Below are 243,191 nucleotides of genomic sequence, written 5' to 3' on the forward strand. Positions count from 1 at the left end.
ATATACCCATATACGACCTGTTTTAATGCTTAAAATTCGTAGTGCTTATAAGCATTAACAAAGCTTGTATAAAGCTTATAGACATTTGCAAAGCTTGTATAGAACCTATAAGCATCGAAAAGCTGTTATAAGGTGAATATAATGCTTGCTTTAGTGCTTAATGGTTACTTGGGTGGCTAAATACTATTGACCGCCGCCGGCGCAGGCTGTTCTTTATTTCGTTTCACTATATGGTACAAACCGACCGGTCGGATGACATCTTGAATTTCCCCTACTGCTATGAAATGTTGACGAAAGGCGCTGAAATAGTGGTTTACTGCTGTTGATGCGGTTAGGATGGCTGAATCACTACCGGTGTTAAGAGATGGTGTAAAGAACTGGTTAGAAACAAGACTGGGATTTGCCAAAGCCGCGTTTTTCTATTTGGCTCCGCTTTAACTATATCAGGATAAGTCGTAATTCTGGCTGCCTCTAGTTAGTACCCGGCAGATACTATCTAAACCAGCAAGAATTATGCATAAATATTTGAGTACAGTTCAACAATTTGAATACGTTTATAACTTAATTACATAATTATTAAATATAATACAGTGACAAAAAATATAAAACCAGGTGATATATTTTTATAAAAGACTGTCACACCCTCGGGTACAAATGTACAATGATGATATATTTGCGTTGTGCAGTGTGAAATTGCGATGAGTGTCCAGTCAGCAATTGTGTTCTGCCGCAACAGAGACTAAATAAATATTCTACCTATTTTATGGCAAGAAACAAAATAAAAACGGAACTATGGCAAATTATCGAAATTAAAGCCAGCGTTTATACTTAAACTAAAAAAGTTTGATAAAAGATTCCAAATCGTTAAATAGGAGTTGAAATAAAGCACGAAAATTTCAATATCAATATTTTCTCAGCTTGTTCTCATTGATCCCTATATAAATATTGATATAGAATTGCGAGTAATTGATTTTTTAATGGCACATTTCGAATCATCCTCGGCCATTCCATTCCATTATAAAGTAATATTGAAAATTAGAATCCATTCCGAACTAACCAATGTCAATCTTTATCAGAATTTTATATTGTAAGTTCATTTCATCAACAATTCACGGAGTGTCATCCCGCTCGGCTGAAATCCATACTGAATCCATTCAGAATTTCGAACCGGATCCGGAATGGGTTTAACTTGCCCCGGTGTACCATATTGAAAAATGAATGTTACAGGGTTGTTACAATTTCATGCGATTTGGTACATTTTCGACCATATTAGGCAACACTTTCAAAACGAATGTAAATATAAATAAAACAAAATAAAACCTGTTGCATTTTGCAGTGTTCGAATGAAACAAATTAGTAATTCTAACCAGTTTTTTAGGATTTTTAATGAAAAAAGCAGGTAGACGTATCAGCAAAATATGGAGCAATATTTAAAGAAGCACTACGACGAGGAAATCACTAATTTACTGAACAATTCAGATGATTTGGTTCACGTTTCACTGGCTGTTAAGTAAGTTGAACCTAATGAGATAATATCGATATTACGCACCTCCTGGAATCATCTTCCTCTATTGAACAGCTTAGCCCATATCCAGCAAAAACAACTCGCGCTGTACGATGCCTTGCTTCGCGATCCTCACCAACAACTGCCCAAATGGAACACAAGTCTAGTAGAAGCACAGAAATCGCTCATCGAAGGAAACATGTTCCTCGAGCCGGACTTCCAAATCAAGCATAACTGCCATGTCCGGTTCGTCAACATGCCGCAGACGGCTGCTCAGGCGGTGCGCAAAGTTGCATTCCCCAACAACGACCACGTAGGTCAGTTTCTCCAGATAAAGGGCAGGGTGTTCCGAATGTCGCAAGCCAATTTTCTGGAGTTTAAACGAGAGTACGTTTGCAACCGTTGTCAGCATGAATTCATTCTGGAAGCTCAGTACGAACAGAGCTATGTGTTTGATCCGCCTCGATGCTGTCCGATGGCTAGCGAAACCGGATGCAAAGGTTTTCCGCAGCAAAAAAATGGACAACCACAGCCCGATTATTGCCGACATTTTCAGGTATTTATGATTTAGTTTCTTTTAAGTGGTTATTATAAAATTTGCTTTTGGTAGGAGGTGCGAGTTCAGGAGATTATGAGTGAAAAGAATGTGCCAACCATGCTTGTTATTACACTCGAAAATGACCTGGTGGATAGTTGCCAGCCGGGAGATTGTGTAACCGTTGTTGGGACAATGGAACGTCGCTGGGCTCCGCTGATGCCAGGAAAGAAGACTTTAGCTACCGTTTCGATGAGGGCAAACAGTGTATCAAAGGACGAAAGTAAAACGGCATTTGGGAAGGATTTGCCAGAACATCTTGTTTTCACAAGAGCCGAATGGCAAAATACTGTCAAGGATATCGGAGAACTAGCGGCAAGGGATGTGCTGGTACAGTCGATATGCCCGGAGATTTATGGATTGTATCCGGTGAAGCTTGCTTTGGCTCTTGCGCTAGCTAGCTGTACCGAGCGATATATGGGCGGTGGGACGACCATTCGGGGACATTCGCATTTGCTGCTTGTTGGTGATCCGGGGTTGGCTAAATCTCGGCTGTTGAAATGTGCTTCAGAAATTGCAGTTCGTTCGGTGTTTACTACGGGAGTGGGATGTTCCGCCGCCGGTTTGACAGCTGCTGCCGTGAAGGAGGATGGCGAATGGCAGTTGGAGGCGGGAGCGCTGGTTTTAGCCGATGGTGGTATTTGCTGTATTGATGAGTTCAATCTGATGCGTGAAATGGACAAGGGGTCACTTCACGAAGCGATGGAACAGCAACGGATAAGTATGGCTAAGGCCGGGTTGGTTTGCAAGTTAAGTTCACGGTGTGTCGTGTTGGCTGCTACCAATCCGAAGAATTTGTTTTCCATGGCTGAAATGGAGGTGAAATCAAGTCTGGGAATCGGTGGACCACTGCTGAGTCGATTTGATCTTGTGCTGACGCTTTGCGATTCCGGAGATGTAGAGTGGGACCGTCCGGTTTCGAATCATGTTTTGTCATTTTCCGTAAGCGAAGAATCTAGAGAAAAGTTTGCGCAGACACCTTTCGGAGGGCACTGGGATTTGGAGCGGCTGCAGACTCATTTCCAGGCGATTCGGGATATTCATCCAAAAATAACGGACGATGCCAATACTATATTATGTAGGTAGAATCAACGTGTTGGTAAAACTGAATTTAATGACCAATATTTTTACCATTACAGCGGCGTACTATAAACGTTGCCGGACGGATGCAGCAGGTTCCTGTGCTCGCACAACCGCCCGCTTATTGGACAGTTTGGTTCGGCTATCACAAGCGTACGCTCGGTTGATGTTTCGTGAAGAAGTTACTGCTCTGGATGCGTTGATTACTATTCGGCTTATGGATTCCAGTTGGGGATTCGGAAGAGTATTTTGTCCGATCGATTTAATTCGAGCTCCGCTTCCGTTGGGCCCCGATTCGGTGGAAATAGTTGAGATGTTGCAGCAGCTACAACTTACTCAACTCGTGCAAGAAATTGCGATCGATCAGGTAGACGAATCAAAAGTAGATCAGTACCGGAAGAAATTAGCTGCTGAAGCTAAACAGAAGGAGTCAGCTCCAGTGTGCAGTTGGGATTCCGTCAGCACTCAACCGCTGAATAGATTTGAGGAGCAAGTTCTTAGGGAGTTGGATAATAATAAGACTGACGAACCTACGGTCGTTGAAACCGATCACGTTCAATCGCAAAAACGCAAAACACTGGAAGATGGCAGTGATCTTTATTCGAAGTACTCATTTACCCAGCACAAGAAGAATACCGTCAAAAAGATCAAAGGCAGTGAACCGGTAAAATCTCATTCACCTAAAACGTCGAAAAAAAGTACATCTAAGAGCACTCCGGAAACTGATCCTAAATTAAAAGAAAATTTAGGTAACGACGAACTGGATTGTATCCTAAGTAGTTTGCGGCAAAATTTTTTGCAGGAATTGTCGAAAGCTACCCAACCGGAGAAACCGAGTGATAATCCAGATGGAATTACACCCCGGACTAGTCAGTCGAATGTTAGTTTTCCACTGATCAGCAGTGGAAGGTCCCGAGCATCACGAGAAGAATCTTTCAACGCCATGCTTGATGTGAGCAGTCTGTTGGATGATGACAGTGATGAGGACGTTAACATCGCTAGTCAATCAAAAGACGAACAAACGGCCAGTCTAGCATCTACGGAAACTGGTCTCAGCGTGTTTGATGATTCTGCTATCTTTAAAACAAATACCGTAGAAACAACAGAAATGTCCTCACGTTTTAGTAAGGATCATGCTCTGCTCGTTAATCCCATTGAGCCAAGCTCCAGTGTTCCTACGAGTAAATTCACGTTTAAACGACCCCACCGAGAACAGTTAATGGCCACAGAACCATCACCCGCATCGACCATACGGCATACAAATGAAAGCCCCATTCGCACTGACGAGAATTTGCGATTATCTGAGCAAGTGCCCATCGAACAATCTGGTTCGAGCGTAGCAAGTAAAGACCAATCCCAATCAAGATTCCAATGTAGTTGGCCAAGAAGACAAGCCGTTTCCACGCAACCCGTTTCTGAAGCAACTGTTTCGCGTGATGAATCGAAAGCCACTCCCGCTAAGACAAATCCCGTACAGGTTAGTCAACTACTGGATTTTCTGAACGAAGACGACATTTTTGGCCAGCAGGAAAATAATAATCCTTCGGAAAGTAGCTGTCAGCGGAAGCAATTGTCCAAGCAAACTTTGAACAAGATGCGAGAGTTCGAGTTTGTTCGAAGGGAAGATGACACAGTTCGGGCCGATACCGTCGAACCAAAGGATGACAGCGCTTATGAGTCTCAGTCGGCAGGGACGAGTGAGAACAAAAGTGGGGGAAGTAAGGTAAACAAGTTTGTGGAGACTGGCGTTTTTGTGACCCTTGGAGAACAAAGAGATCCGGACGAGGATTTGGCATTCTTAGATGCAATTGATTTTTGATTTTGTAAGGGAAATACATTACAAAAATAATGTAAATATTAGTCCTTGTAGTACATTTTTGGTGTAGAGTGGGTCTGATCAGCACTTCTGCCCTAGTCAAAAAATGCGTGCCTCCCTCAACTCAAACTTAAACTAAGACGGATTAGCGCGTGGACGCTACATAAACACCTCTTTCAATTTGGATAAATTAATTTGGCATTGTTATTACTATTGTGAAGCATTCTTACCTTTCCATTTCCATAATTTACCTTGACGTCAGAATTTACTACCTATTTGTCAGTATTTCTTTGTGTATTTCTTTTTTCCCTTGATCTTAAAATTTTTGTCATCTAACTTCACTTTTCTCCATGAATTCTGCTTCCTTTTAAGAATTTTTTATTTGGATTTCATTTACTGCTTTCTTTTTCTTGTCATTTCTACTCTACCTTATGTTACTTGATGTGCTACAGCTGCTTCTCGATGCGCCTACGCCGAATGGAGTATCCTTCTCCTTTGGACTCGATCCTAGGCCAATCGCTTCCAGTCACTCTGAACGTTGAGCGCCCTCAGGTTCTCCTCAACCGCACAAAGCTTCACAATATCCATTTTTCATTCTCCTGCTTACCGCCGAGTATGGTTCGAAGCATCTTACGCTCGAATACTCTGAACGCTCTACGGTCGACGTCCATGCTTCATGGCCCTATAAACCTACCGGGGGAATCAGGGTCGTATATAGAGCGAGTTTCGTCTTCGTTCGCAGACTGCGGTGTCGCAACCGGACGTTTGGCTGTGCCCAGACAGCTCCTTGGCTGCCGTTGCACGGCTGTACATTGCCAATTGTAATACTCCGTTTATTTATTATTTTTTTTTCTCTCTGACGATGTTTGGCTCAGACCATCAGATCCATAAAGCCAAGGCTTGTGAATGTTGGGTTGCTAAAAGCACCCTTCTCGACCGTACTAATACTCTTTGCTGCCACTACTTACATGCATTTTTTTTTGCTATCTTTGACCGCATCGAATATGTATTTATATTTATGTATTAATCAAACATTCTTTTTAATTATTTTAAGGTATTCGGCTACTGCTTTATACTCCCTTCTGTCTTTTTTAATCAAGATCGTGTGAATTGGAATATTGTTATTTAACATTGGATAGTTTGACCTTATTGTGTTAAACTTTTTGCACTCATACAGAAGGTGATGAAGATCTTCAGTGACGTCACATTCTTCGCATTTATCGTTTCTGATTAGATTCCAACTAGCTAGTCTTTCTTTCGTTGCCGTGTGTCCCGTTCTTATTCGGCCCATTGTTATTACTTCCGATGTTTCTAGTAATAGTCCTTTGAACCATGGTTTTCTACTGACTTTGTCTGAGTGTCTGAAATGAAATTTGCCCTTTTCCTGTGAAATCATTGTATATTTTTCCTGCCAGTTTTGTAGTATTTCATCCTTGAAAATTATTAAAGTATCGTCTTTGGAGTAATTTATGTCTTCTATTCTGTTATTGGTTGTTCCCAATTTTGCTGCTTTGTCAGCCTCATCATTTCCAAATAGTCGAATATGTCCGGGTATCCATTGTATTTTTATCGTAATCAAATTTGAGGTGAGTATTTCATTTAATAATTCAATAATTAAATTGTTGTCTGTTTTCATAGGGTTGCACAATAGTGTACAAGTACTCTTGGAATCTGTAAATATAACTATTTCTTTGAGTTGCTTTGCTTTTGCATATTCTATTGCCTTTGTGATTGCTATTATTTCAGCACTCATGATCGTAAAACCAGTTTTAAGTTTCCCACTACATGAAATTTGTTGCTGCGGATCGTAGTATCCGTAACCTACCTGAGAGTTTATTATTGAACCATCTGTGTATAGATGGTAATATGTTTTGTAATATTTTTCTATTAATTCTGTAACTATTAATTTTTGTATGTTGATGGCCAAATTTTGCTTTTTTATTCCTTTGATATGATCTTTTACTGTAAATACTTTTTCTAGTTGTGATATTATAGGGACGAGTTTTGTTTTTTGGGACATTTGAAAAAATTGATAATTATTTAATGAAGCTATTTTTTCTATATATGATGAATGTTTTGGTATATAGTTGATTCTCATTAACTCGTATAAGTTGTCTAGCATTGGACTATTTTTAAAATAAACTATTTTAGTTATTTCTTTCAGGGCTAATTGTTCGGCTCTCAGTTTAAGAGGTATTTCTCCAGCCTCATATAATACTACGTGATTTGGTGTCGACCTTAACAATCTCAGTGCTGTCCTTAGAGATAAGAGATGTGTCGATTCTAACTTTGTGAATGCTGTTTGTGAAGCTGCCGCCGTTATTGTTATCCCATAGTCTAAATGCGGTCTTACTATTGCTTTGGCTATTCTTAATAGTTGTTCTGGGTGTGCACCGGATTTTTTCTTACTAATCATTTTCAGTATGTTTATTTTTTTCTTTGCTTTGATTGTTGCTTCTTGGATTTGGACTTTATATGTTAGTTTCGAATCAATGTGTATTCCTAAGATTTTATGGTTTTCTTTCACATTAACTGGTATGTTATCAATTTTTATGTCTATGTTAGGATTATACTTGTTAATAAAAACTATGGCTGCTGATTTGTCTGGGTTTAGTTCCATTCCTATTTCTTTGAATGCAAAGGATAGTCTGAAGAGGAACTTGTTCATTTTTATAGCTGCTACTCTAGTGTTGAAACTTTTTACTATAGCTGTGAAGTCATCTGCGAATTGGATTAGGATTTCGTCTTCTTGGGCAACTGTGTGTATTATTTTACTATATATATTGAATAATATCGGTGAAAGTGGGCAGCCTTGGGGTAATCCTTTGTTTGTAATTTGTGTAATTTTGGTTCCATCATTCAATACCATAATAGTTTCTCTGCTTCTTAAATATTGGTAAATCCAATTAATTATTTCTGTTGGTATTTTCTCGTTTGTTAATGTTTTTAAGAGTATATTTATGTCTACATTATCAAAAGCTTTTGTCAAATCTATGAATGTGGCTATAAGCACTTCTCCTTCTCTTTTTGCTTGATTGACTATTGAGATAAGTGTGTTTACGCAGGTTATAGCCGATGTGTTTTTCCTAAATCCAAAAGAGTAATTTGGGATTGTATCGTGCTTTTCTAAATGATCATTTATTCTATTTTTAACTATACTGTTGATGAGTTTCAGAAATATACTCAACATGGAAAGTGGTCTATATGCTGTGGGAGTATCTGGGGTTTTACCTGGCTTTAAAAGTGGTATGATTTTGCTCTGTCTCCATTCGTCCGGAATATTACAACTGTTAAGTGTTTCGTTAAGTAACTCTGTAAATCTCATTTTTAAGTTCCAGTTCAAGTTTTTAAGCATATAGAAGGAGAAGTTATCTATGCCAGGTGTTGAGTAATCTTTTTTTGATTTAATTATTTTGTTGATTTCTGAAAATTGTATTACTATTGTGCTATTTGTTGGTTGTGGTGTGTAGTTTATTTCTTCGACTATTGTTGGGAAGTTTTGTTTCATGAATTTTTTTGCGAGATTTGGATCATTCAGTATTTGTAAATTATTTTTCGCTGGTTTACCTCCACTTATTATTTTAACCGTATTCCACAGTTGCTTTGAATGCATGTCTGGATTTTTTTTTGTGTTTGTTAGTTCATTCCAAGTCTTTCTTTTTTCTGATCTAATAGCTTTCTTCAAAGCCGCTCTTGATTTTTTGAATTCTATCAAATTTTCATAAGTTTGGTTTCTATTGAATTCTTTCATTTTCATATTTTTATGTTGTAAAAGGTTGTTGATTTCCTTTGTCCACAATTTTTTTGGTGTTCTTTTTCTATTTTTGTTTGAAGTATATTTTGATATCTCTATTTTTTCTTTAATGATTTGGATAATGTCTTCTGTTGTATGGAACATTTGGGGTTGTAGTTCGTAAAGATTTTCTATTATTTGTTTTTTATTTATATATTCCGTGACATATTTGTATTTTGTTGCTGTTTGCTCTATTTCCATTTTTATTATTTTATGATTGCTAAAAAAGTCTTCATTTAAAACAGTCCAGTCTATTTTTCCTGCTATTGTTGCCGATGCATATGAAAGATCTATTGCAGATGGTGTTGTGTTTGGGTTTTTAATTAGTGTACTTGATCCATCATTAAGTAATATTAGATCGCTTGTTTCAATTAGGTGCTCTAATAGTTCCCCCCTGGGGCAGTTTTCGTGCAAGGGGTTCCATAGCTTATTATGTGCGTTGAAGTCTCCTACTAATAGAGCCGGTTTATTGAATTTTTCTATAAAATGTAATAAGTTTTTTTAAGGGGATTTTAATATTATTATTATTAATCGGTGGTGGTGGAATGTATATAGAATATATTTGAATATTTGGGTAAGTGTTTGTTGTTTCTATTGCTATGGCTTCTATTGGTACTAAGTTTGGTATATTTATCCGATTGAATGTAATTTCGTTTTTTATTAATATCCCCACTCCTCCATAACCTGCAGGTCTTGACTCTGTGACAAATTTGTAGCCGGGGAATTTATATGTTTCTTCTGGTTTTAACCATATTTCGCTAAGTAATGCTATATCTACATCTTCCTTGCTGAGAAAGCTTTTGATAGTTTCACGGGTGTCTATTGGTCGAATGCTAGTAACATTATTCTGAATTATTGTTAATTTTCTATATATTGATGTACTCATTTGAAATTTTTAATTATTTTTATGGTTTATTGTGTGTAATTGGAAAGATGTTTATTTTGGTGATATTTTTGTGTTTAGTTTTGTCTTCTTTCGTTTTAATCATATTAATTATTGATTGGTTTGAGTTTTCATTATTGGGTTGATTATTTCGTTCAATTCATTACTTATGTTGATTAGAAGTATATCTTGTTCTATTGCGTCTGTTTTGTTTGTGTTATTTATGATTGAGTTTTGTATTGTTTTGATCTTTTCTACAATATTGTTTAGATTTAATTGCTTAATTAATTCTTGCTTTATCTGTTGTGTTATTTTTTCAATGTCCGTTGTTTTATATGGATTTTCTGCGAAAATGTGTGGAATTTCTGGTACTTTTTCAGGCTGTGGAAATATTTTACTATGAGTTACTTGTTTCGTTTTAGTTTTCTGAAATTGTGTTGGGTAATTATTATTTTCATTTGTTTGCAAAGGAAGTGTGGGGAAATCTCTAATTGAGTCGATTCTATGTTGTAGTGTTTTTGGTGCTGTTTTTGAATATTTACGAGAAGCTTCAAAAAATGTTGTTTTGTTATAAGCCATATCTTGTCTTATTTTGTCTTGTCTGTTTCTTTCTGGGCAAATTATGTCGGAGGCTTTATGTTCTCCTTTACAGTTGATACATGTTGGTTTAGTAACTTTGCAGTCTTTGTCCGAGTGGTCTGCTCCACAGTTATCACACCGAGCGTTACTTGATTTACAAAATTTTCTCTATATCCGTATCGCCAACATTTACGACATATTTTTAACGGAAAAACATAGGGCTGACAAAAAGCATTGACTCCGTATATTGATACTTTTTCTGGGAGGTATTGACCTTTGGCATATATTTTTATTGAATAAGTTGGGACAAACCTGTTTTCAGATGCTCGTCGCTTTATTCTCTCAATTTTATGAATTTTTATGTCACCGCTTTCTAAATTTTCTAATATTTCTTCTTCGGTCAGTGTCGGTGGTACGTTTCCTATCACACCTATGGTTTCCTTGAACCTGGCCGGAACAAAGACCGTGTAACCAAATTGGTCCTTTAAAGTTTTTGAATTAATGAGCTGTTCTGCGTCTTTTGGATTGTCAAATACTATTTGGAATCGACCTCTACCCACTGATTTCATTTCCGTATATTTTTTCACTCCTATGTTGTGCAACATTTTTGCAACTTCCATAGGGTGCGGGAATTTTTCCTTTGTCTTGTCTGTCCCTCCTGTAGCTGTGTTTTCTTCTTGTTTTCGTTCCAGTATGAACGTTTTGTAAATTTTGTTTTTAATCCATCCGTCTTTGTATATATCGTCTGTTTTTTGTTTGGTCCGTTGTCAATTGGTGTCTTTGAAGTCGATGATGATGGATTTTTTTGTGAGTCTCGTCCGTCGCTCTTATTTTCCATGTCCCGTTGGGCGTCAAACTTTTTAACTTTTCTCGTCTTATTCTTCCTCGATTTACGATTCTCATTGTCACTGTAATCGTCGCTTTCGTCATTGTCGAGAGTTTTCCGTTTTTCAGAAACCGAAGCTGTCCGTTTTTTCGGGTCTTCACCTCCTCTAGCATCCTCTTCCTCTACCTCCATTTTGTTTTTTCACACCCTCTGTATCAGTAGCTTTTTAAAAATATATTTACACCAATCTTAACTATATATATATACAGAATATTTACAGCAGCCTTAACCTACAAATAATCAATAAATGGATTCAAAAAAAAAACTCACTTTGATATTCGATACGATTTCACAACTAGCACAATTTACATGAGTACCTTTTTCAAAGATGGCGGAAGTAACTTTTTTTCACTTTAATCGAACCGAATTCACAAGCCTCGTTTTAGCGCCGATGTTGCCTCGTCGATGGCTAATGAGAGAGTGTGTTATTTATTATTCATTTGTCTCATTTGTGTAATGCACTTTTCTCGATCACAACATCAGCCGTCACGACTATTCTCTCCCAGGCCCGTACTCAGGTACCACATCTCCCCTTTTTTCCTGAAGATTAAAGTACGTAGTCTGCAAATTTAGAAGGCTTTTTAGCGACTCGACGCTGTCGAGTTATGGAAACCATTTCCGGCTCGACTCTGTGATCCGTTTCGAGGTTATCGTCGAATCCGTAAAGATCATCTTCTGCACTGCTGAACAACTGCGAGTATTGATCTTCAACATTGTCCATCGCAGCAGCTGCTATTGATTCTGTCGGTTCTGTTGTACTCTCGGGTAGTCTCTTCAGGTGAACTACGTTGCGATCATACGATTTACCGGTTGCTGGATCTTCGACGGTTGCGCGCGGTCCTGCGCGATGCGTGACAACATACTCTTTCGGGTTGAACGTCGTTAACAACTTATTACCTGGCAGCAGGGTCTGCATAAGTACTGTATCGCCTGTGGAGAGTGATGACTTCCTTGTGCGGCGTCGGAGGTCCTCTGACTGATTCCCTTTCTCTTTCAATACTCGATCTCGGTCCCGAACATCACCCAACGCTATTGTCTCGATATCATCCAAGTATTTTTGATCTGATCGTTTTTCCGTATAGTAATTCCGTCGGAGTTTTACCCGTGATCGAATGAGGTGTGGTGTAGTACATCAGTAAATACTCCCGAAGGTCCCGACCCAGCGCATGACTTATCTGTAGACGCTTTAGAAGGGAGCGATTTTGTCGTTCGACCAACCCGTTTTCCTGTGGCCAATATGGGGTTGAGTGCCTGAGAATAATCCCTTTCATTTTGCTATACTCCTCCAATTCAGTCCCCACAAACTGTCTGGCGTTGTCTAAAGTGATTGTTTGTGGATAACCGATTCAACTGAATATTTTGTCAAGTCTCTCTACGGTTTCCCTGGCTGTTATTTTAGTAATTGTCTCTACCTCCTTATAACGACTGTAGTAGTCGATTACAACAAGTAAGTAAGTTCCACAGGGTAGGGGTCCGAGAAAATCTATGGCTACCTCAATCCACGGTTTCGAAGGCATTTCACGACGGCTCATCGACTCCGGTCTATTTGGCAAGCTCACCAATCTGCACCACGGTCCATTCCGGGCCACCAAACCCGGTCACGCAACCGCCGCTTCATCACCGATTCGCCAGGGTGGCCCTCATGGGCCAAGTTCAACATACGCGATTTCAAACAATCTGGAACTACCAGTTTATTTCCCCTAACTAAAAGTTCCCCGATGAGTCCCAATTCGTTCTTGAATGGAGCAAACGACTTAACTTGTTGGGCATCCCAATACCCAGTTTGTAAACACTGTTTTACAGCCTCCAAAGTAACATCGGTACTGGACATCTCTTCCAGCAACTGCACATCGATCGCTGCTGATTCTAAAACGGCTAGTACCATGAACTTGCTTTCAGCATCGAACTCTTCTGGTTCTTGTACCTCGACCAACCGTGATAATGGATCTGCTACATTACTTATGCCTTTACGGTATTTCACAACAAACGAAAACGACTGAAGCCTAAGCACCCATCGTTCGATTCGTGCACATGGTGTTGAAGTGGGTTTAAAAATCGCTACCAAAGGTTTGTGGTCTGTTTCCAGCTCGAACTTGCGTCCTATGAGATAGATGGAAAATCGCTCCACAGACCAGACCAGAGTTAAAAATAATCGAAGCTCTTTTTTGATGGCTGAAAATGAACCTGATGCGACTCGCGGTGAATAGAAAAAATATTCATTCAAATATCCATGTTATTCATTCAGTTGAATATCGTACAATATATTCATTTCACTAATTATATAGGAAAATGTTTTCAAATGCCGGAAAAGTATATGAAACAACAATCATCATCGCTTACATTGTGCCAGGGCATACTTTGATACGTTTGATTCGTTGCTGCACGGCCGCTTCGTGTAATAATCGGAGACGAATGAAAATCTGCATGGATGAATGGGCGGTTTATTCGTTTGACGTTTTCAGCTGCGTCACTGAATATTGAAAATGAATGCGGCTGAATTTGATCAATTTTCATTCAATGAATTTGAATATTTTTAACTCTGGACCAGACTAAAGCGAGAGCTTCTTTTTTCTGTCTAGCAGTGACGTTTTTCTATCGCTGTCAGACTTTTGCTGGCGCAAGCGATTGGCCGGGGAATATCATCGGTGGGCCCTTCAAATTGTAAAAGAACTACCCCAAGAGCAACTGGTGAGGCATCAGCTACAACCCTTGTTCGCATACTGTTATCGAAAAATCGTAAACGGTGTACGTTCCCAATCATGTCCTTGAGTTTAGCAAAAGACGCACGTTGGTCGCTTCCCCAGGCAAATTTAACCCCAGCATGGGTTAATTCACGGAGCGGAGCAGTTATCGCTAGATTTGGCAGAAACCGATCGATGTACGTAACCAAACCCAGGAAATTGTGGACTTCCTCCGCGGTTTTGGGTGCTTGAAATCTTTGAAGAGCTTCTACCTTGTTGTTCGAAGGATAGATTCCGTCCGATGATACGACGTGTCCTAAAAATTCCAGTTCAGATCGTATCAATCACTCGGAGTGATTAGTTGAGTTTTTTCTCTGGCTCCGTGTTCCATCGAATAAACAAGTGCTCGGCCTACGCTACCCGCCTTTTTTTTGAGCGCGGTCTCTGCCATCCGGCACAAATCATCGCGACATTTCGCTAGCTTAGCGATAGTTTACGCAAGTGCAGTGCTCCGAAACCCGATTAGTAGTGTGAAAAACAAGTGATTCGCAACTCGATCCCCGACGGGTCTCCGGTGCCCTGACGGACGGATTATCCGCCAAGGCGCCTATTCCTACCGAATTTCGAAGCATACTACGGTTTTTTCGCGGGAAAAAGTGTTGTGAAAATCGTAGCAGGTATCAGGAGTACAGACTTTTAAGATGATAAACAACTCGCGCCTCCATCAAAACTCCCACGTTAAATCGGTGAACTGATCGCGCCTCCACCTAGGCGAAGATTCAAATCAGTAATAGACTTGCGCTTCCATTGACCTACCGACCGCCGGCGATTTAAACGCGTGTGATGTATCGAACAGACAAATCGAATTGGTGTGCGCCTGAGAAGTGACCTTCACGATAGTAAAGTGACGAAACCCAAACGAGTAAAACTTGAAGGTGTCAAACCAGCAACAGTGCGAGCAAGACCAGGACTTTTTAAGTAATAATGCCACGCCCTCCTCCCCCGGACTGGGGTGAGGAGCCCCCCCCCTAAGTCGATCGCTCCCCGGTTACATGAATTCTGGGGAAGTGATAAATCAGCAGACCCTATTATTAAGGGCCGTCAACGAACCAGGAAACGAGGAACAACGACTCCCCGCGGATCCTTTCCTTATTCTAAAATCTGTACAGGCAGTGCTCGGTATCGATCCAAGAAACCTGGTGAGTGCGACAAAGGAGGCAAAGGGATCCAGATATGTGTTGAGAACCCGATCGAAGAAAGCTTTTCTAGCCCTACAGAAGTTGAATCAGCTTATAGGCGGTCAGAAGGTGGAGATTATTCCCCACCCAACCCTCAATAAAGTCCAGGGTGTCATCTACGATCCTGACACCAAAGATTTGGAAGAAGCCAGACTGCTGGAAGAACTAAAGACCCAGGGGTCACGGAGGTTCGCCGAATATCAAAAAAGATTGAAGGTAAGCCGGTCAACACACCACTGGTCATCCTCTCCTTCTCTGGTTCTGCACTTCCGGAACACGTTTTCATTGTCCTACTCCGCACCAGTATCCGCCCGTACTATCCACTACCGATGATGTGCTTCAAGTGCGGCCAATTTGGGCATGGTAATCGTCTCTGTCCCAACCCCGCCGCTTGCTTGAACTGCAGTGAACAACATGAAACATCCAAAGACAACCCATGTACCAAGACAAGCGTTTGCATCAACTGTGGACAAGGTCACTCCACCCGTAGTAGGGCGTGTCCCAAGTTTATCGAGGAAGAACAGATAACCAAAATCAGAGTTGACAAAAATCTCACCTTCCCCGAGGCCAGAGCTTTGATAACGAAACGCCAACAAGGTCCCAGTTATGCCAGCGTAGCCACAGGTAACACCAAGGACGACGAACGGAACAAAATCATAGCACAGCTACAGAATGAACTAGTGACTCTGAAAGAAAGCAAGGCCCAAAGTTCAGTTGACGGTAAAGATCAGGAAATTAAACGGCTGAAGGAATATTGTTCCAAGCTTCAAAAACAGCTTCAAGCGGCTACAGCAGATATAGCGAAACTGCGGCATACCTTCCCCGAGCTTCACCAAAAGTCGTCTATCCACCCTAGGGAGAACACTTCCACCAACGAAAACACCCCTACGGGAACAGAAGCTAAGAAGACTACATTTTTTAGAACCAACCTCTGTTGTCGGAGCTCCTGCCGGCCCGACCAGAAGGTCCAGTCGCCAAAAAGTAAAGGATACCAGAAAAAGTGGTACCGATAAATCCAGAAGCCCCAACTTCAAAACAACTCCCGATATGACCTTGCTTACACCCGACCTTGAAGCCATCATGCCATGGTCCCGATCCAGTTCAACAACAGCACTCAACACGTCAGGCCAAAAACCTCCAACAACCGTTGACTACTCGGACGTCATCTCAGAGTAACACAACGCACAAACGTTCAACCCAGCAGTCAGCAGAAATCAAAAGCAACAACATTCAATAGCCGAAACCAAACAAACAAACCTCCCGCGTCGACCCCGACCGGGGACGTTCCGGGTTCTCCCGGTGCACCCCCGGCGGCTGTTGGCGCGGGCCCGAGTTTAACTCAGGCAAGTACTCATACACAAAATATAACAGAAAACAACCGACTGCCCTCAAGTCCTTCCAGCCAATGCTTACTAGACGTCACCTTGCTGTCAACCATGCAAATACAAAAAACAAACAGCAAACGTAGTGCTATGACATCGACCCCTGGACGCAGGGACAACAGCGACACCGATCGGCTCCGCAGCCCCAGCCCCATCGCTCGTTGCTCTTGGCATCCAGTTCGGTTCCACCACAGGAACAGTGACACCAATACCAAAGAACGCAACATGTACACCTATTCCACAAGTATAATACCCACTCACAATCACACCGAGACATCACTAACACAAACTTGCTCTCCGTGCATCAACAAAGCCTCCCTCCCCGCGTCGCCCCCGACTCGGGAGGTACCGGAAACATCCGATGAGTCCCCGACGGTTGCCGGCGCGGGGAACCTGGGGGTTTCCCGGGTAAGTTCCACCAACGCGTATCCACGATCATATCCATCTGTCGCTTTCTGCTCTCCCCCAGAACCCTATTGCATCAACACAGCTGAACAAATATCAAGCATCAGAAAAAACATACAGCCTTTAGAGGGATACGAACCAAGACGGCGCCGGTAGTTGAGTGGTAAGCGTGACCACCACTCATTCCAGTTGGCCTGGGTTCAATTCCAGCCGAGGTCGTTGAGCTTTTTCTGAGGTGAAAAAATCTGTGGTCACGTCTTCCTTCGGAAGGGAAGTAAAGCCGTTGGTCCCCGGTCCATGAAATTGGTGGATCGATATCTAGTCCAAGTAGTGGAATCACCTCTCTGGCGTCGGTAAAGAAGAAGTATATCCAACTTCTATACTCTACTAACAAAAATATCCTCCTCCCGTGATACTTGTGGAGTGCGCAGTAGTATAAACGGCCTCTAGCAAAAGCAAGTTTCGGACTAACAATTCCTTCCCTTTCCTTCCGCGATCTACGTTCGGGCCTGGCCGGCGCCGGTATTGATAAAAAAAAACACTATACCAGGAGTTGCACATTGAAAGATGTTTCGCTAATCCCAAGCATAATTATCTACTGATTCCCTGTGCAACTTCAGCTATTCCAGATCGATAACGGAGTAGCAGCCAGGGGTGGTCGCACAAGCTCAAGCCTTCGGAGGGATACGAACCAAGTAAGGAGCAGCCTTTGCATACACAGGCAGTCGAAAGAGAAGGTTGCGTCCTGGCATTGCAGTGGAATATTAACGGCCTGAATGGCCTGAAATCCACATTGCAAACAGAACTCCCATATGTCTCGCCATACAAGAAGCACCACAGACCCGTCTCCATGGTTTGGGCACAAGTATACTTGGGACACATGTCAAAGGAACAACATCTTCCAGACGGTCGGTCTGGGGATCAGGGCGGACATCCCATCGAAAACTATACCACTCGATACAGACCTGATAGCGAATTTCGTCTTCGTTCGCAGACTGCGGTGTCGCAACCGGACGTTTTGCTGTGCCCAGACAGCAGCTTGGCCGCCGTTGCACTGCTGTACGTTGCCATTGTAAAGTTCTCCGTTGGCCGCTATACGTGTATCACAGCCTGTTATTTGTCGCGGACTTTCGACAGAGGGCTTGCAGTTACTCTGTTCCCGAAGAACAGAGGGCTCGCTTACTCATCTACTTGTCACCTGACTTGGGAGGAGGTTCTGCTGATGGCTGCTGCAGGTCGTCCTTCCCTCTTGGCGTCCGAATTGCGAATGACTCGCTTGTCCGTTGTGCACGCTTTATATAGCGGCCGTGCTAGCTCTCATCCGAGCTTTGGAAGGGGTTTCTGCTGAGTGCTGCTGCTCGTTTCACTGAATCGTAGGCCGCTTTGAAATCTATGAAAAGATGATGTGTCTGCAAGTTGTACTCCCGGAGTCTATCGAGGATTTGTCTCAGGGGTAAACATTTGATCCGTCGTTGATCGACCCTCACGAAAACCGGCTTGGTATTCGCAGACGAAGGACTCCTATCGTGGTCTCAATCTGTTGAACAGAATACGGGACATGATTTTCTATGCCGAATTATGAGGGGTTATTTCTCCTTAATTAGCGCAATTCAGTCTATACCCTTTCTTAAAGAGGGGCCAAATGAAGCCGTCTAGCCAGCTAGCAGGCACTTCTTCTGCCTCCCATATTTTCGACATAATATGGTTTTTTTTATATAACTAAGTTTATTTAGGCCCAAATGCGGTAGCTTAACGAGGCCGATAATTCATTTTTCAAGGTACATCGCATGTGTTAGTGGAAGTAAAGGAAACGGTTAGGAAGTGGGATACATATCGTAAAATTTACATTCTCGTTGGCTGGTTGACGATTGTGGGGGATATGCACACTTTATTGTAGTGGTTTCCTCCTGTAATCGCAGGGGCGAGGGGAGGGTCAATATTTCGGATGATTATTGGCACTCCGGTGCTGTCGTGATGTTCTTGTGACGTGTGTCATGATGTTCTGGATAGACGGTTATCAAGAAAGGTTTGCATCGTAGACTCGTGAAGCAATGCCATATTGTAGATACAGGGAGAGGTTGACGAGGTTCTACTGTGAATGAGAGGGGAAAATATATCAAACTTGGACATCAATAGTTTTCAAAAAGATGTAGATAAGTAAAATGTAGGGGTGGTCACGGCTTGCCAGGACGTCCCGGTTGGACATGAGCCTTGACATCGTACGAATAAAGTTCCGGTTCACATCCAAGCCCTTAAACCAAGCATTCATTGATACCTTCGGAATAATGGAATGTAGCCACCGTCCCGGATGCCCATTGCTCCATGAAGTTTACCAACTTTCGGGCGTCCTCTGACGAGAGATACTGAGAAATTCACGTAAAAACGTAGAGAAGAAGGCTTAGACTTGAGCCCTGGGGAAGGCCCATGTAGCTAAATCGTGATGTCGATAAATCACCATGCGAGAAATGCATTTGTTTTTCAGACAACAGGTTTAGCAAAAAGTTATTTAAAATTGGCGAAAGACCATGCTGGTGCAACTTCTCATAAAGAATGTTGATCGAAACTGAATCGAAAGCCCCCTTAATATCCAAGAATACTGATGCCATCTGCTCTTTGTTAGCATATGCCATTTCAATTTCTGTTGAGAGCAACGCAAGGCAATCGTTCGTCCCTTTTCCTTTGCGGAAGCCAAATTGTGTATCTGACAGTAAGCCATTTGTTTCGACCCAATTATCGAGGCGAAACAAGATCATTTTTTCGAATAACTTCCGGATACAGGACAGCATTGCAATCGGACGATACGAATTGTGGTCAGAGACTGGTTTTCCTGGTTTTTGGAAGGCGATGACCCTAACCTGTCTCCAGTCATGTGGGACAATGTTACCCTCAAGAAACACAAGTTACAAGTCTCTTGGCAGAGTCCAGATTCTTTCTAGCCCTGGAGCTTTATTGTTACATGATAAGAGAGCAAGTGAGAACTCCACCATCGAAAACGGTGCTTCGTTCGCGGTATTGTAAGGCGACACGGCGCGGTTGATTTTCTGTGCCGGGGCGGAATCCGGACAAACCTTCTTGACGAAATCGAATATCCAACGGTTTGAATATTCCACGCTCTCGTTAGTACTGTTTCGGTTTCGCATACGTCGGGCCGTGCCCCAAAGAGTGCTCATCGATGTTTCTCTTGTTAAACCGTCGACAAACCGGCGCCAGTAACTGCGTTTCGTAGCTTTCATTAAATTTTTCATTCGCTTTGCTAATATCGCGTACAGTCAATAGCTAGCGACTAACCCGTCGTTCCGGAAGGCTTTATACGCGGCAGCCTTCTCCGCGTACACGTCTGAGCACTCTTTGTCCCACCACGGGTTGGGAGAACGTTTTTGGGAGTTCACGTCGAGACTCGTTTCGTCTGAGTTTGAATCGCGGTATCGAGAATCGAGTTGGGCAAAATCTTATACTCTTCCTCCGGGAGAAGTACCGTTGTTGAATCGATAGTTTTGGATATCTCAGCAGCGTAGCTCTTCCAATCAATGTTTCGTGTGAGGTCATAGGGACATTGATTGGTTCCGAAGGTCTTGAACGAGAGGTGATTGCAATTACAATCGGCAGGTGGTCACTACCGTGGGGATCAGATATTACCTTCCACTTGCAATCTAACCGTAGTGATGTCGAGCTTAGAGCTATGTCCAGTGCACTTGCTTGCGCTGGTGGTCTAGTAATCCGTGTCATTTCCCCTGTGTTCAGAATTGTCATATTGAAGTTGTCACAAAGGTCTTGAATTGTCGATTATCGTCGTACAGATATCCCCACTCTGTACCGTGAGAGCTAAAGTCTCCAAGAAGCAGGCGGGCGAGGGAAGGTGTTCAATCACGTTAGAGAGTCCTCGATATCCTATAATGGCCCCAGGAGGAATGTAAATAGAAGCAATGCAAAGATCTTTGCCTTTGATTGTTGTTTGACAAGCGACAGCTTCAATGCATAGCGTCGAAGGGAGATTGATTCGATTGAAGGAGTAGCACTTTTTGATCCCTAAATGTACCCCTCCATATGAGTCTTCTCGATCCAAACGGATAATGTTAAAATCGTGGAAGTTGAGGTTTATATTAGAAGTAAGCCATGTTTCACATAGGGAGGAGGCATCACAATGATTGTAATCTAGCAAATGTTTTAATGAATCAATTTTGGGGATAATACTTCTGCAGTTCCACTGTAAAACAGTGATCAGATCCGTGATCGATCGCTTCAAGGCCATTTTTCAGTCAACTGTTTCGGAGAGGATCGGTAATGTTGAAAGCTGTGAATATATCCACAATGCCAGAAAATTTAAGGAATCCCGTTTTAGGTTGAGTTTCTGACTGTAAAATTGGAGCACTTGGGATTTTTGGTGCCCCGGGGAGTGCTGGGAACTCCTGGTTGTATCTCAATTTCCCAAAACCAGCAAGTATTATCTTCGGATTTGTGGCAGCACTTCCAGTTGATGAATTATTTTTATTTTGTACCCTTGTTTGGGACAACCTAGAACCCTTACAAGGAAGTTCAGGTGAGTTTTGATTAGGTCTTTTCCTAGAGTTTCCCAGCAGAGCCAAAGAATGCCCCTCGCAAGGGTCGTTAGAGGCGTTATCGTCAGTTGTCAAGAGAGTGAATGGGTTTTCGGAGATAAGTGGAACCGCTCTTTTGTACCGTGTAAGTCCCCGACACTTGCTTACGGATCGTCTCTATATCAGGGGAATAAAACGCGAACGATAACAATTAAAACAAACTATATTTTATCGAACACATTAAAAGCACGGTACAACTTTATACAGGACGTAAACAAACTGAAACTCACAACCACAAAAACATTTCATTGATGCGCTTATCAGGCATCACACATTGACAGCTATGCTGCCGAGTTAGAGCCTAGCGCTGAACGGGGTACTAATTAATACACCGCGATAGGGTTGTCCTCAACATCTCCCCTCTTAATAAAGGTGGTACGGATCAAACCTGTTCGGCGGTCTTCGGGTTCGTGAAGAACGTCTAGGTAGATTTAACACGGATTCGACTTCGATGGCGGATTCGAATTCAGTTGATGTTGTTGATGTCGATGACGTTGATGGGAAAGCCGAGACTTCCTGCTGTGGTGTAGACGACGCAAGCGCCGGCACTGAACCTAGCAAGGTATGCTCGTGACTGGAGACAGGTGATAATTCAGATCCGCTCGCAACAAGGGACGGTGCTGGCGTGCCAGAAGATTGATTTGGTAGATTCCAGGCACCCAACAGGATGTCGAGCGGTAACGAATACTGACGAGAGGTGGCTTGATTGGCAGGTTGCTTTGGTATCGAGTCGACAGCTAGGCGACTCCGGAGTTGGTTGATATGGGAACGCAGCATTCGGCGATCATCGACCCATACGTTATACATCACGTCTCCTATTTTTTCGATGATTGTTCCAGGAGCCCACTTCCAACCGTTACGGCCATAAAGCTTAGCGTAAATCGAATCGTTCCGGCTGAAGAACCTCGGTTTTGTGTGATCGTCCGACGGTGCCACTGGAGTTCGTACCGTTGGGGGACGTAGCAGCTCGAGACAGGTGCGTATTTTGCGACCAAACATGACCTCGGACGGCGACTTTTGGTCTGGCAGTGCCCGGTTGGGTGTACTTCGGTACGTTAACAGGAATATGTCTAACGCTTGCTGTATCGATCCTCTCCCCTCTTGAATTTTTGTAACAGCCCTTTTGAACGTGTCAACAAATCGTTCAGCTTGGCCATTTGATTGTGGATGAAACGGAGCAGTTGTGAGGTGTTCGATGCCGTTTGAGGCGCAGAAATCTGCGAATTCAGCGCTCGTGAATTGGGTTCCGTTGTCGCTGACTAGTGTAACAGGCATACCCAACCGAGCAAACAACCCACCGAGAATGCTGATGGTTGCCGCCGAGGTTATACGGGACGTTTGAATGATTTCTGGCCACTTGGAGAAGGAGTCGACGGCGATCAGGTAATATTCGCCTTCGATTGGACCGGCATAATCCACGTGGACGCGCTGCCACGGAGCGGTCTGCTTGGGCCACGGCACCGGTGAAGAGTGAGGAGGTGACCTGGCTACGGCCGCACAGTGTTGGCATGCCTTGACGAAGTTGACGATGTCAGCATCCAAACTGGGCCAATACACGTAGCTTCGAGCGAGGGCCTTCATACGCTGCATACCAGGATGGCCACAATGGAGCTGTTCGAGGCATCGCTTGCGATGGAGCGACGGGATGACGAGCCGTTCGGCAAACATGATGCACCCATCTACCACGGAGAGTGATTCCTGTCTGGCATGGAATCGCTGGATGTCGGATTCTGAATGTTCAGATTGCGGCCAACCGTGCTGAATGTGATGGTAGACTTTTCGGAGCAGTGGATCTGCTTGGGTGCTTTGTGCGACGGCTCTGAAATTGAGAGGCAAAGCTTTAACTGTATGAGATACTACCGACCTGAGGTCCTCTTCCAGGTTGATGCTGGCGATGATATAGTCCTCATCGGGTTTGACGTGCTGGTTGATCAACCTCGAGAGTAAGTCTGCGTCGCCGAACTTGTGGGTGGGCACGTACTCGATGTCAAAATCGTAGAGCAGTAGATTGAGCGCAAATCGTTGGAGGCGGTTGGCTGTGTAGACCGGTATTCCCTTTTTAGATCCAAATATACGGAGCAAAGGCTGGTGGTCGGTTTTCAAACGAAAGTGCCGTCCGAAGAGCATTTTGTGAAACTTCGTGACGGCGAAGACGATAGCTAAACCTTCACGATCCGGTTGGCTGTAGCCTTGTTCAGCTTTTGTGAGTGCTCTGGAAGCATGTTGGACGACTTTGATTGTGCCGTCGGGGAACTTGTGGCTAATCGTTGCCCCGAGCCCAACGGAAGAAGCGTCGGCAGAGACAATGATCTCCCGCTTCGGATCATAATGTGTGAGAAGTAGATCCGAGGAGAGTATTTGTTTGAAGTGCTCGAACGCTCTCTGGCACTCATCAGTCCACTGGAACTTCGCATCGTCCTTGAGAAGGTTGTCCAGCGGATATCGTAACTTGCGCATATTGGGAACAAACTTGCCGTAGTAGTTGATAGCCCCCAAAAATGATTGCACACCAGATACATCGGTTGGAGGCGGCAGCTTGGATATCACTTCGATTTTGGCCGGATCTGGACGTAATCCGCGACTGTCGACAATAAGACCCACATACTGCACTTGCTGCTTGCGGAAGGTGCATTTACCGACTCGAATGGTGAACCCGAAATCCTGAATTCGTTTTAGAACAGCCCGCAAATTGCGATCGTGGTCTTCTTCAGTTTTTCCGCCGACGATGACGTCATCGAGGTAGCCACACGTGCACTGCAGACCGGCTAGCATTGTATCGATGAGCTGCTGGAAGGCACCAGGTGCGATCTTCACACCTGGCGGGAGGCGGTTGTAGGAGTAGAGGCCACGATGCGTATTGATGGTTAGCAACTTACGGTACTGTTCGTCGACTTCCACCTGCAAGAAAGCGTCGGACAAATCGATCTGGCTGAACACCTTACAGTTAGTCAGCTTGGCGAAGATATCGTCCGGTAGGGGAAGTGGATACTGATTTGGTTGGAGCGCAGCGTTAAGCCCCGTGGAATAGTCTCCACAAATTCGAATGGAACCATTGGCTTTACGGACGACAACGATCGGAGCAGCCCACTCCGAATATTCGACTGGGGTGATGATATTCAAATTTTCCAGTCGGTCGAGTTCCTGGTCAACGGCATCATACATCGCGTACGCAACCGGGCGCTTAGGGCAGAAGACGGGTCGAACACTTTTTTTCAGCTCCAACTTCACTTTAGTTTTGCTGCACAAACCGAGCTGATCGGTGAACACGTTTGGAAAAATCGATTGCAGTGCAGTGGGTGCCGCAGGAGAGCCTGACACGTGACAGCAGAAGGTGTCCATGGGCACGGACCAAAGGTTGAAACTCTCGACTAAATCGGAACCGAGTAGATGTAGTTGTTTCTCGGTAACACGGATCAGATCACGTCGTGTACTTTCTCCGATTGTGACGTCACACTCGAATTCCCCATCGAGTGGCAAAATGTTACCAGATGCTGTCTTCGCTTTGACTGTTGCTGGCAAAGCGCAGGGCTACCGAGTTTCTGCCAACTCTCCCTGCTGATGACAGTGATGTCAGATGCAGTGTCAAGTTGCAGTCGAATATCCGTTCCAGATAGGCCAACAGATACAAATCTGCGTCGCTGCTCCACGCTGCATACGTCGACCACCACCACTTTGGCTGAGACGTCTCTCTTCTTACGTCTGCTTCCAGATTTCCGAGACTTTGCACTGTCGCAGTATCCTTCACGATGTCCGACTTGACCGCAATCGGAGCACTTATGGTTGTCGTAACTACAGTCTCGGACGAAATGTAATGCACCGCAAAGCCAACAAGGATAACTTGGCTTCCTTCCGGTAGCACTCGAAGACAGTTGTGGTGACTCTCGGTCACGCTCGCCTAATCGCTTTCCACCAAACTTCTGTATCGCTTGCACTTGGTTGTATGGTGCTGCAGACTCAATCATCGCACTGTCGTGTTTGAGGTTGTACAGACGCTGACACTCCTCGGAGAGCTGCTCCAATGTAACGTCGTTATTGTCCTCAATTTTTGTAAGGAGACGGGTACGAATCTCGACGTCATTCTCCGATTTCAGACCACACACGTATACTAAGCATTTGAACTGTTCTTCCGTGAGCTTTCCCAGTTCAAATTCTACGCAAGCCTTGTTTACCCTACACGCGAACGCCACATGATCCTCAGTAGGATTCTTCGCGATTTGCAGACATCGGTATCGACGACTGATAACCGACTCTTTCGCTCCAAACAGGCTCTTGAGCTTGTCAACTGTCTGTGCGAAACTAAAATGCTTGGGAAACTTTGGTAAAATGAAGCTTACGTACCTCTCATGCTCTGCTAAACCCAACTTTCGCATTAGGAGACGAACTTTTGCCTCGTCATCCAGCCTAGCAGCATCCTTCTCGAAAAGATCGTCGTATCTAGAGTACCACACTGCGAAAGTGGCATTACTCTCGATCTCGTACCGGAATTCCTTGATATTGCTTGCCAAGGAGTCAAGGATCTGTTCCGGGTTCGGTGGTACTTGCACGTTTATTGACGATGCAATAGTACGAAAAAACTGTTGTTGCTGCTCGTCGGACTGTTGCTGCCGCTGTACCAGCTGAGCCATAAGCTGTTGGTGTTGGAGCTGGCTTTGAGCAAACTGCTGTTGGCTTTGAGCAATCGTCTGTTGCATCATCTGCATTATTTGCATGAGCATATCATTACTGACCTGGGGTTGCGATTGGTGGGGCGGAATGTTTGTAAACAGCTGCTGCTGAGCTGCAGAAACGGGAATGAACGGCTGCTGTTGCTGGTGTGTAGTCACGACGGGAGCGAAAAATTGCTGCTGCTGGTGGGCCGCTGGTGCGGGATTAATCTGCTGATTCAACTGCTGCCGTTGATTTAACAGTCCTGGGGGGTCAACACCATTTTGTCCGTTCAACTCACTACCGTCATCAGCCATCGCACTCCACTTTCTTTTCTTCCGCGCGGGTGACGAAATGTTGGGTTAGTTTTGTTTATCGGCGAATAAAAACTACCCACACTCGCGAATTCTCGTCGCCACTTTTGTACCGTGTAAGTCCCCGACACTTTCTTACGGATCGTCTCTATATCAGGGGAATAAAACGCGAACGATAACAATTAAAACAAACTATATTTTATCGAACACATTAAAAGCACGGTACAACTTTATACAGGACGTAAACAAACTGAAACTGACAACCACAAAAACATTTCATTGATGCGCTTATCAGGCATCACACATTGACAGCTATGCTGCCGAGTTAGAGCCTAGCGCTGAACGGGGTACTAATTAATACACCGCGATAGGGTTGTCCTCAACACGCTCTTTTAAGCATTTCTGTGTAAGAGCGTTTGGAGCGATCTTTGGCGGATCGCTTCAGTTTATCCGCGCGAAGTTTGTACGTTGGGCATGTCAAAAGTTCAAAGATAGTAATTCCCATCTTCGATGGACTTTGAGTGCAATTGCTTGCACTCCAAAAACCCTAACTGATTGAAGGTTAGGGTCCTTAAAGCGGCCAACCTCATCATTCATCAGATCATTGACAGTTAGACCCGCATCACTTACCACACCGTCGATCTCCACATCACGAGAAGGGATGTAGATGCGATACTCCATCGTAAAGAGGCTATTGCTAACGATATAATTGGCCTGTTTCAAGTCAGTAATGACTACGCGCAGTTTATCTGACTGTACCTTTTTAATCTCGGTTACGGCCGAGTAACGTTTTGTGAGCTCCCACGCAGCAGTTATGCTGTTTAACGGTTTATCTTTGGGCCGAAAGTATACCACCCAAGGACCAGCGCATCCATCCTGGTAAACCTTGACTCGGGGGGGGGGGGGGGGGTTAAGTGGGGAGGGTGGGTCGGAAGTAACAACTTCTGTCTCCGAATCAAACAAGTGTTCCTCTTCTCCAAAAGATTCTTCTTAGGAGGGAGATCCTTCTCCTTGATCCATTCTGTTGTGGGAGCAACACTCTCGACCGCACTATTTAACTTAAATCAAAATAAACACTTTACCAGTTGGTTCCTGACGAGCTGGTAGGTGAATTGATCCTTCGTTTGTTTTATCCGTCACCCACGTGACCTTCTCACAGTAGAGAGCTGGTATAGCTCGTCTAAACAAAGCCCGTCTTTCAGGTAAGCAAACGGTTTAGCACCGCACTACACTGCACTGCCTGACACAATTTAACGTTTATACTCCAGCCCTTGCTGAGATAAACATCTTCACCAATATCGCCTAACTCAAGGTAATATTACAACAAACAACTCGCGTGTGTAACGAACGAGCGCTCGGTTACGAATGTTACTACGGTGTTGAAATCAAGTCCCCATGAAAATGTCTCTCAAGTAATTAGGCCGTTGTTATAAAAAGTGAATTTGATAGCTTCCACTTTATTGCCCTCCATTATTTCTCAATTACATTCTCATTCCCCTAAAAATTAAAACTAAGGTGTAGTTATAATATTATGTTCAGTTAACAATCCCCCCCCCCCCCCCCCCAAACCCCCTTAAATATTAGTGATTAATTCAACCAACTTTATTCCTAGTTAGGATAGCCTAGAAACTGTCCTTACCTTTAAGATAGTCTGAAAATTCCTCCTTGCTTTTAAATGTAGTTTTAAGGAAATCATACTGTAAAAATTGAAATGGTTCAACGGATATGAAACGGGAACATGGTCAATTTGTGATATGTTCGCCAAATTCGCCGTTATTAAGGGCTTTTATATTTTTATATCGTGCATGATTCCAATTCATAGTCTTCCGTTGATCATTGACACCGGCTTATGCATCTTTTTTGCGTTAAGCATTCACTGGTTCACAATCGAATTGAGCCTCGACCAATCTGGCACAACATGCCCATTTCCAAAGGGCTGGGAAAAAATAATTTAAATATTATTCGTACGCTTTTTATTTACAGTTCAGATACAGCGTTTAATAACAAATAACAATTCAAACAGAATACTCGTATGTGTCTGGGATGTATAAAAAATAACCCATGCCAATTAAATAAACAATCGTAACATATTCTCGATGATTTTTCGTTTCGAACACCGTCGCATGCTTTTCAGATCACGACGATAATTAGTATTCACTTATAGCTGTTCATTTTCGTGCTCCAATATATCTTTCTAGTAGGCAAGTTGCTGATGCTATGACAATTTCGATCGTTTTACAATAAAACTAACTTCTTCGTAGCAGAAAGAAAAAAAAGCTGCTTTCAAACGTGCAGCCGATGTTCACTAATTCCGATATTATACTGCATTCTTTGTATGATTCTTCCCAATAAGGAAAACAGAAAATGAGCTCAACTCACTTACAATGAATGGTGTCGATAATGGACACCGAAAAATACTTTAAAAATAACGTCCCCTCTCGGTGTGCTGATTGGATGATGGGTAATGTGCCATCCCAACTATACCGGGAACCATCTCCTGAACGGCATCATCTGCAAATAAAAAATCTTACCATCGTACACACTTTGCCGAATGTGAGCATACTTACTTGGAAGCTGCACGTACAGTATTTCGGCCGTGATTCGATAGTAACTATCACGATATGGATCACCCATGTATCCCGTATACGAATCCAGCCGCTTTTGCAGCTGAATCTGATGGAACTGACCCTCCATGTGATAGTTTAAATAAGCAACGTTCAGCCCCTGGTAGCTACAAATTTTGCAATTGACCCGTGCCGGTACACGGTTACCATCCAACCGGATGGCGTAGATAGCTGTTCCGTTGTACAGGTGCCTGTCGGCAAATAGTGACACGGCTTCTCTGGTGCGAATTTTCATCAATGCATAGTACTCGGTAGCATTTTGCCGATTTGGCATGGTGTATAGCTGCAGGTTCAACACCTCACCGAATTCGGCGAAATACGACCGAGTTTCGCCAATGATGGGAGGATTCGTTCTAAATCCAACCAACAGAATGTTCAGCGTTTCCGTTTGGCGACGATAATGTTCAAAAATTGCCGGTTGATGATATAACTGCTGTGACTGTGCCTCATACTTACGTCGTTTATCGTATCGTTCGGCATTAAGGCCATCATCTGTTTCAAACCTGCGTTTGTGAGTCTCAGTGGCTGCAGCTGTCCCAGCCCATTTACGCTTCGTAAGTAACGCAGTCGTGCGTCCTTTTTCATCCTCGATTTTCAAAATCTTTGCGTCGCGTTGTATATGACGACCCCGCCTTTTCAGTGTTATTTTCAAAGGCGTCTTTTCGTTAACGTCTTGAGGCTGTTCGCGTGTTCTTTGGTACCGATTTAACATGTTCCTATTTACGGGAGTAGCATCCACCCTGACCATAACCGATCTGTTCTCCCGTCGGAACCCACTTGAATCATCTATGGTTATACGTGCGTGTTTTATTCCTGGGTCACGTTTCACTCCTTTAGTGTTTCCCAAATCCGAAGTTGATGAAACGCTTGGTCCCAGTTTAGCTTTTATACCGGATACGCTGGGTTTGGGCTTATCTGCTACATCTACTACCGTTTTTGGAGTAGTAGCATGATTATGCGGTGGTCCTGGGGGAGGTGGTGGTCGTTGTAAAAGCGAATCTGAGTCACGCACCGAAATTACTTCAATTGTTTTTTCATTAAGAATAACGTCCGACGTTGAGGAAACATTTTCCAACAACGTCGCCTTTGCCGGTACCACTTTCGGAGTACTCTGGGCTCCTCGTTGCAACACATTTGCCATGTCGAAATTGTTCACCGTTCGACCTAGGAAAGTCGAATCATTGTTCTCGGGTACTGGTGGGTTCCGGAGTTCTAAAGTTGGTACCATTCCTGCTACGTTGTCGCTTGCCTCTGCCATTTCCATGAATGCGTTTACATCATCTACATCGTTGTAATAGTAAGCCACAAAGCGCGTATTGTTCATATCTAGCCCTGCTGGGAACCGAAAATATCCGTTGTGATACCGGATGTACTTAGTTTCTACTTTATTTTTGGCGTTAACAAACTTGTACTTGATACCGAAGCAAGTCGAGTAGTAGCCACGTAGGTTTTCCAAACTAAGGGTCTTATCCGGTTCCAACGCGATCCAGTATCCCACGTTGAAGTAATCCGATTCGGCCACGTAAACGTAAAAGTATTCCACATCCCGATGCTGTAATAGCAACTGTTGCTGGGCCATCATGTTGCTTGCTTGTTGGGATGGTAACTGCCCGTATATACCGGTCTGAGGCATATTCAACGGACGGGCCATGGCAGTTGTGGCTCTTTCTTCTCAATACTTGCTACAATATTCTTACCTATTTTTTGTAGAAGGGTTACAAAATAACTATTGCACCATCAGGGAAAATGAAATTACATGGAAAGTGCGCCGTACGGTCGATCGAACCAAATGAAAATTTCTGACAGCACACAGCAGCTTCGAAAAAGCAAATTCTAACCCGCGAACAGGGATGCCAATATTTATTTAAAGTGAACTTTTTACATTCACATACACCGAAGGAAAAAGACTTAAGGATTTCATAAGTCAAGACATGAACCTGAGTAATTTTGGTTCCATTTTTTTTCTTCGAAACCAGGTGGAACAGTTATAGTTAAGTCAGTCCTGGTACGAGTCAGGTGGATAGTTTGGGTAATGGCTGAGCTGGTCCATGCGGACGACATGCACTTCATAGTAGAAGATGGGATGATGGACGGGGAAGGGTATGAAATGTTTGTTGAGCGTAATGTTAAGTCATTATGTATGTCCGTCCATAAGTCAGTATTATATCCAACTTTTTCTTGATCTATCTATAGATATAGGGCAATAAAAGCTTTCGAGCATGTTCAGGAGTGTTTCAGTTTTAGATTCATAATTTTGACAGTTCTATTATATAAAACTGAAAATATTAAAACTAAAACTTGCTGTCCCCAGCAGCAGTTTTAGCGGATGTTCTATTCAGTTTAAAATTCATGTCACGCTATGCCGTCATCGTCGCTGCATTCAAATTTATTTTTCCCCAGTCTATCGGGTCTAAGTGTCTGTGCTGAAAACTTTGCATGTATTTAAAACACAGTTCTAAACGTGTTTTAAAATCAGCAACAAATAGAATGGCGTCGTATAACAGTTTTAAATTTTGAAACAAAGCTGTTCGAAATTGTAGAACAAAACGCTCTGCTGGGGATGTGAATGTTTCAGTTCCAGCTCTACTTTGAAACTACTATACAAAATAAAACGCTCCTGAACATGCCCTTAGGATACCATTTTCTTAGCTCGAGATTTGTGCAGGTATTTTAATGTTTACCTGTGCCTCATGTCTGTTTGTGTATTCCTGCTCAGCTTTAAATGAGCTTCATGGTCCTCAGAACGTAACTAATCCACCTACATTAGATGAGAAAAAAAGATTGTTTATATGTTAATATGAGTATTAAATACAAAAATAGTAATATTTTCACTAGACGTTATGTGAGCTCTTTTAAATATTGTTTTGTTATCGTTTTTGAGTGCCCGGGTTTATCTTTGCTTATATTGGGAAATTATCCACATTAATTGTCGATTTGATCCAAGTGAGTGAAGGTTCTTCAAAGCTACTAGGAACGTTAAAATATTATTGACATATTCCTGATCACGCGAAACTCAGTGGATGTATTGAGTGACTTCCAACCAGTCGAATTTTAATGTAAATATCTTCACCCATAGGATACTGCATCATTCTGGCACTGTTTGAATATTCTGATTGCAGTTGAAAAATGAAATAGTGAACTTACGCCTTTTGGCTTTTCTCCTATTTCCAGCGTGCGGAACTAAAGCGCTACTGGTGTAGATTATGCGCAAGTTGATTCTCTAACATGTGCACAAGATGCGCATTAGTTGCCTACTCTGCAAATAGGGAAAAAACGAAAGGCGCAAGTTCAATTTTTCGATTTTCAACTGCAACCAGAATATGTAAATAAGAATTCAGGCCAGACGTCAGGACATCCCTTAGCATCAATCCGCTTCCAGATGCACGCGCCGTTCGGCTATCAGAAAGCGGGGTCTACCGCAAACTAAGATCATCAATCTACCAGTTCCTAAGCATAACAATCTGTAGACAGAGCTCACCGACTAGCCCACGGAATATTACCTCTTCTCATAGTCAAAACTAAAATTAGAAAGTTATGGAGAGTTTATTTTGCTATTGAGCGTTGATTTGATTTTGATTTATGGTAAAGAAGAGTAGTAGACAAGCAAAGATAGTAGGAGCAAATACAAGTAATAATGTTGGTAATGACGGTTGGTTTAGGACAGATTTCTTCACCCTCGCATAGAGCTTAAGCCAGGTTTAAACGTACTGGTGAACCTGGTTCAAAAGTTAAGCGAGGATGAAGAAATCGGCCCTTAGTGGTACTGGGCCTGATCATTATTGATCTGGTGTTTTTTACTTCCCGTAGCATTATTTCAGATTTCCCTTTGAATAAATACCTAGAACTGACTTCCACGTTCTAGAACATATGTATAAAAAACTTGTGTAAACAAAATTGAATAAAATGTTTTTACTAAGAGGGGAACTTTCCTACTTTTACCAATATTTTTTTCTGTGAGTGCTACAATGTAGTTAAATCTCGCGTGTTTTTTTTTGCAGACGGCCAGTTAGCATGCTGTCAAAATTCACTTTGAGAGAAAATTCCGGACAAACCGTAGCTCGCCGAGAATGGATGGTAACATTTTATGAAAGAGAAAAGTTTTCTCTTTCGTCTGCTGTTGTGATTTATAATCGGCGATTAATGGTTTGTCCAGAATCCTCTCTCAAAGTGAATTTCGACAGTATGCTTATTGGTCCTTTTCAAATAACACGCGAGAAATGTTTTTTGCCTTTCTCATATAAAGAAAGGCTATGCAATCACTGTAAAAATCGACTTTTTAACCGAGGCCCGGAGGGCCGAGTGTCATACACCATTCGATTCAGTTCGTCGAGATCGGCAAATGTCTGTGTGTATGTATGTGTGTGTGTATGTATGTGTGTGTGTGTATGTGTGTGTGTCATTTAAACTCACACAATTTTCTCAGAGATGGCTGAACCGATTTTCGCAAACTTAGTTTCATCTGAAAGGTATAACGCTCCCATAAGCTGCTATTGAATTTTTAGTTGATCCGACTTCCGGTTCCGGAGTTACGGGTTGAAGAGTGCGGTCACACAGCAAATTCCCATATAAACTGGTACCACCATGATGTTCAAATGATGTAAAACATATTAAAATTGATGTAACATTACTCTAGATTGCGGGTCTGCATCACTAATGATCAATCAAAGCAGCTATGACCACATTGGCCACCTATGACGGTTTATGACGCCCCCGGGGAACCCGCCAAGTTCCTAAACTAATATCACACCCATTCCACAACGAATTCTCTACCGATTTTTACAAACTTGATTTCAAATGAAAGATACAGTAATGCCATTGACTGCTGCAGAATTTATTTCGGTTCTGACTCTTGCTTCTGGAGTTACAGGGGTGTTAGTAAAGATATACTGGAATTTCCCATATAAATCGGTACAATCGTAACACCTCAGAGGCTAAAAACTATTGAAATGGTCACCAAATTACTTCTAATCGCAGATCTAGATCACTGATTGCCAATCAAACATTCTTTGAATATATTGTCCACTATCGACGATTCCGGAAGTCCGGAATTCCGGGCATATTCCACAAATAAAGTCACATCGGTTCTTCGGTGATGACTGAACCGATTTTCTCAAACCAAGTCTCAAATGGAAGGCAAAATATGCAGTTGAGTATTGCGTCGCCGCCATTCCCCCCCCCCTCCCGCCTTGCCCTTACACCTCCCTCCTTCATCACTCCCCTCCTCTTGGACCACCCTCACGCCCGCATTTCCTTCATCCACCCCGTATACCGAAATAAGATGAAGGATTTCTGACGCATCCTCCACTCCCACTCTACTAACCCCCCATTCCCTACATGTTCAAACCCATTCCACCAACCTTTCCAAATTATAATCACATGAAGATAACATTGAACTCATGCTTATTAAGCCAATTAAATATTATTCTTTTGCCTTTCTTATATAGAAAGGTTATGCAATTGCTCCAAAAACCGACTTTCTAACCGAGGCCGGGAGGGCCGAGTCTCATATAACATTCGACTCAATTCGCCGAGATCGCAAAATATCTGTGTGTATGTATGTGTGTATGTATGTATGTATGTATGTATGTATGTATGTATGTATGTATGTATGTATGTATGTATGTATGTATGTATGTATGTATGTGTGTGTATGTGCGGATTTGTTAACAAAATGTCCACATCGGTTTCTCGGAGATGGCGGAACCTATTTTTACAAACTAAGATTCAAATGAAAGGTATAATATTCCCATAGGTTGCTATTGAATTTAATTTTCAACATCTTGTTCCGGATTACGAGTTGAAGAGTATGGTTAAAAAACAAAATTTGTTGATTTGTCCACATCGGTTTCTCGGAATTTTCTGAACCGATTTTGACAAACTTAATTTTAAATCAAAGGTCCATCAGCTGCTGTTGAATTTTGTGTGGATCCGAGTTCTGGTTCCTGAATTACAGGGTGATACGTACGATCACGCAGCAAATCCCGATTCTAACGAATTCTGCGATGAATGTAAAAAGGTGAAATTTTTTCCAAAATGTACACAACTGTTGAATTTGTAGATCTAGGTCCCCAACAGTCATTCAAAGGCTCTTTGGTCACACTGGCCACCATCGACGGATCCTAAAGTATCCAAATTCAGAATAACGGTTATATTGGTTTCTCGAAAATGGCTAGACCGATTTGATCAACTTAGTCTCAAATGAAAGGTGTTGCGTCCCCGGAAACTGATATTAAATTCCATCTCCATCCGACTTCCGGCTCCGGAGTTACGGGTTGTGGAGTGCGATCACATAAAAAACTCCGATTCAAGCCGATACCGCGATGAATGCGAAAAGGTGCTCTTATATATACTTACCAAGTGTAATAAGAATGAAAGACATTTCCATAATGTTATATTGTACGAACCAGCTATTATATCATAGTTTGGAGAAATGAGAAAGGCACAATTGCACCTCTAGGTGGATTAAAACAGGTTTTTTTTTTCATTCCGTGGGTTTTTTGCGGGTTGCCTCGATCCGTATTTCAGCTTATCTTACTCGTAAAGTAGTGTTTCCGAATGGCTGGTTGGGCCTGCTGAAAGGGCAGTAACATAATTTTTGGTATACGCACAGAAATTTTGCTAGGTTGAATTAACAATTTTTTTTTGTTGAATTCAACTTTTGTAGTTTGTTGAACTAACAATCATATTTGTTTTATTAATAATCATGTTTGATTGAATCGTCCATGATGTAGTTGGATTCAACAAATTATTTTGTTGATGGTGTGTAAATTTTATTAAACGTGAAAAGTAATTTACAGTGTAAAATTGTTTTAATTTTTTTTCATATCCTGAAAATTTAGGGGAGCCAATTTGTGTTTCAAATGAAAAAAGACACCGTGTTATGCCATTTGGTAGCGTTATTTGAATAGATTAGTTTATTTAAATGCATAGGTAATGCTTCAGTATTTTAAGCGAAACGATATTAATTTTACAAGCAATAATTGGGTCATTAAATGAGAAAATAAAACTTTTTTTTATTACATACATCGATAAAGCTGATTTTTAGTGATTGCAACAATGTTTTTTTCCAACTCAGGAAACGTGAAAATAATATTAAAATTTAAAATAAAGAAATATGTTGACAGTCTGGATTTGACAGTAACAGAAGCATTTGACATATCGAATTTCAAAACAAATGATGCCCTGTCAGAAAAAAATAATACATGTTTTCCCGGTTTTCCCGCAGGGTTATTTTTATTTGACATAAACACCATCCAATGCATATAGGTTTTTTTCGTTTCGAATGTTGTCTTGATAGGTCATATGTAAACAATCGCAGTTTTTCTATGTACACGCAGAAGAATCACGCTTTTTTGAATCAACAAAATGTTTAGTTGAATCTAAAACGTGGCGAATGACTGTTTCAAACTGAAATGGGCCTTTTTCGAAAGCATGTATTTGGTTTAGTTCAACAAATACTTCTGTTTACATTTTAAAAAGAAACATTGTTGAATCAAAATAAAATTTGTTAGATCTTACTGATCCCTTTGTTAAAAACCAACAGAATCTTTATTTAATTTCAACTAAATTTGAGTTGTTCTCTTCTTTGGTTGATACAAAAGATTTGTTTTTGTTTCTTCAAACTTGTTTGTTCGATTAAACTTATCATGATTTTGTTGTTTCAAACGAAATATTTGTTGAAACTACTGAAAAGCCAACAAATGAATTCTCGACAAACATATGATTACGGCCTAAAAACCAACTGTCAAAATCCACTTTGAATGAAAATTCCGGACAAACCGTTACTAGCCGAACACAATTCACAACAGTTTATGAAAGAGAAAACTTTTCTCTTTCGGTTACTATAAACATCTGTGATTAGCGCGTAACGGTTTTTCCGGAATTTCAATTCAAAGTGGATTTTGACAGTTGGTTTTTAGGCCGTAATCATATGTTTGTCGAGAATTTGTTCGTAATTTCAAGCAACAACATTGATTGAATCAAACTTGAATCTTGTTTGTCACTATATCAAACGGGAAAATTGTTATTTAAAGTGGATTTTGACCGTTGGTTTTTAGGCCGTAATCATATGTTTGTCGAGAATTTGTTCGTAATTTCAAGCAACAACATTGATTGAATCAAACTTGAATCTTGTTTGTCACTATATCAAACGGGAAAATTGTTATTTAAAACCAAAATTTGTTTATTTTTCTAATTTTTTTCTGCGTGTATGGTTGCCAAGTTTACATGAGATTTATTTAAAAAAACGAAAAAATCGTTTTTACGTATTACAACGAAATTTTTTTTGAAATAATGTTATATTATGTATATTGGACCTAACATTTATCGAATGGAACGGAAAACTATATATATAGCTTAATGACCCAATTCAACATGATCAATAATCAAAAATGTTTGCACCTTTGTTTTATATCGTGGTTTTGATGGACATCATTCTGTATTTTTCTAACCAAGCCAACCCTTTCGATCAAACAACACCATGATTGAAACCATCATCGACAAAGCTGTCAAACATTACGCTTAATCGTCCACCATTGCGATTTTCGTTCACCAAAACTTTTAGTGAGTTTAGTTCGATTTCGATGTGAAGCTGTACAAAGCAGAAGCAGCGTTTCTAGCGAATTTTGTTCTCACCCAGCTCGCAATCATCTCACATCAGTTGCAAGAGAGTGGACAATAGTCGATGTGCTGAAAAAGTATGGCCACCAATAACTATTTCGGATTTCCGCATGGTGCAACGCAGTACGGGTAAGTAAAATTAGTGTCAATGTGTCACCGAAGTGTCCGAATACCCGGAAACGATGAAGGTCAGTCGTGGTAGATGTTGGCAGTCGAGAAAATTGCATTCAAAATTTGGCCAGTGGAAAATTTTTCAGCCAGAAAGCGGCAGCAGACAGCCGCGATGACATTGGGCCAGAAAAGAGTGCGGTGTGTTTGTGAGAGAGAGAGAGAGAGAAAATGAGGATTTTAATGGAGAGTGCTTGTGATGAGAACGTTGCTTGCATTTGGAGGTGTTTTAATAAGAACTCATTTTAACACGAAAGGGCGAGTTGTAATATTATTGTAAGTTTCTTCTAGGCTAAGAAAAAACCGTTTGCATTGCAGAGGAAAGTTCAAGCCAAGTTGCAAAATGTAAACTATTCGAATTTTCATGTTTTTTACGCAAAATTATCTAACCAAGCGCGTACATAATACAAAAAATGTTTATTTGTCATTTATTTAATGTTTACGATACCCCGGTGGTTTGGCAATTGGTCACGTCAAGGAAATGACGCTAAGATTTCTGATACCATAAAAAAATTAAAACTTAATGATCTAATTTATTGTTTTATTGGTTAATGAAATCTATCAGTACAGGACTGTATATTAGGTGAAGGATATAAATTTAGGAAATCACATTAAGCTATAATTTTAAATTGACCAAAACGATTTAAATGGGTCCAACTGATAAAAGGGCCTAACTAGTTTTAAACTTATTTTGAAATGATTATTATATTATAACCACTTCTAACTGATTATAAATGTAGCGCAGCACTGGTGAATGGATCAGGACCATAACCAACCGCTCCTAGTTTAAATGCAAAAAGTTTCTTGACCACTTTCACGAACTTTTTTTTCTTCCTTTTTTACATTCGTATAATGGAATACCTCGCCATCGAATATTTACTTGGCAGGAAATTATGGAGTCGAACCAATTGTTCCATTGTGGTGGATTGCTTAGGTTTCAAAAAATCGATTTTATCTTTTTGCATATTCGGAATGTAAATGTAAATGGAATGTAGTAAATGTGCCGTGTGAAGGATTTGATTATAACCTGTTGGTTTTCGAAATAAGAGGCACCATTAATGGCCTTTTTCGGCGCGCGTCGTGTTTTTCGTTAGCGTTGGCAAGTTCCTGTTTTATATCGCATGCTTAAGAGTTTTCATTTATATAGTAAATCTTTTAAAAAATGCTCAATACACATTTTGTTGTAGTAATTGATATCACTTTTGACTGTATTTCCAAATATTTTTTAAATTTTTATGGGGCGGACATAGCGAATAAAATTGAAATTGCTATTTTTCTATCATTTCAGTCCATTACACATTCGTATATAATTAATGTACTTGTAACATTTATGATGTCACTAATTAAAAATAAAAGCTTCTAAAGTAAGGTTCCATTTTTGGAACGGTTTTGGCAACTGAAAAAAAATATTGTTGCCAAAATCGGAATCCTACTGTAGAAGGAATTTCTTAAAATTGAGCAAGGTTTTGCGTGGTGTAGTGGCTGATCACAGCATTGGGGGGTCGGAATCTGCCCTGGGTGCGTAATCAATGTTTTCTACCTACAGTGGAGACCCGATTTTATCAGCCCCCGATTTTATAAGCTTTTTGACCCGATTTTATCAGTTTCATATGAAAATTGACAGTTGGTAGTGGTGAAAACTCTTTTTTATCGGCCCCAAATTTTGTCAGTTTTTCGACCCGATTTCGTCAACCAGCCAGTGATGAGGCTATATATACGGACTAATGTTGAATATTTTAACAGCTTGGGTTTACAAAAGAAAATAAAATGTTTTGTCATTGCCCCCATTTTGTCAATCAAAGATACACCAAAGGGGCTGATAAAACGGGTCTTCAATGTATTTCTTATCTTAGAAATCCAAAAAAAATTGCAAAAATTAAAATTATATTTTTTTTGCGCTGTCAGACCTTTAAAGTAAATAATCAGAAAAGGCTTCTCTAATCTTCCGGCCATCGCATTATATGATTTGGTATTCTTAGTATGTATAACAAACATAACAATGTGACACAATGTGCTAAATGGAGATGAGCGAAACAGTTCACTTCGAAGAACCATTCCCGACTGAACAGTTCTGTAAAAAGAACTAGTTCAGATGAACCGTTCTTCCGTTCAGCTGATATTTTATTTGTATCTAGCGAATGTCTCTCAAAATATTCGATTCTTGGAGAGGAACCAAACAGATGCTGCCCAAACTATTATACCTCTGTATGCTTAACAAGTTCATCAAGGGTGGCGATTTCTTCATGATGTATAACTAGAGAAATAGAAAATGAAATGAGTCGTTCGCTTGTGAGTCGTTCTTCACCGGTTCCATTCTGGGAGAGTGCAGATAGCGGTTTGTGGGACGGCAAGTCAGTTCATCTTCATTCGTTCGCCTAAAAATCGGTCCGAGGAATTCGCCAAACAGCTTTGGGTCATACTCAGTTCATTCGCTTTGAAGAGAATTTAGAACTACCGTTCTTTTAAAAAGAACTTCCGGTTGCTCATTCTCTTCAAAGAACCAGTTCACTTGAACCGTTCGCGGACGAATGACCCATCTCTAGTGCTAAAAGCGCAATAAAATCCTGTCAAACCTATTTTGTCTTGGATTGTCTGCTCTAAAGATATCACCAAGGGGCCGTTCATAAACGATATCGAATATTAACAGTTAGGTCACCCTGCAACACGATTTAGCGAAATAATAATACTGACAACAATTTGCAATGCGCTCGAAGGGGAAAGGTATTTTAGATGATTTCCTTTTTTCCTGTTTATAAATGGCCCCCAAACAAACAATATTCCCTAACGAATATCACGTAACGTCGATGTCAGAGCAGTGGGATCAAGGTCAAGTTCCCCCCGGTTTGTTCTAAACTGAGAAGCAACATCTATTTAGGAACCGAGAGCAGACGTCCATCGTAAACGTAAAAGTTAAAAGCAATTGCATCCAAAGAAAATTGTTATGGTTCTACCGTTGTTCCATTTAGTGCGTGAATTTTACTGAATTGACAGCGGACCACAAAATTGATGCCCAAGTGACTTGCAATTGTACTGGATTATAGCAATATGATGACCGTAGTGGTCTAGGGGAGATTAGTTCAAATAGCAAAACAAGTATTTTAAACTTGTTTGTTCAACACCTGGGTGTCTGTTCATAGTGATTTAGCTGTAACGTAATTATCTTCCCAATTGAATCGAATTAGCAGATAGTATAGCCGACGGGAGAGGCGTTTAACAAAGTTAGGAAAACTAGGAGTGAGGACAAGCAGACGTCTGATGAGGACCACACATAACAATATCCACCATATCAAACAAGCATAGTGGTGTTACAACAGAATAATTCAATCTGATGCAACAATCATTTAAGCAATCATTAATACACACTAGAGCAGAAAGAATAACTGGTAGAATAGCTAGAGGGAATTTAGTATTCGTGACGCTTGACAGCGCTCTCTGATTTACTAATAGTCGATTGATCCGCTTCAGACCCAGGGGACCCAAGAGGAGATCAGGAAGAGGACAGAAGCGAAATCAGTGCGAAGCTTTAATTGCATCACTGACGACTAAGCATGCGTTGTAAGGAGCAGGATAACAAAACTCAATTTCAGGAACTGTATGAGATGGCGCTGGGCCTGTGGCCTTCGACTGGCATGGTCCATTCTCATTGGTTCGGAAGTCTTCTTGGCAGGCCGACGAGTTACCATTGAGATGGTGCGAAGTACCCCAGTCTGGTACAATTCTTAGAATGAATTTAACTAACGCGTTGGGATTCTCTAACCAGATTTCACAAGGACGTAGTATGGCCTTGTTGAAATCTTGTTTTTTACGCACTAATAGTGCTGAACAGTCGCAAAGCAAATGTTGAGAGGTCTCTATATCACAGTCACAAAACCGACAGACTTCTGATTAACCTCGATATATCCTTTTCAAATGATATCTGTCCGTGCAGTGCCTGCTCTCAGAAATGATAAGCAGCCCTTTCGGGTCGTTGTGGTCTGATCGAGTCGAACCAGGCGGACAATCGGTTCGAGCAAACTTTGTGGGGGAATAGTGGATAAATAATTCATACGTCCTTTAAGGCCAGAGATTCTTTTCGTGAAACCCTAAAATGCCTTCACTCTTCTAGCTACTCAGGATAAAAATAATACAAAAAATTGAGGGTTTGCCTAGTGCAATTAATAATCGATTTGTCCGCTTCGGACCTAGGTCACTAAAGGAAGAGACAGAAGTGGATTCAATGCGAAATTTGCCAATATCATGTAGACTCCAAGGTGATGCTAAGATGATTTTCCATAGGATTACACATACTAGATGACACCACGTTACACGCTCTAAACTTGTGCCAAATAGTATGTATGTATGTGTGAATGTAAGCCCGTATGTATGCCTGTATGCATAGATGTGTATAGGAGCAATGTATCCCTGAGCAACATGGAAGGACAACCTCTGAGCCGCCAAAACGCTCATGGGAAGCCGGGTGCGCGGTTTTAGGTGTGACCATAAAGCACTGCACACACTGTCAAGTGCAACGGTGAGACGGTAGGTGTACAGTTAATGCGCATAGATTGCAGAAATAGGTTGTTGAGACAGCCCAATTACACACTGATAAATAACAATGACAATAACAAAAATGGCAGTTATTATTTTTTCCAAACTAGAAACTTGCTCGCATGAACTCTTAAGCTATCAGCACCGACAAACCGACATGACAATTGGAAGAATTTCGTTGGAACAGTGGCCCCATCTGTATAATGAATTACACATCATCCAGATTCTATATGCCAAACACTTAATCGTAAAATAAACACTAATGTCGTGTAGTATAAGTTCGGACAAGATCGATTTGACATATCCAATCGAGCAGAAGTTTTTCGTATTCACATGAGCAGAGTATCTTCTTCTAGGATTTCAAGTAGAGGGTATTTTAGTATTGACTGGCTTTGTTCTCTGGTTGACTCTATGAAAAGTGAATCGAAAAAATTGCATCAACTTCGGGGTTTATTATCACTTTGATTGATAAACTATTTCATTTCCGAGAAAGAAACGGACCGTAGATCTTCCGTCGAAAATGCAGAGTATGCCATTTGCCCTGAATAACCTGATGATTTTGCCAAACATCGGTCTATGTTTACAAAATTTAGTCAGCTATTTGCCAAATATTCAACAAAACTAGAACATAGATTTCAAAGGTAGTTCTCTTGAACCATTTCAAGTATAACCCAACTTTTTTGAGCCAAGTGGCTTACAACTATGCTTGTCTATTTTCTCTTGTCCAAACGTCTACTGGAAGAGCTCTAAACACATATGGGCTTTTCGATTGACTGACACCGGAGTAGTGGATTGCACTGGTTTTGCATTTTCTAGCAGAAGTGTCAATGGAACATACCCAGTTTTCTGCACCTCTGCTAGAAAGTGCAAAAACGGTGCAGTTTCAGTGCACTCCACTACACCGGTGTCAATAAATCGAAAACCCCAATAGAGTAGCTTCGATGGTTATTACTGAGTTGGCGGAAAATTTTGTAACTCGTACCGTCAAACATAAATGTCTGTTTGACAGTACGAGTTAAAGAATTTTGCGTCAACTCTAATAATATCTTGCCAAATTTGAAATCATAGTGTCATGTCGGTTTGTCGGTGGTATTAGTATTAGTAATGCATTGTCGCGCACTTTAGAGGTGTGCGCCACGCCGCCGCGCCGCGCCGACGATTGCATGTAAAAATAGTAAGCACATCGGCGTGACGCCGGCGCGCCGCCGATTCCTACCTGAAATCGGCGGCGCGGCGCACACCTCTAGCGCACTTTAGATCCTGGAATTATCTTTCGTCATTATTTCCAATTTTTAGTTCACACACATACTTTTGGATATATTCGAATCGAACAAAAATATCTATTTCTAATTTGGAAAAAAATAAATGTTCTCCCTAATTTTTTTATTAAAAACGCTCCTGAAGCAAGATTTCGAGGGTATATTAAAATGATCAAACATGGATTTGTATTGTATTTGACCAAACCTACAACATTTAACAGATGATTTGAAAAGTACATCCAATTATTTTTATTTTGTAGCACCGTGTTATAGATCACACCATCTTTCCACCTTATTTCTATTTCTGCATCTTGAGACCAGGCGTCATTGCATTTTAGTACAAATTTGAGAACTCAGCTAGCTTGTGGGCAGGTGGGAGGCGAAATTTTTGTGTCAATATTTAGCACAACTCTTTCTAAACTGCTCATAACAGCTGTGAAACATACATTTTGAAGTACATAGTAGGTAGTTAGCTAATTTGTGTTTGTCGTGTGTTCAAATGCAAATATTTCAAATCATAAATTCCTAATGATATGAATCCGCACAAATTTTGATAGTTCGATATAGATGTTTATTCTGTGTTTCACTTGAAGTGGGGAGCATTAATGTTTTTTCCATTATATCCAACATATGAAGCACCGTTTGGTGAATGTGAGATTGAGGAGTGAGTCAGAGAGTGCGCCCGATACCGGTAACTTTTTTTTTTGCTCTCCCGGTCATTCATAATGGCTGCCTGAGACACGGCTTTTTCACACAGCTCAAGACGGTCTGCTCCAGAGGGTGAAAAATCGATCGATCCATTTTTACGGCTCCGCAACCCACTTGGTTGGATGTGCATTTGTTTGATCCTGCCTCGACGAACCCGTAAAAACCTCCATTATCTGCAATAGTGTTCAAATTACTGTTATTCATGTACGTTGTGTTTGGTTCTTCTCCGGCGACGACGACGACGATTGTGACTTGTAGTACTACGGCCACCGGAACAGCCTACCCAGCAACGCAGACGGGTTATGCAGTAGCAACAGCGGCCGCACCGGCAGCACCAGCAACTTACGGAACAGCAGCGGCCGCAGCACGCCCGGCAGGATACGATCAGGCTTACCAGACAGCTGCCACTCCGGGGACGTACGCAAGTGAGTACTAGTATCTAATTTTGAGTTTCAGCAGTATTACAAAAAAAATATCAATGTGCCAAATTTCTGCGTTTCGTACTTTCACCTTTGCCTAACAACAAAAATCACGATATAGAGGTCAATGTACCTACACCTGCCAAGAACATGTAGAATCGCAATTTAGAATGGCGTTACGGTGGTGGAGTTGCTCATATTCCGTTTTTTTATGTGATGAGGGCACTGCAGCTATAGATGTAGATAAAACGAATGTGTTCCTGCACGAAAAATCGACTAATGGAATAGGTTTTTATTGCTCGTATACAAACAGTTTCTAGCCCTAAAATCTTTGAATTTAAGAAATGGTCACGGAATAACTAGTGTGATTGTATTGTCATCAGGAACATTAATTCTAATTAGGTGTAGCTACAAAAAGTTTCAAGAATCGACACATTTTTTTCTGAAAACAGATTATCTTCCAGCAACAGCAGCGACCTACGACTACGGTTACGGCCGTACCACTCAAACCTACGACACTAGCAAAACTTACTACCAACAGGCGGGTGCTACCGCAGGTTACACCGCAGCCCCGACCGGCTACGACACATCGGGCGCGGGTACAGCTAAGGTAATAAACTTCCAGCCGGCTACACAAGCCACATACACTGCTCAGCCAACGCGAGCTACAATTCAAACGGCCAAGCCGCCTCAATACGCCGGTCCACCGCAGGCCTACGTCACACAACCGGGTGGTTACTCTCAGACGGTGAATAGTGCTCCAAAGTCGGCTGCAGCGGCTCAACCGGTCGCTCCGAACGCTAACACTTATTCCGGTTACGAATCGGCTCTGTACAGCGCCGCCACTATGTATGTCGCTCAGCAGCAGAATAACAAGGCCGGTAATCCGGTCGGCGGTCAACAAGGACAGGGCGGCGGTTGGCAAGGGTAAGTTTCAGAAAAAATCAAATTTTTCTGTATTATCTACTCTAACGTCCTGTTTTTCCTCCAGCTATAAGAAAAGACCGATCGGAATGCATCCATTCAATGCACCACGTCCCAAGCTTCCACCAAAACCGCAACCAATCCACTATTGTGACGTGTGCAAGATAAGCTGTGCTGGACCGCAAACCTATCGTGAGCATTTGGAAGGTCAAAAGCACAAGAAGCGTGAAATTTTACTGAAACAGGCTTCCGAACCGGGAACTCCTGCACCAGCTAGACCACCCAACAGTCTCCACTGTGAACTGTGCGATGTTACTTGCACTGGGAATGATGCCTATGCGGCCCACGTGCGTGGTGCCAAGCATCAAAAAGTCGTCAAGTTGCACACCAAGCTGGGAAAGCCGATTCCAGCGTGTGATCCAGCTCCAAATTCCGAGGAGAAAAAAGATGGCGAAACGGATGAAAATGACGAGTCGGTGAAACCCGTTGGAAATGAGTATATCGAAGAGATCATGGATGACGAAGGAAAACTGGTTAGTTTCAACTGTAAACTATGCGAGTGCAAGTTCAACGATCCAAATGCAAAGGAAATGCACATGAAGGGACGTCGTCATCGGCTCCAGTATAAGAAAAAAGTTCAACCAGATCTGTTTGTGGATATGAAGCCAACAATGAAGCAGAAGAAGATTGCTGAAGCTCGTGCACATCGTCATGCTTTGCAGGAGGATTATTGGAACCGTCGCCGCATGGCAGAAGCCGAAATGGACGACGGAGAGCATGGAATGCGTCAGTTCGGACGTCATCCATTCTATGGTATGTTACCCGGGCGTCGTCCGGAGTCGTCCGATGATCGTCACGTTGTTGCTCGTCATGCCGAGATTTATCCGAAAGAGGAGGAACTTTTGACGATTCAACGTATTGTTTCGCACACCGAGCGTGCTTTGAAGCACGTTTCGGATGCAATGACTGGCGGTAAGGAAGAGAAGAAGGAAGTTGAGGCCGACAAAAAGGATGGAAAGGATGATCAGAACAAACCGGATGCTAATCAAATGATTTCCTTCCACAAAGAAGTCGAGGGAGGCACTGTCCGCTTGTTGAAGGGAGTTATGCGCGTTGGATTATTGGCTAAGGGTACGTCGGTTGGTAAAGGTAACCGGAAACAATTTTTAATATTTTCTTTATTCGAACAGGACTCCTTCTACATGGTGATAACACTGTTCATCTGGTTGTACTTTGCGCTGAGAAACCAACAACCTCGCTACTGAAACGCGTTGCTACTGAATTACCAATTCAGTTGAAGAAGGTCACCGAAGAGCACAAGTACACGGTCACGATGGCCCCGGTTGACGGTGCCGTTTTGGTGTCGGACGGCACAATTACAGTGAAAATATCCCTCACATCGCCGCTGCTACGCGAAGGTAAGTACCGATAGTTCCTTTTTGATTATTATAGGTTACGCTTGTTGTGGCAACTCTATCCTCCAATCGGCCAGAAGACAAATCACGATTTCGAGTTACCAGTTTCAATGATACAATTCCGCTGCAGTTAAAACCGAAGTTTTTCAATCTTTCTTCTATATTTAGAACGGATATATGGGTACATCGTGGTCCTGGACATTGTGAAATTGGTGTTTCGAAATCAAACAAATTGCATACGATTTGCTGAGCTGAAAGAAATATGGAAAAACGTCACGGTTTTTTAATATTTTTTTCCACACATGGTCAGAGGCTTGCCCAGTTGGTCTGGTACTGTGTGTATATGTCCGCAAGAGACGGGTCTATATTGTTCGATTTTAAAGACGAGACACTTGAAGTTTTTTGGTAATACCCCTCACAGAAATGGACGACAGAAAAGCAGATGAGTCTAACACAAAGTTATGTAAATATTTCCCCAAGGCACTCGACCTTACTGAAAAGTAGCATATATGTTATGTAAAAATAGGATGCTGTTGGTTTCGTTCTGTGTCGGATTCCACAATTGGTGCATTAGAATTATATGTTGCATATATCAAAAGTATTCCTATTGAAAGAACAAATTTTCGGGTTCCTTCTTTGATCCCAAATAGTAGTACATTTTTGAAGCGATGGGTTCCTTCCCGGGTTTCCATTTCGCAACACTTTACGTGCGTTGCAAATGTAGTCAGTTATAAGCTTGTACGCTAGTACTAGTTACATCCAACTTGTGTGTGTCAACGAAACAGCAACCGTTGTTTATTTGTCTATCTTAAACTCGTAAATTCAAAGTGAAAAACTGCTTCGCTTGTGTTTATATTTATACGTGTCCATTGCTCGTGAAAAGGGGTACAATTCGCGCTAACTTGTTTGTAAGATTTTACGACTGATTTCGCATTAAGGTGTAGCGAAATCTTTAATCTGTTTCTTCTTCCGCGGTGAACGAAAAAAATGCGGATAACAGCATCAGCACAACGTTCAAAGCCCGCTCCCGGGCGAAGAAAGTGGTGCGAGCCAAAGTAAGATGGATGCTTGCAAATTCTGCACATCCAATGTTCCGATTCGAGCATTTCCGCAGCCGTAACTTTGAAGTGATGTTGAGAAGCTGGTATTTGCCAGGCTGAAAAATTGATTCTCCCACGAATGCGTTGCGTTGCGAAGCACGGTGCTATTCGTAGATTGCATACTAACGATTATCATGTTGCCTATAGGTAGTTCAACTCATCTTGATTGTGAGATAAATTATCGGGAATGAACTTTATCTCTTTTGAGTTCAGTAAACAATAGCATGAGAATCATTATTGCCGGCCACGACCATCTTCACCGATACTGAGGATAGGGTAGGAAATGTTGATGTAATACCTACTTAGAGAAGGCCCCCGACTCAGCGACGCTTCCATAGTTATTACGGAGTTGGATTGAAGGACAGGTATAGGTAAAAATTGATTCTCCCACGAATGATGTCTGCAAAGTGATAAAAAAATGAAATTACTGCGGCGAATAAATCGTCCGAAGTCGACTCAATCGCTCATCCCAATACAAGCAGTATATAGGCAAGCACTGCACGTGGTCTGTCACGCTCGAAGTTAAAACGGACAGGTACGATAAAGCGATCAGCATAGAAGAGCTGATTCGATTTTCCCACAATTTAGGTGGGTGATCTTTTAAGGCCTAAACGTCGCATAGTTGTCCGTGATAACGAGCACGACGTTGTGCAGAATACAGCATTTTCGCCTGCTCGTGCTGATTGTGAAAATAAAACGCCACCTTCGAGGTCAAAAACTGTACGAAAGATCGATTCCACTTCTAAGAGAAATAAACCCAGAATCAGTATCGTTGGAATCTCAGAAGAATGTGTCCACACGGAAACGAAAAACTACCTAAAATTGAGTTCCTTTGACTCAATCTCGTGGTATCGTGGGGGAGCTTAAAATTAGGTAAACCGTGTTGAAGGTAGTTTCCATTTAACCACGGCAAAATTACAACTCATTGATATGTTTTTTATACTCAAATTTAAGTTGAATTTACCTAATTTTGAGTTCACCCCAAACAACTCAAAAGTACCTTCCTCCACGGAAGACCTCGACTGAGTCGAATCTCTCTTTTTGTTTTTGACAACACTAATAAGTGCGAAAGCGACGCACAACTCAAAAGTAAGTTAAAAGAACTTATTCTGCAGGTTGTTTTATTTAACCGTGCAGGATGAATTTCTTAAGATTTTAAGAGATTTCAGAAACGACAATTTATGCAGATCAATCCCATTGTAATAACATTGGAAACTGTTGCCAACACCTACAATTGCTTGCTGAAGCGTCAACGTGTCTAAATTTGCCGGGACCGCTGCCGGATCCTCCAAGACGTCGATGTTTTCCGACACTGCAATTGCTCCGAATATGGCCAGAAAGCACACGCCTGCTCCAAGTCAATATGTTGCCCAAAATGTAGGGAAGACGACAAAGCCAAGCATTGCGATGCCGCTAACCCGAGTGTGTAAACAGTGTTGGAATTAATGCAGCCGCACAGTCTGCCAACGAGAAAAGGAACGTGAGTCGAGGATTGATTACTCGTAGCACTTACCCGCAATGATGTAGTTGTCCGGAAAGGAAACCAGTACCAACCATGGTTCGCCAGGTAGAAGGTAGTGTATTCCGTTGCGATAGAAACAAAACCAGAAGTGCGTAAGCATCGTCCACACACTTGTATCAATTGCATGGAGAAGAAAACACAAGTGGAAACTAAAAGCAACTTTTGACCGAATCGACCATGAGATTCTTCTCAAGACGTCCGACAAATTAGGAGCGTCCGACAAGTTTACGTCGTTGATACGCTCCTATCTTACGCACAGAATGTTTTATTTGAAACTGGGGGCCTATTCTCACATTCACGTTACTTAGTGACTAGAAGAAAATTTCCTTCTAGTCACTAGGCGACGTAACTGTGAGAATAGGACCCCTAATCTCTCCAATCTGCTTAAGGACCACAACTAGAGAAGCCCATTCACTGATTTTAAAACGGGCTATCACCTTTTCTCTTTCCAGTTTTTCTAAATATTCAGTAACTCTCTCTGAGCCTGAAAAGAACCTCATATGCTCGTTTCAAAATGGGAGAATCTTCAACACAAGATCTGCTTCGAACCCCATAATTGGCGAATAAAGATCACTTGAAAAGACTTCCGAATATTTCTCTTTGATTTCAGTCAAAGCATTTTGAGCTAAATTTGATAAACGCATATTGTTGATCTGTAAAACCCCTGTAAAATATTGTTTCCACTCAGGATAAAATAGATTCAACCAACAATGGTGTAAAATCGTACTCAGAATGGTAATAATCTTAAAATGGTCCTAAGACACACCACCAAGTAAATTTTTCCTAAAACCAATTTCGAACCATTCACCACCTCCAATTCTTTTTCGCTACTCTATAATGACATGTCGAAAAAATTCCTATAATATAATTTAACACCAATTACAGTGACAGTATGGAAGAAAGTTATCTGTATTTATCCATTAATACATTTATTTTAATCCATAGATGCAAACAATTTTAGCCCAGGATATGGAAGGTGATAGCTCTACTGCACATCTAGCGATCCCGTTTCAAAAATTTCATTTTCATACACGTACATTCTGAGGTCGGCTTCAAATACAATAAACCCCGCATGAATACATCCACGCACCAATTGGATGCGTACAATACATTCACACTTCCTGAATTAAAAATGAAAACCTTTTCTTCTATTCATGTATACCAAAAATAATATCGATCAATTAATACGCTTCTACCTTATGTCTTTCCTTTTTTCTTTATTCGGCATATTATTTTTCCTTTTGTTACCATATCTTAAATTAGATTCATACTAACACTCACTAACACGATAAATTGCTTATTCTCTCAAATACTCTCACAATCTCTCATTCCAAACGTACAAACGTGGCCTTCACGATAACACAAACCTGGCCAGTCTACTTTCTACTTCTGCCGCAGTCAGACGTACAATCGAGCCAAGTGAACAACAGGCCTCTCGATCTAGTGTGCATTGTCTCGAGAACAAAGGAAATATCGAATTATTCTTATCATGAGTAAAGTTGACGAAAAAGCTCTACTCCCCAACGCTGCGGTCGTTGATTTTAAATTTTGTCTAAAACGACCGAGTTTTAGTGAAGTGGAATACCTTCTGAAGGTAAAAATGCAACTTAGGCTTGCGGAAGTCTTGTACCTTCCGTACCATCATCTTCGCAATGTAGTGTTAATATCATTCAACACGTTAGCACAAGCCGAGCGTTTAGTTTTGAAGAACAATTTAAAACACGTGGTTGAAAATGACAACGTTGGAATTAAGATTCCCGTATACATTGAGAATGATTATATAGATGTAAGGTTATATGACCTATCACCTCGTACCCCTCCTGAGCCAATTGCAAAATGCATGTCGCAATACGGAGAAGTAGAATCCGTTACACCTGATACTTGGAGAAACTTCTTCCCGGGTACACCTAACGACGTGTTTGTAGTGAGGGTGCGGGTTGAAAGGCCTATACCCTCCTACTTGACAATAAAACTCAAAACTCACGGAACTACAATTATGCAAACTACGCTATGCACCCAAGAGGGGCAAACTCCTACGTGCAAGTATTGTAATCAGACAGCTCATCGTACACAACCTTGCGCGGAAGATGCAGAGGAAAATACATCTCAACCGATTGCCAACTCATCTACGGCAAACCATCCTAAAACAGAGTTTTCAATACCAATGCCTGAACCACGGCTCACAGAAAGGAGGTTTGCTATTCCGCGAATTGACAGTTTTCGGTGACGTCAGAGAAATCGTTGAGATAAACAAACGGATTTCTCGAAAGTTGTTAATTGACAATATTTGAGCTCTTACGGTGGAAAAAATAGTGTGCAATGGATTTTTGACGTAAATTACGCCGTAATTACACTAGACACAGTGGATAATCAGTGCATCTATGTGATTATCAGCGTAAATCCGGAATTTGGATGCATGCCATAGAAAACATATCCCACCGTAATTTTCTGATCATAGCAAAGGTGTTGGACATCCGCATAGCTTCCTTGTGATTTACCAGGTGCTGATCATTCGTTAGCAGCAAACAATATATGAATTTCATGTAATTGTTTTCGCCGACGATTTCTATGACGCGCTCTCGTCAAATGTTTACACTCTAACGAGCTAGCCTAGTATATGTAAGCCGTGGCCTGAACCACAAACGGCGGTCAAATGTGTGGCAGCTGTTCAGACCGTAATGACAACCGCAAAAGAATCATCCAGCACCCCAAAGGCAACTGTAAGCCACATCGGCAACGAATGTAGTAACAATGACGACGGATTTACACTGATCAACAATAAGTGCAAGAATCAGGGGAGAACATCTGATCCCGGATACCAAGCCAGCTTCGACCGGGATGTGAAAAACAAGAGAGAATTAAATGATCCCCCTGACGCTGCTTACCAACAAACCTCGCGAAAGAAGGTTTCCGCTCGCAATAAAAAGTTGCGCGCACGAAATTCAATATTAGTACAATAATTCTTGTTTGCATTTTAATTTTTACTTGTGAACATATAAAAGATCCATGGCTCCGTTAAGCTACCGCTCCACTCCGGGAAAATAAATCCTCCGAAAAATGAGCGAATCAGTCACGGTATCCTTTATGAGCTCGCTGTCTTGCTGGCGCTATTCCAAAACATGTCGTTTTTCTTGGAAGTGAAGTGTATGTTTTGACACCTTCATTGATTTCCACGAAATTAAAATGTTATCACCTTCTCCGGTGAGTAGGAAAAAAATCAGATAAATTTTATCGGGATAATTATTCTCGCGCTATTTGTCGCTATTTGAATCTACTTATCTCGGAAAAGTTGGACATCGTATAAGCCTTTCTCGCGTGAGTGTGTGCGAATTACACCCTGGTAATTAAGTGAACGTTTTAGCACATACATACGCTGTCTCAGGCATCAGTCCACCACTCGCGCGTTTATGAATCGGTCTCGTCCGGCCATCCACCCTCACGAAGTTACATGCACGCGTGGACACGCGACATAAACGTTAACGTTACAAACGCTCGAGCCCTTCGCGATCATCTACGAACAGCTACGTACAAACTCCCGCGATCGCGCGATCAGGAATCGGCGTCGATACCGGAAGTCTAGGTCCATGCCTTCAATTGAGCCAATAAAAAAAATGAAAGCTTCCATATCCACTAGACAACACGCTCCATGGCGTCATGGCCGGAGGAAATATGGGTCAGAATGTGAATTGTACACCGAAAACTACATACCAGAATGACGGTCCGCATGACCATCCAAGAATGCACGCGAATATGTGAATGGCCACACGGTTACAAAATCGACTTTTGTACTCGCGAAGTCACAAGCACGCGAGAACACGCGATAAACACGTTAACATACCAACGCTTAAGCCTTTCGCGATCAATAACATACACCTACGCCCGCGGTCGCGCCAACTTTATAACACCTCGGTAATATGGTGAACGTTTTACTACTTACGCGGTTTCAAATGCGAACCCACGAACGCCCGGGTTTGCGGTCTTTGCCCTCCATCCAAGCAAATTAGGTCCATACATTCAGCCAATCAGAAAATAAAGCTCATATCCACTAGACAATACAACATAGCGACAGGATCGGGAACTCTAGTGATATGGGCGAACTAACATTCTTCTAGCATCGGAACCGTGCATCGAAAATTAAGTATCAGATTCATGATTCGCGATCATTCAAGAAGGCACGCGAATTTGCGAAAGGTACATGGTTTTAAAGTAGAATTTGTACACTGTACACAGTTACGTACACGTTAGCATACGCGACATACAAACGCAGACGCGGTGGAACCAGTTAACGTATAAACGGTCGAGCCCTTTGCGATGAAACACGCGATCGCGAAGTCCCTACATATCTGAAGCGCACAATGAATATCAAATTCAGAAACACGGCCCACTGCAATTGTTCTTACGCAGTTTTAGTGGGTGACATTTTCCATCTTGTTTGCAATTATAGTGAGTGTTTCCGATGGGAAACCTGCAGAGACTTTGGCTCTACAGCTCTAGCAGGACAAAAGATATGGATGGGTTCAGCTGAAGTAAATGAAATAATTTTAGTAAATGATATGAGTCATCTTTTAACAAAAGAAATTGAGTTCTATATTTCACCACACCAACACTAAGTTTCCAACGGAAAGAGGCACATATTAGGTGTCTTCTACAAAGTTGTAGAACAAGCTGTTTTGAGTAATACTTGTAAGCATGTCCACATTCTACCACTCTTCCTTTAAAAACTAGTGTTGCCAATAGTGGAACTAAAACTGTGTTGTCGAAAGATGACTTCTATTATATAGGCCTATTTTCGCCATGTTTCTATTATCGCCTTATCCATCTGAAAACATTGGCTGAAGCAGCGTCGGCCATCTTTGTTTAACGCATTGTGTCGAATGGTATGGTGACAATTGAGGCCGATTCAAGTTTTCGTTGCGTTCAAACACGAACATTTCACTGTTATATTGGTTCTCAACAGGAAAGGGAAATGTTGATGTCAATTTATACGCATTCCATCGATTGTAGGTCATGTAATTGATGAAATAGTGAGGCACCCTCCCTTTTCGGTTTAAAAATCACTTTATTGGGATGGACTGTACACGACGGATACCTAAGTGTCACTTTATTTCTGTTGGTCGTTGTGGTGTTTCCGCTTTCTGTTGGAAGAGTAGGAAATCTCTTAATAATCACCGTCGAAGAGGAATCGTAATCGTATCGTAATTGGAATCACTATTGTCGGGTAACACTTCACTCTTCGTACTTGATCTTTTGCCAGATCGAATTTGCAAACAAAACTGTTTCCATCAACCGGAATCGATTTCTTATATAGCGCTGGAAATTTTTGCACGACAAAAATTGGAGCATTTCTGAATATTCTACAAAACTGGCGTCACTGCAACTCACGCAGTCATCATTCAGTGCGTGTGATGATGTTGATGATGGTAATGACGTCGGGTGTTCATCGGTAGCGACGGTGCGCTTGTTTATTTGGTTTTTTACTGAAACAGTTAACCTCACTTTTCTTGAGAGTTCACTTGTACTGTTTACATGGACTTAGAAAATTTGGGGACGACTAGATTCGCTCGAAGTAAATCGCAAAGTATTTCAAGTCTATGCAAACAGTACAAGCGAACTGTCAAAAATGAACACTGAGTTCATTTGTGACGTCACCGTAAAGTATTCAATACTTTACGGTGACGTCACAAATGAACTGAGTGTTGGACTTAAAAAAATTCTTCACGATTAGCTTCGAGCGAATCCAGTCGTCCACAAATATTTCTAAGTCCGTGTAAACAATACAAGCGAACTGTCAATAAAAGTGAGGTTAACTGTGTCAGTAAAGAACCTAATTCAATTCTCGCCGTCTCGTAATCTTTCGCTCTCTTTATCTCTCATTCACTCGGTCTACAGCGCTATGGTTAGTGGGGATTGGAAATGTTATTTTGTTTCCTTTTGGCATGGAATGCGAGTCGTTCACATGGCAAGTGGGCGGTAGGGTGAATCGAATGAACATGCTAGTTTTTCTTCTTGCGGACGCAACACTCTCTAGTATGGTAAAATAGACACTATTAAAATAGTTCCAAAAATACTATTCAGTTCAACAAAACCAATGATCACTTACAGTGATAAACTGATACACACAGTGCCACTTAGTTCTGAAAGTGTAACTTAGTTCGCTTTCTTCATGTAAATTGTGGAAAAATCTTATACAAACTTCGAACACAATGTCCGATTTGGCTCAATTTGGAGCAAAGACTGGGTCAATTGGCATAAAGTCATTTGGCATAACGGATATTTGACATAATGGTAATTCTCAAAATGATGCCAAATGACCATTATGCCAAATAACCGTTACGCCAAATCTTCATTATGCCAAATGATCTTATGCCAAATGACTTTATGCCAAATAACCCGCTCCCTGATGGGACTAAAGGGCGAACACGAAATTATTGCGACACCGAAAATGTCATGCCAATTTTCTTATAATGTTTAAAATCAAACCAAAATTTTAGGGTAGTTTTATATATATATATTTACTTCAAAAATCAAAAGAAAAGTTAATCGATGGAGCCTTGAGTGTAAAATTGAACGCATTTTCGCTTGATGCCCTCCATCAAAGTCTTTACAGTGTCATCCGGTACCAGTTTCTCAGTTTTTTCCATTTTCTTAACATGTCCTTCTCGTCTTTGACTGTCTTCTTGCTCTTCCGAAGTTCCCGCTTCATCATTGCCCAGTACTGCTCCACCGGGCGCAGCTCCGGACAGTTTGGCGGATTCATGTCCTTTGGAACAAAATGGACAGAATTGGCCTCATACCACTCCAGGACACTTTTAGAATAATGGCATAATGCCAAATCTGGCCAAAATAGCGGAGCTTCGTCGTGCTGCTGCAAGAACGGCAAAAGGCGCCTCTCGAGGCACTAAGATTTGTGGATCTAGCCATTTACTGTGTCCTTTGTCACGGAAGGCTCACTCCTCAGTCCGCAAGAGCAGATGGCCTGCCAAATGAGATATTTGGAGGCGAACTTCGACATTTTCTTCTTCTTAAATTTATCGTCCACATAGAACTTGCTCTTGCCGGTGAAAAACTCCAACCCCGGAGTTTGCTTAAAATCGACTTTTATATACGTTTCGTCGTATATCACACAGCAGCCATATTTTGTCAGCATCTTCTCGTAGAGCTTCCGTGCCCGAGTTTTAGCCGTCGATTGTTGCCACTCGTCGCGGTTTGGGAAGTTCTGTACCTTGTATAGCTCTGCGACATGCCAATCTTTTTAGCCAAATCACGGCTTGAGACGTTGGGATTTGCTTTAATCATCCGCTTCACATTTCCCTCCGTCTTTTTGTTTTCCGGTCCCGGTTTTCTTCCAGCTCCTTTGCCGTGGCCAAACGTCAACCGCTCCTGGAACCGCTTCAACACTCTGGAGACGGTTGAATGGTGAATGTTCAACAGTTTTCCCAACTGCCGGTGCGACAGGTCAGGAAATTCCAGGTGCTTGGAAAGAATTTGTTCTCTCGACTCGCGTTGGATCACCTCCATTTTCGTTAAATCGAAAAACACGACTTCGAGTTTGACAGCATGTAAACAATACACATCAATGAGAAAGTGTGCAAAATTTGGTTGATTTTTACCCAATGGTAAAAAAGTTATGCCCTGTTGAATGTGTCGCAATAATTTCGTGTTCGCCCTTTACGAATCGATTCAAGAATGAGCCCGATTGAGTTTTCAAAAATTCGTTTTTAGGCAGTCATAACTTATGAAATATATTTGACAGATTGATGGATTTCAATCCAACTTTTTTCATTAAATCATCAATCATCAAGTATTGACCAAAATATCGCTACATGCGCGTTACTTCTATCCCCAAGCGAGCATTTACAACATCCAGTTTGATCTTGTCATCCACGGTTACCTGCGAATCCTTTCTTATAGAATGTATTTAGCAAGAACTTCATTGTCAGCTTGTCCCGAAAGTACTCCAGGTGACTGTCCGCGATGAATATAAACAGTAACACCATTGCCTTGTCGTCTTTCTTCTTGAAGAGCTTGCATTCAAAGTCCCGAATACCTTGAGCCGCCAACTAGGCACTTTTCCCGGAAACGATGTCTTTTTTGCACTGGTGGTCTTCCTCCTTAATTCCAGACAAAACTTCCAGGTTGCAAAGACTCGATTTCCGCTATCTTGTGGTATTGTGGATTTCTTCAGCTCATTACGCTATTTTCACTCGGGTGATCTGGCTTCTTCCTATAACCTAACCTAATGAATAAATGTCTTACGCGTAATCTTTTGCGTAAACTACTTTTATAGTAAAGCAACTGCTACTTATGACGCTTTTGCTTGAAGCGAAACTGAGAAGTTTTAACCCCAACTGCTGTCAGTATAAACTGACAGCGGTTGGTGTTTGAACCTGACTCAGTTTCGGGGTCTAGCAAAAACGCCATTAGATTGATTGTTAAAGCGACTGCTACCTTGTTTTTTTAAATCTTTTTTTTTTCAATATCACATGGAAATACTAGTACTACAAACCTCATATCATAGCTTACAAATCGAACAATATAGACTCAGTTGGGCGGTACGGGTAATGAAAAGTGTTACTAAACTGGCTTCTATATGTGGAGGCGACCGATTATGATCAAATATTTCATTGCTATAAGTATGTAAAAGTGACATGAATGAAACCGAATAGTAAATAAGCTGCGACAAAATCAGTTTAATCGATATTTTGCCATATTCCAAAAATATATCGACGGGTATCACCGAAATGCACTTCAACGCAATGTGGCACGTTGGTTAAACTATTTTTCGCCAGGTGTTGTTAAATCGATGGAGAACAAAATATCTGACGGAATCAACCTGTAATAAGCAAGATAAACGGACGGACTCCGTCCGCCTGATGTCCATTATCTTGCTTCTTCGGCCATCCTAGCATCAGTAGCATTCATCGAAGGATAATTTGTTCTGCACCCCCTCAAAACCACTATCACTAGTCGATAAGAAGAAGAAGCAAGTATGTAACGATGCGAAACCACGACCATACACCGACCAGTGCACAGAGGAAAAACAAACAATCTGGATGTCATCGAATGTCAACTAGTTATGTCCCTTATCCCATCACGTTGGTCAACATTTCTCCACACTCGTGAACTAAAGTATAGCAATGTAGCAAGATGATGACATCCACGTTGGTGTTTGGATAATGATGCATTGATGATGGGATTTAGATTTGATATCCCTAACACGAATATCAAGTATCAACCAAGAGAAAAAGCCGTGCTTAATGGATTAGCTAGGTGCACATAAATCTAGCCACCACAGTACAAGTAAACTATTGAGTGTGATTGCAGGACAACTCTAAACAACCAAAAACTCCATTCCCAGAAAGAACAAAAAAACAGGATTTTTGACCATCACATTTTCCCCCTAGTTTGCAAGCTCCCCTGAACCTGATTAATGGTAGTTATCGTTTGGTTGCGAGAAGCTGCAATAAAATCATATCTCTAGTTCCCATGCATGCAGATGACTATCATTGATCCACTAGCAACAAAAAAAAAGAATAACTCTAGTGATTTGTCTTTTGTGCTCCCAGCAACAAAAGAAGCAATGGTCAAACACCCTGTCAATAAAACTTATTCACTTCTTTTCTTATATTATCTTTTCTTGAAAACAACAAAAAAAATCGAAAAATAAAATCAAACCAAAAATACACTCGACGGAACAAAATAAAAACAATCATGCCAACAAATCGAAATCACATATAAACAGATGCAAACAGTACAGCTGCGAACGAGCAAGTCGCCCCCAGCTCGGAAGATTTACTGCCACGGGAGCCCTGTCTCCAGGCACTTGCCGCACTTCGACACGCGAAGTGGTTCCAGGTTTGTGTGTTGAAACTACATTTACTTCTATTCTATTTTAATCAGTAATCATGTTTGTTTTCATTTTATTTTTGGATTGAGAAAAAAAAAGAAATGGTCGAGAGCCATCAATAGTTTAGCTCACTATCACTATTTATAGGTACATTTGGTTTGCGGCAATGCCCGTCGTCAGAAAACGTTTTTTATATGTTTGGGTGATGCAATATTATAGTTTTTACAGCACTTTTCAGATGGTTTTAGTTAGAAACGCCGGCAAAATTTGAGTGCGATCCGATGGAAGTTTACGTGATGAATTCGAGAAAGTAAATTGTATGGAGGTTCATGCATAGTCTGTCTCAGAAAGTAGTAACAAATTTAACATTTTTTGAAAAACTCATTACCTCTCCCATGCAATGAGCCTGTGGAGGATGCAACGATTGGCAATACCACTATACTAGAACGCATACTGGGACGCAACACAGTTGACATTTTGGGAACCCTTGATCCCTCCACCACAATCGAGCAATGCTTGTGCGGATGAAAGGGTCTTCCAACCCGCCACAAATGCTTCGAACACTTCAAACGCTAATACTTCGCTTCCATTAATTTGCTTTCTGCTTTGACTTCTTGAGACCAGATGTCAACCATTTATCTCGCCGACAACGTTCGTCGTTTTCTAGGGCACAACGCAGTAGATTCGAGGTGCCTATGATCCCCCACCACAGTCGACCAAGCGACCGTTAGCCGTTGCGATATTGTTCGTGGAGTTGATGAGAAAGGACTTTCCAACGCGCTTAAAACATGACATAAATAATGTCATCAATTAGAATGGAAGTACTTCGGACCTCTGCTTTGTAAGTGCCCGGGATTAGGTTTCGTACTGCTACACTGCACCTACTCCTTTAGTCCAGCATGTGCGTCATCTGTCTCCATTACATCTTGTACGCACTGGTAACCTAGAACTGAACTTTGAAGACGTCACCAGCTCTATCGTCTACGGTTTCAAAAAGTCTGACTACTACAGCATCGTTAACACGCTGTAGAATATAAACTGGGACATAAATCTTACAATTACGACGCAAACGATGCAGTGATGACTTTGTCTAATATTCTTAACTACCTAATCGACCGTCATGTGCCAAAACGAACAATTCGTACCAATCAAAACCCTCTCTGGCAATCGACCGTGTCCCTAGACGATTGAAAACTGCCAAACGAGTTGCATTCAAAAAATTCTCGAGGCATAAGATACTAGCATTATGAAACCACTACTTTCAATTCAACCACGAATACAAACAGACGCGCCTTTTTCAGCCACCAGTGAAACGTTGAGCGTCAACTGAAATCTAAGCCCAAGTTATTGTGGGAGTATGTGAACGAGCAGCGAAAAGAATCCGGACTAGTGGGACGTGAATAGCGTAGTTGGTAAATTGATTGCCTTGTACGAAGCTCAGTTGGGTTCGATTCCCAACTCTGCAGGTTGTTAGAGGGTTAGAGATTTTTTCAAAAAAAGAGATTTCTTTAACCCGAAAAGAGGCGAATGATCTTAAGCTTAACACCCCTATAATCAATATAAAGAAAAAGAAAAAATCCGGTCTTCCATCTTGTATATCATTCAGTGGAGTTTTAAGCATCGATACAAACGAAATGTGCAAATTGCTATTCTCGCTCCAGGCTGAAGGCAGCTAGTTTCCCGGGTTCAGATGGTGTACCCTCGATGTTTGTCAAAACATGCCCAGTGGGGTTCTCGAGCCACTTCGACGATTTTTCAAACTAGGGTAAACGAGCCCTTATTCATCTCATTAGTCAGGATGTCACACTATTTCGTTAATAACTCGGCCTACTGTAACTGGATTGCACTTAAATATGTTTCAACATCTTTGCTTCGTTCCTAAGAAGTAATACATTGAAGAATCGACCCTGGAAAATGTAAAATACTCACGTTTGAGTGAAGTGAAAAGTCGAGTACAACGCACCCTTATTCATCCTACCATTTAAGCTAATGCGTTGAACGGAGATAGCAGACACTGCTCTAACTAATGTGTTCAAATGGGTGGGATGAATAGAGGTGCTAAGATGAATTAGGGAGCTGTTACCCTATCTCGCCACTGGAATATTTGCTTCCTTCAAGACTTTTTGGTGGTTCGCGACGGATAAAAACAAATCAAAAATGGCAAGTTAAACGAGAGCAATAGGGATCTTTAGGAGTGTGCGGGTTAAGGCATATTCAGATGCAGATTAGTGCCGTGAGTTAATACCTCAGTCCTTTTTCAATTTTTTGGCCCGAAACTATTGAAAAAAACATTTTTTAGTTTGTTTCCTTTTAGGACAATAACACATCCAAACCCATGCGACTTGCACGACTCTATAGGTTGCCTTATCAGATCTACCATAGTTTGCAGATGAAACTTGGGATGGCAGCCTGCTGGCGGATTGAAAAAGTACCAGATCATGCTGTGTGGGGTGTTGTCCCGGTTAACAATGAGGCGAACGAGATATTTGCAGATACGTCATTTAGTAGGACAACTGTCAGTTTGCTGGTTGAATTTAATTTGGTTTTTTTTAAATTAAAAATCATAAAAGAATAATGAAGGTTTAAGAATAATATGAGTGTACTCGTAAGGACACCCGCTATCAATACATATGAAAAACTGGCACAATTTTTCCAAATTAAAGATCCCTATTATGTGGAAAAAATCACCCCATAGCACTATGGGTCACAGGAGCGGTTTTTTGGTACAAAAATCAATAACTCCCAAACCGTTCATTTTAGAGAAATCATGTCTGAGCGAATATTTTCGGGAATAAAATTGGCTTTCTTTTAAAGTAAAATATAACTAGGGTGGTCCTTTCAAACATTCTTTTCGAAAAATTATTTTTCGAACTAAATGGTGTAGCAAAGTACTTACTTCAGCAAAGTTGTAGAAAAATGTTTTTCAAGTAACATTTTCAAATAAATCAAAGTTATAGCACTATCGGTTTTCATGTTATAATTATTTTTATTCTTTAACTTAGGGTGTTTCTGAAAAAAATCAGTTTTTTAATTATAACTTTTTAAGTAGTTAGTCTATCTTCATACTCTGTATGAAGAAATTTTAGTACTTTTCATAACGCATATTTCTGCTGAAGAATATGAATCGATATCATTTTTCGTTATCGAGTTACGATCATTTTTTAAAATAAAAATGATAGTTTTCAATGACCTCTAACTCAGAAGGTTGCAAAAAGTAGCAGCTAAATTTGAACTCTTTTGAAAATGCATAAAAAATACTATCAAATATCTCGAAATCAACTTTTGCTTTTTTGTCCTTCGATGTCAAATATAAACAATAACACCACGAGTCGTGACAGTTTAATTGGTATCAATCCCATTCATGTATCGAATCGCAGTAGCCGACGACTGCTTTGATGAACGCGTGTAGTGCTTTGTATTATTAGTTCCATTAAAATGAATAAAAAAAAATCATTCGATCTCTGGAAAGTGACCAAAGGTGAAAATAAAAATAAAATAAAGGTTGTGTTTGAGGAAATTATGAGATCATTTCATGTGGGAGAAAATGAAAAAAAGAATTTCGCTCGGAATGCAAAAGCTGTAGCAATTAAAACATGTAAAGGTTTGATCAATTTTGGAAAGACAGTCATCAAATTGAGACGAAGTTGTCGATAAAAATTCGAAATATTGATAAGCCGTTAACAGTTCCAAAAAATGCACTTCCTCCCAAACCAGCATTCACAGAAATTTGTCGCTTACTCAGAACTCAGAACAAAATTCTTTCGCTTTTTAAAGTAACATGCTCTACATTTTATATTGTTTATATAATGTTCAAAATTATAGGCCGTCCAAAAAAACGAGTGCTTGAAAAGGAAAAGGAAACTTAATCTTTGGGAAAAGAAACACGATTCAGATAACTATAGCGACGACGATGCTGATGATGTTGATGATTGTGATTCTAATAATTATGAGAATGACGATTATAATAAAATAGTTATGTAGAGTAGTGAAATAAATATCTGCCTGAGCCTAACGTTTTCAATATTTGTGTACATATATTTGATAAGCTCAAAAAATCATTTAAGAACTCGACTTTTTGATCTAGTAAAGCAGGTGCTAAATGGCGATGACCAGGCGCTCAAAAACAGCCGTAAGCTGATGTCATTTGATCATAATGTTGATGTCAACATTTTTCGCTGAAGGATAAAAAAGCAAAAGTTGATTTTGGGACACTTTATAGAATTTTTTATGCACTTTCGAAAAAGTACAAATTTAGCTGCTACTTTTTGCAACCTTCTGAGTTAAAGGTCATTGAAAACTGTCATTTTTATTTAAAAAAATGATTGTAACCCGATAACGAAAAATGATATCGATTCACATTCTTCAGCAGAAATATGCGTAATGAAAAGTACTAAAATTGCTTCATAGAGAGTATGAAGATAGACTAACTACTTAAAAAGTTATAGTTAAAAAACTGACTTTTTCAGAAACACCCTAGGTTAAAGAAGAAAAATAATTATAGCATGAAAACCGATAATGCTATAACTTTGATGCATTTGAAAATGTTACTTGAAAAACATTTTTCTACAACTTTGCTGAAGTAAGTACCTTGCTACACCATTTAGTTCGAAAAATAATTTTTCGAAAAGAATTTTCGAGAAGACCACCCTAGTTACATTTTACTTTAAAAGAAAGTCAATTTAATTTCCAAAAATATTCTCTCAGACATAATTGCTCTAAAATGAACGGTTTGGGAGTTATTGATTTTTGTACCAAAAAACTGCCCTTGTGACCCATAGTGCATTGGCAGGATTCGTACTCAGCCTCAATGCACTAACCCTTACGCTATCCCTGGGCTATGATGACATGTCAGAAGAACACACGATTATTATATTGGTGACAGTGATCGTACCACTTGCCTCTAAAGCGAGATCACACACAACTGCCCCCCGACTCCAACACATTTGATCTATTTTATTTCTCCACTAGATAGCAAGGTCGAGGTTTTTATTATTTTTAGTTCATTGCTCATCGGTCTTCGGCGGGAGACAGAACTAAAAAAGACTGTCGATTTTCAGTTAACTGAGCTATGACGGAAGCGAACCCGCGTTTGAATTAAACAATTCATTTTTTTTTTGATTTTCGCACTATCACCAATGCGATAACCGGGTGTTCTTCCTGGGACGTCATCAAAGCCCAGATATAGCATAAGGGTTAGTGCGGAATCCTAAGGGTTTTAGTTTCGAATACTGCCTCTGGGGTGATTTTTTCACATTATTGCTACGTTTAACTCACAATTTTCGATCTGTTTTCCCGTTGGTTACCACTAGAATAGTTTTCAATACTTACTTATAATTTAAAAATATAAAATAGTCTTAAATGGGCAGTTGCGTCAAAATCGAAAAAAAATGAATTGCTTTCTTCCTGTTGAAAAGCGGTCCATATCTTGTCTTCAAATTGAACATCGATCATTATCGAGGAATTTCGTGTTTGAGGCTCAAGTTACCTTTTTTGAGCTTGTGTTAAAATTGAACGCTTGGTAGTATGCGTAGGAAAAATTGTGTTCAGCTTTGCCATCGGATTATTCATTTAAACCTTTTCAAAACTCTAAAAGAAGAATATCAGTTGATTTATTAGGTCACCACGGTTCAAATCATACAAAATAGCTGCTGGAAAAACTATCGGCTTAGCTAAATGGTGCTTTTGAAGAAGTGGCTGTTATTTTTTGTCACACTACCACACCGTGCTGGGGTATGCAACACAACTGCGCAATGAAAAAACCACAGCCACTTTTTCAAAAGCACCATTCAGCCAACCCGATGATTTTTCCAGCAGCTATTTTACATGATTTGAATCGTGATGATCTAATAAATCGACTGATATTCTTCTTTTAGAGTTATGAAAAGTTTTAAATGAATAATCCGGTGGCAAAGCTGAACACAATTTTTCCTACGTATACTACCAAGCGTTCAATTCTAACACATGCTTAAAATAGGTAACTTGAAGCTTAAGTGCCGCATTCGAAATTTTCCATCTGGTTTTTAGGCCATATTTTCACTAGAAGCACTACGTAGCAAAGGATCAACAGCAACAATAACCAACCGGCTCCCATTCACAACGTATATATTCGATGGATTTGCCGACGAACTTCAAACCGAGGTTATATACATGGTTCTATCCGCGGTTTTAGACGAAATCAATCATGATGTCATAATAACCAAGCTAGATAAACTTTGTGCTCATGGACAAGGTTTTCGTTGGTTTGTCCCTATCTCGATGGAATGCTTCTGCAAATCAACATTAAGGACTATCTATTTGCACTATTTCTTGATGCATCCGGTATCCCGCAAGGATGTCATCTCGGCCCAGTAATATTCCTCCTCTATTTCAATGACATAAATATTGTACTACAAGGACCCCGTCTCACCTTCGTCGACGACATGAAGGTTTTACGACAGATACCAGATTCAACGGATGCCGAATTTCTTCAAAGTGAATAGGACAGCTTCAGTACATGGTGTGATCTAAATAGAATAAACCCGATCAAATGTTTGCGCGGAAAAGTCATCCAATTCAGTTCAACTATCGTTTGTACGATTCGAGCATTCTAAGCCACTCATGTCAAGGATCTCAGTCATCTTGGATTCGACACTAACGTCCATACGTTCAAACTACATACATTGTGGATAAGGCATCAAGACAGCTGAGTTTCATCTTGCGGACAACAAATGCTTTAGGGATGTATACTGTCTTAAATCGCTTTATTGTTCGTTGGTCCGCCCAACGTTAGGATATTAACTATTCTGTTGTCAGAAATCCGTATTACCAAAACGGGGTTGACACAATTGAAGCTGCCCAACGCCGGTTCATACGCTTTGCACTTCGACATCTCCCATAAAGATTCCAGGAATCAGTAGTGTCTGGCTCAAATGGCACGTTCCCCATGGTGCGCGGAGATTTGTGCCTTACTAAGAATCGTCTTTTCATCATTTCCTGATGGGAAGGATTGAGGAAGTGGTAAGGTCAGGGGTAAGGAAAATAACGACTCAGAATAATTAAAACAGAGCATTCTGCACCCCCGGAGGGATTTAGAATTTTTATTTAAGCAGTGAGCGGATCTATCTTGACCCCCGAGGGGATATTGAGATCACAGAACGACAGAGCACCCGAAGAGATATTGTCATTCAAATACGGCTAAAACTATAGCTCTTTACCACACTGGGTTATGAACAATAGTATATCCTTCAGTTTCAGCTCTCTGTACATATGTATGGAGAACCAAAAATCCGGACACGTAATTACATCACTACACTGACCTTATATGAAAAAGTGACTTTAGCGCCACCTTGATCAAATTTCATTTTTTCATATTTCTGAGTTCTGTATAAAAATCCACGTCTTTCAGTGTAATTGTCTTTCAGAAATTATGCAAAATAACGAGAACGAGAAAAAACAAAGTGACGTAAACGCCATATTCTTTACCAAAGTGGCGTACCGGTGCAATATAGTACGGAATGCGTATTTAATAAGGCAAAACAGTTTATTCTTAAGGTGTTGCATCATAAGCAATGATGTGGAGCTAGATAAGCACCATTTTGTGATGTAAATGGCTAGGATGGTATTCAAATTAGCTTTACGAGTAATTATGCCTAGTACGTAAAACTAGTACGATTAAATTCCAGCAATTTGTCGATAGAAACTTATTTTTCAACCATTTATATTTTATAAACAAGTCCATTTATATTTTATAAACTAGTCTCCAAGTTAGAATGTTTCTGTAAAGCAGCGAGCTTAGTCTTTTCCAACATGGATTTCCTGAGCAAACGAAAAGCCCTAGATTTACCCATACTCATGGTCCAGCATGCTGTTTTGATGGTGTTTGTAAAGGGGTCAAACCAAGAAAACACCATCAGCATGATCCGGAAGATCCAATAGAAAAACCATGTTCTGGTTTTTGAGACCATGTTCTGGTGTTTTTATGGTTGTGAAATTTGGCTCGGACCATATTTATGGTCTTTTTACGGGGTTGTATGGTGTTTGAACCCATGAGAATTAGCTAGGGTTTTGATTCCCCGATAATGTACGAACGTTTCTTGGGTGAAACTCTTGTTCAAGACTTTGACCGCTGTTGTTCTATTTCTCATTATTTCGATGCACAATTGATTCCAATTATCAGATTCCAACCAAACCACCTGCAAATGATCCGGAATTCACTCAAGTTTCATAAACCGTATTAGTTGAACTGTTCCGATATCCAGCTCCGAATTTATACAAAATTTCATGTGGTCTTTCCGAGGCAAATTTAATCCAATTTCATTAATTTTTCAAAGTATAGCTTGAAGACAGGTATTATTATATCATGGTCATTAATAAATTGTATATGTAGAGGCTTTAAATTAATTTTGAAACCATCTAAGAGACCTATTGGATCCATAATGGGTACCCATACCTGTGAAACGTTTGTACCTGTTATTCGACACACTCGATCTACTTACAATGCAATCAGATGTAAAGTCATCATATCAGACGGGGCATATTACGACCAACTCCAGAATTACTGTATGCTCGGAAGACTTCAAATGTTCTTGAATAGTTGATAGAAAACCTACTTGATGTATTTTGGTGTGCCGTGTAACAGGAATATTCACTAAAAAATTTACAAAAGAAGCGGAATCCGGAATTACCGGGACCGGTCGTTAAGTGGAACACTACATTCAAACGTCTTCAAATATGATTGCATTCTTCACAGATCGTCGCTGTTGTGCTATCTTATGACAAGCGCCATTTAACACATTTCGAGAAAAACGATTTTTAAAGTTTGAGATTGAATATCTTGAAACTTATAAATTGTATAAACAATCTTAAGAAGACAATTGATGCTTCTATCTATTCTGCATTAATCTCTCAAATATTACGAAGGTCGGTTGACTATGTTGCGAGTTTTTACTATGAATGTAAACAAAAGTCGCACTCACACGTGTCACAGGCGTGTATTGATGACAAATTTTGTATGACGTGTCATAATCGTGCATGGAAAATTTTCCATAGAAAAAAATCATCAATTTTTAACTTTTATTCATATCCTTGCGTTCATATGGTCTATAAACAATCAGTGAAATGCATTTTGAAGGAAATGAGCCAGGGAATCTAGAAAAAAATGTTATTTTAGGTTACAGTGTTGCCAAATATCCTTTATTTCCAGTTTAAAAGTAAAATTGTGTTTTTCTCACAACTCGTGTAATTTTCTTTTAAAAATGTTTATGCCATTGTGTTCCTCAGACATTTTCACACATAAGAACATCTAAAACTTCAATATAACTTGAGAAAATCCCTTGATACAGTGATTTGAAGCAGCACAATCACAATTTCTCATCATGTTTCTCGCTATATCTAAGTAACCAAGTAGAATTTCAAAATTCTGAAAACGCCACTTTGTAGAGATTTTTCAAACAAGCAATGTGGCATATCTAACTCAGTTTACCCGAAAATGGCGTTTGTCATAAGATAGCACAGCGACGAGATTACAGAATTGGGCATAATTATTAGAATTGTTTGGTCCAAATTTTCTTATCTCGGAAGTGTCCCCATTTTGCAATAACCTGAATTGATTCCAGAGTGTTCGTGTGTGCCCGGATGATTTTACATGCGATAGTATTGTTCGTATAAAATCGAGCTGGTGTACTTTGATGTGCCGCGTGACAGGAATATTCTTTTAAAATTTCGTCCGATGGAAAGGAATCCGGAATCACCGGAATGGGTCGTAAAGTTTCCCCGTGTGTCCATATGACTTTACATATTTGCATTGTTCATAGTTCATCGTTAAACTGCCTCATGGCAGGTATCTTCAAGTATAAATATTTCACAGACATGGGTATCGCATTTCGTATTTAGATCCTCTAGCCCAGAAACGCTTCCGCGTTGCCTGAAACGGCCTACATGATACCAAAATGAATTCATAGTGCTCAAATGTACGATAATGTATTGAATACACTTTACAATAATGCCCCAGATTTGCAGCTAAATAACCCACGGAACATCCGTATACATCCAAAACCGACCATCTGACCAGACCACCACATCTAGCTTAGGAAACTTGAATAAATTCATGATAATTTGCAGGTAATTTTGTTGAAACTGTTGAAAATATACGACACGTTTTTCTCGGCGCTATTAGTTTGTATGCGTACCTCAGAATTGCATAAAAACAGTGAAATCAAATCGCTGTTTTTTTTGCAAAAGTGACGTTAGCTAAAATTAACAAAGTTTTCGCAAAAAATTGAAAATTGAAGCAATTGGCTATTATCTACGATTACACATTTTGTACAGAACAGTTACTTGAAATATTAATCGTGCTTATGAAAACATCTCGGAGCACAAAAATTGGTTTCCTGACAAATATTCCTTTTGGCGCTAACGTCAGAATTGCATATCAAATGATATGGTGCTCCGTAATCGGATTCACAAAGATCACATGAATAATACTCAGCGCGCTGAATACTAGCCATGTGATAATTGAGTTTTCAATGTCCAGTCAGTGCCCTGACTAGAATACTGCAGTTGTGCTTGGAAAAATGCAACAAATTCTTTGACATTTTTTTTCCGACCGAAAAGTCTTTGTTTGAACGCGTCTGCAAGCTACGTAAATGGTTGGCATGTTCGGATGTACTTTATTCAACTTATCGACAGTGATAGAACTAGTTCAAGACCAATGAAGTCAGTCGTAGCGCCAGCTCTCGCAAATTCTTCCGCCCATTCATTTCCAGTAATACCAGAATGACCGGGTATCCATAGAAGGTAGACAGTATTTGAAATGCTAAGTTCTTCGATTTGAATTCGACATGTGACTACTAATTTCGATCTAGAATCTGCCGAACTAAGTGCTTTCAGAGCAGCCTGATTGTCAGAGCAAAAATAGATTCTTTTACCGCAGATTTCCTGTTGAAGTGCTGATTATAATTTTTGTTTGGAATACGGTACAGTATCTACCGAGTCTTCCAATAAAGTAACCGTCAGTATAACAAACCACGTATTCTTCAAGTTATTGCTCCATCCAGCCAGACAGCCATTCCTCGCGAAGAGGAATTTTCACATTGAAAGTTCTAAAAGGAAAACTACATGTGAGTGTAAGGTCACTGGAAGCAAGTGTATACTCATCCCAAGTAATCATTTGGGGCCACAGTCTTGTGTGGCTAGTTGGACGATCTATTGGGTTACTGTCCGAGAGCTCAGTAACCTTGAGACGGCATGTACAAGAAAGTTCCTCTTGTTTCAAAAACACATGTAGCGGTTTTATGTTCAAGAGTGCCTCTAGAGCAGCAGTAGGTGTTGTCGAGAACGCACCAGTCATCGCCATCATCTTCTGAAGATGGTTTAACTTTGATTGGATTGTCATGACTCCTCACTTCTGCCACCAATCAAAGCATCCGTATGCCAGTATTGGTATAACAATTGTTGTGTAGATCCACTGAATGTACTTGGGTTTGAGTCCCCAAGATTTGCCGAATGCCCGTCTACATTGGCCGAAGGCCATGCGAGCTTTCTTGATTCTGACATCAATGTGAGCTGTCTAATTAAGTTTTGAGTCAAGAATTACCCCAACGTACTTAACTTGATCTGCGATAATAATTTCAGAGTCAAAGAACTGCAATAGACGAGCTCCGGTTGTAATCCTTCGTTGCACCATTGATGTTTTATTTGGATTAACTGATAGTCCAACATGAAGACACCATTGCTCAACAACACATAAGGCTTATTGCATCAAATCAAAAAGTGTGTTAATGCAAATACCGGTGATCATTATGTGATAATCATCGGCGAAACCATACGTCGGAAACCCAAGCTCATTAAGTTTCCTCAACAAGCCATCGGTGACAAGGACCATAGAATTGGTGACAGCACTTCACCTTGAGGACATCCGCGGACACTCAGTTTCCTTATCTCTACTTGGCTTAACGATGAGCACAGATGTCGCTTGCTAAGCATTGCGTATATCCAGTTCGTGATATATGAAGGTACTCCATGACCTCCTGCTGCTTCCAAAATGGCTTCGAAATACACGTTGTCAAAAGCACCTTCAATATCGAGAAAAACTCCTAAACTTCATTGCATTTGCGAAAAAGCTTTTTCAATGTTGTACACAACATTGTGCAACAGGGTGATAGTAGCCTTCCCCCGCTAATATGCATATTGCATTGTATGCAGCGGGTGCTCGCCCAAGCCAACATCCCGAATGCAGTGGTCGATTGCGCGTTCCACTGATTTAAGAAGTAAGAAGGTCAGACTGATCGGTCTGAAGCTCTTTGCCTCCTCTTAAGTGATGGGGCCACCTTTGGGAATGAATTTGACATGTATACTGTTGCAAGACTACAAGTAAGAACCTGTTTTAAAATATGCTTGAAGTGTTCATATCCTTTTTGTAGTAGAACTGGAATGATTTGATCCTTTCCCGGAGACTTAAACGGAGCAAAACTTTCAATCGCCCATTTGATCGATTCGGGTGTCACAATTCTGCGAGCAAATGTCCAAGAATCAGAACTACCTGAAAAGAACTCAGGGGCAGTCGTCAGTGATGGCTCCGTACAGCCTGGAAAGTGTGTGTGTCAAAAAGACTCTACTACAAGAGTACTACACCTTCGTCAGACGAGTATTCACAATTAGCAGTTCTAATTGAACTGACATGAAAGTCATTCGATTTCGAAAGTAACTTATTTAATCTACTAGTCTCGTTGAGACTTGAGACATTTGTGCAGAAGCTTTTCCAACCACTTCCCTCAGACGATCTAAGGGCATTTCTGTATGCTTTGCGAGCCAACTTGAATGCCTCCGACTCGTCCCTGCGTCTGCGATTACAAGCTCTTCTACATAACTTTTTGAGTCGAACAAGTTCGGTATTCCACCAAGGTGTTCCTCTAGAAGTACGCATAACTCGAAGCGAACAAGCCTCTTGGTATGCTGCTACTATGAATGAGCTGGTTTTACCCACGAAGTCACTTGGAGATTCAATCGTCGGAAGCTACCCATGAAATCTAGTCGTCAAGCCCTCTTCGTAGAGGTCCCAGTTCGTAGATTTGGGATCCCATACAGATTTCAGCGATTGAGCTACGAAAATCGTACTCAATTAATACACCTCGATAGTCTCGCAGTATCCGGAGGGACTGCTCTAGAGCCGTATTCGTCTTGGACTTACTGTCTGCAAGAGTACATTACTCTACAATTCTCAAGCCCGCATTCGAGCTCTACCTAATCACTCTCCTCGCAACAGCGAGTTTTCAACAGAGTGGCGATCGTATTTGACTTCCACTTGACGAGAAATATAATTAAAGCTAAGTTGAGTAATGAGCCTATTTTCCAGCCATGTTTTTATTATCATCCTACCCATTTGAAGTCGATGGAGAAACACAGGTGTGAAAGTTTCTTCGTAGTCGTCACCAGCTTTGCATGTTGTGGGACAATTTGAAATTCCCCAGACCTTATTTTCCTCCAAAGCACATTTCGTATAACCGCGGTTCCGCTCAGCACGACCAGCATGGTACGATTCAGGTACATCGGTGGAAACCAATTTGCTAGAAACGGATAACTTGAAGGATGTTTCTGCGAGAGAAGGTAGCGTTTCTTCTGGGTCTGTAATCTAATGGATTCCAAGTAGCAGAGACGTAAGTTAGATGCTTTTCATTATGATGAAGCAAGGAGATGGATGATGCTTCGCTGTCAGTTGATTTACCGTTCGAGTAAAAGAAGGGAAACGATAAATTACACATTGATAAATTTGAATATTGTAAAGGATTGTAACCGTACCAAAAATGCCTATGAGAATAGACCTTGCATGCTACTGGAGACGGTGAAGTGAAAATCGAATACCTTAAGACCGTTGGTCATAGTATCAAAGGAGCACTTGATGACCATATTTGAAATGAAGAATTTTAACTCTGCAGAGCAGCTCCTCGGAATGCGTATAACCAATCTGAAAAAGTTCACCGAGCAAATGTTGGAACGGAATCACGATACAATCTTACAAATAATATGTATTAGTTAAACATTTTTAAACTAAAATCAGTCTTCCATGTAGATTTAATAAAAAAAAATATCAACGCTTAAGCTTCCACCGGATTGCACTTAAATTTAGTAGGTCCTAGGATTGAAACTTTTATGAAACATCCGGCGAAAATTTTCAATTTTGCATCACCATTAAACATATATAAAAAAACAAATTGATAATTTTAAAAGATGATACTCCTGTTGTAGACTTCTGGATAATATTACATTTATGAAAATATTGTTCTGATTAATTCTATTGAAACAGCACTCATTTCAAGTGTTTCCTCGATTTTTTGCACATTATGTCCCGTGTGCTTTGATACATGACAGGGGCATTTCGAATGATTTATATGAGATTTGGTATAAGCAACGCATACTGAACTCGAAGATTTATCACATAGAAACCTGATTTATAACATGAAAATCTATACACTTTCCTTAAATAAAAGTGTCACATAGTTTGAATTACATATTTGTTTAGGTAATAATGCTTCCAAAGACGTTGTCAATGTTTTCCTATAATCGGAAATGGCAGGTCTGTAGAAAAAAAAAATTACCATTTAATAAGTAGATGCAGAAATTTATATCTCCTAGCTAAGACCAGAGCACCAAGAAAAAAGTAACCCATTCGTGTGTATGTGAGTGAAGCAAATATCTACTAAACGAGCATTACGTTTTCGTTTATTAAAGTTCTGTAATCTGCAAACAGAACCACAATGTAGTTGGATAGGTTTAGCAAAAGTTTAATGTTTTAAATCACACACCTGTAGCAGATTGTACACACGGTGCACTAATTGTTTCTTTCTATGCTTGTGTAATTAAGGCTAGAGCAACCGGACTCCAATCCTGTGTGATGATCATGAGAATCATGCGTGATCTCTGTCAGAGAATTCCTATTTGGGGTCACATTTCTCAATGGGTAAGTAATAAATATTTTATTTAACATCGATTATAACCACTTATTATGGGCATCTATTTCCCAGGCCATGGAACTGTTAATCGAGAAAGTTATCTCATCCACCGGTTGCCCGCTGACCCCTGGCGAGTGTTTGCGTCGCGTGATAGAGGCTATCGCATCGTCCATCTTAATCAACGGTCCCGGCATTTTGGATCCATGTGAGAAGGAACACGAGGACGCCCTGGATGGACTCAGCAAGCAGCAGCGGGAAGATATTACCGTATCAGCACAGATGTTCCTACGATTCATTGCTTTCCGACAAGTACACAAAGTTCTCGGAATGGATCAGCTACCGCCGCCAAAGTTTGTTGGCAACCGAAACTGGCGCTTCAATCGCAAGCGCAGGCGCTCTGGAACCGAGGGAGCTGATAATGAAGGTTGGTCTTTTGGACGCGTTTCGGCGATTGATGTGTGTTCTAAATTTATTTCTGTTTCCTTTTTTTATTGCAGCCGACGGAAAGATGGTTAAAAAAGAGGAAAACAAAGAAGGTGGCACCAACAACGCTGTGGTGGATATGGAAACCGAAGGAGCAAAATAGATATGGTAGGTTCTTAATCTGATAGAATTTTAACTTGAGAAGTCGTGGACATTGAATTCAAACATGCTACGAATAATTATCTTTGAAGATATGTATTAATTTAAAATGGACTAAGATTTAAACCCTGATTAAGAGAATGATGGCGTACGAATATAGGACCGACATTTAAAAATTGCAAATCATTTTGTCTTTGGAACAAGGAACACAGACCTAACTAATTTTCCTCGTTAATCATTGACAACTGTTCAGGAAAAGAAGAAAAAAACTATGCAATCTATTTAACGTCAATTTAGGATTCTCTGGAACTTTTATTTTAATGCATTCTAAAATCTTTTCTATTACGAAATCATGAAAAAGTAAGACTAACCATTAAAACAATCTCTTTTGGAAAAGCGAAAAATTGAATGAATGTATTTTATCCTTAATAAATCAGATAACCAAAATTGATAATAAAACAAAAACTTTCGCATTCTGCGGAACACAGGCACATACTACTAACAGTGCTCTGTTGGAGAGGTAATGTGTATCGATTAATATCCTACAGTATATTCTACGATAGTGATTTAATAAAAACTAGGATGACAAAACTATGAAAACCATGAAGCTGGATTGAGATGCACTAGAAAAATAAATGCAGCTAGAATTACAAGCACACTTTCACACCCACACAAACATACATACTCAAGTTTGAACCAGTCCAGAACGACGATATAAATTGGTAGTTATTACATCCAAATGGAAACAAATATACCACAGCATCAAATTGTTAAAAAAGTGGATAAAGTCAGCAAGTCCATTCTCTAGAATGTATGAAATAAACCAAGTATTTTCTTCTTGAAGGATAAATAATAAGTTGTTTTGATCATTCCGTTGCGATTCCGAAAAAAAATCCTTTCGTCCCAGTGACACAAAAATCGTTTGAATCAAAGTAGCATCGTTTTGCCTTTCTCATATAAAGAAAGGCTATGCAATCACTGTAAAATCCGACTTTTCAACCGAGGCCCGGAGGGCCGAGTGTCATACACCATTCGATTCAGTTCGTCGAGATCGGCAAATATCTGTGTGCGTATGTGTGTGTGTCATATAAACTCACATTTTTCTCAGAGATGGCTGAACCGATTTTCGTAAACTTAGTTTCATCTGAAAGGTATAACGCTCCCATAATCTGCTATTGAATTTTTAGTTGATATGACTTCCGGTTCCGGAGTTACGGGTTGAAGAGTGCGGTCACACAGCAAATTCCCATATAAACTGGTACCACCATGATGTTCAAATGATGTAAAACATATTAAAATAGATGTAACATTGCTCTAGTTTGCGGGTCTGGATCACTAATGATCAATCAAAGCAGCTTTGACCACATTGGCCACCTATGACGGTTCATGACGCCCCCGGGGAACCCGCCAAGTTCCTAAGCTAATATCACACCCATTCCACAACGAATTCTCTACCGATTTTTACAAACTTGATTTCAAATGAAAGATACAGTAATACCATTGACTGCTGCTGAATTTCATTCGGTTCTGACTCTTGCTTCCGGAGTTACAGGGGTGTTAGTAAGGATACACTGGAATTTCCCATATAAATCGGTACAATCGTAATACCTCAGAGGCTAAAAACTATTGAAATGGTCACCAAATTACTTCTAATCGCAGATCTAGATCACTGATTGCCAATCAAACATTCTTTGAATATATTGTCCACTATCGACGATTCCGGAAGTCCGGAATTCCGGGCATATTCCACAATTAAAATCACATCGGTTCTTCGGTGATGACTGAACCGATTTTCTCAAACCAAGTCTCAAATGGAAGGCAAAATATGCAGTTGAGTATTGCGTCGCTGCCCCGCCCTCTCCTTGCCTTGCCCTTACACCTCCCTCCTTCATCACTCCCCTCCCCTTGGACCACACTCACGCCCGCATTTCCTTCATCCACCCCGTATACCGAAATAAGATGAAGGATTTCTGACGCATCCTCGACTCCCACTCTACTAACCCCCATTCCCTCCACTTTCAAACCCATTCCACCAACATTTCAAAATATAATCACATGAAGATAACATTGAACTCATGCTGATTAAGCTAATTAAATATTATTCTTTTGCCTTTCTCATATAGAAAGGTTATGCAATTGCTCCAAAAACCGACTTTCTAACCGAGGCCCGGAGGGCCAAGACTCATATAACATTCGACTCAGTTCGCCGAGATCGCAAAATATCGGTGTGTATGTATGTGTGTATGTATGTATGTATGTATGTGTATGTGCGGATTTGTTAACAAAATGTCCACATCGGTTTCTCCGAGATGGCTGAACCGATGTTTACAAACTAAGATTCAAATGAAAGGTATAATATTCCCATAGGTTGCTATTGAATTTCATTTTCAACTGACATCTTGTTCCGGATTACAAGTTGAAGAGTATGGTTACAAAACAAAATTTGTTGATTTGTCCTCATCGGTTTCTCGGAATTTTCTGGTTCCTGAATTACAGGGTGATACGTACGATCACGCAGTAAATCCCGATTCTAACGAATTCTGCGATGAATGTAAAAATGTGAATTTTTTTCCAAAATTTAAACACAACTGTTGAATTTGTAGATCTAGGTCACCAACAGTCATTCAAAGTCTCTTTGGCCACACTGGCCACCATCGACGGATCCGGAAGCATCCAAATTCAGAATAACGGTTATATTGGTTTCTCGAAAATGGCTAGACCGATTTGATCAACTTAGTCTCAAATGAAAGGTGTTGCGTCCCCGGAAACTGATATTAAATTCCATCTCCATCCGACTTCCGGCTCCGGAGTTACGGGTTGTGGAGTGCGATCACAAAGAAAACTCCGATTCAAACCGATACCCCGATGAATGCAAAAAGGTGCTCTTATATATACTTACCAAGTGTAATAAGAATTAAAGACATTTCCATAATGTTATATTGTACGAACCAGCGATTAAATCATAGTTTGGAGAAATGAGAAAGGCACAATTGCACCTCTAGGTGGATTAAAACAGGTTTTTTAGTGTCAGTATACTTAAGTACAGGACATGTAAATGTGCACTTCCCGATCGAAACTATCTTTGAAGGTAAATAAAAGATCAACAGTAAGATAAACGGGATGTGACGGACTTTTCGAAACCCTCTCCAAAGGTATCCATTTAAGGACAGTCATCTCACACCCGTTTAGGTGACGATCGTCACCCAAGTTGCTCTCAGCATCGTAAAACTGAAGATCCGATCAAAGTAGCCTTACGTGTTTGACATGAAAATTTTTCTTCCCTGCCGTAGTTTTTTTTCCCAAAACATCGAAAATTACTAGTTTTAGGAAATTTATTCGTCCATCCGTCGTGATATTCCAGGAAGTGAAGAAGACAGTGAAATTAAATTATGAAGGTATCACAAATATCGAGTCATCAAAGTCTAGAGCTTACTGGCATACTAGAGGATGACAACGAAGCAGCAACAAACTCAGGTGTTTTCGTTTTTTTCTACATAAAATACTTTATACTGTAAATACGGTCTTGGAGAAATTCTCTGCGATGTGCTTAGAATGAACCCAATCACTGATCAGAATTTGAAAAGTCAATGTAAATAGTACTAGTGAACGGTAAAAAGTGCGGATAAGTATGTGGATGAAGAACTCTGTCGTGATTTTCGCTTGGTGCTTGAACATAATTGTTGGGCTCCATGGTTGGCTGCTCGTTATGATGTCCGAAAAAGCCACCTGCTTTTGTTAGCACGTTGCTGCTAGGCAACGGTTGTTATTGCTGGTAGACCGCTGCACCCAGTGTTGCCACAATTAAATCTGTACCGGGAGTTGAAAAATCTTTCCTATCTGTACTCTGCTATAGAAAAATCTGTACGGGATTCTGTACCGAAACAATAACAAGGTTGTTTAGAAAAAATCATTTTTCTTATGCATATTTTTCATTTGGGGAAATCAAAAGAAATTTTGACTCTTCTCTTTCACGATAAACCTCTTCACTCCTATGTGTTTTGCTCCCATGTGTGCATTCTACTCCATGGCCGCACACCTCAAAGAGTACAAATAAAGAGGCTCTGCATCATGGTCCCATGCGCACGGAAGCAGAGAAGACAACCAAAAAACATTTTAAAAACGTTCTTCCGATCAATCTTTATCTGAATCTGAATAGTTTGATTCCCCTTCCTCCCTGTTTGCCAGTGAGGGGAGGCACAAAAAAGTGGCTCTTCAAGGTGACTCAATGTGCGAAATTTTGCATCTCTTGGTGTACAGCTCTTTCTCTTTTTCGTTTTCAAGTTTCTCTTTGGGCGGGTGATCTCCACATCGCAGTGTTCTTGTGCCGCTCTTTTTTTGTGTTTCGCTCTTTGTGCACATGGGATGCATCGCAAGGTTAAATTATTTTACTCATCTGTCATCTAAAAAAATCTGTACCAATCTGTACTTTTTTACAAAAATCTGTAATCTGTACCGTACAGAATCTGTACCAAAAACGCTTCAAAAATCTGTACCTTTCTAGATAAATCTGTACTTGTGGCATCACTGGCTGCACCGTTGCTCTGCGGTAAGCTACTGTTCTGCTGGTGGACTGCTGCTCTGCTCTGCGGGTGGACTTCTGTTCTGCTGGTGGACTGCTGCTCTGCTGGTAGACTGCTCGTATCGACGTCAGAGTTTAGAATGCGTTTCCAATCGAAACACATGTGCTTTTATAGATACGATCGTGTATCGGAAGACTCCACCTATTTTTGTTATTACTAACGAATCGATACAACATGGGATTCAGCTTGCTAAGTTAATACGAATTATGTTATATTTGGGAATCACAATATTGGCTGTTTTATTATTATTTCATCCTAACTCTACAAAGCTATCTTCCCCTACTCTAATCAAAGATAGTGAATAATACCATATCCTTAAATCTATCAGGTTTCTTGATCAATCTTTTCGGTCGAGTCATCGCATTTTCTTGAATACTGTCTTCATCTTCATCTTGTAACACAGGACAATTAATGTCATCTGCCCCTCGGCAGTTCAAGAGTTGGTTATCCGTTGTTTCCAAACGTTCTGGCACTCTTTTTATATCCTGGACATTACGGGAGTACTGAACACCACGATTGCTTTGAATTATCACCTTGGCGCCTTCTCTGGCAATGACAGTGAACCTATCAGCAGAAAAAGTCGGGTCTGATTTGTGCTTTTTTGGTTGCGCCATAAGCACGGTATCACCGACTGTGATGTCTGAAGGTTTTGCACCTCTTCTATTGTCTGCGTATACCTTAAATGAAATTCATTCTTAATTAAAAAATTAATCAAGGGCTACAAATGCCTACCTTACTGTCAAGCTTAGATAACGCATCCTTTTCCCTTATGTTGGTTCTATCCAGCAGTTCCGTTGAATTTGCACTCCAGAGACAGGGGAACGTGCCTCTGAACTTCCAACCCACGAGCAATTCGAATGGTGGCACACCTAACCTTGAGAGAGGTCGTACTTTGTTATGCATGTGCAAATACTTATCAAGTGCTGTTTTCCAGTTGTTTTTATCCAGTTTTGCTGCTGCTAAGGCATCTTTTATACCCTTATTTTGTCTTTCTACTGCCCCGTTTGATTGCGCGCTTAATGGAATAGATTTGTAAATCTTCACTCCTCGTTCTTCCCATGATTTCACGAATTTGTCACTTTGAAAGGGAGGGCCGTTATCACTTTGTATGGCTAATGGGTAGCCCCAAACTTCAAAAATTCGCAAAAGGGCTTGGTTAGTAGCATCAGCGTCCATGCTTTTCATTTCGACAACGTGCAAATAGCGGGAGTAGGTATCAACAACTACAAGAAACTCTCCATGGCCAAACTCATGATCGGCAAAGAAATCTACTTGTAATATTTCCCACGGTCCTTCTGGGAGCTCTCTGCTTGTTAAAGGTAATGGTGCATTTTTGCGAGATAATCTTAAACGTGTTTCGCATAATTTGACATGGTTTTCAGTATCCTTACTGAGCTTTGGCCACCAGAAATAGTTTCTCAGAATCCTTTTCATAGATGCAGCTCCCATATGGTCTTGATGTGCAATCTGGAGCGCTTTTTCTCGAAGTTTGTATGGTAAAACCACCCGATCCATTTTAAAAATCAAATCTCCTAAGGTATGTAAATACTTTGCTTGTGATTCGTAACAACGGTGTTGTTTTTTCCAATGCCCTGTTTTCAAGGATGTTCTTATTTCTAGTTGCTCCTCATCTTCCTCGGCGTATTTTTCTATTTCATGCCAGGAGAAATCCATAGTTCCTGCATCTAACAAGTATAGCAGGTGTCGATCTGCCGTTTCATCGAATGACTCTGTTGGCTGTGGGTTCTGTACCAATCTAGATAATGCGTCGGCCAAATTTTCATTTCCGGGTATTCGCTCCACTTTGAAATTATAGGGTTGCAATCTGAGCGAACCAGAACTCGGATCCACACAAAATTCAACATCAGCTGATGGACCTTTCATTTAAAATCAAGTTTGTCAAAATCAGTTCAGAAAATTCCGAGAAACCGATGTGGACAAATCAACAAATTTTGTTTTGTAACCATACTCTTCAACTCGTAATCCGGAACAAGATGTCGGTTGAAAATGAAATTCAATAGCAACCCATGGGAATATTATACCTTTCATTTGAATCTTAGCTTGTAAAAATCGGTTCAGCCATCTCCGAGAAACCGATGTGGACATTTTGTTAACAAATCCGCACATCATCCTGTTCCCGTGTCCAAAAGAAATGATCAGCTCTTGCAACCTCTCTGAGATGTCGTGTTTTATCGGCACGCTGTGGTAGGAATTTTTCGATGAAATTGATCAATCCCAAAAAACTTTTTACCTCGTTTTGGGTTTCTGGTTTTCTGAAATGTTTTATTGCTTGAATCTTGTCATCCTCTATACTCCAACCCTTTTCCGATAATCTGAATCCCAGGAATGGTACATCTTGCTTATTAAATGCGCATTTGTCCATATTTATTTCGACGTTATGGTCTTGTAGCCGGGATAAAACATTTTTTAAATTTCTATCGTGCTCTTCTCTTGTTTTTCCAACAATCAGAATATCGTCCAGATAATTAACAACTCCTTCACATCCCGATAGGATTGTTGATTGCATGATCTCCTGAAAAATATCAGGAGCATTGCAAAGACCGAAAGGGAGTCGACAGCATCTATATATGGCTTCCCCAGAAAAAAAATTCGTGAGGTGTCGACAACTCTCGTCGAGAACAACGTGGAAAAATGCGCTTTTGAGGTCGATGGTTGAAAACCATTTGGCTCCGTGGAGATTCATTAATATTTCCTCAAATGTCGGCATTTTAAACGGAGTTCTGTGTATGCATTTATTAGGACCTCGCAAATCGACAACAAGTCGAATATCATCGTGTCCTTTTGGTACAACCAAAAGTGATGAACAGAATGAGCGGTCCATATCTGTGGTAACCTCCTCTATTATGTTAGAAGAAAGCAAATCGTGCAGCTTGCGCTTTGTCAATTCCTTGTATGCAACTGGGATGTGAGTGAATATATTTCTAGCCGGTGGCATATCGTTGTCATAATATAAAACGACTGGTGGTATATTGAATTTTGGGAACTCTTGCCCTGGCGAGCCGTATACCGCATGTATTGCTGCAAGTTCGCATGACCAATGGGAACTGTTATGAGAATTAGCCACAGGTATTTTTAATCCCACAGCTAGGATACTATATCGTGTGGCAGTGCTAAACCCAAGCAATGCTCTCTTTTCATCTACGACAAAGAATTTTTCAATGTAAACTGGCCTATCTTTGGATACGTACAACTCTGCCGAAAATGTTGCTATAACGTTGATGTCGGTTTGAGCTGCATAAGCCCTTAGTGATTTGTCGGACGCGTAACTCAAATCAATTAGCTTGTTACAGTATGATTTGTTTTTGATGATTTTATCGAAAGACGCTTTGGTTATCGTATTAACTTGTGCACCAGAGTCAACGAAAAATATGACCCTCATACCAGCTACATGTGCAACTACGAAAGCATCCTCTTCCGTTTGCTGATTTCTAATCACTGATACAACTTTTTCAATAACTGCTGGGACAGTAGCAATTGGGGTTCGTACCTGTAATATATATTTTTTTTTTCATTATTATCAGTTATCATTCTCGATTAACTCTCCGTGAGTTGATGTAGATTACATATTTCTTATATTTTTTTAGTTGGAAAATCTTATAAAACTCGTTTGGCAAACAATTCAATGAACAAATTACTTGTTTATGAAATCTTACTCCTTTTTTTTAACAGGGTATATTTAAAAACAATTTTTTTTTAATCGATTTCACTTACATCTACTGGCGCGATATCATTTTTTCTTCTTCGTGCTTGATAGCCGCAATTTTACGAGGTGGTGCTTCGTCATCCAGCTCAGCTGCACGCTTCGTAGATGTTCCAACCTGCTTTCGAACTAGACAGCATCGAGCTAGGTGCCCTCGTCTGTTGCAATTGCGACATACCTTGTCAATGCATGGGCATTGTGTTGGAATATGGTAAATGCTGGCACAACGCCAACAAGTTTTCCCCGGCTGCTCTCGAGTGTATGTTGCGACACGTTGATATGATCCTCTGCCACGATTTCTATTGAATTTATCCAATGTATTCCGAAAAATCCCGCGATCTTCTGTGTTACTTGAGATAGCTGCTATCGAAACTGATCCTGGTGACTTGCGCATTTTTTGAAATTCTTCTTCGTTTGATATCTCCGTTTCATAATCTCGAACCAGATCAATTAGATCATTTAATGACCCATGTTTGATCCAGTTTCGATGCGCGAGAGTCCGAACGCGTTTGTCGTTAGAGCTTTTGATCATCGTACGTGCTACTGCTTCCATTTCGTCGTCCTCCTTATCATAGCCACATAGTTTAGCTGATGCTGCCACGCGCCGAACAAATTGAATATTTGATTCTCCTACTTGCTGTGCCGTGTTCAGCAATTTACTTCTTTTGGAAAGCATATATGCTCTAGACCCAAAATAGCCGTCCAACCGAGCAAGCGCGTTAGAAAATGGACACATGTTCTCATCAGGCATTTCGGTTGTCGACTTGATTCCTTGCAGTAGTTCTAAAAGCTGTGGCCCTGCTTTAATTCTGAAAACATCCATTTTAGTGTTTTCGTCAGTTGCTTGAATCAAATTCAAGGAAGCAACAAGAATGTTCTTCCAATATGCGTAGCCCTTTTTGTCAATTTCCGCTTCACCCTCTGTAGGTTTACATTCAGGGATGTTCATCGTACTCAGCGACATATTGTTAACACTTGCAATTAGTGTTCCTTCGACGTTTCCAGTTGACTCGTCACGTACAGTACTGCATCTTATAGGGTCAAACGCGTTGGGTGCATCCGAAACCGCCAAAGTATTCAACAATGCATCTTTTTCATTCCGAGTTCGAGCCAACTCCTGCCTTAATGCAGCTAATTCTTCCAGAAGCATCTTTTTCGTACTTCCTTTCTTGGACTTCCTGTTGAGGATACCGAAAATTTTCTATTAAATTATTAAATAATTATTCTGAGGGTTCTCTGCCTTCACATCAGAGAACTATACTCTTTTTTTAATTAATCAAGCTTCCGCCTTCTCATCGGAGTCTTATTTATGCTGATTTCCTTTTTTTAACCAAATCAGAGTAGTTGCTATAAAAATTCCATAGTTCATACGAAAAAAATAATTGGCGAACATACTCTGACTAGAGTTCTAAATTGAAATCAACAATCACGTTTCAATGTTTCGTTATTTAAATAAAAATGAGTACTTTCCGCCTACACATCGGAGGTACATGTGCAGTATAGTTTTCTGTAGCTCTGCCTTCTCATCAGAAGCTTTGTAAGTGCGAAATTGGCCAACACTTTTTTTTAGCACATCATGGTAACTTACCTTCTTGGTTCGTCATGTGTCGTACCGCCTGCGCCATTGTCGTGATTTTCGCTTGGTGCTTGAACATAATTGTTGGGCTCCATGGTTGGCTGCTCGTTATGATGTCCGAAAAAGCCACCTGCTTTTGTTAGCACGTTGCTGCTAGGCAACGGTTGTTATTGCTGGTAGACCGCTGCACCGTTGCTCTGCTGGTAAGCTCCTGCTCTGCCGGTGGACTGCTGCTCCGCTAGTGGACTGCTGCTCTACTGGTGGACTGCTGCTCTGCTAGTGGACTGCTGCTCTACTGGTGGACTGCTGCTCTACTGGTGGACTGCTTTCCTTGACGTCCGAGTATCGAATGAGTCCAAAACCAAAAGGACCCTTGGTTTTATAAGCGCGTTCGAACCTCTCGTTGCTGCTGCTAGGCAACGGTTGTTATTTCTGCTTTGCTGATAGACCGCTACTCTGCTGGTAGGCTACTGCTCTGCTAGTGGACTGCTGCTCTGCTCTGCGGGTGGACTTCTGTTCTGCTGGTGGACTGCTGCTCTGCTCTGCAGGTGGACTTCTGTTCTGCTGGTGGACTGCTGCTCTGCTGGTAGACTGCTCGTCTCGACGTCAGAGTTTAGAATGCGTTTCCAATCGAAACACATGTGCTTTTATAGATACGATCGTGTATCGGAAGACTCCACCTTTTTTTGTTATTACTAACGAATCGATACAACATGGGAGTCAGCTTGCTAAGTTAATACGAATTATGTTATATTTGGGAATCACAATATTGGCTGTTTTATTATTATTTCATCCTAACTCTACAAACTCTACTCTCACCTTTATGTTTTGGCCAGATGTTTTGGTAATATAAACTACAATGACCTTAGTCAAATGATTCATTTTGTCTAGACACTAGATGGTGAAAAGGTGTCCCTTGAAGCTAATGCTTCTGTTTTTTTCTAACTGAAGACGATGAATCCCTCTGGATCAGAGTTAAAAATATTCAAATTCATTGAAGGAAAGTTGATCATATTCAGCCGCATTCATTTTCAATATTCAGTGACGCAGCTGAAAACGTCAAACGAACAAACCGCCCATTCATCCATGCAGATTTTCATTCGGCTCCAATTATTACACGAATCGACCGTGCAGCAACGAATCGAACGCATCGAAGTAGGCCCTGGCACAATGTAAGCGATGATGATTGTTGTTTCATATGCTTTAACGGCATTTGAAAACATTTTCCTAGATAATTAGTGTAATGAATATATTGTACGATATTCAACTGAATGAGTAAGATGGATAGTTGAATGAATATTTTTTCAATTCACCGCGAGTCGCAACAGGTTCATTTTCAGCCGTCAAAAAAGAGCTTCGAATATTTTTAACTCTGCTTTGGATAAAGACTAGCCATATCTATCTTTCTTATTATTTTTCTGTAAGTGTCATTCCAATCGAGCATGAGACCTGTCAAAAACACTCAATCCGAAGAAAAACGCTTCGAATCCTGGAACGAGGGCCAATAACAGGTCTCGTGCTCGATTGGAATGTCACTGACAGATAAATGGTAAAGACGTGTCGAGTTTTTATCCAGAGGGATTCAGCGTCGTTATTTCTAACCAGGGATGCCAATGGTACCGATAAACTACATTTTTTCGATATATTTACATTTGCACAAGCTGTACAGCCCGCTACAGCGACGCATCACTACAGCTCTTGCCAAAACGGTAGCCAAAGCGAGTACATTTTCCCGTAAAGCAGTAGAATACATTTTTGTTTTGTTGCTGTACTCCGACTGCTCGGTGAGAGTGTGGCGTAGTAAAGTTTGTTCTCTCGCTTTGTAAATTTTTCTCTGCATAGTCAAAGGGAGAGGCCCGCACACGAAAGCGTTGATACCGGCCGTGGCGTAAATGAGCCGCAATCATTGTCGTCATTTTTGAATAAAAATATTAAAAAGATTGAAAATATTAAAAAAAATGTAAAATAAGGAAAGAGAAGCTGTACCGCTCGCGTCTGGTGGTTGTACTGGGGACAGTAGTTTTTTGTCATGATACTGCTTTGCACACAGGCAGCCGCACAGCGCTGGGCGTCCTGCAATAGCGAATGACAGCAGCATCGAGAGAGAAATGAGAATGTAGGCAGAAAAATTACAGCCGCAGAAAAGGTAGGCATTTTGCATCCTTGTTTCTAACTATATTTTTTGCAGGAGTGCTGCGTTATTTACATTTTTTGCCTTTTGATATCTCCATCATCCATGGCAATAACTTGCTTAATAGACGACAGAAATGGGAGACATTGAAATTAAAATGACGGTTTCCGATACTCACACAACTAAAATGAAACAACAATATAACACCATTGATAAATCGCGGTTGAAGATGTCAGTGAATGGAGAACAGTGAGTCTAGTTATGTAGGGTATGCAAACTAGGGTCAATGGAACTATCCAAGTCAGTCTTAGATGACATATATTTTGGAGCAACATCAAATGTTGCTCAACCCCTATTTAGCAGTTTTCACGCCGCCACCTGCGTTACGGCTTGGTAAGGCTAAACCGGTGTCGAAGGGGGTCATCTAAGGCTGTCTGACGTAGACACTTATTACCACTGAAATGATATCTGTAAGCATTATCATACATCACAATTCCAGGTCAAACAGTTTCGAAGCTGTACGGTTTGGCGCTGGGCCTGTGGCCTGCAACTGACTAGAGATGGTCGGGTTTCATTTTTTTCGAACCCGAACCCGACCCGAACCCGAGAGCTTGAAAATTGAAAAACCCGAACCCGACCCGAGCCCGAAATTATAAAATTTGAAAAACCCGCACCCGACCCGAGCCCGAAAATTTTAAAATAAGAAAACCCGGACCCGACCCGTACCCGAGAATGAACATTTTGTAAAACCCGAACCCGACTCGACCCCGAGAATTTTAAAATTTGAAAACCCGAACCTGACCCGAACCCGAAAATTTTTAATTTGAGAAATCCGATCCGAACCCAACTTGCTAATATGGAGAATCCACCAGAGATCTCGAAGATTTTTAATTTTAGGCACCCTAGGCTCATCCTAGAATAGTAGAATCATCATTCGAATCTGAAGTAGCACCATACGCGTTGAGTTATATCTGCCTATGGCGAAACGAATTACTGGCGAGTAAAATCCACATTTTTATTTGCTATTATTGAACGTCGAATATGTAATGTTATGAGAAACTTACAAATTGTCGATATATTAAACGAAATGTAGAATAAATCGGTCGCTAACTCATGGGGAAACAAAAAACTTAATGGTGACAGTTTCAAACAACCTTGCCCGTCGTACTTAACCAAAATTTCTAATTTTGTATTAAAAGCGATTTCTATATATTTCTTTTCTAGGAAATGTAAAACCATTCCTGCAAGGCAGTTTGGTATAATATATCACATGTTAGCTATGGTAATTTACCAGAGCAGTACCACCAAATTTGTGATTTCAATATATGGGAATTGTGAAATCGTCCCGGGGCCCCACAGTGGGACCAATCCAAAAAAGGTGGGACAAAACCTATTTGAGGCCTTAGATGTCATTTTAGAACCAGTATTTCTTCGTAGGATATGTTCACAATATTATTCTGCAACTTTTTAAATAGAATATTTTGTTGTTGGACTAAAGAAGAGTGCCCGAGCAAAAAAAAAAATTCAAAAAAAATTTTTAGAGGGTCGATGTCTTCGACAAAGTTGTAGAATATTATGTTTTGAATAACTTCTTCTAAGATACCACAGACATCAGACCTCAAATTTGAGGCAAAATTGTTGTTTTTTGAAAATATGATCAAAAAATCAGTTTTTCGAAATTTTCATGCTAAAAACCTTAATTGATTAATTTCATATGTTCTACAAACTTGCCGGTAACACTAAAATACAACTTTTTGTCGAAGGAACTAATAACCTAAAATCAATATTTTGGCTTCTAAAACTATTTTTCATCTAAATTTACTCTATTTTCATCAAAGATTTTTGTTTTTAGGTGCACTTTTGTGCAGCCAAACTTTGGCTATTCCGATACTCTATTATTCGTAGAATAAAATTAATACTACATAGAAACAGGATATAGTTGGACGCATTGTTTGGGTGACCATTCATGTACGATGGTTTATAACATAAAATGTGCTTATATTATTTTTAATTTATATACATTATTAGCTATTAACAAAATCTTATATTTTGCCCACACTTACAAGCACGTAGAACATATTGAGTTGATCAATTAAGGTTACAATATGGAAAAGTGAAAAAATAATATAAATTTTGAATTTAAACTGCCAAAGAACAACGATTTCGGCTTAAAAAAGAAATAAATGGTATTTTCAACAGAATTGTTCCCAATACAATGTTTAACAATTTTGCTGAGGACCTCAACCATTTAAACAAAATTTGATTTGTTTAGTTTCGGAATTTCTACTTTAGTTTAACCAATAAGATTAGTTCTACAAATTCAAAAAGGAGAATAATATCTATTTGAGGCCTTAGATATTATAGAACCTAAGTGTGTGGAAAAATATTCACAATATAATTGAATCATTTCTATTTTTTTAGATGGTTGAGGACTTCAGCAAAGTTGTATAACATTCAATTTCGAACATTTTTATTAAAAATACCTTATAGTATGTAGATTTACTTTTTAATCCGAAATCGTTGTTCTTTGGCAGTTTGAATTCAAAATTTATATTATTTTTTCACTTTTCCATATTGTAACCTTAATTGATCAACTCAATATGTTCTACGTGCTTGTAAGTGTGGGCAAAATATAAGATTTTGTTAATAGCTAATAATGTATATAAATTAAAAATAATATAAGCACATTTTATGTTATAAACCATCGTACATGAATGGTCACCCAAACAATCTTTGATGAAAATAGAGTAAATTTAGATGAAAAATAGTTTTAGAAGCCAAAATATTGATTTTAGGTTATTAGTTCCTTCGACAAAAAGTTGTATTTTAGTGTTACCTGCAAGTTTGTAGAACATATAAAATTAATCAATTAAGGTTTTTAGCATGAAAATATCGAAAAACTGATTTTTTGATCATATTTTCAAAAAACAACAATTTTGCCTCAAATTTGAGGTCTGATGTCTGTGGTATCTTAGAAGAAGTTATTCAAAACATAATATTCTACAACTTTGTCGAAGACATCGACCCTCTAAAAAAAATTTTTGAAAAAAATTTTTTTGCTCGGGTACTCTTCTTTAGTCCAACAACAAAATATTCTATTTAAAAAGTTGCAGAATAATATTGTGAACATATCCTACGAAGAAATGCTGGTTCTAAAATGACATCTAAGGCCTCAAATAGGTTTTGTCCCACCTTTTTTGGATTGGTCCCACTGTGGGCCCGGGCTACAACGTCCTTTTTAGTCAATGGTTACAGTTTATTTTAACTGCAAGCATTCTTTATCATAAATCAATTTGATTATTATTAAACTTCTATTAAAGCAGCTAAAACCTATTTGTTGCATTTGACCAACTTAACAGTGCCCGCTTAAAGTTTGTTTGGGGTACAAATGTACCCCACAAAACCATTTACGTTAATGTTTTGTCATGTTTGCATAATTCCGAAGACATTATTTTATCTTTTTTTTAAAGCAAAACATCGATACACAGTAAACCAAAAACTTGTGAAAAATTGTATGTTTTAGAATAAAACTATCCAATTTAATTATAAATTTAATAAAAATTAGGCATATTAGAGCGATTTTAGTTTTTGGCTACGAATGTATCCTAAAAAACCGTTTACTTAGAGAAAAAGTCACGAAACCGTTGTAGGGTTAATGGACAATTATTATTCAATATGTAGCAAAAAGTACTACCATTAACTGCACTCGCAACACCCACTGTTTGATTTCGGATAAATAGATTGGTTTTTATTGTTTCTACTTTCCGTAGATTTCTACTCGCTTTGCTTTGGACACTATTTGCTGTACGCTTTAGCTGAGTTTTACGCGTTTACTCTGACCGCGGCCTACGTATCGGTTTTAAATACCTGTCGAAATTAATATTTTAAAACAGAAAGTTGAACCAATATTTTCCGATAAATTCCTGTTGACTTGATTTATTACTAATTATCATTGAAAATAAATCGCAAAGAGATTTTAGATGTGAGACACGTATTGTTGAATGCTCTCTCATGAATGTTCTTTTAAAACATAAAATAATTCAGTGAGTTTGCGAATCTGAAGAGACAGAATTTTATACAAGAATGAAAAAATACTATATTTGAGCACCAGAAAATACGACGAATTCTACTGTTTGGTACCGTTATATGTGTCTTCTATTCGTATCACGAAGTATAAAAAAGGCTGGGTTTTGTGTATAGACAGCGTCAAGAAATGGTTGGGTTGTTTTGTTCAAAACCCGAACCCGACCCGACCCCGACAATTTCTAATTTGAAAAACCCGAACCCGACCCGAGCCCGAGAATTTCAAATTTCAAAACCCGGAACCCGACCCGAACCCGAGAAGCTTAAATTTATTGAACCCGAACCCGACCCGAAACCCGTCGGGTTCGGGTCGGGTCCGGGTTTCGGGTCTAAAAACCCGAACCCGACCATCTCTACAACTGACATAGTCCATTCTCATTGGTCTTCATGAATGGTTGGTTGACGTGTGCCCCTACTTACAACTGGGTATATCAATTCGCTTGGAGGGAATACATGTGGATCCTGCTGGTACCAAAGAGATAGTTAATTATTCGGGACTTGTTTTTATGATTATTCAACTCGTCCAAGCAAACCGGCTCCTAGAAATGATAAGCAGTCCTACACCGATGTTTGTTCGAGACGAACCAGATGGACATTCGGCTCGAGCAAAATTTATGGGGAATCGTGGATAAATATTTCATAGGTCCTTTATGGGCAGATTGTTTTTGTGAAACCCTGATATTCCTTGACCCCTCTGTATGTATGGATCCTTTAAAATAGTCGGCCCTATTCTGCGCGGCGTGTGACGTGAGACGACTAATCTCACCTCACTCTAAGTGACTTTTCTCACCCAATTCTGAAGAGTCACTTCGGGTGACGTGAGACACCCATTTACCCGCAATGGGGAATCTCACATCACCCGAGTCGACTCTCAGAATAGGGTGAGAAAAGTCGCTTAGAGTGAGGTGAGATTAGTCGTCTCACGTCACACGCCACGCAGAATAGGGCCGAATATAAGTTGATAATCGGCCCTATTCTGCGCGGCGTGTTACGTGAGACGACTAATCTCACCTCACTTTACCTGACTTTTCTCACCCTATTCTGAGAGTCGACTCGGGTGATGTGAGATTCCCCATTGCGGTTAAATGGGTGTCTCACGTCACCCGAAGTGACTCTTCAGAATTGGGTGAGAAAAGTCACTTAGAGTGAGGTGAGATTAGTCGTCTCACGTCACGCGCCGCGCAGAATAGGGCCGAATGTTTTCGAGTAATTTTATCACAAGATGGCGGCTGTAACTACCGATCGGTTTTATGATTCCGGAATAATAGACCACATAAAACTCGTATGAGCCGGAACAATTTTTTTTCAGAAGGTGGGGGGTTAAAAAGCCATGACATTTCAAAAATTGAATTCCTATTTTAATACCAAATGTTTTTAAGACGCATGAGACGGCAAGATTTTATGTTTCGTCGAAAAAATGACGGATTTAGCTGATTTCGCATCGTGTATTGGCACTGTGTGGGACTCACGACTCACTTTTGCGCTTAATCACTAAAAACTCCTTATTCTTTTTTGCCCTTCTTCCCCACGGACCTACATGAGGGTATTACTTCATAGTACACGTGCTCTCGTCGCACCTCTTTCTTCTGCTCTACCTCGAAGCCTCACTTGGTTCATAAAGTTGTTCGGCCAATGAGCTTTGATTTAACTCTCGATTCTTTTCTTGCTTCTTGTCTCCATCTATCGGTACCGAAGTCTGTTTCGTGAGCCAATTAACTCCCATTTTTGTCAATATATAATCGGATAGTCCACGGTTGTGAATCTGTGAATTTCTCGGCGGTAGACTTCCTGATACCGATGTTCATTTCCTTGAGCCAGTTAGCTCCCCGCTTCGTCCTGATCCACTCGATCTAGTTCCCGACGGTAGACTTAGCCTACTCACCGGTCCAGCCAGTAGGTGCTGAGGTCTGTCCAGCGATTCCGGATGGACCGTAGCTTCCGGTGAACTGGCATACCAACGACCCACTGTTAGCTATTCAACGCGATCTACTTATTCTAATCCCCATCGGTGGGTCTAGCTTGTTCAGAAACTACCCGGTAGAGTGTCGAGGTAGGTCCTGCGATTCCAATGAAGTCTGACGAGCGGTTTCGCTTTGAATTCAAAATCTCCACCTCTAGGGTCTTGCCGGTTATCATCAGGACAACGTCATCTGCAAAGTCGACGTTCTCAACTCTTCTGGGCAGTGACCTCAACCGACCTCTGCCCATGTTTGTTTCGTAGACCAGTATTCGGTTCTAAAAGTAACTTTTCAGAACCTTGCACAAATGATCCGTTACCCGCATTCTGTGCAGCGTTACGGCGATCGCCACCCAGCTGGCACTATTCAACGCGTTCTTCGCGTCGATCGTAACCACGGCGCAGTAGCGATAACCCCTTCTCGTTTATTTCAATGCTTTCTCCGCGCTCGCGATGACTGCACGGATGGCGTCTACCATCGAGGTCCCTTTTGGAATCCAAACTGCCGCAGCGATAGTCCGTTCTCACTTTCAGCGCAGTTCGTCAGCCTGTTGAGGATGACCTTTTCCAGAGGTTTACCAAGAGTATCCAGCATGCACATAGCCCGATACGGTGCTGGATCTCCTGGTGGTGTCCCTGGTTTTGGTAGCAACACCAGCTTGTGGATCTTCCATCTATCCGGGAAGTAGCCATCGTCCAGGTATTTCTATAGGACTATCCTGAACATATCTGGAAACGCCAGGATCGTGGTCCTCAGTGCCACGTTGGGGATACTGTCCGGGTCGGGAGCTTTCTTAGCTTTTGCGGCTAAAAGGAGCTCATCATTGGAGACTCGATTGCCACCAGAATTTCCACCGTCTGCGTCGAGGTACGGTATAGGTGGCCATGCGGTCGTGCTTCGGGAAAAGACCCTCCACGATAATCTTTATTTTATCAGCGCACATTTCAGCTGGAGTCGTTGGACCCTTGATCATGGCCAACACTACACGGTGTACTATGCTATATTTCTTCTTAGTGGAGAATAATTTAGGTAAAAACTAGTTTTTCTGTTCAAAGGAGAAAATTGTTTAAAACTATCTTTGCGCGTGAAGAGCACAAACCCTGAAGGGTTGCGACCATCTTCCGATCGTAGTCTCGATCACCAACAGCTCAAGACCATTGGAATCAATCAATATTTCGTATGACCTCACACGAAATATCGATTGGAAGAGCTATGCGACAGCATCGAATCTACTCAAGAACTTCCTCCGGAGGAAGAGTACAGCTTTTTGGCTGGCTTGATTCTCGACAGCGCGAATCAAGCTCAGACTAAGCCAGTACCCGGCGCGAACATACAAAAACGTTCTCCCAATCTCTGGTGGGATAAAGAGTGCTCAGACGTGTACGCAGAGAAGGCCGCCGCGTTTAAGACCTTCCGGAACAACGGGTTACCCGCTAGTTTTCGACAGTACGCGACGTTAGACAAGCGAATGAAGAGTTTGATGAAAGCCAAGAAACGCGGTTGTTGGCGCCGGTTCTTCGACGGATTAACGAGAGAAACATCGATGAGCACTCTTTGGAGAACAGCCCGACGTATGCGAAACCGAAACAGTACTAATGAGAGCGTGGAATATTCAAACCGTTGGATATTCGATTTCGCCAAGAAGGTTTGTCCGGATTCCGCCCCGGCACAGAAGATCTACCGCGTCGCGCCCCTCACGATAACGCGAACGAAACACCTTTTTCGATGGTGGAGTTCTCACTTGCTCTCTTGTCGTGTAACAATAAAGCTCCAGGGCCAGACAGAATCAAATTTAACTTGTTGAAGAATCTGCCAGACTCTGCCAAGAGACGCTTATTGAACATATTTAATAAGTTTCTTGAGGCTAACATTGTCCCACACGATTGGAGACAAGTGAAAGTCATCGCCATCCAAAAACCAGGAAAACCAGTCTCCGATCACAATTCGTATCGACCGATCGCAATGCTGTCCTGTATCCGGAAGTTGTTCGAGAAAATGATCCTATTCCGCCTCGACAATTGGGTCGAAACAAATGGCTTACTGTCAGATACACAATTTGGCTTTCGCAAAGGCAAAGGGACGAACGTTTGTCTTGCGTTGCTCTCAACCGAAATTCAAATGGCCTATGCTAGCAAAGAGCAGATGGCATCAGTGTTCCTAGATATACGGGGGCTTTTGATTCAGTTTCTATCAACATTCTTTCAGAGAAGCTGCACCAGCATGACCTTTCAGCAATTTCAAGCAACTTTTTACTAAACTTGTTTTCGGAAAAGCACATGCGGTTTTCGCATGGTGACTTATCGACATCACGATTTAGTTACATGGGCCTTCCCCAGGGCTCACGTTTAAGCACTCTGTTATACAATTTCTATGTCAACGACATTGAGGAATGTCTTGACAATTCCTGCACGTTAAGGTAACTTGCAGACGATGGCGTGGTTTCTGTAACGGGACCCAAAGCTGTCGATCTACAAGGACCATTACAGAATACCTTGGACAATTTGTCTGCTTGGGCTATTACGCTGGGTATCGAATTCTCCACGGAGAAAACTGAGCTAGTTGTATTTTCTGGGAAGCGTGAACCAGCACAATTACAGCTTCTACTAATGGGTTAAACTATAGCTCAGGTCTTCACAGTAAAATATCTAGGGGTCTGGTTCGACTCGAAAGGTACTTGGGGATGCCATATTAGGTATCTGAAACAGAAATGCCAACAAAGGATCAACTTTCTTCGTACAATAACCGGAACGTGGTGGGGTGCCCACCCAGGAGACCTAATTAGGTTGTATCAAACAACGATACTGTCGGTAATGGAATACGGATGCTTCTGCTTTCGCTCCGCCGCGAACATACATTTCATCAAACTCGAAAGAATTCAGTATCGTTGTTTGCGTATCGCCTTAGGGTGCATGCAGTCGACCCATACGATGAGTCTCGAAGTGCTGTCGGGCGTTCTCCCGTTGAAAAATCGATTTTGGGAACTCTCCTGTCGATTGCTCATTCGATGCGATATCTTGAACCTGGTGGTGATTGAAAATTTCGAAAGGCTTGTTGAGCTTAATTCTCAGACCCGTTTCATGTCCCTGTACTTTGACTACATGGCGCAGAATATTAATCCTTCTTCTTACAATCCAAACCGTGTGCATTTCATAAATACTTCTGAATCTACTGTTTTCTTCGACACATCCATGAAAGACGATATTAGTGGAATTCCGGACCACATACGCCCACAAGTGGTTCCAAACATTTTTTATAATAAATTCCGAGAAGTCGACTGTTCTAAGATGTTTTATACTAACGGATCAAACCTCGAAGGATCCACTAGCTTCGTCATTTTCAATCAAAAGTTCACCGCCTCCTACAAACTCAGTGACCCTGCTTCAGTTTACGCCGCAGAACTAGCTGCCATTCAGTATACCCTTGGAGTCATTGAAACATTACCCGTAGGCCATTACTTCATCGTTTCGGATAGCCTCAGTTCCATTGACGCTATTCTCTCGATGAAACATGGAAAGCACTCCTCGTATTTATTGGGGAAAATACGGGAGCTACTGAGTGCTTTATCTGACAACTCTTTCCAGATTACCTTGATATGGGTCCCTTCTCATTACTCCATTCCGGACAATGAGAAGGCGGACTCTTGAGCTAAGGTGGGTGCCTTAGAAGGAGACGTTTACGAAACACCAATTTGCTTCAGCGAATTTTTCAGTATTACTCATCAGAGAACCCTCGAAAGTTGGCAAACTTCGTGGAGCAGTGGGGAGCTAGGAAGGTGGCTACATTCGATAATCCCTAAGGTATCGACGAAACCTTGGTTCAAGGGGATGGATGTGGGTCGTGACTTCATTCGTGTGATGTCCCGACTAATGGCAAACCATTACACGCTGGATGCACATCTCCGGCGTGTTGGGCTCGTGGATAGTGGTATCTGCGCTTGTGGTGACGGCTATCAAGACATCGTGAACATTGTCTGGGCGTGCACCGAGTACAGTTCCGCCAGGTCTCGGCTTATGGATACCCTGCGGGCCCGAGGAAGACCAACCAACGTCCCGGTTCTAGATGTGCTGGCAAGCCGCGAGGTCCTCTATATGTCCCTTATATACACCTTTGTGAAACCTATCAATATACAAGTCTAACCGCCCCTTCTTATTTTCCTTATCATTCTCAGAACCCTCTTCCACCTGTATCAAAGCATCTGTATCGAATGAGCCAACAAACACGGGACCTACAGCACGAACATAACACGCTTAACTCGAAATGTAGCCGATTCACATCTGAGCCGTACTACGAAATCGTCTGGGAAAACCCCTGCCATCTTGAGGAGGACCAACCGGCGTCCCAGTACATGATTCCTCTTGATGAAGGCCATCCGTTGATCTCGCGATGCCTGAAACTAATATAATTTTCTCTCCCTGCCATCTTTGTCTACCCTCCCTCCCCTGACTCTTATACCCAGAAGTAACACCTCTACCCCCCCAAATATCTTCACGAAGCATTTAGCTCTTCCTGTCTCTTCTAGTTTTAACTATTATATTATATAATCTCGTTGAAAATGCCCAACTCTACTACCCACAAAAATAACTCTAATTACGAATCTTTACAAAATTCAATCATGCCCTCTAGTTATTCCTACTTTTAAGATAGTCGTAAAAAATTGTCCCCCTTAGTTAAACATTATTTGCTCCAATAATCTCACTGATAAAAATGCCAAACCATATTGCCATAACAACTAAATGACCCCCCTAATCTTACGAAAATCATATCCCCTTGTGTAGATATATAAGATAGCTATAAAATCGCATTAGGTTCATTTGAAAAAATCAATATGTAATCCCCTAGTTTTAAGCAATTTAAAATGTAAAACAAAACAAAATTGGCACCTTTAAGCTAACGCAACGTGCCTTATCAAATAAACGAATTGAATAAAAAAATGGTTACATTTACCTTATTGGCTAAAAAATTGTTTTTGTTTGAGATTTTAGTGATAGTAGTTCCTTTTCAGAAAATTGAGTTTGTACACTGAAAAAAATCCAAACGTTAATTCTATTTGCTTCAAACTGCTTAAAATTCATATGAAGAAAAAATGCTATTATTATCACGCGTGCACATACCTTCTATGTGTCAACTGTATAAACTATGTATGCACACACATAAGCTATATGTGCATATTATGTTATGAAATGTGAATGTAAGATTAATATTTCTTATAAATACACACATTGGGTTTATGTACCAGCAAATAGTGTCTATTTGCCTCCGTTAATTGCAAAAATCTATGTGTAAAATCAATAGGCATAACGTTTACTTTTTTTTAGTGTAGTTTAGGTAATCCAACAGCTCTTGCTGATTGATGAGGTGATTATTGCGAGGTTCAACACATTTTGTCCTTGTGAATGTACTCATATATTGAAATACGGAGGTTTTACCCAATAAACTTTAACATAATGAATAAATATTGTTATTAGTTAACATTTGCGAATGGTTTTTCATAACCCTTTTACATCACCGTCACCCTGTATTACCTTACAAACCGTTTGCTGGTCGTTATTCTCAATTGACCACTGATTGAACAGTAAGCACCAGCCACCCTCCAGTCGCACCTATCTCTCGCAGAGCCTGCTTCTCGCAGTTGGACACACCGATCAGGGGAAATGTGAGAACATAAGCACCGGTTTGAACAGAAGAGAGTGCAACAGCTGTGCGGCTGGATACGAGAGCAGACCAAATTCAGTCAATTAGATACGATACCGCGGTATGGACGTGTAGATTGCTTTCTTTCCGTCGCAAAAATCGAGACTGTGGGAATACCCACTGTGTATACTCAGGAGTGACCACTACATGGTATATATACCTAGCTATAATTTGCAAAAGAAAAAAGATGTAAGCTTATTGGTTGCACTTGTAGATATGCCCATTTTTGTTTTGGCTACTTCGATCCAACGTGGAAAACAACACCAGTTGCTGCAACCTAGCATCGGTGTTGGCGGTTTTTCTTTCGCATCGTAGATCTGTTGCGCTTGCGACGGTTTGTAATTTAATTGAATTTAGGCGAATGAATGAAGAGTTTGATACACGCAGTGTGCGACTAGAGATGATGACTGCCTGGAAATAGCACAAATCTTTTCAGTGTTATGAGTTTGACTGTGAGTCGCGTAGACACTTCGCCGTCAGTACACGCGAAAACTGCCTAGTATCTACGGTGTTTATCAAAGTTTCCTTCTTTTGTTTGTGTTTAGTGCATTCACTTTTGACTTCTCGCACAATGAGGAAAATGATTTATTTGTTATTGTCGTAACAGTGGCAACGAGAAGTGCATTAAAAGCCAAACAGTGGTATTCGAGTGCAGGTTGTCTTACTAACAGCCAATGAGATATTAGCGATGATGAGTGTGAAATCACTTCACTCCCAGTTGTTGTGATTAAACGAAGTAATGCTGACCGCTGCTTGAGGAGTGACTAATGCATAGTGTGTAGAACGAATTCAGATAACAGCCAACAAAAGAGTGTCCATAGATGATTCGTCACTGCTATTACTGATAAAACAGCAATGAAGTGATAAACTTTGAAACCTTTCTTTACAGCTATTTGCTATGTGAAAAGGAATGTAGGTTATAGCGCTTGAAACCTAATTTTCGATTCGGTATTGTCAAAGTGAAGCAAAACTCTAGCGGGTAGAGGATAGATTATTGCCTTTTCATCGATCCCCGATGGGAGGTTTAACCACTGGGAAAATGCCCCGAGGTGTCAACAAAGAAGAGTGAAGGACATCGACTCCAGAGCGTAGCACGCGACCAGGCCGCCAAAGGGACACAACCACTGGTGAGTTGAGGCATTATTGCTCTCTTTTCCTATTCTCTTCATTATTCTTCGTCTCTCGTGTTTCGTTTGACAGTTGGTTCCAACGTATGCGATATGCAAGGGGAAAAGGGGAGAAAAATGTGTGCAGTAGAACATAATAATATATTGTAACGGCGGGAAGGTCCTTCCGATCGGGGGAAAACATTCTAGAATGCCATTTCCCTTCTGCATGTACCTGCCAACTTGTTTCTTTCTTCTTCTTCTTCTTCTTTATTCAAAACCGTCAAAACCAGCAGCTGCTACTTTTCGTCCTTGATCAGGAAGTTTTTACTTCTACGCATCCGCTATCAAATGTCTGGAGGAATTGTGCTAGCATTGAACCTGAATGTGGACCCTTTAATATTAAGTAGAAGCGGGAAAAGAAATAAAGGACAGAAAGGAAAATACAGAAATAGGGTAATTTTCCTATTTGTATTTTTTTTGACTTTCTCATATAAAGAAAGGCTATGCAATCACTGTAAAAATGGACTTTTTAACCGAGGCCCGGAGGGCCGAGTGTCATACACCATTCGATTCAGTTCGTCGAGATCGGCAAATGTCTGTGTGTGTATGTATGTGTGTGTATGTGTGTGTGTGTGTCATTTAAACTCACAATTTTCTCAGAGATGGCTGAACCGATTTTCACAAACTTAGTTTCATCTGAAAGGTATAACGCTCTCATAAGCTGCTATTGAATTTTTAGTTGATCCGACTTCCGGTTCCGGAGTTACGGGTTGAAGAGTGCGGTCACACAGCAAATTCCCATATGAACTGGTACCACCATGATGTTCAAATGATGTAAAACATATTAAAATTGATGTAACATTACTCTAGTTTGTGGGTCTGGATCACTAATGATCAATTAAAGTAGCTTTGACCACATTGGCCACCTATGACGGTTCATGACGCCCCCGGGGAACCCGCCAAGTTCCTAAGCTAATATCACACCCATTCCCCAACGAATTCTCTACCGATTTTTACAAACTTGATTTCAAATGAAAGATACAGTAATGTCATTGACTGCTGCTGAATTTCATTCGGTTCTGACTCTTGCTTCCGGAGTTACAGGGGTGTTAGTAAGGATACACTGGAATTTCCCATATAAATCGGTACAATCGTAATACCTCAGAGGCTAAAAACTATTGAAATGGTCACCAAATAACTTCTAATCGCAGATCTAGATCACTGATTGCCAATCAAACATTCTTTGAATATATTGTCCACTATCGACGATTCCGGAAGTCCGGAATTCCGGGCATATTCCACAATTAAAGTCACATCGGTTCTTCGGTGATGACTGAACCGATTTTCTCAAACCAAGTCTCAAATGGAAGGCAAAATATGCAGTTGAGTATTGCGTCGCCGCCCCCCCCCCCCCCCCGTCTTGCCCTTACACCTCCCTCCTTCATCACTCCCCTCCCCTTGGACCACACTCACGCCCGCATTTCCTTCATCCATCCCGTATACCGAAATAAGATGAAGGATTTCTGACGCATCCTCCACTCCCACTCTACTAACTCCCCATTCCCTACACGTTCAAACCCATTCCACCAACCTTTCCAAATTATAATCACATGAAGATAACATTGAACTCATGCTTATTAAGCTAATTAAATATTATTCTTTTGCCTTTCTCATATAGAAAGGTTATGCAATTGCTTCAAAAACCGATTTTCTAACCGAGGCCCGGAGGGCCGAGTCTCATATAACATTCGACTCAGTTCGCCGAGATCGCGAAATATCTGTGTGTATGTATGTGTGTATGTATATGTGTATGTATGTATGTATGTATGTATGTATGTATGTATGTATGTATGTATGTATGTATGTATGTATGTATGTATGTATGTATGTATGTATGTATGTATGTATGTATGTATGTATGTATGTATGTATGTATGTATGTATGTATGTATGTATGTATGTATGTATGTATGTATGTATGTATGTATGTATGTATGTATGTATGTATGTATGTATGTATGTATGTATGTTTTTTTTTGTTTTTTTTTTGAGAGCAGTAAAAAAATTTTCAGAAAAACCCTGAGTGAGGAAAAATGTGCAAAAACCCCATTGTCAGGGAACGGGTTTGGGCTGCCATCACCCGACCCGCTAAAAACCACTGCTCTTGCCCAGAACCTGATTCCTCTCCGGCACTACCTTACGGCATTACTTCGGGGAGGGGTTTTTATGTGCATAGCACACACTCTAATTCAACTACTTACTAGTTCGTTTCTTCCGTAGGGTGACAGCCGCACTCCTCTACACACCACCAATTCTCTACCATCCACACAGACTGGCAAGCTCTGCATGGCAGTCGGAAAGCTGGCTGTGAGTCGAGGCTTAGTACTCCTCCCCTACGAGTACAGTCTGAGCGGCAAACTTCTGACTGTCTAATTCACCGAGCCCTGCGGCTCGCTTGTGCCGGTTAGCACCGCAACTCCCTTCTCGCACCATTCAACGCCGTTTACTCTTTGAGCACCAGACTTGTTCGCGAACTACTCGGTCTAGTCCCCGACGATGGACCTAGCCTACTCCGACGGAGAATTCCCCGGCGAGAGAAGTTCTCCCTAAACCGAGCCAACCAACCAGATGTCGAGGTCAGTTCGGCGATTCCGGTGGAGCAGAGCGTCCGGTTCGCTGATGCCCCGACGACCTGCGACTGGTGGTATTTCGTCGCGGTCTACTCAGTCTAGTCCCCGGCGGTGGATCTAGCTTACGCCGACGGAGAGTTCCCCGGCGAAGGAGACTCCCCCGGTACCGATTCTTCTTTTGTTTTAGCACCACAATTTCATGAGCTCTTTGTCTTCCTCTCGTTCCGTTTCGCCCGATCTACTCAATCTAGTCCCCGGCGGTGGATCTAGCCTACTCAACGGGCCATACAGTAGGTGCTGAGGTCTATCCGGCGATTCCGGTTGGAGCGTAACTTCCGGTTCACCGGCGCCCCAACGACCCACTGTTAGCTCTGCGACGCGGTCTACTCGGTCCAATCCCCGGCGGTGGATATAGCCTACTCACGAGCTACCCGGAAGGATGTCGAGGTCGGTTCAGCGATTCCGGTGAAGCTTGACGTCCGGTTCCCAGGCGCCCCGACGACCCAACTCGGTGCTACATCACGCACTACTCAACTGGTCCCCGGCGGTGGACCTAGTCTACACAGTTGGAGAGTTCCCCGGCGGCGGAATTTCTCTTGAAACCCGATTTGCGGTTTCTTGTTGGTCTCTACGCCACTTCCTCTGCAACTCGGAGAGTATGCTCGAGACCACTCTGTTGACAGCGTCCCAGGTATGTTCGTCACGGCACATCTCTTCGACGATATTGTCCGCTGTCATACCAGGTATACCCCTACGAACTTCTTCGAATCTAGGGCATTCGAAGACCACGTGTTCCGGTGTCTCCTGCACGGTCGCACAACCCGGGCAAAGGGGTGACGAAGCATGTCCAAACCGATGCAAGTACTTCCGGAAGCATCCGTGCCCGGACAAAAACTGCGTCAAATGGAAGTTCACCTCTCCATGCTTCCTATGTACCCAGGCCGATACATTTGGGATGAGTCGGTGGGTCCACCTTCCTTTCTCCGCGTTGTCCCACTCCTGTTGCCATTTAGCCAACGAGTCCGCTCGAACCTGTCTCCTGGCGTTACGTGCATTTCTCCGCTGATAGCATTCCACGTCCTCCGCCAGGGTAATGCAGATGGGGATCATCCCGGCGATAACGCATACTGCCTCCGACGATATTGTTCTGTAGGCACTCGCGACTCGTACGGCCATCAGTCGGAATGTCCTGTTTAGCTTTTCACGGTTCCGCTTGGTTTTCAGCGCAGCACTCCAGGCAGGAACCCCATATCGGAGTATCGATGACGAAACAGTAGATAGCAGACGTCTCGTGCTGCTTCTCGGACCGCCGACGTTTGGCATGATTCTCGCTATTGCGTTCGTTGCCTTCGCCGACTTTTCACAGGCGTAATCAACGTGGTTGTTGAAGCTCAACCGGTCGTCGATTATAACTCCCAATTGCTTCAATGCACGTTTCGATGCAATCACGTGCCCTCCGACGTCGATCTGCATCCGTTGGACCGATCTGCAGTTACTGACCAACAACACCTCCGTCTTGTGGTGAGCTATTTGTAGCTTGACCCCGTTCATCCAGCTCTCGATCGCGTCTATTGTCTCCGTCACCGACACCTCCACTTCTTCAAGTGTCTCACCCATCACCGTTAGTGACACGTCGTCCGCGAAACCTACGATTTTCACTTTCCTAGGCAGCTGCAGCGTTAACACCCCATCGTACATCCCGTTCCAAAGGGTTGGACCGAGAATGGAGTCCTGAGGAACGCCCGCTGTGACACGCAATGACTTCTGTCCTTCGCTCGTCTCGTACAGTAGCACTCTGCTCTGAAAGTAGCTCTTCAGGATCTGGCACAGATAGTCGGGAACCCTCATTCTATGCAGCGCTGCAGCGATGGCTTCCCAGCTGGCACTGTTGAACGCGTTCTTCACATCTATCGTGACCACAGCGCAGTATCGATCTCCTCTTCGCTTCTGTTTAGATGACTTCTCGGCACTCTCGAGCACTATCCGAATTGCATCCACTGTCGATGCTCCTTTGCGGAAACCAAACTGCATCTTGGACAGTCCGCGCTCACCTTCCGTGCATTTCGTCAACCTGTTAAGAATGATCCTTTCCAGGAGTTTTCCGAGTGTATCCAGCAGGCATATGGGTCTGTACGAGGTCGGGTCGCCAGGTGGCTTCCCTGGCTTCGGCAGCAACACCAGCTTCTGGACCTTCCACATTTCGGGGAAGTTGCCTTCATTTAGGCACTTCTGCATCACTATCCTGAACATGTCCGGATATGCCAGGATCGCAGCTTTCAGTACCACGTTTGGTATTCCATCCGGACCAGGGGCTTTCTTTGGTTTTAGGCGCTTCGATGCTTCTACTAGCTCGTCGTTAGTCACTTGCCGATCCATGTTTGTTCCTTCTTCCTCGCCGTGCGGTGACGGTGGCCATATAGTCGGATCGTGCTTCGGGAAAAGACCCTCGACGATTATCTTCAGCTTGCTCGGACACATTTCGGCTGGCGTCGTCGGACCCTTCATTTTCGCCATCACGACTCGGTATGCGTCACTCCAGGGATTGGCGTCTACTTCTCGGCATAGCTCCTTGTGGCACTCTGACTTGCTAAGTCTGATCTCCCGTTTTATAGCGGCCCTAGCTTCCCGAAACGATGCCTTATGCTCTTCTCTATCTGGTTCCGACCTTGCTCTTTGGGCCCGCCTTCTGGCTCTGAGACAAGCAGCGCGTAACGTACTAAGCGTCTGTTTCCACCAGTAAGCTGGACGCCGTTTGTAGTATGTATGTATGTATGTATGTATGTATGTATGTATGTATGTATGTATGTATGTATGTATGTATGTATGTATGTATGTATGTATGTATGTATGAATGTATGTATGTATGTATGTATGTATGTATGTATGTATGTATGTGTGTATGTGCGGATTTGTTAACAAAATGTCCACATCGGTTTCTTGGAGATGGCTGAACCGATTTTTACAAACTAAGATTCAAATGAAAGGTATAATATTCCCATAGGTTGCTATTGAATTTCATTTTCAACCGACATCTTGTTCCGGATTACGAGTTGAAGAGTATGGTTACAAAACAAAATTTGTTGATTTGTCCACATCGGTTTCTCGGAATTTTCTGAACCGATTTTGACAAACTTGATTTTAAATGAAAGGTCCATCAGCTGCTGTTGAATTTTGTGTGGATCCGAGTTCTGGTTCCTGAATTACAGGGTGATACGTACGATCACGCAGCAAATCCCGATTCTAACGAATTCTGCGATGAATTGGTGAGGTGATTTTTTTCCAAAATATAAACACAACTGTTGAATTTGTAGATCTAGGTCACCAACAGTCATTCAAAGTCTCTTTGGCCACACTGGCCACCATCGACGGATCCGGAAGCATCCAAATTCAGAATAACGGTTATATAGGTTTTTCGAAAATGGCTAGACCGATTTGATCAACTTAGTCTCAAATGAAAGGTGTTGCGTCCCCGGAAACTGATATTAAATTCCATCTCCATCCGACTTCCAGCTCCGGAGTTACGGGTTGTGGAGTGCGATCACATAGAAAACTCCGATTCAAACCGATACCTCGATGAATGCAAAAAGGTGCTCTTATATATACTTACCAAGTGTAATAAGAATGAAAGACATTTCCATAATGTTATATTGTACGAACCAGTTATTAAATCATAGTTTGGAGAAATGAGAAAGGCACAATTGCACCTATAGGTGGATTAAAACAGGTTTTTATCCATACGATTGCCAGCGAGTTTTAAACTACACATCAGAAAAGGTCTTTTTTAAACCTGGGGGGATGAGTACCAATTCAATAATTACTCAACTTATGATTGATCCACGAATGCGTAATTTTCTTTTTTGGGTGAATTGAAAGCTGAAATCGCGTGCAGCACCTGTTATTTGAAGTGATAGTGGACTTACTAATCGGGTCTTATAGGTAAGGTGGAAATGGGATCGATACCCTATATTGATATTAAGGGGGTCCTCTATAAATGTGGAAAAATCGATTTTTTGCATTTTTCTACTAAAAAAAATGTTGCGAATACACCCCTAAAAGGTTTTAAAAGAATACGTATTAGTTTGGTTTTCTAGGAGCTTTGAACAGGGTTTCCCAAAAGTGGTTTTGCAACTGGTTGGTAGGATATCTCAGACACTAATGTATCAATCAACTTAGAACAATTTGGGAAATGTTCAGAAAAAACGAACCGCTGACACAAGCTTTTTTTGCTCAATTTTGCATTTTTACAAAACAAGGCAAAACTAAAACATGTGAAAGTTTGTTTAAAACTCAACCATTTTGCCAAATTCTCGAATTTTGGAAAAACCGGCGTGTCAGGCGATAGCCAAGGGAATAAAAAATAAATTCTTTTTGAATTCAGTCTCTCTAGACTGTTTCTGGTTTCCTCCGATGGAATCTTGGCAAGGATTATAAGTTCTGCTGTTCTGCTTAGCAACTTGACGAAGTCCAGCTTTAAATTCTGATAGAAGCCTGCTCGGGAAATACTCCTCTGAATTTTTGCGTAATCCTTCTCAGGATTTGGATAGAATTATGTCATTTTTATGTTTTTCTACTTTACCATAATGTCGGAAAAAAATGTCATTAGAATTTAGAGCTGGATTTTCATCACAAGGCAACAACTATCATTCTATCAAACTCTTGGACAAATCATATTTATCAAGATATTTTAATATTGATAGGAATCTCTCAAAGTCTCTCACAGTATTGAGAAGCTTTCCTTCAAAATCGTACTAAGGATACCAGCAGAATCCCAAGGATTCCAGTAGCATACCATTAGAATCCTTAGAAAGACTTCATGAGAATCCTGAAAAATATTGAATCAAAATTGTGAGTAAGATTCCAATATAGTTTTGAAGTGTTTTCAGTTTTTCACTAGAATCTCGAGAAGATATCAATCAGAATCCTACGCAGGGAAGTACACAAGGATTGCAAAATTGTTCGAAATATTGAAATTCAACTCGATGGAATTTTGCACAAGAAAAATAGATGAAAACCTCCAAAAAACCAACTTTGAACTATTTCCTTATATACTGTCATTTAATACAGATAACTAAAAGATGTTAGGACACAATTCTCAGCTTTCCAATGACATTTCGGGAATATATTAGGGATATGAAGCATATTTGCTAGGTTAGTCTTATGAGTAACATAAAACGGGGGAACATTCATCAGGTTTTTTTTTATTTTTCGAATAATTTTCTTGAAATCAAGTAGATGTTTGGTGATTTATTTCGTTTTATTATAAAGATAAAATAATTCTGTATTAAATTTTCAATCTTTGCTGTCAGGGTAACTTTGATCAGTAGAATCATTGGTTTCAAACGAAAAAGTTATGTAAATTGCATACCTTCAAGCAATTTCATGCCCAATATTATTACTTCCCAAAAGAAAAATAAAAAAAAATGGTCGAAATTAAATACTAAGCAGCCAAAATTCCATTTTTTGTGGATTATTTGATAAAAATATTAATGGTCTCTAAAAACTATCCCGTTCAGTTATAGTGGCTTGACTTCATGAATATGCAAGCTGTTTGTGCTGATCGAAAAGATGCAAGAAACTTAGGACATTTGCATTTTGAATTTACGTTCATGAAAAGGCAATGACAAAATAATCATCGTTGTCGATAGATGCTGAGCATTTTAAGAAGCGACTTGCTTTCCTTTGTTAGAGAACTGTAGGATCTCGGACTTTATGACGTAGTACGTGTGCGTCTAAATATCCCAAACAATGAGTGCGTCATATTATTCCGGATTATATGACGCATAAGTGCGTCACAGTGAGTCCATTGAGACAAAAAAAAAATCCGAAAACGACAGTGCGTGATAACATCCGAAAGCGGATGTGCGCCATAATGTCCCGGATATTATGACGTACACTCATTCTCGGATTGTATGGCACACAACTTGTGTAAAGAGTGACACAAATCTGGATTCACTTTGAAAAGTGACACGATTTGTGCAACTCTCGGAAGAGTTATCATGTGTTTATTGCTCTAGGCAGCCGGTTGCCGGGATATTATGATGGAGTTATCGTTTGTTGAATTAATTTGAAAATTCTCTGACGGCTGTCGGCAGTGTTACTACTTAGTTTTGATAGAATCAAACGGCATGTGAACGATTGTATTATTTTTTGACATTTGTCTAAATAGATATGCTAATACTTAAGATTCAATTCAATTGAAGATTTCGTAACATAAGTATAATTAATCGAGTATAAACAAGTGTTTCAAATAAATTCCACCTTTCCCTCCTAGTTTGGAATGTGGGATTGAGCCACTCCCTCGCCGCAAGTTTTGACTCACAGATTTTTTTTCCTACTTTTTGGCTCTGGGTTTTGGCACGTGGTTTTGCGCCTTGATATCGAGCTTGTGTTTCATGTACTGAAAATAAACAAATCCATGTGTAAGCATATTAGTGTTCCTCGCATCATTCATTTATTAGATGCAATACAAGAGATTTAAATAAGCGTACGTCACAGTGGACTCATTATTTTAAAAAACACACATAACTTGATGCAACCAAATACATTAATTGATCCTGTAATTTCGTGTAATGCAAACGAAATCAAGCTATAATATTACTATGCCCATGATGGAAAATGGCTAACATGGTTTTTCTCGAAATCGATATAATGTCACATAGTTCGGTCTGACTTAACACCGACCAATCGGTAACTGATTTTCGATCCTTTTCACGAATTATCATACATGAATCGACAGCCATCATTTCACTCAGACAAGACCATGCGTATTCCCCATGCACATTAAGTGCACTATGAATTAGTTCCCTAGTTGGTCAAATAAACACTAAACAAACCAAGAAATTCGATTGGCGTCGCCCAAAGGATACGTGTTCCCTTACAATGCCATGAATTCAGCGAATATTAAAAATTACAACGACAAAAATGTGTAATTTTCAGAATAATAAAATAAAAACTACTATTTTCTTTCAATAAAATAAATTCGGAAAAAACTATGCCAATAACAAAGGTTGTTCATTTTCAAAGATGGTACTGTTAACGAATAATCATATAAAATTGATCATAAGAGACGCAGACGAAGATAACTAACCACCGCCTGTGAAGAGTTAGGAATATGATGCTGAAAAACGAATTATTGAGCGTTTTGAAGCTCACCACCAACGAAAACCTTATAAAATCACTATAAAACTCCTGACTCTGCTAATAGGTTATTTAATTTCATTAACTGCCAGATATGAGATCTTTATTCAGTAGAAAAAAAATCAGGTTCCAAATGGAACTCAAAGAACTACAATACAAAGTACATATAAGTTTTGAGTTACATATTGATATTCAAACTAGTCATTTACAAAAAAAGTTCAATAGCTATTGAGATTTGATGATATATGTAGAACGATTTTTTCTCTAAAAATGATCACCCCTCAAGTGATTGTAAACCATTAGGAAAACACTTTGTATATATCTATTACTCTTCAATCAATATTTATTAACTGTACCTTGGTGAACGTGGGAAATCGGCAGGTACAAAAAAGAAGTAAATACGTTGTCGGTAAAATTCATAAACATTATATTTTTAAACATTTATTCTCGAAACTACATTTTTCATTAATTCTCCGGCAGTCGCACTATTATCTACATTTAGGGGACCGCCCGCAGCTCTAAGACAATTGCGCCTTAATTTTACAATATTGTGCACTCAGTGCACTGCACGACTTCCGGAGGGTTAAATGTCCCAAAACCCCAACCTCCCGTCGTATTGTGCCAGAGATTAAAATTTTACCATGCGATGCCAGAGCCTTTTCTGCACCAGAAGTAGTGAATCAAACAATAATTTAATATTAAATGGACTTTATAAATGCTATTCAATAAAAAATCGTTTCGAAACTGCATGTAATTAAATTTAATGTTTCTAAATTGTACCGATAACGAATTTCTTTCCATTTTTTTCCTGAATGGTATGGTAAAAACCAAAATACTTATACAGGAAGGCCCAAGCATGCATCAAAATAAAAATTGCCTCTGTGCTCGTAAATGTTTTGTTTAATTTTAGTCTGTTGTATTTGAATTGTATAGTCAAGTAGGAGGGAAAATGTCCTTCGACCGCATCTTCACCACAATCAGAAATATTCAGGAAGACTCCAAGTGTCAAGTGTAACGGATTTTACTTCTCTGAATTGCGACATGAATTTTGCAATTTTCTCACTAGGGTACACGATGACAGCTCATGCAGCCTTACCTCTATATTGTCTTTTTCCATATGCATACACGAGGATCTTAAATTCCGCGCTGTCACTTTCAACCATGTGTTTCAGGTTGCTCTACGAAACTAATCTTTCTGCTTGGCCACACGTGTTGAATGATATGGGTTCTGATTGCGTGGGTGCTGATACTGCACTTAGGTGACACCCGCAAACCTACGTTTCATCTTCACGTGGTCACTGGGCCAGCTTAATATAGATCCCTAGAAATTTGTATATATTTGTAAATATTGGCAGTAAATGTCCAAATGTGAGATAAATGTCATAGCTTCTGTGTTTACATGTTTGAAGGATGTTTATTTCATGTTTAGCAGTTTTCGGTTGGTGCCCGTCAGTATTTATTTATTCGCTCGTTATTTCTTTATTTATTTATTTGCTTATTTATTTGTTCCTTGTTATTTATTTATTTATTTACATTATTTATTTACTCAATTGTTTATATTATGTGTCAGATAGTTTATTTACATTTTTTGTTTATTTGATGAAAAGTAATATACAATGTAAAGGTTACGCATGCAACCAATCCGATCTAAAAACCAGCTAAACTTTTTTATCGGGGCACCAACCCATACATGTTTGTAAACAACGTTTTCGCCTGCAACACTATATGCTACGAAGAATCATCGATAGAGAGTGGGGATGGTTTTCGGGGGGTACAGGAAAATAAAAGGGCTTTACCGCGCCGAAAAGGAGATCAATTACTAAAATCAGGTGAAGACCCGCGGCAGCGTTGTCCCTTCGCCATACTGGGACTGTGCGTTTCGACAGTTTTATCGGTTGTATCGAAAAGTGGGATCTTTGTGATCCAAAGTACGGTCCACCAGAAGCACTGCACGAACGTTTACTTCTGGTAGTGTAGTGCTCAGTTATTCTAGCCCAGTCCTGACAGACTTAATACCTAGCCTCAATCCAAATAGGGAACGTAGGGATCTGAACTGAGTTTGTGATCAGCGTTGTTCGATTATACGCGATTTGAATCCAAAGCTAGGTAAAAAGGAATATGTTTCATCTGTATTCTTACAACATGAACTATTGAAAATACATGGGAAATTTTTTTCTCATCTAATGGATTACAATTCTCCTTATTTTGATATGATTCCTCTAAGGAACTCCAAGTTAATGCGCGGTGCAAATTGACGTACCTTGATTTCATCATCATCCATATACACGGTAATCTTGGTTCAAACGTTGTTGTATTAGCCTTCTGTGAGGACTATCGCTGTTATCACCTTCAGGAACTGTTCCACCAAGCGCACCTTTGGTCTAATATGAATTTGTTTAAAGTCAGTCGCAATGCTAATTCTCGTAGTAGAGGCTTTCTGTGGTTTCTGATCTCACTGTTCAGCCGGAGGCACGATACTGTACTATTCGTGCAGTGGATAAGCAACAAAGCAGTAGAAATTAGTTTATTGATAGCTATAACAGAGTAATATTTTGCCACAGCCGGTGTTTTTTATGAAAACATTTCAGTACCGGTATTTTACCGGTACTACCGGTGCTGAGGGATACGGTACCAGAAACAATCTAATATGTATCATTTAAAGACGCATTTTTTGTGTATATTGTGTGGATGGAAGCTTTCAGTAAAGTTTTTCTAACAACTTTTGATATATTTTCATAATTCATGTAAATTTGCAGTCACAAAAACATTATTTTTATTGAATATGATTCTAATTTTATTTTATTACGACCGCGTTTTCCTTGCCCTTTGACTTCAAGGCACGAAAACAACCAAAATATTATTCAACCATAGGGTCTGATGATTATACTAAATGATAATATAAATTCGTAAATATAATGAAATCGATCGTGCAATGCACGAATTCATTCGTCGTTTTCTGCAACGAAGTATTTTCGTGCATTATAAATAGTAGGTTTCGTTCATTTCATGAACAAGAATGGCCGCTTGGTGAACGAAAGTTTTCGTAAATTGTACACATTTAATGTACACTGCACGAATGTTATCGTTGATAACAACATTATTTTTCGTGAATGAAACGAAATGTTTTGTTTATTTTAATAAACGTTTTTATATATTACGAACAAATTCGTTGGTCGCACCAATACATTTCGTTTATTTTAGAAAAGTTTTCATAATTATTAGCCTCTTATTGTTTTCAGTCGATCTTTTGGGATCGATGTTTGACAACATCGATTTTTTAAATTTCAAAAAATCGATGTGGCCAAATCGATTTTACTGTAGTACGAAGAAATGACCGCTTGATGAACGAAAGTTTTCGTAAATTTTACTTATTTAGTTTGCATTGCACGAATGTTATCGTCGATAACGACACCATTTTTCGTGAATGAAACGAAATGTTTCGTTTATTTTAATAAACGTTTATGTATATTACGAGCGATTTCATTGCTCACACGAATTTATTACGTTCATCTTAGGAAAGTTTTCGTATTTATTAGCATATTATTTTTTCAATCGATATTATGCTTTGACAATAACGAATTTTCAACTAACTAAAAGGACCGATCTAGCAAAATCGATTTTATTTCAACCTGCTCACCTCTATCGAGGACTAGAAAGATTGTGGTGTGAAGTAATGGCCGCATGATGAACGAAAGTTTCCGTAAATTTCACATTCGGTGTACATTGCAGGAATGTTATCGTTGATAATATTCGTGAATGAAACGAAATGATTCGTTTATTTCAATAACAGTTTATGTATATGATGAACAATTTCGATGGTTCGATGGTCGCACGAATTCATTTCGTTTATCTTAGAAAATTTTTCGTATATACTAGCCTCTTTTTGTTTTCAGTCGATCTTTTAGGATCGATGTTTGACAACATCGATTTTTTTTTTTAATTTAATAAAATCGATGTGGCCAAATCGATTTTAGTGTGGTACGAAGAAATAGCCGCTTGATGAACGAAAGTTTTCGTAAATTTTACTTATTTAGAGTACATTGCACGAATGTTGTCGTTTACGACATTATTTTGCGTGAATGAAACGAAATGTGTTGTTTATTTTAATAAATGTTTCTGTATATTACGAACATTCTCGTTGGTCGCACGAATTAATTTCGTTCATCTAAGAGAAGTTTTCGTATTTAATAGCATATCATTTTGACATTGATCCGGCTGAGAAAAACTCAAACTTATTCATACAAAACCAACGAGCAGTTCGCGATGGCTCAACTGAATCCGTACTGCTCCGGATTCTGGATCAACTAGAAGCGAAAGAGGTTCAGAAAATCTTCCTGAAACCGGCGGACATGGATACGGCTACTAAATAGTCAGACCGAGACCGTCGTGATGATCAACAATTATCTGACGTATAGCAACAATGACTCCATATTCTACCTCTATGGAAGCTCTTTTGACGTTGACAGTTTGACGAATGGTGCTCGTAAATATTATAAAGATATTCGTATATAGCAGCGAACAATTCGTTTGCCGAACGAAGCTGTTTCGTAATATGCCAACGAAAGTCGTTTCGTGGTTTTCACGAAAAACTCATAATAAAAAATAAAAGTGTTTCAATAGAACTACGAACGATTCATCATATGTACAAAAAATTCGTATATATTATGAAAACTTTCTGTACGAAACTAATTCCTAGCGATTTACGAATATATTCTATCAGTGTATAGTTGATATATTCCATTAAAAATTCATTTCAACTGTCTGAATTACAATTCCCAATGGAACATAGTCTCTTTAGGTGGCGGTGTACTCTGTTGAATATTTAACAATTAAGCAAGTTTTGATAAACAGTTCAGATACACATTCTCAACAATCAAACCATTCATCTGTTTACTGAGAATTACTCCTACGATTAATAGTTCTTAGGTCTACCGATCGGCAAACACCGAACACATCTGGTCACTGTTATTTCCTTTACATTGCCGAAAATAAACACCCTCTCTGACTTTCTTTCAGAATGAAACTCATCGTGCTTATCCTACTTTCTCCTCCCACATTCACTGATTTCCAAATAAAATGCATTTATACAGAATCCAACGTATAGCTGGACTTTATATTAGACGCTGATACAGTGGGTGTGATTGGAAATCGGCGCCTATCTACACCCATGCGCTTTAAACAATCCAGAGCAAGTCTCCACTTCGTGGTACTGACAGAGTTTTAGGCGGAATCAAAATATTTGTATTTCTAACAAGGTACATACTAATTTGTTCATAATAATAGTTAGGCTCTGGTTTTATAGAGATGGATGGTAACATCTTCCTTTGTCTGAATCTTCATTTTAGGATGAACAGAACTGGAGAAGTCAATTTGGTCATCCAGCTGGGATACAGATTTCCCGGATTTGATGTAAAGTTTGATTACATACAGATAAAGATTGTTCGAAACAGATGAATGGCTTAAATATGAAGCCAACAAAATTTTTACTGCACCTTGCGATAGAAAGTTGAAATTTAGAGTAATTTAAATTTAGTAATTTGTGTGTTCAATTTTTTATCCTGTATTATTGAGTCGATAACGACTGGAGATTTTTTTTAGATTTCCCTGATTTGAAATTTTTGAGTATTCGAAAGATACTTCAAGTGGGAAGGGAACTAAAAGTCATCCATTCTAATTTGAAACTAGTAGGGTTAAACAATAAAAAAAGCTTTTCAATAAGTTCAACCACATACCTAATCTGTTAAATATTTACTTTTAAGTATCTGTGCTTTAAAGTAGTCTATCATTCCCGTTACTTCCTTTGATTTTCATTCCCAAACTGTCCGGGTTCGTAAACGTTAACGATAAATTGAAAAAAACATGCATAAAAGAAGACGAATAGAGAACGAGTCACCATCGGAGGACGGAACTATCGTGTGCTACCAAACGACAACATTCCTCGCATACCCCACCTAATGGGGCAGCTTTAGTCTGATCTAAAGATTCAACTTCATTGACTCAACCTTCTCTCAACCAACGCTGTTGGGCATAGTGGCCGCTAAGAGCTTTCTTTTCGTATTTAGCATAACGCAAAGAAATAGTGGTGAATGTAGGTTTATTTCTGTTTTCTTTGCTGGTTCGATCTGGAAAATTGCTTGAATACCGAACATTTAGTTTGTTTGTACACAACCAACACCATGGTAACTGCATCGATTTATCCTTCACAGTGACCAGACTGAAGGTATAAAATTAAATTCAGCTGCGCTGCACTTGATGTGAATGTTTTGGTTTATTTTGTGTTTATACCATATAGGTACATTCGTTCAATGTGTGGATAGATTAGTTTTCTACCTTTCATCAATTGAATTCAACCTCCATGTACAGGGAAGAAACTACAGTGAACATATGAGAATCGCGTCTTTCTTCAATTGTTTTATCGCTCCCGAAGATCTTCCTAATTTTAAAACATATAATATTATTCTTCAATAAATATCATATGCATGGAATGTGATGTGATGTCGATTTTGTAGAGGAACCAAATTGAAAAAAAAAAAACTATATTTTTTGGAACATATTACTATTACAGTGAAGAGCCGTTTTTATCAGCCACTTGGCGAATTTTAAGTTGATAAAACAGGGACATTGATAAAATCGGGTCATACATTTTTCTGTCTTTTTAATACAGCGAAGACCCGGGGAACAATGGCAAAACATATTTGTTTATTTATTTTTAATAAACCGAAGCTCAAAATATTCTTCTTTAATCGCTAAACATAGTCTCATAATACTGGCTGGTCGATAAAATCGGGTCAAAAAACTTATAAAATCGGGGGCTGATGAAAACGGGTCTTCAATGTAAACCGAAGCTCTTAAAATATTCTTCTTTGGTCCTTAGATATAGCCTTGCAACCTTTTCTGATTATTTACTTTAAGTTCCCCTTACAGTGCAAAATTTAAAAAAAATTAATATTTTTATTTTTGCATATTTCGGATCTCTAAGATACGAAATATATGCCCAAGAAAGGATTTACTCGAATTCAATTTGGTTCGTCTGTAAGAGCCCATCAAACTACCAACTTTCACTTTTCATATAAAGCTGATCGGGTCAAAAAGCTGATAAAATCGGGGGTAGATAAAATCGGATGCTAATAAAATCGGTTCTCCACTGTATTATCGACTCGTACGGTCGTTACCCCTTGGATACATTTGAATATGTATTACAGTGAAGATCCGCTGTTATCAGCCCCCGATTTTGTTTACCCCCGATTCTATCAGCTTTTAGCCCAAATTTGTCAGCCACCCATGAAAATTTGTTGGATGTGCACTAACAGGTTTACCAAATAAATCCTTACTTTAGCATATTTTTCTTATCTTAACCCATTTATGCCTATGTTGTTCGTGGACAACAACGTTTTTGAGCAGCTATAACTATTGGCTTAGGCAAGAATTACTCCCATAAACAAGTAAGGCTAATAAATGTGACTGTGACCTTTTATTTAAGCACTAATAGTTACAAGTATTAGCTCTAAAACTGAAGTTATTACAAATAGTCTGATTGGATTCCGATGGAGCAGTGCTGCCTGGGGCGGTCGGTTCCGACAGCATGAAGTAACAAGTTACTTTACGCTTGTTCGGACATGCCGTAGACTCAGGTGATTCGCATTTCTAATGCCAAAAGACCCTGACCCCTACGGTAGCAGACAAAAGGTTAAGTCGCCGGTGAGCTCTAAGCTTGCATGCCGAAAAAACTGTTGACAAATTGACTCAATAGGTCGTTAACAAAAATGGTTAACAAAAAAATGGTAAAAATATTCTCGTATCTTCGTCAAAAATAACGGAGCGTGATTATCAAGCTTTAATGAGCGTAGTGCCTTAATTGTGCTGAGGCTATCTGTGAGGATGAAATAATGGCTCGGAAGTAAAGTATTAATGATTTCCAGACTATAGTGAACTGCCGCTAGTTCGGCTGTATAAACGGAGGCAGGTTCTGCAAGCTTGAAAGAGATCGAGGTGTTATTGTTGAAAATACCAAAGCCATTGGCCTCATTGATTCGTGACCCATCAGTGTAGAACATTTTATGGCAGTCTATGTGTTGGTATTTACTTATGAATATTTTAGGGATCTCCAGAGAGCGCTGGTGATCCGGGATTCCACGAATTTCCTCTTGCATGGACGTGTCGAAAAATAAAGTGGAATCGGGAGTATCTAGTATATTAACACATGTCAGAACATAACTAGAAGGCGTTATTTCTTGTGACATGTGATTGAAGTACACTGTCACTATGTCAGGTTTGGGATTGAAGCTCGACAAGTCTTTCGAAATTTTCAATTACAAGTGGATTCATAACCTCACATCGTATAAGTAAACGAGAGGAGAGATCCCAGAATCGATCTTTTAAGGGAAGAACTCCCGCTAGAACTTCAAGACTCATCGTATGTGTCGATTGCATGGAACCTAAGGCGATTCGTAAACAACGATACTGTATTCGTTCCAATTTAATAATGTGGGTGTTTGCAGCTGAACGGAAACAGAAGCACCCATTTTCCATTACTGAAAGTATCGTCGTTTGATACAATCTTATTACGTCACTTGGATGAGCACCCCACTAAGATCCGGTTATTGTTCGGAGAAAATTTATCCTTTGTTGGCACTTCTTTATCAGATACCTAATGTGGCCTCCCCATGTACCTTTAGAATCGAACCAAATTCCGAGATATTTAAAGGTCATGACTTGGGCTATCGTTCTACCAACCAACTGAAGCTGAAGCTGAGCTGGATCACGTTTCCTTGAAAAAACAACCAACTCTGTTTTCTCCGTAGAGAAATCGATGCCTAGCTTCAATGCCCAACTTGATAAATTATCCAAACTATCTTGCAGTGGTTGTTGTAAATTTATGGTTTTTGGTCCTGTAACAGAAACCACGCCATCATCTGCAAGTTGCCTTAGAGTGCATGGGCTGACAATACAATTATCAATGTCATTCATGTAAAAATTGTAGAGAAGGGGGCTTAAACAAGAACCTTGTGGGAGGCCCATGTAACTTATTCTGAATGTTGCCAAATCGCCATATGAAAAATGCATGTGCTTTTCTGACAATAAGTTGTATAAATAATTATTTAATATTGGTGAAAGACCACATTGATGTAGTTTCTCTGAGAGAACATCAATGGAAACAGAGTCGAATGCTCCTTTTATGTTTAAGAACACAGACGCCATTTGTTCTTTTTTTGCGTAAGCTAGTTGGATTTCTGACGAAAGTAGCGCCAGACAATCATTCGTTCCCTTTCCCCTCCGAAAACCAAGCTGGGTATCTGATAGCAAGCCGTTCGTAGGATAATTTTTTCCAACAATTTCCTGATGCAGGATAGCATTGCAATCGGTCGATACGAGTTATGGTCGGAGGCTGGTTTTTCCGGTTTTGGAATGGCGATAACTCTCACTTGTCTCCAGTCGTGCGGGACAATGTTCTGCTCAAGAAGCTTATTGAATAAATTCAACAAGCGTCTTTTTGCTAGGTCAGGCAGATTCTTCACCAAGTTGAATTTAATTCTGTCTAGTCCCGGAGCATTATTGTTGCATGAGAGGAGTGCAATTGAAAATTCCATCATTGTCAAAGGCGAATCTATGGAATCGTTACTTGTGGGAGCATCGCGAATGATTTTCTGCGCAGGAGCAGAATCTGGACAAACTTTCTTGGCAAAATTAAATATCCAGCGATTCGAAAAATCTTCGCTTTCATTAGTTACATTTCGATTCCCCATTCTTCTGGCTGTGTTCCAAAGAGTACTCATTGATGTTTCTCTTGACAAGCCATCAACGAAACGTCTCCAATAACTAGACTTTTTGGCACGACGGAGACTGTCAAATTTGTTTTGTAAAATCGAATAATTTTCAAAGTTTGCACGTGTACACCCTTTCCGTTTCATAATTTCTTTGTAAGCAACTTGTTTAGCTTCATATGCATCCGAGCACTCTTTGTCCCACCAGGGATTAGGAGGCCGGCTGTTCATTATCATGCCAGGATTGCATTTCGTTTGGGTTTGTTCTGCTGCTTCAATAATCAAACCCGCTAGAAATTCATATTCTTCGGTAGGTGGTAGCTCTTCCGTCGAAACAAGAGAAGTGGAAAATAAAGATTGGTATTTTTTCCAATCAATATTTCGTGTCAAGTCATAAGGGACATTGATTGAATTCGTGAGGCCTAATTTACTGTTAATTGAAATAACGACTGGCAAATGATCGCTACCGTGAGGATCAGGTACAACCTTCCACGTGCAATCTAACCGAAGTGATGTCGAGCATAGAGATAGATCTAATGCACTTGGTCGTGTGGGTGGTCTGGGAATGCGTGTTACTTCGCCTGTATTTAAAACTGTCATATTGAGCTCGTCACAAACATTGTATATCAAAGAGGATCGATTATCATTGTAGAGGGAACCCCACAATACTCCGTGCGAGTATCAGACGCGGAGCAGCCATGGATTCCACTACCTCAAAAATTTGACGTTGTCCAATTTGAACTTTGGGAGGTATATATATAGAAGCGATAGACATGTCTTTGCCTTTAATATTCGTTTGGACTGCTACAGCCTCAATGCCAGCAATCATGGGGATGGTAATTCTATAGAAAGAATAGCACTTTTTAATTCCTAGAAGCACTCCTCCATATGGGGTGTCTCGGTCTAGGCGAATAATGTTGAAATCATTCAAGTTGATATTAATGTTTGAGGTAAGCCATGTTTCACATAAAGCAAAAGCATCGCATTTCAAATTAGGCAGCAAAATTTTTAAGGAGTCAATTTTAGGTATGATACTTCTGCAATTCCACTGTAAAACAGTGATGGAATCTTTCATTGGAGGAGGTGAATTACCCATTGAAAGATACAATCGCTGCAAGGATGGGCCATTGAGCAATCAGCTGCTCTAAAAATGTTCTAATTGTTGGGAGGAACGCTGAAAGTATACTTTTTAGTGGTTCAGAAATATTAAATGCTTTGAAAATCCAATCAACAATTTCAGAAAATTTCAATAAACCTATCCCCGGTTGAGGCTCGGAGGAAGTTGAAGTTTTATTATTTCCAGTTATGGTGTTCTGTTTGGATTGTACATTACCAAAACCGGGAGGGACTGGCTTCGGAATTGCATCGGAATTCTTTAGCTTTGGCCGCGATTTATTTGTTGGAGGAGAAATTTTAAGGCCCTTGCTTAGCAGTTTGGGAAAAGAGGATTGTTTTCTTTTCCTGGATCCTCTAGGTAAAACAAATGATGTACCTTCGGACGCTTCGTCAGAGTCAAACTCTTTCGGCAATAGAATAGCGTATCTGGTTTCTGGGACCGTGGGTTCAGGAGTAGCATTTTTCAGTATTTCTGCATAAGAGCGCTTAGATCTCTCCTTCAAGGATCGTTTAATTTTCTCCTCCCGCAATTTATATATGGGACATGCAAGGAGCTCGTGTGAAGTTTCTCCGCAATGTAAACATTTTTCTAAGTTTTTATTGCATGTATCCTCTTGATGAGGCCCCCACATTTGCCACACCGTACCTTATTGGAACAGTAAGTGGCTGTGTGGCCAAGCTGTTTACAATTAAGGCGATTCATCACACGAGGGATGAAAAGGCGAACGGGGAGACGAATTTTATTAATAAGAACATGGCTAGGCAAAGCAGACCCAGCGAAAGTTACACGAAATGAATAGGATGATCGGTAAACTTTTTTCTCTTCTTCATGTGATACTGAGTACAATTGCTTACAATCGAGTATTTTTACCTTATTAAGCAGGGCGTTCTTGAAACAACCAACACCATGCTTAAGTATATCCTCGACAGTGAGGTTGGGTTCGGAGATAACTCCATCGCATTCTATATCGCGCGAAAGTATATAAACTTTATATTCACGCGTGAAGAGTTCGCAGGCTACTATCTCGTTAGCTTGTCTAATGTTATCAATGCTAACTCGAAGTTTGTCTTTATTTACTTTCACGATCTCTGTTACAGCAGAAAATCGTGAAGTCAGATCCCGTGCAATTTGCACAAGGTTTAATGGCTTTCCTTTCCGCCTGGAGAAAACCTGCCAAGGTCCAGAAGACCCTTGGGGGTATAATTTTATTCTAAGGGGAGTTGAGGGAGGGGGATCAGAAGAATTTTGCTCTTGTGAAATGGAGGATTCCATCTCACTATCCTCCATCTCGCCTACCATACACAGTAAGTAAATTTAATACTAACACTAGCAAAATTATATTAAAATCTACCTGTCCTTCGAAGAGTTGCAGATTCACGCTGTCTCCCTCTGTCACGCTCGGGTTGAACACAGCGCAACCACCACTACCAAGATGGAGCCGCTGTTTACCTGTGGGTCCAGGGGTATTTCTTTACTACGCAGCGTGGCTAGGTACTCAAATACACAAAAGCCCGTTTCTGCACTAGCACAGATGAATAAGTGATGATGAAGCGAGACGCTTCACAAACAAGATGCAGCTCGGTCTCACTTAGCGCCGACTGTATGCAGCGTAACCACTACCACCACCAAGGTGGGGCCGCCGCTTACCTGTGGGTCCAGAGGTATTCCCCTACTACGCAGCGTGGCTAGGTACACAAATACTCAAAATCCCGTATCTGCACTAATACGGATGAATGAATGATGATGAAGCGAGCCGCTTCACCAACCAGATGCAGCTCTGTCTCACTCCGTCGCAAGCGCCGGTTGTATGCAGCGCAACCACTACTACCACCAAGGTGGGGCGCCGCTTACCTGAGACTTCGTTGCCTTCGCACCAACACTCGCTTATCGCGTGGTACCACCACCAAACGACCGCTCTCGCAGCCAACAATCCTGCCTGTCTCCGCACCAACACGGCATCAAATACTGACACGGTACACAAACTTCTAGCTTATTCACGGCTTGCACAGCCTTGGTTGCTACAACCAATCAGCAAACACAACCTTTCAAGGCGAAGGCTAAAACTGTTATGAAAATGAAATTTTGATATATCTTCGTTACTTTGCAATATTATTGAAAACTGATAAAACCTACCAATTTAGACTGCCTTTGACTACATTTTCGACGTAATTGGACTGTTGTAAAAATTCTAGGAAAATTGTATTAAACATTGGAAGGTAAAACTTGCGCAGCTTCTAGCACTGCGATGGATATTTTTATGGAAAATGATTTTTGGTGTTTCTTGACCCCACCATTTTCAAGGAAAAATAGTTTTGGACACCTGTATGCACAAGAAAAAAATTGGGCATGAAAGGGTTAAAAATGCAAAATATGCAAAAATAAAAAAATCATTCTTTTAATTTTGCATAGGATGACTCGAAAAGAGAAATTTTTATTAAATAATCAGGAAGTGTGATTATGTCTGAGAATTAAAGAAGAATACTTTAACAACTTAACAGTTTATTAAGAACAATGAAAAAATATGTCCCGATTTTGTCAGTCTAAAATACGTCTAAAATACGGGTTGATAAAACGGGTTTCACTACAGTCACTTTACACACAGACTATAACAAAGTGTCAAAAAATGAAGCCAAACGAGTATGATGGTATTGTGAGGGGAAGTAAAGAGGAAAGTCCGTGCAAAGCTTAAGGGATCTTCCGTGATTCCGTGAGTAAATATCCATGGTTACTGTTTAGTTTTACTGTTTTTGTCTCCGCAAGTGTCTGTAGTCTTCACTGCATTTGAAAACTAGTTGAAACTAGCTACCATCAAAAAACGTCGCCAGTTGTTCGTAATCTCAAATGCATGGATGCACTAAGCAAGGATCATGAGCACCAGTTACACAGTCAAGCCTCGTGCGTATTGCGGTTACATGAAGCTGAGGGGGACGGGCACAGCATAGTTGGTAAATCGATTTCCTTATACGCCTGGGTTTGATTCCCAACCCCGCACATAGAGTCAGAGATTTTTCTAAAAGATTTCTCTAACCCGAAAAGAGGCGATTGAGCCTAAAGTTGTAATACTGGTAAGAAATAGATCGAAAACCTTTGAGCGAGCGGAAGGTGGGGATTGCCTGCAAACAGAGTATGACTAAGGGGTAGACATTCGAATTGGTCATCTGAGAAGTATCACTACCCGCACTACATCTAATGCGCAGTGACAGTTCTGTAACCATTGCCGTACTGTACTAAAGGTTCGAATCCAGCCAGTACAGCTGAATTTTTTGTGGTTTTTCATTTTCGCTATTCCACTTATTCATTATTTCGACCCGTTTTTCCGTTACTGCCTTAGTACAGGCGTTGCCGACAGAAAGATAAAATCATACAAAACAACAAAAAATCGTTAGCTGTTAAATTAATTGTAGATGTCAATATCTCTTTTTATTGCTGTATTTATCAGTCCTTTGTAATTCGTTAATTTCTTATCTCAGGCGCTATTGAATTTCCAAATTATGGGATCCTGTCATTTTTTTGTTTTAGGAGCTCATCTAGCATAGGCGACGATTTCGATTTTCGCTTATCGCAAAAAATAAGAACCACCCTACCATCCACTCACTACAATCCGAGCCCATTATCCTAGGGAAATAATAAGGTTGAATATCTCCAGGGAGGCAGGCATCCGCTTACAAAATCCTGTTATGTGTATTCGTCCAACCAAGCTAAACTGGGTCGATGTCTCCAAGGGTTAGGGACGCACTGCGAATACGCACAACATCACTCGGGGGGGGGGGGGTGTGTTTGGGTAGGGCATTCTGCTCAGCCCCTTCGCCGCTGACTGCTGCTGATGATGTGTATGCGTGTGTAATTAATTTATTCATCATCAATTAGATTCGAGGTTACATCTTCCCGGGCGCTTCTCCTGTACTGTACTGTTCAGAGATTTATGAAAGTGCAAAGAACTTGTGATACACAATACGTCGGCTTTTTTCCGTAATTCATTGAAGCATAAATGACATATATATAGAGTTTAGGCTGGCACGAGCAATTTAACCGATATCTTAAGGGTCTATTTCCAATGTGCTTCATTAACCCTCAAAAAGGCAAGGGGACTCACAGGCCCGGCTAGTTACAGTTCTCTAGTTTCAATGAATTTGAAATACAAATAATCGAGCGTTTTCGGGCTTTCCATTCTCTCACTGGTTAAACGACAAAAAAGAGGTTTTTGATTTCATTGGGTCTTAGGAGCGATGCTTTATGAAGTCACAATTTTAACTTGCCTTTTTGAGGGTTAAAAAATGTTTACGAGTAATAAATATTCGTGTGTGAAATAGATGTCCATGTGCTTCTGTATTATCTTGGAAAGAAATCACCAATCCTCAAGATGGAAATCTAAAATTCGTCAAGCTATTTTAGATTTCTGTAATTTCTGGGTACTGTAAAGCCTCTAGTTTCGGGTGCCAGTTAACGAATTGAGCGAAATACAATGACCATTGTTCCCGAGTACTGTGAAGGTCGGTTTTTTTTTAAATTTCAATTGATTTTTTGAACATCTGCCACAAGTTTTCTATCGAGCACGATTTAAATTTTATCTGTGTTGTTGGTACTGATAAATTTCTAGAATCAACAATAAAATCGCTTAAATTTTGTATAACCGTATCAATGTCATCTTTATTTTGTAAATCTTCATCATGATTAAAATTATTCTCTATACAAGTTTTGTACCTTTCTCAATTCGCTTTGTGATAATTAAATGGGATTGGAAACAGCTTCTTGAGAAAGCGAAAATGTTACTGGAAGGTGATCAGAATCAAAGTCACCTTAAATTCATTGCAATTTTGCTAGCAAATCCCCACCCAGTTTGAAAAGCTTCAAACCTGGAGGTAGAATTTAGCATTGCAGTCATCAATTGAAACATTAATTGCTGCAAGAAATTTGATTTTTCTATCGTAATGCTACCTAGATCGGTTGGAGCAAAGGAAGCGCTGTATGATAACCAAATTGGGGGTGTGGTAGTCATCGTTCTTTTAGTCTTGTAACCTGTCACTATAGCATAAGATGGCATACCATTGTAGGGTGATGTGACGAAGACAGATCCTTCTATAGGTAGAGAAGCTTTAATTGTATTTGGAAACGGATTAACACGTTAAAGCTTGTTTTCTAGAAGTGTACCTAATGAAGTAGGTAATTTTTTATTTGTTATTTTTGTTGCTTTGAACGAAATTTTATATTTTTTCCCGACTGGGAAATGTCCAGAAATTCGATTTTTTCGCTACAATTAGCGCATTCGAAACTTTCTTTCACCGGACAAGCGTCCTTTGTGTGCGATTTATCTTCACAGACCATAAATTTGGAATCCAAATGACAATTTTTGTGCTGTGCCCAAAGCCCTGGCATCTACGACACTGGGTCAGATTTTGAATTCTGCCCCCATGTCGTCTATAATGTTCATACTTTAACACGTACACGGAACATAAAACGTGCATTTTCTAACACTTTCAAATTATTAACATTATTACGAATAAAATGAATTGAATAAAACATTGAGATAATATTCAGAGCGTTGTGGCAGTTGGAGCCGTTCGCTTTTCTCTTCATAAGAATAACTTGTGAAGGAGAAAAGCCAAATAAATTTTTCAATTCGTTAGATATTTCGTCCAAACTTTGACCAAATACAAATATGTTAATACGGAATGCTCTGACGATTTTTCGAGGACACGTTTTAAGCTACCCAATGGTACAGCGAGGTACACTGTCAAAGTGACAGTGTACTTTGATGAAATTGTGTTAAAACTGATGAATTTCTGCACGGATGAATTTCTTTAGCAACGGATGAATTTCTTTAGCAACGATCGACACATGCAATTGTTTTGGTTACCTGTTGACGAAAATTTGAGTTTTTTAATAATTACAGTAATTAGTCGGTGATCCTGTTGGATATCATTTTCACTTATTAGTTTTGAAGTTCATTGGTTTGTTTGGGATTACGATCATAGTTGCAACTGGTTGGTAATGTTTGCGCAGCATTCAAAAATGAAGGAGGAAGAAATCAAGTGAAATGTTTTATGTCATTCGGAGACAACAGGTACTAACTAACGTTGTTACATATTAATATCCACCGTAATCACTGCTACCGCGCTGGAGGAAGGCAGTCTGGAATCGTATGGCAAATCAGAACAAGTGTCAGAAAGCAATGATGCACCGGCAAAAATACCTGTCGGTAAAATTTTGACAATGTTTTTATCAATAACGGAGTTGACACTTTAATGGAATACTATGCCCCATGGTGCGGCTATTGCAAGAAGCTAATACCGATCTTCGAAGAACTGGTTACTAAACTCAAAAATGAGGATGTTTCTGTCGTGAGGATATCCTCAAGTCGTGAGGATGTTTGTGTCGTAAGCCACCGCCAATGATGTTCCGCCAAGGTTCAACGTCCGAGGTTTCCCAACGCTGTATTGGTTGTCGAAGGATGGCAAAGGGGATGATTTTAAAAATATGTCCGGTGAAACTATCCAATCTAACGAACGCACCTGATCACACTTTTCTTCTATGTTAGCTGCAGAATCAATGAACTGACGTCCATATTTGCGTAAAAACTCTATTTTAACGGGATTATCTGAATTGCGTTTCATTTTATGAATCTGCAATGGTTTTTTTCACATTTGACAACCAAATGAAAATAAAACAAAACCACCAGCATGCTTTGATCAGCTGGCGTTGCCAGTTTAATTGTTTTCTGACATCTCTAAGCTGTCAAGACAAATCATAGGAATTGGGTAGCATAATTGGTTTCTTTCGATGAGCCAAAAAATGATGCCCCTTTTGTATGGGACCTTGGCGTATTTAATTTGTATTTGCTCTGACCTTGCAGTAATAAAGGCCCAAACGCAATGGCGACGGAAGCGTAACGGCAACGGCGGAATTGTCGCGGTTTGTACTAAAAAAACGCGACCATTGCCGCGCATTCAGAACGCAATGAACATCAGCGGTTAGAACGCGGTTGGCGCTTGACACTTCTTTGTTGACAAATTTTGACCAAACCAAAGCGACTTTCCTTTTCCAAAGCTCATCGCAGTGAATGTCTGCTTTACCAATCGTGGTCGGTCCACTCGATTCCTTGATTAAAACAGCAAAGCTGTAGTAAATAATGGCACAGGACTACCGATACTATCCAGCCGAACTACAATGCGACAACCTTGTTCACGGATTCTAATATAAACCTAGTTTAATCATTGCATGCTCGAATAATATAAATCTGGTTTAATCATGTGAAATATATGTTTGTTGGACTGTCCTTAATGCTTTCACTGAAGGGGGAATAGATTATATATCTGGTGATTGATTGCAATCGCTTCATCTGCTGCGGGGTCCCAATGTAGATTTGGATAAAAATATAAATTATGGATAGCGTAACGCCAAATATTCAGGTCATGGCAAGAAATTAGTATAGCCATGTCGGAATTCGGTAGAACAATCTGCATGACATCTATGTTTTTTAAAGAAAAACGGTTGTCAATTCTACCAAGCGGGTGCTATCGAAGGACATAGACATTCACATCGCATTTTTTAAAATAGTCGGTCATACAACTTCTTTGCTGCGTTTAGGGAATCCGAACCTAAACTGATTTAAATAATGAAGAACGCCATTAAACAAACGAACAATGAAGAACGCCATCGATTCGAAAGCATCCAACGCACCGACGTCAGATCTTTTGACCAAACCTGTAACCGAATCTTGAGAACATTAGAATCGCAGGTTTGATTATATTCAAAACATTCTGCCAAAGACCCAACCATGAACCGGTGTCTTTGATATACTGCAGATAAATGGTTTACGTATCGTATCCGGTAGCGGGGTTCTCCCTTTCAATCAATGTCAATTGGTTTATCCTGGCTAACGCTTGCTTTGTACACTTGCTTGCAAAGTGGCTTACGAAGTTGGCCTGTGCATCCAAAGGTGCCCCAACCCAAAAAATTGCAAAATGGCTAGTGCAAGAATTTCAAAATATGCCAAAAAAGTTTTCCAGCCGGTCCATCACCAATACACAAGAATTCACTCTCAAACTTCAAAACTCAGGTAAAATCAAAGACGATGAGATTATGGTCTCCTTTGACGCAAAATTGGCAAGCAACTAGATGTGAGATAAGCACAGTTTCGAGTCCTGCACGAATAATACTTCGAATAAACTGAATAAATTAAAGAAAAATAATCAAACAAATGAAAATTTAAAATAATTATGAAGCAAAAAATAAACAAAAAGTATTTGTTCGGTATCGCCGAAAGGTAACCCCACCAACAAAAACTAGTACCCCTTATCACCACCGACTCTATAAAAGGAGAACCCCTAGCAAGCTTAAGTTTAGTTTGATTTTCACCTCCAACCTGTAAACATCTTCAGAAAATAAACAGTTAGCAGTATAAGTGTTCTAGTATTCATTACACCACCAACCAGCCAGGTGTGAGCATCGCCGAAAGGGTCCTTTTCAGGACCATAAGAATTAAATTAAATTTTCCTACGGCGATTGCTCATTACCATCCAGGACGAAGCATCCACTGGACAATTGGATACCCAGCCAATTTTCAAGCGATTGAGCTTTCTACCAACCGGAACGTTCCCCAAGTTGGAACAGTATTCATAAAATGGATAGAATGATTAATATAAATCAAACCAAGCTCAAACAAAAATTAGACAATATTAAAAAAAGTTATGAAATTAAATTGTTTCAAGCTAACAAACTGTCATACAATAATAAAAAGAACTGACTAAACCGAATTAATAAAATGAAGAAACTGAGTAAAACATATGAACTTGGAAAAATTGACAATTTAACAAAGCGATTAAAACAAATGAAATAAATAATGTGAATAAATAAAAAAAATGAAATACTAAGATAAATAATATAATAAGGATAAAAGTGAACTTTCATACCTAATATTTTTCTAGCACATCATAGTTCAGCGGTTGCTGAGATAATTACCTGATATTAGTGCACATACATACATACACCCCCCACACGCACACATACATACCGACATTGTCCCAATTTGTCGAGCTGAGTCGATTGGTATATGAGACTCGGCCCTCCGGGCCTCGGAAATTTTTTTTTTAAAGTTTGAGCGAATCCTATACATTTCTTTTGTAAGAAATGTAAAACCATTCTTGTAAGACCGCTTTGTTTAATTTATTACATGTATTAAATAAGGCTATGGCAATTGGCAATTCACATTCGACAGTTTACATGACGTCACCCATGTTACTGGTTGGTACGTTCGTCGATGGGTGTCAAACAAGATTCTCTGAAGCGTTCTTTATGTCACATGTCACATCGTGTTCTCGGAACGACTCCAACTCCAAAAAATCCGTCAATACCTTCAACAGAACACACAAGATTTTTGTGATCAATTCGTGGAAATTAATGTATTTTCATGAAGGAATCCGGATCATGCAACGGCCAAGCCCGGGGAAGATCTAACAGAAAGTGTACCACTGAATTTATAGTGGCGCTAATATACCATCGTTATATGATTGATCCAACTATATACACTACAGTGCCAAATACCTTGATCGATTTTGAGTAAAATGAGTAAATGGTAAAATAAAAATAAAATAAAATAAAATACTGCTTTTACGGTTTTAAAAATGACCGCCCTTCGAGGTTTTCTCGGTTGAACCTCAAAATGCTCAATTTGTTGACTAGCCGTAATCTTAAAAAGCTACGAATTTATTGAAATTACGGAAAAATTCTAGAAAACTTGACCCATTTCTGTTCAAATTGACATATGAAGGATTCCTTTAGAGAAGAATGGACAATTTTCGATTTATTTTCAAATAGATAAATTAATCATGATTGTCTGTCATATGTTCTTTGGTGTACGTATTTCCTGTATTAAATTTTAAGGTTCTAATTAAACCAATGCGGGACATATCACGGGATACAATTTGACATGGAAAATTTTGCCAAACGCGAGAGATGTTTAGTCATTTTAATTTAAGCATACCTAAACCACGACTTGACAACTTCTATCGTGACGATTGTTTACTCAATCGTAACAGCAGAAACCCTTCATGTATTTCTATTTGACACTCGTGTGAACAGCGATTAGTTTTCAGATGTCACTTAATATTGTCTTAGTGCCTAGGTGGTATACCTATACATACATTTGATAACTCCCGAGGAAGTGGCATCAGCGTCGATCCGTACGCTATTAATTGGTGCATGAAATATTGAAAGTGCAAAATCGAACAGCTCCCACATTCCAATCGCTTGACGTGGAGCTGTTCGAAGAGCAGACCTGATAATTTCGCTGTCACGCTAGCTTCATTAGAGCAGATTAGCCAACAATAACAACGCTTTGTAAAAGGCGAATGGTAACCAAACAACACGTATCAGAAACGCCTACTACACCACACACCGGCGGGAATCGCCTTATACCGAGGAAAAAGAAACTGGCTGATTTCGATCCACCGAGTACACATGATCGAAATGGACTCGATTTTTATTCCGGCAGGCAGGGCTAGAAAGACGGACATCACATAACACGAGCGTGTCACTATTTCCTTCTATTCCATTGAATTGTTCTAATGAGTTCTAATGTAATAGTCACATACCTTCAAAGATACAATATAATCAGGAACATATTAGCTAAAATATGTACACCAAAGTGGCAAGCTTCCTAGTCCTACCAGGAGTATCTGCCAATCTAGCTAACGGATCAAAGTGCCTGAAACTTATATGGAATTTTTCGTCAATTAATATGAATTAAATTGATTTGCTCGTATTTTCGTTAGGTGCTTATGTCCAAATCTGAAAGAAAATGTTTTTGTCTATAACTTTGGCGAAGACTGGAGGTTGATCAAACTTCATAGAAGAAATTAATACTTTCAACGAAGTGAGGTCTGGGTAAGTTTTGTACGGGGCCTATCAGTGCAGTGTGTTGGTTAATCAGTATTCATTTGATTCGTTTGGGTTTTTCGACGTTCTTCTAATTTTCCTAAGTCATTTCGCTTGCTGCTAATTATTATAACGTGTTTTAACTCTGTAGTGTGAACTTAGTGTTACTTTCGGGAATTATATGATATGTAATACTAGAAGGGTTCAGATAAAAAATTAGACCCTTATTCACAGAAAATATCTTATATCTAAAAAAATGAATAAACAGAAATGAACAAAAAAAACCTTATTTATATTTTTCATATTGAGTTTATATGACGTTAATTTCTGTCATTTATCTTTCTCAGGTATTTTATTGTTATGGCCTAAGAGAGAAGCAGATATTCAACATTTCCATAAAGTGGCCTACACAACAAAGTATAACAATAATCGTCAACCGTCGAAGCTATGAGTGCTGCCAGTATACTAGAATTACAGACGTGGATTGTATACCAGAGAATTGCTGCCGAATGTGCAAATTGTTTGTGTAAGTATATCTGGAAAGAAGGAAAAACCACAAATAGCAAATATTTAGCCTCGATTCGATATGTATGTAATCACTCGCTACTGAACTTCAGATTTAATCAGACGTCTGAAACACGTTTGGCAAATGTTTGTAGGTGGCGCATTGATCGATGCAATGCAGTTGGAGTACAGCTGTCAAACACGTGTAGCGTTTATAACATTGAAAGGTTACACATATGACAGATTTTTAAATAAATTTTGCTCTAGCTTCTGGGATATTTTGAAGACAGTGTTAATTTGCTACTTCCATAAATTTCGCGGGTTGGGAAGTGAATTACTTGAAGCTAATAATTTTTAATCTAATTACTTTTTCTTTGTATTTTATGTTAGCTTGTACCTAAACATATTTTAAATTGTTCTGTTCTCTAGTCGTGAAAAAAAACTAATGAAAACTCTTTTAGACTAGTAGTTGCTTGAATAGTTGTCATAAACTTTTTTTTTCAAGTTCAAATAAAACTGTATTTGATACAAATGAGCTAAATGTAACATTTTGATTTAACTTTTTTTGTGTGAAAATGTACATTTGTTTACAATTTTCTGAGAGGTAAAAACTAGATGTAGCCACCAAGGAAAAAGCCTAAAGGCTGTGAAAGAAAACGGAAAACTTTAGTATCAAGGTGGGATTTTCTATAGCATTCATGTCAAAACAGGTGTTGTACTGCCTACTACGATAGAAAAATGGAACCGTGAATGTTTCAAACTTATGACATCGAACATCTGCGTGTATGTGGAACGAAAAGTGCTGAAAATGTTTTTAAACTATTTAGACACAATTGATAGAGGGACTGGGAGCTGTGAATATAGTTTTTCTTTTGCGTTCGTATGTTAGTTCACCTTGTACATTAGTTTTAATTTGCACTTTTAGATTCTTGATTTTGTTTTTTTTTGTTTGTTTCGTTTGTTCCTCACAGGAATCTAATATACAATAAAAACAACCGGCGGTACATCAAACAAACGCTTATTGTTGTCTTTTGCATCATCGACGGCACTTGAAAGCAATTTCGTGTTGCGATAGTTCGAAGCAAAGTGAAATACAACCCGGACTCAGGAAAGCGCTCTGTTCAAGAGCTTGTCCATCACGGGATACAGATACACCGGTAAACGACTATCAGCATCATCAATCTATTGAAGTCGAGAGCGAGCTGCCGCAATTTGGATTGATTGGAAAGTGAATTGCGCACGTGTAGATTGTATATCTAGCGTGGAGGAAGTGGAAGAAAAGTTCCTTAGAAGAAGGAGGAAAAATCACCGTTAGAGGTCACCCACCGTGGCGGAATCGAAGGAAAAACATAAAAGAAATTTGTTTTTTTTTGGTGTCTGATACGTTGCCACCGGTCTGACCTTAATTGCAGTGAAAACACCACCCGGCTTGATTTGTGTTCGCTTGTTGAGACACGAAGCAGAAATATCACCAGAAGCAAAATTATCGACCGTCACAAACGAAAGAAGGCATTGATTGTCGTTTAGCGCCTTAGTGCCATCAGGAAATTGACAAAGAAACTCACGCCAACTCTTGCCGGAGAAATACCGACGCCAACAAAGACTTGTTTGCTTTTGTTATTATTATTAGAGTGATTAATTTTTCAGACAATAAATCTTAATTTGGCTTGGTAGAGAGAACATGATCGATACAGGTAAGTTCTAATTTTCTTTTTCATTATTATTATTATTATTATTATTATTGTAAAGTTTGATTTTATGTAGGGTGATGAGCCTATTTGCGCCATGTTTCTATTATCACCCTACCCATTTGAAGCCGTTGGTTAGAGCAGTGTCTGCCATCTTTGTTCAACGCATTGAGTCAAATGGTAGCGCAACAATAGGGGCACTCGATTCGAGTTTTCATTGTGCTCAAACACGAGAATTTTACTGTTTTCAACGCATTTGTGTTATTATATTGGTTCTTAACAACGAAGCAAAGCGGTTGATGTCAATTTTTACGCATTCCATTGATTGTAAGGCAAGAAATTACCGAATTAGTGAGGCACCTTGCTTAGTATGGTGAAAATAGGCTCATCACCCTATATACATTTATTTTTATCTCAACCCGGAAAGGATTGCCTTTCTAAATAAATTGGATATCCAATAATGCGTATCAAGATAGACGGGATGCGGTGAGCTGTCGAATCCTTCACGCTTGTGTGCGCTTTGCGTGCGTTGGCCCTGTCGCTGATCGTAAATAAATAATAACTGTTCAACGAAAGCTTCAGTCCGGTCAGGTTCTTGTTCCATTTCACTAATTAGTTATTCAGGCTTGCTACTAATGTGTACATATAGGGTTGTTCAGTGAAACATTTTAAGGTGTATTTAAAAATGTAATATCATGTACAAAGAGTGGAACGATCAATATGCATGAGGTAGTCCAGATTTGAACTATTGAAATTTTTCTATTCAACCATTTATGATACTAAATATATATTGAGTGAAAAAAAGATCCCATGCAGAATTCGAGCTCGTTTAGACATGCATAGTCTGAATCTGAAAAGTCTATTTCCAGATAGTCGATTTTTGCCAAACGAAAGTTAACGGATGACACTATATCTCGGCCGCCAAACCGAATAAACGTTGTTGAGGAATATAGTTAACGTTTGGTATTTATATTTCTTCTCAATCTGTTTTCGTGAACCGTAAAGTAGCATGCCTATATCTTTTATGCGAACGCTTTATGATACTAAGGGCTTATCCATAGATAACGGTAATGATTTAAGACAGGGGAGGGACTAAGAAAAGTCCACACATGGATCAGTATTGTTCGCGTGGACTACTATTATGATAGTGAAATGTTTTGGTTTCCAAAACTACTTAATTAGTGGCCGTACTACGTACTTTTGACCTTCTTAAATTGTCTCAGAATCGCTGTTAAGAGTTAAGTTTATTATCGAAAATCTTAAAATCTTGTGATATGAGCTGATTTTATTGAAAATCAAAGTTTTGAATATTGGTCTAATTGGTCATATAACATTGTTTCGAAATCATTGAGAAAGAACTGTAGTTTACTACTTGAAATTACAATTCCACTAATGTAATATTTTTGGCCACATTAAAGAAAAACTAGAAATTTATTATCAACAAAGTTTTAGCGTTTTTTGAGTGGCCAATAAAGATTACTGGTGGCCATATAACGAATCGTTGGCATCTGGAATTGTCTCAGAATCTCTGAACAACGGACGGAGATTTACAATAAAAAACGCCACTAGCACAGCTAGCAAATGTTTGGCTTTATTGTCTATTGTTTCGTAATTGTTGGATAAGATCTAAAATTTACTAGCAAGAAAACGTTACCAGTAATAGCAACATTAATCGATTTACCAATGTAGATTGCTCATGAGCATTAGAGTGGGACACGGTTATATATATATATATATATATATATATATATATATATATATATATATATATATATATATATATATATATATATATATATATATATATATATATATATATATATATATATATATATATATATATATATATATATATATATATATATATATATATATATATATATATATATATATATATATATATATATATATATATATATATATATATATATATATATATATATATATATATATATATATATAAAAATGCTCCGTGTAACTTTTTGGGTCCCATTTAGCTCCCAGAACAACTCTGCAAATTTTTAGCGATGAAACTATATTTTTGCGCCCACAATTTAAAGTTTACGTGGAATTTCGTTTGGGAAAATCGTCTTTTGAAAAATAATTCTTCCAAGAGTCGCCAGTTACTTCCTAAAAATAAATAGATGTCTGATTTTTATAGGAAATTTGTTAAGGAAACAAAGTTTAGAAGACTGCAAAACGATGTAATGCTTGTGGAAAAAGTTATTAAGCAACAACTGATTGATGCCCTGAAGATTGATGAAAATTTCACTTTTCATAGTAGCACTGCTGCTGACGATCGAATTATAAACAAAAATTTTAACTTTCACTTATTATGTACAAAAGAAGCTTAAATTCATATAAATAAATATAGGTAAATGATTTAGACACATTAAGAGAAGATTAAACCAAAATTGCGTATAATTGGACAACCAACAGGTGGTACTAGAAATAATGAATATTTTATCAATCGTCAGAGCATCAATCGGTTTCTGCTTAATAACTTTTTTCTCAAGCGTCAGATCGTTTCGTGGTTTTCGAGACTTTATTTCTTTGTTAAATTTTATATAAAAACCACATAGCGATTTATTTTTAGGAAGTAATAGGCGACTCCTGGAGGAATTATTTCGCGAAAGTTACAAACATACAAAATCCCATGTAAACTTTAAACAGTGGGCGCAAAAATATAGTTTCAGGGATCGAGCTAATAATTTGCACAGTTGTTCTAGGACCAAAATGGGACCTAAAAAGTTGCTCGGAGCTGGAATCTAATTTTTGTCCCACCCTAATGAGCATATTGGCCAATTCAAAAATTATGCTACCGATATATGCTATATTTGGTTGTCAGATAACTTGGCCGATTCTTCCTGGAATAGCGTAACAATTCTTTATATGGCATCCTATTTTCTAATCAATATAAAAATTTTGTGTATTAATAAGGTTTTGTAAATTTGTAAGTATTTTTTCTCTCCCAGGGATAATGGACAATCCAATTCGTTCTTTACGAACTGCTTTATTTTGTTAGAATTTATAGTTAGTCCGATTATCGCAACATTCCTTTTACACAGCACAAACGCCTCTTCCACCGTACTGCGATCGACATAATGGGTGTCGATGTCGTTCGCGGAACCAAAAAGTATGTTGGAGTTATTGCTCCGGATGTCTCTCTGACTATTTTGACGCTTGCCTTTTATCAATCCAGCGAAACGCAACAACTTAATCAATTTTAATATATTATTATCAAGTATTATCTGATCCAATTCTTTTCGTTTCACTGAATCATACACCGACTAGGCAGGCCGAAAGCAAATGTGAAGAATTCTTCGTCTTGTGCAATGATGCTATGCTCGTTCGATGGCACAAAAACAAAGCTTTCTCGTTCGCGTGAAATAGCGAGAACACTCTTAGCAGTCCATGATCTTCGTGCATTCACACTCGCCTGTGCTGTTTAAGGTTCAAGTTACCGTTTTTAAGCATGTGTTAGAATTGAACGCTTGGTAGTGTGCGTAGGAAAATTTGTGTTCAGCTTTGCCACCGGATTATCCATATAAACCTTTTTAAAACTCTAAAAGAAGAATATCAGTCGATTTATTAGATCATCACGATTCAATTCATGCAAAATACCTGTTGGAAAAACCATCGGCTTAGCTGAATGGTGCTTTTGAAAAAGTGGCTGTGGTTTTTTCATTGCGCAGTTGTGTTGCGTACCCCCGCTCGGTGTGGTAGTGTGATAAAAAATCACAGCCACTTTTTCAAAAGCACCATCCAGCTAAGCCGATGGTTTTTCCAGCAGGTATTTTGCATGAATTGAATCCTGATGATCTAATAAATCGACTGATATTCTTCTTTTAGAGTTTTGAAAAGGTATAAATGGATAATCTGGTGGCAAAGCTGAACACAATTTTTCTTATGCATACTACCAAGCCTTGAGGTAACTTGAGCCTTAATATATTTTTCGCCTGCGAGATAAAACAGCACTCGAGCATTCGCGAGAAAAGCTTCCTTGAATACCGCCACATACTAGATGAACACGCAGAAAAATTTAGCATATTTAAACCAAAAATATGTGTTATTGTATTCAATCAATTATTGTTTATCACTGTAACCAACAAAATTATTAGTTTCACAATAATTTTTTATTAGAAAAACAATGTATTTTTGCTTTCAATAAAAACATTTTTAATTTCAATAATTTTCATTTATTTTCAATAAAAAAAATATTAGAAAGCAAAACGATAAACTTTTTTATTGAAACAATAAATAAATTTTATTGAATTCAATAAATAAATTTATTGTCTCCCGACCAATAATTTTATTTATTGAATTTAATCCATATTTTTATTGAACCTACAAATCTTTTTTCTGCGTGAAAGCTTGAGTTTTTCGCGAGTATTTCCGCTCGAGATTTTGCTTCACCCAGGCGCGAATGATGAAGAGCGCTGCGCATGCTATTCGCACACGCCTGCGAACGAGCATGGTGTGTTTTTCGCTCGTTTCGCAGCACTGGTCTTGTGCTCGTTAGGAGTCAGGAGTTCCACCTGAGTCTAACAGCATCGTCAGTTACGATCGAGACGATCATCATATCCCTACTACTGGTATCAAGCCATTCATTAAGTTCGTAGTGCCGTGTCGACTCCTATTGCGATTGAACTATTAATTGATTTTATGTTTTATACACGGAGGGCTAGTCACTACTAATGATACAGCTCAGTTTGCAGAATTCCAATTTTTAGCTACTTATTTGCCAACTAGTTTCTTGTCACAGAATTCTGAGATCAAGTAAAAATCCAAACCTCACTATATATAAATCTGACTAGCAGTAACATCTACACTAGAACCGTTAAATAATGAAGTTTGCTATTACTACGAGAGCCAAATTAATCGCCGGAATTTATTGTTCCTGTCAACAATTCTAATTTAAACACCAACAATTTAAATCCAAATATCTCCGAATGTTTCCATTGTAGAAACTGGTATCTTCTAAAGAATAATTCAGAATTATTTCCTGTATCGTATAAGCTTAGTTGGAAAATCACAAAGCTATTTTAGTTCAGCTAACAGTAAGATGAATACCCGAGCAAATACTCATGGGTTCAAACACCACATAGCCCCTTGAAAAGACCTTAAACATGGTCCGTGACAAAATTCACAACCATCAAGACACCATAAAATGGTCTCAGTAACCCATAAATACACCAACATATGGTATTTTGTATGGGATCTACCGGACCATGGTGATGGTGTTTTCATGGTTTGAACCCATTTCAAACACCCATGTCAAACCCCATGACCATAGGGGTATTATGGGCTTTTCGTTTGTTCGGGTATCGTTAATAGATGCATTGTATTAGCCTTGTAGTTGGCTAAAGTTCACTTTAGTTGCCTCAAGTTCAAATTCATTCTGAGAAGTGAAGATGTTATCCCGAGCAAATTCTCATGGGCTCAAACACCATACAACCCATTAAAAAACAATGAATATAGTCCGTTTCAAGTTTGACAACCATCAAAACACCATAAAATGGTCTCAATAACCCATGGATACACCAAAAATTGGTTTTTGGATGGGATCTACAGGATCATTGCGATGTTTTTTTCATGGGTTGATCCCATCACAAACACTATCAAAATACCATAGAGTGGTGGTGAATCTGGACCATAAGCATGTAGGTATTATGGGCTTTTCGTTTGCTCAAGATATGTGTATACAATTCATCTCCCACCTGACCGGCAGTGTTTGTATGGAAGAAACTTGTCTTTATTGCTAAATTGGTGTACATCACATTTTTGTTCTAAAGATAAAAGCTCTACTGTATCAAGTTTTCCATAATGACGGCCAACATTTAAGGCTCAAGTTACTTTTTTTGAGCATGTGTTAGAATTGAACGCTTGGTAGTATGCGTAGGAAAAATGTGTTCAGTTTTGCCGCCGATTTATCCTTATAAAGCATTCATTAAACTCTAAAAGAAGAAAATCAGTCGATTAATTATATTATCAGGATTCAAATCATGCAAAATAGTTAGTGGAAAAATAATTGACCGGGCGGGATGGTGCTTTTGAAAAAGTGGCTGTGGTTTTTTCACTACGCAGCACCATGGGCCACAAATCGATTTTTTTGGTCGAAAATCCAAAACTTATAAACCGTTAGTACTAGACTTTCAGTGTCTTTGGAACAAATTGTCTACAATAAGTGCTCTTCATTTTAGGGGAAACAAAATTAGGGTGGCCCTCTCGATTTTTGAAATAAAAAAATTATCTCCTGAATGAAAAAAGATAGGAGAATATGATCTTCCAAAGAAATGTAGAGAAAGCAATTTTGAGTAACTTTGCTGAAAACGTCGAAACTCTATCTTCAACGGTTTTTATTTTAGAGCGATTTCCCTTGTTCCGTTTAGGGTGGCTCTTAAAAATTCAGTTTTTTTAATATAACTTCTTTGAAGTTGATTTGTCGTGAATGTCAACTTCAGACAAAAGTTAGCTCTTACAAATGCGCACATTTCTTCTTCAGAGACGAACTCATTAACTTTTATATGAACAGAGTTATTGACGATTTTATGCTAAAAATTCGACATTTTCTAAGCTAAATAACTCCGAAGGTGGCAAAAAGTGGCAATCAATGTTATGACCATCAGATAGTACTTTAAAAACACTACAAAATAAGGGGTACATGGTTTGTCTCCTAGCTACTGTTCATGTGAAATGTTTGCTTATAAACTACCTCTGTTCCATGGGCCAAAAATCAACATTTTGTTGAAAATCCAGTTCTTATATCCCGTAAGTGCTAGACATTCAGTGTCTTCAGAAGAATTTCTTCACCATAAGTGCGCTTCATTTCGGTGTAAAAAACTGGGTGGTCTCCTTGATTTTTGGAATGAAAATAATTTCTCCTGAACAATAACAATAGAAGTATAAAGCCCTACTGAAAATAAAAAATAATCATGTTTGAGTAACTTTGTTACTCAATTCCTTAACTATCACCAGAGGCTTTTATTTTACGGCATTTTCCATTATTTGGTTTGGCCTGACCTTTAAAAAAATAGTGTTTCAATAAAATACTTTTGAAGTAAATTTTACAAAAAAATTGTTCTGATAAATGACTATTTTTTCTTTGGAGACCAACTTATTAGTTTAAAAAACTAATATATTGAATTTTTTCAGCGGTAAATTTTTTTCTCTGCGTTTCAACAATTTCTACACTGATGCGGAGAAAACTGCCCATTTTGAATAAAAGTGGAATAACCCACCTAATGCCCACCTAATAACCACTATTTGGTTACGTTTTAATTATTATTTCTCGTGGAAAACTTACAACGAAATGCGTAAAAAATACCCATTAATGAAAATCGTCCCAGAATGAAAAATACTGAAAATAGTTTTTTTTTCTGAATTTAAAAAAAATGTACAACACCAGTTTTACATTATTTCCCCTGGGTTAAAGTATAAGAATCCTGATAGAATCTCTATCCTAAAGCCTAAAATCAACATAAAAACTGTCAGTTGACAGAATCCCCGAATCTTCCAGGGCAGTCTAAATTGTTGAATTATCGCATATTTGCACAATTCTAAATAGTCTAAACTGCCGTTTTTAATAAGTAGGTTATCTCGCTTGAAGTAATTCATTATTAGCATCTATATATACATTGGCATAACTTCATCGAGTTATTATGAAATGGATTAGAAGTACTCATTGTTAGAAGCAAAAAAGTACCCATAGTTGACAGCTCGAATAACTTCCGAAAATAAGCAATTTATATTGATATCATTGATAAAGTTTTTTTGCCGCGTTTGGAAAATAACTTCAAAGGGGGAGACTGCCAATCTATCCGTTGGATAATAATAAAAAAATACTATAAATGAGAGCTGAACAGCTTGTCCCCCAACGTACATTCACGTGGATTTTTTTTTGTTAATTTTCAAAGGAAAACAATGGTATTTTGCGAAACTATTAGGCTAAATTACAGTGAGCTGAAGCAGAGGAGGTAATATAATTAATAAAAGACAAATAAATCATTAATGCTAAACAAAGGGTGTTCCTTTACGGTAAACCTGAGCTTTCAATATATTGTAATATATTCATAATAATTTCTTTTTTGCCATGCGAATAAAACGTATGCCATGCAAATACTCCAAACATTCATTTCATAAACCGTAGTCCGAAAACCACATGTTTTATGTACAATTTCACTCCACGAAACAAGTTTAGAATAACATCTTCCGAGTGTACCGATTTGCATCAGAGATCCGGATATGTGTGTATATAAGAACGGCGACTATGTATGATAAATATATATTTTAAGTACGAATTTAGATGAATACCGCATGCATTCTCTATAACAGAGGGAGTTTATAAGCAAACATTTCACATGAACAGTAGCTAGGAGACAAACCATGAACCCCTTATTTTGTAGTGTTTTTAAAGTGCTATTAGATGGTCATAACATTGATTGCCACTTTTTGCCACCTTCGGAGTTATTTAGCTTAGAAAATGTCGAATTTTGAGAATAAAATCGTCAATAACTCTGTTCATATAAAAGTTAATGAGTTCGTCTCTGAAGAAGAAATGTGCGCATTTGTAAGAGCTAACTTTTGTCTGAAGTCGACATTCACAAGAAATCAACTTCAAAGAAGTTATATTAAAAAAACTGAATTTTTAAGAGCCACCCTAAACGGAACAAGGGAAATCGCTGTAAAATAAAAACCGCTGAAGATAGAGTTTCGACGTTTTCAGCAAAGTTACTCAAAATTATTTTCTCTACATTTCTTTGGAAGATCATATTCTCCTATCTTTTTTCATTCAGGAGATAATTTTTTTATTTCAAAAATCGAGAGGGCCACCCTAATTTTGTTTCCCCTAAAATGAAGAGCACTTATTGTAGACAATTTGTTCCAAAGACACTGAAAGTCTAGTACTAACGGTTTATAAGTTCTGGATTTTCGACCAAAAAAATCGATTTGTGGCCCATGGTGCGCAGTTGTGTTGCGTGCCCCGGGACAGTGTGGTGGTGTGATGAAAAATCACCGCCACTTTTTAAAAAGCACCATTCCGCCCGGTCAATTGTTTTTCCACCAACTATTTTGCATGATTTGAATCGTGATAATCTAATAAATCAACTGATATTCTTCTTTTAGCGTTTAATAAATGCTTTATATGGATAAACCGATGACAAAGTTGAACGTATTTTTTCCAACGCATACTATCAAGCGTTCAATTCGTGTAGACGCTCACCGAAAGTTCTTTGAACCTTAACAGTCCTCTTTTTGACAATAGTGCATATCGTGTATTCTGCTGTAAATTTTATGCATTGAACATATTCGTTCTATCAACTCATTGAATGCTTACTAGAAGTAGGGTTCCTGTGCCCTAATTCATCTTAGTACCTGTATTCATGCTAATCATTTGAACACATTAGTTACACACCAAAAAATAATGAAATTTAAACGACATGTAAATCAATACGAATGTAAACATACAACGATTGAATCAAAAATTTGATTGAAAATTACATTAAAATCAATTGGAGCATCAAACAGCATACAATTTTACACTTTCATTCGTGTAATATTACATGTCATTCATTTTACAGCAATATTCGAGTAAAAATACATAAGAAGCGCATTGGTTTTCCGTTTAAAGAAACTGTAATTTTCAATCCACGTGTAAAATTATAATAAAATTCGTTGAAGAAAGCACGACAAGTCGTGTGTGTTTGTGGTGGAACTTAATTTTACATTTATATTCATGCTCCAAATATGTGCATGAAAATAAACTTAAAATTGCAAAATATTTTTTTCTGTGTAGAGCGGTGTCTGCTATCTCTATTCAACGCATTAGCTTAAATGGTAGGATTAATAAGCGATCGTTGTACTCGACTTTTCGCTTCGCTCAAACGCAAACATTTTTAATTGCACTGGTTTTTAGAAACGAAGCAAAGATACCCTTTTAAGCGCAATCCAATCACTGCAAGTCGAGTAATCAACGAAATAATGTGACATCCTGACTAATGAGATGAATAAGGGCTCGTCTACCCTATATGCAAGAAAATGCCTAAAAATCGCAGCAAAATAAAAGAGACGGGAATAGCAAGTATGCTAACTCTGCATATTTTTGTTTCTCAGTGTAGGTGCATTCTGAGGTCACCTACATATGCAATAAGCCCCGCACAAATACATAAGCGTATCAATTCGATAGTGCATTATATTCACACTTCCAGAATAAAAAATAACATTTTCGATTCTGGCAACGTATTTAGCATTTCATTTTCATTTTGTAGCCTTTGGTGGAGCAATGAGAGCGCAAGTCAGTCCAAGACCGACGATAGGAGAGGTAATGGCAGAATGGTCCATGCAGACCAGAAAAACGCCGTGGGAGAAGATCAGGGTGTGGGTTGGGATAGGGTTAATGAATTGAAGTATACTTGACGAATAATTGCGCTGCAGAATGTGACGAAAAGGTACATTGAACAGTACTACTATTGGCTGTTCAGAAATAAATATAATATGTCTCTCCATAAGGTTTGATATCAAATGTATGTATTTGTGATTATGTGATGCCAATTTATAGGTATTAAACAGGTTTATCCCGTGGTTTTATAAAGTTTGTGAGATCGCGATCGTAGGTGTGCGTGAAAGATCGCGCTGGGCTCAAGCGTTTGTATGTTCACGTGTTTGTCGCGTATGCCAGAACGTATGTGATTTAGCCTGTATAAATTCGATTTTGTAACTGTGTGACCATATGCATATTGTGTGTTCTTGAATGATTGCGCGGACCGTGAATTTGATGCTTACGGTTCAGGTACTAGAAGAGAGTTCCCCCATAACACTAGAGTTTCCGGTCACGTTTCCATAGAACGTGTTGTCTAGTGGATATGAGCGTAATTTTTATTGGTCCAGCTGAAGGCATGAATCTAAGCTGCTAAGGACGAGGGCAGGGACTGCCGGCGTGATCGATTCATGAACACGCGAGCGGTGGGTTGTTGGCGAGATCGCGGGTGTAAGTATGTGTGGATGATTGCAATTGCATGCTCGCGTTTGCTACCCGGTTCATGTTATCGCGAAGGCTAGCGGCATTTGTACGTTTTGAATGAGATATTGTGAGTGTATATGAGAGAATATGCAATTGATTGTGTTAGTGAGTGTTATTATGAATCTAAGTTAAGATATAGCAAAAAAAAGCAAAAAGAACATACCGAATTAAAAGAAAAAAAATTAAAAGAGATTAACTAGAAGCTTATAGATTGACTGATATTTTTTTGGTATACATGAGTAATGTAAAAGTAAACTAATAGAAGTAAAACAAAAACAGACCAATAAAGTAGAAGAAAAGAACGGGAGAGACGCATTCAAAGTTTCTTATATCTGGGAACACAGACACTTTATTTTAAGGTTTGGTTCGCGTGGATGAAGGTTCTTCAAGATTACTATACAGATTTTGAACATTTGACTTAATATGGTCCCAATACTATGGATAGTTCACTTAAATTTTAAATTTAATGCATTGTGCAATTGAATGACGTTTACTTTAGATTTGCGTTTAAGTTGGTATGATCCCAATACCTCTAATTGACTTAAGTTCTAATGCATTGTGCAAATTGAATGATATTTAATTTAGATTATATGTAATGAACCAACAACCATAGGATACTGCATCGGTCTGGATCTAGTTGAATTGACAGGAAATATAATTCAATCTGCCAGTCGTCTGGTTATCCCTTCGCGTCTATCCACTAGAGATGGCCGGGTTCGGGTTTTTGGACCGGAAACCCGGACCCGACCCGAACCCGACGGGTTTCGGGTCGGGTTCGGGTTCTGTAAATTTAAACTTCTCGGGTTCGGGTCGGGTTCCGGGTTTTTGAAATTTTAAACTTTCGGGTTCGGGTCGGGTTCGGGTTTTTGGAATTTGGAATTTTCTGATTCGGGTCGGGTTTCACATCCAACCATTTCTTGACGCTGTTTACGTCTATACACAACACCCAGTGTCTTTTTGTAGTAACTAACTTTACTTCGTGATAGGAATGAATGTCACATATAACCGTACTAAATTTTACCACCTCTGAATCGTCATTATTTCTGATAGTCAAATATTGTATTTTTATTCATATATAAAATTTCTTCTCTTCAGATTCGCAAACAACCCGAATTATCTTATTTTTTGAACGAGCACTCACGGGAGAGCATTCAACTATAAGTGTTTAGCATCTAAAATCTCTATGGGATTTATTTTTCATGTTAATCATCAATAAACCAAATAAACGAAAATTTGTCCGAAAATATTGGTTCAAACGAGTAGAAATCTATGGGAAGTAGAGACAATACAAAACTATTGATCCGGTCCTGATTGGTCATTTTGACAATCGCAAGCATTCGAAAAAAATTCAAAAGTGCCACGAGTGTGCTGAATAGCAGTACTTTTTGCTACTTAGTGAATTACAATCGTACGTTAAGATTTAATTATGTATATTGTTGACAGAAACATTAATTAAAATAATTGATTAATAATTAATAATTTTAAATACAGCACGATTTGTATATTTGGATTTGGATCATCCCAGGGCTGATCCGTTGCATGAACCGGATTCCTTCTTGAAAATACATGAATTCCCACGATCTAAAGAAATTGATCGTAAAAATGTTGTGTGCTCTGTTCAAACCAATAGCGGATTTGTAGAAGCTTGGAGTCGTTCCGAGAACTCCATTGGAGATGTCGAAGTATCTTTACTGGCGCGCATACCGTACTAGCTAATGATGTGACACCAAAAACGCGTCAGAGAATCTTTATTGAGACCCTTCGACACAAATTTAATCGAACCAACCAGTAACGCGGGTAACGTCGTGTAAACTGTCGAATACGAATTGCTAATTGATATAACTTAATTTAATATATGCGATACATACATGTAATAAATTATACAAAACTACTCCTGCAGGAATAGTTTTCGATAAAAAATAGAATCTTTGGTTAAGTACGACGGGCAATGTTGTTTGAATCTATCATCATTACGCCTTTTGTTTCTCCATGCGTTAGCCGCCGATCCTACTTTCCAGTTAAGTCATCGACAATTTATAAGTTTCTCAGAACATTACAAATTCGGTGTTCAATAACAGTAAATATAAATGCGAATTCCTCTATCCAGTAATTCGTTTTGCCATAGGCAGATATAACTTGACGCGTGCTACTTCAGATTCGAGTGGTTCTGTAATTCTTAGATGAGCCTGGGATCTAGCTCGGATGCATAAAATTAAAAAAACCCGGTTGATTCTCCATATCAACAAGTCCGATTCAGTTCGGGTTTCTCAAATTATAAATTTTCTGGTTGGAATTATCGGGTTCGGGTCGGGTTTTACAAAAATTGCATTCTCGGGGTCGGGTCGGGTTCGGTTTTTTTCAATTTTAAAATGTTAACTCGGGCTCGGGTCGGGTTTTTCTAATTTCAAAACTTCGGGCGTCGGGCTTCGGGGTCGGGTTCGGGTTTTTCAATTTTCAAGTTCTCGGGTTCGGGTTCGAAAAAAACGAAACCCGACCATCTCTACTATCCACCACCTGAAGAACGCGCCGTGTTGCTATTAGATTTTAGGGATCAACAGAATCCAAGCTACAAATCCATAAGCATAAAAAAATGCAGTCTGGAGTCCACCGCCAAGCCCATGGATTCTAGCACGTATTTAGCATTAGAAAAATATTCTGGTAAATTACATATATGCGATTGCGATCTGATTATTTTCGTATTTGGCTTCTACCACGATGTAGTCGTCTACGAGGGTAACCAATCAATTTTGGACCCTAGAGGAAGTAACTTTTCGTTTACGTCGAAAAAGATATATTGGCTGTTTTTTTATACAAGATGTACATTAGAGTGGGACATGGTTATATGAAAAAAATAAAATTTGGCTCCGAGTAACTTTTTGGGTCCCATTTAGCTCCCAGCACAACTCTGCAAATTTTTAGCTCGATTGGTGAAACTATATTTTTGCGCCCACGGTTTAAAGTTTACATGGGATTTCGCATGGGAAAATTGTCTTTTGCAAATTAATTCTTCCAAGAGTCGCCCATTAGCTCCTAAAAATAAACTGATGTCTGATTTTTATAGGAAATTTGTTAAGGAAACAAAGTTTAGAAGACTGCAAAACGATGTAATGCTTGTGGAAAAAGTTATTAAGCAAAAACTGATTGATGCCCTGAAGATTGATGAAAATTTCACTTTTCATAGCATCACTGCTTCTGACGGTTTTATTATATACAAAATTTTTAACTTTCTCTTATTATGTACAAAAGAAGCCTCGATTTATTTCTCAAAACCTTGCGAAGTGGCCAAACGATTTAGATACATTAAGAGAGGATTAAAACAAAATTGCGTATAATTGGACAGCCAACAGCAGTGGTGCTAGAAAAAATTAATATTTTATCAATCATCAGAGCATCAATCGGTTTCTGCTTAATAACTTTTTTCTCAAGCATCAGATCATTTCGCGGTTTTCGAGACTTTTTTTCTTTGTTAAATTTCCTATACAAACCACATAACGATTTATTTTTAGGAAGTAATGAGCGACTCTTGGAGGAATTATTTTGTAAAAGTTAACTTTCCCATACAAAATCCCATGTAAACTTTAAAGAGTGGGCGCAAAAATATAGTTTTACCGATCGAGCTAAGAATTTACACAGTTGTTCTAGGACCCAAATGGTACCTAAAAAGTTGCTCGGAGCTGGAATCTATTTTTTGTCCCACCCTAATGTACATGGGTCTGTTCAATAACTACTACTCTTAACTGTCTATGGGTGTTTCATTAATTGCCATAAACTTGAAAGTGATATTTTTGGAAGGCAGTTACTCTATTATTTTAAGAAATAGAAAAAACTGTTAGTACAATTCAGTTGCTTCAATTCTGAATATAAACTTTATATCAATTTTTTTTAATAATTTTATAAAATGCTACCCGTATCAGCATCCTTAAGTGGGGGATACAATGATGTTTGAATCTCGCAATGAGAGTTAAGAACAAAAACATCTATGTACTTGGCTTTTAGGTATAGGGTCAACCGATTGATAATTCGGTATTTAGTAACAGTTTTAATTCGGGTCATATTCTTCATTTATCTAGCATGCGCCGGAGCAGCACAAGGAGCTGATGTTCATAGCGAATATTCACCCGGAATCTGGTTTTTGTTGTGTTTGCCATTACACACCAACTGACAAACAACAATGTTAGCCCAAGTGACCAAAAGTTCGGCTAATACTTGAAAAGTAGACTTCAAAGTTAAAATAAAGTTCTTAGAGAATTTTTAAGAGGCTTGAGCTTTAAGGGAACTTGAAAGCTACTTAAACTGCCATTATAACAACATAAGGTTACAAATATTACCTAATAGGACAAGCTTAAGCCCCTCTTATATTAACTCTTCATCGCCTGGAGCACTCAGCGTTAACTTCTTTTATAGCTAGCGAATGTTTAGGGACGGCATTGTAAGGAACGGTTTACCCTACACTAGAGAAGGATAAACAAACATTTAATTTTCATAATTTCTATTAATTTGATTTGAAGAGAAATCCAAATATAATTCTAATATGTCCTACCGTTACGTGATTTTTTTTACATTTTGGTTATTTTAACTTGATAAACAAACTCCCAATAGGAAAGTTTCTAGGTTTATCCAAATTAATATGGTGCCAATTTTTTACGACATATTTTGAACACGACTTCTAAGTAAATCTTTATATAGGAGTCTTTTTAAACACATTTAACGTACAATTATAATTAATCCAAAGGCAAACAAAATCATTGGAAAACTACTAAATTATACACTTAAATCTAATTTGAAAAAGCATCACTACTACCGATTCCTTTTGACAACCGAGGAATTATGGAACGTTTTCGATGACATTTTTTCATCTGTGAATTTTGATTATTTTGAGGTAATTGCCATAATCGAACCAAACAAATTTGGTGAAATTAACAGTAAGGATACAAATGTAAGAAAAGGGTCTCAAATATGTGTCTGTCCGATTTTTAATGAGATCCCCTCCAAAGACGAACTGGGGAACGTCAACATTTATGTGAATTCCATCTTTGGTGTGTATTAAGGCTGTATGATTGTTTTGATCTTGTTCATCAAGGCATTTCAACAGGATGAGATCATCTAAAAAAATGTAATCACCAAAGATATTCTCCAGTACACTGGAAGGTCGGGACTGGATATTCCAACGATCGTTTGCACTTAAAAACGTTTTGAACTTTAAAAATATGGTTTGCATAATTACTTGAATCACTTGAATGTGCGGTTCCTTCGGTGGCCAACAATTCGTTTGCTAAATTGTTTTCAGCTCGTATTCAACTGGTCGCCTTTCTTATGCCGGTTCAGGTGCTCCGAAATTACAGCTTTTCCCACAAAATAAGAAATCGGACTGTTTGCGCAATATAATCAGAACAAATTGCTTGCACTGCTGTCAATACTAAATCCTCCTCCACAATGTTATTTTTCGAACACTATAGTATTTAGTAACACTTACTATGATGTTTTGTGAAGAAAAAATGACGGGAGCTAATTTTTCACCTCTGTTTTGGGCAATGCCTACTATGCTCCTTCTTCTGAGAAGTGAAGATGTTATGTTATGTCCCAGGCTTATAATTCGCATGCAAACTTTGAACGTTTCTATTGACACTAAAAACCTTTTCTGATCGGGAGTCGAACAAATGATTGCTTATTTATGAGTGTTGTATCATTAGCCAACGGTCAATTATTTCTAGTATTGTTGTTAGGAACTCCATAGATAATGAGAGCGGTCTAAAATCAATCGGGAAAACAAAACTGAGAAATAATAATTATTTTAATGATAGGACTGGTATTCGGTTCTCAAACTATTCAAAAAACTACTGAAAATTTAAAAATGAGCAATAAAAAGCATTTTTAAAAACAAAGTCCATTAAATACTATCTCTAACATACATGTTTCTTCTTGATTTCAGTTATGACCGATAATGCCTTTAAAGCGAAAGACATTGGTCTGCGAGCGCAGAAGAAGATCCTGTCTCGCATGGCCACCAAAAATGTGGCCAAAGTGTTCATCGATGGCACAACAGCATCCCTGCTGGACAACGTTTACCGGTTAGCGAAGACACATGTAAGTTCCCGCTCAGAAGCAGTTGGATCTATCCATAACATCTGTCCTTATTCCACTTCTCTTTCTTTTTGCTTCTAGACCGGTAGCAAGAAGGACGCCGAGCGACTAGTCAAAAATGTCATCAAAATCGTGATCAAAATTGCCGTCCTGCACCGCAACAACCAATTCAACGCCGACGAGCTCAAGCTGGCGGACAAGTTCCGCGCCAAGTTCCAAACGCTCCAGATGGCCATCATTTCGTTCTACGAGGTGGAGTACAGTTTCGATTTGAACTATCTGCTCAAGTCGCTGCAGGGAGTGCAAACACTGCTGAAGAGCTGCGTCGAGCGCCACCTGACGGACAAATCCATCGGTCGTATCGACGAAGTGTTTGCTTTCTTCAGTGATCCGAGCTTGCTGGAAATGGCGTTCCGACAGGAGTCGCCCTACCGGGAACTGATGGATAAAATTATTGCCGATCTGAACAAGGCAATGGAAAATGGAGATATTTAATAGCACTGAGTTTTTTTGGCATATCATTCCGAGCTTCTTAGAGGATTTAAGGTAGACGTAGTGTTTTCTAAAGTAATTATTGTGATTGTGAACTTAGGTTATTGTATCTTGTTGGCTGATAATTTATATATTTTTTTACTGTTCAACTAGTTATTTAGCTTTGCAAAGCTTTGGTCCCCTTTGAGGATAAACAAGCCATCCTGGAACAAAGAGTGAACTCTTCAACTTACTGTACTAAATTAAGCGAATCGTTATATATAGTGCATATGTAAACGCTGCTAACAGATATCTATCTAGTGACGAATAGTTTAAAGTCAGCAAAATGCTAAGACTTAATAGTATTAGCTGTATTACTTTACCAGTAAGCATACAAAGCTAGATACCACTCAAAGAAAGTATTAGTCATTACTGTATTATTGAAAAAACAAAACATTATTCTTAACCAATTGTGACTTTGTATGAATTGCCACATTGTATGCCCTATCTCATGTGGTCTGGCTTAGTTCTAACATCAAGAATTGATGTATATCATGAACGGGACAAACAATTGTATTAGCATTAGTGAGCATATTTATATACTGAAAGTTGCACCACAAAAAGTGAGGATGAATGAATCTTATGAAAAATGTGGCTCTGTGTCGGTCGACGGCTGGCATAAGTCTGCCTATAATTTGATGTGATTTTATCGGTAAAATCTGCGATTTTACGGAATAGGTACCGTCTTATCGGAATAGTTCAATAATTCTTGATTAAAAAATTTCAAATAATAGTCCCGCCCCGTCAAAATCTCCTGGGGCATGTAACTGTTTTGCGAATAGTGACAGCGCAGGATAGCCATCAATCAGATTGATTTCAAATGTATCCTATTGTTTCAATAAACTATGTGCTCCATATTGAGATACTCGAAATATTGAAGCAGTCAGAGTTATCTGTAATCAGAAGAGTTAAACAGAATGCTACGTAATTGACGGAAAGTGTAATCCGATTTAAAAAATATGCCAAGCATTGGATTGCTTTCTGTAGTGACAAATTTTTAAATTGGGCCCGTCACGGCATCTTAGACGGAGCATTCTGTTTGACCCTTTACTTTGAGAGAGTGCCTAAGAATTTATGAAAAGAGGTTCAATATTTGCAGATAGAATAATCGGTAATAATAATACTGGATGGACCAGAAAAACTATCGCTATGGAGAAGTTCATCTAACAACACATTATAGCATGTCCAGTTCAGTTAATGAGTAATTAAATTAGACACTACTAAATAAGAAACAATCGAACTATCTAAGTCATGTGGGATATTACCCTCTTACGCACCGAAAAAGTAACTCATATCAAGATGTCTAATAAATTGTATTTTTAAAAACCAGAATAAACATCACTGCTATTCTGCACACGTACTTAAACATTTAAAACGATGCTCAGTCGTCTCTGCAAGAGGTCCAAAAGCTAGCCAGAACAAAACGTCAGGATAGTCCGTGTAAAGAGAATGGAAACACCGGAACCCGAATATAAAACCGACATCGGGCTGGACTCAGCATATACAGGACATGTTTGACCACTATTTTTATACAGCAATAGCTTTTGTTCAAGATAAAAAACTACCAAGATGAGAAATGAAGCACACTCACACACAAAACAGGACCAGTCTTTCCGCTATACTTGACAAAAAAGTATTTACACATTAATATATAGACTATGGTATCAAACATAGATAATATTCATAGCAAAGGTTCAACTAGTAGAGTTGAAAAAATTGAGATGATTCTGTATGTATACTCATGAATAGGAACGTATAGCAAGAATCCGGGAAAAGAGTTAAATTATAACAAGCTTAAATATTGGTGCCCGTTTTGAAAACCAGAAATGAGCCTTGTTTTGTATTTAAGGTATTATAAAAAAAGATTGTATGAATAAATCGGATGTCCAGAAACGATTACGATTAGTTGATATTTGAACATGGATGGATATTTTGGTTGAAATGAAATAAAGTCGATATGAGTTGAAAAGGACATTTAACTCGTTGCCGTTAGATAATAAACTGAAAAGAAAAACCTTCGGAAGTCGTGTAGTACCCTGTAGGTAAACATACAACCTTCTGAAAATTAAACGAAGTCGTCATAGAGCCGAAATTTAGATAACTACGCCGTTGTTTGAGGGTTAAATAATCTACACCTTCGTCAACTAACTAAACTTTTTGTTACCATAGGTGCTGTACTAGTAGTTTAAGCTTCATGCTAAGTACATGATCTGGATAGGTTTGATCATCATCATCATCGTAGCCGAACCATCCGGGTGCTCCCAATCATGCACGACGCTATTCTCCGCCATTTTTTATTCTGTAATGTGCAGCTCGAATGTCTGCCTTTTTCAACGCGCATGCTTCGTGGCCATACAAGGAAACAGGGAGTATCAGCGATTTATATATAGCAAGTTTTGTGTGCATTTATATGCTATGGAACATAAGTTACCTACTCATACCACAGAAAGTCCTATTCACCTCTCCCTCTTGCTATCCTGTTTATTGTCTAGGCTAAATTTACTGTCAGTCCAGTTCAAGTAACTTCCTTTTCAAAAGTCTCAAATGCCTTTTCCACTGCTCTACGATCAACGCCAGGTCGATCTCGGTGCCGTCTATACTCATGGAAGTTGGTGTCATCCAATTCCATAACACTCATAATGCTGTACTGATAACCTTTAAAATCTTGGCCTTGGCGGAAAGCTATGCTAAGGAAAACAACACATGGGGATAGTTGGTAAATCGATTGCCTTGTACACAGCGCACCTGGGTTCGAGTCCCGACTCCGCACATAAGGTTAGAAATTTTTTATAAGAGATTTTTCTAACCAGAAGAGGCGAATGACTTTAAGGTTAATATCTCCATATTCGAAATAAAAAAACGTACAACAAGTCGTTGAGCATGACAATTTTAGAATCAAAATACCCGTTCATAAAGACGATTATAAGATTGACGCACGTCTGCATGATATATTTCCGTCTAGTAGCAATCAACTCAATACATACATACATACAATCATGTCAGAATACGAAGAGGTGAAACCCATTAAGTTGGAATGCTGGAGAAATTTTTCAATGGCGTACAAGTCGTAAGAATGCAAATGACGAAGCCTATTCCATCTTATCTGAACTTTCAATGCGAAATGAAAGGCGTAACAAAATCTCAAATCACGCTGTGCACATATGACGAGCAGCCCCCTACGTGCCAGTTCTGTAACAACACACTACGGAAAACCACGTAAAAAACCTGTAACGCAACAACATCAACTGTAAGCAAACCCAACACAGAGCTTATCAACATCAACCGTAGATACTGCTCAGGCACCAACGAATGCCAGAGCAACAGAATCTCAACACAGCGTTTCCGACCGTTGTGTTGCACCTACCACCTCCGAATCAACAACTAGTGATAAAATAAATGACAAAAACACGGAAATACGACCGTGACTCGTAGGTCCAACAAACAATCCAAGGCAGTTAGTCTGGAAAACCTATACAGGCATCAATAGCGAGGACAGCATGGACGAAAACGATAAATCGAGAAAAAGCGTATAAGGTGACCCCCAAGCAACAGCAGTCGATGAAGGATTTCCAACAAAGAAGGAGTTCCACAAAAAGAATTTTTGAAATCATAATCGACGATTCCCCATAACGTACAACAAAAATTCTGCTTCAACCGAATGTCCTGGTCCCACTCGAACAGATCACATCGACCCAAGAAGACGACTTAGCATTTCCAAGAGCCGCAGTGACTTAATCGAGTTAAATAATCATGAAAATTTTTTTTGAATAATTATTCCTGAGCCTGAACTATCTCTTACGTGTCAGTCTTGCATCTTTTTAACTAGCCTCATACGCCTCGTCCAAATTAATGAATCCATCCACTCGTAAGTAGAAACACTTGAGTACAAACAAGTCATGAAGATTTCCGAACCAATGAAAATGGACCGTGTCAGTCGAAGGCAACAGGTCCAATACCATCCCGTACAGTTGATGAACTGTACGATCTAGAATTATAAATAATTCATATAGGTGTTAGCACTACCAACAGATGTCATTTTAGTTATAGTAAGTATATCATTCACTCTTTTAAAGATCAGGATCTAAATCATTGCCTTCTTTACGTCAACTGTAGCCGGAGGGGAGGGCTAAAGCTAAAAGGATTAAAGAAAAAGCATTTTTCGGCGACTCTTATTATGTATCTCGTCTCACCTGCGGAATTTACTCTCCCAAGAGGTTGTGGTGAGCAAGTAAATATTTCCCGCTTCGTAAACAGGTCTACACGCGCAATGACTAGTCACTCACGCGGGTTTTGCTGGACAATCATCAAAACTCGTTCCCTTGAGTTTATTTTTACATCATGGAAATATATAAAAGAACCATGACTCCGTTTAGTCAAATAAACGAATTATATAATGAAAAAGTAGAAGTCTCATAGAAGACTGAACCATAAAACTCTTCAAATTCAAATGAGCGCTTTATCGCTAGTGATTGTCACGTTTAACAAATCTTGGATATAATATCAGCTATGGGTTAGAATAAAGTTAGTTATTTATCGGAACAATCGGCAAAGACCTACGGCAAAGACGACGAAATAAGGACTACGATTGGAAACTCGGAACATGAAATTGCAGGTCACTCTGCTTTCCAGCTTTCGACAGGATAATCTACGACGAACTACAACAACGCAACTTTGAAGTAGCACTGCAGGAACTTTGCTTGACAGGACAAAAGGTATAGAAATGCGGGTATCGGGCGGCTACTTTCTACCAGAGCTGTGATCCGAGCTGGGAACCGGCTTTGTAGTGCTGGGTTGGATGCGTCAACGCGTGATTGGATGGACTCCGATCAACGCAAGGATGTGTAAGTTGATGATCAAAGGCCGTTTCCTCAACTACAGCAGCATCAACGTAGACTGCCCACACGATGGGAGACCCGACGACGAGAATGAAGCGTTCTATGCGAAGCTGGAGGAGGTGCACGACGGCTGTTCGTAACGGGACGTGAAAATCGTCATCGATGATATGAACGCTCAGGTAGAACGGGAGGTAATATTTAGACCGGTAATCGGGCCAAACAGCTTGCACACCGTATCGAATGACAACGGCCAACGATGCACAGCCTCCCGTGGCATGGTTCCCCCGCAAAGATATCCACAAAGCCACCTGGAGATCACCTGACCAACGCAACGAAAACCAAATCGATCACGTTCTAATCGATATGCGATTATTCTCTGATATCACCAACGTTCGAACCTACCGCAGTGAGAATATAGATTCGGACCATTGCCTAGTTGTAGTATGCATGCGCTCAGAATTTTCGACGGTGTACAACACTCGTCGTAGTCAGACGCCAAGGCCCAACATCGCGCAACTTCAGGACACCGGGGTTGCCCAAGACTACGCACAGCGGCTGGAAGCAGCACTACCCACGGAAGAACAGCTGGGCGCAGCTACTCTTGAAGTTGGCTGGAGGGTGATCCGTTTCGCCATAGGAAGCACTGCTATAGCGGCACTAGGTACAGCGATTCCGAATCGAGGAAACGACTGGTTCGATGACGAATCTAAGCAGCTAATAGAGGAGAAGAATGCAGCACGGGCGAGGATGCTGCAGCACGAAACGAGACAGAATGTGGAGCGATACAAACAAGCACGGAACAGGCAAAACTCGGTCCTCCGGAGAAAGAAACGCCAACAGGAGGAACGAGATCGTGAAGCGATGGAACAACTGTAACTCGTAAACGACATACGGAAGTTCTACGACAAGCTGAACAGTTCGCGCAAAGGCTACGTCCCGCAAGCCGATATGTGCAGGGACTTAGACGACAACCTTCTTACCACCGAGTGTGAGGTGACGCTGACGTCACAAATGAACTGAGTGTTCATTTTTGACAGTTCGCTTGTACTGTTTACATGGACTTAGCAAAATTCTTTACGATTTGCTTCGAGCGAATCTAGTCGTCCACAATTTTTTCAAAAACCAAATAAACAGTACAAGTGAACTGTCAAGAAAAGTGAGGTTACTTGTGTCCTTAAAGAACCTAATATCGTATAATATATTCATTTCACTAATTATCTAGGAAAATGTTTTCAAATGCCGGTAAAGCATATGAAACTACAATCATCATCGCTTACATTGTGCGTTTGATTCGTTGCTGCACGGTCGCTTCGTGTAATAAGCGGAGACGAATGAAAATCTGCATGGATGAATGGGCGGTTTGTTCGTTTGATGTTTTCAGCTGCGTCACTGAATATTGAAAATGAATGCGGCTGAATATGATCAATTTTCATTCAATAAATTTGAATATTTTAAACTCTGACTATGACGAGCACCTCAACGGTGAAGCAGCAGATGACGAAGGCGGTATGGCAACGAATCTTGGAGCACGCGCAGAAGACCATAGGCTGCCGGCCTCTGATCCAAGAAGTCAAGAAGGAGATCGGTCGGCTGATAAACAACAAAGCTGTCAGTGTAGATCAACTATCCAGCAAGCTATTAAAATACGGTGGTGAAACACTGGCTACAGCGTTGCACTGGGTAATCGTCAAAATTTGGGAGGAGGAGATTCTTCCGGAGGAGTGGATGGAGGGTGTCGTTTGCCCATTCTACAAAAAGGGTGACAAGTTGGATTGCTGCAACTACCGCACGATCACACTACTTAGTGCCGCCTGCAAGGTCCTCTCCGAAATTCTTTGCCGCCGATTGTCACCATTTGCAGGGGAGTTCGTGGGGCACCATCAAGCGGGACTCGTGGCTTTCCGCGCCACCACGGACCAAATATTCGCGATTCGGCAGAAGTGCCGCGAATACAACGTGCCCACACATTTGTTCATGAATTTCAAATCGGCGTATGACACAATCGATCGACATCAGCTATGGCGGATAATGCACGAATACGGTTTTCCGGATAAGCTAACACGATTAGTCAAAGCGGCGATGGATCGGGTGATATGAGTTGTTCGAGTATCAGAGACACTCTCGAGTCCCTTTGAATTTCGAAGAGGGTTACGGCAAGGTGATGGTCTATCGTGCCTGCTGTTCAACGTTGCGTTAGAAGGTGTAATAAGGAGAGCGGGAATAGACACGAGTGGCACGATCTTCAGGAAGTCCGTCCAGGTTCTTGGCTTCTCCGACGACATTGACATAATGGCACGGAATTTTTAAGGCGATGTCGGAAACGTACATCAGACTGAAGGATGAAGCCCGCAGGATTGGACTTACCATCAACGTTTCGAAGACAAAATACATGAGAGGAAGAGGTTCTAGAGACGACAATGTGAACCTCCCATCCCGAGTTCGGATTGACGGTGACGAAATCGAGATGGTCGACGAGTTCGTGTATTTGGGCTCATTGGTAACCGCCGTCAATGATACCAGTAGAGAAATTCAGAGACGGATCTTGGCGAGAAATCGTACCTACTTTGGACTCCGGAGGACGCTCCGGTTGAAAAAAAAATATCGCCGCCACGCAAAGTTTATTATCTACAAGACGCTCTACATGATTGCTCTACGCTCTACGGCAACGAGACCTGGATTATGCTCGTGGAGGACCAACGTTGAGTTTTCGAACGAAAGGTGTTGTGTACCATCTATGGTGGCGTGCAGGTGGAAGACGGAACGTGGCGCAGGCGAATGAACCATGAGTTGCATCAGCTGCTGGAAGAATCATCCATCGCACATACCGCAAAAATAGGACACGTCGTAAGAATGTCGGACGACGACCCGGTGAGGATGGTTCTTGAGGGCGACTCTACAGGAACAAGAAGAGTACAGCGAGCGCGGTGGATCGACCAGATAGAGGACGACCAGCGTACCCTTCGAAGACTGCGGGGCTGGCGACAAGCAACAATGGACCGAGTGGGGTGGAGACGGCTTCTGCAAACAGCAAGAGACAACAAGGCTCTAACCTGAACAGTAAGGTAAGTAATAAATGCTTTGAACTCTTGAATGTCTATTGTTGTAACTAGAGTAAATAGTAACTTGTAAATAAATAATAAAAATCAAATTCAAAATCAATGATTCATCGATGCTCTTGTGGGGGACAAATCGATTTAACGAATAAAACCGCGGCGGTAACTTAGCGAAATAAGTATTTTATTCTTTGAGCGTGCTTTCACGGTTACGCTTTATTCTTGAATGAAGGTTTACTTTTTTCTACAGGGTGGTACTCTACTGTGGTGAAGTTCTACTGTGATGTTCATAGAGTGGCTCCAAATGATAATGCCACATATAACCCCCCCCCCCCCCCCCCCCCCCAGTTACACCATGAATCTAACACGGTGTCGTGCTGGTGTAATAACTGTGTGTTGATCATCTTTGGGGTAACTTGACAAGCTTTGGTCGCAAATAAAAGCTGGTTTCACTCGATCGACTACTTGGTTCTTCCCGGATATTATGATTTCAAACTATTTGTCGCCCCGCTTTACTACCTCATAGGGCCCTTCGTACGGTTGTTGGAGTGGTCGTCTAACTGCATCAATTCGTATAAACACATGGCTGCAATCCTTTAGTCTCGGATTTATAAAGACTCGCTCCTTGGAATGACGAAAGCTCTTTGGTGCTTTCAAGTCCGAAAAGGTTTGATGTAAGACTTGTGCAAATTCCGTACGATCCACACTTTGTACCGGTGAATCGTAGAATTCTCCGGGGATTCTTAGTTGTTGTCCGAACACGAGCTCAGCTGCAGAACATCGGAAATCTTCTCGAAATGCGGACCTTAAACCAAGGAGTACCAGTGGAAGACGATCGTGCCAATTTTTTGGATCGGTGCACATCAATGCTGCCTTCATAGTGCGATGAAAATGCTCCACCATTGCGTCAACTCCTGAAACACTTCCGATTCGAACTGACGGCCCTGATCAGTGGTGATTGTGTCTGGAGTACCATATCGTGAAATCCATTCCGTGCACGGGGCCATTGCACTATGGTCCCAAAGCTGTATTTAGGAAGACAAAACTGTTTGCGCCTAAACCGTTGATTTTAGATATGTAGTATCTTCGGCAAACTTTGTTAGTACTTTCTTGCCGATTTTTTTATATTAGTTGAATTAGGGTGGTCCTTGTGGTTAGGGTGTTCAAAGTATCAACTTCTTAGATATGTAAAATTTAGCTACATAATGTTCTACAAAGTTATAAGTCAATCAAATTGAAGCAACTTTTCTTAAGAAACTATGTGGCTATCTCTAATGGTTCATGTGCTATGATTTTTGCAATATTTAAGGTAGGGTGGCTCTTTAAAAATTGGTTTTCTATTAATATCTTTTTATGTGTTAATTTCTCGCTAATACTTTGTTCTATAGGTTTGTAGAACTTTTGTAAATACACATTTTTGCCGAAGCAATGAAGTTTCTATCTCTTTTGTTTGCATAGTTACAGGCGATTTTCAAAGCAAAAATGGTTTTTTCAAAGCTATATATCTTCCAACGTTGCAAATGGATTTTCAATCTTTTAATTTCATTTGAAAGATCGAAACTTTTGTAGTTTTTGGTGAAAAAACTGCGAGAGCGTTATTTCTGTAAAATAAATAATTAATTTTTGAAAATGATGTATTTTTCAACAAAAATCGTTCATAACTTTTCAAATAGACGAGATAATAACTTTGTTACTTCAGCAAAAATCTTCGCCATGCGAAGTTCTAAAAGTGCTGCAAACAAAGTATTTACGATAAATCAATGTATGAAGTGACAAATGAAAAATAGTGATTTTAAGAGGTCACGTTTTCATCGCTCAATCTCTTATGGTAAAATCAACTGAGAAATAGTCATTGTGTGTGATAATACCGAATGGCATGGCAATTCTATTGGATTTGTAAACGTTTTTGAAAGAACAATCTACCGTACATCTAAATAGTACAGTGGATTTACAGTAGAGCTGCAAACTATCGTTAATCCTAAATCGGCCAACAAAAGTTATCTATGCTCACTTAAGTAAATCCTTTCTGGTTTGGATTAGTGCTCAAAACGAGTGTTAGAAAGAAAATGTTTTAGTTCACGTCTTGTTATCTTAAAATAAAATCCTAAAACGAGTTTGTTATTCATAGCAGCGGAAATTATTGTATGCTTTTCCAACATTTATGCAATGTTTGAAAGTATAAATTAATTATCGACTATAATGACGGCTGTGGGTTAGTTAAGGAAAGATTCTCAATTTTTGTTACTTCAAAATAAATAAAAGTAAGAGGTCTGAAAATCGCTAACCGTGAACTGGTAAAATAACTCATAAAGCATAATTCCTTAGCATCTATATAATGCATGATGACGGTACTTGCTTTATTGGCCCCGTAATAGATAACTTTTATTTAGAGTTTACTATAGTACGCTATTAACACTATTGTGAATTCACGCTAACATGTAGTTGTACGATAAATTGTTGTGTTTTCAAACAGATTTTCAATTCAATAGATTTTCATTATAACACATATTGACTATTTCTTAGTTGATTTTACCATAAGAGATTGAGCGATGAAAACGTGACCTCTTAAAATCACTATTTTTCATTTGTCACTTCATACATTGATTTATCGTAAATACTTTGCTTGCAGCACTTTTAGAACTTTGCATGGCGAAGATTTTTGCTAAAGTAACAAAGTTATTATCTCGTCTATTTGAAAAGTTATGAACGATTTCTGTTGAACAATACCCCAATTTCAAAAATTAATTCTTTATTTTACAGAAATAACGCTCTCGCAATTTTTTCACCAAAAACTACAAAAGTTTCAATGATTTAAATGAAACTAAAAGATTGAAAATCCATTTGCAATGTTGGAAGATATATAGCTTTGAAAAAAACCATTTTTGCTTTGAAAATCGCCTGTAACTATGCAAACATAAGAGATAGAAACTTCATTGCTTCGGCAAAAATGTGTATTTACAAAAGTTCTAAAAACCTATAGAACAAAGTATTAGCGAGAAATTAACACATAAAAAGATATTAATAGAAAACCAATTTTTGAAGAGCCACCCCACCTTAAATATTGCAAAAATCATAGCACATGAACCATTAGAGATAGCTACATAGTTTCTTAAGAAAAGTTGCTTCAATTTGATTGATTTATAACTTTGTAGAACATTATGTAGCTGAATTTTACATATCTAAGAAGTTGATACTTTGAACACCCTAACCACAAGGACCACCCTAGTTCAACTAATATAAAAAAAAAATCGACAAGAAAGTACTAACAAAGTTTGTCGAAGATACTATATATCTAAAACCAACGGTTTTGGCGCAAACAGTTTTGTCTTCCTAAATACAGCTTTGGGACCATAGTGCATTGCTACCGTTCGCGCCGTCATGTCCTGAAGCGGTACCGCCTCTGGCCAACGTGAAAATCTGTCGACGATTGTGAGTAGATAACGGAATCCTTTGGATGGCAACAGGGGCCCAACCAAATCGACATAAATATGTCGAAATCGAGCCTTTGACGTATCGAAAGTTGAGTTAGGTGCAACGGTGTGTCGAGAAATTTTAGACTTTTGGCACTGCTGACACTCTCTGACAAACTTCGTTATGTCCTTGTTCATCGATGTCCAAACAAATCTATCGGTGATGAGTTTTCTTGTGGCTCTGATTTCAGGGTGTGCTAATCCATGTATCTGAGTCATCACCACCACTCGATGTTTTTTTCCTGGAATGTAAGGTCGGAAGCAATTATTTATGGAAAGATCGCAATATATCGAAGAAGATATCGACGGAAAACGACGCAGTTGAAGATTAAGCGACGTTTTTTTAGAATTTTTCAAATCCTGTAGCTGGTGGTCAGTTATTTGGTCTTTCGCAATAGTGTTGAAATCGATTTTAGAGACTATTTCATTCACCCTTGACATTGCATCCGCGACAATGTTGTCTTTACCACTGATGTGGCGGATGTCCGTTGTAAACTCTGCCACGTATTGTAAATACCTTTCTTCGTGTGGAAGGCGGCTGCTTGGATCGGTAGTCATAGCGTAAGTCAGTGGGAAATGATCGGTGAAAATCGTAAATTGTCGTCCCTCTATCAAATGTCTAAAATATTTCACCGCGAGTTTTGTTGCCGTGCAGCCTGTTCGTCCCACGAGATTGGTCTAGAATCATTCTTTCGGTTGTCGGGAATAAGCCTTCTTAGGTCATGCGGAACAAAACGTTTGTATACGTTCAGCAGCGCGAGGAAACGCCGCCATTCCTTTACTGTTTTTGGAGCTACATAGTCCAACACCGCTTGAACTCGTGTAGGGAGCGGTCGTACTCCTTCGTTGCATACCAAGTAGCCTAGGAACTCAATCTGAGGGAGAGAAAATTTGCATTTCTTGACGTTTATGGTAAGGCTATTTTCCTTCAGACGCTCTAGCACGGTCCGCACATGTTCTTTGTGTTCTGCATCATTTGATGATGCAATACAGATATCATCGATAAAGACGGTGACATAATCAAGGTCTGCGAACAATTTGTTCATAAATCTTTGGAAAGTTTGGCTTGCGTTGCAGAGGCCGAAGGGCATTCGAGTAAATTCGAATAGGCCGAAAGGCGTTATGACGGCAGTTTTCTGTATATCGGTCGTTTCGACTGGGATGTTGTAATAAGCCCTAACAAGATCTAACGTTGTGAATATACTCTTACCTTCGAAACGATTTAGGGATCATCCATAAAAGACGTAGCATTATATGGGGGACGGGGGAGTTTTGTATTTTGTGATGATGTGTGACGACAGGGGAGGGGGGGGGGGGTGGTAGGGGTCATGTCATGCTACGTAGCTTTTTTTAAAGGTGAATAACTAACATCGTTTTTCATTTTCTTTTAAATTTTACGGGGACAAGGGGGGGGGGGGGAGAATTACCGTCAAGCTACGTAATTACCAGGGGGGGGGGGGGGTATTTAGAGGTTTGTGACGAAATGCTACCAAGGGGTGAGGGGGGTGTTAAAAATCACTCAAAAAATGCTACGTCATTTATGGATCGTCCCTTAGAAGATCGTGTACATGGGGAACAGGATACCGATCTGGGACCGTTGCTTTGTTAAGTCGCCGGTAGTCCCCCACGAATCTCCATTCGCCATTCTTTTTGGGGACGTAGTGCAATGCACTCACCCAACTGCTGCTCGATGGTCTGCAAATTCCCATTTCACACATGATCCTGAACTCTTCTTTCGCGGCTTTTAATTTTTCTGGATGCATCCGACGAGGCTTGCATGTCACCGGTGGTCCACGCGGGACGATATGATGAGTGACATTGTGTGACGGAGTGATGATTTCTCGATAATTGGACAGCATTTCGTGAAAGGGATGATTAGCGTCGAAAACGGTAATTCCCTGAACAGTAGCAGTCTTCAAACGTCCTGTACTGCGAAGATGGGTGGTGCCATCAATCAGTTGGCGGCGCCCCAAATCTATGAGCATGGGCCAGTGAATCAGCGCCGACGATTGCACTACTAACGTCTGCCACCAGGATTCGCCAAGTAAAACGCCGTCGTAGGCCAAGATCCACTGAAAGAAACTTGCTTCCGTATGTTTTTATTTTCGTGCCATTTGCGGCATGCAATGAGAACGGGACTGCACCCTTACGCTTATCAGACATAGACGCCGGAATTATAGACACATCCGAGCCAGTGTCCACAAGAAACCTGTGCCGAGTACGGCTATCAAGTATGACTAAACGACGACTTTTGAATTCGTCACCCACTTGCGCCGCTTCTAGAGGGTGGCGAGCTAGTTTTTTGTACGATTGAATGAATAGGGCTATCGGCAATACTCCGCTTTTCCGCCGTATTTCCGATGATACCAGCAAATTGAGTCGTTCGATGTTCCGGACCTGGAAACGGATCGGCTACGATTTCTATTTTGTCCACTTATCAATCGGCGAATTTCAGTTGTACCTCGATTTCCTCCTTCAAAGATGCGAAGCTAGCTGAGTGAGGCCCGTAGGAAATACTCTCATTGCGCTCGGCACTCACTTCGAAACTGGAAGGAGCTCTACAGGTGTGTCTACTAACTATCTGAAGCGAAACAGACAATAGACATATCAAAATAATACCGACTCCCTAATCAATCAATCAACCAGTATGTGATCCCAAACAGACTTGGATCCTCCATTAGGCCTACCATAAACTAGGCTTACTGTTGTCCCATCACCGACAGTTACAGCAAAAGACAAAATTGTTACAATACTTACCGACTGATCCGAATGTTGGTTAAAAACCGATATTGCTAACAGATTATTCTGGAGGATGATTGAGTGCAACAGCTGTCATCAAATGATAGCAAAAATTCAAAGAATATTTTTACATAAGCCCTACGAATTAGTTTCAATATTGTTTGTAAGTACATAAAATCAAACGCATTCTGTTCAAAATATTCTTAGCCCATCGACAAATCAAATACACCTCTAGCACGAATATTGCAGAACAGTTGAAAATTGAGCAATGTTTCATTGTTTTCAGTGAATGTTCTAAAGTCGAACCGAAAATCACCAGCTGGAACGAACTGCGGGAGCATGTCGGTCCTGATTTCAAAATCAGTCACATTGTATCGTCCCTGGAAAAGTTATTATTGTTAGAAAAGTAAATTTAGCTAGTTTTGATTACCATTACATAATAGGGACACTTTTTAATCCATTCAATCTGCGCTGTGGCTAATTCCAGAAATAAATCTGCCATCTTGTTGGTACCTTTCTTCCAATCGTTCGCGATGTAACTGCATAGCTCGAAGTCCAACTTTTCCAAGAACGGTGTGTATGTATTATATTTATAATTCATAGTAATCATAAAACGAACAAAATTTGCGGGTTTTAGGACAGTGAAGTGTAGATTAAAAACGGCTGGTTTGTTCCGTTGAAGCTTTACATTGCAGACATGCACTTCTACGTGCTTATATGGTTGATCTGTGCACAGTAATTTTGATACACGGACAGTATATGGACGCGTCTGGTTCCTTGTGAGGAAATCCAGAGCATTTGAAGTCTGACCTGCCGGTAGTGTGTAGAACAGCCAAAGAAACAACGTCACAATCATAATCCTGTTTTGTTACACTGTCTATTGCAAACTGAGGTGAGGTGACTTCTGTCAATGAATTATATGGAATTTCAAATAAACGACTGGCTCACGCAATGTGATTAGAATCTATTCTAGTCTACGTGATGCCATCTGCAAACTGTTACATGTTCCATAACAGTTAATTTCTACCAAGCATCGGTAGAATAACTTGCCAAAATTGCCCATGACGGAGATTTGATCCACGCTGGCAGATAAAAAAGCAACCGCTTTGACGATCACTGCTATTGCTACCCAAATAGCCACTAGTTCTCTTTTAAAAGGGTTTATGTGATTTTTTACACTCCCCAATCTTCTGAGAAATCAGAAAAGACTATAGAGAAGATATTATTTCTCACATTAAAGTCGGTTTGGACGGAAAATTGGCCATAGCTGATGAAAAGATGAATGTCGGCATGTTCTTCAGCGCTTTTGTGGCCCTGGTGATCAGCTTCTCCTTCGATTTGGTCACGACATTATCTAGGTAGATCAGCCGTTTACGGCTCCCCAGTAAGTATTATGCCAAATGTCAGTTATACCAAGCGTCCAATATTCCATATGTCCCTACTTCTCAATAAGCATTATGCCAAATGTCCATTATGCCATATGGGGCAACCCGATGCTTGCTACGATCAAACTCAAATTTGAAGACGAGCAACAAACGAGCAACAACGTAGGGACGTTCAAATTTCCCTACCAAAAATGGTCTTTCTCAAATTTTCTAGACACTGAACAGACGAAATTCGAAATATTTCGAATATATATTCTTCAATTTCGGGTAAATTGTATTATCTACCACTAGCCTAACGTGTTCACTTTTGCCTATATTACGCGGTTTCGAAAGTTCATACCACTAGTAAACATTATTTACAATTTATACCTTCATCGAGAAGTAGCTCGTGTTTCGTCCTCTGTGTTCTATTGTTATGTAGAGTAAGATAAAAAACTGCATCCTTGCAGGTGACAACAAAATTACGTTAACGGACAAGCCAATTGGAATTCTGGTAAAGATCAACAATTCCCTTTCACTACAACTATCATCTTTCCAGCAGCCCCTAGCAGAAAGGACCACCTGGAGCAAACGAGGATTCATCACATTTCAGGCATAGGAGAATGAGGATCATCTATTTAAACGTTTTGCTCTTTCAAAAAGGAACCTGAACACCAGTTGCAACTAGTTGCCACTTCTTACACATATAATGTTCATCATTTACTAAATTTATCATAACTCGTCCTATATTTTTGTGTTTGATTACTGACGAATTAGAATAATCGTATGTACAAGTTTGCACTTTGTTTTTATATTTTTTGTATCTCCCTCCTAGATTATGGAGCGAGGCGAAACTAAGATGCGCTCTTCGCAAGCAGTAGGAAATAGAAAAATAACCCTTTTCTAAACTAATACTTCCTACCTGTAAATATGTAGTAATCGCGGTCCGATTTTATCACACGAGGGCTCATTGTTTAACACGAAGTTTGGTGTTTTCCTCCTCCTCGGACGCCTGAGACGTGTTGTTGCTGTTGGGTGTATCCGGTCCGCAACTAGCCGAATTCGAATTATTCCGACGAATGTAGGTCGGTTCGGCCTGGCCCCGTACGCAATCCTCGGTAATGTGAACGGTTTTCACGTCTGAGCCAGGTACTTCAAACATCGGTTCCAGTAGAAGCGTTTCCTACAAAATGGTTGCGTGCTTGTGAGTTGGGATGTTTTGAAAACAGCGTGATAGATGGATTAGTTTACCATTATGGCTCGCAGACCGCGGGCTCCCGTCTGCCTTTCCATTGCCAGTTGGGCGACATGTTTGAGTGCATCTTCGGTGAACGTTAGTTCCACTTGGTCCATTCCCAGCAGGGCTTTGTACTGCGGCACCAAGGCATTACGAGGCTCAGTCAGAATACGAACGAGCATATCCACGTCCAGACTGTGGAACGGAACCAAGACCGGGAAGCGACCAACAAATTCCTACGGTTGAAATGTATTATATTAGTTTAACCTGAATGAAAATGTTTATAAGAACCTTACCGGAATCATTCCAAATTCGACTAAATCTTTAGCCTGAACTTTACGCAGATTAGCATCCCGCTCGACCTGATCGTTGTCCATTGGTGATGCCGAAGCTTGAGCGGCCCTACGACCTTCGGAAGAACTGGCAGGCATACCGAAACCTAAATACTGAATAAACGTAACGCAAACGATAACTCTGCACCTTACAACACTGAATTGATTTCCTTAATTTACCTTCTCGTTCAGTCTCCGCGCGATCAATCGATCCAGACCGGTGTATGCTCCGGAGGCAACAAACAGAATGTTGGTCGTATCCACCTGAACGGTTTCGCCTCTCAACTTTCTGGGGGAGTTGCGCTCTGGCACATTAACGATCGTACCCTCCAGCATCTTCAGCATGCCTTGCTGGACACCTTCGCCGCCAACATCCCGCAGCTGATGGATTCCGGGTACGGCACCAATTTTGTCTACCTCATCCAAAAACACGATACCGGTTTGAGCACGATCAACACTGCGGAAAAAATCGAATATTTATCTTTAATAAACTCTGATGCATGTACACTAGACTAGCACAAAAAGGATTTTTTTAAACTCAATCGGCATCCCTCTTGTTTGATTTCTAAGTCAATGTTTGCTAAATCTATCAAGTCTAGCTGATGTACAAAGGAACGAAATCATCATCACGAGATTCTTAGCTTCGCGGATGACATCGACATCATTGGCGTCGATTACAGAGTAGTTGAAGAGGCATTTTTGACAAGACAAAGCCACATGGTAACTGATAGAAAGAGGGACAGTGTCGTGTTACAACGATGTTAGACGAGAGGTAAAAATGCGTCCAGTGGCAACGAATAAAATTTCTTATGGTTTCTTCTTAAGATCTGTAGCCTATAGACACGCACTATAATTGTTGAAACTCTATACAAATTGTCGAAACTTCCTGCTGCTCTGAACGGTCATGAGGCATGGTCATTGAAGCGAATACTCGCTGAGTTGGAGAGAAGAATTCTGCATTCAATACTCGGCGGTACAGTAGAAAATAGCCTGGTGTAAACGCGTGAACCACAAATATACAAATATGCTGACAACGGAAGGCTAATGGAACACGACAGACTACAGTGAGTTGGACGTGTAGCGCGAATGCCGGAAGACAGACGAAATTTATGTTCAGCAGTGAACACAGCAAAGGTCGTCTACTTCGGGGCAGATCCCGCACTCGTTGGCTGTAAGCAATCAAGGAAGATGCACGAGCGGCGGGCTTTAGAGTAAACAAGGGAATGGCAGCCCAAGATCGGGTAACCAGAAAATTTATAATATGTTTGGTCATGACCCCGGAACACCCGGATTAATCGGCTATAATGTCATTGATCACAAAATTGGGACAGGTCTGTAGTAGAGATGGTCGGGTTTCAATTTTTTCGAACCCGAACCCGACCCGAACCCGAGAGCATGAAAATTTAAAAACCCGAACCCGACCCGAGCCCGAAATTATGAAATTTGAAAAACCCGAACCCGACCCGAGCCCGAACATTTTAAAACTTAAAAACCCGACCCGACCCGTACCCGAGAATGAAAATTTTGTAAAACCCGAACCCGACCCGACCCGAGAATTTTAAAATTTGAATACCCGAACCCGACCCGAACCCGAAAATTTAAAATTTGAGAAGCCCGATCCGAATCCAACTTGCTAATACGGAGAATCAACCAAAGATCTCGAAGATGACCCTAGGCTCATCTAAGAATAGTAAAATCACTCGAATCTGAAGTAGCACCATACACATTGAGTTATATCTACATATGGCAAAACAAATCACTGCCGAGTAGAATCCGCATTTATATTTACTATTATTGAACGTCGAATTTGTAATGTTCTGAGAAACTTATAAATCGTCGATATCTTAACCGGAAATTAAGTTAAATCCGCGGCTAACTCATGGGGAAACAGAAAGCTTAATGGTCACAGTTTCCAACACAGCTCGTCGTACTTAACTAAAATTTCTAATTTTTTTACCAGAAACCATTCCTGCAAGGCAGTTTCATATAATTTGTTACATGTATTAAATTAAGCTATGGCAATTGGCAATTCGTATTCGACAGTTTACATCAAACTTGTCAATCAAGATTTTCTGACGTGTTCTTTATGTTCCATCATAAGCGTTAGCATGATCTATGATTGGGTATCTAAGTTATTTTATGCTTCAGAGACACAAAATTTTTGCAATCAATTCCGTTCGTGGAAATTCATGTATTTTCATGATGGAATCCGACTCATGCAACATCTCAGCCCGGGAACAATCTGACTGAAAGTGCTTGTTTCATATATGTACCACTGATTTGATAGTGAAACCTGGCGGAAGTGAAGCTAGGTTTAGGTCTGGTGGAACAAAGACAGTCTATAGAAAATAAATTTGGCCTAAATTATCTGCTTTTAAAAAAATAATGCGCCCTTTTCAAATTTGAGCCGCCATAATGACACCAAAGTACCACCAAATATGTGAGTTCAAATCCTTATTTTTCCGTTACAGTTTATTTTAATTGCAAGCAATCTTTATCATACACCAAGTTGATTATTAAACTTCCGTTAAAGCAGGCACAACCTATTTGTTTCATTTGACCAACTTAACAGTGCTCGCTTAAAGTTTGTTTGGGGTATAAATGTACCCCAAAAACTGTTTACGTTAGTGTTTTGTCATGTGTACATAATTAAAAAAAATTTATATCTTTTTTTAAAAGCAAAATATCGATACATAGTAAGCGCGAAACATGTGTAAAATTATATTAGTTCCAACTCTGCCGAATAAGAGTATCTGTTATTTGATATAACAAAGCACTATAGCAAAGTAACTAGAAAATGCTTTTGGATCGGTATCGTAATTTTTGCTTTTGCGGATGAAAGAGTCAAAACACATTCGTGAATAGGGGTGGCGTAGCGTAGTTGGTAAATCGATTGCCTTGTACGCTGCGCACCTGGGTTCGAGTGCCGACCCCGCACGTAGGGTTAGAAATTTTGAATAAGAAATTTTTCTAACCCGAAGAGGCGAATAGAACCTCTATAATTGAAATAAAAATAAAAAAAACATTCGTGAATATGATTTGTATATAGTATGCAAGACGCATCATTCGATTCGTTATCTTCTGCAGCCCAGGCTCTGGAACATACTTATTTTATATACACACGTACAATGCACCGACTCTACCTGTTCCTTCGACGCCTTCCTGTTTGATCTCCGTTACTGCATATTGCTGTATTTTTGGCGTTTGTATTGGCGTTTGGTTTCCAAAAAAGCATCGGAATAAATATACTCTTTGACCGGTTTTTGAAAAAAAAAAAATGTTTGGAATTAAAATTTAATAAGCTTGACAACGACGTATAAATGGTCAAAATCGATTTGAAACTACCGGAGTTATAGCAATATGAAGAAAAAAGGGAATTTTGGCGTATTTTGAAGCCTTGTTCTATACAAAATGAAGTATTACATAATTAAATAGTCACGAATATTTTTAAACAGGTTACTTTACGAATGATTTTAGAATTAAACTATCCAATTTACTTATAAATTTAATAAAAATTCGACATATTAGAGCGATTTTAGTTCTGGGGTACGAATGTACCCCACAAAACCATTTACGTAGAGAAAAAGTCGCCGCGGCCTAAGTATCGGTTATAAAGTACCTGTCGAAATTTGTATTCTATTATAGAAACTTGAACCGATATTTTCCGATAAATTCCTGTTGACTTGGTTTATTACTAATAATCATGGAAAATAAATCGCAGAGATTTTAGATGTGAAACATGTATTATTGAATGCTATCTCATGAATGTTCGTTTAAAAAATTAAATAATTCAGGCAGCTTGCGAATCTGAAGAGACGGAATTTTATGCAAGAATGAAAAAATACAATATTTGAGCACCAGAAAATACGACGAATTCTAGCGATTCAGAGGTGCTAACATTTGGTACGGTTATATGTGTCACCCATTCGTATCACGAAGTATAATTCACTACTACAAAAAAGACTGCGTTTGTATATAGACGCAAACAGTGTCGTGAAATGGTTGGGTTGTTTTGTTCAAAACCCGAACCCGACCCGACCCCGATAATTTGTAATTAGAAAAACCCGAACCCGACCCGAGCCGGAAAGTTCAAAATTTCAAAAACCCGGACCAGACCCGAACCCGAGAATTTCAAATTTGAAAACCCGGAACCCGACCCGAACCCGAGAAGCTTATATTTACAAAACCCGAACCCGACCCGAAACCCGTGGGGTTCGGGTCGGGTCCGGGTTTCGGGTCCAAAAACCCGAACCCGACCATCTCTAGTCTGTAGTAATCGATTCTCCTTTCTTCCCATCCCCTGCTCGAGCGCCGACCAGGTTGAATACTTAGTGCACTAGGATCGCTTCGCGCTATATCTCCAATCGTCCCGGGCGCTAAGAATCGACTTAGAAGCCAGTTGAAGTATGTAGATGGCAACATTCCGAACGACCTCTTAGAGTTCGTTAGATCGCTTTCGCTGAAATTTGCCGGATTTTTTCGAAAATATAAGGGTTTCAAAGAAGTAAAAAAAATCTTAAATTTGTTGGTCTCCTATGACTACTGTAAGACCTTGTTAAATTTTGTGAAAACAGAATGAAGTTCTTGGAATCTGCTGCAGTTAACAGGATTTTCCAAAATTCGAAGGATATCCCTAAAGTTTATAGTATTTGCCTGTTATTTAATAACTGCCCCGAGATTCGTAACTTATTTGAAGCTCGAAAAATGTCGCTTAACATTAAAGTAGGCTTACCATCTGTCCTTATTTTAAAGGACGTCGAAAATCCGACATTAGTCTGTAAACTTTAGCGGCATTTTGTTCTTTCGTCCACCTGTTTATGCAGCGTTTGAAGTTGTCTTCCAGTTTTCTTTAACTTTCGTTTGATAATTACCGAATGCTTTTCAATTAAGCAGAATTGCGGTTGACACATAATTTTTCGGAATATGTTTCGATAATAATATGGATAAGGACCATTATACCACAATATTTTAGCGAGGATTCTGACGATATCTTTTGCAGGATGTTAATGATATCCACTGGATTTTGACAGCCCTTCTAAGAATTCTGATGAAGCCCTGAACAAGGTTCCAGTGGAATCTGACAAAATATTCCGACGAAATCCTGTTGAAGACTCTTCAGGTATCCTATTTATTTTGAGTTGATGTTTGCATGACTTAGGCGGAATCTTGCTCCGAGTTCTGATAAGAACAATATCCCGACGAGATAAGGCACTGGATTGTATTACTCATTTTAAGAGGTGATCCTGTCAAGTATTCATTCTGATGAAATCCTTCTCAGTTGTATGACTGCAAACTGCTCAAGACTCTAATTAAAATATTCTGATAGAATCCTACTCACAATTCTGATGAAATCCTTTTCAGGATTTTAGCATTTTGAAAGAATTTTGATAAAATCATTTTCATGATTCGGATCCTGTTCAGGATCCGGCAAAAGATTTTGCCGATAGTGTCTCATACTTCATATAAGAAATTCTATGAAGTATTCAGACGGTATTATGCTCAAAATTCTGATGAAATTCTTCTTGAACTTATTCCGATCAAGCTTCTGACTGAAAATTGCTCAGAATTCTGGGATGAATCCTTTTAAATTTTTTGAGGGAGTTCTGTTCAGGATTCTATTATTCTATTTTATCGGGATTTTCGGCATTCTGATAAAATCCAGCTCAAGTTTTTGATAGAATTGAAAAAGTATTCCGACGAAACCCTACTGATGCTTCTTTTCGACTAGAATCTTTTTTAAAATTTTAATGGAATCATTTTCAGGATTCTGGAGTGACCCTTCTCAGCATTTGATGGAAATCATAATTCAGAGCAGCATTTTCATCTGATTGGAATTCATCAGAATTCATTAAACAACATGAGCTTGATTCCGTGAGATTCTTAGCAAGTTTTTCACAAAATGAGGACAGAGAGTAGTCTCTTGAATCTTGAAGTGGGTTCCCTCAGATTTTTCAAAAAGATCCCATTAGAATCCAGAGGAAGAGTCCATCGGAATCGCAAGATGGTACAATCACCATACAGACATAATCCCTTACCCTCCTCTTTAAATCTGGCGGTCGGAATGACGGAATTGGAATGGCGAGTTGAATCTTGTTTCATGTAAAATCGATTTCGATAAATTTTATTGTGGAAACGGGTTGCTTACGGAATGGACAATCAGCAATCTGTTCATCATACGCACCTAGCGTGGTCTGAGCATCGAAAGTGTCATGAGCCAGGTGTACAAAAAATAGGAAAAAAACATTTTCACCGAATGAACACTAGGGTGGCACAACATGAGACATGATACAAATAGAATACTGCAGAAAATTAACAATTTGTCCTACACGAAAACTGAATCAAATCCGTTGGAGCATGTTTTAAGCACAAATGAACCAAAATTCGTATTCGAGGTTACTATGGGTAAACAATTAGTTTCCATAAAATTTGTAAATCTATCATCTGCTGCGTCTGGGAAATATATTGCATGCTACATTTTATGGGAACAACTTTTTCTAAAGATTGTTCATAGCTAGGACCGAAAATAGAATTTTCACTGAATACTCGACGAGCTAAACTTTCAAACAAGTTGAACAGAGGAGTAACTGTGGTCGAATCCTGGCCAAAATTATTCACTGGTGCTATTGCTGTTATTATGCCTTAATATGAACTAAAAATAGAAAATTACTAGTTTTTGGAACAATTTGTTATCTATCCATCTATCAGTGTAGAGGTCGATTTTCTATATCCTTTCGACACTAGTAATTTCGAGGTGATCTGTGTGAAGACATTTGATTTTTCAGTTGCATAAACCGATGCTCAATGTAAAAGGGATTAGGGAAGGGACGCGTGTGCACATTTTCATAGAAATACAATTTTCCAATCATCCACATTGACCCTCGAGCCGCCGGCTAGAGCGGTGGTGTTTCTACTCGATATGGGACAGCTCTTCTAGCTGCGGTCCCGCATCTCGAGAAGGACCTAGTATTTTCTGTGCACTTATGCTTATGTCCATGAATCAGTTTCGCACGATATGACCAGTCAGTAAGGGCAACATAACCAAGGCGGCATATAAAAAATTCATGTGGGAGGACAAAAAGGGGGACGAAGACGACATGCGGAAATTACAAAGCGATACGTCGTGCGTTGCGGGTTGTAGAATTGCTGACAGGCTAGGTGAAGGAGGACCGTTACATTTGGACAAGCGACGGATAAGCAGAAGAGTTGTCCAACGTGGTGTGAAGTATGTGAAAGATATGAAGGAAAAAGCCAGATAGGAAAGAATAGTGACAATGTTAGGCCAGCAGAATAGGGCGGAGGCAAGGCAACTGGAATGACAGTGAGTATAAATTTAATACAGGATAATGCGCGCTCATCTTATTGCAATTTAAGCCTACTATTCTCAAGAAAATGCTACATGGTATCAGCAGAAATGTGAAATTGAGGAACGCGAGATCGGATTGTAACAAAATCATTATTTATAATTTTATTTAGTGTGGTCTAACTGGAAATGTAGAGCTTAGTTCTCGTAAGGTCTCCCTGTGAGAATCACTCGCTACAATTGCAATCCATACGGGAAATGTTACACGCTAAAACGCTGCTTAAGGCCAACTGCGGTGGGTCATGATTCTGAATGTGATATTGAGTGTATGGAACAGATGTGCGGATATGAACATTTCATGATCGCGTGGTAATGAGCGATTATATGTTCGAACTGAAGACGTTTGTAAATTTTTAAGTGCTAAGCTGTTCACTTAATCATCAAGGCGTTTCCGTGATTCGCGGATGTAGGTGCGCATGGAAGATCGCGAAGGGTTAGATTGTTTGTAGGTTACCTTGTTTGATCGCATGGGCGTTTGCATGTTGCGTGTGCCAGCTTATATGAAACTTCGTGTGTATAAATGTTTTTTAATGTTTAATTTTGAATGTATGGTTCAGATGCTAGAAGAAAGTGAGTTCCCCCATATCCCGCTCTGAAACTTGTTGCTGCAAGGATCGTGGGTAAGGGCTTCCGAAGTGACCGATTCAGGTTCGCGTGGGAACGCCCGTTTGTAATCTGACTTGAAACGCGTTTATAAATTCGTAGGTGTTAAAACGTTCGCATACTCACAGGAGCGTGTTTATGTTTGCGAGATGACGAGCGTAGGTTTGTGCAGATAGTCGCAATTACATGTTGGCGTTTGTGATAAGGGTTGTATCATCGCGCTGAGCTCAAGCGATTGTATGTTAACGAGTTTTCTCACGAGCATGTGTGTCACGTGTATAAATTCATAAATTCGTTTGTATAACCTTGTAATCACTTGCATATTCGTGTGGGCGTTTGAATATTCGTGAGAACCGCAGTTTTGAGTGTACTGTTTAGATATCTGGAAGGGAGTTTCTCCTTATCACTAGGGCAAAGATCTGAGACATGAACCAGGACACGTAGGACCAAAGCTAGAGGCTTCCGCACGTGACCGATTCATAATAGTGTGGGTACAATATTAGTATAATCGCACATGAAACCGCGTTTATATCATCGTAAGCGCTAACATATTGACTTGAGGAGTGTTTTCATGTACGCGAGATAGCGGGCGTAGGTATGCGCGGATGATCCCGAGCGCATGTTCGCATGCATGGTCAGATTTATATTATCGCGAAGGGCACAAGTGTTTCTATGTTACTGTAGTTAATCGCGTGGCTGTTTTATGTCGCGTATGTAAAATCTAGATTCGTTTCTATAACCGAGCATCCGTTTGTATATTCGGCTGAGTTTTTAAATGTTCGTGGGGGTTGTGATTCTGATGTTTCATTTTAAGTGTGCGGTTCAGATGAAGTAAGATTTCACTGGAGTCTAAAACTATACGCTATGAGACGTCTAGTGTATATAAGTTCCGTATTTGGGGAGTCCCGGACAAGAATGATTTATGATCGTGCGAGAGCGGGCGTTTGTATGTTGGCCAGACTGGCAACAATTTTGATCTTTTTTCGGAACACTACTAGTTAAAATGGAAATTACCTCCATACATCATATCTCAAATATTGAAGTTTACCGGACAAAATTGTTTAACTTCGAAGGTCGAAATTTTTATTCTAAGCATGTGCGAGAAAGAGAGACAGCACGTATCTTAATATTAAAATATCGGATCAATTCGCAGTCGTTGACAATGTTTATTCTTGCACCTTAAGCTATGTATCTGAGGATTTTGGTATTCATGAGATGATACTGATATTTTTTTACTGGAACTACTGTCTCCGTTGCCAATTTTTATATTTTTTCACATTCAAACATAACAATTCTTTTGAGTAAGGCAGAACTAACCGAGCAACTTTATACTTTGCATAAGGCTTATGAAGCCAATTACTTTTCGATAGGGCGGTGCTCCGAAAAAAGCCAATTTATGTACCGGTCTAGTGGAGCTTGAGACCGCGTTTAGAAATTCGTAAGTGCTAACACGTTGCCTTAATCACCGCGTAGATTTCACGATTGCGAGATTATGGGCATAGGTATCCATCCATGGATGATCGCGATTGAAACCGTTTTCTGTATTATCGCGAAAGGCACGTGCGTTTGTATGGAACTGTGCGCGTTCTTTTTTATCGCGTGGGCGTTTGTATGTCGCGTATGCTAGTACGTTTATAATTTCGCATGTACTATGCGTTCATTTAACCCTGCGTTATCGTTTGCATCTTCTCTTGTGCTTTTGAGGGTCGCCGAGATAGAAACAGCAAAGAAAGAAACAGAACATTAACAGGACTTTCGTTCAGTAAAGGTTAGATGGACGCAGACTTGTATATTTATATTAGATATAGTGAAACGAAAGACGAGAAATTCAAAAACATACAGCACACAAAAATAGAATATTAGCATTCCGAACATCTCATATATAGTAGAAATACTAACAAAATAAAAAGGGCCAAAAAGCCCTCTTGGTGTAATTTTTTATTAGAGCTTAGAATGAAAATCTACAATTACGTTCAATAGAATGGACTGAAGATTTACGAATAAACTAGTATTAATTGGTGATAACTGATGCACTAAGTTTATTTAAACCGAAACATGTAATTAATATTGCTTGAAGATGTTTTCAATACCGGCAATCCAAGGGGAGGGAGTTTGCATCTGAAGTTGAGTTTGAATAGAACACCGCTGAGTGAGAAAGTAAACCCTCCAGCGCGGGTAGACATGAATTGAAATTTGTTTTTCTTTCAAGCTAACCCGGGATGTCAATATTTCTGAACTTTGGCTCTGAGAGGCTGGCGACCAACAGTCTTGCGTGTGGAAAACAACTTATTGGTACAGCATAGGACAAAAAAACGGGTGTACCCCAATAGGCATAAGTACGTTAGGCATACGGACGTTTGGCATACGTACGCTAGGCATAATGGACGTTAGGCCTAAAGACGTTAGGCATAATGTACGTTAGGCATGATATACGTTAGGCATAATGGACGATTGGCATAATGGACGTTGAGCATAAATTACCATAAATATAAATAATAATTATTGTTGTATCATTTAACGGAATTTATTTTTTGGTGGTGTTCGCCTCGGGTGAAAAGAGGTTGAATGTTTGAACTTTGTTTGATGTTGTAGAATTACTCTGGAAGTTGATCAAACTGATCAACATTTTATTCTGCTGTAAATACTTGAAGAAATCTTTGTTCAAATAAACGAAGCAGACCGAATGCTTGGCATGCGAAAATGCAGCCTGCGTTTATTACTCGACGCACAACCGATAAATTGCACCTATCTAAAATGGATTTAATCTGTTTGTTAAAACGAGTAGTTTTTATGCTTGTTGGAGATAAGGCTTTGAATTTAACCTAGCTTCAGAAGGCTTTTCCCTGCTTCAAGCAAAATTAATATATAAAACAAAATAACAAAATCAATTTCATTTGTGTTAAGGTATGAATAACGCATATAAACTTAGATTAATTTTTACATACATGCATGTGCAATAGAGTGACAGAAAAAAATGACCCCCATCGGCCCACCCCTGAGCCGATTCCTAGTCCCACCAGGAGTGTCTGCTCCAAATTTGAGCCAAATCGAACAAGTCTAGCTACCGGACCAACGTGCTTGAAGTTTGTATGGGATTATTCGACAATCTACATGGAGAAAACCCACTTGCTCACATTTTCGCCGCTAGGTGGCACTGTATACATCAGATTATCACCAAAAGTGAAACTTAAGAAGATAATTTTATTATCTACAACTTTGTTGAAGACTGCAAAGCGATCTGACTCCAATAGGAAAAGTTATTAAACTTTTAACGAAGTGATGTCTGAGTCAGTTTTGCATGGGGCCTAGCAGTGCATGGTAGTGTATCAGTACTAGGTTCTAACAAACTAAACATTTTTATGGAATAATGGTTAGATTTAGCTGAATAGTATGTTCGGAAGAATTGTAGTATATAATACGAGTTATGTTTTGGTTAGAAAATTGTAGTTCCACATCTTACCGCATAGATGGCGCCAACACTAACTTTTCAACGAAGAGAGATAGAAATTAAGTATCTTCTACAAAGTTGTAGAACAAGAATATTGCAGTAATTCTTCCAAACATCTCGATATTCTATCTCTCTCCGTTGAAAAGTTAGTGTTGGCGCCATCTATGCGGTCACAGATTGAACTAAAATTTTCTAACCAAAACATAACTCGTATTATGTACTGCAATTCTTCCGAACATACTATTCAGCTAAATCTAACCATTAATCCACAAAAATGTTTAGTTTGTTAGAACCTAGTACTAATACACTATCATGCACTGCTAGGCCCCATGCAAAACTGACTCAGACATTACTTCGTTAAAAGTTTATTAACTTTTCCTATTGGAGTCGGATCTCTTTGCTCTTCAACAAAGTTGTAGATAATAAAATTATCGTCTTAAGTTTCACTTTTGGTGATAATCTGATGTATACAGTGCCACCTAGCGGCAAAAATGTGTGCAAGAGGGTTTTCTCCATGTAAATAATTGTCGAAAAATCCCATGCAAACTTCAAGCACGTTGGGCCGGTAGCTAGACTTGTCCGATTTGCTTCAAATTTGGAGCAAGCACTCCTGGTGGGACTAGGAATCGACTCAGGGGTGGGCCGATTGAGTTTTCAAAAATTCATTATTTTTCTGGGCAGTCTAATGTGCAATTGACAAGAAGAAAATATATGTCTCGAAGAACAGTTCATGAAAGAAAGAATGATGAATTTGCCGCTTCTATACACTTAATTTTGTTCTACCGAATCCCCGACCCTCATTAACCGAAGACAAAGATTAAGCCCGCACGATATTAAGCCTGTTCTAATGACCCTGCCACTTCTAGTTTTCCGATCTGTTTACTTCACATCCTTGCTCTCACTTGAGTACCATGGCTCTAATTTTCATAACTTTCCCTACCCAGTAATCTCTAGCTAATTGAATGTTGTTAAAATGTAAAAAAAAGAAAATGTGACTAACATAGTCGAAATAAAAAAGGAAAAAAGTAAAAAACTCTACAATAACGAAAGCCTTGCGATTATTTTTATTTTTTTCGTGAATGTCCATTATGCCTAACGTACATTATGCCAATCGTCCATCATTCCTAACGTCCATTATGCCTGCCGTACTTATGCCTAACGTATTTATGCCTAACGTCGCGCACCCAAACAAACGACTACTCATTTTTTCATTGGGATATTCTTGGAATTCACTTATGGATTTAGAAAAAGTGCCAACGCGAAAAATAACAATTCGGAGAGTTCTTTAGGGAAAATTAAATATTCCAGAAAAAATCGTGAAACCATAATTCGAAAAAGTCTCATAGAACTAATTCACTTCGATAGAGATCAATTTTCAGTATTTGACAAAATTGTTAGCAATAAAATTGCCAAAATTGTTCCTATTAATAATGTTGTAGTTTCTAGAGTACTAATCAACTATAAACAATAGTATATAACAATTCGCAATTTACATTGTCGGAAAATCACATAACAAACTAAAAGCATGTTCGTTCAGTGACAGACTTGATCGATTTTGCGATGATTTAGGAGCAGATGCTTCTGCTGGGACAAGAAATCGAATAAAGAGGAAACCGAAGACAAACATTACACTGAGTCTAGGTGAGATTACTATTCCTTGATTTTAAGATGAACCCCTTCGGGGACCCTCTCACCTGTAGTTAGCGTCCTGTAGCAGTTTTGCGATTACACTTTCGATGTCCTCGCCCACGTAGCCGGCCTGCGTCAGCGTGGTACAATCACAGATTGCAAATGGAACATCCAAACACTTGGCAATCGTTTGTGCCAGTAGTGTTTTCCCCGATCCGGTAGGGCCCAACATAAGAATGTTACTCTTTTCCAATTTTAACTCGTGGGTTTTTTTCTCCAATAGCTCGGAACCCGGATGATGGGCTTGGGAGGCATTCGACGAAGCCAACGGTGGCCGTGGAACTTCTGTCGGGGCGGAACTCATCATCGTATGGCCGATACCAGATATGTGAAGCAGATCGCCACTACGGGACATAGAATCGATTTGCTGTGCCCCAGATTGACTGCCGCTATTGGCCGGTGGGGGAAGATTATGATAGATTCGTTTGTAATGATTATACACCGCCACGGATAGCACTTTCTTGGCGAGTTCTTGACCAACGACGTGCCGATCCAGATATTCCATAATCTTCTTCGGAGGCGGCGGTGGCTTTCGTTGACCCTTGGTTTCCGTGTCTTTCATCGTCTTTTTTGAGTCTACTTCGCTCAGTACTACGAAGAAGTGATGACACTTTTCACATTTCACGAATCGAGTAGAACTGACGAACGTCTCGACGTGCGTGCAGGGATCACCGCATTTGGGACAGGACAAGACGTTCTTTTTGTTTGGGGGTTCTTTGCCATTGCCATCTTTGCCACTGCCACCGGAACTGGACGCAGATGAGCCGCTGCCACCGCTGGAACCGGTCGGTGGAGTCGAACCACTTTTTGACGATTTCTCGCACACAGTAGTGACGTGGAAACGCCGTAGTTGTTGGCTGTTGTGTCCATGTGGATGGGTACTAGTGCTACCGCAGCATTGGCTGTGATCGGAGAAGGCACAGTGACGCTGTTGGTTGTGCTGGTGTGATGCTAGCAGACAGAGCAAACCTGAAATGAGATGAAAAAGCAATTAGTTAACGACGCATTCACAAATTTTGTATGTATTTTATATAAACATAGATTTAGCGGTTTTACTGGTATTCTTTTACATTAAATGTCGAATTAGTTTAACAATATTGAACCCTGTTTCAAAATATTAACATGTGGATTTTTTAATTGATCAGTAGACTTCGTAGAACAGACATCTCAGTTCCAACGCAAGTTTACCAAAAATTCGATTATTGTCCAGCAGCCGACTGAATTAAAACTAACGAATTGAGAACATAAAAACTATGTCCTCTTACATTTACAGTTGCTTCATAGACCACTCGCAACGAGTGCTGGTGCTGTTCGTAGCAGATCAAAGTTCCCAACCTTCGAAGCGTTATTTGAACTCGTACAACAAGCTCTTACTTTGATGCTTTGTAGAAGAAATAAAAAAAATGCTACCACCAGTAGGCAGATTACGCAAATTTGCACCGCAGCTAACGCAATTTCAGCTACTTACCAGTCAATGAGTTGGCACTAGCTGTGGGATGTAGAGCGAGAAGCGAGACAGGGTTCGACCCGAATTACCCTAAGTTGAACTTATGGCTGCAAAAAAACGAAGCTCTTCTCAGCAAAAGCGCTCGTAATAGTAATAGATCATAGATCATAAACTTGGATGATAGTGCTTCAGGCTATGGGTAAAGTGGTATTATGCCGAAGATCATGTCATTACATTGAAAATTCTTCTCTTGTGTGAACGAAGGATTTCAACACATCGAATTTTTAATTACTGTTCATGTAAACTTAATCTAATCTTTTCCAAGTATTCCATGAACTAGCGATTAAAATTTTTGTTGACATACTCCAAATACAAACATGCAAAAACCAGAGTTTAATAGTATAAAATGACTGACGACGAAATATCTAAACTACACCTTAGCTGAAATTAGTACTCTTGTGGTTGAAAAAAGGCCAAAGTTTCCTTGACCGAGTACCTGCCTGCGATCAGCAGGCTATAAAAAGCGTATTTTTCGGCTCGCCAGTTCTGTCACCCAAAATGGTACTGTTTGTTGCAAAATCAGACCGCTGAACGCAATTATATTTAACCTTTCCCAGCCTATAACTGACGGCGACTCAACGGGACCGCCCAAGTCTGCTTCTGTGCGCAGTGGAAACAATTAAAATTCGAAACCCGTATCGAGCACCGGTGGCTCCAAGGGTCAACCGTCGCCGATCAGTTCCATTATTCCATTGCGTTGCGGGACGGACGTACGTAACCCGTATTGTGTGTGTGTGCGCTAGCTTCTGTATTCACTATTCATCGTGCGTCGCTCTAGCCGGCTGGCTGCCCCTGAATGGAGTCGATCGTGTCTGCGATGTAAACAAACAATGCAAAACTCGACGCCGCCGATAACCTGACCAACGCCAACGGTGGCGCGGCGTGGCGACGACGCATGACCTCTCTGTGGTGCGGATTGGCTATGCCTACTTGTTCACCTCTGGCGGTATTATGCTGTCACCTGTGCGTTTAATGACGGTTACGATTGGTATGAAAGATGATGCTCGATGATGACGCAGGACGCAGGTCAGAAAACAAAAACAGTGTGGAATAATTTTCCATAAAATTGTAAAGTGGAATCGAGCGTAATTGATTAATGCTTCAGGTTTTAGCAAATAAAAGCACGTGGTTGTCTGTAGGTGTTTTTGTGGCTGCATTAACGCCGGTTGTAAAATTTGTTGATGGATTGATGATGTTATTATTCGATCTTCTCTTTTACTTCGTATCAATCTGAGGCATGTGGAATAAATCATCTGATATATCGGTAGTCTTTGAGCGCAAATATTTTTTTTAAATTAAGGGGAACTAATTATGCCCAAAACGGGCACTATGATAGCTACGTTGATGAGTCTGGATTATTTCACCGAAGGCCTTTCCACCGAAGATCATTTCGCCGGATGGGTTTTTCGCGGGATGAGTCGTTTCGCAGAATGATTCGTTACACCGAATTTAGTTTTAATCGAAACGGTATACCTAACATAATATTAAGGGTGGTTTAATATCAAAATTTGACTCAAGAATCTGAGATTCTTGCTTTAGAGAACAGTTAATTTTGAAAATTAAGCAAAAATGTCCATATTATAGTTAAAGAACCTATTGTTTTAAGCATGATGACAGAAAAAATCAAAAAGGTCCTGCAAGTGAAATATGGAAAGTAGATTTTCAAAATCTGCTCAAGGAGAACAAATGTTATAGAATTATGAAGTGACTTCACATTAAATGGACTTTTTCAACTTTAAGTTTTTGTTTCCATTTCTAGGGTCGTGATTCAATTTAAAAACAACTACTTTGCATGGAATTTGTGTTTCAAATTCGTTTCATCAGAATCCGACTCTAACTTAGTGACAGGACTAAGCTAGCACCGGATTGACGCTAGCTCCAAAAATGAAAACACTGTTTGTGTTTCTGAGCATACCCCTAGCCCTACGTGATGTCGCACAAGAAAAGGAGAAATAGTGCTGTTTTTGCGAGTCAATTGTAAACGGCTGAAAATAAATTTGTGCGCTGGCATGAAAAATCTCATCGGGCTATGGAAAAATATTGAAATCTATTATTCATCCGCCTCAATAGTACCGAAGAAATTCAAGGATCAGTTAACATTGGACGGAACAGATAGGAAACTGGGAGCAGAAATAGTTCCACGACAGATTTCAATTTCAGTCGCCAATTCAGCATTTCATGATTTTCCAATGAAAATCGCATCACATCGATGTTCAGATTCAAAATTTGACAAAAACGTCTGCTAAATAATAAATATGCAACAAAGAGATTAAACTTTTTTTTCAAGAGTTGTCCTACTGGAGCTGCACACGGAAAAAATTCGTTCATAAATTCATGAAATAACGATCACGAAATCGCGAACTGAACGATTTACGAAAACCGTGAGCAAGTTCCTGAAATTGTGAATAATAAACCTCCTATTCAATAAACTATTTATGTGTGCTAAAAACTAGTTCGCCCCAATGTATAAAAGGCGTTACATTCGAATATTTGGTTGGGTTACTGTTGTTGTACCCCGGACATGTTTAGTTTTTGTTATGAATCTTGTTCATAATTTGGGAATACATGTTTATGATTTCAGGAGCTTGCTCGCGATTTTCGTGAATTCTTATAACGCTACCGTGAATTTTTATTCGTGTGTTTCCCGTCGGATTTTCCTGTCAGACTAGCGGGATTTACGTTCAGGATTTCAGGATCCTAGTCGCAATTTTGAAATCACGTTATTGTGATATTATAGTAGTGGGTAGAGTGATTCATGTTCATGATTGCAGAATTTTTGATATTTTAGTCACGAGTAACGTGATTTATTTCCATGATTTTAGGAATTTTGTTGCGACTTTCATAATTTCTATTCACGATGTCGTGATATTTTAGTCGCGAGTGGAGATATTTTAGTCACAATTTTTGATATTGTTGTCACGAGTTGTGTGATTTATGATCGTCATTTCAGGATCTTAGTGACTATTTTTGTAATTTCTGTTCACGTTATCGCGATATTTTATTCTAGAGCTTACTTTCGAATTTAACACGTGGAGTAATGTGATTCATGTTCATGATATCAGCTGTTTTATCATGGTATTCGTAATTTCTCTCCGCCTTGTCGTGATCTTTTATTTTTGGGTTACAATCGGTCGGCCGATTTTTTTACTCGGAGTAAATTATGAACTGGATCATAAAAATGTAACTGATTCGCGGTGTGCAGACATCGCACTGAACCTTACGAAATGAATAACGATGTTCGATGTGCTAATAGTTTTCTACATCTACTGCTCGTACCTATTAATGGTCGCTAGCAGCTAAACATTTCATGAAAAAGTGCATGTAACATGCATGATTCCACGAAATTTCATTACCGTATTACATGAAATTGAAATTGATTAGGGATATCTTCAAAATATAACATACACGCAAAATAGAACTTAAATCATGTACTAGGAATCATGAACCAGTTTACGGATAGATGAATAATATTTCATGATTTTGTGAACTATTTGACGAGCATGAATAGTCAGACGTACTAGGAATGATGAACTAATTCACAAATATATGAATAATATTTTATGATTTCGTGAACTATTTCACGAGCACGAATGGTAAGTCGTGACTCATATATTAGGAACCATGAGTTAGTTTACGACAATTGATGCGTTATACATGCGTTACTGAAGGGATTTATTATTTATTAATAAAAGTTTTAAGTTTTAATATTACATCCAAAAGAAAAAAATGCGAAAAATTATTGCGATCTTCGATCTTGGGCGCACTGCTTGCTGTTGCGGGTGATCTTCCTTGGTGGAGAAGTGCTATTGACATTATTCCCTTTACCGTTTGCTGCTTGTTGGTTGATCTGACTGCCGTCTCCCTCGCTCTCGTGTACGTCCATGTCGTCATCGCTAGAGTGGTTGTTGCTTTCGTTTCCACTGATGGTTGTAATTTGATGCTTCTTGTGTTTCTGAGTGACCTTGGTGTATCCGTCTTCTTTTTTGGTTATTTCTTCGCTAGATGTACTGGATGTTGGCTTAGATTTATCGATGATTATCGTTTGACCGGCTGTCTGTGGTTTAGCATTAGAAGACTGTTTGTCAGTGTGTGCTGTAGTGGATTCATTATCCTTTGTAGCTTTGCGCATGGTTTACCGTAGTGTGCCGTCTGGTTGCAAAACTGGCACGTGGGCGTCAGCCCAGGGTATGTGCGTAAGGTCTGTTGAATGTAGGTGATCCCTTGAGCAGATTTGCATTTGAATGTCAAATAATACGGAATAGGCTGGTGCAGCTGCATTCTAACCACACGAACCCCGTTGAGAATGCCGGGAAAAAAGTTTCTCCAAGTGTCATTCGTAAACGGATTCCACTTCTCCGGGGATCTTGGTTTTAATGTTATCGTATTCAATTTCGTGTTGCATGTCATTAATCACACTAAAAATTCTGCTTCTTCTAGGTGCTTGAACGTTAATAATATTAAGTTTTTTGTGTGATGTAGCTGGAGGTGTGTAATTGCCGTAAGATCAAGACGCATGTTTACCTTAATTAACTGTTCCACCTCACGCACTGTAGGTATTCTTCGAGTTTGCGTAAAATCGATCACGACTGTATTTTCCCTTAGTGGGCGCACTTTGCTTTTTTGTTCGGTCATTTTGCTCACCGTGGGGCAACGAGGCTTTTTCTGTTATAGAAGTAGCGAAGCGAGCGGGTAAAATTTGTTCGTTTGCTTTACTGTGAACGAGCACTGTGGAATTTGCTTCTGGTCTGTGCGAGATCAGGCGCTAGACTGGAACTGAAGGGAAATCGAACATAATTATAAAACACATGATTTATTTCGGTTGTTCCAGAATTCATGGCACTTTATTCACGATTTTGGAAATTTGGAAAATTTTTTCATGTGGAGTTGGTTTCTCGGAAGGGCTCCCTGTCAGCATTACTCACTACAATAGAAGACGAAATGGGAATTGGCACCCACTAAAATACTGCTTACGGCCAATTGCAGCGGGCCGTGATTCTGATTGATATTGAGTGTACGGTTTAGATGTGCAGACTTAGGGTCTTTGCGATCGCGTGGGAATGAGCGCTAATTTGTGGGCGCTTGGAATTGCGTTAATCAGATTATAAGTGCTATAGCTTTCGCTAAACTATCGGGGCGATTTCGTGTTCTGCGAAATCTTGTGCGTAGTTGTGCAAGGATGATCGCGATTGCATGTTCGTCTTTGTGTACCATCGCGAAGGGCTCAGGCGTTTCTAAGTTAACGTGTTTAATCGCGTGGGCGTTTGTATGTCGTATGAACGTTTGTATGTCGCGTGCGCTGGCATATTCGCATGTATTCTTGAATGGTCGTGTGGATCGTGAATCTGATACTTAATTTTCAGTGTGCGGTTCAGATGCTAGAAGAGAGTTCTCCCATATAACTAGTGTTCCCGTTTATCTCAATATGGAACGTGTTGTCTAGTGGATATGAGCGTCAGCTGATTGGTTCAATTGAAGGCACCTAGGCTGCTAGGACCGAGAGTAGGGACTTCCGGACGCAACTGATTCAGAATCGAGGGTTTTATAGGTTTAGTCTTGAGACCGCGTTTGTAAATTTATAAGTTCACCTTGTCACCGAGGTCCTGTTTGCAAGATCGCGGGCGTAGGTGTTTGTGGATGATCACGATGAGCTCGAGTTTCTATATTAACGCGTTTGTCACGTGTGCTAGCGTGTATGTAACTCCGCGTGCATAAATTCGATTTTATAATCGTATGGCGATTCGCTGTTAGTCTGATACTTTTTTTTAGGGTATGATTCAGATGCTAGAAGAGAGTAAGTTTCCCCATATCACTACAGCTCCCGATCATGTCGCCATGGAACGTGGTCTTCAGTGGAAATGAGCGTCATTTTTATTAGTATAGTTGCTGAATGGTAGAAGAGAGTGTGAGTGAGATTCCCCATAGCACTAGAGTTCCTGGTCATGTCGCCATGGAACGTGTTGCCTGGTGGATACGAGCATCATTTGTTTTCATGGTCTAACTGAAAGCATGCATCTAAGCTACTAGGACCGAGGGTAGGGACTTTCGGACGGTTCAAATACTAGGAGAGAGTTCCCGGTGATGTCGCAATTGAAACTTGCTGTCTAGTGTATATGGGCGACATTTTTTTTATTGGTCCACTTAAGGCATGAGTCTAGGCTGCTAGAACCGAGGGTAGGGACTTCCGGACGTAACCAATTCATGGTCATGTGAGCAATGGGTTAATACTTGGGACCGCGTTTGTAAAAAATTACAATTGCATGTTCGCGTTTGTGTCATCGCAAAGGACATGAGCGTTTGTATGTTTGAAATGAGAGGTATTGAGTGTATATGAAAGAATATCCAATTGAATGTGTTTTTGAGTGTTAGTATGAATTTAATTTGAGATATAGTAAAAAAGGAAAAATAACATGCCGATAAATACAACAAAAGCAGACTAGTGAAATAGAAGAAAAGAACACATGTAGCATGTAATCAAACTACTTGAACTCGTCTAAATGCCAGGAAATATTTATTTACTGCTAACGACATTTAAGTAGGCCTTTGTCATACTGTGCTGAACGGAAATGGATAATTCACGCGTCGGTAAATTAAGCGTAGGGGAAAGTGGTCGATTGTCGGCACCCTTTTGTATTTGGCTCACAACATCACTCCAATTGCACAATATAGGGGTATAAGCATACCAGTGGAAAGTTCGAGGCCTTTGCTAATAAGTGGCGAAAGAATTTAATTAGTTCTGCTGCCATAAAAAAATACTAACAATTTAGTGAAATGATATGATCCTTTTTTGTCATTTAGAAAAATGTGGTAGGTTGTCAGCACCATAAGAAAATTTACTAAAAATGGAAAAATATCAATGAAAATCATAAAGATTCAAAGGGAAAAGGAAATTTATTCATTTCAACAATCATCGAAAGCATTTTGAACATCGTTCTGTGTCAGAACCACAATATGTGTATGTGAAAAACTGGTGCGAATATTACGCACTGCTAATGCACTGACGGATCGCCTTCACTGCAATTGAGTAAGTGTCAGGCAGTCCATTTTTTGGATTAAAGCTTCAGATAAATCAGATAGAGGTCCATGCTGGCACGTATCCAGAGTGGAGGGGGCCTACATGGTAACCGCATACCCCCACTAATTCTTCTGAATTTTTTTAATGATCACAAATCAAGAAAATTCGAATAATTCTAAACGTATATCTCGGCGAGAGTTATGTATCGTGGATAGCCTAGAAAATGTTCGAATAAAATGATGTGAAAATAATATAGAATAAGTTTGATAGAAGACTTCGCATTAAAACTTCCACAAGGCAGAGCTTTGTGACTAGTGATTGCTATAGTTAACGAACAACGTATAAAACGATCCTATCTAATCAGGTGCTCGACACAGGTTAAATTGTATGCGATTCCAGCGTCGAGCGTATATGATGCCTCCGTCTTAGCCTGAATTAGGCTTGTACGTTTTTAAATTATAGGGGAACCTGGTCTAATTCGGACTTAGTAAGGATTTATGAGGTATAGAACTGTATTGTGCCAACCGTTTGGCAAAATCATATCTTTTCCTGGAAGCCTGATCAATTGTCTAAGCACCGGACCAACGTGCTTAAAGTTTGCGTGGAATTTTTTGATAGAGTACATGGAGAAAGCCAATCTGGTCGTGTTTTTGTCGCTAGGCTGCACTAGATTCTCATGACAAAGAAGACTATTCGCGCCAACACTATCTTTTCAATGGAGTAAGATAGAGAGTTGGTGTCTTCCACAAAGTTTTATGAAATGTTTTTTGGAGTAATTCGTCTGAAGAAGTCAACGGCCCATCTATCTTCTTTGGAAAGATAGTGGTTACGTCCTCTATCTGGAAAAAATAGGAACTAACATTTTATGTATTGAAATGTTTCGGGGTATAGATACTATTTAACTAAATCCAACCATTTTTTTTAAAACAAATAAGTTGGATGGTGGATATCGACTTCTCAACCATCACCATGCGAGGCTGGGTCCCGTGTCAAACAAACTCAGACACCACTTCGGTTAAAAATTCAATATCTTTTCTATTTTGATCGGACCGCTTTACAGTCTTCGACACAGTTGTCTCCCTGGGCGTGACAATCTGGTGTATACAGTGCTACCCGACGGTGAAAACACGACCAGGTGGACTTTCTCCATGTAAATTGTCAAGAACGTTAAACCGGAAGTCGCCATCTTGGTTTTCAGAATGGTGTCAATAATCGATCTCTGGCATCTATTCCGAAAATACCTGTTGATTAGGTTGCAGAAAACTCAGCATTTGCCACAAAAAATAGAGTGTCGACAACCGATTTTTGTAAACTTTTTGAAAACTGAACAAAAAAAACAAAATTATGGCGAAAATTTTGGTGACATTCTATTATTGTATCACAAAATCTCGGTCTCCTCGATGCAACACTATCGAGGCGTAATGCAATAACCAACCATTTTAAAGCAATTGTATGTCAGAGGTTCTTTAAAACTGATGCACGAAATATGATTGATGATGTTTGCAATACCGCGATGTTGGTGTTTGATTTATATGATCTAGTATATAGGACCTTCCAGTATATTTTAACAAACTCATGGTACGTTTGGGAACTGGTTCTGAATACTGAAATTCAAGAAAATCCTTCGACCTGAAAAGGAATCAGGGATATCCTAGAAGCATCAAGAATCTTCGAAAGTCACTAATTGTACAAAAATTCTTTAGAGAATCAGTACGAACTTCTAAAAATTTAAAAGATATCCCTGTATATATGTTGCTGTCAAGAGCATGAATTATTGTACTCGTAAATTGTAATGTCGACAAGGAAGTGATTCGCAGCTCAACTATTTTCCATTTTAGAACTTCAAAACTACAGTATCGAGTTTACATGATTGTTCAAAAAACTGGAAAATTGTATAAACTTGCTTTTGTATTACATCAAAAAATACCTTTTTTTTTGGTTTTTTAGATAGCCTAAACTCTAACCGAGTTTGCTAGTTTCATGATTTAGTACGCTCGAATTTCTATGAGCATCGGCCAAGTACTTCAGGGAAATTCTGCGATCTTCAGAGAAACCTTGCACACTTGTACTTGTTTTTGTTAACTAGTAAGAAATTCAGGGAAATCCTACCAAATTCAGAAAATTTATATGTACTCAACTCAAAAACCTGCTTCCAAATTCAGAAAAGGTAATTTTGTAATTCTTTCGATAGTACATACGCTATCTGTAGGTATATCTGCGATAGTATCAAAATCGTGACTATTGCATATTCCTTGGGTGATATCAATTATTTAGTCGATCCCGCAAACCCGTTCTTGATCGAAAGACACAGTAACTCATTTTTCACCTAGCATCAGGATGCATTATACAAAAATAGTTAATAAACTGTAGGAGTTTTTTGCCCTTCACGATTAACATCCATGAACTGTTTCATTGATACTTTGAATGATGATAAAGCGTACTTGTAAATTGGGTCAATGTCGTCAGCACGCTCTGTCGGGACGCGAAAACGGGTTTTGTTACGTGCAGGGGCAACCCGCTGACATTGTCTACGTGATAAATGCAACATTTTGCGGTAATAATCGGACAGACTGATGGTGCTTGGGTATTGGAACAAAGAGCGCGTAAATGCATTTCCTGCTGTAGCAGAATAAGTATAGAAAATAATGTGGACACATATGAGTATGTAGGTATTAACAGGGAAAATTGATATTTTAAAAAAACGGATTAACGGCTAAATTCAACTTTTTTATATCTAAGAACGTGTATGGCCGTGTGGTGGATGGTTTCGAAATATCCTTTGGTGTAAGTTTTTTTTTGTAATTGAATCAACACTAAAATCTATCACCATTTGCCGACACGATATTCTTAATGCATCCAAATGCTGAAGACACGCGTCTACTGCTTGTGATCACACTTAGTCAGAGGGCAATGAAACTTGTTTTTGCGTCTGCATATGTATCAAGGTACTTACTTCATCATAAATGTCATTGTGGATAGTGATGAGAGCCTTCGACGATTGCGGGAATGTATCATATTTTGTTTATTCGATAATATTACTGATATATTTGTTTAATTGTTGTTTCGACTAGAGGGCTTCATTTTTTCCTTATAAACTAAATAAGAAGTCTAAATATGTTATATTATATATGTTCCAAAAAAATGCGCCTTTTAAATGAAATCATCTCGATACTTTAATATAGTACTACGATTACACTGAGCTTTGAAGGGTTAAAATATAAATGTTGGACCACTTGAATGTGCTTACTTGGCAACAAGATGCAATGCGTGCATCTGAAGAGTGCAGTTTTACGCCAGACACTCAATCAAGGTACAGTTTCTTGTTGACCTCCGGTGTGGCTGGGTTTAAACAAGGCGCAGACTACTCTTGCCGCTACTGTTGAGAATGTTTCGTATGCGCATGCGTAAAAATCATAGCCGCCGTGAGTTATGGTACTTCCCATTATGCACACAGGCAATGATCGCGTACATATTTGTAGTAACATAGCAACGGCCGATAAATCAAAGCGAACATTTACTCGACCACATTGAGTCTTTCAATGGTAGTTGCCTTTTCGTTCAAGGTTATCTATCGATAGAATACTAGAATCTCTTTGCGAAAGTTAAACTTCTTTTTTTCAGCAGACTCGCAATTAAAACTTAAATATCTTACATTCAGTCATACAGACAAAACCATTTATCATTCCTGTTTTCTGTTTTTAATGAAGCATACCATCACTCATATACTCCATAAAGAGATACATTGATGACATAATGAGACAAACTTCAGCTCTAGTATTTCCAAAAAGGGCCGCCTTGGAGAGACCTAATTTTTGCAGCATTTGTTGTGCTTTTCTTGCACTTTAATTTGTTTACCAAGTGGTTTGCCCATTTAAAAGTTATCGGCATTGGAAAAAGAGTTATTTTCAATCTAAAAACGTGAATATTTCCACACATACCAGCGATAGCAAATTTCCGTCTTCGGCAAAGTAATGCAGTTTAACAGTCTCAACAATGTTCTAGAACATTTATATAATGGAAAAAAATCTAGAAGAAAACTTATGATGAAAAAACTGTTTTCAGGGGCCTTTCACAATTAATGCCTCATATCTCAAAAAGCTTAAATGATAGAGAGTTGAAGTCATCAGGTAAAATGTTTGTTTTTCTGCTACTTTGCTGAAGTAAGTATTTGTCTATCTGAATTATTGAAGAAAATAAATTGCGTAGGTTTGTTTATTATTATTAATCGTACGGTAACCTGTCAGTTTAGTACTATATCGTACGATAAATAATAATAAACAATAAACAAGTCACTATTGGTGGGATTAATCATCAATCCGATAAGACAGAAAGAAGGGGAAATCTATTCCAAGAAACTTCCTCGAAGACACCATATTGCTAAAGTCAACAGATTTGACACAATTTAAAAAAAACCCTTTTTTGAAGTAGAATACTTCTAACGTTTCGATATAGGGGTCCCGTTTCAAAATTTTCAGCCAGAATTTTACCCGATTTTTTAAACGAGAATTCTGCCTTTGTACTGAATGAAAAAATAAGATTATTACGCTATCTGATTAGAAATATGTACAACAATTTTGTATCCAATTCGGTAGTATGTACAATTACTAAAAATAGCGAAAATAATGGATTTTATAAAAGTAGTAATTATTTGATCCATGATTGGTTGGTACAATTCGCTCAAAAAGCGAGCGTTTCTGGGACTGCCTCTTTTTCATCGAATGGACTGCGACGCGTATAAAAAGAGAACACAAGAAAAATTCGTTAGTTTGTGTTCTGACGTTGTAAGCGTAGCAGCTGCTGCGTTTCATGTCAGCTCACATTCTTCGATGGTAGGTAATAGATACCATGACTGCCGCCAGGCGCTGGCGATTCTAATCATGAAATGACGTGACAATTTTTGTAGTTCAATATCACACTATTGAAAAACAAGCAAAAATGAACAGAACTCGAAAACGTGAAAACTCCCATGCATCAGTAAATCTATCCCCGGCAGAGCCGTCAATAGGGAGCAGGTTAGTGATTCAAACGAACACGAAAAGTTATAAATAAATGTGCCACGTGCCTGTTTGAATCAGTTGTTGCTCTTTTGCCAGACAAGTAACATCGTGCCTATAGCGTCTCGTACGACAGATTTGAGCACCCAGTACACTACGCTTCTATGGATGACGTCATCATCGACTATTTAAAGAATATCATTCCTCAAGCGACTTCATTCTCCCGTCAAACGTCGGGCCGTAAAGAACAGCAGTAGCAATCATGCATGTTGATAATGCGCTGCGACGAGTGCTGCATTTCATCACTGTTACCGCTAGGGGTGATTCGATGTAAATAGCGCGCAGCTGGAAGAGTTGGCAAACCTCAGTTGAAGCTGACTAATTGTTATTGTTATGCATGTTATTATTGTTAAATTAAAAGCCCTTTTAAGGGCTATAACAATAACAAAGAATAAAGAACAAATTGGAATATTTTTAATCATTGACAGCGATAATCCCATTGCGCATTTTATATTCGTTATTTGTTACTTGCGCGTGTATTGACAATCTGAAATTTGCAACAATCTGTTATTTGTTTAAATTTATACTTCCGAAACAATACAAAGTACATTTCCAGGTTGAAATTAGCGAAAACCTGTGATTTATTAAAAATAGTCTTTCGGAAACATATTCCAAAATTCTGCAATGTTTCAGAAAATTGGAGGATGTGGCAACACTGCCCGCTTTTTCGTTATTCTGCATGAAGGCAGTCCTTCCATCAACAGTGCGAAAGTGATAAAAGCCGATGTCACGTTACAAGCTATCAGTATTTTATATTAGATGCTTTCATTCCATAGCACGCGTGTTTGTGTATCCCACAAATAGTCCTTTTCAGGATTCCACCAATGGTCCTTTTCAGGACCCCACATACAAAACAGTTAATTTGAATGATTCCCTTAAAATGGTTCTTTTTAGGACCCCAAATATATATTTCAGAGTTAATGTTAATTAAACCACCGGATATATAAATATACATATGTTAAACTTTTTTTGGTTTACGAATCATTTTATTTATGACCAGTTATTTTTCTATCGTGCTTGCAAACATTTGATTTGATAGCAGGTATTTTAACCCATTCATGCCCATGTTGTTTGTGGACAACAACGTTTTTAAGCAGCTATAGCTTTTGAATGAGGCAAGATTTGCTCACAAAAACAAGTAAGCCTAATAAATGTGGCTATTGGCTTCCATTTGAGTGTGAACAGTTACAAAGATCAGCTCTAGAACTGAAGTTACTGCAATTAGTCTGATTGAACTCCGATGGAGCAGTGCTGCCAGGGACAGTTTACGTTGACGACGGAAAATGATTTTTTCATATAACTTTGTTAAGTTGCAATATTAGTGAAAACTGATAAAAGTTATCAATTTAGATTATTTTTGGCTACGTTTTCCACGCAGTTGGACTATTGTAAATATTCTAGGAGAATTGTAGTGAGCATTGGAAGGTAAAAATTGAGCCGCTTCTAGCACTGCCATGGAAGGACCTACCTTTATGAAAAAAAGTTTTTCGAGTTTCTTGACCTCACCGTTCTCAAGAAAAAATAGTTTTGAAACCCTACATGCACTAGAAAAAAGTTGGGCATGAAAGGGTTAAGATAGATGTAAGGTTTTGTTTGAGAGCATAATTAATTTATGTTCCCATTTCATGGATTTGAATAAAAAAAATTAAAAACTTGAATTTAACACACTATAGGTTATCGATTTTAATTTAAAAATTCAACAATTATCTCTAGTGAAGAATAGCATGCTTGTGTGTGGTTCTGAAACAGTCGATGGCATTAACGGGTTTTAATTTGGCCATGGATAATATTGCTTGCTCATAAAACTGGCTGCATTTTTAATGTCATCGTAGTCGTGTCTTGCACACAACACTTTTTTTTTCAAAGCTGAATAAATGGATTGGCGATGGGGTGGTTTGGTGCGAGAACCGAGCTCTCTTGTTCTTTAAATTATATGTGGCGTCAGGTGCTTGTACAGATAAATTCACCACGGCGCGCGTTCCAGTGTGAACCGTGGTGAATTTATCTGTGTGTTTGTTTCCTCCGGCAAGCCGTAATGCGTACTGGTTGTTTCGTTGTGTAAAGGAGATGGTGTTGGCTTATTGGATACTGATAATATAATTTTCTGTTCATGATTTGATACGAGTTACTTCGGAAAGTTTATTTACGAGTTTATAGAGCATTTTCGCACTACCAGGGAAAATTTAAAATGCTTGGTTTTCGGAGCAAACTGAGAAAAAGTTTTACGTATCATCATGTTATAAACTCAGTTAAATAACGGTCCGTAAAACAGATTAATTGTATCCACATTAAGCCCGGCTTATTTTGTGTGCGGCTAAATGACGCAATGTGCTTTTTACTTATTTTGTTTGTGAATATCGCGGCTACACAAATGAAAAGCTCCATTATTGTGAAAACTCCACTCTAAGATACCTGCTTGGTTAAGGTTCGAGCATATTATTATTTATGAAAACATGGGGTAAAACGCGTCTCCTAAGGAATAGTTTAGCTATAGAACATTAATTGGGAGAATTTAATAAATATCATTCAACTAACATTTGAAAAATGTTCAAAATTTTAATGATTCACAACAACAACGGGACAGAAAGCTCATTGGACTAACACGTAATTTTGTTTTCTGTTGAGATTTCAGTTCAGAGTGTAGCTTTAAATCGTCTTAGGTTATGCAATTATTAGGTTTTCAAAACAATTGTTCTGTTTTAGATTAGAAAGATGGGTAGGTAATGTCAACGACATTACCGAAATTAAGTAGCATACCTACATTTTAAGTTGTTGATACGAATGCTGCAATTTTTCCTAATTTCTGAAAGGTTTTATTAAAATAAGTTATTTCGGTATTTCTAATGGAAATAGCGAAATAACGGTACAAGTATATACGATTCTCTACTGTTGCCAAATGAATTGATTCACTCTCATTTAATGCTCTTTTCAGGGTTACCGTATGAGGATAAATATGTTGGAATATTTTAGGTTTCCATGTACGTGTACCGATATTTCGGTATTTCAATTAGAAATAACGAAATGGCTGGTTTTAATATAACCTATCAGAATATAGTCAAAATTGTAGCATTCGCATTAACAGCCTAATACTACGTTCACACTACTAGTTAAAACGTGTTTTAACGCTATCTTGATGACATTTTTCTTGTTGCTAATTATTATAACATGTTTTAACTCTGTAGTGTGAACATAGTATAAAGTGTATTCTACTTCACTCCGGTCATGTCTCTGACATTACCCACCCATCTTTTGCTCTTTGGGACCACTGTGCAATGGTTGGCATGTTCGGATGCAGCCCAAGAGCGAATCTTGTGCTTTATCCAACTTATCGACAGTGGTAGAACTGGTTCTGGACCAACGAAGTCAGTCGCAGCGCCAGCTCTAATCAATTCGTCCGACCATTCATTTCCAGTAATACCGGAATGAACGAGTGCCTATAGATGTATCTGGTAGGCCGTCAACTTATTGTGAATATAGGCAGGCAACGACCACTCTGAAATGTTTACAGCTACGTCTGGCATCCCACAGGGACGCCATTTCGGATCACTATTTTTTTTTTTGCTTTACTTCAATGATGTGAATTACTGACTTAGTGGACTCGCGAGAATATTGCGTGAAGGATCTTGGAGTGATGTTAGATTCCAAGCTCACTTTCAAGCAACATGTCTCATATGTTATTGGCCGGGCATCACGAAACCTGGGGTTCATCCGTGCTGTCAAATCATTCACGGATATTTACTACCTAAAGAGCCTAAGAGTATTCTTCGACGATTTGGAGCCCGCACTATATGAACGGCTGTGACCGAATTGAAGATATCTAACGCAAGTTTATACGATTCGCCCTGAGACAGCTATCCTGGCGGGATCGCTTTAGACTGCCTAGATACGAGAGCCGCTGCCTACTAATTCAAGTCGACACCCTCCAGCATCGCAGAGACACAGCAAGAGCTCTAGTTGTCGCCGATCTGTTGTCAGCGCACATCGATTCTCCAGCCTTGTTCGAACGAGTAAACGTCCAAGCAGCAATTATCTTTTGAGAGTGCCTCTTCGGCGGTTCAACCACACAGCGAATGCGGCCATCACAGGATTACAGCGAACTTTTAATCGTGTGTTACACCTTTTCGACTTTAATTTAACTCATAATGTGATTAGGACAATGTTTTTGAATTTTTTTTAAGAATTTTTAGATGGGGGCATCTAAATTGGGGCCTATTGCGGCCTGTTGGTGATTAACGTTTATAAATAAATAATTGAATAAATAAATAAATAAATAAATTATTAAATAAATAAATAAATAAGTAAATAAATAAATAAATAAAAAGATAAATAAATAAATAAATAGAAGGTAGATAGCATTTGAAATGTTAAGTTTTTCGATTTGAGTTCGACATGCGATTACTAATTTCGATCTCGAATCTGCCGAACTAAGTGTTTTTTTTCAGGGCAGCCTGGCTGTTAAAGCAAAAATAGATTCTTTTATCGAAAATTCCCTGTTGAATTGCTGATTGTACGCCACACAGAATCGCAAAGATTTCTGCTTGGAATACGGTACAGTATCTACTAAGTGAATGAGATTGGTTTCATCTCATTTCATGACAATGGACACAGTCAGTATAACAATTTACGTATTCTTCAAGTTGTCGCTCCATCCAACCAGACAGCCTCTCATTTGGGGCCACAGTTTTGTGTGGCAAGTTGCACGATCTATTGGTTTACTGTTCCAGAGCCCAGTAACCTTAAGACGGTATGCACAAGAAAAAGCTTCTCGTTATAGAAACACATGTAGCAATTTTTTTGTTCAAGAGTGCCTCTAGAGCAGCAGTAGGTGTTGTCGATAACGCACCAGTCATCGCCATCAAAATCATCCTCTGAAGATGGTTTAACTTTGATTGGATTGTCATGATTTCTCCCTTCTGCCACCAAACAAGGCACCCGTATGCCAGTATTGGTATAACAATTGTTATGTAGATCCACTGAATGTACTTGAGTTTGAGTCCCCAAAATTTGCCGAAAGCCCGTCTACATTGGCGAAGGCCATGCAAGCTTTCTTGATCCTAAAATCGATGTGAGCCATCCAATTAAGTTTTGAGTCAAGAATTATCCCAACGTACTTATCTTGATCTGCGATAATAATTTCAGAGTCAAACAACTGCAATGGACGAGTTCCGGTTGTAATCCTTCGTTGCGTCAAAAGCACCATTGATGTTTTATTTGGATTAACTGATAGTCCAACATGAAGACACCATTGCTCAACAACACATAAGGCTTATTGCATCAAATTAAAAAGTGTGTTAATGCAAATACCGGTGATCATTATGTGATAATCATCAGCGAAACCATACGTCGGAAACCCAAGCTCATTAAGTTTCCTCAACAAGCCATTGGAGACAAGTTTCCATAGAAGTTTCCTTACCTCTATTTGTCTTAACGATGAGCGCAGATGTCGGTTGCTAAGCATTGCGTGTATCCATTTCGTGATATATGAAGGTACTCCATGACCTCTTGCTGCGCCCAAAATGTATTCGAAAGACACGTTGTCAAAAGCACCTTCAATATCGAGAAAAACTCCTAAACTTGATTGCTTTTGCGAAAAAGCTTTTTCAATGTTGTAGACAACATTGTGTAACAGTGTAACTTTCCCCTCTGATATTCATGTTGCATAGCATGCAGCGGGTGCTCGTCCAAGCTAACATCCCGAATGTAGTGGTCGATTAAACGTTCCACTGATTTGAGAAGGAATGTCAGATTGCGCTCAAAACTCTCGACGGTGTACAACACTCGTCGTAGTCGGACACCAAACCCCAACATCGCGCAACTTCGGGACGCCGGGGTTGCCCAAGACTACGCACAGCGGCTGGAAGCAGCACTACCCACGGAAGAACAGCTGGGGGCAGCTACTCTTGAAGATGGCTAAAGGGAGATCCGTTCCGCCATAGGAAGTACTGCTATAGCGGCACTAGGTACAGCAATTCCGAATCGAGGAAACGACTGGTTCGATGACGAATGTAAGCAGTTAATAGAGGAGAAGAATCCAGCAAGGACGAGGATGCTGCAGTACGGAACGAGACAGAATGTGGAGCGATACAAACAAGCACGGAACAGGCAAACCTCGGTCCTCCGCAGAAAGAAGTGCCAACAGGTACAGTACGAGATCGCGAAGCGATGGAGCAACTGTACCGCGTAAACGACACACGGAAGTTCTACGAGAAGCTGAACAGTTCGCGCAAAAGCTACGTTCCGCAAGCCAGTGACTTAGACGGCAACCTTCTTACGAACGAGTGTGAGGTAATTTAAGCAGTGGTGGAAGCAGTACTATGACGAGCACCTCAACGGTGAAGCAGCAGAGGACGAAGGCGATATGGCAACGGATCTTGGAGCACACGCAGAAGACGATAGGCTGCCGGCCCCTGATCTCCAAGGAGTCAAGGAGGAGATCGGTCGGCTGAAAAACAACAAAGCTGCTGGTGTAGATCAACTACCCAGCGAGCTATTAAAATACGGTGGTGAAACACTGGGTAGAGCGCTGTCCTGGGTAATCGCCAAAATTTGGGAGGAGTGGATGGAGGGTGTCGTTTGCCCAATCTACAAATAGGTGACAAGTTGGATTGCCGCAACTACTGCGCGATCGCACTACTTAGCACCGCCTATAAGGTCCTCCAAGGTCCCAAATTCTTTGCCGCCGATTGTCACCATTTGCAAGGGGCACTACCAAACGGGGTTCATGGGTTCCTGCACCACCACGGACCAAATATTCGCGATTCGGCAGGTTCTGCAGAAGTGCCGCGAATACAACGTGCCCACACATTATTTGTTCATCCTTTTCAAATCAGCGAATGACACAATCGATCGAAAACAGCTATGGCAGATAATGCACGAGTACGGTTTTCCGGATAATCTAACACGATTAATCAAAGCGACGAGTGGCACGATCCTCACGAAGTCCGTCCAGCTTCTTGGCTTCGCCGACGACATTGACATAATGGCACGGAACTTTGAGGCGATGTCGGAAACGTACATCAGACTCAAAGCTGAAGCCAGCAGGATTGGACTTGCCCTCAACGTTTCGAAGACAAAATACATGAGAGGAAGAGGTTGTAGAGACAACAATGTGATCCATCCATCCCGCCGACAATTATACCAGCAGAGAAATTCAGAGACGGATCTTGGCGGAAAATCGTGCCTACGTTGGACTTCGGAGGACGCTCCGGTCGAACAAAATTCGCCGCCGTACGAAATTGATGATCTACAAGACGCTGATTAAACAGGTGGTCCTCTACGGCCACGAGACCTGGACTATGCTCGTGGAGGACCAACGAGCCCTTGGATTTTTCGAACGAAAGGTGTTGTGTACCATCTATGGTAGCGTGCAGATGGAAGACGGAACGTTGCGCAGGCGGATGATTCTTCCATGAATTGCATCATGGAAGAACCATCCATCGCGCATGCCGCAAATATAGGACGTTTGCGGTGGGCTGAACACGTCGTAAGACTGTCGGACGACGACCCGGTGAAGATGGTTCTTGAGGGCGACCCTACAGGAACAAAAAGACGGGGCGCACAGCGAGCACGGTGGATCGATCAAATAGAGCACGACGTGGGGATCCTTCGAAGACTGCGAGGCTGGCGACAAGCAGCAATGGACCGAGTGGAGTGGAGACGGCTTCTGTAAACAGCAAGAGACAACAAGGCTCTAGCCTGAACGGTAAGGTAATGTAAGGAGGTCAGACTGATCGGTCTAAAACTGTTTGCCTCCTTATAAGTGACCTTTGGTAGTAAATTTTACAGTTATTTCCGGCCATACTAATTGAATGTATCCTGTTGCAAGACTACAAGTAAGAACCTTTTTCAAAATATGCTTGAAGTGTTCATTCCTTTTTGTAGTAGAACTGGAATGAATCCATCCTTTCCCGGAGACTTATACGGAGCAAAACTTTCAATCGGCCATTTGATCGATTCGGTTGTCACAATTCTACGAGCAAATTCCCAAGAATCACGACTACCTCCGGGTCAGTCGTTAGTGATGGCTCTGTACAGCCTGGAAAGTGTGTGTCAAAAAGACAGTTGAGTACTACATCTTCACCATTAGCAATTCTAATTGAACTGACATGAAAGTCATTCGATTTCGAAAGTAACTTATTTAATCTACTAGTCTCGTTGACATTTGTGGAGAGGCTTTTCCAACCACTTCCCTCAGAGGATCGAAGGGCATTTCTGTATGCTTTGCGCGCCAATTTAAATGCCTACGACCCGTCCCTACGTCTGCGATTCCAAGAAACAAGTTCGGTATTCCACCAATGTGTTCCTTTAAAAACACGCATAACTCTTCGTAGAGATCCCAGTTCGTAGATTTTAGATTACGATATGTGACGATATCTAGTGAGACGTTTAAATGATCAAAGACGATGTAATTATAATCAGATAACGACGGTTCGAGCTCGTTTGGTACGAGCCAGTTTGCTAACTTATGCGTAATACTTTCAGAGCAGAGAGTTACATCTAACACCTCTTCTCTGCCAGCTCGTACAAATGTTGTGCGGCTTCCTGCATTAATAATGTGCAGATTTGTACTACTTAAGTATTCCATTAATTTGGTGCTTCTCAAATTGATATCTGAGCTGCCCGAAATTATGGGGTGGGCATTTGCATCACTGCCAATTGTGAAGGGAAATCCATTTCTGCCACAGTATGATACAACCCTTTTGAAATCATCAGAAGGTGATGGTTCAATATGCGGCAAATACGCCAAACAATAGACGTATTCCTTGTTTATGTTGTCAACAGTCATATTTACCGTGAAAGCACAAATATCGCGAGTTGTGAGGTCGGATATAAGACATGCGTCAATAGCATTATTCGCAAGTATACACGCACGAAGCATTTAACGTGGATTTATCATGCCATTTTTATTGAAAGCTACGAAGATGGGGTTAAGTAATTTTCCACAATAGAAGTTTTCTTTATGGAAATACGGTTCTTGAACCAAAGCTATGGAAGCTCTTCCTTACCGCACAAGGCGGGATAGATTACCATACTCGATTACAGCACTACACATTTCATCATCGGCAGTTGTTGTACAGCAACTAGAAGATACCAAACACGTTGGCATATAATCACCTATAGCGAACCTCGAAAAGGGTATTAGGGACAAGACCATCATTTCAATCCCACGAATTGCGAAGAAGCAAACGTCCACTTTGTCAGAGATTCGCGTAACACTTACTCCTGCCAGCCATTCAGTCCTCGGTACGATTTGAGGACTCCTGTTTTCAGTCGCCTCTTACGACATGGGAACAGGAACACAGTGGATCAATTCTTGGTTGAGATACTTCAACCAGCCAGATGCCACACAGCCTCAAGGCTGGTTTTTGTCCGGAGAAAGACAATAGACTGTCAACCTGCTAGTGGACTACAGTCGCCTACATATTGATTTAATTTCTTTATGACAAGCATCATTCTAATGTTTCCGCCTGTGCTTTCTGTTTGAAAGGTAAGTGAGATCTGAAAGTATACTGCAGTAAGTATAGAAGCGGTTTAACTTACTTGATCATTCCTTCGTGTAACTTGTTAATGATATAATTTAACCAAGATTTTAATTGAAACACTCGATTCAATGCTCCATCCTTCAGAGCCAAAACTGTATTCCATAGAGAAAATAAAAAATAAAAATATTACAGCATACATATAACAGTGCGAGTCCCAACCAAAACGAGTTCTGGATGTCACATAGATCATAGCACTATCCGTACAATTGTTCTGTACATTAAGAATTGGCGTCCTTCTGTTGAAACTTCGCAATGGAATTGTAGAGCCGAATGCTCTACATTTTTGATTGTATGCGACATACATAAATAATGAGTTTTCACCAGATATAACCTACCTACATTATGCAGACTGGTTTCAACTTTAACAGCGTAGTGTGAACCGCCTTTCAAGTCCAAGCCGTTGCTGATTATCAATTCCACACACTAACAGCTGTGTGTGCAGCCAAGAAGTACACGACACTTAGGCTCACGGACTGAATGGTCTTGAACTCACTTTTATTCTTGATCGGTATGCAAATGGCCTCGATGATTGTACGTTGGGTGAGCGATCGCATTTAATGTGCAATCTATCAAGTTCAATTCCAACATGAAACACTATACAATTTAAGCTTGGTAAGATTTTTAGACTTAATTAACTAGGATACAGTGACTATATTTCTCTGATCACAATCTTTCTATTAATAGCTAGAACGCACAAGATCAAGTGCTGGTCAAACGTGTTGAATTAGAAGGTGGAAAGAAAATTGAAGCAATAAGTGCACGACTTTGGTTTGCCCAAGCACGAGCGTTCCACTTGATTCATTACTGCCTTTACTGCTTGTTGTTTTTAATGTTTATAAGTGGATCAGAGACAATGATAGCAAATGACGCGCAATTCATCGGTCACTGGGCGAATGTCCAACAGAACGGCACGAGATTCTACTCAGAAGCTTAGTATATATTGATACGTTCAGTGCAATTATTTAAATTTAAGAACGATTAGCTGGTTAACGTGTTAACATTAACCGAACACAAGGTTTTGTTTGTATTGCTATTTTGCTTACTAAAAGCGAATATCGGCAGACTATGTTAGCGTAAGTAAACAACACCTACTCGTACCAATGACCTAGACTCCTGCTCGAACGAATAGAAGGTTCTTTTATTGACGATAGCATGAATATTCGTTTCACGCAAATCGGTTGTAGGTTCGTTCTCAAGGTTCTAATTCATACACGTTAAATATAAGATAAACTGTACCGAACGGCAGATTAACATTTGTGAATTTTATGCAATCATGCGTAGAGAAGAATGATCTAAATCAGCGATTCTCAACCTTGCGTTCGGAAGGCTATGAGGTTATTTTCCGGATTGAAATTTGAGGCTTTTTTGTAATAGACTGAAAGCATGCAAAATCGATGTTAAATCATGCGGGTCTGCGAATTCTGCTGTTTATAAGGTGTCCATGGAACGTAAAAGGTTAAGAAACCTGTTATATCATACATAATAAACCATTTATTGAATAGAATTTAAAATATACATTGCTGCGCTAACCATTATAACATCAACGCACATTTTCCCAACCTTTAATAACAGTCCAACAAGTACACGGATCTCAAAAGAGCAGAGCATCCAATCAGAATACTGATAAGAAACGAAAGCGACTTCGGCGCACATACCCACGACCGAGTTTGAATTGAACCCAGATAATAACAACAATATTAGACGTTGCTCTGCGTTGGGACGTCATACTATCAATCGGTGGCCATAAATATACCTGGCCGATAACGCCATCGTCGTCGGACGATTGTTGTTTGTTTCCATCGGCACATGTTTGTTTATTTGTATGGTTAAGTCGCATGACTGGATGCGACTAAGTGTTCGTGACCAACTACACGCGGCAAGGATCCGCTCGTGTGGTGGGCAGACGCAGTCAGTTTTGATGGCATATTGATGAATTGGATCCGTTATTGTGGAATCTGCGTTTTTTTTTCAAAGTGATAATTGCTGTTTCTATATCAGCAAACAAAAGCAATAAATGGCAATATTTTCAATTTGAATAAACGTCTATGTTTAAGAATTCGTAGAGTCGCAGAAAAAAAATGTGAAATGGTCCGAAGTGCAAATCACAGTATTTCTTGGTTTTTGGACCATTTGACATGTGTGTCTAGAGTTTTTCAATTGTACTTTCAAGTGTGAGATTGTATGGAGCTCAACGGTCTACGAAACTACAAGAGATAATTAAAAAAATCTTATTAAAAACTTGTAAATGTCTTAAGGTTGAACTGAGAACGCTACAATAAGCGGCCATTTTGGAAACCGAAAAAAGCAGTTTTTTCTCACACCGTTGGGAAAATCTTCGTGAAATTTAATCAGCATTACTGTACCAATGCCTCGAATACGTTGATTCATTTTCATGAAGATTTTTTCAACGGTGTGAGAAAAAAACTGTTTTTTTCGTTTTCCAAAATGGCCGCTTATTGTGGTGTTCTCAGTTCAACCTGAATGCAAACAGGTACAACTTTAAAGTAGAATAATAAAGGCTATAAATACCCTACCTATAAATAAACCAACCGACGACGGTTCTCACGGTAAAGAGGGACAAGTCTGCCTTTACCAGAAGGCATGCTGGTAGACTTCAGTGATTCATCGTTATGCTGCCTAAGCTCGACTCCTGCCAACAGAGGACAAAAGATTGGCCTGTAGGATTTCAAGTCTATTTCTAATGACCTTGCCACTGCTAATTTTTCGGTCTGTATACTGCACAAGCTTACTCTCGCTTGAGTACTATGGCTCTAAATTTTCAGTAAAAAAGAAAATGTGACTACATATTAGTCGAAATAAAAAAGAAAAAAAATAGAATCTAATATGTTCGTCAAGAAGAAACGGTGAAACTTCACCTTTTTATTGGAAACACTGAGAAAATATATGTTCTCAATCGGAATCGAATCTGCGTTCTCCCAATCTCCAGTTAGGTGCATTAACCACTCCGCCATCGAGGAACTTTGATGATGCCATCACATATTCCCAATAGTATCGTGATAGTATCCTATAAGCAGATCGTATCTCTCACTATCTCTCACTCTCATCGATCGGTGTTCCTAAAACCGTTATTAACTAAAAAAAATGACCATAAATTTGGCATACGGCATTCGAAAGATACAGTATTCAAGCATCTTCTCAGTGAATTTCAAAATGATCCATCGAGGGATTCGAGAAATATGGCGATTTGAAGTTTTATGATACGTATCATAAGGCTACCAGCAAACACCCACGGGTTTAGTCCTATCTCTACAAACAAAATTTTTTTTGTCTACTTATTTAGTACATGACATTCGAAAGATATAGTAATCAAGTATATCCCCTGCAAGTTTCGAAATATTTCATTGACGGAATCAAAAGTTATAACGTTTGGATGTGGTATGCGGTCATAGATGGGTTTTCTACCAGACTTCAAGTGTGAATCCATGTTTGTCCATTGACTATTTAGATCGTTTATACGTGTCGCGATTTTTAAAGGAAACCCTTACCATTTTATTACATAAATATAATGTACAAATGGTATTATTTATATGGTGCACTGAAAAAATATGAAAATATGGTTGTCTACCAAACGTTAAATATAATGTGTAATTTAAAAAAAATAGATGAAAGTTGGAAAGTTCATAGATATTGGACCAAACCCGTGGGTGTTTGCTGGTAGCCTTATGAAACGTATCATAAAACTTCAAATCGTAATATCTCTCGAATCCCTCGATGGATCATTTTGAAATTCACTGATAATATGCTTGGATACTGTATCTGTCGAATGCCGTATGCCACATATATGGTCATTTTTTCAGTTAATAACGGTTTTAGGAACACCGTGTATCTATTTTTAGGTCCAGTAGACTGCGCTCAGGCTTGAGATATTTTATTATCACTGTTTGCCCCCTTAGCTAACTTAGCGCCGCCAGACTTTGGCAGTGGGTAGAGCTATGCAGGTGCATGTTGATGTCTGCCCTCAAAGCCTATCGGCAGATACTAACTGTTTTTTTTCCTTTTTCAAGGATTTTTATGAACGTGTCCACTGGAAAACATACAGAAAAAGAATTATCGGAACGGTGAGAATGAAGAAACGGTGAAAATTCACCTTTTTATTAAATTTATTTTATTTTTAATTTATTTGATACGGCTTAATGCGTTAGCATAATTGAGTCATGGAACGTTGTTTTTACGCAATGTAAAAATAAAAATATAACTCTGATACTGCGTGTCCGTCGGGACTTTTTTCTTGACGCTGATGTAACTGCGTTGTCCACCGCAACTAGGAGATCAGTTCGTTTGTGTTTTCTCGCGTTGTCGTTAACGTATATTTTTTACTAGCTGTAACCCGGTGCGCTTCGCTACACCCATCACGACTAAACGAAATATTTTAAAAATACTAAAAATACCAAATATTTTTGCTCGCGGATAAACAATGTTCTTAGTTTGACCACCTGGAGCACAATTAAATTAATTGCTCTGTTTTCCTATACACAATCGTTTGAAATCCCTTGATATAATTCGAATTAGAGGTACATCTGCTCCTTTATATTTTCTAGCTACAATGGTCGCTTAAATGAAATTTTTCAACCAAAGCATAGTTGTGGAGGGTCGATGTTGCGCAGTAACTAATATAATAGGCACACAAAGTTTCAATTGCAACACATGCGGTGCACAGTGTTGCAAAACGACGTTTTCACGATCAAAATTTAATAACTCCTGATCCATTGGTTTTGGAGAATGGATTTTTTCGAAGAATTTTCTGGATATAAATTGATGCATGTTTTGATATAATAAATTGAGTGATTATTCCCCTAAAAGTGAGATAGAAAATTTATTTCCCCAAATAATTTAGCTAGAAGCTCACTGTCTTCAATAAAGTTCTAGAAAATATTATTGTGAAAATCTTTACTGAAGATACTAAAGCTCTATATAGTAACAGTAGCGAGATATGTAGATTTGCTTGGAACAGACCCCTTCAAAACAGTTTTCGAATATAACTTTTTACGATTACTTTTTATTATTAAAAGTGTCTTCTACAAAGTTGTTAAAAGCGATAAAATACACATTTTTATAACAACGATGAATCTGTAGCTCTCGAAACAACAAAGTTATTTGTCAATTTTAGAATATTTTTATCAATTTACACCTTAAGCAACTTCCTTAATCGCAAAAATTCGTAGAAAGAATTTTATTTTTTCGATTAAATATAAAAACCTTCGTCTGACGGAGACTGCTGGGTTGGTAACGTATAAAACCAATACTCCTGAAAGCATGGCGGATCGACTGAATTAAATAATTCAATACGATAATCCATAGATTTATATGCGTAACAGAATTACCATCGATTTTATTTTGGATGGAGTAGTGTATGAAATTGAAGTCAATTTACGCAATCAATTAATTCTTCAACAGATTGTATTATGTTACAAAATCATGTGGAAATGTGGTGCAAGTTATTGTTGCATCGATTGACATTTTCCCAACCCATATATCTAACTTTTTTTTTGGCGAATTAACCTGCGAAGGTGACTATAAGAATCATTCAATAAAAGTATGCACATATAGTGAAAAGTTCTGTTTTCGAAACATATTTCCAATGATACGAAGACATAACGGAGTGTTGGTGGGCGTGGGTAAAGTTAATTCATAAAAAATGGCGCATTTAAAAAAATATTTTGGCGATACAGAGAGTGTTAGTATATTCATTCACTTTCCATATAATTACTGCACAATTGAACAGTATTTCTTCAAATATCATAGCAGAATACTAAAAATTGAGCCAGTGGCAGAAAATCTCTGCAGATATCTCGTTTAAAACTTGCTTTGTGGTGTAAATCATAAATCAAGATATATTGGACCAATCGTTTTCAAGGTTTGCACAGTTCTTCTACATATCCCCAGGTATTGATCGAAGCTTTTATTTTTTTCTTAATATTTGAATTTTTTTATAGCATTCTGCAGCTAAAAATGCAATTTTCGCTAAAAAAAATCATGAAACTTATTTTTGTGAACAAAGTTATGGTCTTTAATGATGTTATGATATGAAGGAGAACTGTGCAAAATTTCAAACAATTTGGTTCAGTAGATTTAGAGTTATTCTGTACATCGCATTTATTCGTGGTGTCTCCTGAAGATTTTCAATATTTTGCGGTGAACATTAAGGAAAATATTGCTTAAATGTTGCATTATTGTCTGAATAGACTAACACTCGCGGTATCGCCAAATTTTTTTAAGCACGATATTTTTTCAACAATAATTCTACCCCCTTAAGCAAGAACTGATTTCATCAAATCAACCCACCGTTTTGGTGCCAAATCATATATAATATATATAGCTAAAAAAAGTTCTTCAGTACACCCCCCCCCCCCCTCTTCCTTTCCTCGGATTAGGTACTTCTCACCCTTCCCATCGTCCACAAAAACCACCCCATGACCATCTCCTTAGTGGAAGGAATACTTATGTCAAAATTGAATTCATCTCTAATAATAACATTGAATGAATAGATAAGGATTACTTCAGAACCCTCCCCTCCCCCCCCCCTTTCTTGGTCCACTCCCATCATCCATCGGCTCAGTCGGAGAAATACATATGTCAAATACGAATAAATATGGAGATATAAATAATTCTTTGCCTAAAAAACAACCCCCACCCCCCTAAAGTTCAGTGTACCCCCCCCCCCCCCAAAAACATACCATGAACATCTTCTTGAGGGAAAGAATACGTATGCCAAATTTCTTCAAGATCGGACTTGTAGTTTAGAAGTAGTTAGCAGACATACATACAAACATACATTGATTTTTATATATATAGATTCGATGCTGCATTTATGATGTTCGCGGTTGGAAGTTCTTACTTGCTTCTGGTCTTTATCGGTATTTTATGTGCTGGTTGTAGGTTCGGAGACACTAAGCGCAATAATTGAAACTTCGTTGTTGTTACAGGCAGGTGGTTTCGAGAATAATAATTGTAATAGGATGATTTTTCTTCGCAACTTCGGAGCATGGCTTTCCGTAATGTATCGCCTCATTACAGAACTGGCATGTTGAAATCTGAATCAGGTGCAGAGCGTTATTTGCTTATATTAATGTCTCGGGGATAGATTTGGTGAACCGCTTTTCACTACACGAAAGCCGTTAGGAATTGCAGTGAAAAAATTTTCTTTTTCGGTATGTCTCATCAGCAAACAGAACCTCTTCACTTGCGGGACATTGTAAATTAGAGGTTTTCAGTGTGTTCACAAGTAGTGTTTCCAATTTTGGTTCTGAAGAAAAGAAGTCGAAACGCAAATACCTGGACTAATTAATATGGGTAGTTTTGGAATGGTCTTGACGAGTAGGTACCAGAAATTGATGTTTGACACCATGTTGAAATGCAAGATGGCGACCTTCGGTTTAACGAAATTCTCCATAACCCTATCAATATGGGTATTTCGGAATGGTCTTGACGAGCAGGTGCCAGAAATTGATTTTTGACGTCATTTTGAAAGCCAAGATGGCGACTTCCGGTTTAGTGAAATTCTCTATAACCTAATCAATATGTGTATTTTTGGAATGGTCTTGACGAGTAGGACACGAAAGCGGATGGTTGACGTAATTTTGAACTTCCGGTTCACCGAAATTCTTTATGAACTAATCAATATGAATGTTTCAATTGACGTGGTATATCTCCCATAAAAAACCTGGGTGATCATCCAAGACTTCCTCGTATATAAGATCATATCATAAACCAGCGATGCGCAAAATATTTTTATGTGTTCATCCAGTAGAGTGCGGTGTGAAGAGAAAGAGAATGATGTGGTGTGAGTTGTGTGTCAATTCAATTCAAATTAAACACATTGCTAAAATTCAAGTAAATGCAACTGTTTAATTAAAACTATATGTTCTACAACTTCAACCTACAAATTATACATATCATACTGTTAACAAATCAAAACTTCAAATATTTTGAGAAAATATCATGTAAACGATCTTGTAACATATAGGGCCGTATTCTCACAGTCACGTCACCTAGTGACTAGAAGAAAATTTCCTTCTAATCACTAAGTGACGTGACTGTGAGAATAGGGCCCATAATCGCTATCGTAAATAACGCGGGCTCGTTTGCGTTTCAGCAGGTTGCCATGTGCCTTTGACTCCTCGTTGTCAAGCTGTAAATCATTGAAAGCTTTCATTCCAGCGTTTATAACTAGCTCTGTAGAACGAAGTAAACAGTACTATTGATCGTTACGGAAAGAAACTGCTCGTTCGACGCAGGTATTGTGAGTCAAGAGGAAATTCTCGTCGCACTCTTCTGGATGAAGATATGCAAATATTTTGCGTTCTGATGGTTTATGTTAGATCTTATATTCGATGAAGTTTTGGAAGATCACCCTGGTTTTATTCGGGAGATACCGCGTCTATTGAAAAAATCATATTGATTAATTTATAGAGAAGTCGCCATCTTGCATTTCAAATTGATATCCGTTGTTTCCTACTAGTCAAAACAATTCCGAAAATACCCATATTGATTGAGTTATAGACATTCGCTAAACCGGAAATCGCCATTTTGGATTTCAAAACGGCGCTAAAAATCAATTTCTGGTGCCTGCTCATCTAGACACTTCCGAAAATACCCATATTGATTGTGTTTTAGAGCATTTCGCAAAGCCGGTAGTCTTGCCATCTTGGATATCAAAATGGCGCCAAAAATCAATGGCACCTGTACGTCAAGACCATACCGAAAATACCCATACCGTTAAGGTGCGGGGCATAAGAAGTCCTCCAGACCAGTCTCTTCCATTTTTGCGAAAATCTCCGAAAAAATATTTTGCATTCAAAAGGACTTTATTGCTCAAACCGTGTTAATTACGAAAAACGGGCAAAAAAGACCTCCAAAAATATTCCAAGTCTTTTGCAGTGGGTTTTTTACGCGGATTTTCCAATTAACGCGGTTTTTACGCGATTTTGTACGGTACGTATCCCCCGCGTAAAAAAAACCTGAGTGTATTTCAATTCAAAGAACGTAAACTCGAGCAATTTTTTTTTTGAGTGAACGAATTTTCCCATACCTGAATCTAAGCACAGGTGTAGCTAGGTCGCAGAGTCAATAAGAAATGTCATGGGATACGTCAGGCACATTCTGTCTGGTCATACACATTTCATTTGCTATTTGAACTCGCTATACATGATAATGATCTACCCGACGAGATGTTATAAAAGCATGCGTCAGAGATTGTACATTCCCAAAGAACGGCGTATTTTATGGATGACAGCGTCGTTGTTAAGATTCGTCAATAACAAACGTAAGATTTGGCAAGGAATATGTGCCTGTGCTCCTTCATTTTGAACCACATCAACGACATACATACCATAATGTTTCGAAGAGCATATTTTACTTTTCATAACATTCTATGTTAAAAAGTATGTTCTGACCCGATCGCGTCTGCTGCGTCTAATTTTAGTCGCAATTATCTAGACAGGCCCCCGAGTCGGTGTATCAAAAGAATTGCAATTTAGAGAAAAGTGAAAACCTATCCCGATCAGATATTCACATTATTTTTTTAGAGTTGTCCTACTGGAGCTGTAGAGCTAGTTTCTCGGAAGGGCTCCCCGTCAGAATCACACACTACAATTGCAGACGAGACAGGCAATGGCACCCAATAAAACACTGCTTAAGGCCAACTGCAGTGAGTCGTGATTCTGAATGTGATATTCATTGTACGGTTCAGGAATGTGCGGGCGTAGCGAATCCGCGATCGTGTGTATCATCGCGAAGGGCTCGAGCATTTGTACGTTAAAGTGTTCGATCGCGTGTGCGTTTGTATGCCGCATGAATAAAGATTTCCGGACGTGACCGATTCATGATCGCGCGCGTTTGCGGGTTCGCGTTTGTAACTTCGTAAGTACTAAAACGTTCACATTATTATCGGAGTATTACCAAGTTTGCGCGATCGCGGGCATAAGTGTGCGTAGATGATCGCGAAGGGCGGCTTAAGCCTTCGTATGTTGACGTGTGCTCGCGTGTATAAATTTTATAACCCAGTGGCCATTCACATATTCGCGTGTGTTCTTGGATGGCCACGCGGACCGTCATTCTGATATTTAGTTGTCGGTGCACGGATCATGGGGAGTGAGTTACACCATATCACTAGAGTTCCCGGTCATGTCGCCATGAAACAGGATATGGGAGTTATTTTTTGCTTAATTTTTCAATATTATTTGTTTGTTCTTTTATTAATTGACATGGACCTAGACTGTTGGTAATGAGGATAGACTCCCGAGCGTGCCTGATTCACGATCGCGCAAGCGCGGGAGTTTGTAGTTTGACGCTTGCGATCACGTTTGTAAGTTTATGAGTGATGAGACGTCCACCTTATCACCGGGGTGTTATCATGTTTGCGAGATCGTGGGCGTAGGTTGCTTGGATAATCGCGAGGGGCTCAAACGTTTGTAAATTTTCGGTGTACGGTTCAGATTCTAGCAGCGGGTAGGTTCCCTTATATCGCTAGGGTTCCCGGTCATGTCGCCATGAGACAGCTGAAGGCATGTACCTAGGCTTCTAAGATCGAGGACAGACTTCCGGACGTGACCAATTCGTGATCGCGTGCGCGATGGTATTTTGTATGATCGCGCTTGAGACCGCGTTTGAGAATTTATGAGTGTTAAGGCGTTCACTATCATATTTGCGAGATCGAGGGCGTAGGTGTGTGTGGGTGGTCGCGAAGAGCTCAAGCGTTTGTATGTTAACCGGATGTAGTTCCTTTGAGCAAATTATGCAAAAACACTTCAGTTATGCTATTCAAAAAGCTGTTCATATTGCGTCCAAATCATCTAGAATGTTTCTGATAGCTCAACCGATACGAAAAAATACTAGCGAGAATATCGCGTAACCTTCATATATGGACATAAGTCCGGGATCGTTACACTGTGCAGCGTGGACCGAGCAAGCATGGGAAAATTTGCATCACGAACCGTTCGCACGCCATTCATAAGAAAGCTTTCATCAGGTGTGATGCATCCTGTTTGCTTAGAAAATGATGCATAGCCAAATGGTGCCACGAGCACACGTGAGCCAAAGATAACAACCAACGAAGAAGCACATTTTTATTCTACCTTTTCCCAACGCAAATGGCTTCAGTCGTGAAACTTTTCTCGAGCGTCTCGCAGTATGCATAGGAATTTCATTGAATGGTTTTATTTCGTTTTCATGTGCGTATAATAAAATAAGCTTGGAAAATTATCTAGGTAATATGTTTTATTCATATATCAAGGAAATATTGTGAGCTTCTCGAAGCTATGCGACAATATTCGCGAGTAAAGATTTGAAGCTGCTCTTAGAATTTCAAGCTCCATCGTTCGTTCGCAGTTTGCCTATTTAGTGACCTACTTTGAAGCGTTTTCATTTTTTTTTTCGTTTGGTGCGTTATTCATGATCAATTAATGAGTCCAAAGTTTTGGTTACTAGTAAACGAATTTTCCCAATCCTTGGTATGAGCATAGGTAGAGCGGTGATGGTCAGCCATTCTCGTCCGTGTCTCTTATCGTCTATTTTATTAGGTGATTCATCTTTAAAAATGAGCCACCTTTGTTGTGCGACTATTTCTTCTTCAATTTCATTTTATTGTAAATAAGTAAAAAATTTCATTTTACTATTTATTAAATTGCGCATATTTTGTCGACTGTAGTTTTAATTGTACGTTGATTTGATGAAACGTATCCGCCGCCAATCGAGCTGACATTTCTTCGGACTGAAACAACTAATTTCTATGTTTGTTTAGTGTTTATTTGGCCAACTAGGGAACTAATCCGCAGGGCATCAATGTGCGTGGGAATACGCATGGTATTGTCTGAGTTGTATGATTGCCTTCATCTTGAAAGATACCCAACAAAAACTTTGTAGCATCCACGCTTAGGTAAAACTGGAACACAAAATGATCAAACTTGGATTTCAATGGAATAGTAGTTTCTTCTGCTACTGATATGTTCAATACTTCTCCTCCATCATCAAAGCCGGATCTAATTTTCACATCTTTGAAATCCTGTTTGAATGAATTTTTATTTGCATAATCAGATGCGCGAGGGTATGTGCTTTCTGACTTGATTTGAACTCATTCGAATGTTTTCCGGATCATCATATTACATGTCGTACTTCCTGAATTTCTTTTGACTTCTTCCGGTGTTTAATACACCCCATTTAATAGACATTTTACGTCTTCCAAATTTCCGCCTTGAAATTTTCACGAATTTACTGTTCAAACGTGGTTAAAAAAATGTAAGCCACCTAACAGTGTGATGAGAAAAGCATGCTTAACTTGTGATCCTTGGGCCAATTCCCAATCGACTATAAATATATACATTAGGTTCAATCACTGTTGTAGCAATACTCCCTTAGCCGGCTGTTTGAAGTTCAAATTGCTGTAGTTTAGAAAACAAGTAAATCACTCTCGGTGAACGGCATTGGAAAAAACGCTGTAAAAAATAACCTTGAAAATTTGGGTAGAAGTACAGGACGGACTTGATTATCCGAGGATTCGATTATCCGTGATTCGATTATCCGGGTGCTTCGAAAACAAATTCAAATTTCAACTAGAATGTCTGATTATAGTACTAATTCGATCATTGCAGTCAACAAAACTTTTTTCGGGGGTCTAGGGATGACCTCCTCACAAATTTTGGCCTACCTCAAAAATAGCGCAAAGTGACCAAAAAAACTGAAACTTTAGATCGACCTTCACGGGTTGGAACTAATTTTGAAGAAATTATTCATCTACAGCCAATAAATAATATCCTAAATTATTGTGTTATTTTTAACCACTCCTCGGTCCATGGCAACACTTCTAATTTGAACTAGTTGTTTCAAAAAAATAATTGTTCTTCGGATTATATCTCTGGTACTGTTTGCACTAGAATCGATCAGAGAGATGATTTTTGAAGAATTTGTTCAATGGATCTGTAAAAAAATGCTAGTTTTAACGGCTGCGTTGCCAAATTGCCAATTTTAAACTAAAAGTGCATTTTTCTTGTAATACACATATGGGTTACTGCAGGCCTTTTTTACACATAAATACTTATTTATAGTCGGTTTTTTGGCATTCTTTTGGGATAATGATGACATGCTTTTCAGGATTCTGTTTGGATACTTTCTAGGATTCTGGTCAAAGTTTTCTTAGAATTTCGATGGAATCTTTTTAAAATTTCGATTGAATCATTATCCGTATTTCTATGGTTTTTTCTCTGAATTTTTATATAGGATTCTAGAGAAAAGTTTCTCAAAGGTCTAGTGTAATCCTGCTCAAAATAGCATTCTGAATATGAAGAATATGATTTTTTCAAGATACTGATAGAATCATGTTCCTATTTTCAATGAAATTCTGTGTGAAATTCTGATGAATATCCTTCTCTGAGTTCCAGTGGACTTTGACACAATATTTTTTTTTCATAAAAAGTTTATTTGACACGGCGTTTGCAAAAGCTTTTTTACGCCGGGTTTTTTTTATATAACATGTTACAAAAGTTCTTAAGTCTATCACGTTATAATAAAAGTTCACTTTCTAATGCTAACACTGAGGATAATCAATTGACACAATATTTCTCATCTTCATCAATTATCCCTTTCAACGATTGATTCCTGCTCAGAATTCCAATGGCATCTTTAACCCATTCATGCCAATGTTGTTGATAAATAACCACGTTTTTTAAACGACTATTGCTTTTGGTTTACACAACGTATGTTTACAACGACAAGTAAGCTAATAACTGGGACTAATATCTTTCATTCGAGCCCTAACAGTTATAAATATTATGAGTAGAACAGAAGTTATTACAATTACTCTTATTGGGTTCCGCTGAAACAGTGCTGCCAGGAATAGTTTCTGTTAATGGTAAAAGTCGAATTTTGGAATATTTTCGTAGCCCAGTATATGTAAATATTATTGGAAACTGATAGAATTTTCTAATTTAGACTACCTTCAACTACCTTTTCCATGAAATTGGACTTGATCGGTAGGTAAATATTGAGCAGCTTCTAGCACTACGAAAGAAACACCTATCTTTAGCAAAACAGGTTTTTCGTGTTTATAATGCCAACAGTTCTAAAAAATAGTTTTGGAACCCTATAATCGGTAGAAAAAAGTTGGTCAAGAAATGGTTAACAAGATTCTGATAAAGAGACCAGATAGTCTCTGGAGGTGATTTCAATTCTTGGGTAGCTCTAGTAAAAAATGGATGTTAGGCTATGTAAAGAGGGCGCCAGCAGTACTTCTTGCTGAAGCCGCCGAGAACCCATCATCTACGTTTTCTTCTGTAGTTTTTCGCTGGTGTCAAACATGAGTTAGAGAGTTTTCGAAGACTACTAAACGATGATACAAGGACAAGGATGTTTTTGTGGGGACAACGTGCACTCTTCTAACTAGAATGAGGGTTAAAAGAAACGTAAGCTGAGATATGTGACACCACCACGTACACTAAACTGGTGCCGAGAAACAGACGATCCGCATCTTACTTACTTGCTTTATTTTTTCTAGTATACGAGTAATCGAATCATTTACCCCGGAAAATCTAAGCCCAGGTTAATCGAGTTTGACCTGTATTACAGAAGACACACCTTATTAAAAAGTTTGTCTTAGAATTCTTGCACAAATATCTATAAACAAGTACTACATGCCAATATAAATAATACATGAAAACCAACTAAGAATACAAATCACACCTGAGGAATTCCACGAAGATCCGTCCGAAAATCATTAAAATCGTGACCGACCATCTTAGATTCCGATGAAACTTTGCACCTTTCACCGTCATGGAAGACTAAATATTTTCCACAGGTAATAAGATTATTTTGACTCAAGAGCAACTCTTCAAAAGGGCGTAAACGTTTCTACATGTATTTGAAATTTGAAACTTTTTGTTCGATTACTATATTTTATACAGCGAAACTATCTAAGAACGAGTTACAGGGAATGAATACTTCTGTCTGAAAAAATATACACTGAAAAAAATGTTGTCATTTTTCAAAAAAACAAAAAATTATGATAAAAATTTAAATTGCGAAAAAAACCCATTTTTTAAATTTTTTTATATTTTGTTACCAAAAACCTAAAGAGAAAAGAAACATTTTGAATGTCATTGCATGATGGAGAAAAAATTGGTATAAATTTTTTTCTAACTATAACTTCGTACATGTTTTTAAATTTCATACTAATTGACATATACAATTGTAATTTTATTACAGAATATAATTCTAAGCACCATATAAAATCAAAATGCTTTTTAGTAAAAATCTTCCAAAATGCGATAGATTTCGAGATATTTGAAATTTTGCTCCTTCAAAAACAATTAATTCGTGTAATTATGCTCTTTTTAAAAGTTATTCGCGTTACCCCATCATAAAATGTCAAAAAATTTCTCGTTTTAAAGACGTAAAAGCAACTTTTTTAGTGTATTTGGATCATGGAGAAGCTTTCAATAAAAAAGTTTTCCTAACAACAACTTTTGACATATTTTTATAATTCTTACTATTTGCAGTCAAAAATACAATTTTCCTTTTGAGTATGATTCTAAACGCCATTTTAAATCGAATTTCTCTTAACAAAAAATTTCTAAAATGTAGTAGTTCTCGAGATATTTCAACTTTTGTTTTAACAACACAATTATTTTGTTTTATTACGACCTTTTCATAAATTAGTCGCGTTTCTCCATCAACAATAATAGGTTTTTCAAAAGGCCCGTAAACTTTCCTGCAACTTTCTCTTTGACATCTAGGCGATATTGTGAAACATTTGAAAGTTACATGAAAACAACCAAAATATGATTCAACTATACAGTTTAATCATCAGACCCTATGGTTGAAATATATTTTGGTTGCTTTCATGTAACTTTCAAATGGTTTACAATATCGCCTTCATGTCGAAAAGAAAGTTGCAGGAAAGTTTACGGGCCTTTTGAAAAACCTATTATTTTTGATGGAGAAATGCGACTAACTTATGAAAAGGTCGTAATAAAACAAAATAATTGTGTTGTTAAAACAAAAGTTAAAATATCTCGAGAACTGCTACATTTTAGAAAATTTTTGTTAGGAGCATTTCGATTTAGAATGGCGTTTAGAATCATATTCAAAAAGAAAATTGCATTTTTGACTGCAAATAGTAAGAATTATAAAAATATGTCAAAAGTTGTTGTTAGGAAAACATTTTTATTGAAAGCTTCTCCATGATCCAAATACACTAAAAAAGTTGCTTTTACGTCTTTAAAACGATTAACATTAAATTTTTCACATTTTATGACTTTTAAAAAGAGCATAATTACACGAATTAATTGTTTTGAAGGAGCAAAATTTCAAATATCTCGAAAACTATCGCATTTTGGAAGATTTTTGTTAAATGCATTTTGATTTTAAATGGTGCTTAGAATTATATTCTGTAATAAAATTACAATTTTGTATGTCAATTAGTATGAAATTTAAAAACATGTACGAAGTTATTGTTAGAAAAACTTTTTACCGATTTTTTCTCCATCATGCAATCACATTCAAAATGTTTCTTTTCTCTTTAGGTTTCTGGTAACAAAATATAAAAAATAAAAAAAATGGTTATGCAAATTCCCAAATGGGAAAATTTTGGACGATGCCAAATTTTTTGTGCATAAGGGCACATACCTTACATAAAGTACGGTTTTTTTGTTTTAGTGTTTCGGATTCTCCTCGTCAGTAACTAGCACCAACTGGGTGTCTAGTTAGACGATGTATCTAAGCTAGTACCCAAATTAGCACTAGTTAGACACTAAATTCCAAAAAGTCACACGTCTTGTGTGAACACTAAACAACTGGCTTATACCGAGTGATGTCTCGATAGTAAGCACAGAAGTTCTGTTTGCCGACGAAGAATATGAACCGAAACTGTCTTGTGGTTTGAAGACCCAAACGCCTGAAGTTATGCAAATTCCCAAATGGGAAAATTTTGGACGATGCCAAATTTTTTGTGCATAAGGGCACATACCTTACATAAAGTACGGTTTTTTTGTTTTAGTGTTTCGGATTCTCCTCGTCAGTAACTAGCACCAACTGGGTGTCTAGTTAGACGATGTATCTAAGCTAGTACCCAAATTAGCACTAGTTAGACACTAAATTCCAAAAAGTCACACGTCTTGTGTGAACACTAAACAACTGGCTTATACCGAGTGATGTCTCGATAGTAAGCACAGAAGTTCTGTTTGCCGACGAAGAATATGAACCGAAACTGTCTTGTGGTTTGAAGACCCAAACGCCTGAAGTTATGCAAATTCCCAAATGGGAAAATTTTGGACGATGCCAAATAAAAAAAATGGGTTTTTTCGCCATTTAAATTTTTTTTTGAAAAATAACACAACATTTTTTTCAGTGTATATTTTTGACAGACAGAAGTATTCATTCCCTGTAACTTGTTCTCAGAGAGTTTTGCTGTATAAAATACAGTAATCGAACAAAAAATTTTTGAAATTCATACACGTAGAAACGTTTACGCCCTTTTGAAAAATTGCTCTTGTATCAAAATATTCCAATTGCCAGAAAATATCATGGAGATTCATACAGTGAACACACTTGCAAAGTTTTGTTCGAATCGACGATGGTCATATTTTGCGGTCGGCCGGTTTCTCATGGAATCCCTCACCTCGAAATTCTGAAAAATCGAGTAGGACAAAAATAGGTACATTTACATTTTCCATAATAGCAAAATTTACCCTGATCATTTTATTTCCAATTTCTTCGCAAATAAAGCTTAAATTCATAAAATAACACAAAAAAGTTTGATTCGATTATCCGGGTGATTCGATTACCCGGGGTAAGATTTTTTTGAAAACCCCGGATAATCGAGTCCTCCCTGTAGTTTAGAGTGTATTGTATAGACTGTCAGTTTTTCAAAAATTGGAAAAAATGGCGCCACCCGACAAGCAACGTCGCGAATTGATTTTGCGGAAGCACCTGATAAATCGGAGAACTCGGAATCGTACAGTCAACGGTGAGACGTGCGATTAAACGTTACTACCAAACGCTGAGCATCGAACGGAAGGAAAAAAGCGGTCAGAATGAATGTTCCATTAGGGATCAGGATCACAAGCGCGCAGGTGGGAGCGTTTAAGCGGAATCCCATATGCTTCGGTCAGAGATGCAGCCAAAAAATTACATCTGCCCAAGTCTTTCGTTCAGAGAGCCAAGAACTGGGAGGATCTGCGTACGTATAAAATCGTAACAAAAGGCATAATACGGTGGGAAAGTCAGGGGCTGACGAAGTCTCATTGTATCATCTTGGATGATGTCAAGGCGGATTTCCGGCAACTTCCAGGGCATGTTTGATGTTCAGGAGGAAGTAAGGAAGCAGAAACCTTCTAAGTTTGTCAATAAATACATGATTTGGCAAGCGATTTGATCATGTGGCAAACGGAGTGCGCTGTTCGTTACTAACGGGACGGTAAACGGGCAGATCTATCTCAAGAAGTGTTTACAGAAGGGTCTGCTTCCTCTGTTAAAGTAACACGAAAGACCTACGACCTTCTGGCCGGATCTAGCTTCGGGGATCACTTTAATATCCAGCGACATGTACACCCCAATGCACTGGAACTAAGGCCCAGCGAGAAAAACTGGGCAATTATGAAGCAGACACTACGAAAGCACCCCAACGAGATCAAATCTGAGTAAGACATGAAGAAAAAGTGGGTTTCCGTACAGAATAAGCTACAGCCAGATGTTGTACAGAACCTAATGAGTGGAATTAAGCGTATGGTGCGAGGTTATGGTATTGAAGTTGAATGAAATGAATATGCCTAGAGCTTACTAGCGTGCTATATTTTCTGAAAATTTGATAAGGATCGATCCACTCGGTAATTTTTCACAGCTTTTTTCCGTGATGCAATTTGATGTGGGACACCCTTTAAAACGAAACGCAAAAATTCAGCAAATCTACTCTGGATGTATGGATGAAACTGTGGGGTGTGATGTTAGCACAGGCTCTGACATTAGCTGCAAATTATCTTATCTATGGATACTGATAATAATAACTACCACTGTAAGATGTGCCAATAGGGCAATCATACACATTCCATCAGCTATCAAAACATGCAACACGTGCTAATAATCTACTTGACGAGTTGTTATAAAAAGATGCGTCAGAAATTCTACATTCACTAAGAATAGCGTATTTAATTGAATGGCACTGGCTCGTCGTTAAGATTCGTCAATAAGAAAAATTGATTTGGTAAGGAATTTGTACCTGTACTACTTCGTTTTGAACAACATCCATGGTATAAATGAAATATTTCGAAAAACAAATCTTACGCTTTATAACAACCTGTGCCAAAGAGTATGTTTTGGCCCAATCACGTCTGCTGCCACTACTCTTAATTGCAATTATCTAGACTGCGACGTATCGAACAAATTTCAGTTCAGCGAAAAGTGAAAACGTATGAAAGCATAATAATTGTTGGCAGGAATTGCATACAGATTACGGTAAAATATACTAAACAATTATCCTGCGGAGCTCCTTGATGTTTTAAGGATTTTAATGCAGTTTATGTTTTGTATGTAGTTTAGGTATTAAAAGACACATGAATTTCTATTTGCCCTGTATGAAAAATCTTTTGTTGCGACTCCTTTCTTTTTAACAAATTTAACAAAGACTTATTTTCCTTTTCAAAGCTGTCGAATAATTGAATCATGAATTTTATTGTGTAATGAAATAATATAAAATAAAACAAAAACCTAATGCGCAGGAAAAAATAATGATGGATGGCTAATATTTATTTTAACCTTTCTCCGAATTGTTGATTTAAGCTTACAACAATAAAAAGTAGTTTTTTAGGTCGGTAGGGTTTTCAGGGTGGACAAATAGATTTTTAAATCTCATACGCAGTAACCAAAAAACGAAAATCATGTTTTCGGTCTTTCTCACCACGTTTCTTGATAAATTGAAGATTCGATAAACATAATGTAACTAAAAATGTCAAATGTGAACTAAACAAATTCGATCTGCCCACACTCGAGCACCTCAATACCCAGAGCTCCCAAAAATTGATGTATCGCCGCAGGCGTAACTCTTCCTCCCCGGGTAACTATGACTTGAACAGCCTCGCTGCCGATGCACGCTCGTCCAAGATCAAGGTCAGCCGGCATTTTTCTCGTTCAAATATTAAATTAATTGGTCAAACTCGTTTTCTGCTTCTACCGCCAAGATTTTCATACGGATCAATCCATACTTAGTCCCCCGTCTCTCCCTCTCGATTATATTGAGGAATCGTCCGATCGTATACAACACAAAAATCCATCGCGAATTAGAATTTTATGTTTTTTTTCTCTATCAGTTTCCTGAAACCGGCGACAACTTGTCGGGTGAAGGTCAGTTGAATGAAGCCAACGGAGCGACGACGGGGCGTTTCATCTCGACATAAATCAATTGAAAGACTGAACAAAAAAAATTAGCGGAGCCTCTCCGGGGAAGGTGTGACTGATTAAAACCCCCCAACTCGAGTCTGGCTGGCGGGTAGTGTAGTGTAGAGGATAACCATAGTGACGCAGAATCGCGGCGGAAGTCTGCTTGCCATTTTATTACCTTGAATCTCATCTGAAGGACGTTCCAAAGATGCTAAGTGGTTACCATTTTGGGCCAACATATTCGTCTACTTTGGAACAATATTTGCAATTTCGGTTTTTACCAATTCGTAGCACCAATTATGGTAGACGCCACGGGTCGTGTAAATAAATTTGTGTACATATATGACGTGAGCGGCGCTTCTGTTTTGAATGACACCATGAATTATTCCGTATGTATCAACAAATCTCGAAGCGCGACAATTTATTCAAACGACGCTAATTAAAGTCGACGCCACGCGCACTCGCTGTGCTTTATTTTTACATCATTGTTGGTCCTATACTCCTATTAGAGATAAAGGGAAGGTCACAGATTATATTACGCTAAATTACACTACCAGAGACCCGCTCAATATCAAGGCCGGGGACACTCACTGACCTGTTCGAATGTTGGAATTCCTCGGATAGATTGCCAGTCGTCCGATGGTTAGGCTGCTTCTCACGCTGCGCATTTCGATCTGTCTTCCTTGAGCCTGTTAGTGTTTATTGATTCGTCACAAGATTAAACTTAAATTTGCTCACACTCACTAAATTTCTCTTCCAAATTTGTATACTTATATTCCAAACCGATGACTATCTCTTCAAATGCACTATTGATTTTCTGTAATATAAGGAAAAAGAAAAATCATTGAAATATTACAAAGGAACAAAAACAAATTCGCAAAATACGGCCTATTTTATTGCGATATCTCAAATAAAAAAGTATCACCTTTCTAGTTGTCTATTTAGTACCGTATTTTTTTATGTTATATCACATGTGTTCGATGCAACTACGTATATGAGAAAAAAACTCGTCTCGTTGTGTTTCTGTCAGTCGAAGGAAACTTCGACCTGATGGCAAACTAACATCTTTTAGTTAGATGACTGTGTTTTCGCAATATTAAGCCGTTGATCGATTTTTTCTAGCCACGGCCACAGGGGAACTAACTTTCAATTTCACGCCTTAAATTTTGTTTAGTGCGCTCAGCTCACTTTTGCTTTCGTAGACTCAATTTGCCATTCGTTTGCGAGACGCGTACAATGAACCACTTTTGTTTTTTGTTCTATTTTTTGCGCTTCCAACAAACTGGCTAGGATTGGATGAATGAAACGTGTGCAGGAGTGTACAAAACCGAGCTTGATTCGCGCCGCGAGACTGTGAATTTTCAAAGACCGTCCGTCTTGCTTGACGGTTGAATCGCGTTTACGAACGACCGACTAAAGTTCGGAGCTAGCAAACAGACTGCATCACTAGGGGCTATCTCGTAATGTACTGACGCTTATCCGAGGAGATGGGAAGTAAGGGAGGGTTTTTTGTTTTGCTAATTTGTGTGGTTTTTATTTGTACATATAAAAAAACAAGTACTTATCAGTTAGTCTACTTTTTGACTTATTCCTGTTAAGATTGGGGTCACATCGAATTTAGATATAGATGTTTTGTCGCAATTTCGTCAGTCTGTAGCTTTCAAACCAATCAGTTGTGTAATGCTTTAATGTTAAAGTTGGATATTAAAATACATCTTAAGAATCGATTAACTAATTTTTCAGGGGGATCTGAACTTGACGAGATCCTTCCAAGCCTAACAATTGATATGCATTAGCCCGTATAGGACACAATATTCTTCCACAAGCAGGCGTCGATTATTAACCAAGCAGTCACAAACGTTGAACACACAAAAAAATCGGACATACGAACAATGCGGCCATTTTTAACATAAAAATGTTTAAAATAAAATTTCGAGTCAATTTGTAATATTTTTGAGTGGTCCAACTGAGACTGTAGGCTCCCTGTCGGAATCCACCGCTACAATTGCAGACGAGACGGGAAATGTCATCCACTAAAACACTGTTTCAGGTCAATTGCAGCAGGCCGTGATTTTGAATGTGATATTCATTGTACGGTTCAGATATGTACGATTCGATCGTGTGTATCATCGCGAAGGGGTCGAGCATTTGTACGTTAACCTGTTCGATCGCTTGTGCGTTTGCATGTCGCGTGTGCTTACGTGTATGCAATTGAAGACATGGGCCTAGACTGCTGGTACCAAGTATAGAGACTTCCGGAAGTAACCGATTCATTATCGTGCGAGCGCGGAAGTTTTTAGGTTCACGCTTGATACCGCGTTTGAAAATTTATAAGCTTTGAGACGTTCACCGTATCATCGGGATGTTGCCATATTTGCGAAATCGCGGGTGCAGGTTGCGTGGATGGTCACGAAGTGCTCAAGCATTTGTATGTTAACGTGTTAATCGCGTGTATGTGATTTCGTTTTTATAAATTCGATATTATAATCTTGTGGCCATTCGCATATTCGCGTGTATTCTTGAATGATCGCGCGCGGCCCCTGAATCTGATGCTTAATTTGTAATGTATTGTACAGATGCTAGAAGCAGCGATGCCAACCTTCCAGTTTAAACTGGATTCTTCCAGTTTTTTTACAACATCCAGTCAAACAATCAGACAAATCTTCCAGTTTTTTGAAATTTGATCCAGTTTTATCCAGTTTTTTGAAATATTCATTATAGTTTTTTTTTTCTCACAACTTGTAACTTGATTAATAGTATTTTCAAGCAAGCGATGGGATGATGCTGAGTGCCTCAGAATAAGATTTTAATCCACCATAACCTGAACTCTTTTTGTACCACTTGTGAGTAAAACGGTTCGGGAATGTACATTTTGATTCGATTTCAAATAAATTTTACTCAAACATAATGCTGGTAGTACAATGTGTCAAATATTTTGATGAACATTTGTTGAATTCTCAACTAGTTGCTATAGTGGTATCGTAAGAAAGGTTAAAGTGCATCCTCAAGTTTATCAAATTGTCTTAAATTGAAACATTCAAAACAGTAAAATTCGACTGTAATTACAGTCGTGATTCGCTGGTTGGACACTCTTTAACTGGCATCTGAACGCCAAAATCTCATGTCAAATTTACTTTGACAATCTATCTATCAATATTTTACACTGCTAATGTCTTCTTTGGAGAGTTTTTGACATTTGTCAGTTGGTCCAACTAGCGAATCAAATTCGTCAGTTGGGTAAAGGCCATGGCCCAACAAGCGAATCACGACTGTATTACAATTACAAACAAATTCGAATGCTTTAAAATTTTTTTTTAATTTGGACAACAATATAAAAAACTGACTTAAATTTTCAGTATAAGGTATGGAACATACGTGTTTACTTAAAATTACGTTCATTGAGTCGTTGACTTAAGCATTACAAGGGTAAAGTAGGTTTTTTTCGAGCATCCAGTTTTTCCAGTTTTTTTTCAAGAAAGTTTCCAGTTAAAAAAAAATTTGGCGGCGCTCGTCAGAAGACAGTTCCCCCATATTCCTAGATTCCCTGATCATTTTGCCACGGAATGTATTGTCTAGTAAATATGAGCGTAATTTTTTAATGGTCCAACTGAAGGCATGACTCTAGGCTGCTAGGACCGAGGTTAGAGGCATCTGGACGTGACCGGTTCATGATCGCGCGAGTGGTGGGTTAATGCTTGAGACCGCGTTTGTAAGTTTATAGGTGCTACAACGTTCACTTAATTGCCGAGGTGTTTTAATATTGGCGAAATCGCGGGCGTAAGTATGTGTAGATGATTGCAATTGCATACTCGCGTTTATGACTAGGTTTTTGTAATCGCGAAAGCCACAAGCGTTTACACGTATATGAGCGAATATACAATAAATTGTGATAGGGAGTGTTAGTATGCATCTAATTTAGGATATAATAATAAAAGGAATCATAACATGTCAAACAAAGCAAAAAAATACAAAGAGATTGATTAGAAGTGCATAAATTGAACGATGGTATTTTGGTATACTTGAGTAGACAAATGAAGTAGAAGAGAAGAACACATGTAACATGCAATCAAATTACTTTAATTCGACTTAATGCAGCAAATAATGCATATTTACCATTAACGACAATAGCATTCTGTTAGTTTCATCATGCTAGGCTAACCGGGAATGAATGATTCACGTGCGTTAGTAAATAATTGTACCTTAATTTATCCAATCCGACCTTCCCGAATGAATAGAATCGAATGCACAAATTGAACACCGAAAGCATTACCCTCTATTCTATCATATACGCCAGTTCTGCATCCATTCCCTACCCAACTGTCTCAAATACTCAAACGAACACATAAACAGATAGACATACGACTAGCACATAACAATTGGACACTAGTACTAAAAACTACAAAAGTAATAGGTTTCTACAAATGTATTTATCAAATTATTTTAATTGTTAAATGAAATTAAATTCACGCAAAATGCTTGATGGTGTTTGCAATACCGTTAAACCCCTTAACCTAGGAGAGGGATTATTATTATAGCGAAATTAGACGGAAAATAACCAAATGAAGTGTATATGACCAAATTATACAGAAAACACTGGAAAGATGCTCTTTTTAAAACTGTAAATATTCAATTTACGTTCTCTCTTTTCTTCTGCCATGGAATTTGTTCGTTGGACGTTTTCTGTCTGTACACTCGTTGAGTGCTTACAAGAGGGTGTATTCTTGGGTGTGCATGGGAATCGTGGCGGAGTGTGAGCGACGAGAGTGAGTGATGAGCGGGCTCTGTATGTTTTTGTTTCTCGGTGCACACTGAGAAACAGAAATATGCAGAGTTTTGCATTTTTTCCTATTTCCGTCTCTTTTATTCTGCTGTGATTTTAATCCATTCTCGGGAGTGTACCTCTGATGAATATTCGGCGAATGTATGGACCGAGCAGAGGAATTATGGTTAAAACCGACACCGTAAGCTTAACGATTTTTCTGGGTTACCACAAAACTAATAAAATTATAGTTTCTGCGCAGAATTCTTCTTCAGAATATTTCTAGTAAGGCCTAATTTTTACAGTGCTTCAAAAATTTAATCTCAATAAAAATTATTGATTGCAAAACTTGGAAAACAAATGGACTTTTTTCAGACACTGCGGGTAAAACCGACAACCCCTTTAATTTCTTTTCTCTTCACTTTTTCATTAAAAATGTAATATGTGCGTCTGTAATAAAGTGCATGTATGTGCACATAAGTATGTGTGATGTAAATATGTGTTTTTTGTTACTTCATCATGTAGTAGAGGGAATAGAGTTCGAAAACGTAGTGTTATAAACAAGAGTATTTATGCTATAGGATTATTTCTGGGTATGGATATTGCCAAGTATTCTTTCCGCACAGCACTGTAACCTTCTGTGCCATTTTATATCGTAAGAGAAGATTTGCTAGCGTCCTTCCTTCTGATGATAGGATTCATTCACTTATAAGTGACACACACACACTTCGCAGTAAAGCTACATGGTTCAAACTTTTGTTTTTTTTCGGGACTCTGATCATCAACGATATACCGGGGTATACAAAAGATCATTGTATCACTATGATTAAGTTCATCTGGGACAAACCAAGAGAATACTAGAAATTCGGTTTTATGAGATTTTTGCAGAAATAGCAAAAGCCTTGATAGAATATGATAAGTAAAAATTCTAAATTTTCTTTTAAAAGTGACTTAAGAAAGAAACACAATAAAAGCATAGTTTGATAATAGTGTCATTGAAGTGTCACAAAGATCCCCCGCCTTTTGTAATGAATCATAAATAAACATAACCATCTTAGCAGCGTGTCGGTTTAACCCCAACAGCGAACATTTTTTCCAAAAAACAATAAAAAAACATTGAATAGCTCAAACTCGTCTTCAATGCACCCAGTTGATCTTGGAAGAAGCCAATAATAATGAGTACAAATAAAAGCTATGATTTGAAAAGCTTTTGTTCGATTAAAACCTTAAAATCCACTAACAAAATCTTACATCCAGACGAGTATGAACGCTGCTGTCGTATGTTTTGTTTATTTTTATGACATTCGACGAACCAATGTAAATCCAATTTGTCTTTAAATGCTCTACATAATCGTACTAATGATAAACTGCCATTATAAAACTAATAAAAATTTGATTTCTAGGGAAAGTTGTGGGGTGTCGGTTTTACCCACAAATCCCCTATGCCCAATGCGTGCGGTTTGCAGCGCGGCAGACGAGGGGTGATTTGAGGGATATGCTGCCGAAGATTAGATGTCGTTCTCTGTGTATTATTGGTAACATAGAAAACATATTGTAATTTATATAGGGGAGCCCGGGGCTATTCGGACCTACTTAAGCAAATCGCCCTTTTAGGTGGATAGATGTGAAAAAAGTTACCGATCAAAAGTCCTAATTGTTAGTTTGAAACCTCAGCTACATTTTGGTGCCATAGAATGTTCATAGGCGCCACTTAATGGCAGCCCAAGGCGACGATTTGCAAACCTCTACGTTTTTTCAGCCTTTTACAATTTAGGGGTAATTCGGACCTCCCAACGGGGCAATTCAGACCGTCATTTTTCGTAATTTTTGTTACAATGGAATTATGTTCACCTATGAATTAGTTACAAGAGACACTCCTTAAGAAGCAAAAAAAAAAAATAAACTGATTTACAAAAACTTAATCTGGTATGTTACAGCTGTCGATTGGCGACCCATGTATTTTCTTTGGTGTGGCGTGTGCAATGGTGTGCGTAGCCGCAAGCCGTTGAACGGTGGTTAACGGAATAGGGGGTCCGAATAGCCCCTTACGCTCATATCGCACAAAAGTGGTGAGCGTCTCGAAAATATCTCAAACAAAAATCATACCAGAAAATAGGAGCCTCAGGCTTTCCAAAACACTTATCTTTTATTTTTTCACTTTTATTTGTTGTTTTAATCGCAGTTTTTCCATTATAATGATTTTTGTTTCGAGAATGGCAAAACAACGAAACACGTTGTGTAAACGACCCAATGGGTCACGCGCCTCATCGAGACGACCAGAACTAAAAAACCCATCAACTTAACGATCATGACAGGAGACCCACCGTGTACTCGATCGCGCTGGTATGAAACGACAACCAGTAGAAGAAAGCCAATCCGCGTGTGCTGAAGATTATATTCTAAAAAGTTTACTCGATTTATAAAATATAAAGATTTATTTGAAATTGTATTTAAAACACAATTTATACGCTGCAATTTGCAAGTCGCGTTAAATGTATTAACTCGTTAAGCAGTTGTGATCATTATCGGTAATAGAAATTCACATTTAACAATCTGTAACTAATTCGAGGTTAGTTTCCCACTAAACTGCTTTTGTATAACTCCATAAAATTAGCAAAATTTCATATTGTAGCTAACGGAACCTAATTCACGCACTTCACAGTCACGATTAGGTCACTAGTGACGCTGCTGAAGGTAATATCATTGAAACTTAATACTAAAAATACTAGGATTAATGCAATATAATATCGCAGAATTGACACGAAGTCACAAATACGTTGCGAACGCAAATATAGGAGGAATAGAAGAGGAATAAATACTAAACGTAAGTTATGCGTACTGAATTGTATATAGCATATGCTTATAACATATCATTGTCATCCTAGGAAGTTTTTATTATTCATTGTGAATAAATAATTATTCGGAAATTATTTGATCCTCTCATTGCGAAGCAACACGTTGTGTATTTTTTCTACAAAGAACAAAGAATCAACTGTTCCGTAGAAAGTACCAAAACCCAGAAAATTATTTTCCCGATTTTTTTTTCTTCTACTTTCTCAATAAACAATTCGTTACATTTAGATCATGTGTACTTAAATACTTGTTATAAGTTTGCTATTCACAGTATTTTTTTTATATTTACGCATTGTGCTTAAATTTAAACGCATTAAAAAAGATGGAAAGATCTACGGGTGATGATTATATGTAAAAAGAAAGCTTTCGATTCCTATTTGATAGAAAAAATATTTTAATTGGTTTTGAACAAATTTTTGCATTTAAAACCGCTTGCTCCGCATGAGGCAATCGTGGCGCAATTGCTAATTCCGGTTCCTATAGATGCCAAACCCATTGATTACTTTTGGAGCATGCAACTCTAGGTACATTTGGCCACTATAGCTGCAAAGGAGCTCAAAAATCAAGGAAAACTCACTATTTCAGTTGTTTTTTAGCAAAATTTCTATAATAAAACTTGTGTTACCTTGCGAGTTTAGTGCGAACTACAAAGCAAAAAATAATTAACGGCGGTTGGTATTTTAATCAAGCGTTTAGCTTACTACTGCAACTAGTAGTACACCGCGGCTATTGGAGCACCCACCCTATTGTTTGTTAAATATTCAACAATTGTCGATTTTCGATATTTGCGGCATCGCGCCGCGGAAATATCCCAAAGACATGTAATATTACCTGAAGATCTAGAAACATAAAAGGAGCTCCATTAGGTTAAATACCTAATAGGACATCTCAAATCTCTATCGCTTTGCGTGCCACTGACGGTTAATGATTGAGCACAAAGCTTTGGCTGCCTAGAGCTAAAAACTATTTTTTTTCGATTTCTTGGTACAATGGCAAGCGACGTAGGATTTTGTGAAATGGTACACTTGTTCATGAAAAAGCGCTGTAAAAGTCATTCAAAAATCGACGCAAATTTAAAAAAAACTATGTGATAAAAATATATAATCCTACGTACGTCGCTGCAGATAGCAATTCTGGATACACTGTGCAAATTTCAAAACGATCCAAAAAGAGTTGTTTGACTTACATTTCCGACCAGCTAAAAAGTGGTTTCGAAAAAAAATCGTGTTTAAAGTTTCCAGTACGCTCGGTGTATACATAAGAGGCGCTTCGGCGACATATCATTTTCAAAACTATTTAAGCACATTTTCAACCATTGAAATTTTTTTCGATTTTTTGGAAATTCTAGTAATGTAACCCCTTAATAACTCGATATTTTCACCAACAGAGTACTTAGCATAGATCAATATCCACGTTTTCTAGCTTAATACTACTTCATTGATTGCATAGTTTCGATTTAATAAAAACTGTTGCATACGGACAGTTTTTAGAAGAAATGAAACATTTTTTTGGTAATGGCTTTCGAATTTCATTTTTGAAGGCGAAAATCCCATTAGCCGAAACTTTACTCCCATGTAATTTAAACATCAATGTCACCAGAGTTAAAAATAATCGAAGCTCTTTGTTGACGGCTGAAAATGAACCTGTTGCGACTCGCGGGGAATAGAAAAAATATTCATTCAACTATCCATCTTATTCATTCAGTTGAATATCGCACAATATATTCATTACACTAATTATCTAGAAAAATGTTTTCAAATGTCGATAAAGCATATGAAACAACAATCATCGTCGCTTACATTGTGCCAGGGCCTATTTTGATGCGTTTGATTCGTCGTTGCACGGTCGCTTCGTGTAATAATCGGAGCCGAATGAAAATCTGCATGGATGAATGGGCGGTTTGTTCGTTTGACATTTTCAGCTGCGTCACTGAATATTGAAAATGAATGAAGCTGAATATGGTCATTTTTCATTCAATGAATTTGAATATTTTTAGCTCTGAATGTCACAAATGACGTTTCAAGGTCGCAGAGATGTTTGTTTTCGTCGTTTAAAGTTAAATTGAAAAGCCGAAACATGTATCTTCAAAATTAAAAAAAAACAAGATCCATTCAGTAGATCTTTCGCAAATTATTCCCAAAAAACACCTCAATTTCGATGGTACATGATGCAACAAACATCGAAGAATGTTATAAAAAATCTTTAAAATGATAGTTCGAATATGTTTTTCCTATTTTAGCCAACTTTTTGCTCCAGCTATTCCATAGTGTGCTGGAAAGAATGAATCAACCCCTATGTTTGAGAAAACCGGTCAGACGAGTGGATAACAAGTTTCATTCCGAGGGCTATTTGGCATACATATTCAAAGAGTTGCTCATGTTTAAAAGAAGGAGTCAATAAACCGAGCATACGTGTTGATCACAGGTCATGCCCTTATTGATTCATCTGCTACATAAATTGCCATCCACGGGTCAATCGGAACATTGAGCATTGAACGAACGTTCCTGCCCTTAGTACACATGCTCCTTCCAGATAAATCAGAATTTAACTACAAAAAAGCTCTAGAACTGATAAAAACCATAGCAGCCAACGACAATATTATAATTAATCCGTCGATTGTAATGACAGGTTTTGAAACCGCTGAGATTAACGCTATAGAAAAGATTGTTCCCAATTCTGTGCGATATGGTTGCTTTTTCCACCTAACGAAAAATTGGTGGAAACGGATCCAAAAATTGGGATTATCTGGAATTTATTTGAAAAGCGTGCAAATGCAGATCTCTTTCAGACAAACCCGGGCCTTGGACTTTTTGAAGCCTCAAGATGTGCCTGAAGGCTTGGGTATTGTCCGTGCTTCAGCTCCGGAATAAATGTCCCCGTACTTCGATTACATGAAAAAATACGTTTTGGGGAAGCAAAGGGTTGGAAAACACTGCGCACAGGCACAGGCAAGATTTTCCCCTGAATTATGGACCATGTGATACAACACCCTCAATGACATACCCAGAACCTCAAACGCAATAGAAGGGTATCACAACAAATGAAATGCACTCTTAAAAGGTACCAGTGATATTAAACTTTATGCGGTTGTGAAAGCATTCAAAGAGGAAGAGCGGTCCACGTCGGCGGAATATATGCGATATCTGCAAGGAGATATGATAAACCGGCGTCGCTGTAAAAAAAACAGGCAGGAGAGACAAAAAATTAAAATAAGTTCTAATTGCCGACTAGGAAAATGGTACAACATTAAAATATACCATTTTTTTATCAATAGCTCTTGTATTACAAAACCAAATCTGAATATCTATACTAATAAATAAGTCATCTTCAGTTAAAATACCTCAATTTCTGAGAAATGGCTTTTTTGGGGTATGAACTTCTGGGTATTTGTTCATTCTGGGTAACGGTTTTCTGGGCAAAAATACTTTCTGGGAAAAGGTTTTCTGGTGATTGGTACTTTCGACGGAATGGTTTTCTGGAGAATGGTTCTTTCTGGGGAAAAAACTTCGGTGTTTTAGTTTCTGGGGAATGGTTTTCGGGGGAAAGTCGTGCAACCTAAATTAATTGAGCTAGCACCAACCTAAATCCTGGAGACAAGTTATTTACAGGTATGTATATAAATACATGGAAATAACTTTTTTCTGTAAAACAGTGGGAGTTAAGGTGGTTAACACACACACTAACACACATACTAACACACACAAGACGCCTTGAGACTTCTAATGTTTATAAGTTTGCTTTTTAGACGCAGATTAAAGGCATGGACCGAGCTGCTAGAGCCAAAGGTAGGAGCGTCCACGCGTAACCACTTCATAATAGCGCAGTAACGGGCGTTTGCATATTCGAAAGTGCTATCATATTGACTTGATCACTGAATCATTTTTATGTGTGTGAGATTATGGGCCATGGTGTGTACGGATGATCCCGATAGCATGTACGAATGTGTGACCAGATTTATATTATCGCGAGAGACACAAGCGTTTCTGTTCACATATTTGATTGCTACTAGCTAGCGTGCGAAAAAGTTAGCGTGTTTAAATTCGTTTATATTGTCACCATTCTACGAGCAAAGTTTGAATATTTTTTTCAAAAAGACACATCTACAATGAGTGACTCTTATTGTTAACTTTCTCTTCTGTTAATAATTCGGTCAATCTAACATTTATTCCTATACTATTTGTATAAAATGCTAGTCAAAACCACCGTCTTTGGATCTGCACTGTAGAATATGTGAAAAGGGTTGTATACCATTCTCCCGAAAGCCATTTCCCAGAAAGCCATTCCCTAGAATTCCCTTCCCCAGAATGTTCCATTCCCCAGACAGACATTTCCCAGAATGTACCAATCCCTAGAAAACCATTATCCAGAATGCCCCATTGCCCAGAAAAGTTAATGTTTCTATTCATTATTTGTGGTTATGTCAAATATTTGCGCATACTTAAATCAAGAAACTTGTGCTGCTGAGGATGTGCCGTCGAAAACGGTGGTCTATTATCCTCTCGTATAACCGGTTTACTCGAACATAGGACTTGGTTCCTTCTTTCAAACATGAGCAGTTCTTTGAATTTGTACGCCAAGTAACTCTTGCACACAAACTTGTGATCTTTTCGTCTGCCCGGATTATTCAAACATATATGTTGATTCCTTCCTTGGAGCTTTCCTTGAATCCATATTAAAATCGAAATGAATGCATATTTTGACAAATGGTTTCGTGGGTTTTTAGAGCATTTATGTTTCTTTTGTATTGGGAATGTTTCGTACGCAAAAGTACGATCCACCCGATTGCTCGATGTACTTAAACAGGTTGCACTAAATACATTCGATAGTATTTTCATATCTTACGCCAAATGCTACTTATAGCACAGAGTTACAGACATAATACTCGACAACAATTATTGGTCAATGTTAGCGGTCATTTTAAATTGAATATACCACGGTTGATATACCAATTGTTCCTGGGCCTAAGAGTTAACTAATTTGTAAATGAGTGGTTGGAACCGTGTATAAAACGTGTGGCTAGTATTTTGGCCGAAGTGGTACAACGATATTTTTGCGAGAAGCCATCACTGCATCAGTTCCTTGACAAATTTTTCATGAAAAACAGCGATTCCGCCATTTTATTAGTAAAATACCCCCTTAACTAAAACATTCCCTCAAAAACTCAACGCAGGTGTTAGGAATTTTTACATAGAATGTGTATGCAAAGTTTGAAATAAATCGGTCAAGTAGTTTTTGAATGCCAGTTAACACCGCAAATCGTGTTTTTCCAGAGACGTTCCACAAAAAGCTTCATCAGCATGTCGCTAGGAGATATTTTTGCATGAAAAAAAAACAGAATGTTGTTGAAATGATGTAGATTATACAAAAGTTTCGATCAATTCGCTTCACCCATCTTTCTAAAAAAATTGACAAAAAAACTGATTTTTTACGGTGAAACCCTTACCCTCCCCCCCCCCCCCCTCTCCCAAGTATTTCAACAATTTCGTGCTTGTTCAATTGGTATCTTAGCTGCCCCAAATTATGTGGTGGGTATTTGCATCGTCACCGATTATGATGGGAATCCAGTTTCTTCTACAGTATTATACAACGCTTTTGAAATCACCAGAACGTGATGGATTATTAGGCGGCAAATATACCGAACAATAGACGTATTTATTCTTTATATTCTCAACAGTCATGTTGACCGTGACAGCACAAATACCGCGAGTTATGTAAATAGCACTATTCACAAATATGTAGGAGAATCCGGCGCTATTCGGATCTACTTAAGCAAATTGCCCTTTTAGGAGGATAGACATGAAAGAATTTATCGGTAAAAGGTCCTAAACAATAGTTTGAAACATCAGCTACTTTTTGGTGCCATAAAAGGATTGCTCAGGAAAACAAATTTAGTGTCTGTTTTTTTTAGAGCTAGCGTCAATCCGTCGCTAGCTTAGTTCGTTAACTAAGTTAGTGTCGGATTCTGATGAGACGAAGTCGAAGCGAAAATTCCATAAAAATTTTAGCAATAGGTTTTGTGCTCTACACGCCCAAAGATGGTTTTCAACAACTTTCTCCTTAATGAATACTTAGACCAGACTTGCCCTGAAAATCTCTACCATGGATCGAATGTATCTTTTTTAGAAGGCAACGCTGTTCACGACACAATATTCTTCTGGACAAGGACCAAAAAAGGCCAGGATAGACCACACTTTCAAGTACGGAATTGAAATTTTCATTTTGACGCAAACTAGGACCTTTTAATATAGGGTCATAATATATGACCATAATCAAAGTCCCTATTCATGGACGTTTTAGCATGCACCCAAACGAAATTAGTTGTGTTCTTGTATGTGTTTTTTCGACGTTTGGTAGCGACGCGATGCCATCAGTGTCACATTTTATTTGATTTGGGCCATGATATTAAATAAGAGCAAAATTTTTGAACGTAATCAAAGAAGGCTAGAGTTCCTCAGATACGATAGGTAAGAATTTCAACATAATATCCTCCAAAATTGTAGGAAGACAAATGCATGGCGCCAACGGACGTATTTGTAGACATCTGCGATTAAATCTAACTTTCAGTACCAACAATAAAAGCATCAAACATTCAATATGCCATACAACCGATTTTTTCTAGTTTGCAACTTGTTTTGGGAAGCGAATGAAGCATACAATAATTATAGTTGAATAGCTTCAAAGAGGAAATACGAAACACATTTCTTCTTATCTATGGTAAGAAGCCAAAAGAGCCAAACTCAAAGGCTTCTATGTTCATTATACCGACATGTTTATATTGTATCTGAGCTAGTGAGTATTCTGTAGAATCGGCTATCGTCCGTAGCCCCAGAAACGAATCAAAGAAAAACCGGAATTAGGCATAGTTGTAAAGAATAGAACGTTTCGACTTTCGACAAAAGTCAAAGCAGGTACGCGTATGAAGCAAATACCTGCTGACTTGATTACGAAATAATATTTACCTTTCCATCATCAAAAACAACAGGCAGAAGCAAACCCAGGTATATGCCAGTTTAGATATATGACTAGGTCCCGGAGCGCAAAAGGAAACTGACAAATACAAAAATAAAGAAAAAACAGGTAGTGAGAAGGAACGGGAAACTATACCCTCATTTACGACTTAATGAAAATATTTTTTTTTATTTACTGTGCCGTGTCATCGAAAACAACCTTCCCGTGACTCCATAAGAGCTTCCTAAATCAGGCACGTAGGCTCATGCGAATGCTTTACCGGCAGTTTCCCCAGAATCGTGATCATTACGAAATCCAAGTCACTGCTCCATGAGCAGTGGCAGACATTTTAAGTTTCTGGTTTTCGTTCAGATTAGCAGAACGCAAAAAATATCCAACCAAATTAACTTTTCCTATAGATAGTTCGATGTGATGAAGACTCGTATGTGGGAAAATTACCTTCTATTGCTGCACTTCTTACGGGCTGCTCCTGAATCACTAGTTTCGACACTGATTTTCACAGGAAAAGCACACGCCACTAGAATTTAGAGAAAGCAATCAGTTTTTCCCTGCACAAATAACACTCCGAAGGCGTGAGACGGGAATTTGAAACGCGAAAAAGACGAGGTAGAGGGATCGCAAATACACGACACTCGACTGATGAATACTTTTTCTTCTCTGCCTCCTGAAGGTGGCCTGTTCTCGAGACTGACAGCTGGAATGATGGGAACGCGATGACGTTTGCGACCGAGGGAATGGACGCTATCGTTTTTTGATTAGTGATCAGGGTGGCCAGATGTACTGGGTTCATTGATTGTTAGAGATGCTAATCGATTTTTCAGAAAATTCTTTAAAATTTCTCAAAATTCAAAATTTATTATTTTATTTATTTGTTAGGGTTTTAACTACTTTGGTTATACGCCCCTAGTGCACAATAGTCACGAGAAAAAAACCTTTCAATTAATTCTATAGGTAAAATGAAGTTACATTCATGTGCAATTCATTTTGAAATTTGGATCATGTGGTTTTTTCATGATGTTGATTTACACTCAATGTTCGCATGAATTCCACTTGAAAACCATATTTCCCATACACTCGATTAGATATTGAAATAGCAGCTGGATGCATTTCATGTGTTTTACGATTGAATCAATTCAATAGTTTTCTACATGATATTAACGTGTTTGGTTTTTTAGTGCACCAAATTACATTTAACCACAGATAACAGACGTTTAGGCTAGAACAAAATTTCTTCAAAAACCTGTGTAAACTTTCAAATTGATATACGTTGAAAATTCGTGTTTCACTATTGCCATCTGCGCAACTGTTTTCTACACGTGTTTGACAGCTGCACTCTAACTGCATTGTAGTGATCTGCAAACGTTTTCCAAACATGTTTCAGACGTCTGATTTATTCGGAATTTCAGTAGCGGGTATTTACACACGATTTAAATCGAGCCTAAACGTTTGTTATCTGTGATTTAACCTTGGACAATATTTTAGCTTTTATCGAATTCCTTGTCAAATGGAAGTCAAATACCACTGCCACACTTTCAAAAACACGCTGAACTCCAGTAGCTCTGGCGACCATAATTGGTTCTTCTGAGCGATGATCGCAGGAGAGAGTTATTGTGTAGAGCTTGAATGCGGGCTTTAAATATTAGTACCGAATCCAAGATCCTTGAAGTGAGAGTGTCTTCGAATGCTCGAGTCGAACAAATGGTAGTTAAACTGAATCAGACAGCGTTCCCGCGTGAACGTGAAGATACTTTATATACTTATGCCACAGATACTTTATATACTTCGCAAGTCTGTGTATAAGGGGTCTGTAGTTAGGTCTGTAGTGTGCACTAAAGCTCTGCCGTTCACTCTGAAGAAACTCGGAATTTGGTTTTATCCCGTACTAGCTAATACCCATCGCGCGTTGCTGCGACTTTCCACGAAATAGGAGGAAAACACAATTTGTTCCAAAGCGCCATCTGGCGGGCATATAATCTCCAACTAATAGTTCACAAACACGCCCCATAACAAATACCTACTGTGTGCAAATTTTTACGGAAATCGGTTAAGCCGTTTGGGAGTCTATAAATCATATACATACAAACTTTGACTTTTATATATATATAGATAGATAGATAGATAGATATACATACAAACTTTGACTTTTATATATATAGATTTGTCAAAAAATTTCATGTCATCGGCGAAAGGAAAGCGAGTTAATTTTATTTTGAAGTCATTAAATTAAAGGAGGAATATTACTGAGTCAATATGGCTGCCTTGTGGGATGCAGGATGTAGCAAAGAATGGCGCAAATAGGTAGTCCTCAAAGCTGATTTGGAGTTCATGAATACAGAGTTTATCTAGCTTCACTATTGCGGTATCATGGTTGATTTTGTCGAAGGCCGTAAAGGCATGTAATATCATCGGTTTACAATCCGTCAGCGAATCCATAAAGTACATATGTTGTGAACGAGGACAGGTTGGTCTTTGCCGATCGTATCGTTCAGGCATAAACCTGTGCTGGTCGTCTGTAATGTAGTTTTTGCAGTGAAAAGAAATGAGGTCTAAAAGAACCAGCTCGAATTGTTACGATACGGCACTCAAACACGAGATTCTCCGACAATAGGGATCTTTAATTTGGAAAAATTGTGTCAGTTTTTCATATGTATTGATAGCGGATGTCCTTACGAGTACACTCATATCATTCTTAAACCTTAATAATTCTTTTCTTTTTTTTTTTTTTCTTTTTTTAAATTAAATAAAAAAACAAATTAAATTCAACCAACAACCTGACAGTTGTCCTGCTAAATAACGTACCTGCAAATATCTCATGCGCCTCATTGTTAACCGGGACAGCATACCACACAACATGATCTGGTACTTTTGCAATCCGCTAGCAGCCTGCCATGCCAAGTCACATCTGCAAACTATGGTAGATCTGAGTGAAAAGGCAACCTATAGAGTCGTGCAAGTCGCATGGGTTTGGATGTGTTATTGTCCTAAAAGAAAACAAACTAAAAAAATGTTATTTTCAATAGTTTCGGGCATAAAAATTGAAAAAGAACTAAGATATTAAAACACACGGTACTAATCTGCATCAGAATATGCCTTAACCCGCACACCCCTAAAGATCCCTATTATGAATGTTCGATCTGGAAACAGGTGGGCTGTTTGGCAGCTGGAAGGGAAAATTTCAGTAGGAAGTGATAGTTCGAAAACTCCCCGACGTGGTTCAATGGTTGGGAGACAATAAAATTATTTACTGAATTCAATATAGTTTATTGTTTCAATAAACAGTATTTTTGTTTCCTTTGTCTAAATAACTAATTAAAGAAAAAATTATTGAAATAAAAAGTTTTTATAATATTGTTGTTGTCTTAATAAAATTATAATTTTGGACTGACAATTGACCTTTCTACTCCCGTTAAAAAAGAAACAGTGCCGAATTATTTCGTAAGGAAAACAAAAAAATGCGCTTCAAAAACCGGTTGAGGTTAGGTATTTCGTGAGGCAAACAAACCAAACTCCTTTGGTTTGACTTTGCATCTGTGGTTGTAAATGAGCTGTCAGAAATCTTAATTGTGCAGTTTGAACTAGGGGCAGATCACTTGTGCACAGAAAACTTGCATTACCTAGCAGTAGGTAATTTTAAATCGGTTCATCCCACTTCCTCCAACGAAAAACGAAAGAGAGAGAGTCCAAATTTACCCAAAAATAATGATATATTTCCCAAAGCCGACTAAACTTCATCCCATTAATTTTGAGTAAAAAAATCATTCCCTCT

General features: G+C 39.3%; 8 protein-coding genes across 17 annotated transcripts; 3 read left to right on the forward strand and 5 right to left on the reverse strand.

Annotated features, from left to right (window-relative positions):
* Window positions 1–1,315: 1,315 nt before the first annotated feature.
* Window positions 1,316–5,131, forward strand: LOC131685954 (DNA helicase MCM9-like). Its single transcript, XM_058969986.1, has 4 exons — window positions 1,316–1,510; window positions 1,580–2,060; window positions 2,115–3,177; window positions 3,239–5,131. Exons 1-4 carry the CDS (start codon window positions 1,419–1,421, stop codon window positions 4,996–4,998), a joined length of 3,396 nt encoding a protein of 1,131 aa, XP_058825969.1. The 5' UTR covers window positions 1,316–1,418; the 3' UTR covers window positions 4,999–5,131.
* Window positions 5,132–21,519: 16,388 nt separating this feature from the next.
* LOC131685955 (uncharacterized protein K02A2.6-like) lies at window positions 21,520–24,776 on the reverse strand. The gene has a single exon (XM_058969987.1). The coding sequence runs from the start codon at window positions 24,774–24,776 to the stop codon at window positions 21,801–21,803; it is 2,976 nt and encodes a 991-aa protein (XP_058825970.1). The 3' UTR covers window positions 21,520–21,800.
* A 74-nt stretch (window positions 24,777–24,850) lies between these two features.
* LOC131681168 (uncharacterized protein K02A2.6-like) lies at window positions 24,851–26,398 on the reverse strand. Its single transcript, XM_058961878.1, has one exon. The coding sequence runs from the start codon at window positions 26,396–26,398 to the stop codon at window positions 24,851–24,853; it is 1,548 nt and encodes a 515-aa protein (XP_058817861.1).
* A 1,953-nt stretch (window positions 26,399–28,351) lies between these two features.
* LOC131685956 (uncharacterized) lies at window positions 28,352–30,838 on the reverse strand. Of its 2 annotated transcripts, XM_058969990.1 has the most exons (3): window positions 30,776–30,838; window positions 28,963–30,716; window positions 28,352–28,906 (listed from the first exon to the last, which is right to left on the reverse strand). In XM_058969990.1, the coding sequence occupies exons 2-3, from the start codon at window positions 30,668–30,670 to the stop codon at window positions 28,815–28,817; spliced, it is 1,800 nt and encodes a 599-aa protein (XP_058825973.1). In that variant the 5' UTR covers window positions 30,671–30,716; window positions 30,776–30,838; the 3' UTR covers window positions 28,352–28,814. The 2 variants fall into 2 exon arrangements, with proteins under 2 accessions (XP_058825973.1, XP_058825972.1); XM_058969989.1 differs by having other exon boundaries at window positions 28,963–30,813.
* Window positions 30,839–37,576: 6,738 nt separating this feature from the next.
* LOC131685957 (zinc finger RNA-binding protein) lies at window positions 37,577–75,889 on the forward strand. Of its 3 annotated transcripts, none has more exons than XM_058969991.1 (9): window positions 37,577–37,767; window positions 44,559–44,725; window positions 45,172–45,646; window positions 45,711–46,774; window positions 46,834–47,061; window positions 59,423–59,535; window positions 74,364–74,459; window positions 74,524–74,875; window positions 74,949–75,889. In XM_058969991.1, the coding sequence occupies exons 1-9, from the start codon at window positions 37,718–37,720 to the stop codon at window positions 75,035–75,037; spliced, it is 2,634 nt and encodes an 877-aa protein (XP_058825974.1). In that variant the 5' UTR covers window positions 37,577–37,717; the 3' UTR covers window positions 75,038–75,889. The 3 variants fall into 3 exon arrangements, with proteins under 3 accessions (XP_058825974.1, XP_058825976.1, XP_058825975.1); XM_058969993.1 differs by having other exon boundaries at window positions 45,190–45,646; XM_058969992.1 differs by lacking the exon at window positions 37,577–37,767 and having other exon boundaries at window positions 44,314–44,725; window positions 45,184–45,646.
* A 22,929-nt stretch (window positions 75,890–98,818) lies between these two features.
* Window positions 98,819–153,197, forward strand: LOC131685958 (tumor necrosis factor alpha-induced protein 8-like protein). Of its 6 annotated transcripts, XM_058969998.1 has the most exons (6): window positions 98,822–98,923; window positions 98,988–99,107; window positions 99,663–99,900; window positions 131,747–131,925; window positions 150,541–150,695; window positions 150,774–153,197. In XM_058969998.1, exons 4-6 carry the CDS (start codon window positions 131,847–131,849, stop codon window positions 151,185–151,187), a joined length of 648 nt encoding a protein of 215 aa, XP_058825981.1. In that variant the 5' UTR covers window positions 98,822–98,923; window positions 98,988–99,107; window positions 99,663–99,900; window positions 131,747–131,846; the 3' UTR covers window positions 151,188–153,197. The 6 variants fall into 6 exon arrangements, with proteins under 6 accessions (XP_058825978.1, XP_058825981.1, XP_058825977.1 ...); XM_058969995.1 differs by lacking the exon at window positions 98,988–99,107 and having other exon boundaries at window positions 98,819–98,923; XM_058969994.1 differs by having other exon boundaries at window positions 98,988–99,900.
* A 12,177-nt stretch (window positions 153,198–165,374) lies between these two features.
* Window positions 165,375–166,286, reverse strand: LOC131681169 (uncharacterized). The gene is made up of 2 exons (XM_058961880.1): window positions 165,751–166,286; window positions 165,375–165,700 (listed from the first exon to the last, which is right to left on the reverse strand). Exons 1-2 carry the CDS (start codon window positions 166,174–166,176, stop codon window positions 165,524–165,526), a joined length of 603 nt encoding a protein of 200 aa, XP_058817863.1. The 5' UTR covers window positions 166,177–166,286; the 3' UTR covers window positions 165,375–165,523.
* A 650-nt stretch (window positions 166,287–166,936) lies between these two features.
* Window positions 166,937–240,120, reverse strand: LOC131685960 (ATP-dependent Clp protease ATP-binding subunit clpX-like, mitochondrial). Of its 2 annotated transcripts, none has more exons than XM_058970001.1 (7): window positions 239,864–240,120; window positions 225,440–225,661; window positions 181,359–182,322; window positions 168,434–168,710; window positions 168,218–168,367; window positions 167,936–168,157; window positions 166,937–167,867 (listed from the first exon to the last, which is right to left on the reverse strand). In XM_058970001.1, the coding sequence occupies exons 2-7, from the start codon at window positions 225,510–225,512 to the stop codon at window positions 167,652–167,654; spliced, it is 1,902 nt and encodes a 633-aa protein (XP_058825984.1). In that variant the 5' UTR covers window positions 225,513–225,661; window positions 239,864–240,120; the 3' UTR covers window positions 166,937–167,651. The 2 variants fall into 2 exon arrangements, with proteins under 2 accessions (XP_058825984.1, XP_058825985.1); XM_058970002.1 differs by lacking the exon at window positions 239,864–240,120 and adding an exon at window positions 225,770–226,245.
* Window positions 240,121–243,191: the final 3,071 nt, after the last annotated feature.

Source organism: Topomyia yanbarensis, chromosome 2, assembly GCF_030247195.1.
Source record: "Topomyia yanbarensis strain Yona2022 chromosome 2, ASM3024719v1, whole genome shotgun sequence".
Lineage (NCBI taxonomy): Eukaryota > Metazoa > Arthropoda > Insecta > Diptera > Culicidae > Topomyia > Topomyia yanbarensis.

What these genes read in the sequence shown, in the direction of transcription:
- LOC131685954 (XM_058969986.1), top strand. Translation starts at nt 1,419, where the DNA reads ATGGAGCAATATTTAAAGAAGCACTACGACGAGGAAATCACTAATTTA. An exon ending in CACGTTTCACTGGCTGTTAA is followed by an intron (nt 1,511 to 1,579) that starts GTAAGTTGAACC and finishes TCTATTGAACAG; the next exon opens with CTTAGCCCATATCCAGCAAA. An exon ending in CGATGCCAATACTATATTAT is followed by an intron (nt 3,178 to 3,238) that starts GTAGGTAGAATC and finishes TTACCATTACAG; the next exon opens with CGGCGTACTATAAACGTTGC.
- LOC131685958 (XM_058969995.1), top strand. Translation starts at nt 131,847, where the DNA reads ATGAGTGCTGCCAGTATACTAGAATTACAGACGTGGATTGTATACCAG. An exon ending in CGAATGTGCAAATTGTTTGT is followed by an intron (nt 131,926 to 150,540) that starts GTAAGTATATCT and finishes TCTTGATTTCAG; the next exon opens with TTATGACCGATAATGCCTTT. An exon ending in ACCGGTTAGCGAAGACACAT is followed by an intron (nt 150,696 to 150,773) that starts GTAAGTTCCCGC and finishes TTTTGCTTCTAG; the next exon opens with ACCGGTAGCAAGAAGGACGC.
- LOC131685955 (XM_058969987.1), bottom strand. Translation starts at nt 24,776, where the DNA reads ATGGACACCTTCTGCTGTCACGTGTCAGGCTCTCCTGCGGCACCCACT.
- LOC131685956 (XM_058969990.1), bottom strand. Translation starts at nt 30,670, where the DNA reads ATGGCCCGTCCGTTGAATATGCCTCAGACCGGTATATACGGGCAGTTA. An exon ending in ACTGTACGTGCAGCTTCCAA is followed by an intron (nt 28,907 to 28,962) that starts GTAAGTATGCTC and finishes TTTTATTTGCAG; the next exon opens with ATGATGCCGTTCAGGAGATG.
- LOC131681168 (XM_058961878.1), bottom strand. Translation starts at nt 26,398, where the DNA reads ATGGCTGATGACGGTAGTGAGTTGAACGGACAAAATGGTGTTGACCCC.
- LOC131685957 (XM_058969991.1), top strand. Translation starts at nt 37,718, where the DNA reads ATGGCCACCAATAACTATTTCGGATTTCCGCATGGTGCAACGCAGTAC. An exon ending in CATGGTGCAACGCAGTACGG is followed by an intron (nt 37,768 to 44,558) that starts GTAAGTAAAATT and finishes TGTGACTTGTAG; the next exon opens with TACTACGGCCACCGGAACAG. An exon ending in CAGGGCGGCGGTTGGCAAGG is followed by an intron (nt 45,647 to 45,710) that starts GTAAGTTTCAGA and finishes TTTTTCCTCCAG; the next exon opens with CTATAAGAAAAGACCGATCG.
- LOC131685960 (XM_058970001.1), bottom strand. Translation starts at nt 225,512, where the DNA reads ATGCGCAGCGTGAGAAGCAGCCTAACCATCGGACGACTGGCAATCTAT. An exon ending in CTACAGGACGCTAACTACAG is followed by an intron (nt 168,711 to 181,358) that starts GTGAGAGGGTCC and finishes TTTTTTCCGCAG; the next exon opens with TGTTGATCGTGCTCAAACCG. An exon ending in TCGAATTTGGAATGATTCCG is followed by an intron (nt 168,158 to 168,217) that starts GTAAGGTTCTTA and finishes TTTCAACCGTAG; the next exon opens with GAATTTGTTGGTCGCTTCCC.
- LOC131681169 (XM_058961880.1), bottom strand. Translation starts at nt 166,176, where the DNA reads ATGATTGTGACGTTGTTTCTTTGGCTGTTCTACACACTACCGGCAGGT. An exon ending in AGTGTCCCTATTATGTAATG is followed by an intron (nt 165,701 to 165,750) that starts GTAATCAAAACT and finishes TAACTTTTCCAG; the next exon opens with GGACGATACAATGTGACTGA.